Source organism: Ambystoma mexicanum, chromosome 1q (assembly GCF_040938575.1).
Source record: "Ambystoma mexicanum isolate Mex_15411 chromosome 1q, UKY_AmexF1_1, whole genome shotgun sequence".
In the NCBI taxonomy this organism is placed as follows: domain Eukaryota; kingdom Metazoa; phylum Chordata; class Amphibia; order Caudata; family Ambystomatidae; genus Ambystoma; species Ambystoma mexicanum.
Window position 1 is genome coordinate 595145784 of NC_090922.1, and position 257421 is coordinate 595403204.

A 257421-nucleotide genomic window follows, 5' to 3' on the forward strand; every position below is an offset into this window, starting at 1 on the left:
CGCAGACGATTTTCCAAAGCAGCACAGCTGTGGTGATTACTGTCGTAGATATGGAATACGTCGGAGGACCCAATCCCTTCAAAATATATGTAATGAGAGAGGAAATTAAATTAAAGTCTCATCTATTTGACCGTAGATACCAAACTCACTTTCCAAGTCTAGGATACAGCGGAGAGGGTACACACTAAATAAATAGTAGACTGAAGCTATCCAGTAGAGTCAACCTCCCAATTGTGTATTTGAGAAGCAGTACTAAATGCATTTAAAAAATATTTATCCACGAGACTGCGCCTATTAAAAGATACATGTTTTTGAAAAGATCCCAAAGAACGTGTCACTAAGTCAGGGACTGTTCCCTGCTTCAGACCTTTCATTTGCTGAAGGTGGAGTCCTTTTCTATATGTAATCTGCTAATGGGGAGGAAAAGGAGGTGTGGCTGTGTGCGTGTTACAAAGGCCCTTTTTACAAAACCTCATCTTTTTTATAATGCAATCTTACAGCCTCAGGATGGGAGCAATCTGTCTTTTGTAAGGTCTTGGACAATGGTACCTAGTGGTTTTCCAGACTCAGAGAGAGGATCGGGCTAACCGGATGTGTGCCGCTTTACTTTCGGATGATGCTTGCTGTTGTGCGCCATTTTCTTCCAGTCAGAAAGTTTTGACAAAAGGAGAAACTATGAATCAGAAAAAGCAATTCTTCCAAAATGGAATGTAGTCACTTACCCTCTTATTGAAGAGTGGCATCATGGAAATGTGTCACAAAGCCAGGAAAAACGAGGAAATGCTGCCAAGAAAGATCAACCCAAGTATGTCACTTTGTAATGGATATGAGGATTATTTTTACAGAGTTAGCACTGATGATTTTACCAATTTCATCTGTTAATTTGTACAGCAGGAAGACTGGGCACAAGCTTTAAGCAGCACTTGGTTGTTAAAACTAGTCAAAGTGGTTAAGCTCCTTTGACAGGAATGTTGGATTCTTTTCTAGCTAGTAAGAATGCCTAAAGCTCAGTGGCTCAATGAGAATGCCTCTTAGTGAAAATCAAACATACACGGAGCAGCAGGATTGTACCATGTGAACAGAGGATGATTTTAATAACACATTTCTTTGCAATTAAAATGCGGGGGATAGAGGGACCTCCACAAGTCCCCCGCGTTACCCCACCCTAATTAAATAGCTAAACCCACCCCCAAATACATTTGGGGAAATGTATTACAAAATTGCGATCAAATCGGCCTCGAGCGAATTGACATAGGTGAAATGGGTATGAATGAGGATGACAGGTTGTGATGTTAGGTAATTTATACAGCGCCAAAGGCCTTAGGCATCCAGGCACTATCCCTACAGAGACATTCAGAAATAGTCTGGAGTTCCTATCCTACACATAAAGCCTGCTTTTCAGGCTTTTCCCGAGCACCATGTGGTTTTCCTCCTTCCGCATGCACTCGGGCAATTCATTCCATACCCGAGCTGCCAAGACCGGGAAGGAACGTCCTCTTCCCTGTGCTCTTCTTATGCGATCTATTTTCAGAAGAGGAGCTTTTCCTGATCGCAGATTCCTCATGGGTCGGTGTACTATCAGCCTGTCCCGAAGGTACTGGGGGGAAATTCCGGCAGCCAGTATACCTCTTTCCTGGCAGCCGATATTGGGTCTTTCTGTGTCAGTTTAAAAACAATACAGACAGCTGCATTCTGGATCTTTTGTAAGGTTTCTATGGACGTCTTACTCAATACTCCCAATGGGGAGTTACAGTAATCCAACCGTGAAAGAATAACTGCTCTGGCTAGCTTGACACTGTTTTCTTTCATAATCATTGGTCCAATTAGCCTTAAGATTCTTAAGCAGTAGTTGATATTTCTGACAATTCCTTGGACCTGGGCATCATCGTTCAGGCCTGCTTCCATGTACACCCCAAGAGTTTTAACCTTGCCCACTGCGTAAATTAGGCTCTTCTCTATAGTGAAACAACCATTTGAAGGACTCAACTTTTCTCTTGCTTGTCTGGATCCATAGATCATTAACTCAGCTTTGGCCGCGTTCAAACATAACCAGTTATTCGACATCCAGTTCTTGATTTTCTGGTATATGTTTGCGAGTTTCTCTTGATCCTCTGAATAGTTTCCCTTTATCTCGATGGTGAGCTGAAAGTCATCAGCATAGCTGGAGAAAAAGAAACCTAATCTCTTCAACTCAGGAGAGATGATGGATGACTTTACTAAGATTTTGCGGCAGTGTGCAGCTCTTCTGGATGTGGGACTGATGCTCACCTGGGATTGCGGCCTATACCGGGCAAAAAGCCTCAAACGTTCTTCTATACCTAAAACAGCTAGCATGAAATGTTTTTCTTTGTTCCCTGTACTCTTCTCTGAACACTGGCGAATGGAGTACTCAGTTAAGCTAGCTAAGGTTCAGCCAAATTGATTGCATTACGGTTCATCCAAATGGATCAATGAAATAGAAGCAAATCTGCATGTTTCGAGACAATGCAGAGGTACCTTCTAGTTTTGTGGTAAAGAGTGTCAAGAGTTTAAATGTTCGTTTTGAAGCGCAGGGTGAATGGTGGGATATGGTGAGACACCACACTCTGGTTTCTTTATGACAGCAAGTTGAAAGTTGTCATGGGGGAAGAATGAACATTTTTGGCTTGTAAAAGAGATTGCAGACTGGCACAACATCAAAGTGAGAGATTTCCTTTTCTAGTGGAGATCCAAAAGGTGATGAATGGTTGCAAGCAGCTCTTTTGGGGGCAGGAAATATTTGTTTCAGAGCAGGCTGCAGGGTTTAGAAGTCAATGGATCATGTAACAGATGTTTTCAGGATGTTGACTAGGAAGGAGAGGATTGCTGGCCTTATACAGAATACAGTGGCCCAGGGGTTGAGCTGGAGTAGCAGTGTGAAACATTCAGAGATTTCTAACAGGCTGTGTATGAGGTGCAACATATTTGATACTAGAACAAGGGATATGCTATGAACAAAGACCACCCCCCTACTATAGATCATAAGCTTAAAACACAAGGTCTGATCAAGTTAATCATCCTTTGAGGTAGTGGATCTACTGGGTGGTACAGGCAAGTGAGTCATTTTACAAGGAAATTGCAAGTAGGTGACGATGAATGGGTTTTGTTTCAAAAGTAACCACTGTGCATTCTGGTGTGCGCCATGATTGCTCATGGTCTTTTCCGGTCTATGCAGTCTGAAACATTTGCTTAGTGCATGGAGGGTCAATCGGTGTATTAGTAGCTGTTTTGTTCCACAAAGAAGACAGTGACAGGTAAAGACTCTACTGTATATGGATGACTTTACCACTATATTTAGTGACACCCCTTCAGTTGTGAAAGCAATGTAGATTGTGACTCTTTACGGTCCGGCCTCTACATCTTGAGTGAATCCGCATAAGGGTGTTGGGTTCCGCAATGGTCCCTAGCACGGCATGAATGTGATAAATAAGGTAGCAACACTTTGATCCGATCAAGAGGACGTCAATATTAATGCCAGTAGGGATAAGAGTTAGGTGGAGGTGGTGGGTAAGGTAGGGAGGAAAGTGGGTATACAGGCTGGTTGACAGTTCACCATAAGGGATAGTGGAAAGGAGAACCTGCTGTGAAAATGGGCTAGAGAAGAGAAAAAAAAACAGACAGAATATGTACTCCTCTCAACATTTTGGAGAAACTGGAATAATGGTGCCTCAATATTAAAAGGACAAATAGAGGAAACAAAAGTCATATAGACGATTCAGTCTCATGGACTGCGAAGAGAAACTCAACATTACTTCCGGGAAATCACTTTGATGAAGGAATGGAAAAAAAGAAAAACATGGTATCTCCATACCATGAGGACTTCAGATCAGGTCTGGCCACAACAGAACAGGTCTTCACATTTAACGATTTAAGAGTATGATATTAAGAAAAACAAAGTCTCTCCAGAACTGACATTTCTGCACTGGCTCCCAGTGGCTGCAAGGATTAAGTTCAAAACCTTCTGCACCTTCTCAGGGTCAGTCACTTCTCCAAGCAAGGAGTTGGTGGTTGTCATGAAAAGCCTCTAGGCGCTTGCAGTAACCTGCACTTGCATTAACCTATTGAGCTATCTTGCGTGTATTTAGAGCTTATTCGAAGCGTAGAAGAAAATGCTGAACCAGCCAGGCCTCTCGAACTGGGTGAGCCTGCATGCTTGTAAGGGGTTAACTGCGAAGGCCCTTCTTGAAGACAAACATCTAGTTTTGCAAGAGGCTCTGCGCAGCTTTTGGGAGCCAGGCACAGCCTTGCACAGCCTTGCTCTTTGCTCTGCGAGTCAGGTGCACTGATAACACAGGAATGTAAGGCCTTCCCAAAACAACGTACAAGGAGCCTGGGAGCCAAGACTGGTTGTTTCTAGTTGTAACTTTCCAGGCAAAAACATGTTTTGCCGCATAAAGGTTGGGCCCAGAAGATTCTCGAAAAGCTAGTACGTCATAGTGATTGACATGCAGCCCATAATAAGAGAACTTTACCTGGGCCAGCTAGGGAGGGACTCTATCTGGGCTGTTCGTGAGACGCGCGCACGGAGAGAAAACAGCGCCTGGACTACCAGCCGTGCACTAGAGGGCCGAGACTCCTAGCATCACATCCCCGCTCTGATGCAGGCCTTTGGGGGCTAGGCCAGTCCCCCCCCCCCCCTTCCCGAGGGGTGCTGGGCACATTGAGTGGCATGGGTCCTGGGTGTGATTCAATCTTATCTCCATCCACGATTCCTAGGAGTGTAAGATCAATAATTGCATATTCATCTGTGACTGATAATTGGTATTATTCAGCTTGCACTTTCATTCCCATATTATTATAAAATGCTGCTTAATTCTCATTAGACACTGTAGTAATAAATGCAAGCATCAAAGTTTGTGTGAATGGCTTTCTTCCAGACGGAGTTCACTTTGCTTCGCATAGATTCTTACTTGTGTGGGAGGGTGATTAGGAGTGATTTTATTGCAATAAGGGCTGGCCCCAGGGAAGTGTGGGTTCCCCTTTTCACTACGTTTGGCGTAGTCGGCAGGATTTGTGAGCACAATGCCATTCTGGAAGAAACAGGCGAAGGATGAATACAATGAGGGGGATAGTGCACTCTGTCACATTCCAGGATGGCCGGCAACAAATGCCTGGTTGGGTGTGGCAGACATTTTGCATCAGTATTCGGCACCAAGGGCATGGGACATGCTTGAAAATGATGTTTCCCAGGCAGTAATTAGTGAGTGCTTGGAGAGTTTGCTGCTTGGGAAACGCAGACAGGAGCAAAAAGCAGCAGGAAACGTGGGCTGGTTATTCCTGCAGGCGCTCAGGAAGTTGCATGAGAATGAATTGCTTAAAGATGCGCAGATTCGCAAACTGAACGATGAGATTTCCCTGCTCCAGGAGCAACAAATCATTATGCGAGAGACCCTTGAATCGTCCGTTAAGCGGGCCGATCAGATGGAGGACAGGTGTGCCTCTTTAGCTGTGCGTGTAGCCACGCACAAGCACAGACAGCGGCGGGGCAATCCATCAAAGATAAGGGTTTGCGCATTCATTAGGAAAGATAATTGGGACCCAAATGTATGGTCTGGTGAGGTTAGTGATAGCGAAACTGAATAGACATTTGACTGGGATGAATCCGTTAAAGTCAGACTTGCAGAGTTAGACTGTTCTGAGGGAGAGGAGCAGGAATGTACTACAAAGAAATGGGTTTATCCAGCGCAGCCGTTAATCACTAACATGTCAAAAGGCCAAGCTGGCGCTGGAAACATTCAGAATACTAGGATTGTGCGCAATTATACACAGACAGAGCTTTTAGACATTGCCAAGTTATTTAGACAGAGGGCAGGTGAAGCGCTTTTGAAGTGGTATCTTAGATTGTGGGATACAGGTGCCGATGGGATCTTCTTAACCTCAGAAGAATTGTTAAAAATGGGTTCAATCGCTACTAATGTAACGCTGGGGCAGATGGTGCGCGGTGCGCTGGGGCAGCAAGGCTTGCATTCCTTGTTTAATTGGCTTCAGACTGCCCTAATAAATCTGTATGTAAGTCCAATGGACATGGAAGAAGCGTGGGGCCCCTGGGAGTCACTAACGGATGCGACAGATCAGTAGTTTAGAGAGATGGGGTTACAGTACGCAATGTATAGCGCAAATTTTGCAGGGCCTGACATGGAGACATTTACAGCTGGAATGCGCACGCGCTTGTTGAGGAATGCCCCAGGTCATATGAAGGGAGCATTGCTTTCATTGCTGGGTCCAGCGCAAGGTAAAGCCATTGGTGAGGTTGCACTGCTGCTAGGGCAATTAGAAGGGTTGGATGCGCGCAAAGCGGCGCGCCTAGTGGCAGCGAGTAATGATGCAGAGAAAAGGCTTGGCAAAAATGCAAAGTCTAAAGAGAAAACGGACACAATTGAAGTCACGCGCAGGCAAATGTGGGTGGACCTGCTAAAAGCGGGAATTCCAAAGGAAAAGCTAGACGGTAAACCTACACCTGTACTGCTTGAGAAATGGAAAAAAAAACTGAAGAAACAGGAGTCGGGCAAAACTAGACCTTCTGCACCCTCTGAACAAGAGGTGTTGAAGTCCAAAGTGCGAGCAAAAGGTTACCCTGATTTGGCAAAGGACAAGTGGGAGGTCCCAGACCCCATTTTTGATTGAAGGGCTGGCTCTGTCTTTGAGGTACGGTTAATAAAGAGAACCAGTCCCAGAGATACACGCCCTTTTGTGCCACTTACATTGTATTTGGATGAGAAAGTAAAAAACGTCTTGGCTCTATTAGACACAGGAGCTGAGGTAACCATTTTGAATGGCAATCCCAGTAAATTATCTGGTCCCAGAGTTTTAGTCAATGGTTATGGGGGAGCAGAAACTGTTGCGAAAGCCTTTAATGTAAAGATGTCAATTGGCGAGGGATTGCCTTTCACAGCAAATGTCTTGATTGCAGACATACCGGAGTATATATTGGACATGGATGTGTTGTTGGGCAAAAGTGTGACTACAGATTTAGGTGAATTTGTTTTTGGCAATTGAGAGTTGTTAACCCCGTGATGGTTGGGCCCGCAAAATGGTCCCCCCTTGTATTTACCTCCTCCTGCTGAGCCAGTGTGCGTGAACCAGTACAGGTTGCCAGGAGAGCATAAAGAGATTGGTGAAACTATTGAGTCATTGGTGAAAGCTGGCATAAAGAGGCCGGCAGTCAGTGCATTCAACTCGTCGATCTGGCCTGTTCGCCGCCCAGATGGGGCGTGGCGTCTGACAATTGATTTTCATGCTTTGAACAAGAAGGTGCCACCCTTAGCTGTGGCGGTGCCAGACATCATTACTCTGATTGAAAACCTTACGAAAGAAGTAGGTGAATGACATGTGGTCCTTGATTTGGCCAATGCATTTTTCTCCATTGATATTGACACTGAATCACAAGACCAATTTGCTATCATTTGGGGAGCCAGACAATTTACATTTACTAAATTGCCCCAGGTTTATTTGCTTAGTCCCACTCTGTGTCACGGATTGATTGCCAGACACTTGAAGATGGTACAGTTGGATGATGTGTATGTTGCTCACTATATTGATGACATCATGCTGACCAGTGCTGAGAAAGACCATGTAGAAAAAGCTGCTGATAAGCTGATCACGCACATGCAAAACCGGGGGTGGGCCATAAATACCAAAAAGGTACAGGGGCCCGCTCAAGAGGTGAAATATTTAGGTGCAATCTGGTCTGGGTCAGTTATGAAAATTCCTGACCCTGTAATTGACATGGTTCAGCAGATGACTCCACCAGCAAATAAAAAAAGAGGCACAAAGGTTCATTGGGTTAATGGGTTTTTGGAGAAATCACATACCTCATTTAAGCCCGATACTGAAACCCATCTACAAAGTCACCAGAAAGAAACATGATTTTACATGGGGCCTAGAGCAACAGTCTGCTTTTCAGCAGGCTAAGGACGCTTTGCAGAATTGCATCACACTGGGACCCATGACGAAAACTGATCCTTTTGAACTGGAAATTCTTGCCTACAATGATGTCGCTGTTTGGAGCTTGTGGCAAAAGCAAGGACAGAAATGAGTGCCGCAAGGTTTCTGGTCAAGAAAACTCACAGATCCTATGACAAGATACACTCCGTTTGAGAAACAAGTTGCTGCAGTGTACTGGGCTCTAGTTGAGACTGAAAGAATCACAGGCGAGCAACCAGTAACAATTTGCACAGAAATTCCGATCATGGGCTGGGTGCGCAACACTGCTGCAAGCGGGAAAAGTGGCAGATCGCAAGACGCTACACATGTCAAATGGAAATGTTATTTACAGCAACGTGCAAAAGCTGGCTGCACAGGGGTTTCCAGACTGCAAGGACAAATGCTGGAGGCAGTGGATCTGGAAGTGATGCCTGAACCGAGCACCCCCGTGGCGTTGCCAGAATCTCCCTTCAAAGTCGCATCCCCCTATGATACATTGACAGAGGAAGAACAAAAGTATGCATGGTTCACAGACCGCACAGCAAAGTGTGATAAAGGGCAAAGACACTAGCAAGCTGTTGCATTCCAGCCCCACCGAGAAACACTGCTGATGAGAGGTGTGAGAAATATGATGAACTGAACTGCAGGCGGTGGCCTCCGTATTTGAACAGGTGAAAGAGACAGACTGCATACATATACACGGACAGTTGGGCCATATATCAAGGCCTGACGCATTGGGCACCGGCATGGAGAAGAGACGGCTGGCAGATCAAGAACACTCCGATCTGGGGAGGGCCGGACATCTGGGAAGAGATGTGGTGCAAAGGTGAGAGGTGCAAAATCTGCATTGGGCATGTCGATGCACACATGCCCCGTGACACCTCACTGGCTGCCCTGTTCAACAACGAAGTGGATCAAATGGCAAAGGTTCGCCCAATGACAACACCTGAAGAAGCTGAGGTATTGCAAGGCATGGCGGACTGGGCACACCAAACCTCAGGGCATCTAGGGCAAGCAGGAACCTATGAATGGGCTAAGAGGAGACAATTGCCCATTACCATGGATCATGCCAAGCAAGCTGCCTCCCAATGTTCTGTGTGCTGCGATGTGAAGCACTACCCGCTGGAGAGGAAGCCTCAAGGCCCTTCGAGAAGAGGTGAAAGAGCCGCTAGCATATGGCAAGTTGACTACATTGGCCCTTTACCGCCCGAGAATTGAAAGCATTATGTGTTGACCATGGTAGACACATTCTGGACTGCTGTTAGTCTATCCAGTTGCCCATGCAGATCAACGGGCTACCTTGCAAGGAATGGAATATCTCATCAGGCATTATGGCATTCCGGATGAAATCCAATCAGATCAAGGCAGCCACTTTGCTGGACACAATGTGCAGAACTGGGCGCTAGAACAAGGCATCAAATGGACACTGCACATCAGTTGATACCCAGAATACTCTGCTCTGGTGGAGCGCAGCAATGGGCTGCTCAATCAACAAATAAAGAAACTGACTAAGACTCACACTCTCAAGGGGTGGTTCAAACACCTGGCACAAACACGGTTTGAACTGAATAATCGTCCGTTGGGAAACCGGCAGACACCCTTTGTGAAACTGACAAGTGAGAAAGTGGAATCCACAAAGACTCTTATTGTGTGGAAAACTGACAAAGAAGCAAAGCTACCTTTGCAAGCCACGACGGGCAGCATTGGACTTGATTTATCTACTTATGAAGATGAGGTCATACCAGCGGGGCAAACTAAATCCATATCGCTGGGTATTGGCATCAAATTGCCGGCTGGCACTTATGGACGCATTGCTGCACGATCCAGCCTGGCAAAAAAAGGCATTGACATTTTGGGAGGTGTGATTGATCCTGATTATAGAGGGACTGCTTTGGTACTTTTACATAATGCTGGTGCATCTGCAGTGCCATTAACCAAATATGACCGAATTGCACAATTGCTTTGTGAGCAAGCAATTGTTCCCCTAGTGGTTGAAAGTAAGCAAGCCCCAAACACTACATTGAAGGGGGAAGGAGGCTTCGGTAGCACGGGAAAAAAGGTGTGGGTTCACCACCCAAACAAAAAGCCTGAGGCTGGGGAGGTGTTAAGGCAAGGTGTTGGAAGTACTTTTGTTGTACTTTTGCAGAATTCTGACATGCCCGTTAATATTCCCGCTACTAGGCTCACACCACGAACATAGAGCAGTATGAAGGGGATAGGACTTGCCTTGCTGTGGGTGCTCCTGACCTGCCAAGGAAACGCTTTCGCTGTAAAGAATGGGTTGATGCAAGACGCTAAATGGACTCTGAGAATCGCATGCACTACACCTGATGCTCCAGTCCTGCGTGATAACTACAACCGCAAAGTAACCTGTGAAAAAAGCGCTACAAATGAGTATCCACATGGAACTGCAAAAGTACTGGCTTGGCACATTTTTGGCATCTTTTGTCACGGACTCATATGACTGGCACTTATGAAATCTTAGGCCCAAACGTTTCAGTGAATGGATCCAATAATTTGTTTGATGTTTCATGTTTTTTCTGCCTCAAGAACTGCAGCGAGTGTACTAGCCAAGGTTTTTTGGACCAAAACTTAACTAAATGCATTTCATTCAATTGTGCGTTGAAACAGTCACTACCGGATGGTAGTATGGTGTTTTTATCTAAAACTAATATTGCATATGGCAGGCATCCCTCTTGGAGAATGGTATTCTTTAAGTCACACAAAGTAGAAACTGTGAACAAGTTACATTTTCCAGTAGTAAAAAAATTGCAAACACGTAATGCATGCCTCTATCATTACAGAAGTACACTAAGACATAGATTTATCCCGAGGCAATGTTTCCTTATTACTACCAAGCTGCTACAAATGGAGTCAATTTCTATGGCCCATCACTAAATTGCGCGTCGCTAGAGGGCTAGATTCATTGATTGCGGGAGCAGCGGGGGTGGGAACGGGAGCTTTAAACGCTTTTGACATACAAACTGTGCGCAATAAGTTAGCTACTATGGGTTCTGATGCCATCGCTGCTATAAACCTCTGGCCCAATGGGGCCCCTTGATAAGCCCTACCCTGCGAAACACTGCTACAAGTATTGGCAACCACTGGAGATGGCAGAATTTTAGCTATAAAGACATTTTTTCTGATATAGGGCAGGTCAACAAGACTGCTAAAGACACACACTGTATTTTATGGCAAACTTTGTTAAATCAGCAGGTGTTGGCTTTTCGCTCCGAGTGGGGGCGACTATCCTCAACCCACTGGCACACAGAGCTACAGTTACCAGCAAACATAGATTAAACCGCTTGCTTTTGATTGCATGAATAACACATGCCACGCTTTAATGCAAGTTAGTAGAACCGCTTATGCTTTAGAAATATGGGTTTCCTTTTATAGTCTTGCCTATGAAAATAAATGGTTCCTGGTGGGTTCCGCAGATACGAGGGGAATGGTTAGACAGCCAAAACTACACCATCCACAGTCACACCTGCATGCCCTGGGATCAGGGGTGGGTGTGTCCCCAAACTGGAAGGATTCCGGACCCATGCATGCAACCCATAGCCAGGGAGTGCACCTGGATGCAATACCACATTAATGGGACTGACATTTTCCAGATAGACCAGCATAAAGCCTGCGTAGTTACTAATCATTCCTTGCTTATTAACAATTATAGGTTATTAGGGAATCCTCAAGTATTTAGCGTAGATCAGGTTGTGACTATCTTAGACATTGTTACTCACACCTTATATTCATTAACTCAGTGGTCTCGCACTACTCTGCATGCCAAGCTCACACATCTGCTTAACTGGACTCTACCCTATGGGGCGATTACTGCCCGGCTTCAAGCAATTAGACAATTTACTCAAACTGCTTGGAAGGATTTCCAAACTCTAGCTGCCTCAGTTATCTCTGCAGAGTGCAAGTTGATGATGGACAGGAATAAATTAATCAAAACTGCTGACCATCTGCAATCGTTTCCTACTCACCACTGGTGGGATGTATTCACTGCATGGTCTCCCTCCTCCAGAAGGCTGCTTAATATAATGATGCATCCCTTGCTGTGGCTGCTCATCTCCCTAATACCGATTGCTATAGTTTTTATTGGGCTTTTGCGCAGGATGACATTTCTCTATAATAGAATGACTGCGCTGCAAAAACGTTTGATCGGCCTACAGCACACCGTACATGCTTCTAAACCATGGCACTGAGTCAGCATTTTCAGGCCTCACTTCGAAAGGGGTGGAATGTCATGGCCTTTGGGAGCCAGGCACAGCCTTGCTCTTCTTTGCTCTGCGAGTCAGGTGCACTGATAACACAGGAATGTAAGGCCTTCCCAAAACAACGTACAAGGAGCCTGGCAGCCAAGACTGGCTGTTTCTAGTTGTAACTTTCCAGGCAAAAACATGCTTTGCCGCATAAAGGTTGGGCCCAGAAGATTCTCGAAAAGCTAGTACGTCAGTGATTGACATGCAGCCCCTAATAAGAGAACTTTACCTGGGCCAGCTAGGGAGGGACTCTTCCTGGGCTGTTCGTGAGACGCACGCACAGAGAGAAAACAGTGCCTGGACTACCAGCCGTGCACTAGAGGGCCGAGACTCCTAGCATCACATCCGCGCTCTGGTGCAGGTCTTTGGGGATAGGCTAGTTCCCTTCCCTTCCCGAGGGGTGCCGGACACATTGAGTGGCATGGGTCCTGGGTGTGATTCAATCATATCTCCATCTACGATTCCTAGGAGCGTCAGATCAATAATTGCATATTCATCTGTGACTGATAATTGGTATTATTCAGCTTGCACTTTAATTCCCATATTATTGTAAAATGCTGCTTAATTCTCATTAGACACTGTAGTAATAAATGCAAGCATCAAAGTTTCTGTGTGATTGGCTTTCTTCCAGACTGAGTTCACTGTGCTTCGCATAGATACTTGTGTGGCAGGGTGATTAGGAGTGATTTTATTGCACTAAGGGCTGGCCCCAGGGAAGTGCGGGTTCCCCTTTTCACTACAGTGGTAGATCTCTTTCTTCGGCTGGGGCCTCCCTCTGCAACAGCCTCCCTGCCTCTCTGAAACTCGAGGAGAATCATCTCCGGTTCCGGAAGCACCTCAAAACCTCTTTGCTTCTGATTTTTCTCCTCCTCTCACCTGCTGATCTCCTGGCTGAAATTGAAACTGCATTCGTTACCTAGCCACCCTCTGATCCCGGGCCCAGGTCCCTTCCCCGCCAGTCACACACATGCACTGCCTTCATTGCAACCCCCGTACTTGGGGACTGTTTCTGTATCTCCACAGTCCTACTACCAGCACTTGACACCTGATGTCTGCACTTACCGTTGCACTTGCCACCTGCTGGCCGTACTTTCACTTATTGCTTTTTATTCTATTATCCCCATGTACTGCACAGTCCCCTCCCGCTCCACCACACTTTTCCCCCATCCACCTTCCCATGCACTTCAGCATTCTGCAAGACACCTGGCCTAGAAGGATCGCTGTCTGTCTTCCCTCTGTTCCCCCATCCCCTTTGCCTCGTCGCACCTTGAAACACTTGTCTATAGGCGCGTTATAAATGCCATATCATTCCCAGTGTAGCTTGTTGGAACTACCCGAAACATTAGACCTAAACCTAAAACTGTGTCTGGGAGAATAATGTGCTGCTGTAAAAATGAACGCCTACGTTATTGCTATAATGATTCAACGCTTGAATGTTTATTCCTTCCCTTCCATTTCCCCATGTGCATTTTTGAGGTGCACATTTCCTCATTTTGATTTTGACTGAAATGTGTTTTTGTTTTTTTAAATCGGGGCTGCCATCCCTCCAAAATCGCCTGTATGGCACCGACTATTTCTTCTGTCTGTTCAGTCTTGTACAAGAAAGCAAAGTTCATATAGTAGTTCAATATAGCCTGTGTACCCTTGCAATGGAGTACTGGAATGGGAAAAAGGCATTGTGCCTTTTGTTGCTAAATCTTTCCGTACACAGGTGGTTAGCCTTTCGCTGTACCCATGCCCGAGTGAATTAAGGAAATATGTCCTGTCAACATTAAACTAACAGGCTAAAAGATGTGGCATGAATAGTGGTCATGAACTGCTCCCAGAGCAGAGCTTTTATGTTTAAGAGACATCGGTCTCTTGTTGACTGCAGACGGTAGCCTGTACAACTGTGAAACGTGCAGTACCATTTGATTAAACTTGTGATCAAGGTTTTGGGGATAGTGACACTTGTTTTGGGTAAAATTCATGAATGTAGGCACCTTGAATACAAAGGATGATTGTTTTTAACCCTGGCATCAAACGAAATACCTAATAGATCGGTCAAGTCATTGGGGCTTTCAAATAAACCACTCACAGGTACCAACAAAATAGCTTCCAGAGATCATGTTTCTCTATTGATAGTCCCCATGGGGGGGGGGTTAGAGGGGGGCGGTGGAGGGGGTAAAAGGCCAACTTGCTAGAGAAGAGTGGGGGACAGCCTGAAATTCAGAGCAGGGTTTTAGAAAGAGGTAATGGTGCAGGCCTACAGTAGGAGAGGCTCTGAAATTGCATGCCTCTACCTAAAGTAGTATAACGGTTTGAGACAATATTTCATACTGGAAGACTGCCAGTTTCTAGGTGGTCCCCGTGTTTCCATAAAAGGGTCCTGTGCAATAGCCTTTGCAGCTAGCCAACTGGTTCTTTGCCTTTCTTTTCCTAGCACTGCAGAGAAATCAGGCCACCCAAACTTGGAACACAAAAGCATAGGGGGATACTCCTCTGTCCAAGTCCCTTCAATCTGGAACACAATTCCCCTTAGCATCCGCACATAGAGGATCACCTTGCCCTTAAGACCGGCTCCTCTTCCCCTCCCCCGGCATCCTGCTGAACCCATACCACTCTTTGGACTATTCAACCACCTCACAGGTAGGCCGGGCAGCAATGAACCCGCTGTGAAATGAACTGAGCGACAGGGAGAATAAACTACAGCAGAACACAGGACAGAACCAATGCCACTTCTACGAAAACAGCCAGGACACGGGTGCATATCGCACTCCATGCTTAAGGAAGAAAGCAGAAGGCACGGCCACCCACCCGCACGCATCTGCTACCATGCACCACTTAAGACACAACACACAACGCTTCCGCCATACAAATGCAGCTATCCCCCCCCCCACGACAAGAATTAGTTCTAGTTAGACACATAATGAGTCACCTGCACTTGCATACTTCTCCAGACTACCTCACAGCACCCATCCACATGCCAGCTCGACATGGGTAGCTAACAGGGACTTGGCCGCCCCTACCTATCTTCATATTGGCTAAAACGCACACACGCATTTCTAAACTCCACTGAGGCATGTTCTATACCTTGGACTTCGGTCCTCTGAGGGCATTAACCTACAGCGTTTTGAGGCCATACCAATGGGAAAAGGTGCTATGCAAAAGACAAATTAAATTCCATTACACTGAAGCTTGCTCTCCCTCAAACTAAAGATTTTGCATGTTTTTATTTGTATTTATATATATATTCACATGGTTGACACTATAAACATGCAGTGGAGGCAGTCCAGTTTCAGAGTGGCGTTACACGGTATAATGAATATGTAGATAGTGTTTAGATGGGTGCTGGCGGTATGGTGTTCAGATATGAAGCTTTAGACATTTTGCTACTGGTTAAACATACATACAAAGAATCAAAAGAAGTGGACCAAGAACTGATCCTCTTGGGATGCTCACTGGAAGCTGAGCGCATGAGGAGGAGCTGGAGTTCCAGGAGATATCAAGGGTAGAGAGAGTTTGGTGGAGGGAAGGATGAGCCTAAGTCAAGGGCAGAAGAGAGATCAAGTAGATGGAGGAGAGGTGTGGGTGGTGAGCAGTGGTAATGCATTTAGATTAATTATTGCAGTTTGTCAAATTTCTGGTGGGCAATCCAGAATGGATTTGTTTTGCACAGAGCACTTATCTCAAGGAAAACGACTAATGTTTGAGGGTTTTGGAGTCAAGAGGCAGAAGGGAGTTAGGTCTGTAGATGGAGGGAGGGAGTGGTAGGGTCAGCAAGTGTTTTTTTTCCATACTTGTATGACCGTGGCCATCTTGTAGCAGTCAGGGAAAATGACAGTTGAAACAGAAAGAAGTTGACTAGATGAGAGCAGGTGACCAGTGCGGGATCAGTTGGGGTGCAAAACAGGGATCAACGGCATGCAAATGAAAGAACCACAAACCAGTTTGACAAAGAGGATGGCCAATTGACTTGGGTTCTGAATATTCTTTTACTAAACTCCACTTGGCAGCTCAGTCCTCGGAAATGATTGATAGGAAACATGTAGCAGTCAAACACCTAAATGAATATAGACTAACCATGTTCACCTCCACAAGAATTTTGTTGTAGGTCCGTTACCATTTTATTGATTATTTAAATGGGGTGGTCTTTCTGGTTCTCAAATGATAGAGAAAGTATTTCTCCATGAGCTTTCCCATTTTGCCCTACTTTCGTGGATGCATGAGCATGTTTTGGCTTGCCTAGAGCATAAGAAGACCTGAACAGTCACACATGGAACCACCAATATGAGCCACTTGGTGTAGGTCTGTTTTTGCAAGGCTTATGCTCTAAACTGCAAAGTTTACTTCTGGACATCTTTTACCAAATTTGTGCCATCTTGGATCACAAAAATGACCAAGTAATTAAAGGGAGAATAGTGTATTGGCCCACCTGACCACGATTGACATACATTTAAGGAGGCAAGCAGCAAGAGGGATGTTGCTTCCCAAGCCTCATTCAAATAGATAGATCATAACTAGTCCATGACTGATGAAGGCAGTCTTGCACCCTTCAACTCATGTGCTTGCAAAGGATGTTTCACTTTTGGCCTCATTCTTTTAAGAGAAAAAAGAGGGTTATCAGATGCAAGGTTTTCATTGTGTGAGCTAAAATGTAGGTATATATTCCTAGGTTAGTTGAAGGCACCATATAGTATGAACATAATGCGTTTGTAATACAAACAGCAGTCACTCAGCCAGAAAAGTTCAAAAACCGTGTTAACCCAATTTAGTTTTTTTTTTTTTTTTTAAAAAGGAGCAATTTTGTAAGTACTTTGGAAATGCAAAATTATTCTCAATTGATCAAAATGACAGCGGCAGTATTCCATAATTTAAGGGCAAAAGACATGATGTAGTTTCCTTCTCAAGTAACGGAGCTTCATGCTGCATGGAGAAAATATACAAGGAGGAAAGTATTGCCTTGCACTATTGAGAAGAAACAAGGACACTTTCTTTTTGGAAGCTATGAGCAGCTATCAATTACGCTCTTCATCTAACAGCCAAAGGTGGGTGCAAAGGCGAGTGGTGATGTGGTCCAGTCGCTGAGCAAGCAGCTGCATTCTCATTGAGTGATGCCACTAAAATAAGCTGGCCTAACCCAGGTAGCAAGCAGGCTATCAATAGTCATGCACATATAATGGAAGTGACTAGAGAGATCTGGCTATTGTTCATACCAAAAGTTGACTTTTTTATTATCCAGATATTTTTTTTAAAACTTAAGTCGGGTACCACTATTCAGACCCAGAAATCTGAGGTTCATGTCAATTGGACTATATTGATGGATTCTAGAGCCGTTTCCTGCAAGTGATTACCATCAATTTGAACTAATATTTGAGCTCATGGAGTCATCAATGTCAACATACAGTTGCTGAATCGGATGGTTTTCCCACCAAGACCTCTTAATACACAAACCGAGATCTAGGTGACATCAGTGTAGGCAGTAACCAATAGGTAGGAGTTGTTCCAAGGGCTAGAACATGAAGGTAAAATGTTATCAAAGGATGTGCAGAGCACTACAAGATCACACAAGGTAGTGGGCAAGATATAGACAGAATGTCGAAGAGCAACAACCGGGCTATGCTCGGGTAGTAAATATTGAATCCTGTTCAGGGATGTGACCTGAATCATAACACAATCTCGCAAATTGGACATTGAAGTTCCAATAAATTGTACGAGGAATACATTTTTATTAGATCATACAAATGAATAAGGATCTTTCAAGTAGCATATTATTAATAGCATCTTATTAAACAGATTAAAAAACCCAGGTTGATTGTCAATGTTTACGTTATAGTCTTTACACTATTTTTATTCTTCATTGTGAACTGCTTCATTCACTTGAGAGGGTCACCCTGATCCCAAATGGGCTTTGTTCCACTAACAGGAAATACAATGCTGAACATCAGTATCAGGTCAGCTTTAATACATCCCTAGTGACACCTCATAAACACACCAATTTGTTCTGAAATCTCCTTCAGGGAAGTGAAAAAACAAATCAAGAAATGCCATTCTGCACAACAACAATCTTTGCTTTAAATAAATAAATAAATAAATATGTGAAGCCAAACTCAAAGAGCATAAAGCAAGACATGTTTTTTAAGGCAAGCATCCATCTCTTTGCATGGGGATAATCAAGAGCCTATAAATTGCACTATGCAGTCTGCATGTCATACGATTCCCTTTCAAATTGAAGCCATTTTCTCTGAGCCTTAGGTCAAGGAACAAAGTATCAAAATTTAGCAATGGCTTTTTGGTATTAAGTTACTGGGATGTATACCATGAACCGGCGACATTTGCATGGTCTCCAAGCACTCCGGTGGATCTGAAAAAGAGGTTGGTGCTTTAGCTAAGCTAGGTAGCATTGCAGATGTGTTGGTGTGCTGAAGTACCCGACTACTGTGTTTCAGGTCTATTTCTAGGCGTTTTGCCTCTAGGGCATAGAGACAATAGTGTCCAGATGTTAGCATCACATATCCATGGGTGTTTAATGCATTGGCCAGAGTGGGGGTTTCCAAGTTGGTTGCAAAGTTCTGTTTCTTGTCTCAAGAAAGGGATTATAAATAGCCATGTGCAAGTGGCTCTTTTGGTCTGTGTATAGTGCCTTTCAGCCTGAAAGGGGAGTGATCTAGTGCAAGAGGGTAAATAGCAACATAGGGTGTCCAGCTGATGTGTCGGGGATCATGCAGGGAGAAAAGAAATCGCGGTCCCTCTCCGCTTCTCTAGAACCCTACGAAAAAGAATGGGCAACAACAACTTTTTAAAAATTGATTCCAGACCATTTAATTGGGACTAGGACACAACCATTCATCAGGTGTAGTTTGGTCACTTTTTTCCAAGTATAAAACAGACAACATGATAACAAGGTTTGCACTTGTTTTCATCTTACTACAGATATCCCATCTGTTTGTCTTTTCGTTTTTTTTCAATCCAATTACTAACACAAAAGAAAAAACCATATGAAGTGCTCTTGTACTGGGCACAAAGGTAATCATTACAAGTGTGACCGTACAGCAATAAAGTGGTCATAATGAAATTGCCTCCACTTTTACCACACTGCCATACTATAAATTCCTCAACATACCCATCGAGTCCTATAGACTCTGAAGTTTGGGATTTGGATCGCCTTCCGGCCATATGAAGTCAAGTAGATTTTTCTGCTAGTAGGAGGTGGCGTTAACAAGGAGTTTGGCAGGCATTCCTGTGGAATGACGCCAAACTTTTAATGAGGTCAAACTGTGCAAGGGTTTTCTTTAGGGAAGACCTAGACCGAGAGGTCTGTCGGATGGGAAGAATCCAGAGGTTATACCGAGGGAGGAAGATGGATCATTTTCTGCTGTTTAAGGTTCAAATTGATGTACAATGTTGGCCATAAGCTCTTCATTGGTATCACTGCCACCATCCTAAATGTGCTCTTTTCTTATAGGCCAAGACTGAATAACTGGGCATTTTATCTACCCCAAAGTGAAGGACTCAAGATTCGACTGGGGTGTGAGAAACCCACCTTGAACACCAAACGCTACAATAAGAAAACCAAAGTCTATCAAATCTTAGATCATGACGGAGCTCTAGGAACTTGTTTTTATGAGGTCTTCATAAGAATTCATAATGACTTGAAACAAGCAGAATCGAAGTTGCGTTCAACACTTTTTGCTGCACAGATCATTCATAAGAGTCACTTGTTTTACACCGAATTGCATCCTTTCACAGGATAGATGGTCTTTAATCGGAGGCTAGCTGAAATAAATCATCATGACCATTTTATTTACTTAGCACAATGGGCCACATTAATAACCAAGCAATGGTGCCATTCAAAACTATGCACCAAGTTCCAAATTTGCAGTTTTGCAAACTTCTGGTAATAGTGCTTTTCTCAATAGTGAAAAGGGTGGTGCCCGATCTCTTGTAGTGTATCATTTGGATTGTTAGGTAGTTGCCTGAAACCAGTATTTGGTGCTTGCCACAATACACCCACACATCCTTGACTGCAATAGTCTTGCAAACATTTCAGGTCCTAGAAGGTTAAAAGAACTGGCACACATTACCAATTTAAAAACTGAATTATATCTTTGGTTCTGTGCATATACATTATTCCATATGGATTCTTTACATTATTCCATAGGGATAAGATGGGTTTTTCACATCTGACATCTTTTTTACCAGAGTACCTGCTGAAAAATCTTTACACAGACAGCATGCAAGGCGGGACTATGTTACTATGTGCACCGAAGAGACCCAAGCTGCTCCTCACTTAGGAGGTCCACAATGCCGAAACATGTTTGGGGATGCTTGTGGTCTCGTGTAGAAGTGATGTGACCAAGCAGTTTTGGCTGTACTGCCCCTTTTGGGGTGGGACCAAGCCTGATTGACATATGGTCTTTCTCCTTCTGTAATGAATTGGCAGGCGAAGAACTATGGCCTGGAGGGCTGCCTAGAGCAATGCCAGAGGTTAAGATTAATTCTGCCATCACCTCTTTTGTTTTTCAAGAGTCCATCATTAACATTCTGAATTGCTATACAATCAAATGCTATTGCTAAACAAAAAAAAGACAACCTCTCCAATAAAAAAAATGGTTAGATTAATATCATGAGCGTACGCTCCAAACTGGGACCATGTGTTTCCTAAAACAAATCTGAGCTTCAACAGGAAGCAGGGCATCTCTGAAAGGAAGGCTTCAAATTGTTAAACTGCCTAAACTGAGACTAATAGAAGGATACGAGCCCCAGATTTAGAGACATTTATTAATAAGCCAACATTTTACAAAAGTAGATGAGGTTAAAATTCCCTTTTCTTGACACCACAAATTCGGTGATATCCCCACCTGGTAACACGCAAACAGAAAAATAGAACTCTAGTTGCTAAATGTGAAGGAGCATACGTTCACCCACAAACATGGTTGATGGAAACATAGTGCATAAAATGGAACCCCATTCGACTTGGAGCATAAGGCATCCTCCAAGCACAGCAAAGCCCGCCTTTGGTACATGGGGCACTTTGAACATGCAGGCCAGATCTACGGTAGAAAAAAATTGACCCAAGAAAAAGGGCGGGTTGAGGTATGCAAGTCAAACCTTGAAAGCCATGCAAATATTGTTTTAATGACTCTGCTTGCTCAATTTATATTGCAGAGTACATATAACCTGCCTCAACAAATACGTCCATATAATCAAAATGTAAAAAAGGGCATAGGTGGCAGCAAGCTTGTTTGCAAAAGCGAAGACAACATGCAGTCATTAAGCACCTATTACACCCATAAGAGAGTTGGGTAAAGCTAAAATCAACCATTATTTACCACACAGCTTGAGATGATAACATATAGGAACAGCCTGTTTCCTTACCTCCCATGCAGAACATTGGAAGGAAGTTAAGTGAAATTAAGCAATGCCCTGCAGTTAAGGGATCTACTAATTGCCCAGATGTATTGGATCCGTCAATATGGGGCGAGTTGACTGCAGCATAAAAATGTCTGAATCAGGTTAACGTAGGTAAACCTTTGCATGAAAATTAGCAAAGATTGTGTTAAAAGGAATTGAATACATCAGGGAAAGAATAAGCCTTAAAATCATCAAAAGGCCTATATAAAACAAGGAATGTTTAAGGTGTACGTAAGAGTAATAAAAACAAATTCTCAAAAAGGTGGTGACCGTAAGTTTAAGTCCTACCTGCCATCTTATAAGAAAACGAAATTCTACATCAATTTTTCGGTTTTAACAATAGTTACACAAGGATACATATAAGGTCCTGGAGAACACAGTGATGTCCCATTTCGTGGACCATCAAATATGAAGCCCATTGAAACAAGAGTAAAGTTAGTTTTGATTTACTATGTATTAGTATGACTACGTGCCTGATTAAGATTGGCGGTAACTAATATATGCAGTATTAACAAACACAAGTTGAGAAACACATTTTCCAAAAATATGCCTGCTTTAGGGTGGAGGAAATACTGCATGCAGCAATACTTTTGTGCAGAGAAAATGTTCTCCACACAAGTGTCACCCCAAGGGGTAACACCGTAGATCCCACATGGAATCCTACGGAACTTCAAAATGGGGAATAACTGAAGGGTCTGCATGTCAATCACGTGGACCCTTCCTCTTACCGAATGTTGTAATCGTAAACGAGTTTGGCAGCATTAACAAAGATAACACTTTCAAACTTGTAATCAAGCCCCAAGTCAATAAAATGTAATACTTTCTTTACATAGTTAAACAATGCTGTACATTGTATGAATAGTTTTTGGGATAAAATGGTGTGTACTTTTTAAAATAAAAATCATGAAAACATTTGTGACAGTAAGAAACATGGCTCTGGCAGCCGAAAATGATTGTTGAAAATTGTTCACCATTCAAAAACCTTAGATTCTGAAGAACATTGTTAATAACTGTATTTTGCCCTGATGTACATTTCTTGTCCTTGTCACGAATCAAGTAATTATTGGAAATATTGCAACCCATTTAATTTGTATTTAGGCCGCTTACTGATGTACACCCACATTTTACATAAATCCTCTGACCACTTACCGACATTCATTTAATTGTCTCATGTTCAGTAAAGTCAAACGTACTTGTTAATAAAGATGAACTTTGGCACTGCAAAGAAAACAAGGAGGCCCATAACGTAGGCACAATCTTGTATGATGAAAACACGGTCACGTGATGGTCAGGTTATGACCCTTTTCATGTCTTTACAGCCGCATAGAATTGTTGGCTAACCAGAAGTAATCAATTGCACCTTTAAATTTACTATGAAACCTCTCGTGAAGGAGGGTCATTGTCTTGCGTGATGCGGACAAATACACAGACAGCCTTCTCACCAACCAATTATCTAATTAAGGACACATTTGGATGCCATCCCTGTCTGTGTAGATTACAGATAGGTTATTGCTGCAAACTCTATACTTGGCACAAGTGATAGGAGTAACAGGTGAGCATTTTCGAGATCTATGGTTAGGATGAAATCCAATTCCTGCAGAGAAGAAAACATTTTGCAAGCTGGGGACAAGAAATGTTGCATGAAAACAAATACGTTAAGTTGAATAAGGTCCAAAATGGGAACCATTGAGCTCTAGTAAGAAATAGGGAAAGGTCAAAAAGTACATAATTGGGTGCAGGCTCTATGGTGCTTTTGAAACAAATGAGGTAGACGTTTGGGGATGGATGGAGGGTAAATTGAAGAGCATGATTTTTCTGTGGATAATATTCTCCCCATTTGAGAGAAACTATAGTTCATTTCCTATCTAGGGAAGATTACCGATGTCCATTGCCCTTGGAACAGGGTGAGACCAAGAGCGACCAGTCCTCTTCCCAATGTTCACTACAGCAAAATCTTTAGGGCTGTTGCAGCCATTCATGTCTATGTTGCGGAGACCTCTAGGATTGCTAACCATGCCAATAATCAGACCTCTGACTGCACCTATGATGGTGTCCCTTCTATTACTGGTGAGTATATGATAGGATTGGTTATTAAGCGCTTTATAAATGACTTGAGGGTTCTAAGCACGGACACGGGGATCGAACCTGTGTTGCTCTGTGTCATCTTGCTTCCAAGGCGAGCACGTTGCCGCTGAGCTATCCTCCTGAGAAAAAGTATGCAAAGTTCTGTCATGTTAGAAGGTTCCCATGGACTTGGCTGTATAATTCTTCGTTTTTCTTTTCTCAAGTTATTTTGCCAATTCTACCATGACAAGTCTATTACCTATTAAATTACTTTAACCACATTTCCTTGTACAACCCGTTTATAGGCAGAAAGCGAGAACCAAGAGTCTGCAAAACATGACTCCATTAGTCGATTTTCCGTTTGCAACTTTAAGGCAGTCCTAATAAGACTTATTGGATGCAGTATTGCCACCTTTTACAACCATATGAACTTTTTCAATTTTAGTTTCAGGAAGAAATTCAATGAAAGTCCATGTTATCTATACAATAGTGGGCATGGACTATGTTTAGAGTAGGCAAGGCAGATGTTTCAACCTTCCTGTCCATAGAGCCTAAACTGCTGAATGTATGTTCCAACCTTCACAATGCTTCAGATTTTCAATAAGTGGTCTCATGGAATTCGGTCAAAAATGCAATCCCGTCCAGGATTGCAAGACAGGACAGTGCCCTACTTACAACAAGTATAAGGAATATTTTGCTTTATGCCTTGCATGCCGTAAATCTCGTCAAATTATCCACCTACACAAAAAAATACAGTTCGGACATATTAAAGTGTGGCATCAATGAAAGGAAGAGCTAGCACAGATGTATGTTAAAATGTGTCAGCAGCAAAACATATGTTATTGTTGGCTAAGAAAGGAAAAATAATGCTTTGATATTGCTTGATGTTTTGAAGCCGAAACACCCAATTAAGAATGACAGTTGGATTTGTGTATCAATTGTTAAATTAATGGAACATCAACATGTCAAGGTCGACACAGCTAATGTAAATGGAAGTCCATTAAGTCAAAGTAAGATTTAAGGAAAGGACCCAGCGAGAAAAGACACTAGGGTCTGGAGATAAGATTTTATAAAACCATCTTTGAAGCAACCATTTTCTTCCAAAGATAAGATGGTCATCCTTGGACCTTCCCATTTTCTCTGTTAGCCTGGCACTGCTCTCAACCTGAGCAGGCTTTACAACTGCCTTCCATGTGGTATGTCAATAAGCAATTCACACATTACTCATGGGCATCAGACCTAGCTACCTTCTTGGTGAACCTGAAAGGAGTGCCTTCCACTCCAAGTTCAACAAATTTAGAATCTAGAATTAAAATAGGTTAACAAAATGATTGATGTACCGATTACCTAAATCTCTGGCATGGAAATATAGCTGTTCAATTATCCACATCACAGACCTGCGACATTGAAGCACTTCAAATGCCTTTGCGCAAAGAGCAACGAAAAAGCGGCAAGCAGGCAGATTCCCAACTGCAAGGTCAAGCAAAGAAATATGAAAAGGACACCAAAGCCAAAATGATCAATGTTTACAGTGGAGTCATTTCTTGTTCATGAGGCCCACGGGATATAATAGAACGTATTAAGAGTATTCCTGATCCATCCACAGCGTAGAAAAACTATCAGAAGCAGGTGAATCTAGACAAAACATACTGCAAACCTCTTGTGCTACACTGAGACTTTTTTTTACTATATCTAATTTCATAAAACAGAAGAGGTACCCCTATTCAATGAGAAAACCACTCATAGTTCCAACTAATACATAAATAAAAAATACAAACGTTTCTATTGCATGATATCATTAGATCACTGGTCAACAAGTGTGAAGCAACATCTTAAACTAATGCAGAAAGTACCTTGCAACACATAACCAGATGGAGATTAACTCTTGCACAGCAAGAAACACTTATTGGAACATTACTTACACTTAGCGAGGATAACCTCTACAGAGTAAGTAATCTCTCATCACCTGATAATCATTGTGAGCAAAATATCCTTAACACCAAGAAACGTAATTCACAGCATCTAACGCAGCTACTAACTGATCAGAAGTTCTAGAAAACAACCTGTGAGATCCACTTGTTTGCCCAATGTCCAACTTCTTAACCCATACATGGGTACTAACCACAGAACAGCGCCTGGTTTCCGCAGTGTGGTACGTACAAAACAAAGTGCTAATGCATGAGCAAATACATCCCTCACAGGAGTTCTTACCTTATATTCAGCTCAGAGGACCAGTCTCTCACGGTACACCACTACTATCTCTTTCCCAATTGTAAATAATCACTCTACAGCCAAGGTTGAGGAAGGCTTTTCCTGAGGTGCCGACTACTCACCTGCAGACTTACTATCTATTTAAGTAGTAAGCTACCTAGTTCCATCAGATGTAGAAGTGCAGATTGGTTTCGATCAGGATTTTCGGAGCTAGCATGGATGTGCCAGAAGGTATTCACATTTTCAAAAAAAGTACTAAATCAGTGCGGTGGCTTCCAACCAGGAGAGAAACAGCCATTTGTCTGAGGTGAATAAACATCAATGGCAGATTTGTGCAAAAACAACCAAGTCACATGATTTGCCTCTAGAGAACCAGATGGCTCATGGTTTGCCAACAGCTAGAACAAGACACTGAACAAGGCAATGTCATTCAAAGTTTCAAATATAAATATGGCTCTGCAAATAAATATGGCGATTCTTATTTTCTGCCAATGGTGTCATAAGTACCACAAACAAACTAAGCAAAAAAGCCACAAAGAAAATACAATGCATCAATGCAGTAGGGGCATGGCCAGGAAAAGCAGCTAATACTATGCTCGATTTAGTCTGAAGCGCATAGCTTTAGTATCTTTCCATTCAATTTCAACTGACTGGCCTGCACACAAGTTTCATACAGCAGCTTGGGGGATTGGTTACAGTGACACTATCCACTAATTCATGTTTTAAAAGTTGTCCAAAAAAAACCAAAGTGAATGAAAATGTAGGTTGCTAGGAGAAGGTATTTGACTGGTTTGCAGAAACTCCCCACCATGCAATAAGAGATAGAGAGACAGGAGCTATAGGTGTACCTTCATGGAAGGGTTGAGGGATAAAGTGCATGCTACCTGCTTACTTGGTAGAGGTGAAGGAAAGTGTCGGTGACAGGGTTAGATGTGTCTAAAGAGCCAACTATCAGGATAAAACCATTTATAACATTAAAGAAAAATGGAAAATGTTTTTTGAAGCCAATTCCATTTTACCACTCACCATCCGAAAACAGACCACCATGCCATTCCTTTGGTACAGGGGAGGATCATGGACATGGAGGAGACCAGGAAGACTTGTTTTAGGGCATTAACCTCTGAGGTAATTTGCAATAGCTAAGGTCATAGTAGTAACCACCCCAGCCCCCAAGCCCAAGTGCAGCTTTTAATCTGCATGAGAGAACATCTCGTGTCTCAAGAGTGATGACTAGCAACACCTAGTACCAAATCTGCACATACTATCGAAGACCTCACTCAAGGGGGCTATTACCGTAGAATACCATCAGTAGACGTGTGCATCATAAGACACTACTCCGAACAACCATCTTAACCAGCTCAGTAATCAGACTTATAAACAGCATGAGCTGAATACATCAACAGTGCCAACTCAATATTGGATGGTGTGAGAATGTCTGCACCACCACCACAACCACATAAAAGGTAATTGTAGGCCCCCATTAACTTTTAAAAAAACATCACAGGACAGATTGAGTACTAGAAGAAAGCTCACTCTCCGAGCATCTGTACGTCTAACAGCCAAAAGATGAAACGTGGTTAAACCAAAATAGGTACTTGGTGCTTAGCAACCTTTAATTTATATTGCATGGGTATTCTACCATACGCGATCTCTTGTGCAACACTGAAGAGATTAAAACCAACGTGAAATGAGTGTTATATCTTGAGAGACAATAGTGTTTGTGTCGCAATAATCAGTTTGAGACTTCTTGCAAACAATATACATATGAACCCCGTCTATGATGAAGCTCAAACCACATACAATTAAATGCTGGTACTAAAGCACAACGTTTTCCGTATAAAAAAAATAAACATGGCGTGGTGCCATGGTGAACCAGGAACCAATTTGTGCTGGAAATACTTGTGCAGTTGCTTTCAGACTCATTTTAGTTTGGCTCAGCTCGGCATGATAACGCCCACCAATCTGCTAGCATATGGCGTGTTATGTCCACAACTGTCCAAGTCAGATTCTCCCTGAATAGGTCAACAAACGACCCGAGATGTGTTTCAGTTGGGAGCACATCTGGCTTTAGCTTAAACAAGCGAACACAAGAAAGAGTAACGTGTTCGACAAAATCATTTCTAACTAAAGTGCTTTGAAACGAGTGGGCAAAAGTCATTCAGGATAAAGTGGAAAAAATGGCAAAGCCAAATGAGACAAAATATCTTGTCAAAGATGAGGACAAATGTTTACGATTACAACATTCCAGTGCTTCTCCAAAAGCACACTGTAGATTGCGAAACTGAAAAATGAAAAAAAATTCCCCGATTGGAGTAGCTTCAGGGAACCTATGTACGCGGCAGTCTAGAGCACCGAAGCTGCTCATTTAGAGAATAGGGAAAGAAACGTTGACGTTTGATTTAGTTTGCTCAGGGCAGCGATAAGGGGCAGTGGGGTGGGGGAGGGGACAACCCATAAAAAAGGGTTGAACAAGTCATGATCAAACTAACTTCTTGAAGCTTGCCACTTTTAAAATGATGTAAAAAAAAAAAATCCAACAGAACCGTTCAATATATATCAGATCATTTTTGTTTTCATCAATGAACCACAATCCGGCAACGGGCATACTACAAACTTAAAGCTAGACAATGCATGATCAGATCAGGGCTGGTGTTTAAGCCAAAGTACCCTGAAAAGGGGGCAACTTTCATTTCAGCCTTAAATGATTGGCCATGTAGGTAGCTAGCAACTTTTAGCTAATACCAGTTGGTTTTGGAATAATGGTGGAATTTGTCGCAGCCTGTTGCATAAAAAGGGCCTGTAACCGGAATTAGTGCAGTTTTTAAAGACAGCTTAAAACAGAAAATAAGGTGCTTAGGTTTACAAAAGTAACAATTATTTTACAAAAATACATCGATATTGATACCAGGTAAGGACAGTCAGCACCAAAATAAATAAACGTCTGATGTGTCTGAGGGAGTCCAGATAAGAATGCAGTGCTCAGATTGGCCAACACACTCCAACCCTTAATTAAACACCTTCCTCTTATAAAACCCTATGGCTATTCCAAGTGGAAGAATGATACTATTCTACTTTACTGTGAGTTTTACATAGAAAGGAAATAAATGATGATGCCTTATAATACTAATGAATCAACTTGAGAAAAGCCACTGCAATGCAGACCATACATAGTCTTCCACATGGGCTCTGGCCTAATTATGGCTAGTTGACCTAGTGATGAATGCGTATATACTGGGCACGTAACAAAGAAAATATACGTCCCTGTCATTGGTCTAGCAAGATCCCTCTAAACGTTTGTAGCTAAAAGAACCGTCCTGAAAAACAATTGGTTTGTTCAAAATTTACATTAGTTGTAAAAAAAATTTAAAAAATTATTATTGTATATAATTACAAAATTAAAAATCTAACACTACAACACAGTCTACACATATAAAAATCAAAGGCACTTACATCTAACAAAAATCATACGCAAATCAAGAAAGTCTATCGACATCAAACATTCTTGGACATGGGAACTACAGTCTAGTAATAATACATACATCTGTTAAAAACTGCCCTACAGGTTTCTGTGGCAATACTGTCACCAAATACTGGACATTCCTCAGGGGCTATGATGTTAGAATACGTCTGTTCCTAACCATTCAGTTGGAGGTGCTTATTTGGGATTGTGTAGTTTAGAGACACGCTGTTTCTAGCATTCCATGCGCCATCATTGAGCTAGCAGATTTACTCTGCTGGTAGCAGACCAGGAGACAGAAGATTTGGTGGCCAGTTGGAACAAACAAGTTCTCTGTTCTTGGTGATGACACAAGAAAACATTAGAATAGCCGAGTGAATGAATCCACATTTGAAGTGAAAATTTGGAGCGTACTGTGATCGCCTTAAACTACCATGGATTATTTACCAGTGAAGAGCATATGTGGCACACCAACTGGAACATACGCCTTCTAAAATCTCAGCCTGAGGAATGTCCAGTATTGGTACAGAAACATATAGGGCAGTAATGAACAGATTTATGCATTACTAGATTGCAGTTCTCATGTCCAAGAATTTTTTATGTCAATAGACTGAGTTTGCGTATAATTGTTTTATATGCAAGTGCCTTTGATTTTTTTTTTTTGTTTTTGATTTTAATTTTGTAATTATAAACAAAGTATTTTTTCCACCACTAATGCACATTTTTATAAAGGCAATTTTTTCAGGACAGTTTAAGCTACAAACTTATAAAGGGACCTTGCTAGTCCATTGACCTGGGACGTATCTTTCCTTTGTTATGATATTACATGTATTGTTTCCCAGGTAGTAGAAACTATGCCCAATTCCTGGGTACACTGTTAGATGCTGTTGATATAATGGGCACAACAGGCTTACTTAGAGAAAGTGATTTAAAGGACATACCCCAGTCGAACAAGCTTTACCTCTTGGTGAATCCTAATACCTTCCAGTTAATATTTTACACTAGTGTTTCAATGGGGGACAGTGGGAATACTTTTCTTCATTCTAGAGAAAACTTTAAAGAGAAAAAGCAAGTGGGAATCTTGAGAAAAATGCAAAAACAAAGCAAGCCAGCAGTTAAAATAAACACGCATTTAAAAATACCATGGCAAATTATTTTTCAGCAGTCACATCAGTGTATTTATCAGTGTGGCGGTGCCAAGACGTCACATTTTGTAGGGTGGGAGAGCATTACAACTCCCTTTTACTTGCCACCTTCTAGCAGGCTGGTTACAGCAGCCTAATAGTCACACTTCCCATCTGTTCAGGGACCACAGCAGTCGGAACGCAAACATCCTTCTGTCTGGACCAAGATAAAATAAATCCATGAACATTAAAAACAAAGCAGAGGCCCCAAACAAATGAACACACCCCACAATTCTGTACGTTTGACCAAACGTAGGAGGGTGGGATGAAATTAAGGGCAGCTTTCATCACTTTTCTTTTGATCCTCAATTTTGGCAACATCTTCAGAGCTTCTGTGCTGATGGGACTTTTCTTTTCCCACCAGCTTGAGGTTTTGGTGCCATTTGCCCACATTGAAAGAGAGCATGAGAATCTTTTTCACCCCTGTTTCCAACTCAGACGGGGTGCCTTTCAATCCGGACCAGTTGTGGACACGGATCCTTGGACTGTCTCCCCACCATATGTTTCTGCAGAGTATGTGTCAGCAGCTGCTGATGCTCCAACGGTAGCCTCCTCCTGTGGGGGCGATTCCTCCTCAGCCTGCCCCCGTGAGGTGACTGTGGTTTCAGGAGAGATACTGTGAGGCCCTTCCAGAGGTAGGCATCCTGGGTGGTTCTTTCGAAAGTGCTGGTTGAGGATGGCCTGGAAGGGAAAACTCTTGCCGCATACATGGCAGTGAAACGGCTTGTTTCCTGTATGCTTTCGAATGTGGTACTCCAATTGATCCTTCCGTGTATACTTTTTCCCACACATCCTGCAGACAAAAGGCGTGATACCCATGTGGAGTCGCATATGGCGGTCTAGGCTGCCCTTCTGGTTGAAGGATTTGGCACAGTAGATGCAGGTGAGGCGTGGGTTGTAGCGGAACCATCGCTCAGATACTTCCTGTTCACGCAAATATTCCACATAGCCACTCACGCCGCCCACTGATGACTCATCTCCCTGGAAAAAACAAAGAAAACATTATGCACATGGAAAAGGCAAAAACCCATCAAATACTTAAAAATGAATTGAAATAAGAAGTTAATGCAACTACAGAAGTTCGCAACTTCTAATGAAAGATCACACCACAAATAACCAAGTTTGCTGCACATTATGCCACTTGCCAAAATGCCAGGAAAGAAACATTGTTGGAAGATTCAGCCATACAGTTATAGAATTCTGGTCCGATACATTCATCTCTTGTTTTGTACATATAAAAAGAGGCAAACTTTAAGATCAAGAATACAAGCCCACCTCCAACAGTACACTTCTGCCCACTAAAAAAACAAATTGCCTACACTGATGCCTTCATCAGACCAACATTCTGTGAAGATGAACCTACCTCCCCAAACCATACCAACAGAGCTTCAGAGAACCAGAGACCAAGTCATGTTAGCACCCAAAATAAGTAGAAAACATAAATCCTCCCAAATTTTAGTAACAAACGGGTCAATAGAGAATTGACAGACTTGAAGAGCTGGCACAAGGATCAAAAGGCTATGGCAGAAGTCACTTCATGAAATGGGCAGACATGCATGCAAGTCCCAGACATGCATGCAAGTCCCAATCAGGAAGCCATTACTCCTGCCAGAAGTACAATGCTCAAATCTCGGAGCACCTAAGAAAACAGCAGACCTTTAAAATGTATACAATGCACTCACTGATGTAGACATGTTAAGAACAACTTTCTCTCTCCATTCCCTCCCTTCCCATGATTGCATGTCGTGTTCTGTTCCCTCAACCTCCCTTTACTCACAGGTTAGTTCCTCTACTCAAACCATGGTTGGGTTCCCTCCTTTCATCTGCATACAGTTTCCAGTCAACCTTATGGCTGGTTCTTGGATCTCCCTTCCCTCCCTTTTTGTTAACAATCATTCTCCGAACTAGTTTATGGTCTCCCTAATGCCAACATTTCTCAAATTGAAAAGGACCTAGAAAAGGGATTGCCATGGTCATGCTTTGTTCAACGTGCAGTGTTTTGTTGTAAAAGAACCTTCTTCCGTCTCCAATAAAATACAAATGAATAAACAAACTCAAAGACAACCTAGAGCCATCACACAAACTATGCAAGTACATATTTTATTAAAAAAGCGCAACTTCACCAGCTGAGCAGTATCAAGGCACGGTACGCAAAATATATGAACAGAATACATAAAAAAAACAACGGCACAAAAATAAAAAAGCATAAAACATCTTTATAAAAATGAAGAAAACAGTTAATAACCAGCCTATACAGAAGAGACTCTCAATGGAATTACGGCACATCAAAGGACAGCGTATGTTGTTTAAGCCTAAATTTAAAGGCTGGCAATAAAGAGCTCTTTCGGGTAGCTAATGGGATCTTCCATAAGAAACAGCCCCGAGTGCACACGAGTCTACTCCCAAAACGATTATCATTGTATTTGCTGACGTTCAACAAAGCCTTGACACCAGACCCAAGGGATCAAGTGGGAATGTAGGGTAAGGCCAGGTTGGTCAGGCAATACCATGAACAATCTTCCATATCTGTATTAGGACTCAGCTCAATTTGAGACTATATAGTTAGCCAAAGAAGGGATCTGCTTCAGACACATGGTCAAACCTTGTTAGACCACAGATCCCCCGCACTGCACGATTTAAAACCGCCTCAAGTTTTCTAACTAGTTTCTTAGAAATTCCCAAGTACATTGATAGGCAGTATTAAACTCGAGAGTAGCACCGCTTGGACCAGCATTTTTACATTTTCTTTTCTCCAGCTTGTTAGCACATCTGCTCATATAATAGAGATGGAAATAAGCTGTCTTGGCCACCACATCTACCGGTTTATTAAATGATTGTCGAAAACTAGCCCCAAACATCTGACAGATTGCACCGGTATCGAGGACCTCCAAGCACAACAGGCGATACAAAAGGTAGCAGTGATTGTGCAATCCTGCATAATAGTAACGTTGCTGTTTTATCGCTATTCAGGTGAAGAAAGATATTTAGCATCCTTCAATGCACAACTGTTTATTTATTAACACTTGGTGTGGGCAAACATCAGCATATGTTGAGTAGTGAAGCATGGCCAAACTTAGTACAATCATGTAGGACACACTCGTACAAACACAAATTCTTACAGTGGGGGGTATTCGCTGCTCATTTCATGGTGATGTGTCACCTGTGGCTAGGTACATACAGAAGTCTGACCATATGTCCTTTGGGCGGCTGACATTCGGTAGTCCAGTGATGTATATTTCCTCGGTGTCATTTGCCCAGATAACGTCACTCCTCCTCATCTCTCTCGATGGGGGTTCTGTCCATCTCATAAGGATAGCCCTCTTGGCCAACAACAGTCCCAAATTCAGGAATCTGCGCCGAGTTACGCCCAGCCGGCCAGTATAGCAGAGTATACAGTCACATGCTGACAGATCCAGCTGCCGCCCCAATACAGACAGGGTGGTTTTAACAGCATCCCAACATTCACACAGTTTCGGACCATAGCATGAGTAGTAAGTGTGCACTTTCATCTCTACATCTGGGGCATACGCTGACCCTATTGGTCCGAAACAGGTTCAGTCTTGATGGGGGGTAATATAGTCTATTAAAAACCTTAAAATGTATGAGTCTGAACTTCAGAGGTCCCTACCCCACCTGGAGCGTGTAGTTTAGTATTTGTATTTATTTTGATTTATATAGCGCGTAAATCCAAAGCACTTTACAAGAGGAACGATCAGTTACAACAAGCAATACATGACAATTTAATCAAACCAGAAAACAGTATAAAAGAACAATTTACAAAGTTGAGGTGGTTAAACACTAGTAGAGGTAGATTCAGTCAAGGAAGAAGAATAAAGAGAAGTTAGGGGGGTGAGTGGAAGAGATAGGATTTAAGAGAAGTGCGAAATGAAGGGTAGGAGGTGATGGAGCGGACGGGGAGGGGTGGGCGATTCCAATGGAAATGGAAAGGAGCAAGAGGTTGGAAGGAGTGGAAGCAGTAGGTGGTACAGGGTGGAGGAGGAGGAGAGAGAAGGAAGAGATCAGCAGAGCGGAGAGAACGAGAAGGAGTATGGAAAGTAAGAAGGTAGGATAGTTAGGAAGGAGAAAGATTATAGAGGGCTTTGAAGACAAGACAGAGAAAATTAAATTTGAGCTGAGAGTGAAAAGTGAGCCAACCTAGTGTGTTAAGTGAAGAGGAGATGGAGTTGCAAGGAGAGAGGAGGCAGAGGGAGTGGATGGCAGGGTAATAGTTCTTGTAGTACCTGTGTTTATAGACTGCACCAATTTATACAATACGGAAATACTCTTGACTACAGATCTTTGTAAGATATTTGACAGACAGGGATGTGTTGGAGGCTCGTCCGGGAATGTGGGCCAGTGCGTCTGGAATGTGGCACGCATGCGCAAATAGTACAGTGCCTGCAAGGGCCCTCCCCTACAGCTGTCTTCAGTAACCCCCAGTCCACAAAGCAACCCTCTACGTACAAATCACCAGCCAAGTGGATTTCCCCCTGTACTCCAGTTTTTAACTATACCTCCGTCCATGGTTGAAGGAAGAATCGGGAGCCCCCACAAGGGAAGAAGCTTATTGTATATTGGTGCCGGTGCCCCCTTAGCATTCAACTTCTTCCATGCTTTCCAAGTTGCCCCCACAGGGACCAGCTGGTGAATTGCCCGATATGTACCTCCTACCAATAGTGATGCTAATGAAGAGGGGCTTTCACGCACCCTCTCCAAGTGCGTATGCACGAGAGTGAGATTACACGCCGTCCGATAGGTTGCACGACTATGTAGTATAATTCGAAGTTGGGTGCATTGAACCCTCCCTCCTCATAGGGTCTGGACAGGTGCAACCACTTCAACCGAGCCACACCTCCTGCCCAGATGAAAGAAATGTATTCTGCAGTAATATCATGAAACAGTGTGCAGCCAAGGAAGAGTGGGATATTGTGGGAAATAGAGTAGTTTGGAGAGTAACACCATTTTGATTAGGGACAATCTCCCTGCCAACGACAACAGTACCTTCCCTCACTTTTGTAGTTTAGCCCTTAGGTTCTTCACATAGACCCCATAGTTTAGTTCTTGGGTCAGGCCAGATGTCTGCGCAATCACTATACCCAGGTAGCGAACAGCTTGTGCAGCCCATTTTAACCCCATGGTGTGTGTGGGTTCTATCGTCTGGGTCATCAGGGGGAACATTTCGGATTTACTGCTATTCAGGTGTAAACCTGAGTATGTGCCGAAGCCCAGCACTGTGTTGAGCACTCTAGCTAAGTTAATGTCACGATCCCTTATGTACACTAATAGGTCATCGGCTTATAATTATATAACTTACGGGTCCCCCCCTATCTTTATACTGGCACGACCATGCTCAGCTCGTATCTTGTCTGCCAATGGTTCAATAACTAGCACAAATAACAGTGGGCACCCCTGTCTGGTTCCCCCACCCAATAGCAAGAGCGGGGTGTCGCAACCATTTGTGCGTCCTCGGGCATATAGACGTGTGTAAAGCAATTTCACACAGGAAATTAGCCTGGGCCCAAATCCATAGTTGGACAGCACCTGGAAAAGAAACAGCCACAACACAGTATCAAATGCCTTTTGCATGTCTAATGACACCTTTGTGTCAGGTGGACTGTGGGCCTTGACGTTGTACAGTCGTCTGAGGCTCAATGCCATCGACCAGCCAGGTCTAAATCCTGCCTGATCTGTATGCACCATGTGGGTCATGAAGGCGGATAGTCGCGACGCAAGTACCTTGGCAAAAATGTTGGTGTCCGTATTTGAGGGACAATCGTCTGTAAGACCTGCATTCCTCTGGTGCCTTGTCAGGTTTCAGCAGAAGTATAATGATAGCTTCCCGTACTGTGTCCGCTCCCACTCCCGCCTCAGTGCCTCTTCCCAGAGTTGCATCAAGTACGGCGACAGCAGGCCGGAATACTCCTTGTAAAACTGTGCACCCAGCCCGTCCGAGCCGGGTGCTTTGCAGGTCCGCTATAGCTGCCTGAATTTCTTCTAGTGTTAGAAGTACCTCAAGTGTGTCGTGTGTCGCACTGCCAACTACAGTGGTTGGTATTCCGTTCAGATATTGTGCAGTGTCGCTCTCAGAAGCACTCCCCTTAAGTTGGTATAGGGCTCGGTAGAAGTCATAGAAAAATTATAAGTTACTCACTGCAGTGACAAACGTACTCTTAGTCCATAGTCTCCTTTCCTCCTTAGTGTATGGGCGTCCCTGCCAAGGGACGGGAGACGGAACCTTTTTCACCAGAAAAAACCTTCTTCCCCTTTAGAGGCGCGCGGGGGCGCAGCCCAGGGAGCATGCACTGCCCCGACTCCGCCCTCCAGCGCCACACCTCAGTGCTCAGTGACGCGTCGACAATAGATTTAACATTGCCTAATGACACCAGTATTATTAGGGGGGAGGTTGGTGGGATGTATGGAGGAAAGGGGACTATGACTAAGCGTACGTTAGTCACTACGGTGAGTAACTTATAATTACTCTTACATCCTGTCCCCTTTCCTCCATACTGTATGGGCGATTACAACTGATTGTAGCCCCAGGGTGGGGAGGAGACCCTCCTTAAGCAAATAGGTTTCTGAGAACTGCCTATCCGAAAGCCGCATCAGATCTAGAGCAAGCATCCAGATAGTAATGCTTGCAGAAAGCCGAGGGAAAGGCCCAAGTGGCCACCCTGCTTATGACTTGCCAAGGGACATGGCGCTGGAATGCGATGGCTGTTGCCTTGGCCCTGATCGCGTGGGCATGCATGTTGGCCGGAAACGGCTTGTGCTGGGCCTCATATGCTTCTTTGATGGCTGAGACCATCCAGCGGGATATGGAAGCCTTAGAGGCACGATAGCCTGGTCTTGAGCCTCCAAAAGTGACAAACGGCGTCCGATTTGTGGAAGCCCTTGGTCCTGTCCAAGTAGAATTTCAAAGCTCGCCTGACATCCAGGCAGTGCAGCACTCTTTGTGCTTCGTCCTTAGGATCGGGAAAAAACGTAGGAAGGACTATTTCCTTGTGCAGGTGGAAAGCAGACGGAACCTTGGGCAGAAATGCCAGGTGTGTCCGAACGGCTACCATGTCCTTGTGAAAGGTGGTATATGGCTCAGAGGCGACCAGCACCTGGATCTCGCTGACTCTACAAGCCAAGGTAAGGCCGACTAGTAAGGCCGTCTTGATGGTGACCAACCTGATGTCCCCGGACGCCATTGGTTCGAATGGTTTGTGTGCAAGTCCGCCCAAGACTATGTTAAGGTCCCACAGCGGGTGCTGTCTCTTGACGGGCGGGTAGAGCCTAGCGAGACCCATCAGATGTTTGACGATAGGGATGGAGGAGGAAAAAATGCCTTTCTCCAAGTCGTTGTAAGCCCCAATGGCTGCCAGGTATGTGCGGCAGGTGTCCACCTGAACGCCTGAATGGGTGCGCTGAAAAGGAGAGCACATCGTCCAAAGTGCAAGCCAAGGGGTCAATTCCCTTGGAGTCTGCCCAGTGGCAGAATCTGGTCCATTTGCTTTTGTACTGGGCCCTGGTGGCTTTGCTCCTGGCGCCATGTATGATCTCCAGATTGGCCTGCGACAGGCTAAGGTGCCGAAGCGTGACCTGCTCAGGTACGACGCTGTGAGGGCTAGTTTCCCTGGCGCAGGGTGGATGATTCTGCCCCCCTGCTGCGCCAGAAAATGTGCTGGGCCCGTCGGTTTTCGGAGCTACTAAGCCTCTCAGAGGTGCCCCCGATGCACCTTCCATGGCCTGGCCGGCCAGAATGATGAGGTGTCAGTGAGACTCCTTGATCTTGCAAATTACCCTGTGGATCAGAGGAGTGGGCGGAAAGGCGTAGGCTTTCATGCCGGTCCACTGGAGGTGAAATGCGTCACCCAGAGGCCCTGACCTTGCCAGGATGCGAACTGTGGATACTTCTTGTTGTGCCAGGTGGCAAAGAGATCCACTTGGGGGTGACCCCACCTGTTGATGATCTCCTGAATAACGAGGTTGTTTAGCTGCCACTCGTAATTGTCCGCAACAAGCCTGCTGAGCCGGTCTGCTTCCAGGTTGGATTCCCCCGTGAGGTGGACTGCCGAGAGGTAAATGTCTTTTTCCAGGGCCCATTCACACATGCTGATCGGCAGTCTGCACAGAGGAGGGGGATCTGGTGCCTCCGTGCTTGTTGACGTAGTACATGCTGGTCGAGTTGTCCGTCTGGATGAGGACACCTTGCCCTTGAGAAGTGGTAGGAATGCTATGAGCGCTAGCCAGATGGCATTCAGCGCCAACCAATTGATGTGGCATTCCTGCTCCTGACGAATCCAGGTGCCGTGGACCGAGAGATCGTCCAGGAAGGCTCCCCAGCCCTCAAGTGAAGAGTCTGTGGTGATGGTGGTCTGCGGTGAGGGCGGCCGAAAGGGCTTGCCCGTCCGTAGGTTGCAATCCATGGACCACCATGTTAGGTCCGGGTGGAGAGATGGAGGAACGCTGATGATCTCGGATTGCGAGCCCCGTGCCTGATTCCATGAGGCCGCGAAGTGCAGCTGAATCCTTCGCCTCCTTAGTCTCGTGTGCGGAATGGCTAATAGGACCGCTGCCAGTAGACCCAGGAGATGTTCGTACCACCATGCCGAGGTCACCTCTCTGCTGAGGAAGTGGGCGGTGGCCTTCTTGATGGCCGAGATTTTGTCCTCCGACGGGAAGACCTTCTCGGAGCACGTGTCCCATGTGAGTCCCAGGAATGTCAGAGTCTGCGTAGGCTGCAGCTGTGACTTATTGAGGTTGAGCGAGAAGCCCAGATCGTGCAGTGTGTTCACAATGGCATGGGAAAAGAGGAGAACCGCTTCCGGAGATGTAGCCTTGACAAGCCAGTCATTGAGGATTGGGTAGATGTGGAGGACCTGCGCTCTGAGGAGGGATGCCACGGCGTTCATGAGTCTGGTAAAGACCCTGGGGGCCGAGTTCAGGCCAAATGGAAGGACTTTGTATGGAAAATGGTAGCCCATGATCCTGAACCGTAGGAAAGAATGATGGGGCCGCCAAATCGGGACGTGTATGTACGCGTCCTTCAGGTCCAGGGAGCACATCCAGTCCCCCTTGTCCAATGTCTCCGATATAAAAACTGGCTCAACCATCTTGAATTTTTGCAGGGGTAGGGAGAGGTTGAGGGTGGAAAGGTCCAGCACAACTCAGGCCCACCTGGTTGTTCTTCCGAATGGCGAAAATCCCGGAGTAAAATCCAAAGCCTCGCTGGGAGGCTGGAACTTTCTCCACTGCCTGGCTCTCTACGAGCGACCGGATTTCCGCCAAAAGAGTTGCTGTCCCAACCTGTGGGAGTGGAGGGGAGGGAGGGAGGAGAGGCCAGGATAGGAAGGCAGTACTCAGTGGATACTACGGAGAGGATCAAGGGGTCCGCGAAATTCTGGCACCAGAAATGTGCATGGAGAGCAAGCCCGCCCCCCACCGGAGACACGTGGACCCGAAGGGGTGTGTCATGCCTTCTTTCCCTCGGAGGCTGACGCTGAGGAGGGTGGACTGGAAAAAGCCCTTACTCCCCCCACAACCCTTTTGTTGTTTGCGCAGGTTCTGAGACGGCGAGCGGTCTGGCTGCCTGGATCTGCCTTCCTGGAAGCCGCAGAACCCTCCATATGTACAACCCTTTTCCGAGCGCTGCTGAGATTGGGTGTATGATTTGGGCGTGGTCTTTGTAAGAATGGATAGACACTTTGCTGTTTGTGAGCTGCTGTTCTTTTTGTCCAGCTCTTCGTCCGTAGAGGAGTGGGAGAAGTTCCCCCCCCCCCTTCAAAAGGAAGATCTAGAATGCGCTCCTGGACATCTGGGTTGAATTTTGTTGCCCGGAGCCAGGCTGTTCTTCTCATGTCCGTGGCAATGCAGATGGCACGGACTGAGGTATCGATATGAGCCACTGTGGATTCCATGAGGTCATGCTCGACGAGCTTGTCTTCAGCTAGCCCCGCTGAAGCCAAGCGTGATTGGCACTGGGTGGGGAGTTCCGGGAGGAAGTCCGCAATTTCCCACCATAACCTTTGGTTGGCGGCAGCCAGTATGGCATCTGCGTTGGCCTGACGAAGGTGCAGGGATGCGTTGGGAGTAGATTTTCTTGCCGTACGCCTCCAAGAGCTTCTCCACCTTGCCTAGCAGCGCTGCAGAGGAGGCAGCTGAGGACAACTCAGACTTGGAGTATAGTGATGCCGCAGCGATCACAGGAGTGTGGCTGAGGATGGGTCGAGTGCAAGAGTGTATCCCCCTCCATCTGCAGAGTACAAGTACAGACTTGGCGTCCAGGCGTCGATTGACCGGCTGGACCGAGTGGGGCCTTTAGCCAACCCTTCTTGGCCAGGGAGACTACATCGGTTTGCAGTGGAATCCCTGTGTTGGCAGAGAGGCATTGCGTGAGGACTTCAGCCAGAACCCTCTCTGCTGGCTGTTCGACCTCGGGTTGGGGGAGGTCCAGATACTCCGCCAGGCAAGCAATACGTTCATGGAGGCCCTGGTGGAGGATGGCGTGCCCGGATCCTCCTCGTCCGTATCTTGCGGATTTGTGGGATCCTGTGGAGGAGGAGTATATGGCGCCGGAGACCGGGGTACAGGGACCGCAGCCAGAGGCTGAGGAGGCAGCAGAGGTTGCAGAGTTTGCTGTGGAGCCGGAGGAGGCGGCTGCACTGGGGCCCCGATGGAGGCGTCTGTGGTGCCGCCAGCATGACGGGGATGACTTCCCTGATGGGGTCTTTGATGATGACGCCCATCTGAGGAGACCTCATGAGGCAGAGGAACTTCTCGAAGAGCACCTCCTCACTGGCCAAAGGAGGTGGCAGAGGGTGCCGACGGGGTGGCAGGAGGCTGCTGGAGCCGCTGCATTCCCTGTCCATATGGACACAGAGGAAAGCGGCCCTGCGCAAATGAAGGGTAGACTGTAGGCCATGTACCAGGTTGAGGCCAGTCCCACCTTGACACTCGTTATTCGCTGAATTCCTGGAATGGCGTCGGACGGGTGCCTCTTTCTGGCGCTTTGGCCATTTTGTCAAGCTGCCTGCTATGTTCCTGTGACATGGTGCTCGGCACACTTGTCCCGGCCTTATCCAAGACTCTTGCGAGTGGATCACAAGGCCTACCCTGCTCCTCAGTCTTCGGCCCGGTAGGTGCGACACCCTCGACCCAGGGGTTGGTAGAGCTGTGCTTAGGCGCCCCCTCTGACGTATTGCCGGTATTAGGGCGTAACTCCTCGGCCATGGTACCGGCGGTAAAAGGGCAGAGCCCCTCGGGTGTAGACCCTGTAAAAGAACTTCCGGTCCCTCAACACTGCGCCCAGGAGGATCCGAGGATCCCTCAACCCGAAGGCCGGTAGCTGTAGCAGCCTCGGTGAACGTGCCGGTAGAAGGACCTGGCCGATCCCTCCTGCGCGGGAGAGTCCCTGGGAAGGAGTCTCCCTTGCGGGGTGCGCTGGAAAATATCAGCCCTACCTTGTGCCTGGTTCGATGCTTCATGAAGTTCTTGATATCCTCTGGAGGCGATCTCTGGAAGAGCTCCCTCTACCTGGCTAGTCTGTTCTTCAGCACCTTCGAGGACAGCGAGTCACGCGCCGAACATGATTGCCAACCATGGTCTGGGCCAAGGCAACGTAGGCAGAGGGTGTGGGGGTCTGAAGTTGGGAAGAGCCCGTTGCAGGATGGACACCTGTAGAAGGCGACATGCGCCGGGGAGGAGCGTGACGCCTGAGGACCGAGTACCTGAATGATAGAAAAAGACAAAAAGACAAAGAAGAAGCATCTGCGCGTGTAATTGCATGGCTGAAGCCAAACCCAGGAGCGCTGGTGGATTCGGCCCATTCCTGTCGATGCAGAAAAGGGGACTGAGGTGTGGCACTGGAAGACGGAGTCAGGGCAGTGCATGCTCCCTGGGCTGCGCCCCCACGTGCCTCTAAATTTAAAGGGGAAAAAAGGTTTTTTCTGGTGAAAAAGGTTGCGTCTCCTGTCCCTTGGCAGGGACGCCCATACAGTATGGAGGAAAGGGGGCGGGACGTAAGAGTACCTTGCTTATGTCAGTGTTAGTATAAGCTATCGAGCCATCAGATGCTTGGACATAGGGAACATGCGGACTCCCGGACACCGACTTAAAGCGAGCCAGGGTCCGGCCGCGTCCACTTCCCCGTACCTCCTGGCCATCAGCGGTATGTCCATGAACCTCACCACCTTCTGAGCCAAGTCCCTGTATGCTGCTCATACTTGTTTATTCTCATGGTGTAGGTCTGTAGAACAGGATAGCCCACCTTTCTGGCGCAGAGCCCCCAGCTCTGTTTCTTTGCTAGCCAAATCTCTCCTTATACACTTAATGACTCCAAATTCTGCCGACAGGGCTACCCCCCCGGACAAACACCTTAAACACCTGCCACAGCGTTGTCACCGATGAGACAGACCCCATGTTGTTGGCAAAAATAATCATCACCAAGTCATGCAAATACATCGAGAACGCGGTGTCCATCAGTGCGGCCGGCTTCAACCGCCACGGCGGGGGAATCACCCCCTCCGCCGGGAAACCTACCGTTAAAAGTATCACAGAGTGGTCTGGGGGGGAACAGGGTAGACTAGAGCATTGTGCGATGATATTAGGCAAGGGGGCAGATACCAACCACATGTCAATACAGAGGAGCTAAAGGAGTACTCTGTTCTCGCATTGCAGCATCCGCCAAACATCTAGTAAGCCCTTCGTTAGCATACCACGCAATATTGCCTGAGCTGCCCTAGATAGTTATTGATTTGAGGTGCTGTAGCAATCCAGTGTTATATTCAATATAGAGTTCATGTCGCCCCCTAGCACTATTTCCACCAAAGGGTATGAGGAGCAAAGCTCAAACAGCTTATTATAGAAGGCTGGGTCATCAATGTTAGGGCCATAAACATTTAGCTAGAGGATTTCCTTCCTATGTAGGATTCCATGGACCAGGACATATCTGCCCTTGGTGTCTAGAAGAGTGAAGCGCAGCGTGTGGTGCACCAGGATAAGTGTGCCCCAAGCTCTAGTGTAATAAGTAGTGTAGTAGTGCTGTGGTCCCCAGCTCGGTGCAAAGCCAAGGGCTTGTCAGTCTTGAGTGTGCGTTACTTCTCAAGGTGGAAATTGCTAGTCATCAAAGCTTTCATGAAGTGAAAAGAATACATCCTCCAGTCTCTAACCCCCCGCCTGGTTGGGATCTAGACGTAGTACTAGCAGAACTCATGGGACCCCCCCCCCCCAACCTCCCCTTTGAGCCTTTGCAACAGGCTACCCTTAGAGACATTACATATAAAACTGCCTTCTTAGTGGCTATCACTTCCATAAAAAGAGTCTGTGAGATCCAAGCCTGGTCAGTGTAGGACCCCTTCTTTGTCATCCGTTAGGAAAGATTTCATGCGTGTATGTAATTTTACCTCCATGTGTCAACCCCCAAACTTTTTTCTGCTGTTTAGACATCCATGACTGACTTTGCCAGGGAAGCACAGCCTTCAGCTGTACTCCTCTGGGCTTTTCGCTCACTTTTTATGGGGAAACTGACATGCCCTTAAGACAGTCAGTACTGGGAGACTTTGTTTCCCTTAATCCTTTTCCTCATGTTGCAACGTTTGTGCAACATGTAACAAGTGTGCAATGTATCTTACTATACAGCACACTTGAGTCTATAGTCATTTCCAAAGGCCCTAGATACTCTCGCTGGACTTTATGAACTGTGCAGATGTGTCATGGACAGGCAGCTATCGTTTTGCATTATTTGTAACCCTTTCCTGCCATGTTAACCGCGTTTGGCACAAATAGGTGGCCTGGTTCCAAAATGGCCATGCCACAAGGTTCTTTGTCCTGTCCTTTGGCCATCTTGCCCCTTCACCTTCCCCAGATCGATTCGACCCGGGCCAGTCCTTATTTGGTCATGCATTTTCCAGTGAATCCCAATGCATGTCATGATGCCTACCTCCAAGGTGCCAGACAAGACCCAGCTACCCCAGAGGCAGACATCATGTCTTCAAGGGAAGTCACAACAGCCTCAAGTAGGGGCTCTTTGGACTCAGTCCTGGCGCCTTTGGCGCCAGGCTCATAAAAGGGGACTTTGTGTTAAAAGTGCTTAGTGTTAACTTACCTGATGCAGACCATGCTGCAACATACAGGCCTTCTGAGGCCTGAATGGGACTACTTTATCTTTGGAACTACTTAACCACACGGGTGTGGTCAGGGGAGGAATGCATACCTGAGAGGAAGGATACATACTTGGAACTACTTTGAAGGCTATTTAAGCCACGACCAAGCAGCAACTCACGCTTCGCGTTGTTCTGCATCTAGCAGCTGGACGCTCACCGCGTTTGCTCCTGCATTCTGTCTTATGCCACTCTTGCCAGCATCCTGGAACACCTGCAAAGAGAGAAGAGAAGAGAAAAGGGTAAAGAAGAGTCCTTACCTGCTAAATCCGCATTCCGGAGACATCTCGCCGACGGTCCTGAAAAGGAAGGCATCCATTTATAAGTACATCGCATCGATCGCTGCAGCGCCGCATTTCACTCACCTGTACAAGATACCACCACGTTCTACGGCGACATCTGGACTCGCAGCCACATCACCGCGCGTAGGGAGAAAAAGACAAGAATAAAGGTGCGAGGGGAAAGAAAACAAGGAAACCTTAATTTCCATTACAAAGCTTACCTGTTGGGTTATTCCAACTTCATTTCGGGTCGGTGCCGCATCCTGGCATTTCCGGACCCCGGCCCCTATGGGGAAAAAAAAGACATCAGCGTTAGTGGGCGCATGAAAAGACGTTACCCAAACGCCCAATGAAGACTTACCCGATTTCTTCTGGATTGAGCTTCGTTTCAGGTCGGTGCCGCATCCAGGCATTTCCGGACCCCGGCCCCTATGGGGGAAAAAAAGACATCAGCGTTAGTGAGCGCATTGATACAAGGACACAGAGAACTCTCATCAAGCTCACCAGAGTCTCATTCTTCGGTTCCACAGCTCTTCTCAGAATAGTTTCCGCACCTGAAAAAGAGACAACGAACAATTATTATTGCGGAATCATAATCATTTACAGAATCCTTACGGTACTATACCGGGAAAACAAAACTTGAACCCTCTACAATCAAAATCCCAGTGAAGTAACTGGATACAACGCGCCCCTGCATGAGAAGCAGGATGGAGAGCTCAACCTTTCAAACCCTAAGGTGAGACTTCACGTGGGGGTCGCAGGAGGGTTTCGTAGAGGGGGTGAGAAGGGAGCGGGAGGCTTATACTTTCTCCCGCAGATTGTTAATACTCCCTTTTCACATACAGAAAGATATTCCTGCGAGCCAGACAAGCCAGATTCGAAGGTCCGGTCCAGTCCATCTTCCGGGTCCTGCGCTTCACCATAGAAGAAGCAACAACACTCCAAACCAGACCTGCGCCTCCGTGGGAGTCAGGTGAGCGAAACAATGCATTCGCAGACTTCTGCATGCATTGTGTGTGTGCCTCGAGGATGTGGGCTGGGATGTCTGGTCCAAATACACATCCTGGGTGCCAGAGAGTCTTAAGTGTCCTCAATGCCCGAGACCACCGTGGTCTTTGATTGGCCCACGTATGGAGTGTGCGTTTGTGAGCAGATGGCCCATTGGGTCCTCTCCATTTTGGCGTGAGGGGAACTTTGGATAAGAGGAGGCTGGAAACACCACTACCAAGTCGATCTCCTGATTTCTCACCGAACAAAGGATAGGATCCAAGTATCCTGCAACTACGAAGCTGAGTCGAGGAACGGCTGGTGATCCGCTGGAAGGTTTGGCACCCTGAGCCTGCTGTTGTCCCGTGGGACCCCTCTGCATCTGGTCGTCCTAGAAGGTCTGCGAAGACGCTTCGACCCATTGGAATAGTGGGACCAACTATTCTTGGCACTGTTAAGCAGAAACCTGTGCAGTTCCCTCTGGGACCACTGCAAAAGATTTAAGATTACAGGTGTTGGCAGTAAACCCACTTGGTAGCAGTCTGTACCACACAGATTCACTGTGGTAGCTGTGGCTGAGCAGTCAGACTTCCCTCAAGAAGAGTTAGGCAGTATATAGAGGATACAGGATAGGTACAGAGGCACAGTAGTACAAGCAAACACTGACCAGAGCTAGGTGTAAAAGTATATACTTATTTATTTTAAAGGCACACTCATAAATTACACTAGCACAGAAAAAGGTAAGTAAGTCAAAACACAGTCACTTACTTATATGTACATCCCTAGTCATTTGTTGGACAAGTCTAAGTTAACACCACTTATTTCCAAACAGAGGTGAGCGCTTAACATCAGATGGCACTCCAACAAGTTATTAGAAAAGGGAGGGAAAAAGCAGAAGTAATGAAAGCAGCAAGGTAAAACACTTTCACATTAGGTTAGCAAAGGCAGTCAACTGTGGAACAAGGAGAATTGGTTCGTGGCCCGCTTTAGAGAGAGCCAGGCGAAAATATGCCCAAGATCACACAATGTCACAAGTCTTTGCAGGTGAGTAGAAAAGATTTTACTGAGTTTAGAAAAAGTTTAGTTAGGGTGTCCCAGGCTTACCCAGGGTCGAGAGCCGAGGGCTAAATCTACCCCGTACAATCGGTGGCAAGGGAAGCCGGGCGGAACACAGTACCTTTAAAAGTGGAAAGGATCCTGCAGCGGTGGTAGTTGTTCCTGGTAGTGGGTGCAAGTCACGGCGTCGTCCAGAGGAAGAGGTGATCTCGACGTGGAGGAAAGCTGCAGGTCGTTGCACTACTAGGGATGAGACCAGCCGTGGAGTTTTCCGGTCACAAAGGATTTTACCCCTCTTTCGCGGTTGAGGTAAAAAGTGGTATCCCGGTTGCCGGGGTTCTTGGCACAGGCAAGGCGGCCACGAGATGCTTCGGGACGGCGAAAAGAAGGCAGCAACTGGTTGTCCCCACCAGTTAAGGGAAGGAGACTCTCCGGCGGGAGATCTCCTCTGTCGTCGGGAAGTGGTGAGACGGTTCCGCAGGGCTTCACCGTTGGTGTCGTCTCGGCTTCTCCCTCTTCGGCTTCTTAGGTCCTGTTCCGACTTTTGAAGAACCAGTCCCAAAAACCCTGCTTTTATGCAGCAACCCCCCATTCATACAGCCTAGCTGTCACTCAAACATGCTAAGTGGTGAGCGGGGTGGCTCACCACTTGGGACAATCACACCAGAGTGCGACATGAGTTGGCAAGGCAACTCAGTCCAGGGTGCCTAAACCCCCTCCCACACTCCCTGTGGTACCCAGACAGAATGGCACCACTGTGGAGGGCTTCTGTGCAGAAGCCCGCCAAAAGTGGAACAAAGGCTCGACTCGGGTTCAGGGTTACTGAAGTGAACCTAGACGCCATTTTGGCGGCGAGTTCTGGCAAAAAATCCCAACCGGTGAATTTATATTAAATAAATAAACCGGCGGTATCTTTAACATTGCACCAAAAAGTGGTGCATTCAAAACAAATGGGAAATCCCATTGGGAAATATTCCGGTGGAATATTTCCATGGTATCCCCTGCCACCAGCCAGAACTCGGCGAGGGGGGACGGGACAGTACCCCCTCGACAACAGATTAAGGGGCAATCTAATTGCCCCTACCAGTACTTCCACAGTAATATGGTTTGTACTGGTTAAGTTCCTAAATTAAGACTAGTAAAGTCAATGGTGACTTTACAGACCCAGGGAGACAGTAGTCAGTCCCAGGGTGTGGAGTCTATGTGTGGGGGTCTCTATGACACCCCTGTGTTACTGCACTGAGGGTGCTGTGTAACACATTCAAAAACCAATGATAGCCTATGGGGAAAAAATACCCCCTAGCCCATAAGCACATAGCAAGTCACAGAAACACTCAAATCATGTCCAAGGGTGAGGGTAAAAGAGTCTCACTCTTGGCAGGAGAAAAAAATAAACCCCAAAAATCCAGCAAAGCTGCTGGGGGACTCACTAGGTTAGGAAATTCAGCCAAAACAGAGAATTCTCCCTAACAGGCACCTTCACCAAAACCTGCAAGTAAGCTTTCTCGGAAGTGTCCCTGGGCCAACCAGTGGGCTGACCAGCTTACGCAGGACCTTTGCTCTGTCTCCGCTGTCGTTTCGAGGAGGCCCTCGAAACTTGGCATACTGCTAGCTCTGTGTTCACGGCACCCTCAAACCGAATTTCGTACACTTGGCATTCCCAGGTCTTAAGTGAGATGAGTGCGCCCGGACCGGAGTAAACGCGGTTACCGTGCTGCCCTCCTGCGGCAACATCCTTTGCAAGTCCGCTGCACTTGTGACCCTCTTCACCCTGAAGCCTGCTGCAGTGAAACTGGGGCGATTCATCCACCCAGAGCAGAGAAATCACCACTGTCCCGTTTGGGAATCCTCGCTGGAACTCTAACTCAAAGGTGCCGAAACGTCCTTTTTGCCGCCGTCGAACCTGCAACCGAATTGGACTAACCTGCCGAAGTTTGGGTCTCCTTGCCTCAGGGACCAGTGAGTAATCTTTACCCCAACCGGTGGCCCCTAGCTCCAGGGCCCAACTTTACAAATGAGTGGCCCCTGGGGGCCCCTCTCCTGTCCACTGTTATTGCAAAATAGTGACTCCATCCCGAACTCTCGAACTGCCTCTGCCTTCAAGTGGAGGTCCTTCTTGAATAGTGGGAACTTATTCTTCATCGCCTTATCCACCTTCCCGAGCTGCTAGAGACCGTGCTTTGTCTATTGGAACAACCGCGTGCCTTGGCACACATGTACTATTGAGCGCAAGGCTCCACTCTTCTTAGGGCTTGGACTACCTCTTAGGTGAATAACTGATGTTGAATTGGGTCTAAAGATTAACTGCACTGCCTGTTTTCGTCCCCTCTAGGTTGTCAACATATTTCGTGCAGTCATCCCTTTTGACCCTCCTGGTCCGATTATATATATATATATATATATAGTATTGAGTGTGATGTATTGGTTTACTTAGTGTTACTGTGAAAGGCCTTGTAATAAATGTGTCTATATTTTTAATATAACACCTGTATGGAGTAATTTATAAGTGTCCTTGCTCTTTGTGCTCATTGAGCTCCTTCAGTCACCCTCACCCCTCCTGAGTCTTGGTCTTGACCGCCTGCCATAGCTACCCTGATTGGTCTGGCTTCTCCAGAGGTTACCCTGTTCCAAGAAACTAGGTTGGCCTTCTGAACCTCTGCCCCTCCTGGACAGAGTTCAGAAATCCTTCTTAACAAATTGGTGTACAGCGGTGGGATAGGACTGAAGGTATCCAGTGTTGCATACTAGTGAAGCCATTTCAAGTTATTCCTAACAGGACACATAGTGAATTGTTGTAGTATTATCGAACAAAGCCATATTCCTATCAAACAGTATGGAAACAAGTACCTTGTTAACTTTGAATGCTTCTAAATCTGAAACATTGAGAAGGATGTGTGCTGAGAGAAGTGTATCTGCCCAAGGCACAAAAATGGAAATGATCCAAAGAATCATGGACTGGCAAGAAGCTCAGTTTAATGCCATAGCTCCTGTGGACAGTACAGAAGAAGGTGGGGCTGCTCCCACTGGCAGAACTGACAGTTATGTCGCTGCACTTGTCCATGGGACCCATGAGGATTTGGATGTAATGTCTAGTGTTTCCTCTGCCAGTACTGAAGGCGAGGCCAGGCTTGAATTCAAAAAGCAAGAACTGCTGTTTAGGCAGAAGGAGCTTGAACTTAACATGACCAAACTGAAAATAGACCAGGCAGAAAGACAAAAAGACAGGGATCACCAGTTCGGACTTGGCAAGCTTCAGGTTGCCAATGGATCCAAGGGTCCTGGACATGGGTCTGGGGCCTCCTCCCATCCAAGGTTTCCTAAGGATCTGCTCAGTGTGTATGAGGAAAAGAATGACATTATGGACTGGCTGAATGCATTTGAGTATGCCTGTGAAGTTCAACAAGTTGACAATGCTAATAAAATTGCCTGGTTACTTAGCAGACTGCCCCATTGTGGCTGCAGTGCCATTATGGAAATGTCAAAAGCTGGGAGAGCAGATTTTGCAATTTTGAAGCAAACTCATCTTAAAGTTTTTGACTCCTGACCAATACTTAAAAAGATTCAGAGTACAAAAAGAAAGAAGGTGGTACTTGGATATCTTATGTAACTGAATCCTTAAAGAACTTGACTGGCTGGGTTGAAGGTTATAAGGTCTCTACTTTTGAAGGTATGATATGTCTTGTCATGCTTGAACGTATTTTTGCATCTTCTTCCTCTGAGCTTAAGCAGCACTTGGCAAATTCAAAGGAGATAGATCCTAAAAAACTTGCCATAGTAGCAGATTTGTGGGAGTCACAGAGTGTCCCATAAGGACAAGACTCATCCTGGTAAGCAGGAGGAGGGGAAAAAGTCAAAAGATAAGGAGGGTGGAGAAACTGATAAAACTTCCTCCCAGAAGGGCCACAAAAGAAGAAATAAGGGTAAGGCACAAGAGAACTCGCAGTGTAGTGGAGGTCAGCCTCCAAAACAGAACTCTTGTTATAGTAAGCTTCCCTATGTAAACAGACCCAATGGATCTTGTTTTGCTTGCGGAGCAACTGACCATTTGAAGGGGGATCCCAGATGTAAGGTCCAAACCTTGGGGGTCCACTCTGTTAATCTGGCCTTCTCCTCCTGTGAGGAAGAAGAGATTACAGGGGCATCCTTGTCCTCGGACTTCTTCCCCAGTGGGATGGAAGCTGAGGTAGTTTTAGTTTCCTTGGGTTCCTGGGGGCCTGAAGTCTCAGAGGCTTATGCTAGGATTCCAGATAATACCAAGCACTACTTTAAAGACAGTGTGCTGATCAATGGAGTAGCTATTCCAGCTCTTAGGGATAGTGGGTGCAGTCAAACTGTAGTGGATTCTACCTTGGTAGACCCAGAGGTTGCCAGAGCTCCTTTGGCCCCCACTAAGTTGGCTGATGGCCCACCTCTCATGTTCCCAGTAATATCTGTTACTCTTACTATCAATGGTACAGCAGTCAGAATTCCAGTGAGCATACAGAGAAATGTCCCAGGAAAGGTCTTGCTGGGAAATGATCTCAGAGCTTTAGGGCTTGTGGGAGATGCAGCTGAAAGACCATGTACAAGGTCTCAAACCAGGGCAGCACTGGCCAAGACCAATGCCATGCCCCAGCCAAAGGGGAAACCCAAGGCCAAAGAGTCAGAAAATCTAAAAGAGGGAAAGAAAACATTCCCCCTAACTCACCTATCACTGAGGTAGAGGTAGTTGGTCAATCACCAGGACCTGACGAGGAGGTGGTGATACCTGAAGTAATTGACCCGCATGACCATCCTGAACTAAAGGATTTGTTAGTGGAAGGTGGTCCTGACAGGGAAGAATTTAGTAAGGGACAATGTGAGTGCCCATCTCTGAAAGACCTAAGGAGACAGGCCTGCTCCCAGCTTGAGGGTGAACCTCCCGAGAAGCACAGGATTTATTGGGAAGGTGGGCTCCTGTATAGTGAGCCTACAGAGTCTGCAGAAGGAGACCATAGGAGGTTGGTGGTTCCCCTTACTGTAAGACCCTTCCTCTTGCAGCTGGCGCATGAAGTGCCCCTTGCTGGTCACCTTGGAATCAAGAGAACCAAGCAAAGGTTATCCATGCACTTCTACTGGCCGAAGATGGGGGTGAAAGTAGAAAGTCACTGCAGGAGTTGTGCCTCCTGCCATTTATCTGGTAAGAGTGGCACAACAATCCAAGCTAAATTGGTACCACTCCCAGTTGTGGGAGTACCATTTGAGAGGGTAGGGATTGACATTGTTCGTCCCCTTGACCCCCAAACAACCTCAGGCAATAGGTTTATCTTGGTGCTGGTCGACCATGCCGCCCTATATCCTGAGGCCATCCCATTAAAAACTGACTGCCAAGTCAGTTGCAAAAGCTTTGCTGGGCATATTTACTAGGGTTGGCTTCCCTAAAGAAGTTGTGTCTGACAGAGGGAGCAACTTTATGTCCAAGTATATGCAGGCCATGTGGAAGGAATGTGGGGTCACCTATAAGTTTTCCTCTGCATATCAGCCACAGACCAATGGCCTGGTAGAAAGGTTTAACAGAACCTTAAAGAGAATGATTGGGGCTCTGGAAGAACCCCAAAGGAGGAAATGGGATCTTCTGTTACCATGCTTACCGTTTACCTACAGAGAGGTACCACAAGAGGGTGTTGGCTTCAACCCCTTTGAACTTCTGTTTGGTCACCCTGTAAGGGGACCCTTAGCCATAGTCAAGGAGGAATGGGAGAGGCCCACTCCCCCCATTACTACCAACATAGTGGACTATGTGCTATGGCTCAGTAAAGGAACAAGTTACTTACCTGTAACTGTTGTTCTCCAGCATGGGTCTGGCATGGATTCACATGCTCATGAATATTCCCCGTCGTCAGGCTGGGAATCCTCGGTAAAGAAAAAACCAGTATCAGTTTCGTTTCTGATCTGTCTTTCGTAGTAGTAACCAATCACTGGTCTCTGCGTCATACTGACCACAGCCAATGACTGCCCTCTACCTAAGCCCCGCCTCTGGCAGCCATCTTCAGATTTGGAAGCATGTGAAGTGGCAGTATGACCAAGTGAAGAGCCGCAGAGGGGTAGGCGGGAGGGTTCGCATGTGAATCCATGCCAGACCCATGCTGGAGAACAACAGTTACAGGTAAGTAACTTGTTCCTTCTCCAGCATGGGGTCTGGCATGGATTCACATGCTCATGAATAAAGAATACATAGCAGTACCCACATGCACAACCACGGGAGGTGGCAAAGGCTCAACATTAAGCATTACATCAACCTCAACATTAAGCATCTTACCTCCTCACCAGGCTCACCTCAGGCGAACAGGTTGCGCAGCACTGCTTGGCCGACCCTGGACTCCTCCCTGGAATCCCGATCGACGCAGTAGAATTTTGTGAAAGTGTGCGTCGACCTCCACGTAGCAGCCCTGGTGGAATGTGCTCTCGGACGGCCAGGCAGCGGTCGGTTTGCCAACCGGTGACAGTACATGATACAGCCGGAGAGCCATCTGGAAATGGAAGCCTTCGAGAGAGCCTTCCCCTGATTGACAGGTCCAAAGTTCACAAAGAGTTGTGACGTCTTCCGAAAACACTTCGTGCGATCCACGTAGAACTTCAGCGCTCTAGCCACATCCAGAGAGTGCAAAGTCCTCTCAGCCGGCGACGAAGGCGACGGGAAAAAACACAGGCAACACCAAGGGTTCGTTGAGATGGAAGTCCGACGGCACCTTGGGCATGAAGGAGGGGTGCGTCCTGAGCACTACCCTCGTGTCGTGAAAAGTCAAGTACGGGGCCTTGCAGGAAAGGGCCTGGATCTCTCCCACCCGTCGTGCGGAGGTGATGGCCACAAGCAACGCTGTTTTCCACGACAGGAACTTCAACGGGGCCGAGTGCAGAGGCTCGAAAGGAGGTCCCATGAGCTTGGTCAGCACCACGTTGAGCTCCCACGCCGGGGCCGGAGCCTTCACCGGCGGAAACAATCTGAACAGTCCCTTCATGAACTCTTTCACCAGACGATGAGACCACAAGGACGTCCGCCCCGTGGTTCTAGTGTATCGGGAGATCGCAGCAAGATGAATCGTGATGGACGCGTGTGCCAGTCCAGCTTTGGCCAGCGTCAACAGGTACGGCAGTACTTGGGGAGCCGTAATCCTTAGAGGGTTAATCTTCTGTGCGTGGCACCAGACAGAGAACCTCTTCCATTTGTGTCCGTAGCATTTAAGAGTCGAGGACGCCCTGGCCTTTGCAAGAACCTCTCTGCAGTCGGCTGGTATGTCGTATCCTCCAAACTCTAGCGCTGCAGGAGCCAGGCCTGCAAGTTCAGCGACTTCGGGTCGTGGTGGAGGATGGCGCCTCCTTCCCTGGAGAGCATATCCGCGTCCACTGGCAGCTTGATTGACGGCGACGCTGACAAGTCGAGAAGGTCCGGGAACCATATCTGCCTCGGCCACGCAGGTGCGACGAGGATCATCCTGCACCGTGACCTCTTGAGCTGGTTGATGAGCCGGATCAGTAGTGGCAATGGAGGGAACGCGTATAGGAACAGGCCCGCCCAGGGGAACGAGAAAGCATCGCCCATGCTCCTCGGCTGGGGAAACCTGCTGGCGAACCTCCGGCACTTGGAGTTCGTCGCCGTCGCGAACAGGTCGATCTGGGGTGTGCCCCACCGTCGGAAGAGGCGATCCACTAGATCCTGCCGTAGTTCCCACTCGTGGCACGAGCGCAGCTCCCTGCTGAGTGAGTCGGCGATGGTGTTTTTTATCCCTGCCAGATGAAACGGCACCAGAAACATCCTTTGGGCGACGGCCCAATGCCACAGGTCCTGCGCCTCCTTGGACAGTGCTGGGGACCTGGTTCTGCCCTGTTTCCTGATGTAAAACATGGTGGTGGTGTTGTCGGCGAAGATCCTCACCACCTTGCCCTTGAGGGACGGAAGGAAGGACCTGAGGGCCCAGAACACTGCACGGAGCTCCAGGACGTTGATATGGAGGGACTTCTCCGTCGGGAGCCAAAGGCCTCTCGCGTGCAGATTTTCGGTGTGCGCTCCCCACCCTTCCAGGGAGGCATCCGTGGTCACTGTCTCCTGGTGGTCTGGGGTCTGGAAGTCCATGCCCGCCGTCAGATGCGCGCGGGTGCCCCACCACCGGATCGCTCGGCGGAAACTCTCGTCGAGTGTGATCCTCTCCTCGAAGCCGCCCGTCGTTTGGATCCAGCGCGCGTCCAGGAACTCCTGCAACGGGCGCATCCGGAGCCTGCACATGGGAATGAGGTAGATGCAAGAAGACATCATTCCGAGGAGGGACTTGATGGACCTCACCTTGGCCGCGTCGGAAACCAACATCCGCTGTACCTTGCCCAGGATGGACCTGGTCCTTTCCTCCGACGGGGAGGCCAGAAGGGACACTGTCGAGCTTTGCTCCCAGAAACAGTGCGTTTTGCGCGGGTACCAGGTGGGACTTGGCGTAGTTCACGGAGAATCCCAGGTCCGTGAGAAGTTGGACGGTCCTTGCCGTGTGCTCCACGGCGAGCTCCCTCGTCTTGGCTCAGATGAGCCAGTCGTCCAGGTAGGGGTAGACGTGGATCCCCTCTCGGCGCAGCTGCGCCGCCACTGGTGCAAGGCACTTGGTGAATACCCTGGGTGCCAACCGAAGGGAAGGGCTCTGAACTGGTAGTGACGCCCTTGGACCACGAACCTGAGGAATTTTCGGTGCCCCTTTAGGATGGGAATATGGAAGTAGGCATCCTCCAAATCCAACGACGACAGGAAGTCGCCCTCCTCCAGCTGACCCAGGACGTGCTGGAGGGTGACCATCCGGAACTTCTGAGCTTTGATGAACTTGTTCAGCCGTCGTAGGTCTAGGATGGGGCGCCATCCTCCAGTCTTCTTCTTCACGAGGAAGTATCTAGAGTAAACTCCGGAGCCCCGAAGCCTCCTTGGGACGAGTTCGATGGCGCCCTTCCTTAGCATCGCCCTTACCTCCCGGAGAAGCTGAAGGACGTGAAGCTCTTTCCTGGCCACAGGGCTGACGCGCGGGCACCTTCTTTGAAACTCGAGCGCGTGGCCCTGGGCTAGGGCGTCCAGCACCCAACGGTCGGTGGAGATGGGCTCCCACACGCTGACGAAGCTCGCCAGCCGGCCTCCCACCGGGGTGCTTCGGTGGGGGCCGGACACCACGGCCGGTTCAATCCTGCTTAGACGAGGCTTTGCCGCCTTGACCTCCTTGGCGACGACGGCGGGGTCCGCCTGACTTGCCTCGTCCCCTGTAAGCTTCTTGAGATGACGAACGGGCCGCTTGACGGTTGGTGGAAAATCCGCCGCCGGAACCTTTGGAGGCGCCCTTGCCTCCGCCGCTCCGAAAGGGCGGCCGCCGTTGCTGGAGAACCCCGAGAGCCCGGGCTGTCTCCGTGTCCGCTTTAATGGCTTGAAGGGAATCGTCCACTGTTTTGCCAAACAGGTTGTTCCCATCGAACGGCATGTCCAGGACTCTGGTCTGTACGTCTTGACGGAAGTCAGTAGCCTTGAGCCATCCACGCCGCCTAAGGCACACGCCGTTGCCCAACTGGCGAAATCCAGTGTCGGCGATGTCTGTCGCAATAGTGATGGCGTGGTCCGACGCCACCTCACCTTCCTGCAAGATCTCCAGGGCATCCGCCCTCTTGTCGTCCGGTAGGAAGTCCAGCAGGGGAGCCAGCTTGTACCACAGCTCCCTGTCGTACCGGGCTACGATAGCCAAGGCGTTAGCCGCCTTAATCGTCGTCGCTGCAGACGAGATGACCCTGCGCCCCATCGTGTCCAATTTCTTTCCCTCGCCGTCCGGCGGGGAAGTCGACGTGGAGGCCGCAACCCCCCCCCCCGCTTTCTTCCTGGCCGCCGCGGAGACGACGGAGTCCGGGGTAGGCTGCGCCCGGAGGCACAAGGGGGCCGCGTCCGGGACCCGGTACTTCTTCTCGTACCGGTCCCTTCTAGCCGGCGTCGTGGATGGGTTCTTGAGGAGGGCGAGGCCCTCATCCCAAATATCGTCCAGTAGAGGTACCGCGAGGACCGTCTTCCTCTTGGCCTCGCGCCGCTGATAAAGGAAACCTTCCTTCTTCTTCTCCTCAGGGCAGAGCTGGAAGAGCTCGGATGCCCTGGCGATCATGGAGTGAAAAGATCCAATCTCGTCGGGCGGGGAAGCCCGGGTGGGAGGAGACGACGGCAGATCCTCGTCGTACACCTCGTCGTCCGTACCCGTTGCGGCCGTGTCAGTCCCCGTATCATCCCCTCGAGTCGTGGACGGGGAGGAGGGCTGAACGGGGCGCGACGGCTGAAAAGGAGGTGGAGGGTGAATCCTTCTTTTCTTAGGAGGGGGGCTGCCCGAAGGGCCTGGTTCCGGGTCCCCCGACGGGAGTGGTTCCTCCACTGGTAACGGCAGTCTCGTCCTTATCTCTGAGCATAAGGACTGTATAGCCAACAAAATGGCCGCCGAGTTGTCTTGCGGCACTGGCAGAGGGGAATCCGACGGGCTGTCAGGGGCCCCGTCTGTACCCTCGACGGGCTGGTCTTCTTCCACGCCAACGCCGTGGCTTAAGACCTCGATCAGTTCTTCCTCAGAGGTTGAGGCCGAATCCACGGCGAGCTCCTGCTCCCCCTTTTTCTTCTCCGTCGGAGGTTTCACGGGGGTCCTGTCGATGGGCATAAAAGAGGACTCCCTCTGCGGTGGCAGGGAGACTCTGAGCCCCGAGGTCGCCACCACCGGCGTAGCCTCCACAGGCTGAGCCAGGGCCGCCGCGACTGTCTCGATAGAGGCCTTGGCCGGATGGATTAAGGCTTTCACCACACTTGGTGCGCTCACCGCCTTCTCCTTGAGGGGGGGGACACTGCCTCGCTCCCCCTCCGCCTTCGAGCTCGACCGGGGCCTCTCCAGGAGCTTCGCCGGGTGCTCGGCCTTCCTCTTACCCGACCCAGAGCGTTGGCTCGTGGTTGATGGTGCCGGGGAGGGTGCGCCCTGCCTGGTGCCTGTAGAGCCCGACCGTTCGGCGCTCCCGGTGCCAGCGGACTCGCGGTGCTTGGCCTTATGTTGGACCCCCGTCGCCGGGGCGTCCTCAAAGGTCTTAGAAGACCGCTCGGATTTCTTCTTCTTCTTCTCGCCGGACGGGCTCTTCCCTTCCAGCCAGTTGGCGAGACGTTGATGGCGGTCCTTCATGGTCCGCTCCGACATGTTGCCGCAAAACGCACAGTCCTTCTCCACGTGCGTCTTGTCTTCATGTAGGCAGTAAAGACAAAAGGAGTCTTCGTCTTCCTTAAAGACATTCTGCAGCTGGCATCCAGGGCAGACCCTGAACAGCTTTCCGGGCGTCGAGCTTCCCTTCTCCTGGGCCATGACCGAGATGGGCCTGAGAAACTTCTGGAGTCCTCCAAAAGCATAGCTCGACGAATCTTCACCCCTGAGGGGCGTAGACCAATCCGACACGGGTCCCCGTTGATCGGATGGAGAGTCGGTGGAGCTTGAGGCTCTTTTGACCGAAAAAAACGAAGTTTTTGAGAAAAAAACGTGAAAAAATAGCACTAACACGCGAGAGCAATAGCACGAGGATCCCAACACATGAACGTGCGGTAAAAATCTGAAGATGGCTGCCAGAGGCGGGGCTTAGGTAGAGGGCAGTCATTGGCTGTGGTCAGTATGACGCAGAGACCAGTGATTGGTTACTACTACGAAAGACAGATCAGAAACGAAACTGATACTGGTTTTTTCTTTACCGAGGATTCCCAGCCTGACGACGGGGAATATTCATGAGCATGTGAATCCATGCCAGACCCCATGCTGGAGAAAGGAGGGTACTCCTGATGGGTCTGGCTAGTGAAAAGTTGAAGGCAGGGCAAGCTCTGGTGAAACACTGGTATGACCAGAAGGCTTCCCTCATCAATTTCACACCTGGTCAGCAAGTCCTGATCATGAAGCCTATAAGGCCTAGCGCTTTACAGGACAAGTGGTCAGGCCCTTACACAGTGGTGGAGTCACTGGGTGAGGTCACTAGTTAGTGGGCCTTGGAAGGACTGGTCAGGCTCCAAAACTGTTCCATGTAAATAGGCTGAAGGCTTTCATCCCAAGAGTTGAAATCATAGTACTGCTGTTGGCTTCAGATGTTGAAGAGGAGTCTGAACCTCTTCCTGACCTGTTCCAAAGCAGTCAATACAAATGGAGTTTTGTGGCTATCTGTATTCTGTCTCCTCCCCAATACATTTCAGCACATCATGAGCAGAATCTATTTTGATAAAGCAATGTATACCTATGGCTTAAGTCCTTAGCTCCAACTACATGTCCCTATGGTGGAAAGGAATCCGTTCCTGGTTGGACCAAAGGAACAGCCAAAAGGAACTCTCCCTATCCTGGCTCACTTCTTTCCTACAATTTCTAAAAAGGTGCACAGGTGTTCCATGCAGAACCTGTGCAGCATGTCCGTTTACGAATCGATCTACAACAGTAGATATTGGCTGGAATACGCCATGGGAACAAAGGACGCTGACTTATTGCAACACCTCAAATGTGGTTTACCTAATAAAGTGCCCCTGTGATAAAATCTACATCGGGATGACAAACAGGAAAAATAAAAACAATAGGAGAACACAGATCCAATATTAGGACGAAAAGAATCACTGCCCCTCTAGAAGAACATTACCTACTACATAAACATTCTGAGAACGATATGAACTGGACTAGTCTTGAGAAGGTTAAGACTCCACAGAGGGGCGGAAATCTAGCTGCTATGTTGCTAAAACGCGAACAACTGTGGATATTCAGATTAAAGAGCCACATTATTGGCCTCAACAAAGGTATATGCTGGCAAACATTAGCAGTCCAAAAATGAGTCTGCAGAAAATCATTACCAGTGGATTGGTAGAAGAAGGAGAAAACACAACATACACTGCCCTAACTAGGCCACTCTAAGCACATTCATAAATTAAGGCAGCCCAAAACCTAAGAAACCCACATTCACGCACTCTACACACCGCGGGAAATTAGTGTGATGCAACTAAAAATGTAGCGAGCTCATACATATGTTTTTAAATACTCCTTTGGCATATCTGTTAATATGCTATGTGCCAACAACTATAAACAACTTATGCCTTCTTAAAACGATCAGACGGCACTTGAGAGGGCAGAGCACAACAGACTGCCTGGATGTTAACAAATCACAATATAAATAGGAGTAGGACTAGTGGCTACCACCACTACATAAATAAACCCCTCCCAAGATGGCAGCCGACACCGGAATAGAAAACAAACTCGGCCGGAGCGGCGTGAACATGACATTTAAGGTAAGAAAGCAAGCGGCCGTAATGAGAAAGAGGGAGGCGCTCACACATAGAACGCCGGGCAGGCTACACGTGAGAACAATTAGCATGCCCCCGCGTAGCACAGCACACGCATTGCCTGAACCTTGACACAGGCATAAACATCATGCCCACACTGTATGTGTAGTTCAGAAGAACGGGCACTACACGCAGCAATCTTCCATTGGGGAAAGGCGCCGCGTAGCATATGGTCTACTTTAATTTTAATTTTCCACACAAGTAGAACTATTAGGCGCCATAGTACGTGTTGTGCATCAGAACACGCAGTGATCTATCAGTTGTGTAAGGCACAACATAAGGAGGAAATCCCAGTCTCCTTAGAGCTGACACGATATACGATACGCAGTGAATGCACTAATCGAAAAAATATATCTTGACAACTCACAAACTATAACACACGAGTTAACAGCCACGTACAGCACACATTAGGGAATGACACCTCGGCAGAGAAAAGGAAAAAACCTTCTATATCGAGCAAGGAGTATGTTGTCCAAGAACTCCACCCAAACTAATGTGCTTAGAGAAACAGCAGGGATACACTAACCACTCCTGACACACTTAGTTTTTTACCCTTTGCAGGCATGACAGCCCCTGGAAAACAATACCTGTGAAGAGAAATAAGACAAGAAAAAATGTGAATACCGAGCACCAATACAACCAAGGTGACGTTAAGTGTTGTGACACAAAAATAGTAGACCCTAAAATGTAAACAAACAAAAAGAGGCGGTAACGTGAATCTGACCAGGAGTCATTTACTTGAGAGACCAGAGCTCCTGGGAGGAACAATACAGAGACCGACCCGATGTTCTACCACATTAGACAACGGATGCCAGTAAGAGGAAGCATAAAGTATGTACTGTAAAATGAGTAGTAGTCAGAACCTTCAAGGTCCCTGATTTGTGCATTTTCCCTTATAGGGAGCCGATATGCAGATGAGATATCCCATCTAAATGAAACACGCAGGATCCAGACAAAGCAATTGAAGGAAAGAGAATTGTCATCACTGTCTTTTTATGAATGTATAGAGCGCCCTAAATAAGCATAATCTATAGTCCTGAAGAAAGCGGCAAACTATATTCCCCCGCTGAAACCAGTTGACAAATATAGGTTCAGGGTGATGACCTGACCCACTTGACTCAAAGAATCAATGTATGAGCTTGGTAAAAATGATTCATTGTTTTTACAACGCACAGAAGGAATGGGACCAATGAATATTGGACCACAGATCGCGCAGATTTTACTATAAGTCACACCAAGGGGTAGCAACATGAATAAAGAAATCTCCCACATGGCGTGCACCTTTTTAGAAATTGTAGGAAAGTAGTGAGCCAGGATAGGGAGAGTTCCTTTTGGCTGTTCCAAAGCAGTCCTTCAGACAGCTCCATTGAGGGTGTCCAAGTGGCCCCTCACCTGACTTCTGATCAACAGGCTGAAGTGAAAACTTTGCTTAGGCAGTTTTCCCCCTTGTTTTCACAGTCCCCTTGTTTGACACCTTGGTGCAGACACAGGAGACGGTGTACCTACCAAAAGTAGGGGATACAGAATGTCAGACAAAGTAAGGTCTTACATTAAGACAGAGGTGAACAAGATGTTGGATCTTGGGGTGATTGAACCCTCCAGTAGTCCTTGGGCCAGCCCAGTAGTGTTGGTTCCAAAAGCAGGTACTTCTGAACGGAGGTTCTGTGTGGATTACAGTGCTCTCTCTGAATGCTGTCACCAAGACAGATGCACACCCCTTGCCTAGAACAGATGAGCTGGCGGATACTTTGGGTGCCTCCAAGTACCTCAGCACGTTTGACCTTACTGCAGGCTATTGGCAAATAGACCTTGCAGAGCATGCCAAAGCGAAGACAGCTTTCTCAACATCAGAGCGTCTTTGCCAGTTCAGCGTAATGCCTTTTGGGTTGAAGAATGCCCCTGCCACTTTCCAGACGCTTGTGAATCATGTGTTGAATGGGTTGGATGAATTCTGTCTTGCATATCTGGATGATATAGCAGTTTTCAGTGCCACCTGGGAAGACCATGTGAAACACCTTAAGATTGTGTTACAGGCTCTTCAGAAGGCCCACTTGACCATAAAGGCCAGTAAGTGCCAGATTGGACAAGGATCAGTGGTCTACCTTGGACATGAAGTAGTTGGAGGGAAGATACAGCCTCTAGCCAGTAAAGTACAAGCAGTACAAGACTGGCCTACCCCCACTACACAGACCCAAGTGAGAGCCTTTTTGGGACTCAATGGGTACACAGAAATTTCATGGCAAACTATGGTACCATAGCTGCCCCTTTGACTGCTCTCACTACTCCAAAGAAACCCAAGAAGGTAACTTGGTCTGAAGTGTGCGAGAATGGCTTAAAACACTCCCTGTGCCAGGCCCCTGTTCCCAGGGCCCCTGATTACCAAAGACCTTTTATTGTGCAGACAGATGCCTCTGACACTGGGATAGGAGCTGTACTATCACAAGTAGATGAGAAGGGTAAGGAACACCCCATTTGCATCATTAGTCGCCAGCTTAAGGACCGAGAGCTCAGATGGTCCACAGTAGGAAAAGAAATGTTTCTGTTTTGTGGGCCCTAAGGAAGCTGAGGCCCTACCTTTATGGGACCCACTTCACTGTGCAAACTGACCATAAGCCCTTAAAGTGGCTAATGAACATGAAGAGAGAGAATCCAAAGTTGCTTAGGTCGTCCATAAGTCTGGAAGGCTTTGACTTCACTATTGAGCATAGGCCAGGTGTCCAACATAGCAATGCTGATGGGTTGTCCAGAATGTTTAACCAACCTGAACTAGAGACTCATCCAGGGGTGGATTAGTTCCCCCCCTGTCCTTAGTCTGGGAGAGGCGAGTGTTAGGAAAGATTATGTGTGTGTGTATGTAATTTTCCCTCCATTTGGCAACCCCCAAACGTTTTGCTGCTGTTTAGACATCCCTGACTTTGCCAGGGAAGCAAAGGCTTTTCGCTCACATTTGCAGAGCAGCTACATGGAGCTCAGTTCACACCTCACTCAGCACTACTGCATTGACACACATTCCAAAACAGATACACAGGTGGGACAAGCGGTTCTAAAACATCCATTTGCCGCTACTCCTTCTCAGAACCCACCACCTTCTCATAACACTCCTCGCTAATCTATGCATAGCATGTGATCTAAGCAGATTATCCAAGCATCAGAAGGAATAAATTACTCACCGTAATCTTATTTCTGGTGCTTGTATCTGCTTAGATTCACATGCGCCCACCCTTCCTCCCCTGAGGGAAGGTGCATAGATGTTTACTTGAGCTTTCCACATATGTATGTATCTGTTTGTGAACTCTGTACTCAACTACTCCTCATGCTACCTCATGTCAGAAAAAATACAATCTGAGGGACCCACACGCGTGAGGGATTATGGGTAGAGGGGATGTCACACTAGGGGTAGTATTACTAGCACGCCCTATTTCGACGCCCGTTTTCGAGTTTCAAAAAACTAATACCTTGCAGCTTCCACTAGATGTCGGCCTATGCATAGCATGTGATCTAAACAGATTACACAAGCATCAGAATTAATATTACTGTAATTGTTATAAAAAAAAGTCTAGTGTTTTGAATAGCATATAAATATTATTTGAATTTACACATTGGTCTTAAGATGCATGCAAGATAGCATATAGCTTAGAATATAGCTTCATTATGGAGACTTTGTAAAAAATCAGATTTCGTATAAATTCAATGAGAAATTCAGTAACTTGTACCTTATAATTTCTAAATGACATGATACGCAATTATATTCGATCCTTGCCTTGAAGCATATCGTCATAGCTTTTATAATGGTACATCAGGTAAGGTTGATTGTCCATAGTTTGCCATGATATTGTGTTACGATACGTAGACTGAAGGAAAATGCACAAGAAAAGATATTGAGAGTTCACCATTTTTTTCATAACAACCAACTCAAAACTTTCAGAGCACTGATGCAAAATTATGATCTCCCAATGAGTGAACTATGGCACTATCTCCTTCAAATGAAGATGTCCTCACATTTTGGGATGACGTTTACAATTGCCTCCTCCTCAACAATTCTCTAGACCAATGCTCAAAGGGAATCTGAAAATTAAGCAACTGGATGAATTTGGAAAACACAGACTGGATTCGGAAATGGAACAAGGGACAGAAATCCCCATCACTAGCTGGAACAAAACTCCTGATATTCTGCAGACACAAATAAATATGCATTTTAAATTAAGGCTCAAAAACTGCTCTTTCAGCTGCATTGGTGCCCTTCCAAAATTAACAAGCTATTACTGAGCTCCCATTCAGAGAGACTTATCCCGCTTGAGAGATGCTGGATGAAAAATAATCCTTAAACACTCAAAAAGCATCAAAGGGTCAAAGCTGGAAAAGAGGATCGTGCACCTGAGCAAGTTGGCATCTGTGGAAATAGTAACAATCTGGACACAGAGAGGATGTGGTTAAAGTATTAATAGGTGTACATGTGACAACACTAACTTGACCGGAGCTAAATGACAATGGGAATAGTACAATGATACTCTGTTGAGGAAAACTATTACGCCATGTATTCCTTTCATAACTTTTTCATGAATGAACTACCTTTTCCTTATATGACACCGGTCAACTAAAGCACAATAAAATAAAAAGTACATCTACGATTGTTTGTGCGATATGTATGTGCCATGTATATGATGCATATCAGAATGAATCATCCAATGTGAGTTTCTTTAACACACAGATATCTATGGAACTTCGAAAGCTAATGCATTGTTCCACCTTTGCATACATTTATATTTCCAGTTAGCCCAAAAAAAGTTGACTGCATCTGTATTTTATATGATTTTCAAAGCTGGACTAACCGCATTAAACCTTTCTTTGCACTAGTAAAATATTACAATTGTAGGAACACTTATTCACAACACGAATTCACATCTGTGGGGCAATACCCACTTTCGATCAGTTATTAAATATATCCAACCTGCAGGATTTCAATAGGTTCCTAAGGCTCTCTGAACCGTGTGCAACATTTTCTTATTTTTAGAGATTTTCAGTGCATTAAAATAGCATACATTGCATGCATTGTGCTTATTCTCATTTATCAACATATTCAAATAAGGATTTATTTCCACAGTTTATTTTGATACATATCCTGTTCACTCTTGTTATAGTTGTACCCTTGTGTTATTTTACCTCCGTAATTATTTTGCATTCTTTCGAACACTAAATAATTATTTGAATGTACACATTTTAAAATCTAGATGAAAGACTTGAATGATTCAAATAATATTGTTGCTCATGCTACCACTGACAAACAGACCTGTTGGCAACGTGGCTAAAAGGGAGAAAAACTAACATGTTAGTAAACTGCAAGGGAGCCAACACCTCTGGGAAGAGATTGTGGTGTGGGTTAATCTGTGCCAAGCCAGTATAACTCCCATGACTCTGTGTCCCTCCTCCCACCAAACCAAAACACAAAACCCAGACTTGGTGTACTGCCTGCACACCCCCACAATAGCCATTCCCTGCCCCCTCCCTCCTCTTCAATAATATAAAATCTATAGCTGTGTCCTGCCATCTCACACCCACAACACCCATTCCTGGTGTCGTGCCTCAACACCAACCATAACACAGAGCTCAGAACTGGTGCTCTTCCGCCCCTAAAACCGTAACTCAATAACAACTTTGCATTCCTCTGCCCCACCAAACACAATATTAAAACAAAAGGACACGGTATACTGCCCCATATCCCCATAACAACCATAAATGGGATGCAGTCTACTAACTTCCACAAACCCATAACCTGGTGTCCTGCCAAACCACCACCTACAATACAAAACCAATAGCGGAGGTTCTGTTTCCTCATTCTGGCAAAATTGCCTTTCTTCAGGTAAAGATATCTGAGGATTTAGTGTTTTTCTTTGTGTTCATGTTCCACAGATCGTGGTGTACTTTACTGATATGGCAGTCCATTAGCTGTTTCTAATTTCCAGTTTAATTGATGTTTTAGTTTAATACTGGATTTTGTCCCTCCCAAGAATGGAAAACTACAGCGTCTACGTCTTCAGTGAGAGCAGTTCGGCAAGCCGTGTCAGTCGCTGATGGTTGTCAGGGACGCTACGCAAATAGATCTTGTGTCGTGGAAAAGCTATGACATTCGGCAAATGTTTCAATCGGGTGTTACTCATCCTTCAGTTGCAGTTTTCTGAGAGTCCAGTCGGATGCTGGCGTTCGAGAGCGTTCTCTCCTCGCGTCCCGTCGCAACTCCCCGTTCGCAGCCTAGCCGAACTGCTCTCACTGAAGATATCAGTGGAGTACACCACGATCTGTTGGAACACAAACCCAAAGAAAAACACTACATCCTCAGATATCCTTACCTGAAGGGCAATTTTGCCCAAAACGCGTAGTAACTAATAGGACATGACCATCAGAGAAACCCCATCTCTTCAAGAACTCTAATACTCGTTCCTATCGAGATGTCTGATTTACTCAGGATTCATTAATTTATTTGTTTTGATATTACGAAATAATGTCATTGAATGTTCACTTTATTTTATGTTGTTTAATAACAATTGATTAAGATCAGCCACCATCTGAGTGGCACACGTACATGTAAACAACAATGAAGTGTAAATAATATGCTTTTTAAATGTAATACTAGTTACTCACCTTTTTCAATATGAGATGCAAGAAGTATCTTACCCATTAAGTTTCTTTATGCACAAACTAGTAAAACTTTACGTTCGACTAACTTATCCATGGTGAAAATTATTCGAAAATGACTTGACAATTGCATTGTCTATTGTATGCCCCGAGTCTTGCCCTTAAATGTTTTCGAAGGACCTTTTCTTTGAACCTCAATGTGATCTTGTAGCCAAGATCTGACTGGGAGCACCAAAATCTTCCTTTATTATATCAGAGTTGTTGAATCCTCCCAACTATTGAGCGCACCTCTACCCTCGATCCTTCCATCTGGAACAAGCTCTGCCTGGCTCCCCCACCTGTGTGCACATACCCACCATGACCTGCGGTGCCTACTCACTCGCATAGTTTGATTTCTAAGCTTGTGCTGGACTGAAAGCAAGGTGTGTTTGTAGAGACTGAATTCATTTTGTGTTTTGGATGCATGGTTTACTATGGGGAGGTTGGGTGACTGAACAGATATAGGCATCAAAAGGGCTATTACTTGGGCTGGGAGGATAGCTCGGGAGCAATGCTTTTGTCTAGGAGGCAAGACAACGCAGACAACACAGGTTTGAATCACGGTCAGACGGTTAGAGACTGGTTCCCGGTATTAAGCATGCTATAAAAGATAAATGAACATCTGCCTTCAGGGGCTTGTGAAGTCTTTTAGACTCGTGAAGTGTATAGATTAGTAAGAAATGTTTTAGATTTGTGGTTGATGGCATGCTGATGGAATAGCAGAAACAAGATATGCAGCACTGCTTGTGCCATCAGAGAATATGCCTGCGTATCGAGTGTTCATGCAGGGGTCCATTTTTTATGGTTCTGCTGTCCCTTTTATGTGACACGTACACTTTCTTGCCCCCCCCCCCCACTTGTTTTTTAGGATTTCTGATCTCTGTTGTTGGAGGAACTTTAACTGAAGTCCTCTTGCTAATGCAACTCTTTTATAGTGTATGGTAGCCTATAGGGCTCGTTGTACCGGGGGTCTTTAAGAATCCTAGTTTGCCCATAGGGCAATTACATCACCCTACAATGGTTTTAGGGTATAGGCTGGTGGCGGCTGTGATTTAGCTTTAGCTTCACTAAGGTGCAAGCAGATTTACTGCATTAGTAGCCCAATGTAACGCATTGGTAGCTATTGGTTTACTTATACATTTTTTATAAGCCCCGTCACAGCCATTTTGTTTTTGAGCCACCCCTTTGAGAAAACCATGAGGAAGACCTAAAATGGCTGTTGTGCACATATGGCCCCACTCTAAACCCAGCACTGCACCCTCTATTGTTGTTTGGACTGGTTTAGACCAGCTCCTAACCCTAGAGAGGCCTTACACATCCTGTGCAGGTGGAGCTGAATCTTTGGTGGGTTTTGGGGCAAACATGATTGGCTGGCCGACAAAACCTTTGTTTAGGTGCCCTCGTGTGTCATTTGAGGGCTGGCTTAGGCCAGCCCATGAGTGTATGGGTTTATCTAGGTGAAACAGACTCCGCCTCAGTTCTGCTGGATTTGTGCTAGAGTCTGTTCAACTCTGCAGTTTTACTTACCGGCTAGAGGTTTTGTCGCAAAGAAGCTGCGGCTTAAATTTTGAGTAAAGGTTTGGCCACACAGTCTGGGTTTGTGTCCCATAGCCTGAACTTGGATTTTTGGTTGCTGGACATCCTTTTTGGGCGGTCCTCTTTCCCACTCTTATCCCCCAGTCTTCTGCATTGTCTGGACTGGGATTTCCCTGCTGGGACTGCCTATGTATTTTACTGCCTTTGTTGTGTGCCTTGGTTTAGGAAGCTGCCATCCCCAAGAATTTTATTGGAACACTAATATACCACTACTCTGGTTTAGGCAGTCCTTGGTAATCTCCATCATAGCCTTTATCATGGGAACTTTTTCTACTGGTTGGCTGCCCTTTCTTGCCCATTAAGCTGTCAGAATCTGCTAGGCTGGGTTCCTCGGTCTTCCTGGAGCCATTGTTGCGATTTTCTTTAATTAATTTAGTGTTTGACAGTTTATTAAACTGTTAAGGATTTGATATTGAACCTTGAGAAAACAAAATATATGTACGTTAGTGGGAAGAGACAGAAAGTGGGTCCTATGTATATTCATAAAGGACGCATTGAACAAGTATTAAGTTAGACATTTGGGGATTCTCATGGAGGAAGCAGCTCGGCAACTCAAATTAAAAACGGAGAAGCAAAGCAAGGCGATATTAACGATAATGATTGAAAAAGTTGCTTTGAAAACTGCATGTTATTCCACGAAAGGGGCCTTAATATTGTATAATCTAAGTTTTTGCTCCACTGTATTATATGGTCTGGAAGCTGTGATTATGACGAGAGATGGCTGGCTGGATGTACTGGAGGGTATCTTTTGGAGGGCCATTCTGGGGGTGCCTCTGCTATACCTATGGCAGCCTTAAGATTGGAATTAGGCATAATGCCACGGGTGGGACAATTAAAATGTAAATGTGGGGTGCTTTATATACAAATGAGGAAAGGAACAATATGCCCACTGTTGAATTTGTTGGGTGATGTAAAGGTTAAGTATGGAATGAAATTAGAAGATGTTTTAAAACTAAATGAAAATTGGTTGGGAGCCTGACGGGCAGAGAAATCTCTCTTTATGAAGTCTTTTTTTTTTTTTTAAATGCGTCTTTGGGACTGGCAAATGCATTAGGCGCATTCATCATGATTACAAAGTTATTTTAGTAGTCTTTCACACATGCTTTTTAAAACACGAAAATATTGCAATATTTGTTTTATTGCTTGTGCTGAATCAATTATCTACAATATCAGTGTGTGGCCCTCGTTTGGGGTTTCCAGGAGACAAAAAATCATGCAGAATTTGCAATTTCTCACGAGTGCAGGAGACAAATAGGCATGTGTTGACAACTTGTAAGGTGTTGGGTGAGGTCATCATGAGTATCCTACAGCATTGTGTGTATAATTATGATATGATCAAGACAAATACATTTTGGCAGTATTGTTTGAATTCTGATAGTTTAGCAGTTAAGATAGCACTTTAACGGATAGGGAAATTGATTGAAATAAATTAACTATTTAGATAGGCAGTGAATGATGGAATATAATGTGAAGATATAATGAAATATTTAGACATGGTTCTGCTGTAATTTTATGATATATTGCTCATATGAATTAAGAGTTCCGTCAGGTGCTTATGTTTAAATGGTAATGATTAATGAAGCCTGAGAATTGTGTACATTTTACTTATTTGTATGTGAAAAGTTTCAATTAAACTGACGCATTATCGAATAAACATTTTAAAACACTAACACTATAGACTGTACCATCTTTGCGGTTGTCACTCCTGGCTCGTGGGTCCCACTCCTATGATGGCCCTTTATTCTTTTCGACTGTGGGTTGCGATTGCTTCAGTATTCACATCCCCGAGTGACTGGATCCTGTAAATTGCCCTTCGAAAAACTCACTGGGTTGTTGTGCGTTTCCCGAACCATATTTTTAGGAACCACCACCGGCAGTACTTTCCTCTGGGTACTGGGTTGGTGAATTATTCCAAATAATTACCATCAGGAGCTGCCATGGTCTGTGGTTAAAGGTCCCTTTTGTATTTAGCCATTCACTTGAGATGGCCCGAATCTTTATTTGCTTCTCTTCTTCCTGTGGCTGCTCGGCCTCAAACCAGGCATTGTATCACTTTAATCCTCTCCTCTGAAGCCCTGCAGGGTTGGTTGCTCTCTTGCCCACACCTACTGGGTAGAACCAAGACTTACTTATGTTTTACCCATAACAGAGGCCGTGCCTACTAACTGTGATCCCTTAATTCCTATGCATACTTTTAAACTTCTGAAGCTCTCCTTAAGTGAGTAAAAAGGTACTAGGTTGCATTTTGAAATTCTTCCTGGATGCGCCCCACGAGTCCATGGAATTTTAGACCAAAGACTAGATTTCTAGCAAGTACCACTCATTTTATCTGTATTATTAAAGCCTTACTTTGCAGTATATTAAAAATAGCTTGTATTACTGCATCATTGTAAAGTAATACTGTATCTATTTTTCTAGGAGTTAATGATTCTGGTGCCACAAGCCTAATTGTACTCAGACCTTTGGTGACCTCTGGATTTATGTTCTAAAGTATTCACCCCCAATCATTCCACGCAAGAGCTATATTAAATGTATGGTGAAAATTTGTAGCGTTCATGTTACTATGTTTGAGCTGGTCAGAAATTACTGTGACTGTGTTGGGCTGTGGTGTGCTAATTAGTGATGTATCAATGTGTTACGATTGTCTCAGGGTACCCTTTTACTCCCACCCCTTTGCCCTGTGTTGCGCCTACCACCAGGTAGTGAGCAACACATGCAATTTAGGAGTGGGTTGGGTTTTAGTTGACCATAACTGTTTTTTGCACACCAAGTTTAGTATGTGTTGTTTTAACTTAAGTACGGATTTTAACTTCTAGATATGTGTGATTTATTAAAAGTGTATGTTTTTCAGTACACCAATATGATGCATTTTCTTTCATTAACTGTGAGGAATAACTGTAGGTCACCACCAGTTTTGTTCCCTTTTCAGTTAGCCAAACTGCTGCCATAGCTCCCACTTTATTTCCTGGTCCTAACAATACACTAGTATTTTATTAATGTGTGTACAGAATGTGTGAACTCAATGTTGAGGCTTTGCAAATTATATCAAGAGGAACATTGCGTTGGGAAGCGAGCATTGCTCCCACCTTTCATGTGAAATGTGCCTCTGGAGTTGTTGGCATGGCTTTCAGTAGCACTCTTGTATGCATTGTACAATCCATTAGGCAATAGTGGATTAACATACAGGATTGCTTTCTTGTCATTCTGCAAAGATGACAAACTGGCTTGTTTTTCCACAGTTGGTTGGTGCGATTCAGGTAGGACATGACAACTGTGTGTACATCAAGTGTATGCTATGAAGTCTCTGGCTTTCAGAAAGAAGGTGGCAGTTTGATTGCTTGCAAAGAAATTTAGAAAGTAACTTTGCTGAGAATATTGGGTGTGTTCAGAAAATCCCATGTTATCTTTGTGTATGGTTACAAAAGGCTCGTCTACTGATATGGCTTATAACTCATTTTCCCTTGCTATTTAGGAAATAGCCTTTAAAAAGGCAACCTTCAATGTGAGAGATTTAAGGGACTATGTGTATTTATTCAAATGGTAGCATCCTTAGTCAGAGCAAGGTTGTTTTTAGATTCCATTTTCGAGCCAGCCTAGCAACTGACAGGGATATGTGGCTAACTCCTTCCATAAACACACTAACGACTGGTTTGTTCCGCCATGCATGATTACGCCATGATGCAGTATATGAAGTAAGTGCCACAAGATGTAACTTAAGTGAAAAGAACCCTAGACCAGAATCGAGGAGGAACAGTACGTATGTGACTATTTCTGGACGTAAAATATACCGGATTGTGTGAGGAATCAGATGATTCCCCAGAATACCTGGCCTGGGACCCTTCTCATGTGTGCAGGGAAAGGCAGACACTTCCTGACCCTAGGGGTGGTATTCTGTCAGAGGATCACATGGAGGAAGGGGGAGCAGGCAAGGATGAATGGGCAAACCCCTTTAATAACTTTCCCAGAGACCCTACAATCCAAATGGCTTACTGTAAAATCGAAACTGTACAACAGGGTGATTTGAACATTGGGGACTTCAAGTCTCACAATGCCCAAAGTACTGGGACGAAGAAGAGGGATGCAGAGACACTGAACTGCAGGTTGCAAGTTAATAGGGATAATGACCCACACCTGAGGGAGACTGGGAGGCATAAAAGGCCCCCTTAGTTTCAGGCCATAGAGTTAGAGAGAACAGTAGTGGGAGGTGGAGAGATTGCAGTACTCCACATGGCAGTTTCGACTGAAGGAGCGCAGAGGCGCCGGGAGCGCCATTGTTTGCCGAACGGATGCCGGTTCCGAGAGGGTCTCTTCCTTTACAGACCTTGATTGCAGAGGTTGCACAGCAGGGTGCGTGTTTTGTAAAAGCTTTCCCCTGGAGACCGTGGTTGCAGAGGTCGCGCTGCGGGATGTGTGAAGTTGAGAAGCCTTCCCCACAATCAGACAGGTTCCGGTGGCAGGCAAGCACCAGAGAGCCTTGCGAACAAGAAGAACAAGTTACTTACCCCTGGTAACGTTCTTTCGACAGGATGCTCCTCCAAGGTATTCCTCATCTTTGACATGTAGTGTTCCCAGCTCGGCTGCTAGGAGATTTTACGGCAGAGGGCACCCTACTTCGATGGCGTCAGGCCGATGTCCTTTGGAGGCCTCTGTCGAGGGTGATGGCATCGGATGTTATAAGTAGTACGTACTGCGCCTGTAGCCTCAGTTCTTGGTTGCCCCCCCCCCCTCCTCGTGTAGCAGAAGTGGCCATAAATTGGGCCTGACCGTACTCAGCCTTGTTGGAACGAAAGCTGGAATAGCATGGGAAATTCTACAGAGGGGTAGGATGGGAGGGCGATGAGGAATGTTCTACGAATGGATTGTGTCCTTCAACATAATCCTAATTTTTGACAGACTCCCAAAGCAGTATCCGTGATTGGAGGAGGGTAAAGAATGTTAGTAATATTGGAAGTTAAAGGGCAAAATAAAGAACTGCCTTTCCAAACGCCACATCCTGAGCATGGGAAGTATCCAGGGAATAATTGCTTGGTAAACGTGTGTATGGACAACCACGTTGCAGCATCACAAATGTTTTTTATAGGGACACCCCATACAGGGCTGTCGACGTAGCCATGCCTCTGGTAGAATGAGCATGCAAGCCCTCAGGAGGGACCTTGCCCACCAAAGTATAGCATTCAGAAATAGCGAGTATGATCCACCTAGACAAGGTCCGTTTAGACACAGCCTGGCCTAGTTTGTGCCCGGTGAACCCCACAAAGAGCTGGCCATCCACTCTCAACTTGGACATTCTGGAAATATAAAAGCTCAAAGCTCTCCTAGGGTCCAACCTATGAAGTTTTTCCTCTTTCTTACTAGGATGCTAGAAGATAGAAGGCAGACAGTACAATTTTCTGACTCAAATGAAAGTCCGAAACTACCATAGGTAGAAACGAGGACCTGACTCTAAACACAACCCTGTCCTTGCGGAATACAGTAAAGGGTGGCTTGGAACTCGCTCACTCTGCGTACAGATGTAACAGCAACCAAGAGAACAGTCTTAAAGGTTAACAACTTCAACGGACATGAGTGCAATGGTACAAAAGGAGCACCCATCAGAAATTGTAAGACCCAAGTTAAAATCGCAAACAGGAACGGTTAAGGCGGGAACACATTAGTGAGCCCTTTGAGGAATTGAGTAACCAAAGGAATCTTAAAATAGGAGCATTCCTCGGATGCACGTTTAAAGCTGGAGAGCGCTGCTAGGTAACCTTTAATGGTCCCCACCTGAAGACCCTTGTGGGCTAAAGAAAGCAAAAAGGATAGAACATCCAGGGGTTGAACACTGAAAAGAATTGGAATCGGAAGAAACTACCGAATCCAAAAGTCTGACCTGAAAGTCTGAAAATGCATACCAACAAAAGGTTCGAACGCCAAAAGTGCAAACCTTTGGTGGCATGCATTTTAGGTAAGTAAAAAAAAGACTGCAGAGGCTGCAGGGGTGTCCCCTGCAACACCCCGCTCACTATACTACAGAGTACAGTGAGCAGGGGTTGCGGGGGAAACCCCTGCAGCTGCCCGAAAATAGGACCCTTCTGCGCCGGTTCCCGATCACAGAAGTTAAAGGGAACTGGCACTGCAGGCACACAGCGCATCTTAAAAAGTTAAGTAGGGTGTGCGTGGGGGTATGGGTTTGTAGGGTTTTGAAATGTATGTTCACATGGGAAATGCACGCACATTTTGTGGTGCGTACATTTCCCATGCAAAGTTTTCCGTCGCTGACTTTTCAGCGATGGAAAAAATCACGTAGATCCAAAAGGAATAACATTCTTTTCTCTGCACCAGTTGCAGAACTTATTCCAATGGCACAGAGAGTTTGTTGCCGGCCGTATGGCCGAAAGCAACACCTCCATTACGTCATCCCGGAGGTCCCAATACTTGTATCCCAATCTTTCAGAAACCAAATGTGAGGGTTGAGAGTCTTGACCTCTGGATGGAGAACCTGACCTTCCTCTCGCGAGAGATGATCCTCTCTTTGGGGAAGACATATCCAAGGACAGATTGACATGTCCAGAAGATCGGGGTACCACGATCTCCTGGCCCCATCCGGGCCAACTAGGATCATGCGGGACCCAAACAGTCTTAACCTCCTGAGAACTTGAGGAATAACAGGGACTGGAGGAAAAGCATACAGTAGCGGGCATTCCGAATCCACCACGAACGCATCTCCTAGACCTCCTCTTGAAGGAAATTCCCTTGAGCAGTACTGCTCGCACCTCCGGTTGGTCCCGGTCGTGAACAGAACCACTTGAGGGGGTCCCCAAAAGGTGAAGATCTCTTGAAGGACTTCCTGAGCTATTTCCCACTCGTGGGAGACTGCGCTTTGCCTGCTTTGAGCATCCACTACCGTGTTTTCCTCTCCAGCCAGATGAACTGCCGCTTGGGAGATTCATTCTCAAATTGCCCAGAACCAGAGCTGCATTGACTCTCTGCACAGAAACAGTGACCCTAAGCCTCCTCTCTTGTTGAGGTAATGCATGGCCACTGTGTTGTCCGTCATGATCAAGACATTCTTCCCCCGCACAGACGGCAGGAAAGCCTTCAGTGCCAGCCTGATTGCTCCCAGCTCTAAAAGATTGATGTGTAGTTGGGACTCTGATGGAGACCAACGACCACTGGTCAGATTGTTGGCGTGAGCTCCCCACCCTCTGAGGGAGGCGCCCGTTACTACAGTAACTTCCGACCATGGTTGCCAAAAGGGTTCTCCCTTCATAAGGATTTCCTGGCAGGCCCACCACAGAAGATCCTGTGAGACCCTGACCGGAACCCAAAGGCAATCCGACATCCTGTCTGAGAATTGGCACCATTGAGTCCTGATCACCCATTGAATGTACCTCATTCGCAAACGGGACTCCGGCACCAGAAAAATGCAGGATGCCATGAGGCCGAGCAACCTTAAGAATTCAAAGGCTGGAAGACTCTGGGCAGTCTGAAATTCGGTTACCATCTGGAGAATGTTCTGAGCCCTCACCTTGGGTGGCGAGCATTTCCCCAAGGACGCGTCTAAGATAGCCCCGATGTACTGGAGCTGCTGGGAAGGTGTCATATGGGACTTCTTGAAATTGAGAAGAAGCCCAGTCTGTGAAGGGAGTGACAGGTAACGCTGAGATGATCCAAGGCTTGTTCCGGAGAACGCAGCCTGATCAACCAATCGTCCAGGTAGCGGTAGACGTGAATCCCCCCCCCCCCCTCTCCTGAGATGCGCTGGCACTACCACCATCAGTTTGGTGAAAACCCTTGAGGTGGATGTCAATCCAAATGGCAGGACTCGAACCTCAGGTATTGTTTGTGCTTGAGATGTATCGGCACATGAAAATAAGCATCCTGAAGGTCCAATGACACCAACCAATCGTGAAGTTGGAGGGCCTGAAGGATCTGAGAGAGAGTAACCATCTTGAGCTTGTCCTTCCTGAGGAACCTGTTCAAGCATCTCAAGTGCAAGATGGGTCTCAGTCCCCCGTCCATCTTGGGAATCAAAAAATTAGGGGAGTATCAGCCCTTGTTCCTCTCCACTAAGGCACTGGCTCTAAAGCGCCTTTCTTTAGCAGGTTTAATATTTCCTGCACAAGGAGCGGATCTGTAACCCTCAAAGAGAGTACTCCCGGTGGATTGTCGTGAGGCTTCTGTAGAAAAGGAATGCAGTACCCCTGGGCTATAGTTTCGAGAGCCCAAGCATCCGAAGTAATGGCTCGCCAGTCTTCCAGATGTTCAGACAGTCTGCCCGCACCAGTGAGTTGTAACCGAAGGCCTCATTGCGGTTTGGAAGCGGCAGTAGCATAGCCCAATGGCAAAGAGGCTGCTTCTTGAGCAGCTTTGGCACCTCTACCTCATCCACCACGAGGAAATTTATGTTGGCCTCTTTTGTCTGGCCATTCCTCTCGCCCTTCCAAATGAGGAATAGTAACGAAAGGAACTACCCCTCCATTGCTGTCCCCTAGGGCAAAAAGGCTGAGGCTGCCGGACAGCGACGGCCAAAGACTTGGCGGCTGCCTTAGAGGTCTGCAGTTTCTCAAGGCTCTCATCAACCTTGCTACCAAACAGGTGAGACCCATCAAACAGCATGTTCAGAAGGCAAACCTGCACGTCCGGTGGAAAACCAGATTTCTGTAACCACTCAAATCTGCATATTACAGTGCTCGTGGCCATGGACCTGCTGACACTGTCTGCAACATCCAACCTAGACTGAAGGGATTCACACGTGGCTTCCTTGCTGTCCTCAATAGGCAGGAATCCATCCCTTTCATCCCCTTCGGGATGATGCTCAGCCGCCAAGGAGATGCAATCCCACAGAGTGTGCGAAAATCTTTCTAAGGCACAAGAGGAGTTGGCCACCTTCAGTGCCATACTCCCAGCCGAAAATACCTTGCATGCCCATCCATCCACACGCTTATCATCCCTATCTGGAGAGATGGTAGGGTACGCCGCCTGCTTAGAGGTAGCCATGGCTGCCTGGGCTACCAGACTCTCAGGAGTGGGGTGAGAAGACAGCCAGGGTCGCTACTGGAGGGGCAGTATTTTCGCAGCAAAGACTTGTTCACAGCTGGATTAGTCTCCGGGGTTATCCCATTCTTAACCACCCGGTTCTGTAGAGTCACATGAAATGGCAATATGGGATCGGTAGGAGGACCCTAATCCAAAATGTAAGATCATCCTGATCATAGTGGGTAGGCGGCCGTCCCAACCCAAATACTCCACCACTCTCGACATAAGGCATCAGTAAGAGGAGTCGGCATGCTCACCAAGGTCTGGCCTGCCAAACTTCAGCATAGGAGAAGTGTCAATACCACTAGCATTATGCAAGGTATCACAGAGAACCTGCATACGACTCTCCTCCGAGATGATGCATTCCAGGACATTAGGGGTCCCAAAGTGGAGACCAAAATGAGCCTCACCCTCATCAGAATGCTCCTTCTCCTCAAAAATGGAGGTGAGGGACTTGAAAAAGTCTTTCTTCGGCAGTGGAGTAAACCTCTTCTTTGGAACCATAGTCAGAGGCTTCTGAGCCAAAATCGGCTCGACTCATCGGTTGCAGGCCCAGCTGGTCGGGAATTATGGGGCTTGGACACCTTGCCTACTTTGAGTTTCCCCTTTCGTTCCCGCAAGCCCTTTCCAGTCATCGACTGGCACTTGGAGTACGTATTCGTGTCATGGCCCCCTCTGAGGAACCACAGACAGACATGATGCAGATCTGTGAGGAACATCTTGGAACCGCAGTCCTAGCAGTTCTTGAACCTGGACCGAGGTGTCGGAGTAGAAGATGAAGACATATCGAAGAAAATCTTCACAGCAACAGTAGAAAGTACGAGGTGCGCCGAGTTTCTCGAAGCAAACACTTTTGCGGAAAAACGGAACCCAGGCTACAGGTGCCCTGCGCCCGACGCCATCGACGCAGGGCGCCCTCTGCCGAAAAATATCTGAAGCAGCCGAGATGTGGACACTACATGTCAAAGATGAGGAATATGTTTGAGAACACAATCCATTCGAAACGCTGCTTTTCCGAACGGCGCGGTTTGCGGAAAAGAGTGTAAAGCAGTTTTCCTTGCTGGGTGGAGCAGAAGCAGAAGAAGACCCAAAGGCAGCGAAGCGAGTGGAAGCGCACGCCAAACCCAGTGAGTTCACTAGCCTATTGTGACCCTGGAGTGCTCCGTGACCGCCTGCTGGCCAGGACTGGGTTTATTGAATGTTGACTGATGTAAAAAGAATAAAGTGACAGAAACCTATATTTTTGGACATCGAACTGTTATAAAGCAAGTAATACTCATTTTGAATGCCAAGCAGATACGAAGCGGAGAAAGTGGCAACACAAGAACTTGGCGCACAGGTCAGCAAAGTGTGTGAAGGTCAGAATGCAAACCAACATTGCCAAAAGCCAAGAGAGGGTACTATTATTAGAAGCCAATACAAACAAACATTGCCAAAACCAAGAGAGGACAATAAAGAAGCATGTTGCCTTTATATCCTATTGCCAGAGGGAGAAAGAAGCAATAGGAGGAACTGAGCTCACTAAGCATTGCCTAAGCCAAAGAAAAGCAGGAGTGGGAGAAAGACATTATCAGTACTTGGTTAATGCAATAGTGGGAAAAAAAGAGTGGCAGGAAGTTTCCCTTCTGACAGAAGGTATTCAGGAGGCGAGGCGCATAACATGCATTGCAAGTGGCAATCAAAAGTGTGGAAGAAACACCAATGTGTCTCATGTCTTTCCAAAATAAGTAGTCAAAACTGATGTTGTGGAAGGTCAAAGACTTTACAAGCTGTATGTAGTAGAACTGTGCCATAGAAGTGCTTGCAGTGTTAGTAGTTTAATTGGTCTTGGTAGGTGAGTACACCAAGACAAGTGACCTTGTAGTGGTAAACCTGGAAGGTGAGTGGACCAGGTGGAAGTTAATGATGTACTGTGGTGTGGTTAACAGTGTTGAAGTGGCAAAACCACAAAAGCATATTGTGAATTGTTGTGAAATCATCTTAACAAAATTAACATTGCTGGAGAAGTACTTCGTGAACTGTTTCAGAATCATCCTGACAAAGGCATTTTCGTGGATACTGATCAACTGTTAAAGTGTCAATTTTCGGAGAAGTTGTGTTGAAATCTCTGCCACAAGTGGGGAAATAAAGGACTTGTTGAATTTTTTAACTGTTGGTCAAGTCCAAGTGAGAGACTCACTGAAACCAGAGGAAATGTACTGGAACTTTGTTGCAAGAAGGGATTACTCTTTTGAACTGTGGAATGAAATCCTGTTGTGATCTAGGGAAGGGGAGTTTGCCCAAGTTACAAGGAGAAACAGTTGTCAGGTTGTGAACAAAACTGTTATTTTTATGTTATTTGAATTGCCAGATATTACTTGAGTATTGTATGTACAAGTGTGAGGTACAGAATCATTTTGATAAGAGTGTTTTCATTAGGTTATTTTGACAGGCAGGTAAATCCTCGTTAGGGTAGGGTAGGGATAGTGAGGCGTTTATCCAACCTTGTTGATATAGTAAAATGACATTTTATGAAAAACCTTTACAAAGTTGTATGCCTCACATTTCTGACCCCTCACAGTGGATTGCATCATTTATTACACAAAATGACAAACCTGTTCCAGAGGTTGTAGATAAAAATCGAACAATACAGCGAGAGGCTGAGAACTTTGAGAAGCTAGGGATCTGAGAGAGGTCTGAAAGACAAGAGTAAAAGCAGGACGATCAAGGAGGGTTCAGACCGAGTACACCCCTAGAAGAGTCTAACGAGGAGAAGCTTCTTTCTTTTCTTTTGCGTTTGTGCCTTTCCGTGAATGCATCTATGCACAATGGTTAAGGTCTTAAAAAGTGCACCCTATCTTCAATTTTCAGCCAGTGAAGCTCCCTTCTGGAGTTGCTGATATGCTCTGTTCTGGATTTGAGCTTGATAATTCTTACAGCATTGTTCTGTACAACTTGGTAGCTTTGTAGGCACTGCTTGGAGGCACCCAGGACTAAGGCGTTCCCATAGTCGAGGCGCGACAGGATGGAGCTTTTGCTATGGTCGCGCAGTTGACCTATGATATAAATGGTCTGATGGCTTTTATCAGTCGTAGATGGTAGGCACCGTTTTTTTTAATGTATTGTGCTTGGGCATCAGCCCCCAAGAATGCTTCCAGCAGCATACCGAGGGTTTTAACCTTGCTCAAGACCGATATGGGTGTAATCTTTGATCTGAAAGGATGTGTAGGAAGGGGATAACTTAGCACGGGCGGAGGTTGAACAGAAAATCATGAGCTCCGTTTTTTTCCCGTTAAGGCACATCCAATTGGAGTCCATCCACTGCTCCACGTGGTTATATATCGTGGTAAGTTGCTCGCTGTCTTTCTGATAATTGCCACTTAGTTCAAATACAAGCTGCATATCAACAGGGTAGTTAGTGAAGTAGGTGTTGATATGGTCGAGAACGAGGCATAGGTACCTCAAGTAGAGATTAAACAGCAGTGGTGACATGCTGGCCCCTTGGGGAACTCCACAAAGGATTTCTTTTTCCAAGGAGAACTTGTCCGCCCAGTGCACCCTGGATATTCTGTTTTTTAAAAATGACATTATCCAGCTGATGGCTTCGTCAGAGCAGTTGGTGGACTTTTTTAGAGCATTCTGGAGTAAGTTGTGGTCTGGGAGGTCGAATGCGGCGCTGAGGTCGAGTAGGATGAGAAGGCCTGTCTTACCCTTGTCAATAATACTGAACATTTTGGTCTGAAGATCTAACATAGCTCTTCTCGGTACTGTGGGCAGGGCGGAAACCGGACTCAATGTGGTTAACAACCACTGAACAGGTTATCATGCCTTGTTCTTCCGAGAGAGGGGCGCCTGCTACCTTTGTTGAATTATAAACAGAATATAGTTTGTAGTTTGGGAGTTCAGGAATTAAATACGACATCTCTTAATTGCCATAAGTCTGCCTTAGGTAGAAATCCTCACTCCAATATTAAATTACAAACCCTTTCCACAAACTCCCCTTACACTGACAACTTAATTCACAAAGCAGTCAAAACCAACAGTGAAATAGAAGAAACAAATGTTACTACTGTACAATCCACTAAGGACTTCAGTACCCGTAATGCCTATGTACCGGTTAAAAGTGCTGTTAATCATAATGTGCAGTCTAGTCGTTACAGGCCAAGGCACTTGAGCGGGACATTTAAACTCAGGAATGAGTTACATTGGAGAGGAGGAGACATGCAAGGAGCAGCTGAAGCGGAGGCCGCCCAAGATGCTGGGTCTGCCGTAGAAGGAAGAGAAGGAAGAACACCAGATAATGGCGACTCGAAAAGTGAAGGCGAGCAGCAGTGCAGAGGACGTGCAGCAGGAAGGGGCATGTCTATAAGCACAGCTGAGGGAGAAGACATGCTCCAAACTCAGCGTATGGCCTTTCGGTGTGCAAAGCTGCAGAAGATCATCAGAGCTGTCAAAGCTCCAGGAAAGAGCCGCGCAGTCCACCAAGGCAGAGGGAGCTGGAGACACTGCGGGTGGGATGCAGGAGGTCAACCGCAGCAGCCAACCATGAAGAGGAGATGCTGCACAAGAGCAGCGAGTTGGCTTGAGGCTAATGCTGACGCTGGGGCGCTCCAAAAAGGAAAACTGTTAAACTATCATTTTGAACACCAAACAAGTGGAAAAACATTAAAGAGGTTGCAAGGGCAGAATTCCTCTTATGCCGGATACCAATTGGGGGAAACCTATAACCTGCATTGCCAACAGCCAAGAGGCTGTGAGGAAACCATACAGAGGCGACAAGGGCGCAACTCTTATATGGGACACCAACAAGAGGACATTTGTAACCTACATTGCCAACAGCCAAAAGGCTACAAGAAGCAATCTGAGAACAATTCACCTACGTTGAGTTTCCAGTTTGGGGAAAACTGGAACCCACATTGCAAAGAGCATATAAGAAGAAGCAGCGATTGTTCAGTCGTCCTCACAGGAAATACTGGTTTGGGGAATCTTGGAACAAACATAGCCACTAAGAGTGATTGTAGTTGTAGGTGTTTTCTTCCTAGCAGGCGAGTACACCGGGAAAGGGACCATAGTAGTTAATCCTGGCAGGCAATTATACCAGAAGAGAAGATGAGTTGAAGAGGTGTGTTTGTGGTAAAAAGGTGTGATGGAAAGATCTTATCAATTCCATCAGCCTTTTTGAAAAATGTTGCATTATCAGAAGTAGTTGCTGTGTTATTCTGACAAGAGTGTTTCATTTGAAGAAAATGTGATCTGCTGATAATGGTTTTGCATTCTGAAGAGAACACTTATATTGGTTTATGAGGTATACATAAACCAAGAGGTATACTGTGGAAACTAACAGTTGTTTTTAGATTTGTGAGCCAACATTTGTGAGAAATCCATTTACTTTACAAAGTGAAAGGATGTAGTAGATGAAAAATACTTTTTATGCTACATTGAACAGAACGTTGTTGATCCGAACTTTGCTCAAGGTATTCCTGACTTGATTCGTGGGAAGGGAGTCACACCCTGGTTACAAGGAGTACTTTTATGTTTGAACTGTGTGAAGGCATCGGGATGTAAAAACACAGACAAGAGATTCAATATTCAAACAAAAACAATTTAAGTTACGAAACAATCCTAACCTGCCCTATACAAAGGTGTGATTTCCCTACCTAAATTAACTAAGGAAAAACTGAGTCAATGAGTTAAACTTAGGAATCTGTCTGTGCCCAAAACAGATCCTTGCCCTCACAACTAAAACTATACAACGTGTAGGGATGTCAGCAACCAAAGAAATAGTATTCAAAATGAAGATCCGAGCTTCTTCCTGCTCGCAACTTCCATTCAACTTCCTTCCACAAATGTAAGATAGTTCCACACAAAGTCGCAATACAGTTTAAACAATCTTCAGGTTCCATTTCCCAAGTGTAAAATAGTTCCACAGAAAGTCTTAAAGTTTTACCTTTCCTAGGTTCAGGATGGTACAGTTTTACACAATCCTCGGGTTTCCCCTTCCCAAGGTCCAAGTAACACAATTCTTCCAAGTAACACAGTTCAAATATTAACACATCTTGAGACTTTGCTCTCAATTCACCATAGGTGGTTCTTAAAGCCTCAGGGTTACCTTTCCCAAGACTTTTATTTCTTCACAATAATGTTCCTCAGTAGGTGTGCATGCCAGTTAAAGTCTCTCCTCAATTCAGCATCGAATACGCCCCTTTCATTGGCTCAATTTTAAAGTCCCATTCAATTCGGGGCGGAACACACAGTGGTTTTGCTTAATTGTAAAATATTGCTCATTTTGAAATTCACCACGTATTAGATTCATTCACTTTGGAGTTAAACATATAGTAGATTCACTTTGTTTCAATGTTATTCTGCTCACTATGAAATTCACCATGTATTAGAGGTATCCGGTAATATTACCCCCACACACATGGTTGCCGTACATATAGTCGCCGGTTCTGCTGACATTATGTATGGTGACCATTTGTGGGGTGAGCGGGGCGGTCCCTCACTCGCCTTGGGGCAGGGGTATGTTGAGGGGAACAGGGTTTGTGGGGGTGTCCCCCGCAGGTTAACAGTGATAATGCCACCACAAACCACAGCCTTTTTGCAGCGACTTTTTTGCCAAACTGCCTTTTTGCAGGGACATTATCACATGGAAACGTATTAGACAAATTCACTTTAGAATTCAACATGTAGTAGATTTACTTGGTGTCAAAGTTCCATTCACTTTGGATGTCAATTTTCAGTAATGTACTCAATTTCAAAAGTATTTGTTCAGCTGTGCATTCAATAAACGTCAATGGGGCCGGAGAGGCATTTTCTATTCAGCCCGATGTTATCATAGTTTGACCTTCATGTATTTGACTTCATTTGAAATGGCCAGTACTCAGACTTTTGAAAACGTGCGCCTTGAGTCACGCAACCACTCCGATAAAGTATTTACACTTCACTCTTCAATAATGGAAATAGTCTTTGATCAGAGACCTTCGAAGATGTTTTCCCTGAAACACACAACCACTGCGATACAAAGTATTTGTTAACAAAAGTAACTTCGCACACCGGATATCCAGTTTGTTTGAAACTCACCGGTCGCATTGAAAGCTCTTTCAGCAGCGTGGGCTACACAACCTTTGACTCCAAATCCAACGGTCCAAATCCTGCCCCTCAGATTACACAGGGCAACGAGCACTGCTGATGCAAGTGAAAGGGATAGCCTCTCCAACGGCTCACTTCCCGGCCCTTATTCCGCTCCAAAGAGCCCCATCTCCCACGCCACACTGCCTAGAACCTTCTCTGCCTGCAGTCACCAGCGTCTCTTCTCCTCCCTTTATACACCTGCAATTCTCCAACTGGTTGCAGGTGTGCTTCAATTGAATTTGCCTGACCATGGTTAAGGGGATATGCTTGACCCTCAACATCCTACAGGCATCTTTGTTGTCCCAGTACCATAATGTTCATCCCTCTCAGCTGCATCTTCCTCGTCTCATTAGTTTTAGGTGTCACAAGAGGAAAATGGGGAAAGCGGACTTGCAATAAACCATAAAGGTTGTGGCAGGGTTAGGTTGGTTAATAGAAAAAGGGCGATACCATGTCTGACCTGAGGACACCCCACTCCTTATCCTCAAGGACCCTCCCTGCAGGTGATCCTGCCTCGCTTCTCCACCCCCAGTGTCAGGATCCAAGAGCGACGGCCTTACCGTGGCCACCTGCGCAGAGGATCCAAGGGGAGTAGGAGTGTCACAACTGGTACATTGCTTTATTGAATTGAAGACAATTATTCCTTGTATAATTTTCTTGTGTGTATTAGTGTGAGGGTCAGAGACCTTTGGACACTAGGTCATTTTTCTTTAGCTTTAGTTTGCTAGATAAGGACATCCCTGTTAGGTCAGGGAAAGAGGCGTTTATCTCACCTCTTTTCATTTAATAAAATGGCAAATCATGAACACACAATACCTTTGTGTCTGTCTTGCATTTCTGACCCTTCCCCTGACCACCAAGCCTAGTATACAAGGTTTCAAAACCTTATCCAAACCCCTGATCCACGAGGGCAACACTCCTAGCAATCCTGTCCCTTCCCAAACAAGTTGGGAAAATATGTAGACGCCCCACTCCCCAACTAACATGAGTGTGAAGCTCATTCTAAAATGGCTCTCAATTCTTGACCTATAGATGCTATGATTTTCCTTTTAGGGAAACATGATCCTGCAATTGCCGTGGTTAGTGAGGATGTTGCAACTTCACCCGAGAAATCAAAAAGCATTTTTACAACCGACCGCAGAGCCCACAGTGAATTCCAATGTGCTGCAAATACAGCAGGACAGGTTCGAGTTTTCCTGAATTCTGAAAGTTCAGTGTGAGAAGGAAACGGTCCACAAACATATACAAATATAAAAGTGCACAATTCGACTAGCCCAGTGAAACAGACTATCCATTACGTTTACGGGGCCGGGGGGCAGGGGGGAGGGTTTACCAGCCATTAGACCACACAATAGGAATTCTGCAGACCTTAGCAGGTCCCGGACAACTCCAGGGAGAATTGGGAAAAAGGAATGTATGAAAGATAGAGGGTGGCCTAAATATAAACTTGGATTAGCTGCTTGAACCACAATTAACCATGGGTGGCCACAGAGAGACCAGAACATTTTAGCCTTCACTAAATTATCAGTAACAGGTGCAGAAACCCACCAGGAGATACAAAGCAGGGAACACTCTAGGAAACCCAAGCTCACGTAGTGTGGGCTATGGTGAGCAGTAAAGCATTGGAGTGCAATAGGAGAAGTGGTTGGGTGTTACTGATAGCCAGAAAGAATCTTAAGAGCTTGAACCGAGGGTAACATCAAAGAAGATGTTGAGATTAGAGGAGGAGGAGGAGACATAAGTAGGGAAGGAAAAAGTACAAACACTGAGGGAGCAAAGCAAGGACAATCCCGTAGTTAACAAAAGGAAGGTACAAGGTGGCCCGGTTAGTGCAAATTAGGTTGAGGAGGTGGAAGAGGGAATGAGGCCAAGAGACAGAGGGCAGACAAAAGTGGACAGAGCAGTGTGGAGGAACCTAAGATCTCAGGCTGATACGAGCAGAGGGTCTAGGAGTGACGATGGACTGGTTGTGGAAGATCTTGACCTTTTGGCCACCATTATGCCAATAGAGTTACTCTAGCAGTTTCAAAAGCTGGCTTAGGATGCGTGTGAAAAAAGGTTTTAGGAACCCCTGGAAAGCCTAAAATGACACTCGAGGAAAGGAGACTATCACACCAACGTGAGAGACTTGTGTAAAAATAAACAGATTGTGAACAATTCCACTTGTGTTCCATCTTCTGCCCATCTTGCATCGGCCTCCTGACAAAATGCTCACTTCAGTTCCAAGTAGGCATCACCTCTCATAATAGTCTCTCAGATGCGTCTGGGAACTTGGGACTTAAATTCCCAATATGCAATGGTTGTTCTTTCAGACTCTCTTCGAAGTGTCTGGGAACTTGGATTTCAGTTTTCAGCATGCAACGTTTCTCCATTCAATCGGAGGAATTTTAGAACTCGGATGATTTAAATACTGAGCATACACCATTTCCTCATTCCTGACATTTGTTAATGATTCGAGAGGTCGTCTTTCACTTCAATGTGACTTCTTTGTAGCGCTAGGGACTCTTCCTTCAAGCCCCAGAAGTCAGCGTTTCTAATTTCACACAACTAGCCATTGAATTACTGCATTGGATTCACGTCCAGTGTTGGGTTCAGTTTTGCTGTCTCCACTCTCATATCGGCTTGCAAGTTCTACTTTCACAACTTCTCACCACTCGCACTCACCTATGTTCTCATAGTAGTTCTCCAGGTACTGCTTCGCCCTTTTGAAGTCTTCAGCAAGTTCTGCATCTCGGCAGGGTCTGGTGTAAACTAGGGTCACTATTTTTGCACTGCTTCCATCTCAGACATTTGCCAACATTCAGTGTTTCCAGCGCCCCTGGGTGTCTGTCCTCTCCAGCTTCTCAAAGGCTCCCCAGAAGCTCTTAGGACTCTTGTATGTTTAGGACCTCTTACAGATTTGTCTCTTCTGCTTTTTCGTTCTCCTGTAGCAACCATGGAAAAATAACCTTCTCTACGTTTTGGTTACTTTCACAGAGTGCACGTCACCACACCTAACACCCCAATCCTTATGTAAAGGATTGCGTGATCTACTTTAAAACCTGTGAGGGTTTTAACCCTGTAACAGGTAAAACAAACCTTGTGAAACGCAATGAAAGTGTAAAGTGCTGTTGTATCCTAAAGTATGCATGACGATAGAAGTTATATTGTTGTAGTATTTTGACACCCTAATCAACTACAACGTATCAAAGCCCCATGTGTTTCAAGACTGGACTTTGGAGACTGTCAAGTTGATCAACAAACATAACATGAAGTGATAACAAAAAAGTAACCATAGTATGGCAGGCAGTAGTTAAGCCTCTGAGAAAATCTATGTAGACATGAATGACCTAAAGAAATATTCAGAGCTGGAATAAAGATTAATGCTTAAAGAGTCACTCTGCAACTGTTATTTTGATGCTGGCAATAAACCTAAGAATCAATTGTAGATATCCTTTGTATTTCCTTGTGGCAGGTTGTCCATGTTGCTACAAGTTGGAATAATGTGGCAGGCTGCCAATATATGCATGAAGACATCAAAATTAGTGTACCGTGGGAGGGAAGCATGCTTCAAGATAGAGGAATTGAAAAACCGTATACCACATTCTAGTCTTGATTTGGGCAATGACATGTGTGAATTAAGTTTTTTAAATGTTGCTTCTTGTTGCCTGTAAAAAAAAAAATATATTAATTTCATGGGATCGCACCTCAACCAAACACCCCACTTGTCAGTGTAACACTAGGCTCCATCCCTTCAAGATTTTCCTAGTGGAAATCTCTCCTTCTAGTCCCCAAGGTTATACTCCTCATTCTGCTACAAGGGAAATAAAAAGTACGCCTTGCACAGTGAGTTGCAGAAAGTCAGCTTCGTTAAGTCATCAGGAATTCTAGGACAATGACAGACAAAATGAATTGTGTTGCAACAGAGGAGCATGGACGATTTGCTCCTCTTGATGTCACTGAGGCTTTTATTAGGCACTTTTCGCAAACACTGGAGAAAAGATTAAAATGTGCTACAAGATCTTTAAGTTCATTAATCCACAAAATGGCATGCTGAAAAGCATTGAATGCCCATCTTAAATTACTATTTAAATAGCCACACGCATGTTTATCAAAATGCCCTTCTGTCTTTCAGCCCTTATGGGTGAAGTGTCCCTCCTAGATCCTTGCTTTGTGACAGATGTTAGTGTCCAGTTTCCCTCCTCTGCCAGATTATCGAATTGTATCCATGGTTTCCAGCTAGTCATAATTTAACTATCTTTCCTGGCACCCTAGCCATGCCCTTCCATTACCTGTGGGAATAAAAGCATCCAAAGTAACAAAAAAAGTACATATATGAAATTCCCATTCTTCACTACGCAATGTACCCACTTCTGAGCTAAACGATCTGGAAAGAACACTTATTCCAGAAGGACTGCCCATCTAAAACCCAACTCCCACATATGAAGCTACATCGTCCCCCACCCTCAGCTATCCAAGAGAGTCAGTCTGGTGTGGGTGCTATTTAGAAATAGCAGAATAAAAATACATCATTAGTAAGGAAAACCAATGTGGCAGATTATTCAGGACACAAATGTGCATTTCGTTGCAAGGGTCTCCACAAACATTCTCTGGTGGCATGGTGTGGGGTGAAAGACTTCCTGGCATGGGACATGGGTGCAACTAAACGTTTCCAGTCAACAGTTTAGATTTTAATAAAAAAAAAGTCCTTAAAGACAAATATGTGCCTTTTACTTTATACATAACTAAAATTGTTGCCAAACACTTCATGCCTTTTTCAGCATCCACTAACATGAGATGGTATCTATCACACGTAAAAATAATGAACTCTGGGAATCTTACCGTCCCCTAAAACAGAAATGCGGTTTGTGGGAAAATAAAATCAAATTAAAGAAGACCGAGTAGGGCCATCAACATGCGTGGGTTGAGAACATTTAAGGATTGACTACAATTCACAGCAGAAAATGCACAAAGTAACCAAATTGTTTAGGCCACAGACCTGGGAGCTGTGTTGCTTGGGTTCATCCGTATGGACTGGTGACTCGCTTTTTGCCCGGTACCTCTCAGTCTTTGCCACTGCACTCCCAGAAGGGCTGAACCTGCAAGGGTTGGGCGTGAGGGAGAGGAACAAAACAGGAGAACGTAGTGAAGGCTGTGCTGTAGGAAGAACTTCTTGCACTTCAATCCACGTGGAATCAACGAACCTTGTACAATTTAGTTCTGGACACCTGTTAGTAGATCTATCAGATCTGTTACTAACAATAAGCCTGGCTCATAGTCAATTCTGCTTTTCTAGTTCTACAGTGCTTACAAGCAGCGGTCAGTGCACCGCAGCCCTACTTGCTACATCTACTGCTGATCTAGTGCTGGGATCGCCATATACTCTAGAAACATGCCTTCCTTACCCATGTTTATCCAATACCTGAACCAGATGCTACTCTGCCCTGAACCTCAGTTATGTAAAGCCAGGTTCTTTATTATTCAAACACTGGGGGTTGTACAAAGAACTTGGTTCTTGCATTTCAATGTGGACCTTCATCTCCTGCTATTCCAGTAAATTAACCCCCATGGAATTTATGCGATGGACCTCAATCCTGACAAACGTCTGCTATCATAATATAAAGGCAATAAGCCCAGAGAATACGGGCCACTACCGCATAAGATAGAGCCCCCTGAGCCAATAGTTACAGGAACGGGCCAGGTGAGTAATGGCACGCAGTCTCAGGCTTATTGATATTAGTACCACGGCCCGCTCGACCGGGGTACTAATGGTGGGTTTTTTTCAGCTGCAAGACGCGCGAGTTCTTAAAAATGCCTGTCGCAGACAGAAACCAGTCTGTTTGCTCTTTCCGTGGTGGCCTTAGTAAATAAAGAAAATGACCACCATGCAATAGTCGCTTCTCCCTTTCCATGTGGGCCTGAAAAAAAAAAAAAATAAGCAGCGCGAGGGTTGTGGCAATAGCGTGAGCGGGCTTACTGTCAAGTAAGGCTCGCAAACTAACCAATCGGTTAGTTTGTAAGCATGAAAAAAAGCAGCGCCAGGCACTAACAGGGCATACAAGTCTTGCTACCTACACAGTTTCATACTTCCATGTATCAGATAATTCAGCATTGACACTTATGAGACCATTCATGAGCAAAACTGTTCATGACAATAAGAAGATATGATGGACTTGCATACTGTCGCTTTGCAAATTAAAAAACCCGAATGGAGAAGAGGGTGCATAAGGGATTCAGAAAAAATATTTTTAGTTTTGTTTGGGACTTTGTGAAGATGGCCATAGGCCCTACACTATAGTCTGGATCCTTGCAATGTTGCCAAGCTTTTAAGCTGCAAAGAACAGAAGAATCTTTTGGTTAGTGGGGTGCTGGCGGCATCCATGGAAATGGCACTGTATTTTGCAGCTGAGAAATTGAGGGGCACGAGAGTAAGGCAGAGCTTGTGTAGGTGAGATGAACGTTAGGAGTATCACTTCAGGTGTGCTAGGGTTCATTTCCGCCTACCAGTCTGGCTGTGGCGTCCAAAGACCTGTACAAATGAAAAGTGACTCTTTGTAGTGACAATGTAGGATGAACTCTTATGGCCAAGGCAGGGGTTGCCATCACTCCCAGTTCTATTGGGCAATCCACTATGAAGGACAAAGTGGAGGAGGATACCGTGAACAGGTAATGGTGATATGTGCTCACTGCAGAGCATTTTGGGGCCTTGTGATTTATTGTGGAATTAAGGATAAATCAGCCACTTTTGACTTTGGTACTGGGTGTGATTAACATTTAGGATGAGAGGCATTTTTAATGACTGTTACTCCATTCCAAACTTACCACCAACCTTCCATCTAACCAAAGTTTCAAGAAGCATCATCACATTCATGATTTACTGAAGGGAAGGAGAGGTGGGTGTCTAGAGGCTGGTTATCGGTTTGCTTGTTAATGATCCATCTGTACAATTACTTATCGTGTTGTTGGAAAGGTATGGTGACAAATGTGATCCTTAGGGGCATCAAGATACCCAATGAGAAATGGATGTAGGGGGCCCAATGAGTCATGGGGTACGGAGGGCACAAACAGGTGTGGAGTCAAGATCCTGGCTACCTCAAAAAGGTGTTGGAGTAGAATTATATTCTCTACATTGTCAAAGACCTCACTGTGGTCTTGCAAGCCAGGCAAATGTGCCTATATGTTGGTTGCTTCACAGGCATTCTCCTAGATTTTGAGGATGGCAGTTTTGGAGCCAAGTCCTAGGCAAAGCACTGCAATGTACTGGGTGAAGAAACCACTTGTCAGATTGAGCCCGGGTTGTGCACCTAAACACATTTCCAGGAACTTTAATGTTGCGGGGAGGCCAACAATTGGTCTATGGTTACTGATCATGGTCCGGGTTGAGTGCGGTAATGAACGTTGAGTGGATGGAAGTGGTCCTTCACTACATGCTTCAATACACACTTTAACCAAACACATTCAGCACACTTCAGTCACCGCCAATATAACCATGAAATACACTCGAATTTTACATCTATATTATATACATTTATATAATAGGGAGGCGGTTGCCACTGTATAGTTAAAATAGCACCTTTTTTGCACTGACTTTTTCCAAAATTCTATTGCTAATAACTTGTCTCATGGTATGGATTTGGATGACATTTTCCACAAAGCAAGAAAAAAAGTTCTGGAGGGCGTGGCCAAGTGGCAACGGAGATGGCAGCATAACTACAGAGATCTGCGAGCAGAGAAACTTTACTTGCAACATGAACACCTTATTTTAATTGCCTCAACCTTTAAACACTATTTCATAGTGTTAGCAACAGGGTTTCAGCATAAAGAAAGTGTTGTGCCTTTAACTACAAGGCGCACCCTTACCGTGGTGCCGGTTCCTTCTGAAGGAGATGGCACGGGACCTGCACCTCTTTGGACATCCTTCAGCTCGGCTTTTCTCAGGAGCCATCTACTGTGCCCGCCGGGAGGTTTGGAAAGGAAAGCTTGCTGATGCCTGTCTCAGCCTCGGTGTGCCCTCCATTAAGGTGAGAGCCACTCTCTGCCTCTGGTGCGAGTCTCTGAGTGAACATCTCTCACCTCCTAGGCTCCCGCCAATCCAGCTTCAGGCCACAACATGGCACGGAAACTGCATTTATTGACCCTGAAACACAACTTAATGAGCTCAAGTACAATGGGAAAACGGCCATTGTTATTTTCCTTGACCTCTCAGCCACCTTTGACCTGGTGGACCATGAAGTGCTATGCAGACATTTGGCCTTGGCTGCCCACTTAGCCAAAGATGTAATTGCCTGGGTCCAATCCTTCTTAAACAACAGAATGATGAGTGTTTTCACCCCATCGGCATCTGCAGACCCTATCCTGACTACCTGGGGCGTTCCACAAGGATCTTGTGTATCGCCAACCATGTACAATATATTTACAAAGCCATTGTTTCACAAATTGGACAGGCTGTGTGTCACCTACACTAACTATGCAGATGACACCTAGATCCGAATTCCCCTTTCAGGCAATTATGGCGAAGACTTAGCTTTGGTAAATAAAATCTACCTCCTCATTCAGGCATGGATGGCAACCCCTGGCCTCTGCCTGAATGATGATAAAACTGATATCCTGATCTTGGGATCTGCTGCCAACCTAAAATAAACAGGACAATAACTACTCCCCCTTCAACATTGATGGAAATACTATCAAGGTAATGAAATAAGTGAAAACTCTAAGCTTCTACCTTGACTCCACTCTAACCCTTGGTAAACAGGTAAACTCCCTGGCATCTTCATCTCCCTACACGTGCAAGCTAATCAGATCCCACAGGCCTTTTCCATCTAAGGCTAGCTGTATCCTCCTTGCAAATACATCAATACTTTCTAAACTGGATTACTGCAACACCCTATACCTAGATGCTAACAAGTATATCCTAGATAAAATGCAAATCTTACAAAACAATGCACTAAGAACTGCTCTGAACATACCCAACAAAGAACATGTTTCAGAAATGAGAAGAGAAAACCATTGGCTGAAGATAAAAGATCGAGTCCTTCTCAAAACGGTGTCACTCAACTGTAAGTGCCTTAACAATGCAGCACCCCCTTACCTAACAGAGAGAATTGTTAGAAAAACCTCCACCCGCCTGTCTAGAATGAACTGCACCTTCTGTCTAAACATACCCAGATTCAAGGTAAATCAATCTGGAGGAAATAGTTTCCCAGTGAAAGCCGCCCAGTCCTGGAATGCATTTCCGATCGCTCTAAGAGCGGACCAATCCTTCCTTAGCTTCAGACGCAATACTTTGAACTGGCAGCGATCCAATGAGATTTGATCCATCCTCTCCACACACAGACTTGCAACTATCTCACTTTCCTGACATGCATTGCCTGAATTAATGTACTGTACTTAGTCCTGCTTACCCAGTACTTACCTGACCTTGCCATCTAATGTATATCACTATTGTCTATTTTGTACTATTCTCTGTTTTGCATGTAACTATAGGTAACCTGCCTAATGTTTAGCATTGTTGTTTATTATGTACAATTCTCTGTTTACCTTGTATCTATATGTAACTTGCCCGACCATCTAACCTAAGCTTTAAGTATCCTTTTGTATTTGTTACGCCCAGTTACCTCCGGGTTCGGTGCACCCTACAAATTAATAAAACGTGATGCATTTAGCTTCCACATTTCCTTAGTCACCACACGGGGATAAACGCCTGTGCTCCGGCCACTGCTCACTCAGGCCTGCTGCTGCGTGTGTCCACCATAGGAGGAGTCCTTCCTTTTTCTCCTCACATGCAGAGCACTCCTCACGTCATCCGGCCTGCCAATCACTCTACTTCCAGGCTGCAACTACGTAGTGAGGCCTGCTTTTTACTGGCACCCGGTGGAGAAATTATATATTGCATTGAATTAATTACTCACTTCTTTCAACTTCTAGTACATAACAGCTACCATTACTTACACACATGCCCGATATCACCAAAACTACGTCCTTAGCTGATAACTCACCAATAAATTCCAGTATGGATTTTTTTCTCAGCAACATTCATTCCTCCATTTCTACTCTTTACTCCTGTTCCTCAAACATACAAGAAGAAATTAAAGGCTTCAAAAATGACATTAAATTATTCTGTGGCAGACTGGATGAAGCAGAAGAAAGAGTTGCTATTGTAGAGGATAGGGTGGAAGGCCTTGAGAACATGCAACAGACTTGCACAACTGGAAGGTGAAGTCACAGAATTAGAAGACAGGAATCGTAGCGACAACCTATGCTTCTATGGGATCCCTGAGAAACTGGAAGGAGACGACCCCATCAATTTCCTTACCAAATGGATCCCCTCTGCCTTAGGCATCACTTATTCACCTCCTTTGGAACTACAACGCGCTCATCAGATAAGGTCTTGCTTCTCTAACAATAAAACCACACCTAGACCCTTCATAGCTTGTTTCCCAAGACATCAGCAAGCACGTCAAACTCTACTTCCCCATCCTGTTTCAAGGCAACAGAGTCTTCATCTTTTCAGATTTCTCCAAGACAACTCAAGGAAAAGCGGAAAAGATTCCTGGATATGCAACCTATTTTGTAGTCCCTTGACATCAGATATGGACTATTGGATCCTGCAAAGATGATAATTACCATTCTGGATAGACCTAATCAAAGAAGTCACAGAACCAAACTATCTCCTTCAATTTGCTCCAATCCCTTCAAGCTACGCCGATGGATACAACGTCCTCCGACTCCTCGTTCAGTTCTTCTAAGCCACACCCATAGCTTCTAACACCTGCTTTCAGAAAACCAAAGCATCAAAACATCAAGTTCACCACTAAACATAGCAGATCTGTTTCTTCAATTCCTCTGGATTCTCCTTCTACTGCTTCTCATCAAGGAGATAAATCAAGATCTCCCATTAAGTCCACAGATCCTTCTCTTTCAACTCTAGAAGCTTGATCGACTTTATAGCCCTGCTGTACTTAGTCATTAATCTATCAGATCTACATTTTACCCCATGTTTAACTAAAGTATAATTACATAATTGTACCATTTGTTACTCTATCTGTTCATGCTCTTATAACGTTTGACAACATTCTCATCTCCTGCTCCTTGCTCCTCTTCGCTTATGCTCGGTCCGTCTCTGCACTCTGGTATCCCCCACGATACTCTTTCTTACTTCCATTTGAACTAATCTCACCTCATCTCATCTCTTTTACCATCTCTTATGCTTATATCAACACTAATATTCATATTACTTACTCTTATTTGTTTTTTCCTTTCATGTCATGATCCCACCCTTTTGTTCTTCCCCTTATGCATCGATGATACCACAGCCTGTGGCAATTATTGCTCCAATGGTTTATTGTGTCTTTTAAAATCATATTTACTGGATTACTTCCATACTTTAATTTTCAATGCGTTTCTTACTTTGGTCATTACCAACCTTTTTATTTCAAATGTCTATTAAGCATGTTACTTGGAATGTCATAGGGTTGAATCACCCTATTAAAAGCAACAAGATAATTACCCCACTTAACAAAATCAAAGTAGATATTGCCCGTCTCCAGGTGACTCATTTCAGCTCTAGTCAAAGCTTCTTGGGTCAGCCATACACTCTTCTCTAATGCTCTAGATAAAAAAAGCAGTGTCACTGTACTGATAAACACTGAAAGTTCACTTTGGTCAATGAAGAAAAAGATCCCGAAGGTCAATGGATCATTGTAGAAGCAATTATTAATAACTTATCAGTAACTATTATCAATGTGTGTGGTCCCACTGGCCCCAACCCTCTTTTCTGGTCCAATTTAATCTACTGCTTGCTCAAAAAAGTCCAGATAGACTTATCTTATGTGGAGATATGAACCAGGATTTGGACTTTACCGTTGATCGCAAATCTACCTCAAATTTTGTCCATTCCAAATCCTGCAGTAGTTTCCTCAATTTACTACAAAATCTCAATTTAATTGACTCTTGGCGCTTTTGTCACCCAGATACAAAAGATAACACTTTATTCCCCTCCTCACCAATCATTCTCTAGGCTGGATTATATCTTTGTTAACTCTTCGCAAGCCCCTGCTATTATTAATTCTGAGATCGGCCCTGTAACCATTTCTGATCATGCACCTTTGTCTACCACCCTATAATGCATACCTATGCCTAAACACTCTCCTAGATGGAGATTTAACTCATTTCTCCTGAGAGACAAATCCTTCATCGATAAAACCAATTCTTTTATCAAAGAGTTCTTCCTCAACAATCGCCCAGAACACACCTCCATACATTATAACTGGGACGCTTTCAAGGCCACAGTCCGTGGGTTTATAATTCATTTTTCTGCCATTAACAAATAACAATCAGAATCCACTCATAACTTACTATTAACATCAATTAAAGATCTTGAAAGGTCGTACTATGCTAAGCCTGATCACAATATCGCAAAGGCTCTCATGAACAAACATCGAATTTAACAAACTTTGCACTGATAGAGCTGCTAATTCTACACTTCATTCTAAATCTAAAGTTATATAGTGATTCCAACAAAGCTGGAAAAATGTTAGCATCCTATCTAAAAAAGAAAAAAAACACTCATCACCCACATTTCTCCTGACGGCAATAGACTAACCAATCATGAGGATATGAATAGAGCCTTTCTGTACTTTTACGCCAACCTATATTCCTCTAATACCTCTATTAAGACTTCCGAAATTCATTCATTCATTCTTTGACATAAATACATTTTAAACTTTGTTGAAATTGGTCAAAGACGCTGTTCCTTTGGTGAGGCGATTCTTGTACTATTCCCTAAACCCGATAAAGATCCCTCTTGTTAAGAAACTATAGACCCGATTCCAAGATGGCCGCCGGCACTGTGTAGACGTGCCGACGGTGCTCTCCGGACCCGTCTGATGAAAGGTGCCCACCACCCCATCAGCGGACCCGCCACAGGCATCGTGAACCCCGCGGGGTTGGAGGAGAGGGGCGAAGGCTAGGAGAGCCATCTGGTCCAGAGGAGCAGTTTGGCGAGCGCGGCGCCAGGAGCGGCCGGGAGCGGAGGAGCATCCGAGGAGGGAGACGGGGCCTTGGACGCAGCTGGCGCGGAAGGAGTGGCACGCCCTGAGGTGGACGAGGCAGAGCGTTACCGCGTCGGGAGCCCCCGAAGATCTCTCCGATAAGGAGGCGCACCGCGGAGAGGGGAGGGGGATCTCAGAGGATCGTTGCTTGCCTGACGCTGAAGTGGACGTACGAGCGGATGCGGCCCCGTGGGTGGCTCGCCCCTGCCAGCAAACCCTGCGCGATCAAGGGACCTGTGGTGCCGGGTCCCCCCCTGGTGAGGGGAGAGGGTCTTCGGCAGCAGTCCGGAGGCAGCTGGGCCACAGGGAAGGTCCATCCGTAGGCAGACTGAGGCAGAGATCAAAGCGGAGATTAGTGGGGAAACAAAAGGCAGGCTCCACCATTCAGAAAGGGCGATTCATAGCTACGTCCTGCCCGAGCCACCCGGACACAGGAAGGGCCTAGCGAGACGCAGCCAACTCATGGTCATTTCCGCAGGAGGGGGGCGAGCACTATGTCTACGAAAACCCAAAGGGAAAGGGGGGAAAGTGCCTCAAGCTTCAGGAGATAATCTGGGCACCCTCCATGCAATGTGGCCAGCGCAGAATCTGAAAGAAGGGCCCGGGGCATCCCGGGGGAAGGCAGGAGGCAGAGGACTTGGCAATTATGCCTAGACAGGAATTTCTAGGGGAGCTGCACGCCTTACAAGCAAATTTGGCAAAGACTTTTCAGGAGCAATTCCAGTTGATGCGTGGTAACCTGAATGAAGCTATATGGGAGTCAAAACAAGAGATGCGACAACTAGGGGAAAGCATTGACACCCTGGAGAAAGGCCTCCAAGAGGTGGATAAAGACACCACAGCTAACAGTGAAGCAATAGAGAGGCTGGACACGGCCACTAGAAATCTTGAAATTCAGATGGAGGATTTGGAAAATAGGTCCCGTAGGATCAATATAAGGGTGAAAATGTTGCCGGAATCGGTGGCCGATAAGAACTTGAAGGCAGTACTTCAGGGCATCTTTGCTGACATCCTGGACGAGGGCAGCCCTGAGGTGGTAGAGCTAGATCGAGTACACAGAGTACACAGAACCGGACGATTGGCCAAAGGCCAGACAGCGAGGCCGAGACATGTTTTGGCAGCATTTACTAGATACGCCCAGAAGGAAGCGGTACTCAGAGCAGCAAGACAAAGGGAACCTATTACGTTTGAGGGTCAACAGATCGCTCTATTTCAAGATCTGGAGAGCAGCACACTCCTGAAAAGGAGAAAAATGGGCCCACTGCTAAAGGTCTTTAACGAGAAAGCAATTCGATACAAATGGACCTTTCCATTTGGTTTGCTCTTTGAATGGGAGGGGTCCCAGAGGCGTATTACCTCACTTCAGGAAGGGGGCTGATCTTCTGCAAATAGACCTGGAGAATGCCTCCTCGAGTTCGGGTCTGACGTGCTCGAGTGGCCGGCCTAGATCGAGGCCCTGGGAGTGGACGACAGTTGGAGATAAAAGAAGATGAGGACTCAGGGATGGCCATCCGCAGAGTAAAGGAAAACCCAGTGGAGCGAGGAGTGAGACTCTGGCGAAACCCTGAATCAGAATGGTAGAGACAGGGGTGTTGGGCCTCTAAAAGGATGATGGAAGCTTTGGGGTCGCAGGTGGAGCAGCCATTTTGGAAACGGAAAGGGCGTAGATGCCCGAGTTAGGAGTGGTGAGTGAGTGGGAAGGTGTAATCCTTCAGAGGGGGGAGGAGGGATGGATAGGAGGGGGAAGGGGTGAGAAGCGGGGCGGCGTCTAGCAGTGGGCTGGAGGGATGGGCAGAGGGGCACTTCCACGTAGCGGTCACCATTTCCTGATGGGTAGCTCCTCAAGTGGCTAACGCATAATGTAAGAGAGTTAAATACCCCTCTTAAAAGGAAAAAGCTGGAACATTTCACGCAGAAAGAAAGGCCAGATATTATGGGGCTTCAGGAAACACACTTGGTGCATAAAGATCAGGGTAGATTGAAATTGTGCAGCTTTGAACGGATCCTCCATGCCTCAGGTCAAAGTAAAGCATGGGGGGTGGCCCTGGCTATTAGGAATACGGTGGGTTTCAGAATCTGTGATGTGACTAGGGATAAGGAAGGGAGGTATATTGTGGTCAGGGGGGAAGTACCAAGAGGCCCCGTATACAGTAGCTGTGGTGTATGTAGTGTATGCTCCCAACTCCGGTCAGGAGCAATTTCTGCAACGGCTTCTGAAAGTACTAGAAGATCACGTCTGGGGTCAGATTGTTCTAATGAGAGATCTTAATGTAGCCTGGGATAGGGAGAGGGACAGGGCCGGAAGGAGGGGGGGGGATTAAGGGGTAAAAGGGCGAGAAACGCGATTACAGCATTGAAATTAGGTACAGGGGAGCGGGTCACAAGGCAAGAAGAGTTACAGGATGCCCTAGCGGAGTATTATGACTCCCTTTATGCCTCTCAGCATCCCCGGAGTGACATACAGGATAAATTCCTGCAAAAAGTACAGCTGGGAGAAATCAGAGACGAGGGAAGCCCTCAATCAAGAAATCTCGGAGAAGGTGCGAGGGGGTAATAAGGACTCTTCCAGCACAAAAAGCCCCTGGCCCGGATGGCTACACTGCTGCTTTTTATAAGTTGTTCATCTCACAGTTGGCACCGCAACTGACATTTAGGTAGAATTGCCCCATCCATGGAAGAAACTAAGGTTACCCTCATCCTTAAACCGAATAAAAATCCAGAAGAGAGCTTCCTACCGCCCCATAGCCTTGATTAATATCGATGCTAAGATTTATACTAAGATCCTGGCGAACAGACTTGACGCCATCCTCCCACACTTGATGCACCCCGACCAGGCTGGGTTCATTAGGGGCAGGCAAACCGCTGACAATATTAGGCGAGTGGCCCACATAGTTGAAAAAGTGCAGAAAATTAACACTCCCACGGTCTTGGTGGCACTAGACGCGGAAAAGGCTTTTGACCGCGCGGAGTGGGCCTTTCTGTTTCGGGTAATGGAAAAGATGGGATTTGGGGGTTAGGGGGAGTTTGTGACGATGGTACGGGCCAATAACCAAGTCCCCACTATTAGAGTGATGGTGAACGGGGCAGCCTCTCGACGGGTAAACCTGCAGAGAGGAACTAAACAAGGCTGCATGCTTTCCCCAATACTCTATGCGATCTATCTAGAACCACTTTTACAAGCATTCAAGGAGGCTACGGAGATACAGGGCATCCCATTTGGAGGAGAGCAACAGAAGGTCACAGCTTTTGCAGACAACATGCTGCTCATGTTGACGGCACCAAGGGAATCACTTCAGGCTAGCGTGACCCTGCTGGAGACTTTTGGGGAAGCCTCAGGAGTAAAGATCAACGCTAACAAGTCAGAGGTTCTGAACTTAACACCAAGGGCAAAGGAACGGGATAGGCTGAAAGAGAGCACTCTCTTTCTGTGGAGTCCGGGAGGGATTCGATATTTGGGGGTGTGAATTACGGCAACATTAGCAGGGTGGTACGCGGCAAACTCCCCCCCCCACTTCTTAAGGCAATTAAGAGGGACTTCCAAAGGTAGAGAGATCTTAGGGTGTCATGGGTGGGGCGGAGAGCCGCGGTCAAGATGGTCACACTCCCACGGCTATTGTATTTATTCCAAGCGATCCCGCAGCCGGTCCCGGCGAGCTTCTTCAAGGAGTCGGGAACGCTGACCAAGGGATTTATTTGGGAAGGGAAAAGAGCCAGGGTGGGCGTCAGGCTCCTGATGGCATCCAAGGGGGAGGGAGGTCTAGCATTGCCGAATTTTCGGCGATATTATGAAGCACCACAGCTCGGGCATTATAAGGGAATGGTTGAAGGGAGAGAAAGGTATGCAAGATAAGGTATGGGTGAGGATGGACAGGGCGGTGGCACACCGTAAACCTAGACGAAGTGTTGTGGCTCCCTAAATCGCATAGACCCCGACATCTTTATGAGAGTTCTATTTTCAAACTTATGGCTGATATTTGGGACAAGCTGGCGGGTCCTAAGGGGATTACCACATTTCCGCCCCCCTGTACCCCATTTTCAGCAATGGGGACTTTACCCTAGGTTTGGAGAAAGGGGCCTTTGCGAAATGGCGGGAAGGAGGCTGTAAGAAACTGTGTGATATGTTCCGAGGAGGGGAATTGTTATCATTTAACGACTGTAAGAGGGAATTCGCAATACAAGAGGTTGAAAGGCTACGGTACACGCAGACACGTCATTGGGTACTACACCCAGGGGTTAGAACGGCGGCCACACGAGAACCAACGCAATTTGAGAGATTCCTACTCACTAATGATGGAACAAAAGGCCTCATTTCCAACATTTATAAAATTCTAGATAGCGCAAATGCAGGCACTCAATGGGCTTATATGCGGGAATGGGAATGGGTCCTAGGGCGTGAGATCAGTAGGATAGAATGGGAGAGGCTGTGGAGGAGAATACCTAAATTGGCCAAGGCGTCCCAATTACAAGATATTATTCGGGTGACACTATACCCCTGCCCGGCTCCATAGGATATACCCAGAGATTTCGGGGAAGTGTTGGAGGGGATGTGGAATGGCAGGTACAGCGGAGCATATTTGGTGGAAATGCCCAAAGATTGGACCTTTTTGGGGAGAAATACAGAAAGCACAGTAGCAGGCCTTTGGCCTGGGAGATGAAAGAACGCCGGCACAAATCCTCTTAGGCCTTCGAGACGCCTCGGGGGCAGGGGCACCTAGAGGAAGGGAGAAAGCAAAAACTATACTGACTGGCGGCTATGCTGTTAATAGCTCAGAGATGGAAGGGCCCTGAGGTCCCTATGTGTCAAGACTGGCTCCGGAAGATTTGGGAAATTGTAGCTTTGGAATGGGCGACTTATGCCATGAACAATAAAGTGCAGTGCTTTTCGTCGGACTGGGGGGAAATATTAAACGTTCTTTAGGGTGATGTGGTGCCCGCAGCGCTTGAGACTATTGGACCTACAATTAATGTGGAGTGACTGCCCGGTAGGATGGCGATCTAAGGTGCTAAAGCTCATTGCCATGCGGGGAGGGGAGGGCGGGGGTGGGGTGGAGGGAATGTTTTTTTTCCTCTGTTATGTTGCAAAATTCAATAAAAGGAGTTAAAAAAAAAAAAAAAAACTATAGACCCATCTCTCTTATCAACTCTGACTATAAGATATTTGCTAAAATCCTGGCGAAACGTTTAGAAAAATATCTTCCTAAACTTACACACACTGACCAATCTGGCTTTATTAAAGATCGCTATGCTTCATCTAATACCATGCTCTTATTTAATATTCTTTCTCACTCCCAAAATCCTGACTCCCCCCTAGCCCTCTTGGCCCTTGACACAGACGAAGCCTTTGATTGTGTATCCTGGACCTTCATGTTCCATTCCTTAAAATGGAATGGCTTCTCTCCTTACTTTATTAATCTGATCCGGGTCCTATACTCCTCTCCTAACACTCGAATTATCATTAATAATTCTCTCTCCTCTTCTTTCCAAATAAAAAGGAGGCACTCGTCAAGGATGTCCCCTCTCGCCCTAATTATTTAACCTTGCTCTAGAACCCCTTCTACAATGCATCAGAACAAACACCAACATCAAAGAAATCTCCATTAATAAAATAGAAATAAAATGATCTGCTTATGTGGATGACATCCTACTTTATCTTTCAAATCCTGCCTCCCCCATCCAATATCTACTATTAATTTCTTCATTGTCTCAAGCTACAAGTTAAATCCAACCAATACCTCATTATATGGTATGTCCTGGAAACCCTCACACATTAAATATTTAGGCCTTTATATTGCCAAAGATATTCTGATCACTATTACCTTCAACACCAACTTTATAATTCAAAAAGTAACAAAATGATCTCAGGATGGTCCCCTCTCTTCTTATCTTGGTGGGGTCGTCTTGATACCACAAAAATGATGATCAGCCCCATAATCTTCTACTCTCCATCTATGAACCCTGCAGCAATCCATACTAAATTTTTACAAAAAAAAAACTTGACTCCCTTCTTAAATTCTTATGGAACAATAAAACACTGCAAATTGCTATCAACAAACTAAAACTTCCTAAAGTTTTAGGCAGAGTTACATTTTCCAACTTTCAATTATACAATAAAGCCTTCACCCTAAAACTAGTATTTATTTTCTTTATTGGTTTATGGTTTTTAACAAAGAAAAACCTTTACAAAATCAGTAATAAAGAACCATATATATCAAATGTGGTGAATAGCATTTACAAAAATAGCAACATTTCATCATGGAAACTTTCTAGTAAAACCTCTACATATAGAATAAGGGGAACAAGATGAACACATAATCCTAGACAGTCATCTGCAGTTATTTCTTTAGTCACAATAGGAATTAGATTTCAACTGCACAAGTCCACATGTGTCTGACAGAAATCGAACAATTGCAATCTTAAGCCCCACAGAAGTACCATGCAGCATTTCCCGGCAAGCAGATTCCAAGAAAACTCTCCCTGGATCCAGAACAAATTTCACAAAACTTGCAATACGGTGAGATCTAATTGAAATACATTCTAGTAGCAAATGCTTAAGAGTTTCTTTCACTTCATTTTTACAAAACCTAAACACAAAACATCCACCCCGTTTCCCAGCTCGAGCCTCCATTATTTCTCCAGTCAACAAGACATTAAATCGGAATCTCATATATGCATTATGCCACATTGGGTCCGGGAAACGTACTAAATACGTTTCTGGTAAACCCAATTTCTTTGAGTGGGACACCAGATGACTGTAAAATTTAGTCCCAGATACAAGTTGCATAGTTTCTTCCCAATCCAAATATTGCATTAATTGTTTAACGAGCATTGGGTTTTGGAAAAGAGTAACCTCATCTATCCCTAAGATCCCCAAAATACCTTGACATTTGGCACTCAGGTCCAGCATAAAAATCACACTCTTGATTGCCCAGTCTTAGCCCGGTGCCTAATTTGGTATACATATTACTATCAGTTTCCAAACTGAGTTTCCTGTATAGAGACATTCTTCGCTAATTCACCAAACAGGCCAAAGATTGCAGGCCTTGCTCATATGTAAGAGCTACTAGTGGCATGCACTTTGGTAAACATATTAGAATCGCTCACCAGATTTTTGCTTCCATCAAATTCATATCAATTTGCATTTTAACAAGGTATATCTCTAGTCCATAGGACATTTTCAGAATCACCTTTAGCTTACAAAAACGTACAAGTGGAGACAAAAAGTACTTACAATATATCCCCACCACTTTCCTCATCAGGGATATAAAGCTCCCTGCCTTCTCCAGCAAGTAATACAGCTAAGAGCGTTTCCTGGGTTACTAAAAAACTGTGAAACCCAGGTATCTCATTGAGGAACGAATTGCGAGTTTCACTTTATTCAAGAACCAGCTATGTGAATGACTCTTTTGCGATAACTCAAGCGCATAATCATAGATTTCCCAGTGTTTATTACTAGACCAACTGATCTCATATAGCTGGAGAAGGCCATTAAGAGGCGCTGGAGGCCAAGCGGAGTACAGTAGATTAATAGGAAGTCGTCTGCGTAGGCACACCAACCTATTTTCCAACCCTCTATTTTTTGAGAGACAAACACAGCATTCTCCAAAGGGACAGCAACGTCAGCAACAGAGCTTAAATAAAGTTAGGGCAAATATGCACCTATGACGCAGATCATTTAAAGTGTCAATCACGCATGAAAAAAGTCCCTCTCTATTTAAACAAACTTGTATTTGGGAACCTTTGTGTAGGTGGAACAAAAGGGATAAAATTTCCCATGGTAATCCCCATGATGATAGTTTAGACCATAGCAGCGACCTATCAACAAGATCGCACGCTAGAGAGAGATCCAGCACTGCTATGTATATTGGAGAGGCATTTTTAGTCCATGACTTTTCTCGCATAAGGGCAATAATTAGACCTCCCACCTCTGTCCCGACTGCTTTACGAAATCCAAACTGATACTATTGCGTTTACTTCCACCCACTTAAGTTTGGCCAGCACAAGCCCAGCAAAGATTTTAGAGTCTGCTTCTAATAATGCAATGGGCCTATAATTTAGAGGCAAAGTCCTGTCACCCTTTTCATAGATGGGAACTATGTACGAAAGGTGCCAGGTGTAAGGGATACATCGGGAGATTAGTACATCCAAGAATAGCATGGCCAATGATTTTGCCCAAATTTCAGGGTTCGCCTTTAATGTTACATTCGCCAAAAAGTTAGGGCCTGCTGCTCTTCATGTACTAGATGTTTGGATCGGTATTGTCAGATCACTTATTGAGAAGTCTAATTTCCATACATGATCAACCACCGAATCAGTCAACTCGTAACTTATGTTTCTTACCACATATAGATCATTAAAACGCCCTTTCCAAATATCCTCAGTGATTGTATTGGATTGATCTGACATTTGAGGAGACTCAATAGAATTAATTAGCTGCCAAAATTGGTGGGCAGAGCCCTCCTTCAAAGCCGACAGCATCAATTCGTTATCCGCTTGTAACATAATGGCCTTGTGCCGTTGCACCAATTTTTCAGAGATTGTTTAAGCTTACGGATGCTAACTTTCTTTATAGCATCAGGGAGGTTGCTCTTCTGAACTCTTCTCATCTCCTCTTTACATTTGTTTTTGCAAGCTTTTACAGACGGATCATATACGTGCTTGTGATAGACAGATAGGGCTTTTTATTTGGTCTTTAATAGTTTTAGAGATCAATTCCTTCACATAAGTGGGAAAGTTTGAATGAGAGAAAATAACCTTTCTAGATTCTATAGTGTTTTGATTAAAATCCGACACAAAGACCTTATTTACTTTTTTATGTTATAACTATGCCAAATAATAGGATTTTGTGCATTATTTATTTCTAAATTTGAGGACATAACAGATCGAGAGGGAAGTGACATATTGATGTCTAATGTCACTTCTACAAGTCTATAGTCACTCAAAGAGGAAGGTTGGATTTTGAACAAGTGACAGCAATTAAAAAGAGCATGAAAAAAAATATATAGTCAATAGTAGAGGCATATCGTCCAGTGGACCATGTATGAGGGTCTAGGTGTGGTTCTACGATAGAATTGACTGAGGAAAGACCCCAGTTCGCAAAAAGGGTGCATCATAATTGACCATGCAAAGACTTTCTGGAAGATATAGGGGGCCCGCCCGTAATTAGTATATTGCCATCATCCACCAGTCCGGTTTGTTCTGTAAAGAAACCGATGACATACCCATATCGGCATTTAAGTTGCCAGCTATCACTAACTGAAGTCAGTGGTATTTTAACATTTCATAAAGTAAAACAAATAAAAACAAATAAATAAAAAAAGAAAAAAAAGAAAATTGCCATTCCAGCTGCCTTTACTTTTAATGTTACTGCCAGAGCATTCGGCGGAAGACAATGGGTATCAATTATAGAGTCCCATACTGCTTTCAACAGCGATTAGGAGGCCACCCGAAGGACGTCCTTAAAGCCTAACTTGCTAACGATTGCCGGATCTCAACCCCATCCAGGTGAAAGAATTTAGTCATCCATGACTCTTGTATGCCGATAATACTGCTTTTGTTTAATCTTTCACACAGAGAATTTCAATGAAGAGAGGTGAGCACAACCGCGTGAATTCCAAGAAGTTAGCCTAATTTCACAGGGTTGGTTAAAGTTGCAGAGATTTCCGCTGAGATCTCGAGTCCCGTAGGTTTCGGCCTAACCATTGCCAACTGCTCTGCTCGTCCCCTTTATTCAACACCAAGGGCAGCGTTGTCCCAGACCTCATTTCATCCCCTCCAGGATTAGCTAACCCCCTCACTTCTGGCTCCTGATTAGGCAACATCAAGCCTGGGCTAAAAATGAGAACGTCATAGCCCAATCGATTGAATTGTGATATTTCTGACAGGATTGCTTCATATACTATTCTAGAATGCAACACCAGTCTTACGTAATCGTACCTCTCAGGGCGAATAAAGTCCATCAGTTTCACGTCAGTAGAAAACAGGGATCTCATTGAAGAGAGCTAAGATTCTACTCCTGTTCAATGAAACAGGGCCGCCATAATCAAACGGATGGTATAATAGAATACTGGGAATGACAGGGAATGCGGAAGCCCTCCAACAGACGTTCTTTAGGTCACTCTGGAAAACAGTTAGCCCTATTTCTAATTGCGTCTTTCTTTGTTGTGGGGTCCTCTATTACTTCCCTAGAAGAGCTCTTCCAACATACCTTTCTCAGTATTGCGCCAATGACTGGTGGCCGAGTCTCGCTTATGGGCTTATTTTCGTTTTGTATGGCAACCTTAGTGGAAATTAGGCCCGTTGACGTCTGACTTGCATTCACTGGTAACCTATTCTCTCTTTCAGTACTCATGAGACGAGTGCACTTGATTATACTTTGTTTCAGAAACTTTAGTTCCAATAAATGCTTCAAGTGGTAAATTATTTTGATAGTCCGCTACATTATCAGCTGTGTTTAGCTGCAACTCAGGCCTTACTGACGGAACATGGGGTAAGAGGGGGAACCTTATTACACCTGGGAACTCTGCTTGTTCAGAGCAGGAAGTGCTGACTGCCGACAATTCCTTCCTCTCACATATGGTATATTAATCACAGATTGGGAGGTTTCCCCTTTGGGGTTTATCGTAATAGTAGGTGGAGGCACAGTGTCTAACAGCCTGTAATGGCGAATCTCAGGGTTTATGCCCCTCCTTTCGAAAAATGTTACATCTCCCAGTCTGGTCATGGCAGGAGTTTTGCTTTACCGAGAATATCTCAGTGTTCGCAGTTTTAGGCAGGATAGATGCGGTGTTGAGACCTCTTCTAATCGATTTCTTTGAGCCTTTATGTCTCATTTCATCTATGAAAGTGTTAAAGGCCATGACACCCGCCCTCCCACCCCCCATCTATCCGTGCACTTTGGTCCCATATAGGTTTTGATTACGGGTGTGTTTTTTTAGTTCTTTTTTGTTTGTTGTTCTGAATAATGTTGTCAATTGGGGAAATATGCGTGCACTCCCGATTCTCAGGGCGATCCCACCTAGGGCTGGGACAAGTTGGTGGGCGGACCTGTGGGGTGTTGGGCCACGGACAGGGGCAAGTTAGTAAGCGGACCAGAGGGGCAGTGAGCCAGTAGGTCCTTCCTCTCCCCAACCCCCATGGGCTGATCCTCGCACAAGGGCCTTGTCTGCGGAGCACGATTACCATCCCAGGAGGGTATTGCTTCTGTATGTTTGCCCAGATGATTTATTATATCCTTCAGATGTGCAGTCTGTACCTGGAGTTCACACAAGATCCCCGCAGAATCACACAACAATCCGTCTGATGTCCCCCGCTCCTGCACCGAGGGAAGAGAGTCCTCCTCCAGTTCTGCAGTTCCCATCGAGTACTGCAATAGCTTGAGGAGTTGAAACGTCGGAGGCGTATCCAGAAGTGAGCAGTCCTGATTGCAACAATTAACTATTTTTAAATACTATGAACCCCATCTTGAAAACTCTCCTGTATGGATCAGTATAGAAGCCAGTATTATTTCTCCACTTTCCCTTTCCCACTTCTTAATTACATCCTCATGGCATAATATTACTTCCATTTCCTTCACTGCACTTTTTAAAATCCATTTGGAATAAACTCCCTACCAATTCTTTCTATGAAACCAATAGAGGGGACGTCTTCCTCTGGTTCAATAAACACAGTTGCTCCAAATCTCACCTCACTGCTAGCTATAGATGGTACTCATCAAACAACAAATATATCAAACAATTACTCCACAATTCCATAGAAATCCCCTTCGCTCAGATTTGTATACAATACAAAATCCCTGAATCCTATCTCCCCTTTCACACATCCCTTCTCAAATCAATAACTATATCTCTGCCTTCATTGATCCAAAAATCTCCTACCCCACTTCTAACATTTTTAACTAGCAATCCTTCCATTAGAGCAGCCAAATGATATGCATTCCTAAATGATCCAATTATCTCCCAATCTATTAAACTCTAGCATTATAACACAATGGGAAATGTACTGGAACTTGCAACCTACCTCAGATTTGTGGGCCCAAATTTGGAAACTGTCATTCTACTTTAGTTGCCAATCTTACCCAAACCCATTTATTCATTCTACACCATGCTTTCCTTAAGCCTCTACGAATTGCCAAAGTTGCTAATAAACCACTCAACAATTGCTTGTCTTATGAATCCAATTCAGATTTTCTTCATTTTATTTTTAAATATAAATATGTTTATGCTTTTTTGACACAAATGTGGTCACGTCTGCAAATGATCTTTCATTTCACTGAACCTTTTGTCTCTCTCGAATCTTATGATTGGTTCTATTGTTAACCCGACAAATTGACAAATTGACTCTCCTACATTATTTAACTTGTTTAGCAGTATTGCTTTTCATAACATTACCTACAATTGGAAGAATTCATCTAATTTATCTTGTAATGTCTGGTGGAACTATTTGCTCCACTCATCGGATTGAAAAATGCCATGCATTCACTATTTGATTTTTGCACAAATTTAACAAAAAATTGAATGCATTTGATCATTATCTTAACAATCCTGATTAAGCATATTAAATGTTTGATCGTTGATGCCTTCTCCCGACCCTTTCCTATTGTCTCTCTTTGTTTGTCTCCCCGTTTGTCTCAATATCTATGTAGTTAAATATTCATAATATCATACTTACCTTATTAACTTGTTTTTTTATCAATCTTTATGGGTATAATGCTCCAAGAGAGTATAATTGATAAAATATTTAAATACTTTAAATAATTTGACGGAGAAGGGGGCAGTGTCTTTCTGAAGCTTGTGTCTGCTTAGAATCACATGCTTTGCATAGTCTGCCATCTAGTGGTTGGTGCAGCGTCTTACATATTGATTTTGGATTAAAAAACAAGGGGTGTTGATGGGGGAATAAATGTAACAAATTCTGCCCTAGGTGTACGGGTACCCAGGACCCCTCAAGCATCAGTGTGCTCGGATTGTTGTTTTCCTGGCATGCGTATAGTGATGCCACCCTTTTTCATGTGTGAATGCACCCTTCTGCTCCTGCGTGGGGAGGATGGGTGGATGCATGTGATACTAAGCAGATACAAGCTTCATAAAGACTATTTCTGGTAAGTAATATTAGTCTTCGGAGCTTGTGAATCTTCTTAGATTCACATGCTTCACATAGATTAGCAAGTAGTATTTATTGAAGGAGGCGGGCAAGCTGAAGGACTTATCAAATAAAAATTCTCCTGCCTCATTTCTGCTGTTGATTATGAATTTATGCCGTAGAGTTTTGTGAATGTTTGTACTGGACACCAAGTTGCCACTTTACAAATGACTTCCAATGGTACCTTTGCTAGGAAAGCAAGGGTTTCTGCTATACTTCGTCTGCAGTGCACCCTTGGTGTGTAAGGCAGTGTTTTGTTAGCTTTAGAGTAGCACATCTGTATGCATTTAACAATCCACCTTGCAATAGTTGCCTTGGTGACTGCATGTCTTCTTCCCGTTGCGATGGACACAAAGAATTGTTGCGTTTTCTGTATGCCCTTTGCTTTGTCAAGATAGTACACATTACTGCTCTTCGAGCATTAAGAGAACCTGTTCATCTACTCTGTGAGCCGGCTAGACAGAGTACTTAACACCCGGGATGTGATGCGCCTGAACGGATATGTTCATCTGTATGCAGCAGTACCAAATGTTTTGTATCAGGGTGGATAGATGATTTGAAGTCCTACCCTGTTTGTTGATATAGAACACTGCAGTTGTGTTGTCTGCCTGTAGGAGGATGGTCTTTACCTGTAGGGCATTTGTGAAGGAAAGTAGCACGTTCTTTATTGCTATGAGCTCTAGCCAGTTTATGTGGTATGTTTTTAGTTTGTGCTATTGGGTGTCGCTTCCAACACCTATAAACCGAAACTGTTGCATTGCAGTACAGATGGGGAGGCATACGAGGAGGGACACAGAGGAATGCCATATGAGGAGAGACACACAGTCTCGAGGTGGTGTTTAGTTATGTGCCCAACCATTGCCTGCCAATGGCCATGCTAATCCCTATGGCCATTAACACCGATTTCTGACTCTGCCCGCCCAAAACACCTCCTCATGGGAACTCTTTGAGCTCGCTTAATCAAGCCCTACCATCAGACTTTGCATTCAAAGTGCCTGCCAGTGTTTGTTCAAAGCAATCATCTGAGGGTTAATGACTTAATTTGAGTTGTAAACATGAGACTGGTATAATAAAAATGTCTTACCAGGCCTTTCTTCAGCCATTCGATTTATATGCCCGTCCTTCACTGAAATCCTGTTTCATTTTTGACTTGTGCATACGTTTTAAGCTTTTGCCAGGCACTGCTATCAGATGTCCAGGTATTCACACAATTTTACACCTGCTACCAACAATGGGTAGGTATTACCACTAAGGTTGTGCCTGGCAAGTGCCTTTCCCATGCCCATAGAAAAGCCCAAACAGTTGGCATTGCCGAAGCTGGTTTGTTTTGCTGTCCATTTCCCCTGGGCAGCGAGGTGAAGGCGATATGCTGCCTATCCTGCCAGTGATGCGTCTATTATTGTGATTTGTGTCCGTGCGGATACGAAAGGTCTTCCTATGTTCATGTTGCTTGATGACCATCAAAGGAGACTTTTGTTAACCTTTTGCCAGACTACAAGTACATCTTCCCACTGACCCGTTTTTGCGACCATCGATCCACTAGCCACTGTTGTAATATGTGCATTCTTAGTCTTTTTTGTGGTATAAAGAATATATAAAATGTCACCATGCTAGGAATCTCATAACTTCAGACTGATAACACTTGGCATAGTTTGAAAAGGGGAACAAGTGTTTGTAAGGAGTGTACTCTCTTTGGTGTTGGGCATGCTGTGGCTGTTTGAGTGTTTAAAACTGCCCACAGAAAGACTTTCTCCATGCTTGATGCTAGGATCTACTTTTTCTCGTTGATTGAGAAACCTAGGCTGTGTAACAATTGTACGGTCTGCCGAGTGTGCGCTAGGCACTCTTGTGCATCCCTTTCCATTACAAGCCAACTGTCTAATAGGATATACTGGTACTGCCTAATGGCATAAATGTGCTACGATCACTCCGAGCACCTTGGTGAATACATGAAATTCCAAAAGGTAGTACCCTGAATTGGTAGTGTTTGTTCAGTACTTTGAACCTGATGTATTTTCTGTGACTTTGGAACACTGAAATACAAAATGCATCTTTGAGATCTAATGTTGCCATGAAGTATCCCTCCTTTAGTAGGGGTATGACTGCCTGCAATGTTGTCATCCCGATTCTTTGGGGTTTGACATATCGATATCCTTGTCTTAGATCCAAGACTGGTCTCATTGATTCATCCTTTTTTGGCACTAGAAAGTAAACCTGGTCTGCTGGTCTAATTCTACTGCTCCCTTTTGTAGTAGTTCTTGCATCTCCTTCAGTGTGGGAGGATGTTTCCCCTTTTGGGTAGATGATCAGACTTGTTTTTTCTAAAAGCTTGATGCAGTACCCTTTCCTTACAGTACTTAAGACCCACTTGTCTGATATTATCCCCTCCCATATGTGGGCGTATGTTTTTATACAACCCCCTAGCAGGGTTGTATGGGAAGGGACTGATATTGGGTAGTCATTTGTTGGCAGGGGCTGTGCCTCTAGATGCCGTTCCTCTGCTACATGCATTTCCACTATGTGGTGTGACCTCTCCCCAAGAGATGGGGGGAATGGGGGGAAAGGGGCGGAAGAGTCCCTTCTCGTGAGGCTAGGCAGGTGAGGCCGCTACCCAATAGTCCACCTAGGGGTGGTTTAATGCGGGAGGACCTCATGGGGAGGAGACGAAGATAAGGAAGAACACAGAAAACACAGACTGCTCCCAATAGTGGTACTAAAATGAGGTGGCCCCGAGGAGGCATAGAGATCAACCCGTCAAAAGACCAAGGGACAGCCCGCCCCTCAAGAATGGGCTACAAAGTACAATTATAAACTATGGACAACAGTTGTTGTTAATCCCAGAGCGGAGTTCAGCTGCCACGCCTGCTGGGAGAAGCAACAGACACAGAGTTTGGCGCTGGAAATTCAAAGTCTGGTTGCCGACCCGAGGAGAAGAGAAACCGAGGACAACGGCGGTCGGTCGTGCGAGTTCTCACAGGGTTCTGCTGGTGCAGACCCATGCATTATACCAAGGACGAGAAGACTTGTGCGACCCAGCAGCTGGAGACGCTGCAGAGCAGCAGAAGCAGATGGGGAAAGCCGAGCCAGCCGAGAAGTCGGACCACCATCCCTGGAAGCCCCGGTGACATACCAAAGGTGGTATGGGAGACCCGAAGGGGACGCAGGCATAAGACACCAGCAATTCTTGCCTGGCTTCATTCTTGGCATACCGCTGACAGACTCCTTAACGGTCGAGAGTGCATCCAACCTCCTCATCACGCTGGGGAAGACAAGCCCACTGGCCACCAGGGAACGGTCTGGGACCCTGTCCACAATAACAGTTGGAAAGAGGAGACCACTGGCCATACAAGAACGTCATGGTACCCACACAGAAGTAAACTAAAGCATAGAGGAAGTCTTCTTTATTATAGTGGTGGAGATAAGTCCACTAGTTACAAGAGACGGGTCTGCGATCCACAACATTAATGAGCGAAACTCTTGAGGGTCTCTTCCTCATCACTGTGGTTAAGATGAGAACCTTAGAGACCAGAGAAGGGTCTTGGATCCTAACAAGATTTGGGACATTGTTGAAAAAAAGTCACAATAGCAAAGTGTGTCTCAAGAAGTGAGAAAGAACTGTATCAAGCAATACCAGGAGAAGGTAGTAATTCTCCTGGTATCAAATCAGATGTTTTGAAAATAACGCCAGGGGAAGGCAGTCATTCCCCCTGTCCTCGTGTTGAACTGTACCAAAGCAGACCAGGAGAAGGGAGCCATTCCCCTGGTCTTATTGGAAATTGTACAGAGCCACACCAGGGAGTCCTTCTCCTAACGAGAACATTGTGTAAAGACTGACTGAAAACCACAAGCCAGGGGACGGAAGTCATTCCCCCTGGGGGGACATTTGTTTTGAGAGAACAAATTTGTTGAACCCCATGCAAGAAGCAGGAGAAGGGAGCCATTCTCCTTGAAGAAGAAACTTTCTGTTAGTTTACCTTTTTAGTTGCAGTGAGAAGGGCCGAAGTAGGTTTTGACACAAGACGGTGGAATTTACTTTAAGAGACATTCTGAGAGACCCTTTTAGTCTTCGTTTTGAGGCAGGGAAACCCTTCTTAGAAGTTAGGGATAATTAAGGCTCCTTTTACCTAAAGAAATAAAATTCTATAACCAAAACCATGCCACCTTTGTCTGGATCCTTCTTTGACACCCTTACAGTGGATGGCGCATAGGTGAAAAGTGGGGCTACCCTGATGAGTGTTGTTGGCTAGGTGCCAAGTAGGATTAGCTCTGGAAGTGCTGCCTACCTCGGAAATGTCCTTTCTGCGGGAAGGATCTCCTCGAAACCTGGTTGAAACCTTTAAGGGTATCTTTTAGCTTTTCTAAGGTTTTGTCCACCGCTGTCCCAAATTCGCAATCACCCTTGACTGGTTTGTCCAGGAGGTTGGCCTGCGCGTCAGGTTTACAGCTAGACCCTCCAAGCCAAGTATACCTTTTTGTAGGATTGACAACCCTGTAATGATTCTTCCCACTGTTTCTGCAGCATCCAATGAGTTTTTAATCACTGCGTTGAATGTATTCTTCCCCTCTTATTATTTTAACATTGCTGATCTAGTTGGTTCTTTCCTTTAGGACATCTTAATGAAATCAGTCTTTTTGTGGTTCTTCAATGTGTATGCTAATTCTCTTTCCTGCTCTCTTTAATAAGTCAGCATATAGCATTTGGTCCTTCTTTGGAGAGGATGAGGTTCAGTTATTTATGGGGATGGCATGGTACATTTCTCTGGGTCAATTTCTGTGTTCTCATGCTCTTCAATAATATCCTCAGAGAGGAGCTAGGTGTTACGTGTGGCGAGTGGCAGAGAATCTTGTCGGAGCAACTCTTCACATCTTTTCAGCATTGCCTGCAATTATGCCTGGTCCCTTTAAGGAAACCCTACAAATCATCCAGCAAGCGCAAAGCGTGGGCGCGAAGTGAGAGCCAAGTGTGTGGTGTTCGGTGTTTTGGAGGCTCCTGATACCACCATCTCCACTGATACGGTCACCATTATCGGATTAACACCTCAGAGTTATTCCGAGAGCTCCTAAAAGTGAGTATGGTCGAGAGAAATGACTGAGAAATTGTGAATGCAAAAAGTAACAGCTGAGAAAAACTGTGCAGACTCCTATTCACTCATTTGTATAGTTAATGTGTCAGGAGTACGGGAGGTCTTTGAGCTCTGCACTGAGTATTGACAACTCTGTACACTATAAACGTGGAGCATCGGAAGATAAAGAATTACTCCTTTAAGACGTCGCTGTTTAACTCTTGCAATTAATGAAGGACTGAGTTTCGCTAGAGTCTAAAGAGCGGCTTTGGTCTGTTGATTGCCCATTTGTTGCCCATCAGGTGTAATTCTTTTCGGCGGATCTCCCACTCGCTCTACTACTAACGGCAATGGGCAATCGGCAATTGATAACCGAAGCACTCACTCTAACTCGTTCAAATTGGTATCGCGCAAGGAGAGGGCTACAGAGCGGTTCTATTGAATGATAGAACGACAGAACGTTAGAAGGGTAAACAACACTTCCATAATATAATAACGAAAGAAATCTTGATGCAGAGTATTATTTTTGATTATAAGGAAAGCATACAGGACAAAAAGGATATAATCATACAACGATAATTTGACAGAATAAAATAAAGTGACAGTATAAAGAAAGGTGAAGTCGGATTTTATTGACTTCCTTTCTGGGGTTGCTAGTATTTAAGTTATAAAAGGGTGTTCGTGCAGTGTATTGGGAGTGAGGAGCGGGAGTTTCAAGTAATTGAATTCAAAGCTGCCTGCAAAGGTGCAGAGTCCCCCGCAGAGCGAGAGTGAGTGGATTTGATTACTTGGTTGTACGATCATCCAAAGGATTAGTGCACTGCTTGTATACTGTCCGTGTTTACGTGAGCACATTTGGCACTAGATTAAGTCACTAGAAGCTCCCGCGTTTTGTGTCTCCCCACCAGCTGTGGATATCTCAATGGCGGCAGGCCTGCGGACTAAGACTTGTACTTTTATGGAGCTCCCAAGGGGGGGAAAGGCCTAAGGCGCCCTCAAGAGAACAAGCGCAAGATGCAGAGAGGACCATGGCTAAAAATCCTGGCGGCGGCTCATTGAAGCTGGCTGATGCGGGGAGAAATGTGTAACAACCACAGTGGCACAAATTTATACGACCAAGGGAAAATCATGTTAATTGAAGGCTTCAAAAGCGCTCTTCCTGGCAAACATGTGTAAAGTCTGCACAACCCAAAGAGGTCAGAGGGTGGAGGACTCAAGAGCCACGAGAGTCTACACCCATCCCAATAAGGGAGGGGAGATAAGGACTGCAGCCGGAAAGGGTGGTTGAAGATCACTTAGAATCCCTGTTGGCGTTGCCCCTACTGAGAGCTGATGAGGGGGTTGGAGAAACCATCATGGACGATTAATTTAAATATCTTGTGTCGGCAAGTAAAAACGTGATGAAAGAAACTACTGACCTGGAACTATTGGTGTTTCCAGATCATGCGACTAATCAGCTGATCTAGGGAGGGGAGCATCAGCAACACCAGAAAACGAACCAAGAGCCATCATTGTAAATGTCAATATGAAGGAGAATTTGTCAGTCACCAACGGCTCTGGAGTTTTTAGGTCTGCTCCAGAGGGAATTACCCAATTTGCTAGTTTACATTTGTTCGTTAGGTCTTTTTGACCTAAATCTAGGTGTAACTTTCTTACCGTCTTCACTTTTTTGATAGTGATATTTTATTTCTATTGCGCTCTTACACAAGTGTTTCAGAGCGCGACAAGGCAAGGGAGGGGAACAGGGGGGAACAAAATAACGATCTTACTAGGCCCAGTGACATTGAGAACATGCAAGTGCATGGGAGAGGGTAAAAGTGCATGGAAGGGAGAGAAGTGGAAAGTGCGAAGCAAAGGAGAAACAGATCAATAATAATAAATAATGAAGGCAACAAACAGTGGTAGTGCAGCCAGCAATTGGCAAGTGCTAGGTTTAAGGCAGCAGACAGGGTAGGTCTGATAGGTGCAGGATGAAAGGGGGGAGGCTGTATGGGTACAGATACAGATCCCAGTGCAAGGGGTGGCCCGGAGGCAGTGCGGGAGGGTGGCAGGGTGAGCAGGTACCTGGGCCCTGAGGACAGAGGGTGGCCAGGTAAACGGTGCCAAGAGAGAACAGACCAGCAGGGGAGAGGGGGAGCGAAGGCAGAAGAAGAGAGGAAGGAGCAGGGAAGCCTGGTGCAGGTAGGGGAGTTAGTAGCCCTGTCTACCCCAGTTGAAGGTTCCCACAAAAGAGATCACTCAATATGTACTCCCCAAGCCCCAGAACCAGTGTGTTTTCCTTTCACTTCAGAAATTTCCCAAAATCATGGTAAATGTGTTTTTCCGAGTGGGGTGAGTGGAGGAAGTGGGGAGGTTGAGGTCATGATTTTCAGAAAGGGGCTGTGAGGGGAAAAACCTTTAGATGGCACTTTACTGCGAGACCTGCCCTAAAATGGCAGGTATGGGGAGAAAGGTGGGCAAAAGGCTCAAATGACCAAACCCGTGCAAACGGTATTGTACAAAAGGACCGAATACCAAAAGTTCGACTTCCAAAAGTCTGACCCCCAGACTTTACCCCCCTCTTTATAAATAAAGAGGGGGGGGTAAAGTGTAGAAAATATGTATAGGAGTAAGGTGGGGGGCTGTGGGAGGTCTCCCCCCACATATATATTTGCGAGAAAAGAATAAATATATAAATAAACGTTTGGGAGTCGAACCTTTGGGTTTGGTAAAATCACGCCGATCCTGTGCAAACACAAACGGCTTGTGAGGAGGCCACTATTCAGCACCAAGGTAAGAGCGCAAGTTGTAATTTTCAAGTGTGTGAAGAATAACTTAGGGAAAGTGACTAAACAGCCTTGACGGCTTTGTTGACAACTGAAGACACAATAGGGAAAATAGTAACTAGCTGGGGGGAGTTTTTATCGTTGCTCATTTCAAAAATAAACTTGATTGAAGTTTACATTGGGGTAAAAGTGGAAAAAAGCACAAAGAGAGCACTCATGTGAATGTGGCTGAGGGGGATGTCGATAGGACAGAAGCCCGCTTGTGGTAGAGGAGAATGTCAGCTGCCCAGAGGATATGGAAGATGGCGGGGGAGGGCAGGAGGGTAGTCTTCCCCTGTCAGCGCTATCGCCATCAATCCTACAAGGGGCGAAGACTTCTTTAACGAAAATATTGAAATGTCTATGAGTGAGGGGATGGGTTGTGGGGAAAGGGAGATCATTAACATTGAGCGGAGAGAACGTTTTGAGATATTCAGACGGAGTAAGAAAAGAGGGTGTGCATCACTGAATTCGAACATCCTAAAAATGTTCATAAAAAGGGGCCAAAATAAAAACGTTAATAAGGGTTCGACAATTTATCCGTAACTTGTCAACACCTCCTGCACCAAGACCCCCAGAGAGATTTAGCTACAAATGATAAACGAATGGAAAAAAGTAAGAGGAAGTGCGGGTGTGATGGCTGTACCCAAGAACAACTAAGTTTCGTGTACAGAAGTAAATGATCCTGGGCAAGGTACCTTTTCAAGATTGGCGACAGACCATGATTGCTCCTCCCGAATACGAACAGATGAGGTGAGATTAGACCAGAAGGTGTGGAGGAGCAGGAGAGGTTGGAGGTAAGGCAAGTGGTTTATTGTGATCCAAAATGGTCCCAAAGGATAACACTAACAAAGAAAGTGGAGGTGGTTAAGGAGGGTGACACTGGGGAGAATTATCTCTAAGAATTTCGGGTGAGAACAGAGGTGGACGGAGCCCCATACTGCTGGGAGGCAGTTAAACCCGAATGCAGACATTTTCTTGACCCTAGAGTAATGTAGGAAACTAATCTCTGAATAAAACCAGAGACTGTGGAGACCCTTAGCAAGGAGATCGAGGGAGGCAGGCTCCCTGATAGCAAGTGTAAAGTGGTGTTACAAAATTTACTGCTCAATCGTGAACGTGTTGTTTTAAATAGAACCAGTGTATTGTTTATCATGCGGAAAGCTCAGGCTCTACTGAACTTATTTTTATTTATTTGTCACTTATTAGGCGCCAATAGAATTGGCAAAACTGTTTGAAAGCACCCACAGGGCAAACAGGGTGTGGACAGGGGAAGACAATCAATTACAGCAAGGATAAATATTTGCATTAATAGTACAAAATAATGAGAATAAGGGAGGGGGAGATGCACCTACTATGCCTTGCGAGTGTTCAGAATCAGAACGTGCAAGTGCAGAGGGGGAGGGATAAGGTGCTTTGAAGCTCATGGAGAAGTGCTCCGGGTAAGTGCTAAGAGGAGAAGAACCTAAGTGTAACCACTGATGAGTGGGTGTGCCAAGTAAGTGTAGTAGAAACAGCAGCTGGGATGAGAAATGCGGTGGGGTCAAGGCCCATATGACACATAAGGGCCCTACACATCAGTCATGCAGCTGTAAGATTAGCAGGGAAGCGAGTAGGAGGTAAAGAGAAAGGTCTTGAGGCTTTTTCAGAACTTCAGGAGGCCTTTCTCAAGACACAGAGGGAGAGGGAGGCTGTTCTACAAGAGGGAGCCAGCCGAGGAAAGTGATCTCACACTAGCTCTGTTTAGCAAAGCGCTTAACACGCAGGGAGCTGGTGCATAGGAGTATAGAAGGAGAGTATTTGGTCAGGAAGCGTTGAAGATAGAGTGGTCCACAGCCACAGATAGCCTTGTGTATGATACAGAGGGATTTGAATTGAATTCGTGCCGAAACCGAAAGCCAGTGCAGGCTTTATAGGGCAGGAGAGATGCAGTCCCTGGGCTTCAGGCCAAGGATAAGTTTTGCTGCCTTATTCTGGGTTAGCTGGAGGGGTCACAGGGTGGTTGAAGGAAGATTAAGGAGGAGGCTATTGCACTAGTCTAGCCTGGAGAGAACCTGAGAACGGGTGACACCAAGACTCTGGGGGAAGGTGCGGAAGGAGTCCCTTTGAGAAGGAAGAGCTGAAAGTGGAACTGTTGGGGAGAATTCTCATTTATGGCTAATTTCCCTTACCTAGTGAGTCCCTCAGCAGCTTTGCTAGATTTCTGGGGTTTATTCTTTTCCACCTGGTAAGAGTGTGAACCCTTTTCCCACTCTTGCATGTGTTTTGCCATGTGCATTTCTACTTTTTGTGTGATCTTGGGCTCTGGAGCCACACCACTCCATGACCCCAACTTCTTGTGTGTGTTACACAGCACATTCAGTGCAGTGACATAGGGGTGTCTCTAGGACTTCCCACGGACTCCATTTTTCTGGGGTGGACTACTGTCCCCCAGAAACAGGTAAAGTTGCCATTTACTTTATGTAGTCATTTAACCTACATACCCAGTACACCCCATTTTACACGGAGTATTGGAAAGGGTTAACTCGGATCCCTTTTTTGTCTGTACCTCCTGGAGCCTTGTTTCACTCCCTTAAGACTAAGACTTGGCTGGTGGCAGTGGTATCTACCCTAACTTTTCTACCGCGATTATACTATATAAACGTGGTACTGTTTTAGGCTATTTTATTAGCCTTGAACATAAACCCGCTTGACCAAATAGGTTTTCTTTTGGCTCCGGTCGGGTTTAGTCGCCATTTCTTTTTGTTAATATCCTTCTTGTGTTTTACTTTGCGCGGCAAACCAGGTTTGCCTTCTTTGTTCGCCGTCCTTTGGCGGGCTTCTACCAAGAAGCCCTTCTTCGGCGTCTGGGTGTCTAGGTGGGCTGAATGTGAGGGAGGGGTTTAGTAACCCCCTGCACAGGGTCTCCTTGGAGACCCAAGTTGCGCTTTGTGTCCATTGGCTGGGGTGGTTGTCAGGGCTGGACAACCCCCCTGCTGTGTTATTGACAGCCAGGCTGTGTGAATGGGGGATTTTTGCATAAAAAGGCAGGACTCTTGGGCTGGAAGTGAGAGTCGCCACTTGAACTACATGAACCGAAGAGAAGTGGAGAAGAAGACAGCTGCTGCACCTCCCGAGTCCCGGTGTAGCCCTGCTGCAGTCCTGAGCTATCTACCCTTCAACAACAGAGAAGATCCAATCCTGAGTCTTCTTCCCTTGAGCCTGGTGGGATCAGCCAGCTCACCTTCTACAGCCAGAGAATCCTCTTCTGGGTCGAAATCACTGCACGAAGCTGTAGTGGTCCGGATAGCCATAAGAAGAGCACCTTTTATTCACCGTTGCTTTGCTGCGGTTGGCCTCATCCCTGGGTAGTACAGATCGCTCCAGACGTCCTCCTTGTCCCCCACGACAAACTCCAGGAACCGTGAGTCTGCAGGAACAACTGCCATAGCACCAGCTTTTCTTCATTTGAATAAGGTACTGTGTCCATTTGGTCGTTCTCTCCGTCCGACCTTGAGGAATCGGGGTGAACCCTTTTCCTTGCCGGAGGCTTGTCCTTTCTTTCTTCCCTCTTATAACTTTTGCCTCCCTTTGACAATATCCAAGTACTCCTGGCAACGTTAATCTCGAACTGTTCTGATTGTGTGATCCTAGACAACAGAGCCCTGCTCCATTTGACAGTGGTGCAGGCCTATTGACTTTATCTGTATTTTAGAACACATCCTCTGATTCTAGTGCCTTGACAAAAGTATTGCCTATGATTTTTATCCCCTTTGCCTTGGTTTTTATTCAATGTGCTAAGTGCGTTTGACTACGGTTGCATTTCTTCCCACGGGTACACTTTTCTTTCGTAAGTCCAAACTGTCATTACTGTCAAAAAGTGAGCGCGTCTTAACTCCCGGTAACGTCTTTTGTTTCACAACACCGGTCTGTCAAATCCTAACGTACTTACCTTGAATTGACCTGAACCAAAAGGAATCGGTTATGTGTAGTATATTTTAGAGTGTGGTTTTGTTTACTAGAGGTGAAGTGTTTTGTGAACAGATGGTCAAAAAATAAATGTACTTATATTTTTTTTAACCAGAAACCTTGAGTCAGTGTTCGCTTGAGTCACAGTAATTGTAATCCTTTGTGTAATTCCTATTACTGCTCACATGCTTTTGTGATAAGCCTGGCTGCTCCGCTACTGCTACCACTATAACTGTGTAGTACAGGCTTGTACCGAAGGTGAAATTGTACTACCGCCGTCTGTAGTGTTCCCTAAGGGTAGTGCAGAGGATTCTGTCTAACAGGGATTTTTCGATAATGTCCTGAATATGAGGGATGAAGGAAAGGGAGGAGTCTAAGATGATTCAGATTCCTAGCTGCAGTGGAGGGCTTAGGGGGTAGGCCCCCATGGAGGAAGGCCAGAGAGCAGGGAAGAAGTATTGTGCAGGGGACCCAATAGGGAGAATCTCGGTTTTGCTGGCATTGAGGCAGAGGTCATTGGCAGTGCACCAGGCCTGGATAGCAGAGAGGCAGTCCGGGATGAAGGAGGGTGCAAGGGCGTCAGTGGGAAGTTTGAAGAAAAGTTGTGTATTGTCAGCGTAGCATTGGAAGTTGGGAGAGAAGGAGGAAATGAGTCATGCCAGCAGAGAAAGGCATATGTTAAAGAGCAAGGGCGAAAGAATGGAGCCCTAGGGGACGCCACAGGTAGCGGAGGAACAAGGGGAGGAGAACGGTCCTTTAGGAAGGAGGTGAGCCAGTCCAGTGCCTGCTCCGAGATGCCAAGGGTGTCATGGAGCCTTTTTTATGAGGATGGGGTGATTCATTGTGTCAAATGCAAAAGAGAGATCAAGAAGGATGAGGACAAAAGGGGAATTGGAGTCAAGAGATGGAAGCAGTCCTTCACGGGTATTCAGGAGAGCAGTTTCCATGCCTCTCGATGCTCGGAATCCATACTGGTGGTCGTGTACCCCACCAAAAGTTTCAGAATTAGAGTCGAGTTGGGGAGGGACAGCTTCTCAAGAAGTTTTCCCAGGAAGGGGGTGATGGAAATGGGACGATAGTTGGCTGGGCAGGAAGGGTCTGCAGGTTTATTATATTTTTTTTAAGGAGGGGGCACCCAAGGGAGTGCTTGAGGGAAGATGGAAAAGAACCAGTAGCAAAGGAATGGTTGCAGAGATCAGCCAGACCATGGGCGATAGGGGATATTTTCCTTAATGGTTCTGGAGGTGCAAAGAGCAACCTGTTTGGAAGAGGCCATCATGGAGTTCAGTCTCAGCGGGTAACTTCTTCAGGGGAGACTGAAGTGAAGGATGGGGAAGGAGGAGGGTGCATGATAAGGGGGAAGAGGGGGAAGGTGTTGGGTTGGGAAGAGTGCGTGACAAGGCTGTTCTGTATGTTCTGGGTTTTTGGTAGTGAAGTGAGAGGAGAGTGCATTTGAGGACCTGGGAAGGAGTTGGGGCAGAGGATGCTGCAGAATGGGTTGGCAAGTTCCCTGCAGATTTTGAAGCGTTCAGCTGTGTTGCTGGACGCAATGGACACTCGTGCCTGAATGTGGGCTTTTTTTGGCACGGATGGAGAGTCTGTAGTGTGTCTGGATCAGGCGGCAGGCCAGTTTGTCAGGGTGTGCCTGAAGTGTGCCACTTCCGTTCAGCAGCCCTGCAATTACGTTTTTGGTCTGCAAGATTAAGAGTCATACCAGGTGTTACGTTTGGAGGCAGGTTTCAGGCGGACCCTCGTGACTGGTGCAAGGATGTCAAGGGTTTTGGTGATGGACAGAGGTTGCGGAGGACAGAATCAGCGGAAACGTCAGTGTTGGGTGGACAAGGGGGAATGAAGGTGGAAGAGAAGGCGGCAGCCCTCGGACGGATGTCCGTGAACGAAGTTGGCAGAGCTTTATGAGGAGTTGTCGTCACAGGGCCAAAAGGGACCCAAGTGGGAGGTGAGGAGAGAGCGGTCAGACCGGGAGAGGGGTGACCAGGGGAGAAGAGAGTCAGGTTGGAGTGGATGATGGCATCTAGTGTGTGTCCAGCAGAATGGGTAGGGCCAGAGGGAGGAATGGAGAGGGATGGGAGGAGCAGAGGTCAGTGAAGAGGGTGGATGTTGTTCAATGGGAGTCTAGATGGATGTTGAAATCACCTAGTAGTAGCAAGTTGCAGGTGGCAGAGAGAAGGGATGAACAGAAGTCCGCCCACTCAGATAAGAAAAGAGAAGTGCCAGGGGGCCAATAGATGGTAGCCATGGTCAAGGTGGAGGAAGGAGAGATGACCAATTTGCACACTATGCTCTCAAAGGATGAATACTGCTGAATGGGTAGGATGGTAGAAGGAATCCACTCTGTGAAGATTAAGGCAACTCCACCTTCAGCACAGTGGGGTCGGGGTTTAGAGCTGTCAGGGAGGAGTGGCTCAATGGAAGTAACAGAGCTAGTAGCAAAGGAATGGTTGCAGAGATCAGCCAGACCATGGGCGATAGGGGATATTTTCCTTAATGGTTCTGGAGGTGCAAAGAGCAACCTGTTTGGAAGAGGCCATCATGGAGTTCAGTCTCAGCGGGTACCAAGTTTCTGTGAGTGCAAGTATTCCAGGTCAGTATCTTCAAGGAGAAGGCAGATGTCAGCAGAATGTTTGATGGCTGAGCGTGAATTGAGGGTTGCCAGATGGAGACGGTCGCTGCCTTTGAAGGATTTTTGCGGCTGAGTGACAGGACGTGGTGTATTCATCTAGAGAGGGGAGGGTAGAAGGGGGAGTGGCAGGGGAAGGAAAGAAGTTGATGAGAGAAGGTAGAAGACGGTAGAATAAGAGGAGGTTGCCCGTGATGTGAACATGGACACAGCAGCGATAAGAGAAGACGCCCACAAGGAGGACTTCCCACTTGGTGCCACCATTAATGGAAGTTGAAGAGTAAGGTGGGAGAGTGGCAGTGAGGTGAGAGGTCCATAGGTCGGGAGATGGGACTGAAAAGAGGATGTCAGTGCAGATTTCTCTTGAGGATGCACCGACATAGGTGTCTGCAACTTGGAGGCCCGGGTTCGCAGGAAGGATGTCTTTATGCTTTTTCTGCCCAGATTTAGTGAGAGAGGGAGGATAGGTGATGGTGTAGCAGCTGGAGAAGATAGGGCAGATGCAGAGTGCCATCTAGGAACGAGGGAGGAAGAGTGAGGCAGAGAATGAATGGTGAGGTGGGGTGGGTATGCTGCAAAGCACAGTTCTGAACCTGATCCACTTGACACAATAGGCCAGAAGGGTATTAGGTGTAAGAACAAACAAACAAGTAGGATGGAAGCACAGCTAAAAACGATTTTCAGGCAAACGGGCACTTTCAATGCAGGAAGGAGGCACAGCTATCAAACAACATTAGCCGTGTTGAATTTTGGAACAAATAATTTGGAGGTCATACTGCATTTCAACTGCAGCTTTCTGGGCAATCAGGTGTTAGCGGAGGCGGATGTGATGAGAACTTGCGGTTCTGAATTTGTATAAAATGCGACCGCCAAAACCCGTGCATGTGGAAAAAAGTGTGCCCCTCCACAAAGCTTGTGGCAGGCTGGCCAAATAACGGCCAATACAAATGTAACGTTTAAGTTTTTAACAGATGGTTCTAAAACAAGACAAATTACTTCTGAGGGTCATGTTATGTTATGTTCACTTATTAAGCGCCCGTTCGCCCGAGGGCATCATGGCGCTGAAAGGAGAGAGAATAACCTTGGCTACAGTCATGATCTGAAAACAGATAGGTTTTCAAAGTCTTTATAAAGATAAAATGAATTGAAGAATGTTACTGGGTCAACGGAAGGCTGTTCCATAGTCGAGCTGAGGCAACAAAAAAGGCTTGCCCACCAATGCGAGAACATCTAAATAGTGGAACAGCAAGTAGGCCCGTGGTAGCAGAATATAAAGGCCGTGTACGAAGGTAGCGGGAAAACTTATTGCAGAGATATTCAGCACCTTGGGCATGCAAATCACGCTGTACCAGGCAGAGGGCCTTAAAGGCAATACACTGAGCAACCGGCAGCCAGTGCAAAGAGCGCAGCACAGGAGATATATGGGACCCATAGGGGGAGTCGATAGCAACCAGGGCAGACATATTCTTCAGACGTTGAAGCCTCTGTATTAAACCCTTTGGTTGAGACTGATAGAGGGAGTTACAATAATCTAACCGGCTGAGCACAAGGGCAGCAACTACAGGAGATTGTAAATGAGGAGGTATCAATGGGAGTACCTTCCTCAAAATTCTGAGATGAAAATGTCCCGCTTTGCAAACAGCAGCGACATTGGCTCCATGGAAAGTGAGCACAAGACTATTAGACCCAAATTCTTCACCTTTTCAGCCAGGACAGGAAGGGGACCCAAAGAAGAAGGCCAGAAGGAAGACACCCAAAGTGAAGGATCGGGAGGAGAACCCACCACCAACACCTCCGTCTTGTCTCCATTCAACTTCAGCCAATTGCGGTCCATCCAGCCCCCCCACCGACACCAGGCGTCGCTGCAGGCACGACACCTCAATCTGATCAAGATCTAAACGGATCAGGATCAGAGTGTCGTCGCATACGAATAACACCTGATGCAGAAGGAGTGGATGAGACGCAGAAGAGGCCAGATGTAAAAATTGAAGAGGATAGGAGACAAGGCAGAGCCTTGGGGGACACCTTAAAGAAGAAAGAAAATGGTAGAAAGAAACTGAGGAAGTGAAAGAGTGAGTTCTCTTGGTTAGGAACGAGGTAAACCAAGGGTTCCCCCTGCCCGAAATACCGACCAGAGCCAGGCGGTCGAGCAGGATGGGGTGGTCCATGGTGTCAAATGCCGCCGACAGATCTAATAAAATCAGGGCACCAACCCCTCCTGCATCCACCAGCCTGGCCATGTTGTCAATGACTGAGACCAAGAGGGTAATGACTGAGGCATTCAGAGGGTACGGGGGGGCCCGATGGGTCGTGGGTAGCAGCAACTTTGAATGCGAGGCCTGGTGGCATTGCCTGAAGGAGAACTTAGTTTGACTGCATTTTTTTTAAATTATTTCTCTGCAGGACAATTCCCAGCATTTTTCCTACTATGCTATTTGGCCAAATCACTGCCGGCAATATGCATATGAGCTGGACAGTTATGATGACTCTGGTGCTTGGTGTGATCCAGCAATGAGGGAAAAGGGGATTACACTTTTTTGTGGTACGTTCCCCCTCCCCCTTTTTTTTAACCACAAATTAGACTTCATGTTGCATTTAACAATTTATGTCTATTTTCGCCATCTTTTTAGCCATGTTCTATAAATGTCAGAATACCCACATAGACCTATAACTGTTTTCATATACACAGGGTCTTTACTTTATGCCCTGACGAAGGCGGTTACCACGACTTTCATCCACGCCACCGCCGAAACGCGATTCGTATGAGGGCACAGACGTGGTTTCTTCATCTGGCCAAACCCTAATCATTTGGATAGACTTTGTTTTCCCCAATAATTTTCTTGTCCCCCCGTCACATTGGCAGACCCCCTCTTTTGACTAAAGACTCTTCCACTAAGGATCCAGTAACAAAATACTACCTTCTTCACAGCTAAGTGCATTCATGAAAATACAAATTAATGTATCTATTTGTGTCTACAAGAATTTATTTCCTGCAATTTAGGACCATTTTTGCCATTAAAGATACATTGATAGGATATTAGAATGTACATTTTGGACATGATTATTCTGTCATTTTTTACATTGCTCTAGAAACTGTTCTATATTGACATTAACTTAACACTAATAACTGATTGGTTATTGTTTTTCTCATTTACATAAGTCAATATGTGTGTGATTACTTTGATGAAATACCATCTCTAAATCTCGCTCCTTTTTCTATCTATACTACCTTTCTCAGAGACCGCTCTATCTTCACGGTCATACCTTTGGGGCTTTTTTATGCTGTGGTTCCCCCCCTCTTCTTTTTATCTAAATATTACCATTAAGAATTCTCTTTCCTTTTTCCTTCCTTATACTTTGGTTTGGAAACGCATATCCTATTTTTCAAAATAACTTAATTTCCTTTGCATACAAGATATGCAAAATATTGCAACTTGATGAACTGTTTTGCGATTCATGTTTTAGTGTCCTTCATTTATCACTTTGTGTTCATTTCTTGACATGATGTGAGAGTAAAATAAAATTACTTTTACTGGTCTGTGCTTTTCTTCTGGCACTGAACATAAATAATTTGACTTATAGGTCAATTTAAATCATTGGTTGATCCAATTAGGTTTTGAATGATACTACCTCTTTGTCGTCAACTTTGGGTAGCAGCTCCTTCTTGTTTGTATGGAGAACGAGGAGGGACATGAAAAGAGAAATGTTAATACTTTAATGCAATTGTAGGGCTTTTCTAATTTGTTTCAAACAGAGTGTGGATCCATTAAGTGCAGATTTATTTCTCCTACAAGAATGTTGGTTAAGGGTTGCCCCGACTGTGGAAGGGATGTCTGTGCTATTATCACCAGCAATTAGCAAAGAAAGTGGTTGCCCCCATCCGCAGTTTTATTGATAGGAGTATCAAATGTAATAAGGGATAAGGCAGAGATTTTTGCTCAGCCACACCCTTATGTGCAAGCAATAAGGCTTACGTGGAATCATTTAATGTTCCCAGGTAAGGTGGATACTCTGCTTTTGAATATTTTTTGGAACCCCTTAAAGATTGCACAAAATGAATTCTTAGGCTTAGCAGAATACATCCTGTTCTATTGTTATAGCATGGGTTTGTACTCAGTGATGTGTGGTGATCTGAATAGCAGGTGATTTGGCTGGCCAGTGGAGAAGGAACCAGTTGGGCTGACATGGTGTCGCTAAAAAGGGGATGTCTTTGGGGGTCCCTTATGGAGGATTGGGGGATGTGTATCCTAAATGGTAACATTAAGGGGGATGGGTATCCCCACACAAACGTGAGAGAGGGTGTCCCAAAGGAAACTCTTATATTACTGCTATTGTCGGAGGATATCTACCTCCAAATCCTCAGTAGGACTACTGAAGACACAGTGGCCAGTGACCACCTTATAATTTGGGCACTAAATATTGCCACCAGTCCCCAAAAAGGTATTCCTACGCATTAGAAGTAAACTTGGGGGCAAATAGGTTGTGCTGGAATTATCACAGGGCCATCTTTAATACAATTTTGGCTTCTAGTGCGTACATGTCCCGCTTATGGTAGGGTTTAATCAAATAGGGTAGGGTTTAAATGCAAATGCCATCAATTGATATCGGGCGAAATCTACCAGCAAATGCCGAAAAATAGCCCTTCAAGATTAGTCTATCAACATAAAATTTGACAAGATGATCCTTTTGGAAAAAAAAAGAGGGTTGCGCAAGACTCAAATCCTTGGATAGAGAGGCTAACGCTGCAAGAGGATCAGCAAAATGCTCCTACTAAAATTGGCTCCATCATCGTGGATATCAACAAGTTGATAAGGATGCATGTGCGATGATGAACATTTTGAGGAGCGAAAACTCCCATGACTTTTGTAACATGGTCAAATTTAATGACAAGTTGCAAGCGGGCTCACAGATAAATCCAGTCTCTGAGGAGTGTTGAGGGCACATGTCCAAGCGATTTATAGTGCGGACACGGAGGACATTTCTGTGGGGAGTCAAAGTGGCAATAACGCCTGGGTGCTCAATTAGAACAGAGAGGATCTTTACGATCTTATCCTAAAAAGTAAAACAAATCAATGGCTCCATGTAAAGATGGAATAGCAGTAATCATGTTAAAGAATAACCCGGGTATTTGGGTTGACATCTTACACAAGATTTTAAAAACCATCCTAAAAGAAAAAGGGTTCCCGCTGTCTTGGTTAAGCTCAATTATAGTGCAAATTAAGAAAAGAAAAGGCTTGCAGTTTGTGCCTCTGAACTACAGGCCAATATCCTTGTTAGATAGTCCGGCAAAGATTGTTGCTGCCTTTGTGCTTCGTGAACGGAGAAGTTGGGCAAATAAGACAGGAACGTTGGATATCTTTCAAACAGGGTTCTGCCGAGGAGTGGGGACTGAAGTTAATGGTTTCATTATCCAGAGGCCATTTTACATCAAAAAACATTATATGTTGCTTTTATCGATTTTTCCATGAGATTCGATACAGTCCCTATGAATAAGCTGTGGGTGAAACTACACAAATGGGGCCGTCCTCCACCAGTTAGCAATTTTCATAGGACTCCATTCTTCAACCTCTATTTGTGTTAGACTAGATAGAACAAGGAGTTTGTCTGCCCCTATTATGTCAGAAAAAGGGTTAAAACAAGGCTGTGTACTGGCCCTCCATTTATTTATTTCCGATACTGGATGTGCATTTTCTGCCACAAATTGTTTTCCGCCAAAAGCAGACAGTATTCACCTTAATGATTTACTTTATGCAGACAATATGTTTATACTGGACCACACATCTATATGCCTGCAACAACAACTGACCGCTTTAGGGAACTACACTAAGATAAACAACCTGTGTATTAAGATCGGGAAATCAAAAATCCTAACTGCAATCAAGAGTCAGGAAAGCGAGCTGCAATTTCAATTGGGTTTTAAGTAGGACTCCCTTGGAGAAGGTCGACACGTTTATATATTTGGGTTTCCCTTCATTTAGTAAAGAAAGTTGTACACAGTTGTTGACCATGAAGATGCAAAGAATGAAGACTTTAGCAGCCCAGGCGAGCCATATAAACAAGAAATTCATTAAGAGTTTTACTGTAAAGAAATAGTGCCAATTATAACATACAGAGCAGAGACGACTGTTTCGCCTTACCAGCAAATGGGCAAAATTGGAGGGTGCCTGCTGGAGGAGAATTATGAAGCTACCGCAAAGTGTTCCCGCCCCAGCAATAAGATAGGAGCTTGGGCTGGTTAGCTACTTGGCAATTTATTTTGGGGATATGGACGTCGCCCCACTGGCCACAGGCAAAGGACATGGCCAGTGGCCTATGGCCTTTTTGTCTAATTTCTGCAACATGGGCAGTGGACAAGGCTGCAGGCCATGGCTGGTGGGCCCTGGAGAAGATGTAACAAAACCATCGAAATTAATTAAAACAAAAGCTTTACTTAAGGCAAGGTTAAGATATGAATAACTGCAACAAAACCCTTGAAAATTGACGGGTGTGGGAAGTGATGACAATCGTAACTGAGCCCCTCCCTGATCAGGCCATGAGCACATACAGGAGATCACAGCACAGATGAATAAGAAGATAAAAAATTACATCATGGGGACACATACGGCAGTTTGAGGGTGGGGATGGTGTTAGAGGACTGCAAATTACTATTGCAGTCATTTTCCACAACTGCTGAATTTCAAGGGTTTAGCATTTTAACACTGTTGTAACTAAAGTTTTTTTTTTTTTTACGGACTCAGATATATTAGGACATATTGGGGACACTCGTATACAAAAACATGATTAGAAAAATTATTAAAAACTGCTCGATGAAATACATGGTCATTATATTAGCATTTACTATTGATAGGATAAGAGGTGTGTCTGCTTTTAAGGGCTTTGGTTAAAATGATGCAGTTGAGAGACTGTCGAGTACATTTCCAAGCTCTCTTTGTGGTGTTTTCGGGGACTGCGAGGACAGGCAGAGATCAATGGCTTATTTAAGTCCTCCTAGCTATTTTGTAGACGGTTTACTGTTGCATGCAGTGTTGTGGCAGAGGTTACCTTAGTAGTGAAGAAAGTTTGTTGCAGAATTGTTGGGATTCATTTTCACTAGGGGATAGACAAGTAAACTGTAGAAAAAAGCAAGTGATTTTGAAAAGCTTGCGGGGTAATTTGTGACAGATGCGAGTTTGTATCCTAGGTGGGCATTTCTGCAGGCAAGATGTTTTAGGTTGCTTTTTCCTCTGCAGAAATCATCTACTGTTTCTGGTAATCTGCTGGATATCCCTAATTTTCAAATAAACGAGGGACCCTCCTCTTTGTACTGGATCAAATTAGCAATGTATTGGTTTAAAGACCCTGCACTGTAAATAACAGATATTAACTAAAGTGACTTAAATGGTAAATGGTTTGGGGCAAGCAACCCTTCTCACTCAGTCCCTGAAGTCTCCTTGCCTGCCTCCATTGTCCAGGACTATTAAGACACAAGCATAGTATGGCAGGATAGAGTACCCAGTCAGAACGCCGACACAAAGTCAATGCATCTGGAAAATGAGAAGCAAAGAGGATATGCTTTTTGGAAAGCAAGCTCCAGGTAGTAAACTGGCAGATAACAACCTTGCTCAAAAAGCTGTGTTTGGAGATCCAGGATGCATAAGCACGTTATGGCACCCCTAGAAAAGTTCCAGACAGGTAGTTACCCTTTACGTGAACTAGGCTAAAACGAGGATTACGGAATCCTAGTGTGGAGCGACTGACAAATGGCTCCCAATTCTGCATTAGCCAAGTCCATAAGCTCTTTAAGCATGAAACATTTCCAAATTGCTGAGTCCAGCGCTGTCCAGATTTTAACATGAAGATCTGTTTGCCTTATGACACACAGCACCAGTCAGTCAACCTTAGTGGTAAAATCTCCCCCTTGAAAAAAGCCACCATACTGAAAAGGGGCTTCCCCAGGGCCTGCTCTCACATTCTGAGAACTATAAAGACAGGCTTAAATTCAGTATCTCACAAAAAGGCAAAAATGTGTCCAATCCTCTTCATGAGACAAAGGTTAGCATAGTACATGTACAGTTTCAATAAATCACTATTTTAGATTGTGAACAATATGCCAGTTGTGTTTCAACTCCCTGGAAGAACTGCTATCGCCGCTAGCAAAATAATACACCAAATAGCCAAGACCTATTGCTCAGAGCCAGTCTGACACTACCAGAGAAATCTTCCATGAAGTCTCAATGCCCCGTTGTCATGGCACAATACCTAAGAGGGAACTGTTGTAGGTGGGGATGAAAGAGGAGATAGAAAAGTCCTACATTGATTAAGGCATCGACCACTAGAGCAGAGGTAGTCTGCTTTCTCCATTTCCGATCGAGGAAACACCTCTCATCTAATCCCCAATACCCCTGTTTAAATCAGAGTCTGCAAAACTCCAGAAAAAGTCCTACATTTAATAAAAAATAACGTACGATTACCCCAGCGTATGTGAAGTACCCAAGCAAAAACATGCATTAGCATTTGATGTACACAAACCCCAGGTTAGTTGGAACAGCCCCCCCCCCCTTCCACAGCCCCCAAATCACTTGATCTGTACCCCATCCTGGTTACAAGGAAATAGGCCGAAACTCTTAAGAAATAATTAACAGTAGAGCTTGCACACTTCGAAGTAAACATTTCTGTGATCGACCCCATACACAGCTCTGCCAAGACAGCCAATCATATCCTTCCATAACCCTGGTTGAGTTTGAAGGCCTACAGCACCCTCAATTTGCAAATGCATCACAATCCAGATGTGCAGCATGGATTGTTTTACAAACACACACTGCTCTCATTTAAAGACATGGAGTGCACATGCACTGACATCACCCAATCAGTTCACAGGTTTGCACAGTCTAATAGCACCCAGAGACAGAGGATATACAACAACAACAAAAAATACGTAGTCTCCCCCAGAACAACAATAAGATTACCCTGCACAACGCTAGATCCATCTGCTTCTTCCTGCACTGCTTGCCAGCCAAAATACTAGCCCAACAGTCCACAGAGGGTCTTGCTACCCCTCTAACATTCTAGCTAGAATACCTGGCTGTGGGTTCTAACCCCCTTACAGTTTAACTCTGCCACAAAACTGTTGCATTCCACACACAATTACAGTTAGGATGCTACACATCCCCCTTATGTCCACCCATACTCCTTATAGTCCTTCTCCCTAACTTACCTCCTATAATGATGCCATCTATCACCATCTCCCTTTGGTTCCTCCAACTCCTTTATTGACCCATCTTCTTTCACTTCTTCCCCGTCTTGCCTATGTGGTGCTTGTTCCCCTCACATCATCTCCTCCTGGTAATTCATCACCCCAACATCTCATATGTAGCTACTAGAACATCTCCAGGTGTTCTTTACCAACTACGTTGATGACACTCAGCTGGTTCTAGAACTGAGTGGGGACTACGCCAAAGATAGTACTACATTAAATGTACTTTATAAAAATACAGAAGATTGGATGGACAACAATTGGATGTGCCTAAAAAGCAATAAGACTGAATTAATGGTCTTTGGTTCCACCCAGGCACGAGCCAAACTCGCTTCAGACTACCAGGCATTTCAAATCAAAGAATCCCGTATTGAAGTTGCGGGCAAGGTTAAAACACTTGGCATGACTCTGGAAGCTTCCCTTAATGCCATGTACGTTAGTAAAAATTTTACCTACTACATCAGACTGCTCAAAGCAATAAGACCCCCACTCAGTGAAAAAAACTGTGCTACAATAGCCAGAGCCACCATTTTAATCGCGTCTAGACTACGGAAATGCACTGCTTCTAGGCGCAAGTAAACAAAGCATGCATATTTTCCAACTGGTCCAAAATAATACGATCAGAACGATTAAACAAAAAGCAAGAACCGAACACATCAGTGAAGCCAGACGGGACCTCCACTGGCTGAAAATGGAGGACCGCATTCAATTTAAGTCCTTATGCCTGACACACAAGTGTCTGTATGGCAAAGCACCAGTCTACCTGAAATCTAAATTCACTTTCCAAAACCCTCCTAGGGCACTGAGATCAGAAGCCAAAGGTTTAATAACAGTTATGAAGCATAAAAAAGAACTCGGTATGGGTAGAGCTTTCCCCAACCGTGCAGCAGTTAGCTGGAACAAACTGCCGACCTGCCTCAGGTTAGAGTCTAATCACTCCTCTTTTCGCAAAAAGCTTGAAACTGTCCTTTTCAAGTAAACCTTAGTGTAAGAATTGCGGCCTGGAAACTGCTCAACTCACCCTGTTTTATGTACCCGTCTTGTTCTCACTGTCCACTCCTCGTCTGTCTGTCTCCATGTATGCGCCCCGATGCCCACGGGCAGTCGGCGCAATACAGATAAATAAATATATCCAATGGTCTGTCAACCACTATCGTTTTTAAACTCTTCCTGCCCACACAGTTATCTTTACCACCCTCTCAAATCGCTGACACGCTTTCGTGGTTTCACATTCTTCTGTGCCTCCCTTTCCATTTCACCACTTTATTTACATTCCACCCTTCACCCCCTTCAGGTCTTACTGCATTGAGATACACTTATCTTTATTGGTTCAGAAAATGGTCTACTTTCAAAGTCTACTTTCCCTCGCCATTTTATGATCACCATGCAGCCATGACAAAAATTGGATTCTGTGTGTTTTTTTTTAAACTCACTTGCCATATTGTTTCTTCTACTTTTCATGTGCAGCTTTCATTTGATCCTGGATTTCCTCCTGTTCTACAGTGCTTTCGCCAAGTTGATCATTTGCCCACCCTGGAACAGCTTTTATACCATTGTCATTGTGAAAAAGGGCACCTATTTTGCCTCATTGAGGACAGACCTCTATCCACAACAGCACCTGTAGCACCCGCACGATTTCCATAATTATCTTTACAGTCCGTCTATTATCCCAGTCATGACTATTAACACTGTCAACCATACCAATGCTCTTCAGTTGGTATCTTGACACATTTCCTTTTAAACCCCTCATTCTCACAGTACTCTTGCATGTTCCTATCCCTGAATTGTGGGCCATTAGCACTTATTTCTTCTCAATATCCTTCTCTTCAAACTATCCCATTTAGAAACACTACTATGTTTTCAGCTATAACTTACTCCACTAGTGTGCCCTCTGGAAATCTGGTAAAATTGTCAATTATCGCAGCAACATATTTCTTTCTTACTGTTAAAGGGGAAGTTCACTCAAAAATGGTATTGTCTCAAAAGATAGGCTATAATAAAAAATATATATAAATAATATTTTGAAAGGAAGTGCCCATGTTAAAATGTTGAGGAAATGAGGCACAAAGTGAAAAATGTAAAGCACTAGGAGGCATCCATTTTGTGAAATGAATAAGCAAGTCCTGGTATTGTGTTAAGCTCTGCTCTCACAGCAATAATGAAGCCTTATTACAGCCGCAGAGCAGAGAATTCTGTCGGGCACTTTCCTGCCCTGTGCTGCTGACGAGTCCTTTTTTCCCCTGCTTACCTGGGCTCCCCTGAGCTGGGGGAACCCGGGAAACAAAGCAAAAGTCCAGGAAATTAGAAATACAACGTTATTGTATTTATTACTGCTGTGCCTTTTGTTTCAAGTTTCCTGAGCGCCCTCCTCCCACCACCGGGGGAGCCCAGGAGACGTGGCTGTGCCGGCAATTATAAATACCACGTTATTGTATTTATGATTGCTGTGCCTTTCGTTTCAAATCTCCCAGGCTCCCCCGACCCGGGGAGTCTGGGAGACTCAAAAAGAAAGTTGCAGCAATTATGAATACTTCGCCAGCAGAGTATTCATAATTGCTACGACTTTCGTTTTCAGTTTCCCAAGCTTGTGAAACTAGAAAAGAAAGTAACAGCAATTATGAAAACTCTGCCGGCAGCCTGCGAAATATTTATAATTGCTGTGCCTTTCAGTTTACGTTTTCTGTGCTTCCCTGGGCTTGGGGAGCACAGAAAACGTAAAATGAAAGTCAATGCAATTACTGTGGCGGCCTCCTCTCTTCATGTTAAGCTCTGCTCTCTGGCAGCAGTAAGCAAAAGCTCCCAGAAGGAGGCATTTGCTCGATTATTGCTGCAAGAGCAGAGCTTAACATGAACAGAGGAGGCTGCTTCATTTCACAAAATGAATGCATCCATGTCAAAACTTTGATCCTCATTGCCTCAAGATTTTACATAGGAACTTTCTTTAAAAATATTGCTTATATATATATTTTTGATTATGGCCCATCTTTTGAGACAATAACATTTTTGAGTGAACTTCCCCTTTAAAAATGCTTTAGTGTCACTACATATGGATTCCCAACCTCCTCCATTCCCCGGTTGTCGGGATCACTTTACAGTCTTGTGTGAATCAATGCTTCATCCCCTGTCATTAATTCTACCTTCATGCCTATAACTGGCCACCAATACCTCTTGCACATGTTCCACTTGGTCATTGTAATCCCTGGATATCCCTCATATACTGACTGAATCAATCTTTCTCACATTTTCAGGCAGTACCTATTCCTAATTTTCATTTTCTTGCATGTATTTCAATCACTCTTCCCTCGTGACCCTGATTTGACTCTCAAAGCACACACCGGCTACAACACTTCCTTCTTGAATATGATCTTCTTCCAGATTCATCCTATATCAGACATCTGCTGAAGTGTTTTGCTTACTAGCTACATAAACTAAACAGAATTGTGTGTTTTGTTATCTCAAGCACTGCCTTGCTAACCTCTGCATCGCCTTTAACATGGCAAATGGTTCGCAGTCTGTCTTTATTGTAACCTTCATCGCACCCGCCCCAGAAGCATGTCAAGTAGAGAGCTATTACAGACATCTTGGCCCACATCCGTGACTGCCCTGAACGCATAGCATAACATCCTTTTTTGTTGATCTTTTTTTCTTTGTCAACTCCTTGATTCAAGCATATACCGTGGTGAATGTATAGCTCACAGAAACATTGTTCAAAGTTAGAGGCTTGATCGATACCCTTCAGACTGCAGATTCACATATTTCAACCCACTTAAAAATGCATTTTTTGTCAGTGCTAAGTGAATGCATTAGTTCAGCTAACCGGTTCATGAAGTACCATAGAATTCTACTAGGACCAGAAATTAGTAGTTGGTTCATATTTGTGGGTAGAGGAGCATCCTTTATTGCCTTCAGAAGGTAGTCTTTGGGTCTGTATAGATTGCCATGTACCACAGCCTAAATATACAACACCCAGCACTCTGAATTTACATGTATTCAGTTCTACAGTTGTTTCCCCCCACTTCAAACATTGCAAAGGGAATCCTTCCTGAAGGATTCTATATATAAGATTGCATTTTTTATTTATTTGTTGCAGTTAGTAAACCAACTTTTCAAATATTGACTCTTACATTACAATGTATCAGCAAATTGCAAAATGAATACAAAACATCCTAAAGTGCACACAATCGCAGTTCAAATTCCATTTTTCATATACAAGAAAGCGACCTTGATCTCACTTTGTTCAGATTGCCATTGTGCAATTTTTAGAAATAATATTGCCTGGAATGTAAGAGGCAGTTACTCTCGAGCTAGAAAACAGCATATTCCAAATTTGATCATAGTCTACATGATTCTGTACAATAAGTTTCTTTCCAAAACATTTGGCCCTTATGCCCTCTAATGCAGTGCACTCGATTACAAGGTGTTGTAACATTTCCCTCTGCTCCCTGACTAAACAGAATCGGCAATAATTTTGCTCTCTTGGTATTAGTCACCTTCTACACAGGATATCTCTCGTTTCATGCTGATTCAATTTTAATTTTAGTAGTTTGACAATATGAGTTTGATGGAAATGTTACCAAATAATCAGCTATCACACCATACCTTTTAAGGCCGAAAGCGCTGGGATTTAAATTCTTCAGCTTTGAACACAGTGCCAAGTTGCCAACCCAATCATATTCATAGATCTTTCTTTTTGCACGATCTAGGTTGGTTAACAAAAGCTCAATTGTTACCGCGGCATCAGCTGCTGCGTTTAGGGTATGGTGCCGCCACTTTCTCGATAAACTATCATTAGATGAAAGTATGTTTTGAGCTAAGATATTCAAGAGGGATGGTTTCCCCAACCCTTCTAATAGTTTTCGCAACAGGGCACACTGTTTCCATAATACTTAGGAATGCAGAGATGCTAAGCCTAATTCGAATTGCAGGAATGCCCAGGGTGTCCCGGGCGACAGTGTTAAAACTGCTTTGCAGTATTTTGCTTCCCAAGCATCCCAAAAGCAACGGTCTCGCGGGGCAAAAGCCTCAACCCCATACAATATGATCTATAAAAGGCTACGACATGTTTTAGTGTGAACTTCCCAAATTTTCTTAGAAGTATCTTTGACTGTGAGATCAAAGGTTCTAACTTAGATTTGATCTCACAAGTTTGAATTTTTTGCTGTTCAATGTGGACTCCCAGATACTTGTATCTTAAAACCACTGAGAGTTCACATTTATGTAAAGACCACCTCAAGTTATGTATCTTTGAGTGTTTGTTGCAAATCAAAATTTGCGATTTGGCGGTGTTCACAATTAAATTGTTGGCCATAGTATAGATTTCTAATTGTTTCAGCATATTTTGTAAACCAATGGGTGTCTGAGAGAGCAAGACCAAATCGTCTGCATATAATAAATATGCTATCTTTTGGAGACCAATGTGAGGGGCATCAGTAATACAATTAGTCAATGCCGGACCCAAATCGAGAATAAAGAAGTTGAACAAAAATGACGCAAGGGCACAGCCCTGTTTCACACCTCTGTGTGTTACAATCGGGGGTGACAGTTTGCCTTACAAATTTAGTCTCACTCGCATAGAGGTGTTCATATGTAATTGCATCACCAAATGCATTAAGGATGGAGGACAATGATGTTGCTCGAGTTTGTCTATGAGTATTGATCTGTCTATCGAGTCAAACGCTGACTTGAAGTCAATGAAACCCAAATACAATGGACAACCGCCATCCACTTGTTTTGATTGGATTATTGAAAGGGCCATGATGTTGGGGATCGTTCCCATTCCTTTTACAAATCCAGACTGGAGCGGATCTTTGAGTTGACTATCAGCCACCCACTTATTGAGCTCCTTCAGAATAGGTCTGCAGAATATTTTGCTCGGAGCATCTAACAGAGAAATCGGACGATAACTCTCTGGTAATTTGCGATCACCTTATTTATAAATTGGTATTGTGATCGCTTCAGTCCAAGACTTTGGTAGTGTTTGCTGTTGATTAATGGCTGAGAATATTTTGAAAAGAATTGAACCCCAGATTTCCAAATGTTTTTTCATTATGAAGTTAGATATCCCATCGGGGCCCACCGCTTGTGAATTGCTAGAGGACATGATTAATTGTTTAATTTCGACCAGATCTAATTGTAGCCAAAACTGTGAGTCTCCCCAGGGTAAAGACACAGGTTGAGAATCAACGAGAATCAATCAAAACGGTTCACCCACTGATGTACATCCACCACTGAAGATTGCATATCCATTTGATGATTATTGGTGGCCTGATTGAGTGAGGCCCACATTTTTGATATATCTTTCTTCGATAACGTGGTTAACATCTACTCCCCATCTCTTTGGTATAAGGTTGCTCGATATTCCAAGCGCCAATTGTTCTATGTTAAACAAGCTCTTTTGGTGAGGACCGTTTGGACAGGCGGAGGAAGCCTTGCTAACCTTCTTAATTCCACTCGATGTGCGGTTTTCCTGATGTATAAGGATCTATCAAATGTGTGCAAGTGAACCCTACTTTTCGAGTCACGAGGTTTTGATTGACTAAAAGCTTGCATCACATCACTATAGATAAGACCCATATTAGTCGTTTGCATTGTGTTATTTTGTTAGAGTCAAGAAGGATTTGATTGAAATGGATCAAGGCATCCTCCATCCATCATAAACGATTCCCACCGCAATTGGCAACCAAACAACCATTCTTGAATGCCTTCGGCTGGACAACCTCAGATCTTGTTCCAGATTGCCAATTGGCACACAGCAGATTATGGTCACTCACCCTTGACGGTGACACCTGAAACGCTTGCATCTTGGACCATAGTACAAAATTCACATATACATAATCAATTGTTGAAGATGAGCTACCTCTATGCCAAGTTGGTGCCGGAGGAACATCAGGGCTAATAGCTCCATTCAGAATATATAGATTTCTAAATGAGACTAGAGAGTTCCATCGCACCAATCTCTCACATTGTTGCCCATCATTTTTTGCAAGAAAGTTCAAGTTCAGGTCCCCAGCCAATATTAGGTGGGTGATGCTTTTATCTTTGTCCACCATGTCGAACAATGCATTAAAGTCCCTAAAGAACAGGTCTATGGTGATGGCTACAGGATTCCAATATATATTGAAAATAGCATACATGTCACCATGAATTGCCGCCCTGACAAGTAACATATAGGGATTTGGAGCTGCCCAGACATCTGACAAATACCCCGGACCGTCTTTCAAAGCTACTACTAGGCCCACAGATGGTCTGCCTACTAAGGACTTTAAGGCAGGAACATGGACCCGATGCTCAGCCCAAATTAAAGGTGAAATTAACCATGTTTCTTGGAGAAGGGTTATGTCAAACTTCTGTAGCCCACTCTCATCATTGTTCAGGAGGTGCTTGAAGCCTCGCGAATTGCAACTGACCAATGAGAGGAAATGAGGACCTCTAGGGTTGCATAGTTAATTTCGATTAGGATTGCAATTGCAAACACAAGATCCCCCTCCTAGCAACGATTGTTTGTTATTCGTGTGAGTTGTTGGCAAAAATGTTAACTTAGATGCACATTCTGTACTACTTGATGCTAGTGGGCTGGGTGTACTGTCTGTTTCCACACTAACTACAAACCCCAGGTCAAAAAGAAACCTCTTTGCTTGCCAAACCAAATTTTGAATTACTCTGGATTGAGTCCAAATGCGAACAGCATTTAGGTTCAGATTCGATACAAATTCTACCAGAGTTAAATCAGCTGATGTGATATCCTGTAATGGTGGTACATCCGAAAAAATTGCCAAAATGGCTCTTCGATTTAAATCATACTGGGTACAAGGAGCCGGTCTACATTTGAGGATCAAGGAACAAAGAGCCGGTCGAATTTTACTTTTAAAAATCACTCTTTCTCTTGTTTCCCTGCAAATGAGCCAAAGGGAACAGATTCCTTGCCATTCATGTTCAAACCCAAGTCACCTAGTGCATTTTTAATGAGTAATAGCACTGTGTTTGAGAGGCTACCTGGAGTGTTCATGTGAGATGGTATTATTGGCTTCACACTAACCGTGGGTTCACTTGTAGTCGGGTGATTATTGTCAATACCAACCAGGGTCGTACTCAAAGTGGGGGCTACTAAATCAATTATTCCATTTCTACTTGCATCATCATTGATTCTAGACTGCTTCACACCATTCTCTAATGTATTAGATCCCTTGTTCGACAAACACTGCATAACAGTAGGAGCCCCAGATATCAAAGGCGGAGGATGCTGGCCCTGCATATAAGCATCTACCGCCTTCCTTATTTCTTCTCTATGACGCATTACCTCCTCTGTGCTGGATGCAATGGTGGCCTCACTTGCGTTATGCTGACTGCTTTAAGTCGTCAACAATGATTTAGGAGGGCCAACCAGAGACTTCAGCTGTGCAATCTCATTCATCAAGGCATCTAGAGGGGGATACTCTTCCACCACCCCTACGCTAAAGGCCTTGATGGGCTCCCTTGACTTATCTCGGTTTAGCATCATATATTTCTTTTTAATTGCGTCAGAAACACTTACCCATGATCTTCTATTTGCAACAATTGGTGTCGAAATGGATTTTATAAAGCGTTGAGCAGTAGCTCTCCCAATACTTTAGGGTGTTGGTTGGTTTTTTGATAATTTTATCCGTGCATTCTTTTCAACTGCATTACTAAGTACTTTCTTTTTCGGATCCTCATCCCCAATTCTCACATTGGTCACTTTGTTATTAGCACAATTAAAAATTGAATACACCTTTTGGGTAGATGTAAATTTCGGTGGGCGAGCACACACAGGACGTGAATTGCATCTCAAAGGAGGATTCAATTCTTCAACTGTAGGCACAGAGGGTATGTCATATAACAGATTCAAAGCAGGGTAGACTACTCATGTATCCCCGATCATGGAGCTTACTTACAGACGAGCATAACACCATTGGTTGAGGAACCTCTAAATGTGTTTGTGAAGCTACTGAACACAGATACCTCCCCCCTCCCATCAGATATAGCCCTTAGCTCATTAATCTCATTTCCTTGTTTCATGACTTTCTGATTTAAGGAGCCTAACAAGTCTCTTAGTGATTGGACAGCCAAATTCAACGCTTGTAGAGTGATATTGGACTGAGGCCGGTACATTCAAATCCGAACAAGTGTTAGTCCCACGCGAGTGCATCTCCGGGCAAAGGGAGGTATTCGTGCCCAGGGTGCACATATATGGCCCAGCACTCACTGACTCATTCGATGCAGTTGAATCATCATCAATGCTTTGAGAGGAATCTGTAAACATCAAAGGTGTGCTAGACAAATTGTCTGACATACATTTGTCAGAGAATGCTGATCCATTCAAATCCAAGTCAATAATGGCAGCATCCCCTGCCACTTGAGGTAAACTTTTTATGGCAGTGGGGAGAAACGATCCTTGAGTTAATGAGTCTAACAGTGCCGTATCCGAGATGGATAACTCATGCAGGCAAGAATTTTGTCGCACAGCAGCAAGTAATAGACCTGGTGCTGTGCCTAATGTAGGGCGGGCAGTATCAAGTGCAGGACTCACCGTTGAGATATGTGCACTACAAACAGCCCCCATTATTTGTGTCTGATCACTGGCCACAGCCCTCTTTGCTCTGTGGGCTGATAGTGAACCGCTACAAAACATTTGAACGTCCCCGTTCACAATTGCACTTTTTTGGCAGGACCCCGTGCCAGAGTCGCACACTCATGCCGGGCTGACAATCCCATATCATTGTAGACAGCTGTGAACAACGGAGATTGAGTTTTTAACAACATGCCTGAGGTCATGGATCTGGTCAGCATAACAGCCAGACCAGATTTACTCTTCTTTTGATCAAGGAGCGCAAGAATTCACAGGGGAACCACTCCTGTTGCTCCTCCTCCTCGACCACCTTCTCACAATGGGAGTGCCTTAGCTTACACTAATACACTCACACTGAGACAGAATTCAGACAGAAAGTAAGTGCTGTAAAACAGCTTGTTGCATGTGACCAAGATGCGACTGGGATCAAAGGGCCTAGCCCCGCAGTCTCCCACCGTTCGCTAATCGTGATCACACAAATCTCCTGATAAAAGTAGTATGAGTTATTGAGATTGTCAGTTTATATACTGTTTTTCATTACCATCTTATGTGATGCAAGACGTCATGCCAACACGCCGACTTGAGGGACCGCAGCAATCCAGGGTGCACGTGCATCCAGCGCCTAACAGCCGCACAACAGCCAGTGGCCTTGACTCCGACGGGCTTAACGCCGCAAGGGCGGTTGAGTCAGCTTGAAGTAGGATCTACTTGTCACGTGATCAATCACGTGCTGGACACCGGTCCCGCCTCCTCCAGGAAGCGTGATCAGCAAGAGCCTGACTGGCTCGCAGTGCTGATACAGATTAGCCAAGTTCTATGTAAACACAACGCTCCTCGGTGGGAGCAGTCCTTCACAGCTTCACACAAAATAAGATTGCATTTAGTTTGACGAGTAGCGCTCCCTCCATCTTCACAATCCTTGTGAATACCTCTGGTAACACTTTCTCCTCGGCTTTGCCAACTCAAGAGACCCACAATACCTGCTCTATAGTATTGGGGTTCGACTTGATGGTCTCTCCACTCACCACATTTATACACTTCTAGGCTGCTTAGGTCTCCACTGTTAACAAGCCTTTTTTAAACTCTATTAGTACACAGTGAGGGTCAATGAGCACGTTACATCCTCTGTGGCCATTTTTTTTGCTGTTTATTCCTCGCGTCGAGAAACTGTTGCAGCGCCATTTCTCGACATGAAAAAAATTACAATTAGTAACCTACGGGCCATTAACGGTCAGGTAATGTCCCCGGGCTCCGTTAAAGTCCTCGCTTTGCTTGGGCTTCTAACTATGGCCCTGTGTGTATTACCCTCCTCATATTACCTAAATCAAGGCCAGGAAGTACACCATATCAATCTGCAAGCCTTCCACCACCCACTGAGTTTCAAGATGTTACTTACCAACTGGTAACGTTCTTTCGACTGGATGTTCCTCCAACGTAGTCCTCATCTGTGACATGTAATGTCCACAGCTCTGCTGTTTCGGAAATATTTTGGCAGAGGGCGCCCTGCGTCAATGCCGTCGGGTCGTTGTCCCCCGAAGGCCTCTGTCGAGGAGGACGTCATCTGATGTTACAAGTAGCACGCACGGCGCCCACAGCCTCAGTTCTTGTCCCCCCCCCCACTACGTGTGGCACACGTGCCTATAATACAGCACTTAGCCTTGTTAGAACGAAAGCTGTAACGACATGGGAAATTCTTGAGAGGGGTAGGCTGGGAGGGCGATGAGGAAAACGTTGCAGGAACATCCAGTCGAAAGAATGTTACCAGTAGGTAAGTAACTTGTTCTTCAAATGGAGTGTGTCCTCCAACGTATTCCTCATCTATGACAGACTCCCAAAGAGTGGAGGAAGGAGAAGAATTTAGACATACACAATTAAATGGCAGAATAAAGCACTGCCTTAAAAAAGGCAACATCCTGAGCATGGGAAGTATCCAGGGAATAATGCTTAATAAACTTGTGTATGGAGGACCACGTCGCATCATCACAGATGTTCTTTACCGGTACACCCCTCTGCAGGGTTGTCGATGTGCCATGCCCCTAGTGGAATCAGCCTGCAAGCCCTCAGGAGGGTCCTTGCCAGCCAACCTGTAGCATTCTGAAATAGCGAGGATGATCCACCTAGACAAGTTCTGCTTAGAAACAGCCTGGCCTAATCGGTGTCCTGTATACCCCACAAAGAGCTTGTCGTCCGCTCTGACCCTGGACATTCTAGAAAGATAAAAGCTCAATGCCCTCCTACGATCCAACCTATGGAGTCTCTCCTCGTCCTTACTAAGATGCAAAGGAGGATAGAAGGCAGGCAGCACCACCTTCGGACTTAAACAAAATTCTGACACTATAGGTAGGAAGGACAGACGTACTCTCAATACAACCCTGTCCTTGTGGAACAAAGTACAGGGTGGCTTAGAAGAAAGTGCCTGCAACTCGCTCACTCTTCGAGCAGAGGTAACTGCAACCAAGAAAACAGTCTTAAATGTAAACAATCTCAACAGACAAGAGTTGCAAAGGTACAAACGAAGCACCCATCAGAAACCTTAAGACCAAATGAAGGTCCCAGATTGGCACCCGAAAAGGCGACAGCGCGAACACATTTGTGAGCCTTTTCAGAAACGGAGTGATCAGTGGAATCTTGAAAGAAGAGCATTCCTCGGACGAGTGCTTAAAGATAGAAAGCACTGCCAGGTAACCTTTAATGGTTCCCACCTGAAGACCTGTGTTGGCCAAAGAAAGCAAGAAGGAGAGAACCTCCGGAATTGAGCACTGAAAAGGATCAACATTCCTTCCTCTACACCAGTCGCAAAACTTACGCCAGCGGCAACGGTACAGGGACTTTTTTGCTGGCTGCCTGGCTGAAACCAACAGCTCCATCACGTCATCCGGGAGGTCCCAATCCTTATATTTCAACCGTTCAGAAACCATTTGTGAAAGTTGAGAATCTTGACCTCTGGATGGAGAACCCGATCTTCCTCCCACGAGAGAAGATCCTCTCTTTGGGGGAAGACGAGGACAGAGTGTCATGCTCTCCTGGCCCAATCCGGAGCAATGAGGATCATGCGGGTCCCGAACTTTCGTAGCCTCCTGAGAACTTGAGGAATGACAGGGATTGGAGGAAACTCGTACAAAAGCGGGAACAACCAATCCACAATCTCCAGGAGAACACGTCTCCTAGAGCGGATTCCCTTGAGCAGTACCTTTCGCACTTCTGGTTGGCACCAGTCGCGAACAGGTCCACCTGTGGGGTTCCCCAAAGGGCAAAGATCTTTTGGAGGACTTCCTGAGCTAGTTCCCACTCATGGGAGACTGTGCCCTGCCTGCTCAGAGTGTTTGCCGCCATGTTCTCCTCTCGAGCCAGATGAACCGCTGTTAGAGAAATTCCTTCTTGAATTGCCCAGAACCAGAGCTGCATTGCCTCCTTGCACAGAGGGAGTGACCCTACACTTCCTCTCTTGTTGAGGTTATGCATTGAGACTGTGTTGTCCGACATTATCAGGACATTCTTTCCCCGTACAGACGTCAGGAAAGCCTTCAGTGCTAGCCCGATTGCTCTCAGCTCCAAAAGATGGATGTGTAGTTTGGACTCCGATGGAGACCAACGACTGCTGATGCTCAGATCGTTGGCATGAGCCCCCCACCCCGTGAGGGAAGCATCAGTCAGTCAAAAAGGCTCTCCTTTCATGAGATTGTCCTCCCTGGCCCACCACAGAAGATCCTGGGAGACCTTGACGGGAACATGAAGGAGATCCAACATCTTGCCTGAGAACTGGGACCACTGAGCGCGTAGAGCCCACTGAAGGGATTGCATTCTCAGCCAGGCCTCTGGCACTGGAAAAATGCAGGATGCCATGAGGCCGAACAACCTTAAGAATTCGAAAGCCGGAAGAGTCTGGGCATTTTTTAACTTGGAAACCCTCTGCAGAATGTGTTGAGCCCTCACCGTGGGTGGCGAGCACATCCCCAAGGATGTGTCGAACACAGCCCGATGCACTGGAGCTGTTGGGAAGGCGTCATATGCAACTTCGGGAGAACACCAGTTTGTGAAGGGAGTGGCAAGTGCCACAGATGATCCAAGGCTTGTTTGGGAGAACGTGCCCTGATCAGCCAATCTTCCAGGTAGGGGTAGACGTGAATCCTCTCTCTCCTGAGATACGCTATCACTACCACCATGAGCTTGGTGAAGACCCTCGGGCGGAAGTCAACCCGAATGGCAGGACCCAAAACTGATAGTGCAAGCCGCCAACTGAGAACCTCAGTAATTCCCTGTGCTTGAGATGGATCGGCACATAAAAATAAGCATCCTGCAGGTCCAATGACACCAACCAATCCTGAAGTTGGAGGACCTGAAGGATCTGAGAAAGAGTGACCATCTTGAACTTGTCCTTCCTGAGGTACTTGTTCAAGTATCTCAAGTCCAAGATGGGTCTCAGTCCTCCGTCCTTCTTGGGAATCAAAAAATATGGGGAATACCAACCCTTGTTCCTCTCCGCCTTATGCACTGGTTCTATAGCGCCTTTCTCTAGCAGGGTCAAAATTTCCTGCACAAGGAGCGGATCCGGAACCCTCAAAGAGTGCTTCCCGGTGGATTGTCGTGAGGCAGTTTTAGAAAAGGAAGGCGGTAGCCGTGGGTTATAGTTTCCAGAGCCCACGCATCTGAAGTAATGGCTCGCCACTCTTCTAGATGCCGAGACAGCCTGCCCCCCCCCCCAGTGAACAATGAGAGAAGGCCTCAGCAGTTTTGAAGCGGCTGCGGCAGCGCCTGATGGCGAAGAGGCTGCTGCTTAAGAGGCCTTGGCACCTCTACCTCGACCACCACGAGGAAACTTAATATGGCCCCTCTGGCCATCCATCTCGCCCTTCCCAATGAGGAGTAGTTGCTGTCCCCGAGGATGAAAAAGGCAGAGGTTGTCGAACAGCTGCACCCAAAGACTTGTCAGCAGCTTTGGAGGTCTGCAACTTCTCAAAGCTCTCGTCAGCTTTGCTGCCAAACAGATGCAACCCGTCAAAGGGCAGGTTGAGAAGACGAGCGCTTATCGTCGGTAGGGATGATAGGGTAGGCTGCCTGCTTCGAGGTGGCTGCAGCCACCTGAACCACCAAACTCTCCGGAGTGGGGTGTGTGGACAGGTAGCTGGGGTCGCAACAGGATGTGCAGTATTTCTCTGTCAATGACTTGTTCACCGCCGGAATACTCTCCGGGGTGTTGCAAGTAGCAGCCACCCTCTTTGGCAATGCCATATGAAATGGCCACCGGGTCAGTGGACGGACCCTGATCCAGAATATCTGTAAGATCATCTCGATCAAACTGTACCGGAGGCCTGGCCCAGCCCAGGTACTCCACAACTCTCAACATCAATCTTCGATAAGAAGAGTCAGCATGATCCCCCGGATCCGGCCTACCAAATTTAAATCTCAGGGGACGTGTCAAGGCCACTGGCATTATGCAAGGACTGACACAGATCCTCCATCCGGCTCTCTTCAGAAATGAGACACTTGAAACACGAGGAGTCCCATATGGAAGGCCAAAAGGCCCAACATCCTCCTCAGACCTTTCTTCTTCCTCATAGATGTCCTGGAGAGACTTAAAGAAGTCCTTCCTTGGGAGAGGAGTACACCTCTTCTCTGTAACAGTCTTCACAGACTTAGAAGTATCCTTCCTTGGAGGGTCCACAGTCACAGGGACCTCCACTGATAAATCGGCCCAGATGGCATGGATGGCGTCAACAATGGCGCCGACGGCGAGGGGGCGTGGCTTGGCAGCCACGGGCTAGGACGCGACTCATGCTGTCTCCTGCCGATCCGGACATGATCCTGTAACTTGGGCATGCCAAACTTGCAGCACGAGTCATTGGAGGTGCATTTTCTGTCATGGGAATAGGTGCTGCGCAGGAAGAACGTCCTTCTGAGTGAAACGGGACTGTAATGCAGCAATTATTAAATTATGGACAAAATAGCGGTAACGGAGGTGGAACGGGAGAACACCGAAAAGAAAATGGCGGCCGGCCCTGAATAGAACAAAGAGAAAGGAGGCTCGGTGCAGAGACGGCCTGTCGGAAGACTGCGAGGAGGTGCCTGTAACGCACTGGAAGTGGAACAAGGACCGAGAAGCCAAGCGGCAGACCTCGAGGGATCAGAGGAATCGGGTGGCTGGAACAGGCCACAGCTGCAAGTACCGAGGGCCCCCGCAGTGAACGGTGCGGAATGACAGGAGGGATCCAGCTCGGCGCAGCATTGCGCCCGGAGGGGGGAAAATAAATAAAAGAGGTGGATGCGGAGGCAATGATAAAGTGGGCCCCCGACAGGTACACAGGCCGGTGAAGGCAGACAGTGAAGAGGGTGGAGGGGGCGCCAGCAGCCCCAAACGAATAAAGGAGGCTGGGCTGAGAGGCGCGGGCAGCGGAGAAGCGTGCGCTGCATCGACTACATTGTTGCAGCGGTGGAGGACAAAGACACTGAAAACCACGGGCTGCAACTGTAGCACAAGGCCTGGTGCGCGGTCGAGAACCGTTCAGCGGATAATCGGAGATTCAATCCGAGGTGCAGTGAAGTGATCCATGTTCAATAATTCTGCAGTGAAACATGGGACGTGGCTAAGAGAGCCATTGGATGTGACGTGCTCTTTCCGAGGCTCCTGTTGATCGGGATGACAACAGAAAAATGCCCACATTCAGATGAAATCCAAAGCTACTATTCCTGAAAAATGAGTGTGTGAAGCTCTAAGGAAGAACAGGACACAAACATGCACTCTGTGAGCAGCGCGGCTCCAGAGATCTGAACCTCGAAGGTCCGTGCCCGGGAAAGTTCGAGTGCGGCTGAATAGAGATGGTGGCCACCCGGGAACAAAGGCACCAAACCAAATGAGGCTAAATCCGAATCCTACAGGACGCTTGCAGGTCATTGCAGGACTCGCGACACACGCAGTAACTGCGGCTCCCTTTGCAAGGATTCCATAATGTCCCGTAAAACGAAATGAGGAAATAGATACCATAATCACATAATGCAGTGAACATTCGCCGGGGGAAAAAAGGGGGATAGGAGAGATTGCTCATATCCCCCGCAGAACCCTGAAAGACAGACTACGTGGTGATCCTTTAAGGCCTAGGATATTGATACTGAGTGGGTGCCTCCCCCACTGGTGGAACACAGGAGGTGGGCTGCACCCCAGCATCCGGCTGCAGCGCCATGTCCAGCAAGCCTTCAAGACTAAAAGCAAAGCAACCCACGCTGGACGAATTTGCCAGGAGACCGCTGGGCCCGGAAAGCGCCAGGAGCAAAGATAAGCCCCCCGCAGGCGGCATGGCTGCCTCGGGCACGAATCAGGAGGTCCTAGCTGCGATTGCAGACTTGAAAGCGGACTTGAAAGCAGCCTGGGAGGCCAAGCTCGAAATAGTGGTATCTGAGCTGAAAACTGCGTTGGACCTCAAGGTCGGGGAAGTGCAGGAAGACGTGAATCTACTCCGACAGGGCGTAAGGGATCTGGCGGAGCGCACAGAGAACCTTGAGAAAGAGACAAACTCAAACACAGCAGACTGTGCCTCACACAAGTCGGAACTGCATATCCTGGTACATAAAGTGGGCAATCTGGAGAGTAGGGCGGAGGAAGCAGAAGGACGCGCCCGAAGGAACAACATCCGCATTGTGGGGCTGCCTGAGGGGACGGAGGGCCACAACCCCAGAGAGTTTGTGGAAAACATGTTGCTGCAGGAGATACCCGGAGGAGCCCTGTCTCAGGGATTCGATGTGGAACGTGCACATAGGACTCTAACGAGGAGACCGCCGCCGGGCAATCCGCCTAGGCCAGTTATCGCCAAGATCCTTAACTACCAAGACCGAGAGAGGATATTGGAACACTTCCGCAAAGGTGGAACAATTAAGCGGGGGGAGGCAAGCATAACGGCCTACCCAGACTATACCCTGATGGTGCAGCGGAGCCGGATGAACTTCGGGGCGGTCAAAAGAAGACTGAGGGAAGCAGGTCATAAATACATGTTACTTTACCAGGCAAAATTGAAAGTTTTTCATAGGAACAAGACTTTGTTTTTTGACACTCCAGAGGATGCCATGGGATGGCTCGACATGCAGGGTTCCCCCCAGGAGCCCGGTATCCAGACAGAAGAAGGAGACGGAAGAGATAAGTAATGAGCACCGAGAACACTGGGAGAGGGAGCGGTTTAAGACTGTGGGACTTGACTATAATCATTGATATGACCTGTTAGTAGCTGAGACCGGACTAGGTTAGATAATGTGTTGAGCGCACTGAAATTGGTGCTTCTTAAGGAGCATAGTAGAGCAAGTCTTAATACCTCCATTTAGTAGTAATTGTTAATTGGCCGTTAGGGCGACTTCACCCTACTGAGCTCTGAGTATATTAGTCGGGGCTAGATGTGGGGGTGCCTGAGATCCAGGGATGGAGCTGGGCAACAGTTGGGAAGGGTGTTGTTGGGGAAGGGATGGGAGGAGGGGAGTTTGATATGTATATAGTTTTGGGGAGTTTGAGTTTTAGTTTAAAAATGAGTCCACACAGCAGGATTGTATGGCTGAATCCGTGTCGCGCAGGAGGGTGGGATTTGCTGGAGGTAGAAATGGAGGACGGGAATGAGCTATGGGGGACCTCAAAATAATTACGTGGAATGTCAGGGGACTTAACAGCTACCTGAAAAGGAACAAGGTCATGTCGTATTTGAGGAGGCAGAGGATAGACATTGCGCTGCTGCAGGAAACGCACCTGACGCGGGAGAAGATGGAGGTGATTGTTAAGAAATGGAAAGGGGTGGTGGTGGGCGAGACATACTCTGCGTATGCTAGGGGAGTACTAATCTGGGTGGCGCTGCATGTTTCATTCCAACCATTGCAGGAGTTGGCGGAGACGGATGGGAGGATGGTCATGTTGAGAGGAATGGTGGAGAATAGGGAAATCAGCATTATAAACACATATGCCCCCAATCGGGATACAGCGGCCTACTTTAGGACTCTGAGTGCCAACCTCGGCATGTGTAAGGGTAGCGCAGTGATCTGGGGTGGTGATTTTAACTGTGTACTTAATCCCAATGTAGACAGATCGGATGGCAGGGTTGATAGGCCCTCCTCAGCGGCGAGAGTATTGCAGACACCGTTAGACGATTTTCACCTGGTGGACATGTGGAGAACCAGATACCCCCCAAGACAGGCAGTACTCTCATTATTCCGCCCCTCATCAGCTACATACGAGGCTGGACTATATCTTTGCCACGTCGGATGTGATGGTGGAGGTTGCCCAGGTAGAATATAAGGCAAGGGTCCTCTCTGATCACTCGCCATTGGTTCTGGGGTGGCAGTACCGCCCCCCCGAGGGCAAGTATCCCTACGTGGCGCCTCCATGCTGAGGCGCTCAAGGATCCAGTCTTAAGAGAGGACATGAGAGAGGAGATCGCAAATTACTTTGAGGAGAATACGGGCAGCGTGGACTCGGCGGGTACATTATGGGAAGCCTTCAAGGTAGTGATGCGGGGGGTTGCAATAGCAAAATCAAAGGGCCTGCAGGGTGGGGTTCTAACAGATCTACGGACAGAAGAGGAACTAGAGGGAATATTGAAGGGTGGATGCGAAGACATGGAGCGAGTACTGGGGCTGCAACAGAAATGCGCGGAACACTGGGAAAGGCTCAGTAACCTTAATTATAAGAAGTACATTGAGAGACAGCATGCGGGTGGGGATAAGACAGGACGGTTGTTAGCGTGGCTATATAAGAGCGAGGCGCCAAGGCCCCCGATTAGATCAATAATGAGGGAAGATGGTAGCGTGGTGGACACCCAAGAGGGTGTCAACGAAGAGTTTGCAGAATATTATAAAGCGTTGTATGCGGATGAGATGGGGAGTAGCCGAGAGGATATATTGGAAACATTGGGAGATATAGGACTACCCATGATAAGCGAGGAGGAAAAGGAGGAGCTAGATGCATCGATCACACTAGAGGAGCTAGAGGAAGTGGTGAGGCAATTACCTACCTGTAAGACCCCAGGGGCGGATGGGTTCCCAAGTGAATTCTACAAGACATACAAGGCAGAGGTGCTCCCCCCGATGTTGGATATGCTCAACGAAGCGTTTGAGGTGGGACGGTTGCCGGAAACACTCAGAGAGGCAGCAAGAATACTGCTCCCTAAGCCTAATAAACCTGCACACAGCTGTGGCTCCTACAGACTTCTCTCAATGTTAAACCAGGACAGCAAGATATTGACAGCGGTCCTGGCGAACAGATTACAGAGAGTGATCAGCAAGCTGATACACCCAGACCAGACAGGCTAAGTCCCAAATAGGAATATAACCCATAACCACAGGCGACTCCGACGGGTGATTGAATGGAGTAGTACGGCTGAGGGCGAAATGGCGACCGTGTCATTGGACGCGGTCAAAGCTTTTGACTCGGTCAAATGGTCGTGGTTGTTGGCAGCCTTGGAGACGTATGGCATGGGGCCCGGTTATACGAGGTGGGTGACTATGCTATATAGTGAGCCGCTGGCCAGAGTTAGAACGGGTGCAGTAATATCTGAGAGATGGCAATTGAGTAGAGGCACTAGACAGGGGTGTCCCTGGTCCCTGATGCTCTACATATTAGCCCTAGAGCCCATAGCGATATACCTCAGACAGCAATACGACACGATAGGTATTGAAGTGGGAGGAGAACGACATCTGATCTCCTTATATGCAGATGATTTGTTGCTATACTTAAGATACCCAGAGGAAAATCTCCAGTACATACTGGAGGTGATGGCGAGATATGCAGAACTGTCCGGCATAGCGGCAAACCCCCAAAAATCCAGCATGTTTCCACTGGGCGACTACAAAGGAACCCCTGAGACGAGGTTACCGGTGTTACAAATACCGTGGGAGGTTAGCTCTTTCCGGTATCTGGGGATAGATGTGTATCATACGGTGAAGGAGGAGCATAAGCATAATACCAAGGTGGCACTCAGGAAAATCGAGAAGTGTATGCAGTTTTGGGTTAAGTTGCCCTTAGCTATGATGGGACGGGGTGCAATGCTAAAAATGGTGGTCCTGCCGAGGCTTTTGCATTACTTTAGCAATGTCCCATACATGATACCCAAGAAGTTCTTTGCCAAGCTTAACGGTATGTGTAGGTATTTCTTCTGGCATGGTACCCGGAACAAAGTGGCGCTGTGGAAGCTGCAGAACCTTTACGAAAAAGGGGGGGATAAGACTGCCCAATTTTGAGGTGTATTATGTGGCAAGTCAGCTGCAGTATGTGGCTCAGTGGCTTTCGGACGATGTGACCCTTGAATCTAGGTTGTTTGGACATGACTGTACCCCATTTTACTTGAGGGAAATGATCTGGTTACCCAGGGTCGAAATGAGAGAGCGCCCCAGGATGATGATGCTTGGGTGGCAGATGTGGCGTATGGCGTGCCGGATGATGGAGAACCCATTTCCTTGCTCCCCGCAGGTGCCGCTGGTGGCGTTGGCAGGGGAAGATATGCAATTGAGGGCTATCCTCAGGACCCATTGGGAATCTGTGGGGCTGGTGACGCTAGGAGATGTCTGGCAAATGGGGGCCATTTTGGATTTTGAGGTCCTGGGGAAGGAGACAGGATTGCATGCGGGCCAATACATTACATACCACAGAATTGTTCAGAGAATCCGGGAGACGTGGCCTGAAACTGTTTTAGGAGAAGAACCCGATGCCATCATAGAAATAATATATGATATATCAGATGGGGGCCATGAGATTTCCAGGCTATATGAGATGGTGATGTCTAAAGTTGGGAAGGATCTGACGCAGCTGAGGCTAGACTGGGAGGCAGAGGTGGGAACCCCGATAGAGGATGGGATGTGGAAACGGGTGCTCGGATATCATAAAAAGGTGTCAAGGAATGCTAGACTTAAACAAATACAACTATATATAACGCACAGAGCATGTATGACGCCCTTGAGGATATCCAAGTTTGAAAACGCTGGACGACAAGCATACCCCAAATGTGACGAGGAGAACGCGGATATGACACATATGTTCTGGTCATGCCCAGTGATTGAGCGTTTCTGGGGTGAAGTGGCACAAAAGTTAGCTGAGAAAGGGGTCACGCTGATGATAGACACAGCTTGGGCTTGCTTGTTGGGAGGGTACCCCAGATCATCAAAACTTAAACATATTACTAAATTGAAAGACCTAGCATATGTGCTTGCCAAACGGAGGATCGCCATGGGTTGGAAGACTTGTCACAAGCCACGGGTGGAGGTATGGTGGAAGGAGTTACAGAAATGGGCAGAGGCAGAAATGATAGTATGGCAAGAGTCGAACACTGTAGGGGGGGGGGAGAAGAGATGGGGACCCTGATGGCATGGAAATCACTCATAGCTGAATTGTTTGGAACAATACAAGATCTGACTGAATCTACAGGAAGCGAGACCCCGCCGCATGCGGCGGACACGATGAACGATAAACAGATAGGCTCATGATGGGTGGTGGGAGGGGGGGAAGCAGTGGCCAAGATTAAGCATTAATATGATTATTTTTTTTGTAAAATGCACTGCGTGTTTGGTTGTATGTTGGTTTCTTTTTTGTTTGATTAAAATTAATAAAATTATTTAAAAAAAAAAAAAGACAATGGCGCCGACTGCTTCGAGGGCCTGACCGGGGGCAAGGACCCGACAGGTGCACCCGATTGGCATGGTGCTGATGGCGTCCACGCCTTCAAGGGCTTCGTGGATTTCACAGGTTTCAACGGTTCGCTGGGGACGAAGTCCGCAACCTCGACTTGGCACATCTCTGGTGAACACCTGATGCATTGTCCGAACGGGTCCTCTAAGGTTCCCGGTGCTCATCACGCCATCCACCAGGGCCCAAAGGTGCACAAGCATCCGGCCGAGACCGTTCATGCCGGCTTCATCAGAAGGCGCGGACGGAACTCTGCCCTGGGTTTGAAATATCTTCAACATCTGCACTCGGAAAGCATCCCACACCTCCGGGGTCGAGGATTTAGTAGGGCAGGTCACCTTCTTCGAGGAGGCGTCGTCCGAAGAGGACGAGGAAGGCGAATGGTGACGCCGCTTCCTGGACCGCCGTGACGAAGAGTAAGAGTGGCTCGAACCACTGCGGGACCGGGAGCGCTTGGACTTCTTCCTACGAGGAGAGTCCCCTCTCAAATCGTCGGTCGAAATACCAGCCGACATGGACTTACGGGGCTGGGACACCCTTCCTACCTTCAATTTCCCCTTACGTTCCTGCAAGGCTTTGGCAGTCAACGACGGGCACTTTGAGCAGTCATCAGTCAGATGGTCCTCGCCCAGGCACCACAGACAAATTCTATGCGGATCCGTAATCGACATCTTGGTGCCGCAGTCCCAACATTTCTTGAACCCAGACCGCAGGGTCGTCTGGGTAGAAGAAGGAGACATGATATGGTAACGTAACAGTAACCACAAGGCGTGCCGGGTTTTACGAAGCAAACACGTTTGCGGAAAAACAGGATCGAGGCTACGGGCGCTGGGCGTGCTACTTATAACATCCGATGACTTCACCCTCGACAGAGGCCTTCGAGGGACATCGACCCAACGCCATCGACGCAGGGCGCCCTATGACGAAAAATTTCCAAAGCAGCACAGCTGTGGACATTACATGTCAGATGAGGAATACGTTGGAGGACACAATCCATTCGAAATCTGATTTTGTATGCGGTTGTCAAATCCCCTCTTGCCGAGCTCATCCAACCATTTCTTAATTATTTTGTACGATGAGCACAAATCTGCTAATAGTTCCACCACAAGGCTATCTATTTTTACTGTACACCTTAACTATTTCCCTTCTCCACTTAAGTTCTTTTCTTCCCAGCTTGTACTATCCCCTCCTCCTGTTTCCACCTTCTCGTCTTCCCATCTCTTAATGTCCGTAATCTTGGTCTTCATCTTGATATTGGCCTATCTTTCACTTATCACATTTCTATTATTTCTCGCTCCTGTCGATTCCATCTCTAACATACAAAGTTAGGGCTTTCCTTACCTTTAGCGCTACTAATTTTCTAATATCTTCTCCAATTTTATCACGATTACTCTACTGGTCCGCACTTCTCTTTGGCCTTACTGTCTCTCACTTAGCTCCATTAAAGTCTGTCTTCAACTCCTCTATTCGTCTCTTGTATGCTGTTCGCATTCGTGATTCTATCTCTACTTCTTTAGCCTCTCTTCAATGGCTACCTTACCACTCTCAGCTGATATTCAATTTTCTCTGTATTGTATTTAAGTCACTCCATGGTCTTGCTCCTGTCTATCTTTCATCCCGTGTCTCTTTCCATGTCCCCTACCGTGTTCTTCGTTCACAGTCCAATTTTCCATTAACTGTACCTCATTCTCCTTGTGCACCTTTGCACTTTTTGCTGTTTCTTTCCTTGCTCCTCTCCATTGCAAGGCTCACCTTGTTGCTCTTCAATCTATTAATTCCTATTTTGCCTTTTGTGCTGCTCTGAAAACCTTTCTACTTCAATCACAATTGTGTACTTCAACTAATCTTGTAAGTGAAGGTATTTATCTGATGTATACTGTACTACTACCTACTTTAATTATTGTACTGTAAATTGGCATCTGTGCAGCGCCTTGGAATAAGGCGCTATAAAAATAACAAATACAAATGTACGCATAACCACTTCATGGTCTGCTTTCACATGGTCCTAGATACAAGAGAGACCCCCTCTTTCTTTCATGTGACAGTTAATGGTCCCCTCAATCCAAAATGTGGAGTTTTTGTCCGATAGGTTTTTGGAACTGGCTAAAAATGCTTGTGCCACTTTTTTCAGTTCTGCTGGGGTCAAATATCTTTTTTGGTTTTAGTTCATAAAAAGTGGTTTCCTTTTCACCACATTAACTTGCACACCTTCATTATCCTGGTCTGTCTTTCTCTTTCTTTCATGGCTTTAGCACACAATTCTGTGTACACAACTTCTTTTTTGGGATTGTTATAGTTTCTTCTAACATTTCCAATGCATAATTATTCATAATAATTTAGCATTTATACAAAAGCTACAAACCCTCAGGCATCCGAGCGCTGCTCATTGTTACTCACGGTGTGTGGTGCTCATTTATCGACCTCGGAAGAATGAAAGGCTAAGTTTGATCCTGCCGGGATTTGATCCTGCGTCAGCAGGCTCTGCACAGATGTCAAAGCGAGTGCTCTACTCGCTGTGCTATCCGACCGGCGTCATGCATAGACTTTCTTGCACAATACAGTTTGTATGGATAATTATTTGTTCCCTCCATAGTTGGTCAGGCCCACTGCGGTACAAAACCAACAGGGCAGCACCAATGTTTGTAGTGTTGGGGCCATAGTCTTAGACGGCCCCAACCCAACCCCAACCCCCCGCCCCAGTCTGTTTCCCTTAGTAAACGTAAGTCTACTGATCACTATATTTGCAATGAGTACTACTTTTTCCCCAGGTGAGGGGCGCCCATTATTCACTGCAATCATGTAAATCTTCCATCACTCCTTGCATTTTGGCAAAGAAATGACTGGGTCCCCTGGGGTCGGCAAAAAAATAAAAATAAACTCAGGAAGGTATTCTCTGTGTGGATGTCATTTACAACATTTCGCAACATAAAAGATGCTGAAATCACAGCTTTTGTTATGCAGTGTTGGTTCCTAAACAAACATGGAAGGATGCATGACAATGATCACACCCGATCACATGATACAAAGCCATGCAGCTTTCCTGAACAGACAAACAAAGTATAGTTGCACGTTTCCATTATCCATAAAAGGACATACTGCCAGGTATTGCTTTTATCCAATCAGAAGACACAAGTAATGCATAACTCACAGGCACTCCAATGATAGACTGCCCCACATTATTTGTATCCAGAGACCACAAAGTTGTTCAGACAAACGCAAACCCACTACCATAACTAGCATCCACAGATTGATGTTTTCCAGATACCTACATACTGTTTTTATTCCCCTCACAAAAAAAACACTCACTTCATACAATGCGCCTTTTCATTCACTGGCCTAGGGAGACTCACCTGTCCATTTCACTGCTAGTAGGTCGGGCCACCTTGATTCCAGACGACCCGAGTGTGTAACTCTCCTGACTCCCAGACCCATGGCCTGTGGTATCGATTACCATAGCAGTCACCTCCTCTGCACTGCTCCCATCTTCCCCAGAAGGCTGGTTCTCTGCTCCCAGCCACTCCTCCATGTTCTCAGTTTTGATTCGCAGCCCATCGCCGACTTGCACATCGTCCTCACTCCTCCCACTACGGTCAGCTGCCCCTGTCTCCACATACCACTGTCCCACCCGGTTAATGCGCAGGATGGGCTCCCGGCCCTCAGCGTCTGAACTCTGCTCAATGATTTGGGGGCTGGTGGACTCCTCAGGGGGGCTCAGCTCCCGGATGTCCAATACTGTGCTGACCTGGCCATGCCGGCTCCCACGGGGAGTGCTGTGACGTGGACTCAGACTTTGACTGACCCGGTGGGACTCCAGCGGGCGCTCAGCAGATTTTGGGCAGTTAAGTTCCTGCTCTGTTTCCTCAGAGCTGATCTTAAAGTGGATACCCTCCAGGATCTGAGTGCACTTGTCGATGACATGCTGCATCTGCAGGAAGCTGGCAGCAGTCAAGTAGCTGATTATATCTGCCAACTGTAAGCATATCCGGCCTGTGTAACAAAAGGAGAGAAGCCGCTCGAACACAGTAGGGTTTTTGATAACAGAAAGAGAGACCGCGCTCATCTCGCTCAGTGACATGTGGTCACGAAAGTAGGGCGAGCTGGCCGCCAACACCACCTTGTGGGCACGGAAGGACTGTCCCTGCACGTTCACAACGATGTCACACAGACGCCCCTGCATGCGCAACTGATTCAAGTGGCTTAAGACAGAGTTGCTGAATTCAGGAATCTCCAGCTGAATGTTGCCACTCTTCTCCATGGCGACGCCAGTTTCAGGCTCCGAACCCTACTGGAAGAAGAAGAGAGACAGTGATGAAACAACAGATGAGGAAAGGAAAAGATGCACAAAAGAAGGTATGAATATGCACAGGAAAAAATGGAGAGGAGATGATGATAAAAAGCAGAGGAGAAATCACGCAACAAGACGGGTTAAGAAAGGTTGACACAGGAGATAATAAGTTACAAATGTGCCAGTGACTGAGTGCAAGTGACTGGGGAGTATAAACAAAAGATGGACAACATTGATTGGAAAAAAAGAGGGTGGGACAAGGAGAGGACAGAGGAAGAGATGGTGGGATAAGTAAGAAAGATGAAAGAATGGGAGAGCATGAACGGAAAGGAATTCACAGACAGAACAAAGCAGGAAAGGCGGCAGTATGATGAGGCAAAAGAAACAAGGAACAGCAGTTCAGAAGAATAATGCAAAACAAGTGATACATGAGTGCGAACACAAGATGAGACTATGAAAGTTGTCACACAAATGGTGTGTATAAATGTAGCACTGCGATCAGACAGAAAGCTCTTTGACATCACAAAGAAACCCTTTGCCACATCATTGCACAAGGAACACGAGTATTCGATTTCTATGCCTCTAGTGTGACCGAAACTGGATTGGCCTTTGTGACGTTAAGCATTGTGGTAACTGGGGGCAATGCCTAGTCCACCAGGGAATCATGTTCTACAACAAAAGTCCTTGTGATCTTCCCATTACCCATCTCAACAGCTATTACATCTAGCTCCTTTTCAAAATAGTTCTGAATTTCTTTTTAGTTCAATTTTTTCCCTGGAGTTACTAAGCTAACTTACTTGCTGGGTCACAGGGTTCAAGGCTTGTTTTCATGCCCAGTAAATTATGTTCCTTCCCTTCTATACAGAGGAAATCCAATTTTAACCTAAACTTTCATAATCAACTTTATTAAAACGTAAGCCTTGTTGAGAGACAGGGCTGCTATTGGGTCGAGCTAGCTACCTTTTACTTCTTTGTATTTTAGTTAAATTAGATTTAAATTTTAGGCCAATTGGAGGATGCAAGCACAGATTTCAGCAAAATGGCCCAAGCGCAAGGCCATACAAGACAAAATTCCACTAGTTAGCTATGATCCATGTGCTCCTTATCTCCCATTAACAGAATTATTTCTATAATGTCTTAGTTTTTGATCCAAATGTCTTAAAAATGTAATGCTAGTTCAACACACATAGCCGATGGGTGTTTTTCTGTGATTGTTATAGCTAATGAGGTGGTGCAATATACACTGGTGCATAAAATATGAATTTGCATTGATGGGTTTAACTTGGAGTTGATAGAGCACAAGCAAAACCATCAAGATCAGTTGACAAACGCACAGGGAATAGAAACTAATTGTAGTGCCAATTCAGTTCCACATCCTTCCAACTTGGAAAATAAGATTACGGTTAACAGACATGGCGGGGGGTACGGAGGGGGGTTTACTAAATGTACATGACCTTCACTAATGTCACAGGGTCCCATTCAGAGATTTCGCACATCGCCAGGGAGATGGATACCCTGGGGGTATTCATTAATATAGGCCATACACATGTATTTATTTTTTTAGATTAAAAGGACTTTCACAACAATTGCAAGGGGGGATGGGTCTGAATACGACCCACCCCGAACTGGAAGCACGAAGTGCCCACTTTTTGGTGCGGGCAAGCCAAAAAGATGCTGTTAGTCAGGCAGCCGTGATATGGACCAAAACTGATTAATACAAGTGAGGGTGACACATTAACGGCCATACTATTTTCAGATCCCATCCCATTGAAGGTGATGGGAGGGTGATACAGCAGTGCTTCACGTTAGCGGGACGAATAATAGAACAGTTCTTTTTTTAATAATTTAAAGGCACTCTGTTTTCCGTGATTACAATTGATGTAAGCATAACAGCATTATGACCGATACATATGAACACTTAATGTTGATTATTAAGTGTTCGATAGACACAAGGATGCCCAGATATGTGACGCTAGCAAAAGACTGAAATATTCACATAGGGCAAACAGTGTAACGTGCAACGTCACGCTCCGATAAATGGAGTCTAAACCAAACGCTGCAGAATTCTACTGCTTTGCCCAAAACGGATACTGTGTGTTCAACAGACGCACGGTTTATCGTGAGTAGGCCACTAAGAGTGGATTAGCATTGCAATGAAACATGCTGAAGGCAAAGTTACTCGGGGGGACCCTCCATTTGTATTACAGATGTAATGGATACACGAGCAAGGACTTTAAGCAGGAGGTTTCACGCATATCCTAGACTATTGACCGATTGTAACAATATATGGAAAAGATATAGATTGCCAGGTAAAGATAGATTAGGGCATTTACTCTTTTAACAAGAGTTTTGTTCTGTAATATCAGACTACTGAGGTAAGCGACTCATGGGACAATTTTTTTAAATAAATATCTTTATTTATGTTTTACAATTTATCACACAAAGAAAACCATATATAAGATGAAAAGATGGAATAGAGAAGTTCCTACCAGGACAACATTTATTTGAATTTAAAACTCCTTATGATATTGAGAAACGATTTGATAGTAACAGGTATGCCTGACAAGTATGCATTCTAGAAACTGCTCTTTGGTGACAAATCTGAATACAAGCTTCAGTTAGAACTTAAGCTCTTTTAATGAGTCAATCCTGACTGTAGGAGGAAACACGGATTGCTGACAATTTGTGCGAGCAAGGAGATTATAGATATCATCTCAACCTTTGGTGAATGAGGGATTCCCATAAGAGGGATAAGGTTCAGATTCTTTCAAGGGCACAATTACACTGGAGAACTCAAACACGACCAAAAGGCGATCGAATGTTCACAAAGTATAACACTAATATTAGGAGTTTTCCAATATGCCTTTAAGGTGCAGATTGGTTTAAGGGCAGAATTACACTGTGTACTGGTGATGACAAAAAATTAAGCATGCGCACAGATGCCAAATACGCTAGTATGGGTATATAAGTTCCGCAAGTAGACAAACTAGAATGAAACACTCACGTGATTTGAAATGACAAGAAAGGTGTTGGATTCATTTGGCACTACTAAACCAATAATATTTAGGTTACACAGTAAGAAATATTGACATTGGAAGAAATTTGGACATTATATTAATGAGGCTAGTTTTTTCCTCCCCTCCTCCCCCCCCCCCCCCATCTCCCTTCCCATGTTGTTTTCCCTCTCCCTTTTCTCTGGCACTGTGAATTGCTCAAAATGGAAATTGATTAATCGATGTGGCCAACAACATTCAAGCTTTTGTACACAAATGTGGTGTGCAATATTTTGCAATCTATTATATGGCAAAATGGGCTACCCAAATGGGATGGGTGTGACCCACGTGACCTTTTCATTTTTTTAATGAAATTGGTGATTGATTTTTGAAACTTTGGTTATGTTGTGGCATTTTCGGTATACCTTCTGATCCAACGATTTGGGTGCGTATTGGTGATTAAATTGATGTGGTGATTGTTTATTCTGTAAAAAAAACAATTGGGTGTTACAACAACAAATATGAGGTCTCATGTCACCAGCCCTGATGAAGACCTTGTGGAGTTCGAAACACGCGTGTTGAACTGAAATTACATTCTTAAGAGATTTGTATCAAAGACCGTAAAAAAAAACCAGACATATAAAAAATTAGCTTAATAGGAGATAAGCGCATGGATCACAGCTAAATAGTGGAATTTTTCTGAGAGACAGTACACAGATTCCGTTCTTTGCGCAATTAAATAGATTTGAAAAGTATCAGCCGCTTCCTCTGACTTACTTTATTTTATTTACCTTATGTAGCACTTTCATCGAAATGTTCCATTGCAAATTACACACACAGTAGCATTGCGTGGTGAAGGGTGCAACATTTGCACTAGGCACTGAATAGCAATATTTGACTCTTAGCAAGTAAGTAATGGTGTGCTAGTGTATGGATAGAATTGAGGTGGTAAGTGACTTACTTACAGCTGGCTAGTAGCTGGCAATTTACATTTTTGCCCTCTGACTAGGTGTATGAAATTTAACAAGAACAATTAACAAGCATTGGCAATGCCAATAGTTTGGGCTTTTGAGTAGGCATGGGAAAGGCACTCTCCAGGCACAGCCATAGTGCTATTAACTACCCATTGTTGGTAGCAGGTGCAAAATGGTGCGGGTACCTGCGCATCTAATAGCAGTGTCTGGCAAAAGTTTAAAACGTATGCACAAGCCATGGATTTGCCAATGCTCGCTTTAAACAAGACTTCAGTGGCTTTACCAATGCTTGTTTTTACAGGACTTCAGTGAAGGACACACTGAGTGCTTATAAATCATGTAGCTAAAGGTAGGCCTGGTAAGACATTTTTATTACACCAGTAGCGCGTTTACAACTCCAATGAAGGTAATGAAATCTCAGAAGACTGCTTTGAGCAAACACTGGCAGGCACTTTGAATGCAAAGCCTGATGGGAAGGTTTGATTAAAGCAAGCTCAAAGAGTTCACATGAAGAGGTGGTTTCGGCAGGCACAGGCAGGCATGGGTGGGTGGGAATGGCCATAGGGATTAGCATGGCCTGGGCCCACAATGGGGAGGAACATAACCAAACACCACCTATCAGATTCTGTGTCCATCCTTATATGTCATTCCTCCATATTTGTATTCCAATGCAATAGTTTCATCTTATATTTAACGCAAGCGACACCTAATAGTCCAAACTAAAAAGGTGAAGTAAAAATGAGATTTAAGAGGGGGTGGAATATAGTGGTAATCAGACAGACAAAAGCTTAATAAGTACTAGGGCAGGTTCAGCAAACATTTGCTAAACTTGGAGTTAAGAGTACTTCGAGATGGACCACTAACAGACTGAAAAGAAGAAAATGATTGCTATAAATAGGCAGCAGTATTTAAAGATGGAAAAAAGCTAGACATCCCATACATTTAATACAAGCCAGCAAACGTGGAGACAATCGAAAAGTACCCATCACAAAGAAACAAGGCAGCAGGAAAACTTTCATGTCCTATAACAAGGTGTGCCAAAACTTGCCTTTGTGATTAAGTGAACAATATATTGTGTGTCGCTTGGATAGCTCTGAACCCCCAGAGTAGAAGTGTTTCCATTGTCTCTTTCCAAGGATCTGCTATGTTTTAACCTTTTGTAAAGAGGTGGGATTTTAGGATTTTCCGAAAGCAAAACAAGTGGAGTTTTGTCGGGTGGGCAAAACATCTAATATCAAAGACTTAACTGACTTCCTGGCTGTTAAATTCTACTAGCAGAGCTCTCTGCAGGTTTTCAAGCCAACAGCGTCTACTAATTATTCATGTATAGTTATTCATGGTAGCGATAGGAGTCTGTTCTTCTTTCACGCTTAGACAAAATCAGTTTCTACAGTAAAGAGCATCTCCAAAATTAAAATAACTTTTTAGCTACATACAGAAAACTAGACTTCTACTTTGGGAAATGAAGGAAGGAAAGTGTGCTTGAGATTACCTAAACCCAGTGATAACGACAGAGGAAGCTGATGGCCTAAATGCATATGAGAAATGCATCAGAAATCTGAACATTAGAATCCCAGGGTTAGTGTAGCTATGGAGAGGTGTAAAACAAACACTAAGTAGTTGCAGACATACGTTAACCTTTGGCGATAAAAGAAAATTCGGTTGACTTGTCGCTTGTCATATACTGTCATGATCACTGCTTCCAAGGAGCCAGGACCAGCCCAACGTCCTTGGAAGCAGGCCCCTAACCCTAATCCTAGGCACCAGCCGGTCCACACTGGGACCTTTTGGACCTTGTCCTGGCGCCGGTGGCACCAGGCTCATCAAAACCATAGGTCCCGGCACTGGAAGCGCCGGGCTCATAATAGGTGTAAGGATGCTTGGGTGGACTTACCTGCAGCAGACCATGCTGCTTACTTACCAGTCACTTAGAAGCTATCTAAGAACAGGGACTACTTTCTTACCTGGGTGGGGCAGCTCCACTCCCTGGATACAGCACTGGAACTCTTTTCTTACCTAGGCGGGGCAGTGGAAGAAGACGCCTCATCACCCCAAGGCTATTTAAACCACACCCGATGGATGAAGCGTGCTTTGCGTTATTCTGCATCTGCAGCAGAACGCTCACCGAGTCTGCTCCGGCTTTCCTTCTTCTGATCCTGGACCTGCAAGAATCTACTTACCATTTCAGTATCCAGACATCATCTGCACCTGCAAAGAACAGAAACAGGTTAGCAAGGCGAACTTTACACGCAGCACTTACTCACCTGTTCCATCGGCTGCGGCTGCTTCGTCACGCCGCATCTCCACCTGCAAAGGCAGAAGTATTGCCATACTTACCGGCACGCTGTGGATTCCGGATTTCTTCGTTCTGCATCGCCGCCTGTAAAGACAAAGCATCGTTAACAACTTACTGGCATTCCGCGGACTCCGGCGCTGCAAACCAACATCTGAAAGGCAAAAGAAAAGACATTAAGCAGGTATTTACTTACGTCCATCCCGCTCGTCGCAATAAGACGCCTGCAAATACTCCGGCGTCTCTCTAACACGAACTAAGCTGCAAGGAAAGAGACAATTAGAGCGCTTGCCATACTTACAAACTTCCAGGCGCTTTACTTCATCTTCCATCTCAAGAGCCCTGCAATACATAAGGGAAAAGCATTATACAGAGTCTGCATATAAACGTGCCACGCATTTAAAGACTATACAGACAAAAGGTGTCCAGAAACTCACCGCTCGTGCAGACAACGACGGTACCCGTCCTCTGAATTCAAGAGGCCTATGTTTCACCAGTGAAGGAACTGGCAACGGCACCCTGCACCAGACGCAGATGGAGACCCCAGCATTCACCTATATAAGGTGAGCACGTTGACCTGGGGGCTCTACGAAAAAGCTGGGAAGAGAGAGGGAGAGAGGGACATTCAACTACCCAGACCATTAACCCCCATATTCTTTCACCTGCAGAAACCTCACTCTTCGAGTCCGACACACAGTGCGAAGAGGTTCGACCCCAGTAGTCAATCGAGTCCTGCACATCACTTTTCGAGTCACAGACAGCTTCCTGCCCAGACCCGCGCCTCCGTGGGAATCAGGTGAGCGTTACATATACCCAAAGAAGATCATGTCTGCCTAATAACGAAAAATAAAACGTCCAAAATAAATTGGGTTGACAAAAAGCGACCGCGTCTTGAAGTGATTTCAAATGTTGTATTTGATATTCAATTTGTGCGTACAAAATGATTAGTGTTAACTCTTCATCAATTTGTTTTAAAAAATAAAAGAACATTTCATTTATGTTCTCCCATTGTTCAATCCAAACTTTTCATGGAAAAGACAAAACTTCAAAGTCTCAAAACCGCTACACGTGTTTCACAACCTCTTCCATGAAGAGGCCAGTGCGCACAACTTACTTAGGAGAATTTACTTAGTATTTACTTAAGAAAATTGACTCAAACACCTATTTTTTAAAAACACTTAAAAAATGTATTTGGTTCAAGTTTTTTTTATGATTAATTAACATGCACTCGCCTAATTGTCTTTCAGAGAAGGGCATTTCTTAATATTCTTCAAAGAAACGTTTTGGATCTTGGAGGGACAGGACATATAGATTGTCTAAGTTCCACAGTAAAAGTTATAAAGCGAGATGCAGGCTCACTAAATAAATCTACACTGGCTTTTAAAAACCAACCCCCTTAAATAGGTGTAATTTTAGTTAATTTTAGTTGAAGAAGGGTCTCCTTACCTTAAATTGAAGTGTACTATTCATTTAAGGTCAATAACTGGATAGGATTCCAGGTGGACTGTGTTCATGATGCCGATCCACGAGGATTCGGCATTCCAAAATGGCGGCCGGTACTTGGTGACTTCATTACGCAAGACAATTTAATTTCACGCGATTCGCCCATCTTGGAAAAACAATCAAAAATGATTGCAAAAACCAACACAAAATGGTTCACATACGACCTTTGAATGTCCAATTAAATTCAAGGGCTGACATTGCTCTAATGGTATGTTATGTTGATTTATACTGCACAACGCTACCGCCCAATGGCAGACTCTAGGCGCTCACGTGGCTCTGCACGAAAGAGGACAAGGTTGGTTAGTGAGGGAAGAGTGATAGGATAGGTCCAGAACCAGGAGAAACTAACTGGGGTCTGTGTGTGTTGGCTTGTCATTGTATCCATATGGGTAAGGTCCAATGCCTGGGTTGTTTCTATGTGACCATTTGTTATGTAGGAGTGCGTCTGTGTTTTATGTGTATGATGGATGGTATTTCAGGTTGTGCGCACTGGCTTGTTGTATCCGTATTGGGAAGGTCCAATGCCCAGGTTTGTTGTTTTCAGCTCGTGTTACTTGTGTGTTAGTGTATAGGTTGGGTAACCCAGTGGGTGTGTATAGTGTTTGGTGGTGTGTTGGAGGAAGCAGGAGTGGGGTGGTTAGCACCATGGCTGATCTACACAATTCTAAATAGTGATATGAAAGGTTAATTTCACAGTCTCTCTAGATACTTGGCTAATCTTCACAATCTATCTAAATGTGCCACATAGCTAAACTTCACATTCCAATGCCACATGATGGTTAGTATAGTTGCTTCTAATTTGTAGTCAATTTCATGAGCCTTGAGGTATATCTTCATATTAAATGTACATTGAATAATTTGTCTTAGTTAAATGTGTGGTGTATTGTAAAGTAACATCAGAATTATTTATTCAAAAAAATATTTTGGACTCAACCGATATATTTTCCTTAGTTGATATTTTCCAACTGGTATAACGAAGAATAATCATAGGATGTATGCAAAGAGGCCCTGCAAAACGTGTGTATACATTCCCATAGTACAAAAAACGTTTTACAGATGCATGAAACTCACTATCTTGATTTAATCCATTAACACGTGTCCATTAGATGAATCCATGCTTGCTTCTTCCTGTCTCCATTTTAGTTCTCCATTTCCACCTCTTGGAAGTTGGTCTACTACTTCTAGTCCGATAAATTGAAGTATCTCAATACAGTAAGGAACTCATGGTGGCAACAGTAAAGACAGATACGTGATCACAGTTCAAGGGTGTTTAAATGTATAGGTAGGTTGGAAAAACACCTTTTCTAAACCTGAATCTAAGATGGGAGCAAGCTTCAACCATCAAACAATAAAGAAAAGTTCCTTTCTGTTTGTGCTTTGGGCGATGCCTTTTCAACGCTGGGTCCCCCTCTTTCGGGCTTCGCTCCGTCGGGTTCAATACTGCTTTCAACACAATTTCATCTGTATCATTCACAAATCTTAATGTCTTTTTAAATAGTCCACTGTGGACATCCTCCTGCCAGGTTCACTCTTGTCAACACACTCTATATCGGAACTTTAGACTTTGCCCCCTGTTTATCAGCGTGCATCCTTCCGGTTCATTCTTGCCAACTTTGTCAATCGCACATTTTCCCAACCATTTCTTATGATGCAGGATTCACTTCCCTTAGCTTTACAATCATCTGTCGGTCAAAGACGACTGTACAGAGGATTTTACTGGACCCCTTTTTTACCTTTCCGAAGGCCTCCTGATAGCCGTAATTTCAACAATCGGGCAATCACCCAGAGTTTCCAGAGTGAGCACCAATGTGGTGCCAGACTCCTCTGTTGCTGGTTTTCCCCCTTCTAGTTTTAACAGTTCTTTGCATTCTTTCCCAATTCAATTAGCCGTTTGCTACTTCTCGTTCAACACAGTTCGATTTATTATCGGCTCTCCCCTCGACTCACCAGCTATGATGAACTGTTCGGCTTTTCTTCTCTCTGGAGTCCAGGTTGGTACAGCTTCTCAGCGGAGGAGGGCCCCTTGTACCATTGACATCTGCTGCAACACACGCTGGCTATTGTTCACAGCCTTACAATTCCTTCGGCAGAGGTTACGCGGCCCTTGGTCGGAAAGGGCAAGGTTGTTTCTCTCCGTGTCACCCTCTCAGTTCGCACCGTTTTCTCCTCCTCTTGAACTGCAGTGCTGAGTTAGCTCTCTCGTTGTGCGGTCTGCCTTGCTCATCTTGTGCTCTCGTGTTCCAACTTTTATCCCTGTGGGGAAGGGAAAAGGGTGTCAGGTTGTGTGCAGTTTTGGTCAATTGCCTGACCCTTGTGTTGGGACATGTCAGGTATATGGCTCAGGTGTTAGTCTGTCGTCCTTTGTGATATGCAAGTGCTCGTGGCGGAAAAGGGGGCGGGGTAGAGTGTTTGAGTATCCTACATGGTAGGTTGGGGAAAAGGTGTTATAAGAAAGGGGATAACGCATCTCGCCCGTCTATGTCCCATTTCCACTCCCCAAGGACCCCCCATCCAGATGATCCTCCCTCACGGAGGTGGATCCAATAGCGATGGCTGTGTCCTGGCTACCTGGATGACAGACCCCCGGGGACTAGTCAGGGAGGCACCTTCAGGTTTCTCACAATACGCATATTCGAATGTTCTTTTTGATAAAGAACTGACATAGGATATTTTATAGCTCCTTTTTTGGTTGCTTGCATACGTTCCAAAATTCGAAAATTAAATTTCTGCCCTATGTTCCCCGTGTACCATTTTTCACAATGACATTTAATGCCATATATTAGACAGTTAGTGTTAATTGATAAAAGTTCTTATTTTGTGTTACTAACCATTGGTTAGTGAGATGTTTTGTCCATTATTTGTGGACATAATTTGCAACTGCCACAGCTTTGGAGAGAGAATGGTTCAGTATGAGGGACTAGAAAGATAGGGATAGAGTTCAACAGTTAACTGTACTGTGTGGGCTGGATGCCAACTGCAACTTCAAGGGAGATCAGGACAAGCACATACGCAATCAAGTTTTTATGAAACATATATAAGGTATCAGGTAATAATATCCCCATATATATGGTCTCCGTAAATAATATCGCCGGGAAAATGTTGTGGCAATATTATTTTGGTGACCATATATATGGGGACAGGGGCAAAAAAAACCCCACATTTTTAAAAAAATGAAAAAAAAAAGTTCAGGGGGTTGCGGGGGTGTTCCCCCGCATGTTCCATGCAATAATGTCGCCACAAAAAACGGCCATTTTTCGGCAATATTTTTGCATGGCGAGATTTTTGTGCCGACATTATTACATGGAACCATATATAATTGCATTTAATAATTTGGATGCAAGTGAATCCCCTTATGGATGAGGCAATCGCTCGGGTCAAGAGAGTTGAGCACTCTATTACATGTTAATTTCACATGGAAAGGCAAGGGAAAAGGAGAGGCAGTGTAGAGGCAGTGAGATGCAGAGGGGTAGCAGGAAAAACCACTGACGACTGAATGAGAGACCAGGCTGCCGACCAAAACTAGTCCCTAGAGCTCCAAAGGGGTGGGAATCTCAGATTGACCCGCCTCTCAGTGGGAGTATGTTAGGAAAGATTTCATAATTGTATTTATTTTCCCTCCATGTGTACACCACCATACTTATTGCTGCTGTTTAGACACCATTGACTGACTGCCAGAGAAGCACAGCCTTCAGCTGCACTCCTCTGGGCTTTCGCTCACTTTTTTATGGGGAAACGGACATGCCCTTAAGACAGTCAGTACTGGGAGACTTTGTTTCCCTTAGTCCTTTTTCCGTGTTGCAATTTTTGTGCAACATGTAACAAGTGTGCAATGTATCTTACCATATAGCACACTTGGGTCTACAGTAATTTCCCAAGGCCCTAGATGCTCTCGCTGGACTTTTTATGAACTGTGCAGATGTGTCATGGACAGGACTGCTGGCAGCTATATTTTTGCATTATTTTTAACCCTTTCCTGCCATGTTAAACACATTAACAGCGTTTGGCATGAATAGGTGGGCCAGCGCCAAAAGGCCCATGCCACAAGGTTCTTTGTCCTTTCCTTCGGCCATCTTGCCCCTTCACCTTCCCCAGGTCGAGTTCACCTGAGTCAGTCCTCATTTGGTCATGCACTTTCCCGCGAAACCCAATGCTTTTGCGGGCTTCTGCATGCCTTGTGTGTGTGCCTCCAGGATGTGGGCTGGAACGTGTGAGTCCAATACACATCCTGGGTGCCAGAGAGTCTGGAGTGCCATGAATGACTGGGACCACCGTGGTCCGTGATTGGTCCACGTTTGGAGTGTGTGTTCGTGAGCAGATCTCCCATTGGGTCCTCTTCGTTATGACACGAAGAGAACTTTGGATAAGAGGAGGCCAAAAAACGCCCATACCATGTCAATCTCCTGAGTTCTCACTGAACAAGGGATATGAACCAAGTATCCTGCAACTACGAAGCCGAGGAACCGCTGGAAGGTTTGTCACCTTGAGCCCGCTGTTGTCCCGTGGGACCCCTCTGCATCTGTTCGTCCTAGAAGGTCTGCAAAGATGCTTCGACCCATTGGAATAGTGGGACCAACTATTCTCGGCACCTTCATCAAACCCTGCAAGTAAGCTTTCTCGGAAGTGTTCCTGGGCCAACCAGTGGACTGACCAGCTGACCCAGTTGCTTTGCTCTGTCAGTGCCGCTGTTTCAAGGAGGCCCTTGAAACTTGGTATACTGCTAGCTCTGTGTCCCCGGCACCTCACACTGAATTTCATACACTTGGCATTCCCAGGTCTGAAGTGAGACAAGTGCGCCAGACCGGAGTGAACACGGTTACCATGTTGCCCTGCTGTGGCAACGTCTTTTGCAAGTACGCTGCATTTGTGACCCTCTTGCCCCTGAAGCCTGCTGCAGTGAAACTGGGTCGATTCATCCACCCGGAGCTCAGAAATCGCCATTGTCCCATTTGGGAATCATCGCTATATCTCAGGAACTAAAAGCCACATAGACGTCCTTTTTGTTGTGTTCGAGCCTGCAACCCAAGTGGACTGAACGGGCGAAGTTTGGGTCAGAGTGCGCCTGGGACCGGTGAGTACTTCCAACACTAACTGGGGGCCCCTGGCGCCAAGGGCCCCTTTTATACACAAGTTGCCCCTGGGGGCTCCTCTCCTTTCCACCGCTAGTGCAAACTAGCGACTCCATCCCACTCTCTGGCACTGCCTCTGCCTTCAAGTGGAGGTCCTCCCTGAATAGTGGGAACTTGTTCTGCATCGGCTCATCCAAATTGCCGAGCTGCTAGAGACCTCTGAAGAGACCCTATTTTGCCCATTGGAACAACCGCGTGCACTTGCATTGTATATACTATTGAGCACAAGGCTCCTCTCTTATTAGGGCTTGGACTGCCTCTTAGGTGTATTGTCGATGTCAAAAGGGGCCTAAAGACTATCTGCACTGCCTGTTTCCTTCCCCTCTAGGTTGTCGACATATTTCATGCATTTAACCCTTTAGACCCAAATGGTCTTGTATATACATTGTATTGATAGTGTTGTGTTGGTTTACTTAGTGTTACCGTGATTCTTTTGCTATGGTCTATGTTACAAAGGCCTTGTAATAAATGTGTCTATATTTTTGATAGAACACCTGTCTGGAGTCATTCGTAAGTGTCCTTGCTTTGTGTGCTCATTGAGGTCCTTCAGTCACCCTCACCCCTCCTGAGACTTAGTCTTGACCGCCAGCCAAGGCTACCCTGATTGGTCTGGCTTGTCCAGAGGTTACCCTGTTCCAAGAAACTAGGTTGGCCTTCTAAACCTCTGCCCCTCCAGGACAGAGTTCAGAAATCCATCTTAACAGAGTACAGGAGTCTTTGACATTGTACCAGACTGTGAGGAGGAGAGCCGACTAGAACATTTGAATCCAGGGCCCTGAAGGGTCCAGAGTTGAGCTAATCAGTAATAGACAAGGAGGCCTTGGGATATTTTTGGGCCACTCGGAAAATGCAAAGCTTACCTCTGGGGCAAGCGTCCCAAGCCTAAATGAGTATTTGCCAAAAGGGGACTAGATGGGATATCGATTAGCTTTGCCAGGTGGGTTACATAATTGCAAGGAAAGATAATGTGGTGGCAGATGCACTCAAGGAATGTGAACGTAGAAGATGCTGTTGCGGAGGAATGAGAGCACAAGTTTGCTAACAAAAGGCTATGTGAACAGGCATACATGGGAAGAAGCATGGTGCATAGAATGGCTCTATGCTAGGCTGATGGATGTGTACATTCATAGTGGCGCTCACAAGAACCTTGCTCAGGCGAGAGGAGAGGATACAAAAGAGTGCGTGATGAGCTCAGTCTGCAAGGATACATGGTGGCGTATGGGGCAAGGTTAGTTCCTTCTTTCCCAGAGAGTGTGTGTCAATATTCTTAAACTAGAATATGCGGGGTATCTCCGAACCAAACATACCATAAAAACTTTGATTCAGGGGTTCTACATAACTTTTAAGGTCGTGGGCATGTTCCAGCATTCCGTTAAGCTGGAGGACAGCAGAATATAGAATAAGTACAGTATTGTAAAGCTCACCCACAGCACGCTTTCTGCTTCAACAACAATAAACGAAGGGAGGGGTGTTCTCCTCAGCTTCCTTATTCTCTCCATCTTAGAGCAGAAAAGAGAAAAACATGCTTGCTAGCAAGATCTGTTCTGTCTGTTCTGTTCTCTTCTGGGGCCGATGCCACCCCACATTAGGATTGTGACGAGGAAGTTACAGAGTTAAATTAATTAACATCACCGTTAAGTAATCTGGCCATTAATCACTATATGACAAGGGGACCAGAAAGTGAAAGTAAACTAGCCTATCAACCATTGTTAGATGGCAAGTGAAATAGTATGAAATCCGCTGTTAGTTCACTTATCCTGGAGAAATAAATAAACCTTGAGAATGGGCCTTATTACGACCCTGCTGGTCCGGAAAGAACGGTGGTGGTAAAACCGCCACCACCGTTCTTTCTGGACCGACTGATTAAGAGTCCTGCAGGCAGGAGGCGTCACTCCCTCCAGATCAGACCTGGCTGGTTTACCACCACCCGCCTGCAGGCAGACATGGAAACACCGGCTCTGTCATAGACAGAGCCGGTGTTTCCATGGTACCCATCCCCATGGAGTCCTATGGGGCTCCATGGGAATGGGGACTTACTCAATTCACCTCCGGAATTCCCGGGTCACCGGGGTCATACTGCCCCAGTGATTCCGGGAATCATGGAGGCGAAATGGTAATACGAGTCCGGCGGTAACCTGCCGGTTTTTCCGGCTCGGTTACCGCTGGACTCATAATGAGGCCCAATGTTTGTTTTACTCCAAATATTCTGACCGGAGATAAAATGTTCCTTTCCATTCTGTATTGGCATGGCAGGCTGAGAAACAATGGTATGCATGGTCACACACAACAAGAGGTCAACATGATTCATTCAAAACCTTCCAGCCATCTCGTCTCGTTTAACTGAAGTCACCCCGAGTGTGCCAGTTATGCCTGGGCGGGGGCCATGCGCGTACCGTCCTCTCTAGTGACTCGAGCTCCACCTCACCGACTATGGCCAATGTGTCTGAAACATGCATGGGGTTGCCTGTGGTCGTGCAGAAAGGATGCAACATGGCAGTTAGGGCTGAACTGCCCCTTTTGGGTGGGAACCAAGGCTGGTTTGCATCTTCTGTAAGACATGGCCGGCTGAAAAACGAGGCATTGTTTCCCCAGATAAAATGCACGATGCTATGATTTAAAAAAAATAATAACTTTCCAGCCATCACCGTTCGGTTTTGTTGGATCAGATACAAAAACAACGCTCCCACTTTTAAAAGCGGGGGGGGGGCTTTGTGCAGGTGAAGCAAGTGTTCTTGCACTTCATGTCAATCCATGAGAAAGCAATCTACTCCAGGCTTTCCTGAGAAGGGCATTGGGTGTGAGAGTAAAGCCATCCACAATGCCCGTTACCGAGTGTCCTTGTCAGGTTTCATGTGTTTGAATTGCAGGACTACATTGCCCAGAGGTCCCCAGGCTGCAACAAGGGAGATACAGACCAAGAGTGCAGGGAGAAGGAGAAAAAGGAAAAGGAGAAAGAGAAAGAGGGGGAGGGGGAAAGGGGGCTAGATCGAGTCTAGCTATTGTTGTGAAGTGGGCGATTGTGGGGGAAATGTACATGGCTATAGAGAGTGAAGAGGTGTATGAAAACAGTGTCAAGCGGGAGAGTGTGAAAGTGGGGTGGTGGGAGAATTAAGGCAGTAGTTTTGAGGGTGGAGAGCAGAGGAAGGAAGGTAGTGGGAGAGAGTATGAGAAGATCAGGACACGGAGTAGACAAGGTGTTGAGACTAGAGGACTGAGGGAGAGAGGGGGTGGAGAGAGATGAAGGGGTTGGAAGTAGGAGAAGGCAGGAGTGGAGGAAGAGTGGGAGACCAGTAAAATCTAGGGGAGGAGAAGGACATCGAGAATCTATAAAGCCGTCCAGTGACAAGGGCTGGGGAATCCCTTAGAAAATGTCCAAAGGGAGTTAGAAAGTCCACAGTCTTTGGGTTATCTATATCATTTCAGAAAGACAGATAGTAGGGATTACAGTTTCTTAGTCTAACATCTGGGAGATTGTGGAGTTCGGGACATCTGGGCTAGGATAGGGGCAACCTACTGTAAGGTCGAGAGAGCCATAGGGACCGGCCTAGCCAGACTACCCAAAGTCACCCACAGATGTTTATTGTTGAAATAGAACTTAAAAAAATCAAAATCTATTATACCAGTACACCTGTCTGTGAGGCCATTTGCGACATTAGACAGACCAGTAATGCCCTTCTTGCCACGTTTCCGTCAACATCGTTGTTACAATTAGTATAGGAATACTTTTGCAAAGAGTAAACAACTCTTTCATTACAAGCTGAATTTCTTTCACTTGCATGCTCTGCGGAGAGATCTTTACATTTTGCAGTGGTAATGGCTTAGGGTAGATTTGAGTTTCTGAAACAAGAATCCTTGCACCCCACCGTAAGGATGTACAGTACATAATCAGATGGTTCCTGATTAACTGTTCACCAAGTTTCTCAAACTCACAGCCAAAACCAATAGAGCAGACATATATGGGTCAATGATTGTACACCATTATAAAATGACTCGCAATAATGTCTAGATGCTCTACACATTTAGTTTCCAGTTGCTTTACTGTCTCTTCGAATAGGTTGTTTGCCTTCATCTTTCGAGTGCCATTTTTGTGAATGATCAAAAACATGCTGTCCTCTCAAACGCAACACGGTGAACAAAAAGGTTAATCCAAGTCCTGTGGCAGAAAGAGCCCCTCAACTGAAACAAGGTAATTGCTGAAATCAAGTACCTCTGCCCCCACCTATGTGATGGTATGAAGTGGTTAGGTGACGAGACACTACTGGCCTGGTGGTCAGATGCCTTTTCCACTACAAAAGGGCAAAATACATCACTTCTGGTACTACAATCACTGCCAGTACATAGTCTATTACCACCAGTAACCTTGGTTACCAAAGACAATAATGGCTCGAATGCTAGTAACTACCGCTGGAACTAACATTATTTCTGTGTTGATCTTAAACAATGTAAACGCAATTCTAGTTGCCACTACTTAAAGTTTAGGTCATGCACATCGCTAATGATATTTTTTAACCACGCATGAAAATTAGCACCAAGAGGTCATGTGTAATTGCAATGCTGCTGTGATTACTGCCTGGTGCAGCGTTAACTGCAGCCGAGTGATAATTTACCACCGTCTGTAGTTCTTATTCAATAAGACACCATGTTTTTTTCTGTCCAATACTTTCTGTTAATAACTTAATGCAGTCTGCACATTGTACTGCTGGATTACTTGAAAGGGGGTAAAATCTTAACTAAATGAATTATAAAAGGTAATCTCAGGCTAGAAGCACGAGATTACGGTTCAATAGATCTTGAGTTATCCAGGTCACCCTTGTACAGGGGCGAGTGCACATTCAGCACTATTAATACATGGTACTGCTATGGGCTTGTAAAGTGCATCAACACCTCTGAGTAGTGCTGACAAATACATCCAACTTCACATTAGCAATGGATAGGATTCTCGTATGGTTTACTCTTCTCTTTAAAGAAATAAGTCTTAAGCATCTTTCTGGAGTTGTTTTTCAGCACACATCAGCTCCAGAGGAATGCAGTTGCAGGATGTTGCGTGACAGACAGAAGGTGCACTCACCCAATTACTTCTTCCTGTTTTTTAGCACAAGGATATGCCTCATTGCAGACCTCAAACGCCTTTAGAGAGCATACTTAAATTTGATTGGAAGAGCGAGGACCCGCTGTGAACTTCTCCCAACTTTCCGCCGACAGCCACAGTAAGGATCTTTGATCAGGTGTTACATTAGGAGGGCATTCTTTGGAGTAGTCTCATGAACACCCCCGTGAGAGCAGAGTAAGTACGGTTAAGAGTCTACAACTATTGCTATAGTTCCTGAACTGAGTTGGGAAAATATAAGCGTGGAAAAATGTGTCTTTGATGACGAAAGGTAAATAATCCCTTACTCACTACTGTGACAACCTGGGGCACCATAAACAGATTTGAGTTAACACAGATGCTCTGATGAATCTGAGGTACTCATCCCAAAACATCTGACCTGGACCTCTTCTCATGTGGCCAGGGAAAGCAGCTGCTACCTTTTCCTGACCCTGGGGAAAGTATTATGCGGGAGGATCAGATGGGATGAGACGCCGGTCAGGAGGAATGGGAGACCCCTCTAGACAATGTTCCCCAAGTCTTAATGGCTTATTGCAAAACTGACAATTTTTATCTAAAATTAAACAAGAACATTATGGACTTCAAGTCCCATAATGCTCCAAGTACTGAGATGAGGAAGAGGGGTCCAGGGTTAGTAAACTATTGTGAGTGGTGTAGTTGTCGTAATAACCAACACCTGAGCGGTACCTTTAAACATTTAAAGGCCTTTCAGGTGCATGCGAGGGAGAAGAAGGGCGAACCAGAAGCGGAGGTTGCTGTTGTGGCGGCAGCGGGACGCTGTGTAGAAGATGAGGCAGAGGTTGGGACTCCTTGGCTATGCAGAGGACGCGCAGCAGGAAGCAGCATTGAAGCAAGTCACGCGATGAGAGAAGCTCTGTACATGCCATGAACCGCTTCAGTATTGATGTACACCGGAGAGTACAGAGCTGCAAAGGCTCCATTAAAGGTCGGCACGAGTGGCAGTCGACCAACAGGAGCCGACAGAAGCAGGAGGGGTCTCAAAGAGCGAAACAGCACTACCGGCGAGTCAGAAGGAGACACTAAGGCATACCGGTAAGTTTGCCTGAAGCTGGTGACCCTGAGGTAATAACTATTTTGAATGCCAAACAAGTGAATTAAGGCAAACTGGGCGCAACTCTCATAAAGAGGGATTCCGAATAGGGGAACATTGTAACCTGCACTGTCAAAGCCAAATAAAAGTGATAACGAAGCAAAGTAGACAACACTCTCCTAAGGAGGGATTTCAAAATAGGGGGACATTGTAATCCACATTGCAAAAGGCCAAGAAAAGAGAAATGCAGACAAAGCGGTGAAACTCTCCTAAGAAAGATGTCCAAGGGGAGAGAATTATAGCCTGCATTGTCAGCAGCCAAAATATTGCACAGCTAGAAATCATAGGTTACAGGAGAAAAGCCCTGCTTGTAAAAGGGATCAAGGTGGAGAGAACTGTAACCTGCATTGCTGGGGGCAAACATATCAACAAGAGAATCATTATCCTTTTTGTGAAATATCCATTTTGAAGAAGAGGCAAGCTAGTTGTGTTAGAAGTAAAAAGACTAACCAAAGAAGCAATTGTTAGTTCAGATCTCCCCACTGATGAATCTAGTGTGGAGAGTTTGGAACAAACCTTAGCAAGTGGTTCAAAGTAATGAGATTGTGGTAAAGAGGTTGTGGTGGAAAGGAAATGTTGACTCCATCATTTAGTTTTGATAAACTGCTACATTTCAGAAAGCGATTGTTCAAACCATCCTGACTAAAGGGTTTCCTTTGAACGGGCCATTTGGACAAGTATGATGTGCTAACAAATGATGGCCTTTTGGAGAAAAGATCACTTGTATTTGATTTCTGAATTTATGTTTGGAGAAAAAGACTGGTTTATCAAGCAAGAGGTTGCGAAAATATTACTTTGAATTGTGAAGAAGCCTTTGAGAAGCAAGATAGTCACTTTGTCAAGAGAATATATTAAATGCATCTTATATTGAATGGAACTTTGTTATTGTTCAGAACTTTCATGATACTGAACTTAGTTCCACATAAGGGGAAGGGAATCCAACCCTGATCACAAAAATTAATGTTAATAACTTTTGAGTTTGAATGTATATGTTATTTTGTGGAGTTTAAAACAGTAAAACAATTCCTGTATAATTTTGTTGTGCATAAAGTGCGAGGGTCAGATACTTTTTGGACAGGAGGTCATTTTTCGTTAGTCTTCGTTTGTTATTCAGTGATTGGGTTAGGGAAAGGCAAGTGTTTGTCTAACCCCTTTTTACTTGATAAAATGGCAAATTGTGAGAAAACTATACGTGTGTCCCGCTCTCATTTCTGACTCCTCACAAAACCTAGGTTTTTACCCTAGAAGTTGCATGGAGGTCTAGCATAAAACATCTCAAGGGCATGGCTTCTTCATACCAGAATTTCCACTTTTCAGGGGCTCATTTTGAGATTATTTGCCTGCTCCAATTGTGAATAGCAAGTAGTAGGCTCACTGAATGGAGAGGCTGCATAAGATTGATGCTTTCAAGGTATAAAATTAACCATGGTGTCATGGGGGGGGCGTTGTTGCGTGCAACGCGAAATGGCCGCAGCCTGAGAGTGCTCCGGCAGAGGCTCGGCAAAATAATATATAATCCTGTGTTTTGGCAGTGTTGCTGGACGTGTGGAGCAAGGAAGCCAACATTGAACGCCTGCCACATACACTGCTGAGGATTCGAGGCACGGGGAGGGAGAGGTGATGGTGATATTAGACATTATTGTGGTGGCTCGTACCCTCCCCCCCAGCGGTCGCCATTCCCTCCAGGGACGGAGCCCCGCCGCCTCATCCTGGGCCGATCGTGGAGCCGGAAAGTTTTTCCAAGCTTTGCCTGCTGCTGAGCTCTTGTGCTGCCTGCCTCACTGCTCCCAGGGGCGGGGGGCTTGGGGGCTGGCACCGGTGACCAATCCTGCTGGGCGCGCATTGGCGCACAGGGAGCTCTCTTCCACTCCGGGCTGCAGGCCGGGCGGCGCTGTGCAGGGGAAGAACTTCGGCCGCCTGGACTACACAGAGTCTCAATCTTCTGGACGGCGGTGGCCCTAGCCCGGCTCTTATTGTGGCTTTGGGGGGCGGAGGTGGTACGAGGCGGGGGTGCCACTGCCTCAACAACCAGCGTTGAGTCAGGGGGCTGGTGGGGGGGGAGAGACAACAGCGCGTGATGTCTCCCCAACTGGCTGAGGGTCCCCCACGACATAACTGGCAGCCCTTGGCCCCCTCACAATCCCCCCTGCACTGAGCGGGGTGAAGTGTCCCCCCCCCCCCTCAGTGGCCCTATGTTGCAGGGGCTGCTCCCGGCTCTTACAGCCCCATTGTGGCACTAGTTGACCCGGGGCCCACGGGGCGCCATTGCAGGGGGGGGCGCTTGGAACTCGACTATCTCCCAACATCTGGCTCAAGGGCTGCATCTGGACAACAGCTTTAAGGCAGATAACAATCTGGCGACGTGAGCAGTGGGACGCCCTATACTTCATTTTGGTTGCTCACTAATAGTGCCGAAGTGCTTCCCCTGGTCTGGGCATCTTGTTTCTTCATCGCTTGACTGATGTTCTGTTCGCTCCTGTCCCCTGGCCAACAGACTACGCCTGGACAACTGTCTCGTGGCGGTCAGCATAGGGGCGATGCGAGTAGTGGGGCGTCCCTGTATTCCACATAGGCTGTACAATTTCAGTGACTGTCATGGCCTGGGCATTATATCTGCACACAGCGTGACCATGTCCTACTGACGCGGGCGGCCCTCCCCTTGACCCTCGCTCCGCTGTAAGCACCACAGGACGTGGAGGACACCAACGTCTCGGCCAGACTACCCCTCGGGAACTCGACTGCATCTGTGTTTAACGGTCATCTACACTGGGCTCTGTAACCTCCCCCTCTTCTTCTCCTCTTGAGTGCCTGTGGGGTCATCAGTACTCAATATACAAATCAATTGTGGAGGCACTCGAGGTATGGGGAACCAGAAGAAACAGTCAAAGATGGATCAATATGCCCGCTCCGACCCTCCACAACAAGGTGACGACCCTGGTTCCTCTCAGCTGGACATTTCTACACTTAATCAAGCACTACTGGTGCTTAAAAGTAGCACCAACAGTCTGGGTGTGAAGATAGACGCACTTACTTGTAAAGTGGATGTCTCCGCAATTCAAATTGACAAATTGTGCGGCAGGATGTCTGAGGCAGAGCATCATATTGGGACTGGTGGGGAGAAGATTGCGGAATTACAGCGAGAGGTGGCATCTTTGCAGCAAACGGTCAAAAAGGTGGTGGCCAGGAAGGATGACCTGGAGGGGAGGTCGAGATGAAATAACATTAGGATCACAGGGTTGTGAAATCCACTCCAATAGACAACATGGAGGTGTTTGTGGAAAAACTACTCAGAGATTCTGGATAATCCGCCAGTTACAGACTTGTTCATGGTGGAGCTTGCCGACAGATCCTTGGTGGCTAGACCACCCCTAGGGCCCCCGAGAGGGCTATAATTGCCCGCATCTTTAATTACTGTGACCGGGATACGCTACTTCGAGCTGCACAAGATAAGTTGTCCCTTAGGTGGGGCTCGGCAACTATCAGATTGTTTCCAGATTCCAGTCAACAAGTGCAGGAGCTGCTGAACCTTTTAAAGCTGCAAAAAATACCCTGAGAAAGAAACACGTACGGTATTCAATGATGTACCCTGCTAAACTCAGGGTGGAGCATGAGGGGAAAACCATATTCTTCACGTCTTCTGAGTCAGTGGAAGGTTTGGCCTTGGAGATTCCAGCCCCGGGGGCCTCGCCTCTTCACTCGCCCTAACCGGACTTGGGGGGGCTGGTGCCCACTTTAGACTTGTGGCCAGGTCCCAGATCTCCAACTACAGGAACTCCTCTCACACAGATCAATATGGTCCAACTCCAAACAGTACATATGGTAACCAAGCCTCTCGCCATTGGGAGGCACAGCGGCCGCCGGATCCCCCATTGCCCAGCGGCGCTCTATTGGGTTAAAGTGTTATGTTTGTAGGTTGGGGGGGTGGGATATGGTCGACGGTAGGTTGTTGTTGTTGTTTCTGGCGTGGGTCGGTGGGTGGATGGGGTCAGTTACGATTGTGTTGCATTTAGTTCAAGGGGAAGGGGTGGGTGGGTCTTTCCTTCTGGGTTTATAATGCTCTATGTGTGTCACGATTTGGTAAAATGTCCCTACAGCCTTGCACCAAATGATACCTCTGTGGCATTAGACCATTCAAGTACAGCCAACCCAGCCATAATGTGACTGTGCTCCCGGGGCTTCATGCCCCCGTTAATTCTGACATTATTCTACTTACATGGAACATTCGGGCTTCACTAATGCAAAAAAAAAAAAAAAATTTTTAAATTAAAAAAAAAAACACGTCTCATTTCCAACTATGTAAGAAACCACCAGGTTAATGTCCTATGTATACAGGAGACATGTAGGGAAGGATCACAAGCTCCCTGCCCGGTTAGGTTGGGTTATCCACAGGTACGGGTCCTCCTACTCGACACAATCTCGGGATGTTGCAATTTACATACATCGCTCCCTGGAATTTAAACTACACAGACAGGAATCGGACAGTGAAGGCCGGTTCATTTTGGTGGCTGGGGAGATCGCGGCTTGGTCCGTTCTATTCATAAATGTTTATGGCCCCAATTATGACTCTCCCGATTTCTTTCAAGCATGTTCGGAACACCTACGAACTTTCCCGGGATGAGGTGGTTTGGGTGGGGGATTTTAACTTGGCCCTCTCCTCAACATTAGATAGATCTACATCGGCTCAGTGGCCACTCACCCGTGCAGCACAGAAATGGCAATCAATTGCGTCGGATTATTCCCGGTTTGATATTTGGCGATAGCAACACCCTGATGCACGGGAATTCACGTTTCACTCTAGTGTGCATTGGAGCTCTTCCAGGAATGATTATATCCACTTGTCTCTAGAGCAGTCACATGTGGCGGATAGGGCAGTGATTCTACCCCGTACCCGTTCAGATCACTCCCCGGTGCTTGTGAAATTCAAGGGCCCTCCATCTCCCCCAAAGCAACTTCGATGGTGGTTTTGGGCTCAGGCTCTGGAGGACATGGCGTTTCGGGAGGATTTGCGCCAGGCCATTGCAGAATTTTTCCAGCTGAATGCAGCATCCGTCCCTAGCCCATGTGTTGTACGGGAAACCTTTAAGGTGTTTCGGCGGGGTTGGTGCATGTCGCAGGGGGGGTGGGTCCTGAAAAGTATCCGCAGAGCAATTGCTCTTAAAGGGAAAGAAATAAAAAAAATATGGAGCTCCTTCAATAAAGGGCGAACACCCCCTCTCTTCAAGCCGACCTAGAGGCGAAAAGATGGGAAATCCATTCTCTAATGGATGGGGAAGAGCGATTCGTAGGCGACCCCGTCGCGGCGGCGAGATACGGGGAGGGAGATCGTCCGAGTAGAACCCTTGCTTGGGCCATTAGACAGGAGAGTCGCTTGGAACCCATACTAGAAGTGGAACCCTCTGTGGGAGAGCCTACCAGGGATGCGGTGGAGATAAATGGGATATTTTGCCAATATTACGAGAAGTTGTATATTGCCCATAGCACTGCGGGGAATGATGATATCACCCAATACCTCGATAGGGTTGCCCTGGGCTGGCTTGACTCAGATTGGGGTGCTCCTTAATGATCCCCCACAGAAGATGAACTCCGTAAAGTGATAAAGTCGCTCCCAAACGGTAAGGCCCCTGGAACAGAAGGGATAACGGCTGAATTATACAAGGCCTTCCCCGATCTGCTGATCCCCCCCCCCATCTATGCAATATGTTTGGGGAGGCGGCGTCCTCTGGGGTACTTCCGGAATCCACTCGGACTGCTTTGGTTACGGTGCTACTCAAGCCTAACAAAGACCCCAAAACTTTTTCATTTTAGAGCCCTCTGTTACTGATAAATACTGACAACAAAATCTTTGCGAAGTTACTCGCGGAACGGCTCCTTCCCCACATGCCTGTTCTGATCCTCCCAGATCAGGCAGGATTTATTCCGGGACGATCCACTCAGAATAACCTGCAAAGATTATTCACCCTGATACATAATGGTCGCGGTGGTGGCCTTGGATGCTGAGAAGGCGTTCGATTCGGTTGAATGGCCTTAACTGTTCGAGGTCCTCCGACGCACGGGTGTAGGTACCACGTTTCTCCATTGGATCTGGCTTCTCTATTCAGCCCCGCGAGCTCTGGTATACACAAATGGAATTCAATCTGCTCCCATTTATCCAACTCGAGGCACTAGGCAGGGTTGCTCTTTTTCCCCCCTCTTATTTGCCTTGGCCATTGAGGGGTGGCTTGCACCCTGAGAGAATTTCACTCCCACCGCGGAGTAACAATTCGCTCACGTGTATCTATTGTCTCACGCGGACGATATGTTGTTATATATAAAACACCCTTGGACTAACTTACGGGCCGTGATGGAGGAGATATCTACATTTGGTGCTTTGTCCGGTTTACAAATAAACTGGTCTAAATCCGAGGTGCTTCCGCTCACAACAGGGGTTGCCCCACAAGATGTGGGGGAGGCCTTTGCTTGGTGTCTACAGGGAATCCGCTATCTGGGTATAAGAGTGCCCACTTCCCCTACACTACTGTATGAGGAAAACTAGATCACTGCCCTGCAACACCTGGAACACAGAGTAGACACATGGGCACGGCTCCCTATTTCCCAGGCGGCCCGCATCTCTCCATCCAAAATGGTTATCCTACCGAAACTACTATACATCATTAATAACATCCCGGTATGGCTCCCTGTATACCTTGGAGTCGCATAAAGTCCCTGATGTCTAGGTCGATCTGGGCAGGGAAGCGACCCCGCATCTCCTTTCTTTACTATCTAGTTGCTCAGATCCAATATTCAACCTTGTGGTGGATGGTCCCTGACGAATAATTTTCCACATTCGCACCTCGAGAGGTCTATCGCCCAGACTGATGACCTCAGAGGCTTCTTATGGGCCGCCCGGGAGCAGCACCTGAGGGCAGAGGTCCAACCCCTGGAGATTACGCTCAAGGCTTTAGTTCAATTAGCGAAGTGGGCCGGGATGGGACTGTGGTACTCTCCCATGATGGCCATATATAGGGTCCGAGGATTTCCTCTTACATATGAGCACATCTTTATTCAACACTTTCAGAATCTGCAAATCTACACTCTAGGAGATGTGGCACCACAAGGTAAATTTATAACAGGAGGAATTTAAGGCCAGGGGCGGCTGGCACTCTATTGCTGTATTTTCACCTCCGGGAGGTATTGAAATCAAGGTGGCCCGACTTCCCAAACGCTCCTGAGGTTTCCCCAATATTGGAGTACATTACAGCCCCAACATCCCCCAGAAAGGCGATTTCATCCTTGTACGGATTGGCTCGACTGCTTGTGTCCCTTTCCTCATCTTCATATAGGGTCAAATGGGAAGACAGTATGGCACGTTCATTGTCTGAGGCCTAATGGGGCTTTATACTGGCTCACACCAAATAGATCTCCATCAACAATAGATTCCGCTTGATCCATTTTAAATTTCTACATCAATTGTACTATTCTCCTCTTTCCCCACATAAACTGTTCCCACTTAAGTCCCCAAACTGCAAGAGATGTCAACAAACCCCAGCCGATATTTTACCGTGTGGCCTGGTCCTGTTCGCATATTCAAACCTTTTAGGTGGCCGTTGCAGAAGTTATGGAGCAGGTGGTGGAGGCCCAGATTCCCTTTACTCCAGAAACTTGGTTGTTGGCATTGGTGGAACTGCAATCATATAGTGATAAACGCCTGGTCGGCATGGCCTCTGTTGTCGCTAGATCATTGGTGGTGCGTACATGGGGGGGCAGCTCCTTCATTACATCAATGGGTGAATTCTATGTCGATGTGTGAACGGAGGGAGATGCAGTACAATCAAACGCTTCCCTTTAACAGCAGACCCAAGGACTATTGGGTGGCCTTCAGGAGCTACAGGTTTCGTGAATTGAACTGTGGGAGCATTTCATTGTCACAAGATAACGTAGAGGACACTCCTGCGGCATGTCAGGGATCATCTGCCCCAAAGATTGGCTAGAACCTTTACCTTGGTGTGGGTTTGTTCTGGTGTTTTATCCTTTATAGTATTCGGGCCCTAGAAGCCATGTGCCTTCTGTTGTGTCAGGGGTACTCAGACGTGTTATTGTTGCAGGAATGAATAACCTGGAAGGGGTTAGGTGGGGGGGGGGGGGTGGTCGGTTGGTGCCCAAAGGTGGGGCATTGTTAAGTGTTTACTTTATGTTCCATTTTCGCGCCTGGCCTGCTGTATGGAGTGCATTGAAAAAACTAATAAAAACTGTTTTAAAAAAACATGGTGTCATCAGCATAACTGTATGCCGTGACAGAAAACAATACAAACAGCTTAGGTAGAGGACAAATACAGAGGTTTAATAAAAGACATGACAGTCCAGAGACCTGAAGGACTCCAAACTCCAAGTTTCTGAAATAAAGGTGGTCACAACAATCACCAGGCTGAAACAAATAACAGAAGTCGGGTTAACCCCTTAAGTACCAAGGATGAGATTGCTCGTCCTAGGTGAATGGGAATGCCCATTATGATCAATTTTCTTAGCACTAAAGTGGTTAAATCCACACCTCCCCACCACACAGTAGGGGCCACTACAGTGCAGGAGTCCCCAAGGTTAGGGGGACTTTAAGAGACCATAGAAACACTCTGTGCCCCCCCCAACTGTCACCAGAAGTCATTTTCTGCTCAGTGAAAGCTTCACGGCAAGAGAAAAAGCATGTCCAGACCTTCTACTGCTAGGGTGAGTATTTTGATAAAAGAAACCCAAGCCCACAGTGCATGGTGTGCTCAAAATAGTTGCAGGATTACCTTACAACAAACATGTGCTATACATTAAACTATGTCCTTGGTCTAAATAAGTATTTATAAAGCTGGAGCTAAAAGCATCACCCATTAGCAGGAGCTATCCCTGGGGAACAAAGAGTTAGTACAATGTAAACTGCACATTTACCTTCCACACGAGAGGCAAATTATAAACCGGTGTTCATTATATATTGTGCAATACCATTTCAAATGTGTGTCATAATGCTCCTTCAGACATGTTTCCAAACGCCAAGAGTTAATGTCACGTAGGTATATTCATTGCTATGTAACTGGTTGGCCCTGGGAGTCAAGAGTAGCCACGGTTAGCTGTTTGTGCCAAGAAAACCAGGCTCCTCAAGACTACAAGCAAGAGCTAAATAGCGCTCAACTCCTCACTCTATGTGCGTTTTTATTTTCCCAAAGTCCTCATTGATTTTATGCAAAGCAGGCAGGAACTATTTACAGAATGGGGGAGATTTACTGACCTATTGATTTGTTTATATACCGAGAGAATGTTTTATTTATAAACAGATGTACAAACAGACTGAGAAATGCATACACAATATGCAGTTTAAACGCAAACAAGACCACTAGATGATATGCTGAGTGACCCAAAATGCATGTTTGCAGTATATAATGATTATTAATATTATTTTTATGGTTAGAGTATGCATCTAACTTCAGGAAGCAACGGAGCGCTTTACAGGTCATTGGGGGAAGTGCACAGAGGGATGCAGATTGCAAGGGTCCAATACAAGGATGTGGGGAGCCAGCAATGGGGGCGGGTGGGGTGGCAAGCAATTTGGCAATAAGGGATCTATAAGTAACCAGGGGGAGCAAATTGCCCAGTCTTAATATAGCTGGAGAGTGAGTGGAGCAAGACGTCACAAAGAAACCATTCCTTAAAGACACAGGACTTGAGTGCTATCCCGAAATGTAAAATTGAGGGGGTGGTGTCTGCTGTTGGCGGGGAGGATGTGCCAGAGTCTGGTGGCATTGACGCAGAAAGCCTATCTCCTGGTTGTTTCCTTCCTGCGCCAGAATTCAAGCTTGCACATGTCCTTGCTTCTTGCGTCGGATTCATTGTGTGGGTGATGTGGGGGTGTGGAATGCATCCATGCGTTTGTCAGCAGGGAGCCGCTTCATGGAAGCTGTTGATGGCGACAATGCTGCCTTATAGTGTTTTTTCAACACCATCCAATTTGAGAGTTTTGGAACAGATGGTGAGACTGGAGCTTTGTCCGTGTGATTTACAGTGAACATACAAACCTACACTGTTTGCAGCTTCAAAAGTGTAATTTACAGTGACTACAATGGCATAGATTGTATGCACAAAATCGAAGTGCTTTAAATTCTGAATGCTGGCGTTCATTATCGACCCTCCTTTTGTGTTATGCTACTGCACTTTCACATACTAGGTTGGCTAGTTTTGCAAGGAACAATTTATGGGAAACTGCATCAAAGACACTAGACAAATTCAGGAGCACTAAAGTCCCAATGCCATCTTGGTCTGGACTCGGGTGTAGATGTGGTGAATTATTTGGTGCCGTGAAAAGTCAACATCCTGCATGAAGGGATGCAGAATTTCTTGGATTTCCATAAAGTTCTTTAATTGAGGATTCACCTCCTTTCCATGAGCTTGACCATATAGGGCATGCCAGAGATTGTCCATAGGTAAAATGGGCCAGAGGGCTCTTCAGGTGCTTCTTGTAGTGGGAGTGCACTACTGTCTTCAATATAGCAGGCAATATCCTTGTGAAGAAATCATTGAGCATCAATAGAATAGGTGAGGCAAAGGCATTTTTGAGAGGCAACATTTAAAAAATATTGGGAGACATTGTAACCTACCCACAATCATGGTGTGTTACATTTTGACAACTGGTATGCAAAACATTGTGCGACATGTTATCTTTACTTTGACTACAAATGTCACTGTACACTTTCTGCATTTTTCCTTCAAACTTAGCTATGGTATCACAAAGCAACAGGGAAGGAATTATTTCATAATAACATCTCCCATTTCCCGAGTGATGCAATACAACTCCTTGGGAGGGGGCCTGCTATGATCAGGCGATCCTGAAAGTGATTTCTTGGCCAGGAATATAGATTTAGCATGGAAATTAAAGATCAATAACAGATTTGTATGTGCTGGTTGTCTCCATGCCTACAGGTGAGTTCAAGTTGCTCATCCAACCCCCTTTTTTTCAGATGGAATAGGCGTTCCATAAACAAGCCATTTTCTTGACATTTCTGCTTTTGAAAGAACATTTATATGGCAATAAAGTCATCCTGTTATTAACCCATTCCAAAAAGGAATAGGATTGGTCATCAATATCGAAACCCTTCTGTTGACCACTATGCTCAAAAGGGAAGAGCTGAAGGCCATAGCGAGTGAGCAATTTAAAAACTACAGTTGGCACAGCGGAAAGCTGTGGCCACTGGCCAAGGCTAGTTGCCCATTACGGATTTAAAATATACAGTGGGCATGGCAGAAGGCAGTGGCTACTGGTCATGGCCATAGCTGTTGTCTTGTGTGAGAAACCCGACTGTATTCTTCCACCTACTCCCTTGGAATCTTCCATTCAGGTGGCAAGGGAAGGGCCATCGCTTTTGGATCCCGACCCTGGGGGTGGACAAGCGAGGGATGATCACCTTAGAGGAGGATATTCAAAAGCGAGACATGGTATTCCTCCAGTCCCAATAATACTTCAACCTACTCTCCCTCAGCCTTCATGGGGTACTTTCAATCTCACCCCATCTCCCCCTCTCCATGTCCAACAAATACTGAGACGAGGAGGAGACAACTAAGAGCAGTGAAGATTACCCATAGAAACATGGAGGAAGGTAAGGGAAATCTACTATAAAATAAGGGAAACCTACTATAGAAAGAACTCAAGTTGTCCAATTAATCGAGTCAGGCATTTAATAATGACTACTCACACCTGACTCCACTTGACAGTTTTTTCAGCTATATAAAGCTGTGGTTTTTCACAAGGAGAGCGATCTGGGGATGCTGTCTGGACCAGAGAAGCCAAGGAGCAGAGAGCAGCAGGAGGTAAAGCCTGGAGGAGAACGGCGTGCCGGGCTGCTGGTCCAGTGTTTGTGATGGGCTGCAGCGTGGCTAGGGAGCCGTGCCTCCAAGGAGCCAGAGTAAGGCAGCCTGTATCCTGCTGGTGGCATTCGGTAAACTGCTAGTTCCCTTGGGACGTGTGCCGGTGCCAAGGATGTCTAAGGGGCAGGTGGCGAGACCCTGATCTCAACCCTGTTTATCCAGAGGAACCGCATGTCAACGCAACGCTACCCAGTGAGTGAGAGAAACTTGGGAGCGTGCATTTCAGAGGAACCGCATGTCAACGCAACGCTACCCAGTGAGTGAGAGAAACTTGGGAGCGTGCATTTTACTAAAGCAGGAGAAAGACAGTTTTAAAGCGGCATGGAGCGAAAAAGGAGAGAAAGTGTGTGAAGGATAGAAAGTGTGAAAAATAAGCAGAAGAGAAATGGAAAGAAGGAAGTTGTGCTTGTGGAACGGAAGAAAAGTTAAGTGAAAGAAAGGCATTTGAAGAGGACAAGGATCTACAATGCGAGAGGCTGCCCCCAGAAATTCAAAAAAATATGGGGGTAATGGATAGATGTGTACTGAGAAATGTCTCTCCCCCCCGGACACCCGATGTACTTGGAACTGCCATCTGTTTTTCTTTTTCTGATATATCCAATGCTGACCTCGCTGCCGCCTACTTACTGTCATTACTGCCATAACTTTCAGTTGAATGCCTATGTTTATGATGTTTTTGTTGTATGATAGAACAGTGTGCATTACTAAACCATAGGTTTCAGCACAAATACAGGAGATACAAAATAGTTAATTAAGTAATAGCTAACAAAGCCTGTAGAAGCTCACAGTGGGAATGAGAGAATATATAAGTTGGGTGAGGTCTCGTGCGGGAGGGGGGGGTGGGGGGGCAAAGTTAAAAGTGGATCCCAATATTTTTTCCCCATAGACTGAATGGGGAAAAAACTTTGCACACGACTACAGCCCAAACAGCTGGATGGATTTTCATCAAATTTGCGGCAGGAGCTCGGGCTTAGGTCAAAAAGCGTGCTTGTGTGTTTGGTGGCAATCCAACCAGTACTTTTGTTGAAAATTATTAAAATTTACGCCCCAAAAGATTAGTGATATCTGGGTCCGCTCTGCAAGCCCATTTCCCTGTTCGCTCCGCGGACCGAAGTGTCATTGGCCTGCGATACACAGTGATGTCAGCGAACGTTGGACGCGGTCGATGGTTGGCTGTGCGTCAACGTTTTTAGAAAACGCCGCCATGGTGTATTGGAGGACAGTGCGGCGGCAGAAGGGTCTGGAAAATGTACCATACGCCATTTGTTGGTGGCAAGAAGGGAGGGAGCGGGTGGTGGAGTGAGAAGTGGTTCATGTGACATATGTAGGTAGGTGGAAGAAGACGGAGGAGTGCCTGCAGTTTTCGTGTGTACTGCATCAAGTCGCGGGTAGCTAGACAGGCGAGTACTTTGTGTGGTGATTGGAGGCAGGTGTCATAACGGCCCGATAGCTTCTCCCGTGACCCGTTTGCGGTGACCTCTTTCCGTGGCGAGTGGTGGTAGAGCAATTTTAGAAGGGGAATGAAGTGCACATGACATAGGTTGGATGGGAGCGCGGGTGGCTGTGCTATGCGGATGGAATGCGGTAGTTGGGCACATGGTGGCATGCATGGGTGCAGGAAGTTGATTTGGGTGTGGAAGGATTAGACTCTTGGGTGCATGGGCGAAAGTCGTAGACCATAGGGCATGCACTGAAGAGTATAGGGCTTTAGCATACCCACTGCAGTAACGCAAGTGTGGGTGTGCATCGGGTACAGGGTGGTGATTGCATAGTGCGATGTGTGCGCATTGGTTGCAGTAGGGCAGTGTTGCGAACCGACTGTGGGTAGTTTGGCAGTGACAATATTTTGGGAATGGAAATGGGGACGGCCATAGTATGTGAATGAAAGTGCAGAGGTGTGCAGGACGCATGGATCCATAGTGTTGTGCTGGGAAAGGGTGGACTTGTGTGCATGGCGAAAGTGCTGGGTGCACTGCAAGATCCTTGTGGATGCTGAAATACGGCATCCTGTAGGAAAAGATTCTGATGGCGTGGCTTTGGAAGCAAAGGGAACGTACTCTCAGAGTGTTTAACGGGAAATTACGAGTTGTGTACAGAAATTATAGTGTTCAATGCTGAGGTTTAGTATGTGATTGGTGCAGGCGTTTTTGAAATTTTATAGTCGCCAATAGGCACCACTAAGGGAGTGTTGGAAAATGTGAGTGCAAAGGGAAGAAGTATTGTGTCTGCTTTACTTGGGAGTGGCCCTACCTGTAGCTGGAAAAATGCACATGCCACATCATTGCTTTATGAGCATGGAGCCTTCGCAAATGGAACTGTGGGGATTATCCAAGGAGGATTCAAGGGTGTGGTTCACCGGAAGGGGCAGTGACATATTTACCGAAAGTTCGATGCAGTGAGGTGGGCAGAGATGGACAGACGGCAAGTGCTTATAGCCGGTGATACCTTTGTGCACGATCTGCACAGGTATGCTGTGGAAAGAGGCTGCGATACAGACTTTCAGTTGGAAGGAGTGCAGGCTTTTTGGGCACAGTTTATGAGTGGGGTTTCGGGTGCAAGGATCTCCTTTGCAAGTGTGTGGCCTCTGTTGGTACTGTAGATGTGGTGGTTGTGCATTTTGGAGGGCTACATTTGGGGTACATGTCGTGCTCACGTTTGCTCACTTACTTGAAGAAGTTGATGACAGCTGTGATGCAGATATTTCCTACTACAAAGGTGATTTTCACATCGATGACACCAAGAGGAAGGACAATGGGAGAAAGCCGGTGTAATTTGTCCACAGCCAGAGGTCGGAAGATGTTGGATAAACAGAGGCATGAGCGACTTTATGTCCAGTGCTAGGATGTTCTACACCCACTATGAAAGCATTAAGAACCACCCAGATTTCCAGTGGTTTCAACGAAATGGCATTTTTTTTACCTTCATTAGCAATGCTGTTGTGTTTGCTACTCTGCGTGCAGCGTTGCAGAGAATTCTGTAGAAATTTAAGATAAGCGTTCATCTTCAGTCGCGAAAAATGTCAAGAGGAGAAGCAAAGAGTGAGCAAAAGAGATTAAAACTAGAAGAAAAACGGATGTGTAAGTGCACGTACATAACAAAAACACGACAAAAAGGAAAAAAACTAAATGTTATTAGAGGCAATCCTAAAGACACAATCCCCACCCCTCTTTCACATTCTTCCTCCCACCCCCTGTTTCACATTCTTCCCCAAACAACCCCTGAACCCCCTCCAGTTTCTAGCACGGTAATGCTGCGGATGATTCCACAGGACTTTGAGGATTAGACGATACAAAAATCTGAATCAACGAGGTGCTAGAGGCAATCAAACAACTTGAATCATTAATATCTACAAGATTGCTTGTAAACCAATGAGGGAAGCTTCAATTGTTTTGTTATCCAAGCCAGGTGAAGATCATACTCAATGTGGTAATTATAGACCAATATATCTGCTAAATGTTGATTTAAAGATCTTCACAAAGATATGAGCAAATGGATTGAGAAAACATATAGGCGAGCTAGTGGAACAAAAACTCAGGTAGAATTTATATCAGGAGGTTTGGATATGAGAACATCGGAACAATTTTGGATAATCTAGGAGTGAAGGGTGGAGAGAAAACTACTTTAGTAATGGTATTTTTTGATGCCTAGAAAGACTTTGACAGGGTTAACTGGAAGTTGGTAGTATATACTTTCAGAAGAAGTGTTGCCCTGTCTTCATAGGAGTAATAAATAGTTTACATTGGAATATAATAATCGGCAAATGTACAAATAAATGGGTTAGTGTCAGGCTCATTTCCGTTGTCCAGGGTAACTAGGCACAGATGTCCGTTGTCGCCATATTTATTTAACTTGGCGCTGGAACCATTAACTGCATACATTAGGCAAAATAGATGGGGAGGAATAGAAAATACTAGCGTACGCAGACGATATGACAGTATTAATCTCAAATCCCGCTGAATTTTGGTCCGATACTGAAATCAATGTTTGAAGAAGTGGGGAACTGTCGGGACATAAGATCAACTGGAGTAAGAAAGTAATTTTTCCACTTACAGAGGACTGCAATAAAGATGTACTAGCATCATGGAACTGTACATGGTCGGTGTCTGGAGTAAAATATTTAGGTATACAGATTGTTCGAGATTTTAAAAAGATTGTTCAGCATAATATTGATATAGTAATCGGAAAGTATTAATGGACATTAAAAAAATGGGATAGGCTGATTCTGTCGGTTTGGGCAAAAATGAATGCAATAAAAATTGTTTTATTACTAAAGGTGATAGAATACATTCCCTTCCCCTAATGGTGCCGAAAAAGATTTTAAGGAAGGTTGATGTCGTTTTTCAAAATTGTTTGTGGGGGGTGGGTAAACGAAATGTATCCTACTACGTAGCGCAAAAGATGAGGGGTTTGGATGCCCAGATCTCGTAAAATATGATAGAGGGTGCCTTCTGAAGAAATCTAAATATTATTTTGATAATGAAGAGTTAGCTGGCACAAATTGGTTGAAAATGGGTTTGGGATGATTTGCTCAAAGTTGCTCCGAAGGCGAGGATGGATACAGAAATGAGATTATTAAGACAGAAAGTATTAGGGTGGCTGTATTGGACTCCAGTTAAGATATATAGATTGGGGTTGCTTGAAAATGACTTGTGTTGGGTGTGCAGAATAGGGAGAGGCACTTTATTGCATGAACTCTGGGATTGCTCACGAGTACACACTTATTGGCGGGAGGTACTGGATAGATTGATACGATTTTGGGTATTAGTTTCCCAAGAACAGCAGAACATATGATTTTATTACTGCATGACGGGGGTGTTCCATTGCACGAGAGTTTGATAATACTTTGATGAAGGTCTGGAAAACTAGACATAAACCAACTGTAGATGATTGTAGAAATGCTAATCTTATCTAAATATGAAAAAGTAATGCTGGTGAATAATAGACGAGACAATCTATCTTTTGTGGTGTGGTCCATTCAATAACATATGAGTGAGTTTTTTATTTTGCATTTTGTGCTGTTTTGTACTAGGTTGTGGTTGTGTGTTCTAGGTTTCGTCCACTACCCGTTTACTTATGGATTAAAACATGTTGAAATATGTTGCTTTCATATTTAGTGCTCTTGTAATTGTTACGTCAGATTAAACTGTGTTATAAATTAATGTTCACTGATGCTTAAGGACAATTTTAGTTTGTATAGTGTTGCCGTTGTAAAGGCTATAGTGGATTTTTGTATGAAAATGATCAACAAAGGTTTAAAAAAAGCAAGAAAAACACAAGAGGAGCCACTCTAGCTGTAGGAGATATAAAAAGGTTTACTAGCCAATATAAAAGGCGATCAGACAAACACTGTTTGGGCTTTCCCAGTGGTCCAATTAGAGAGTGAAAACACAATGGAGCTCCATTTAACAACTGTTGAGCCCATGTGTGGGATGCATTGAGAAGGACATTACCAGATAAACCGGTTGTCAGTTCCATCATGGCACGTACAAGAAACGCAATGAGGACCCAGCTTTATATATTCAGTCCATCTAGGAGATGTGGCGAGAAGAGACAGGGGAGAAATGGGAAAAGAATATACCATTCTTCTATCATGTACCGCGAAGGGAGGTGCAAGCAGAATTAGACAGAATAGTAGGCATGGAAGCGAATGGGTGGGGCAAAATACAGGGGCACGTAATACATTTCTGTAAACGCAAGCGCAAGAATGAAAGAGCAGTGGAAGAAAAGGTGCAGAAGCAAAGTTAGTACAGAAGAAATTGTCAGAAGTCTGTATGGAAGGTCGCAGTAGTAACCAATCTCACAGATGCCATGCAGCAGACAGAACAATCAAAAGGATGGGCAAATATTTCAGATAGTCAAAAGGGACAGAGGGGGGGTTCAATGAGCAATTCACAAAAAGGGAGGAGGAGGATTTGGGGGGATTACAACCACGATTTGGAGGAGCATGTTGGACATGTGGAAAGGTCGGGCACATAGCCAAGGAATGTTGAAGCAGACCTCCCATGCAATCCCCACCCAGGAGAACCCCCAACTCAGTATTATGCACCAGACCCCTCAAACCGCAGACCAGTACAAGGATGAGACATCCAAAACCAAGCCATAGCCCCAGGACCATACATGGGTCCCCAGGATCCGCACAACCCCAGTATGCAGGCCCAGTGCAAGTAACTTCATCCACACAGGGGCAACCCATACAATACCAAACTCCAAATATCATGCAGAATGTCCACCCCAAGTACGTACAGTACCCCAGAAGCAAAATACCCTTCCATTAGGAACAGTGGCACATTATACTGGAGCCAGTGTCCTAGGAAGCAATGTTTCCCCCCTTCCAGGGTCAACCACATATACACAATGGGACAGCCCACAGCGAGCCCTGACAAGGAACCTAAAGTGGGAGTGAGGGTAGGGGAAAGAATGGTCACCTTTATGGTGGAGACAGGGCCACCCGATGCTGTATAATCGAAGGATGGTTTCCACTGACAACCCAAAAGTATGGACACTGAGGGATTCACTTGGGCCATCGTAAAGTTACATTTTATAGAAGAATTGCCCCTTACTATAGGGACTCAAGAGATAGTAGCACCATTACTTTACAGCATTGAGACGCCAGTGAACCCATTAGGTAGGGACCCCTCCTTCAGAAGCTAAATATGACCATTTCATTCACTGACAAGGGAATCATATGTTCTACACTAGGCAGCCATTACAACAGAGTAGTCGCAATAAATACAAGAACTCTGTAACACCAACACAATCCGAGCCCTACCATTACATGAGACTCTAGTCACATATGCAGTGTCCATTTTTATTGGCTGGTTACCAAGCATGCAGAATGCAATATTCGTCCTGCCAGCAGAATTCCTATTCAGACCACCTGTACCACACGAAACAGCCCCAGGGGCAATTTGAACATTACATATAGAGGTAGAAATCATGACGAAAGACACACGGGGTCATTAGGAGTCTGGGGGGAACCCTAAAAGTGGCTGTAACGGATTTACTGCCACAATTACAGTTCTGCCCAATCATGAATCTGCGCTAATTCCGCTGACTGTTACAGCAGGCGGAATTACAGCCAAAACACCAAAGCGGTATTACCACCCAATCACAATTATAGAGACGACGGTAATAGAGCCGAAAACACAGCACAGGTACCTCCAGCTTCCAGGTGGAGGCAAATGCATACAGGTTCCACAAATTAAGCCCCAGGTGAACCAAATCGACTCAAGGGGGCTACATAAGGCCAACGCCTTCCCCAAACAGACTTTCCAACACCATGCTGGCACTAGCCATTGCGAGATGGGACATGCAACTGCTCATGCTGTGCCTGGAACTACCGAGTCACAAAAACCACCCCAGGGCACAGAGAGGAGAGGGAGATACCATGTACGGCAAGCACCCATGCCCAGTATCAGACCCTCACCATGGACCCTCATGGACAGCCAACTGGTAACCCTGTACTGGCACAACAGCGAGACCATAAATGAACTGCTCACCACAATCCAGGGGGCAATTGAGAGCAGGATAAACATCCGTACAGGTGTGCCCCCACAGCTAAAGCTTGCATCTGTCCACAATTCTAAGAAACTGGCCCCTTCCAGCACTCTGTGGTCATGCTGCATGGCATGTCACAGCCAACATGTTGTCTTGTGCTTGGTCAGGTGCTGGAAGCCCTCCTGTGCCATGTTACACGGTAACACGGGTAACACAGGGCTTCTCTGCCCCTCCTGCATAACCCTGATGTCCCAGCGACTGCGTATCCCCTTCTCCACTGCGTCCTTTGCATTGTTTCTAGCCGGCGTTACCCAGCCCACGCTGTGTCCTGAATACACCTTCCCTCGGCCACTGATAGACTCTGCATCCATGCAGTGTTTTTCATTTTACTTACCTGCAACAGCTGACCACTCTGCATCCTTGCTGTTTTTGGCATCTTCCATACCTGCTACTACAGTTGACTTTGCCACCTTTTCATGTGTGGCATCTTGCCTACATGCAGACACTGATTGACTCTGCAACCTTGTTGTGTTCTTGCATTTTTTGACCTATATGCAATCACTGGATGGCCTTTCACAGCTTGTGCTGTGTCTTACATTGTTTACCTGTGTTCATAGCTGCATGCCTGAGGTAGCCCCTCACTCCAGGAGGCAAGGCTTTTTCAGGCTGCAGTGACTTACCTGCTTGTCACAATTGCATTTCTGGTCCTCCTTAATGTAGTTTACCTACTTGTTCCTGCACTTTTTAAACTTGTTTTGTATTCACTATTTTTACTTCTGCCGCCTTCCTGCAATCCCCCCTCCTCCCACTCTCTCCTGCTCTCATGCTATAGCACTTCCACGTTCCGAATGGTTCAAGACCTTTTAAGAACTTTTGTTTTCGTTTTATCCCATCTCCTCATCCCTATACCCCCCTTGTCTTGATGCGCCTTGAAACACAATCTTTGCTGTATAGTGCGAATTACAAATAACCAATAAATACAATAAACAAATAAATCTCTCTGCCCACCACAGGTGCAGGCCATTAAGATACAGTTCCATGCTGTAGCACACATGCCAAATGTCTTTGCAGCCCTGGACTGCACCCATGTGGTGTCCCAGGCATACGAAAACGGTGTACTGCAACAGGAAGCACTACCACTCCCAAATCGTCCAGGTGACCTGCAAGCCCAACCTGTACATCACACACTGCTGTGCCCGCTTCTCCGGTTCCACCCACAATGCCATGGTCTTATGTAATAGTACACTGCCTGGTGTGAGAAACCTAAAGTTGTCTCGCCTGCTAGTCCCCGGGGATCTGTCATCCAGGTGGCCAGGACACAGCCATCGCTTTTGGATCCAGTTCCTGGGGTTGGACCATTGCAGGAGGATCCCCTGGGTGAGGGGTCGTCAGGGAGAGGGACACCGGATAGCAATGATGTTAAGCAAACTAATTTACTTGGAAGGATACATTATGGCTGTGGAGTCCAAAACAAAGTCTATGTATCCATCTCCAGACCAACCTCCTTTCCAGGCACCAAACTTACAAGAAACTTCATCAGCTCCCAGTATACAGCCAACCGTCGAGAAAACCTACAAGTCGGAAGGTTCACAAACTTCGCCTTTTATAGACCCGACGGCCATCACGGTATCACCCGTTTTAAGTAAACAACCGGATAACCATAAGACAGGAGCAAATTTAATGCTGTGTGACAAGACATTTCTAGAGCCAATTCTCCACCACTCAGGGGCAATAAAACGTGAAACGACATTACCAGCACCTCTCTTCAAAGCTCCAATGGTCTAGACTACATCAAACAAAAGTCACTAAAGAAACTCAATCTCTTCTAACAAACAGGACTGCTCCCATTAGCACATCACCAAGATCAGCAGAAGATTTCTTAGGTGACGCAGAGATGATGAACATTACTCAGCACATAACAGACTACGTTCTGCTCCCACCCAAGACCTAGAGATGAAAAAGAACCTAAAAATATGGCTGCCCAACCTCCTCAGTCAAGAAACGAAGGTACCGTCTCAGCAGTGTCTCCTTTCCTCACTCTAGAGGAAAAACGACTTTGCATAATTAGGAAACAAACAAAAAAAAGTCACAAGAGAGGAAAAATCCCTTACCCGAATCTGAGAACGCAAAAAGAACTTACCGAAATGAAGACGAAGGAAAGCCACATCCTAAAAGATCCCGATCCTCAGAGTCTGACTACAAAGGGCCCTCAGGGGAAAAAAACAGCACACTCAGGAATTGAGTTAAACAGACGTAACTATCAAAGTATAAGGTCCCCCAAGTCACTCACTACAGGTCAAAAACCGATTCTTATCACACCAAACATCCAAATGAGAATCAAACTAGATGGATACTGAAAGTGGAACAGATATCTGGCAACTGCGATGAGGTAATTCTCAACAGAAGAGCAGTGATTGAACTATTTCATCACCTACCTAAGCTTCGCCAAATAAGGACCTCTGACTTGAAAATTGTTGACCCAAGCCAACAACACAGAAGGCGGTTTCACATTTATACATCACTTCATCAACAGTGAACAACCTTCTTAGAGCTGCGGCGGAAGACCTATTAAGGACTAGGATACGACCTAACTGAGTCAACCAGGAAGATTAGGGAGACTAAAGCAGGCAAATGGAATCATAGCCTGAAAGTACAACAACGAGATAACTGGCAAAAATCTTTTCCACCTGACTACCCAAGGGCGACAAAGAAAAACGCTGAATATTCACTTAGCAGTCTTAACACGAAACCTAACGCCCATCGGAAGCTTACTGCAGCAAGTGCTACAGCATATGTTAAGGACCCTACTGCCTCGGACAAAACCAAACCAAAATCTAGTAAGAAAGTCGTTGCTGTAGAGATACCATCTACAAGTAACCAAATCCAAAAAACAAATATAAATACAACTACTGGTCTTACAAGAAAAGTACAGAACGATATTCAATCTGCTATGGCCAGCACTGAAACTGGCCTCACATTCCAGACTATGTGGTCTTGGCTCCCGAAGGCTTTGACCCTTCACCGACAAAGATAGCCTCCCATGATCCAAGAGCAGAGTCCCGAGGTGGACCTTCGCCCTGCTTCGACCCAACAAACAATCAGGATGTGCTCATGGAACACTCAAGGATTTTTGCATTTAACGATCCCAGGAGACATTCATCTTGGACACTATGATATCATATGTCTCCAAGAGACATGGCTCACGCAAAGCCCTACACCGTGGATGGCTATGAAATTAGTGTTGCAACAGCAAAAAACGCATCGCTGGCCACCCCACTTCGGGCCTACTAATGGCAACCCATATCGGAAGTGGCTTTACTCTTGCACAAAAACTTAGGGAAAACCAATTCATGCTAACAGTGAAACTAAACTGGTCTGCAGCTAACGCTAAGGAAAAAAAGAGCACAACAAAGTCTATCGTAATCTTTAACACCGACTGGAATCCTTCTATAATGTAACCGAAAAAACTCCTTGCCATGATTGAGGCAGAAATAGACGAAGTACAAGTCATCCACCAGGTTTAGGTCATCCACATTGTAATATGTGGTGACCTAAACGCCAACGAAAAGAAAAGAAAAGAAAAAAAAAATAAGGAGGACAGGGCAGCGAAACAAACGCCAAGAAAACGGCTTCTGAACAACGAGCTACTCAGTGGATGAAACTTATGAAATCAAGAGGTTTCCTTAACCTTGATTCAGTTTTTCCTGACCCAAGTCGAATTCCTTCCTGGGAACGTGATGTTTCACATTCCACGCTCGACCACATCTTTGTCACACAACCGCTTCTCCAGTCAATAAAAACCTTTGAAGTGGTGAGGACGTCTGCTAGTGATCACAATCTTTTACTAACGACTTGGTCTTCACAAATAGCATCTTATGTGAAAATGACCTCCCTCCTAGAGGTAAACAACCAAGGAACTTGGCTGCTATAAGAACCCTGACAGCCTATTAGAACGACTTGGCAAAGAGTGAAGGCCCAGTCCCGGTAGACTACGCTCCTTTACTAACAACCTACAAAGTCACGTCACGAACGACAACGCCATCAAACACACAAATAAAACATGTCTTCGACAAGCTGGTGGTAGACAAAAAGCGTGAAGTAAGGAAGACCATTAGGCACGCAAAAAAACTAGATCCAAAGACTGCCTTAATCGCCATCACTGAAGCAACAAGAACCTACAAAGCTTGGCTGCGGGCCCATCGATCTGTACTATACCAACGTGATGCAGAAAACATCCTTAAGGCCATAAATGGCAACCATGCTAAAGATTTCTGGTCCCTACTCCGCTCAACATCGATAGGCGCTCTGCCTTCTATACAGAATGGAATAGGGGAACTGACATGGGAGAACTATTTTGAGAATCTTTTTCTATCACCAACAATGGCACGCAGGATAACAGGAGCCCTGATTCGCCTTGGATACGGTTGGACAACAAAGTTGACATATTCGATTTAATAAACTAAAAGCCTCTCAAGCCCCGGGCCCATATGGCATAACCAATCTCGATCTGAAAACTAACCCGGAAGCCTGGGTTTGACTGCTAAGCAAGATCTTTGGCCGCTGTGCAGACTCAAAAACCATCCCTCCTTCCTGGAACACAGCAAATGTAGTTGCCATCTACAAAAAAGAAAACAAGGCTGATCAGCTAACTATGGTCCTATAGCCCTCTTAGATCCAATAGGCAAAGTATTTGGATCCTTACTTCTCCGCCACTTTACATCTTGGGCAAGTAACGCCCCCTGTAAAGACCATCTCCAAACAGCGTTCAAAAAGAATATGGGTACGAGCGCAAACATGCTCATCTTGAGTACTTTAAAAAGTAAGGTCCTAGAAGGCAGTACTAGAATATACGTAGCCTTCGTTGATCTTACCCAAGCTTTTGACCGAGTGGATAGAACTAGACTATGGTCAAAGCGGATATGCTGGAAGTGCCCAAACTAAATTCTTGAGCCAATAAGTGCCCTATACACTAACACCACAATGGTGATTCCCCTTAAACCAACAAGCGACTCTTTCGGCTGAGATTACAACAGCGAGAGGTGTGAAACAGGGCCCTCCTCTGGCCCCAGCCCTGTTCTGGACTTATCTAGGAGACTTACAGGAATCCGAGAAGACAATACACTCCTTCCCGCCAAAAATTGGCGGATAAAAACGATCAGTCGCTTACTCTACGTGGACGACTTGATTCTCTTAGACCACACACCAATAGGCCTGCATGGCCAACTAAACAATCTACAGCGATATATGGCAGAGAACAATTTGGACATCAACGAAGGAAAAACCAAAATGACGACAATAGAAAAAACAATCAAAAGGGAAAAGATGAAACTTCGTCTGGGTACCACCATAGTCTAAAGAGTAAGTGACTTCAAATATCTGGGGGTTACCATGGACAGCTCTGGGAACGAAAAAGCTATGCAAGGAGTCCTTTATGACAAAAAAAAGAAAAAAAAAAAAAGTACTGTACAGGGAAAAGCAATTGATATCAAATATGGCCACTTTTCGACAATCCTGGTTTGAGAATTTTACAGAAAGAAGGTAGTACCGTCTCTAACCTACGGTGCAGATGCCATGCCTAATCGCCCCCCGCCCCTGATCTATGGCCAAAGTTGAAAGCGAATTTCTGGAGATCGGTGCTAGGCCTTCCCAAGTCAACTCCAGTGGCATCGATTAGACGCGAACTAAGCCTCACATCGCTAAAGACTTCAGTAAACTGCAAAAGCCTAATGCTGTATACGAAATGCAGACTGACAGACAGTCCGTACGTCTACAAGCTGATAAATACAGAACTGTGGTCCTCCACTTGTGCCATGTTGACTAGATGGAAAGCAGAGAACGTGGCTCTCTTAACCTCTGTTGAGAGCTGCGAAGAGGAACTCATAACCAACCCAGTAAAAGTTCCAAAAAAAAGATCAGAGAACTTGATTGGATAATGACATTAGAAACTGCCAACAAAATCAAACTAACAACACACCTACCACAGAACTACAAAAAATGTGAAGTTCTTCAGAACTACATCAACTTATTTCCGAACAGATCGGCATGCAACTTCTCCATGAGAATTCGACTGAATTGGTAGAAAACTAAAAAAATTCTGGCCATTAGAGGTTTAGCGGCCACAAACACCTGTTGCCCCTGCAACCCTTCCTCAGCCAAAGAAACAATCCGCCACCTGCTTTTGGAATGTCCAGCGACACGAGACATCCGCATCAAATACCTGCATGGTACTTTATCCAATTTTTCTCTTATGGACGAAGAAGTTTGTTGGCAAAAACTGATAGGAGGGGAAAGAACATCATGGATGCTGGCCACAGTAAACATTATGCAATACATAGTTAAAGAGATGTTTCCAGCAATACCCGTGACACCTTATCTCTAATGGACTAGTAGTACTCACCTGCCACAGATGTAGATTACAGAGACAGACAATTTAAGAGACCATAAATTGCAGTTTACTAAACAGATTTATGGATTTTTCTTTGACAACACGACCAGTCATCTCCTTTTTCTTTGTCTACTTTTGTAAAAAAATATTTTTTGATAACATACAAATAAATAAAATAAAAAAATGCCATATCATGATAATTACAGAGGTAAAGGGTAGATTGACTAAATCTGATGGTAACGTATGCAATATTCTACAGTTTCCAGAGCACGGGCTTCTGTCCCTTCGGTGTCACAGAAGCTGTAAAAAATGCCACTGGCCTGGTTTCTCTCCTAGTCTCCACGTACACGACCATTGTACCTAGAATGCACTGCAATGGTAATTATTTATGGCGACCATATACAACAGTCCAATATAGATGTAGGTTAAGAAAATGTGTATGATATGAATATTACTGCTTTGGAATAATTGTGTGCTTAGTTATTGTGTTGTTGGACCGCCCCAGGGATAATCGCCGTGTCGTCCAAGGTGTACAATGGGGTCAAATGTGCGAAAAAAACCCGACAGAAGCGTCCGGGCGCTATACAAGCAACCAATGTAGCATGTAACTAGAATGTAGGGATGCATGTTGCTTTTTTTCTTTACTGCTCATGAATACATGTATAATAGGACTCTGGCTCCCAGAATGCAGCTGCGGGATGGTACAATGCCCTTATGTTGTAAAGTGTTTCGCCGGGCAATTTAGGGTCCAAATTATTAAGAACAGGATCCCTGAATGCCCAATAGTTCGAGCCACCACGTCCCCAGGGCTGTGGGGTGCTGTCACCTCAGGGGCTATGTCAGGGTCCTCCCCCTGGCCCTCTACTTGAAACGTCACATCCGTCCCCACACCCTCTTCCTTACCCCGGCTCTGCTGCCCCCTACCTGCAGGGGCGCGGCGGACGGGTCCGCGCCGGAACACACCGTACCGGAAGTGGAAGGCCAGCTCTCCCCCCTCCCCCTTGACCAGCATCCCGGAAGCAGACGGCCCCTCGATGCTATGTGTCCCCCCGCCTCTCTGCCGCTAGAGCCGCCATCTTCTTCCACATGCAGAAGAAAACCGAGTCGAGGGTGTGACTGAACAATCAAGCCTCGCTCTAGCATGATGTTAACCAATCAGCAACCATGTAAGTGTCCATTTAGAGAGGCCTGAAACGCACAGGCATTGGTTGCCGATCTAGATAGTCAGTCACGTCACATCCGTGCTGTATATATAGCGGCGGCGTGCTTTGCTCAGTCTCTTTCCGCTGTAGTCTTCAGTCGTAGCTGTTGTGGTGAGTGAGGTTGGCGGTTCGGTGGCCTGTGCTTTATTTATACTGTAGTTCGTTCCGCTGACTCGTTGTTTGCAAATAAAACCTGTCATTTGACGCTTTTAAAATATCGCTTTCTTCAAACGCTTTGTCCCTATCGCAAGAAAACGCAATTTATGTCATCGCCACACGCTTCCCAGCTAGCGTACAGCCTGCTTACGAGACTCGCGTCATAATTTGAGATTTTTACTAATATTGCGTGTACTTAATTATCTGTGCCCCTTTAGTTTGATATTAATGTGTGTTTGTTCATTGCAAATGGTGTAGTTGGTTATATTCCTGTTTCCATTCTGATGCAATTACCCAGTCTTGTAGTTTTCATTGCGTAGAATTACCCCCTGTTAAATGTACGAACTTTAATTTCAGTGTCTTCGGCGTGCCCCAAGTCACGCCGAGTGCTGCCATCTGTTTACCTACCAGGGGCTTTAGACTTTAATTAAACATGCACTTGCTGCTCTTTATTTGTTTTAGTGGCAGGATGAGGCCCGCCGCTTAAGTCGTGTTCCTTGTGCCTGTAATGATGACTTGTTTTACAAATGGGAATCTCTCCGACAAAGGATGAGGGATGAACTTGTACCTGAGGGCACTGGATTGACTGCATCGAAGTGAGTTTGAAAAATGCTGTAGGATTCTGATGCGCTTTCTTTGTCTGCAGGGCTGATGCTTTGACTTGTCTAACAAGCCTAAAGCGAAACATCCTTTGGACCTGCTGTCGGACCATACGATTTCCTGAAGCGTAGTTCAAGACGCCATGTGTACTCGTCATTTCCGCATGCAGGAACCTCTGCACACCTGGATTTACTGGTTATTTCACCGGAAGCAGTAAGTACTCGTTTTGGGGACGCGGTTGTACACATTTGAGCATTGTTGCACACGTGTGCGGTCGCCAGATCTTTACTAATGCATGTGCGTTTTGCGGGAGGTGCCCTTAACAGTACACGGTGCGTTCTCTTTTTGGATTTAAAGAGAAACTTATTCCATTGCCCGTATCACTAGAGGTTAATAGATCCAAGTGATCAGCTGCATGGTGTTTGGTTAACAGTGCTTAAAGCGATCTTTTTATAATTGATACGATGATGAGCCCATAGTTCAGCTGATGAACAGTGGTGAAAAAGAGCTTTTGTCTTTCGCTCCTATCTGATGTATCAATCCTAACAATTTTCCTAACATGGCAACTGTTAACACATGTGTTGTGTATAATAACAATCCCCCCTTTTTTTCAGTCTCGTGTTGGGAAGACTAATTTGGCCTACCGGTATGTATTATATACATCTTTGTCCTTTATGGTGTTTGGGGGGGCGGGGCTAGTTTTGTTCCTGTACTGTCATTTAAAATGGCTTTCTCTTGCGTGATGAGAGTTTCAGACTTGACTTACTCGTGGAGGGTCTGTATTAGCTCTATCTGATGTGGCCATCTACAAACGTGTATAATTGGTTGCAATTTTGTGGTGCCAATAAAGCTGCTTTCTATTGCAGGTGCGGCGGCTTTTGCGGATCTAAAGGTGAGCTCATGTCCTTAAACGTAATCCTCATCAGAAGTTGAGCACCATGGGCTTAAGTGATGCTGACAAATGTCTGACCTGAATTACCTATGTCGATATAAGTGTTGTCTGATAAGCCCTAATGCACTTCGGCTCAGTACCTTGACAAACAGTGTTTGCTTTAAATTCATCCATCTACCCAGCGTCCGAATCTTCAGTGGAGGATGCTGTGATTGAAAATACAATTAAGGCAAAAGTACCGGCTTTGAAATCTAGGGTCGCTATTTCTAGCATAGGAATGCCTGATTAGCTTCGAAACGGCGACCACGATCTACTTCAGTCTCCACGTGGTGTTGTAACTCGCATATTACAGGAAGTAGTAACTTTCTCATTTGCGCAGTGCTCGCTCAGTGTTGGCTCCCGCCTGCTGGGTTATGCCTCGCCCCATGAGCTGGTTTTAGCTCCTGCAATATTGTTTTCAAACCCTGACGCGTACACCTAGTTACAGCAGTAGCACCGGCTTACTTGGTGCACCCACCGAAAACGTAATTTCTAAGCTGGCCGTAAACGTGTATGTTCGCAGTGAGACCATTGCGCCTGCTGTCGAAAATGCGCTCATTGTAGTTGGCGGGCGCCTTGTTTAACGCTCTTCCACGTGGTTTTTTATTTCGGTCCTTGTTTAACATGTGCGTGTTTATAGATGCCTTGCAATGCTCAAAATTACTGGCCCAGTGAATGAAGGGCTTTAATGGCCAACTATGTCTTTTTCCGCCCTAAAGATTACCTGTTCTGCAACGGGCTGATATTCGTGGAGTAGATGGCGACAGCTAGAGTACTTGCCTGGCCTTCCCCTAGGTATGTGGAGCAATTACAGGCATGCAGTTAACTTTGTTGGCGTGCACCGCCTGAATCCGAATTGCACTGGGCTTGGTGTGCAGTGTGTAACCGATGATTAAATCGATTCTGCCATGATTCCAGCTGATTCTACTCCTTACCGTTCCATATCTTTCTGAGGTTACTTGGTTTGATTTGTTTAGCAAGCCACCGTTTTTGTTCCCTTAACGACTGCCATTGCCTTCTCTTGCAGGTTTCAGCGTGAATTCCCCCCCTTGAAAGGTATATTTATTTGTGCGTGTCATTAATGTATCTGGGCGGTTCGCTTGATAAATTGCACCGATCACAAACTCCAGCCTTTACAGTGAAGGGGAAATGTATCAAGTTGGCGGGATATGTTCGTGCGACGCTTGTCTGCCTCATCGGGCCCGATTATGGATGAATGTAATCTATGAATGGGAATTAATTTAACGCCCGGATGGCCGTTGGGCTCCATAATTTACCGTTATTTTATACAAATTGGCATTGTTGCTCAAGCAGCACAGACGCATGTTTGGGGTATAAGGGCATCGCTTTATACTGTTGTGTCGAATTCAGAATGTGCGTTACCCAGCAACTCTGAAGCCCGTGATGTCAATTAAAGAGTAGTGGACAGAATGGATTTCTGAAATAAAACTTACTGAGGCTTCAGTTTGCGGGTACAAGTGGCTGCTTGAGACATTCAATATTATGTTAACATTGCTTTGCTTTTTCTTTAGATGTCGCGCCAAGAAACCACGCAGCAGTGCACCGTAGAAGAACCTTCGGTGCAGCCCGTCGCTTCTAGGTAGTGTTGTTTAGTGGGAGAGTGCTTACGGGTACTAATAGTCGTATGCCACAAAGTGGCCTTTATGGTGCAATATCCTCTCTTGCACGTGCCCCCGCCATCTAGGCCCTCCGGTCATTTGGCAACCCCTTCCTGTCTCTTGTCGCTATTAATGGTTTTACATCTTTTTTACATCCACTAATCCTGGTTTGCCCAGACAGTATCCACCTCTGCTCCTTTCCAGGGCGTGCCTTCATACGTGCCCTATTTAGCACATGTGGCTGTCCTGCCCCTGCCCTGGTCCTTGCTCCACACAGTAACAATCTTGCTGTCACGTCCAACTCTAGCAGTTCAAAAAAATGTCGTGCGTCGTAGTGATAAACTTCCACCTGAACTTCGTGCCCCTGTGCCGAAACCCCTAGTGGTGCGCATTGCAGCGTTCAGATAACTTGTCATGTGTTTGGAGCATTGTCTCGGGTTGTCCTGTATTCATGTTTGCATTTGTGGGGAGGCCCGAAGTTTTGTGCGTGCAGTAATGATGACCTTTTATTTGCTACTCTTGACCGAGTGTATGATGAGAACGTTAACCACGTTTTACAATTCTGAATGCACGCAAGTCTGAGAAAGTGTGTCTAGGAGTTCATGCCACGTGACTGATATTGATCTTTGTCTTCTCTCGCTCTTCTCCAGGGACAAGGCTGGAGGTATTTCAATGGTAAGTGATGCTCAGTTAGTCGTTCATTCTCAATGGGGAGTGTGGTTGTTTGGAGCTATTTTGTTGGTTCCTGGAGGCGGGGTGCATTTTGGTGGCCCTTTATGATGACTTATTTTACAAATGGGAATCTCTCCGACAAAGGATGAGGGATGAACTTGTACCTGACATGGCACGGGGTGACTTGTGATGCGAATTGCTTGTAAAACAGCGCTTCTGATTTTGTTTGTCCGCATTCTCCCCTCATGCAGGGATGCTGTGCTGTGGCGAGTGACTATAATTGAGCTTAAAACTGAACTTGCTGCCATACCTTCGAAATCGACGGCGCGGCTCCAGTGACCAGCAGAAGGAACATCTGCCCATCTGGATGCATGTACCGGTGTTTGGCGGGAAGCAGTAAGTCATTTTGTTTTGGAGGATGGGGTGTGGATCTCAACGGTATTGGCAAGTGCTACTGCCGATTGGTCCGACAGCCTATGGATACTGTGCTACTCATTGCAGCAATGGGGGCGAAAAGTGGTGACTGGGTGGGGGGGGGTATAGTTGGCGCTCGCTACTGCAGTCCTTTGCATGCTGCACCTGCCGCAAAGCCTAGAGTTGCTTTTGGACACTGCGTTGTGTGCAATGGGATCTCTTGAACATTGATACGATGATGAGCCCATAGTTCAGCTGATGAACAGTGGTGAAAAAGAGCTTTTGTCTTTCGCTCCTATCTGATGTATTGATCCAGCATGACATGGCAGTTTGTATGGAGTGTTATGTAAAATTAACCAGTAATTCCCATTCCTTTTCAGCCTCGTGTTACTTATTTGGCCTACTGGGTATGTACGCTTGGTCTTTTCGATATTATGTGGCCGTCTTGGTCTCGTTGTCAGTTTGTAATGTAATGCACGTTTCTTTGTGTGTGGTAATAAACCTTACATTGCTTGCACGATCTGAATGACACAAGACCTATTAAGATTATGTTGTCCTCCCTGTCGTGCCTAAAACACTTGTGTACAGGTGCATTATAAATGACAAAACATACATTGCTGTGGTCTTGTATGAGTCTCAATGGCGGAATATGATCTTTGCCTGCATGTGTAACCAATGATTAAATCGATTCTGCCATATGAATCCAGCTGATTCTACCACTTACCGTTCCATATCTTTCTGAGGTTACCTCATCTCACTTTTTTTGCGAGTGACTGTTCCATTAGATTTGCTAAACAGCCTGTCTATTCTCTTCCCATAAAGCTTTTATCATCGAAGTCAGAACGTGTTTGAAGCAGGATTTTGAAAGGTAAGCTTGTTTCTGCATGTAAACAAATGAGCTGAATGATTGGTGCGCCCAATTTCTTTGGTCACACGTTTGCGTTTGACTAAGTATTTATCTGTGGCTCTTGGTCCGTTGCTGTGGTATTTGCAAATGATGAAAAATATGTTGGTAGGGACATCTGATTTAATGTGAAGATTACCAACGTCTCTGAACATGCAACAGCAATATTGTGAGTTGCATATGTTTACTTGGCATGGTGTTGCAAATGTAAATTTTTACTGTAATGTTTCTTGCAGAATTTTATGGTGCTGCTTGACTTCATCACTTTTCTGATGTACCAGAGAATGGCTACAGGTAAACGGGTGATTACTTTTTCCCCAACTGAAAAATAATGGGTAGTAGTGTACTGTTAGAAAGAAAACTAATGGGAACCGACAAGAATTGGGGACACAAAGGGTAAACGGAAGTCTAGTGATCGATTATAAAATGGTTGCCCATTGACTGGATGGCCAAGTGTTCTGATACAGACGCGGGCTAGCACTAGACAATTGAGGAATACGTCCCAGCTTCGACTGACTTACCTTGAATCGTAATGGGTAGTAGCAGGTGGCTGCCCCCATTACATTGAGGTTGATTTAATGGGAGCGTGCACAGTGGTTTATTTGGGAGAAGGGCTGGGGGAGCGCAGGAATTGTGTATTAGTCTTTGCATTAGTATTTTATTTATTTGTTAAGCGCACTTGCAACCCATAAAGCATCGAGGCGCTGTTACAGAGGATACACCGTTTTAGATTACATATAGGTAGCCAGAAGGCTCTTAGTTGCAGGCAGGCATATAATCAGTGGAGGATACGGATTTAGATTACGCAGTCTGGATGGCGTATGCCACGTGCTTGTTGGTAACAAGGACGTTATTGTTTTATACTGCAGTATTGATTTCGGATTTTTGTAAAGCCCATGATGTCAATTTAAGAGTAGTGGACAGAAGGATTTCTGAAATTAACTACTGAGGCTTTACTGTATTTGGGGTGGAAGTGAACACTTTTAATGTTATCCCCTAACATGGATTTCATTTTACTTGCTTCTTCAGGTGCCCCTACAGATATACAGTACTCTATTCAAGGTAAGTCAGTTTGTCGAAGCTGTATTCCTCAATTGTATAGTGCTAGGCCAACACTTGGCCATCCAGTCAATGGGTAACCATTTTAGAGTCATCACTGGACTTGGTTACCCTTTTTTTTCTCCCCTTAATGCTTGTCGGTTCCCATTGGTTCTTTCTAACGGTACACTATTTCTCCATTGGCTTCACCTATAATCACATTACGAAGTTCACCACCCTGACATTCGGTTATTTTTACAACCCTCTGGTTTGGGTGCTCCTGCTTAACTGCCAGACTAGATACATGTCCGTCTATTGGGCAATATTTTACTTTTTTTTGATGGAGTGTATGTAGGTTTTAGTATGCATTTCTGAAGCTTAGACCACCATAAACGGTATTCTCCCGGCACATTACCATTAGATGGTTATGCCCAGGGGATTGCTTTAGACCCTTATTCACAGCGTTTTCCAATGGGATGTTGTCATTACAAAATGCGCCAGTGAATTGGGCCCTTAGTGTGCTTTGCAACGCGCCGTCACCAAATGCGTGAAAGCCATTCAAGTGTGCCAGACTTTGCCTGCAATGCAGAAATGTGGCCTATTCCTCTGCTTAGTACCCCCTCTTGCCTTGACCACTAGGCTTTGGTATCCCACAATTAATATTCACGGCGTGTTTGAGCACACCAAGTAGCCACGCTATAACTGATTAGTTAATGTTACAATTTGCTTTGGATCTGTTATTTCTGCCAATATCTGCATTTCTGGTTGGCTGGCTCTAAATGCACCAACAAAGCAATCACTGCTACCTGCCTGTTTTCTGTACTTCTATTCCCCCACCCCAATAACCTTTTCATGCCAGACCATGGGACATGAGATGCCCCGCCCGACTGACGGGCAAAGCAGGGTATTGGACGGGGTTTATGGCAGCTTCGGAATGACATGCTAAATATATAGGGAACTTTCGACCATGGGCTTGTTGCAGTGTATTTGTGGGGTGGGGGTGGAGATGGCTTTGAACTATTGCGGTCATTTCATGTTGCTGGCCTTCACATCAGAGATTGTAGGTAAGGTTCCGGAATTGCTTGTTTTTCGCAATGTGTGTCGGTGTTACCTAGACAAGGGGTGCACATGATGAACACATAGTTCAGCTGATTCTCTGTGAAGAGCAGACTTTCGCTCCTATCTGAAGCATCCTTTGTTTGGCATCTGAGAAAGCAATGACACTCACAAGATCACCAATTGTCTGACCTGTTAAGCTTTTGAAAGCTGTACCTGGTCCCATGTTGCCTTAACGCTCACTTTTAAGGCAGTTTTGCTTATGGCTGCTGGTATTAGTGGCCACATTCCACATGCATTAATCATACTCTGGTTTTAAAATGAGTGGTGGTGCATGGGTGTGGAGTGCTAATCTGTACTTAATGCTATTCTGTTTGGATTGTGTGGTTGTGCACTATTCTAAAGCTCTGCACCATCTGTCATTGGTGGTGTTGCCAGTGCTTGCAATGACCAGTTATTGTGCAGAGCTCATCGGGTGCTTGGCCATCTCTGGTATTATAAAAACAGCTTGCAACTGCATTTGTCCGGTTTGCACCTGACCATGTATTGCATTTCTTTGCTCTAGATCTTGAACACTGTTGGTCGAGAGCCTGGTTTGTGCTGCACTTTGGAAAGTACTTGTCTGAAAACACCACTGCAAACCCCATAGACGGTGAGGATGGGAATATTAAGTTTTTAAAGGCGCTATTGTGGAGTGATGGGATTTTGGATGGAAGCTTTTTGTCCATTTCAAGGTAGTCTAATCCTACAATAAGGTACCTTACTTGGCACAAGCAGTTGGTCGTCGGTGCATACTGTTGGCACCAATGGAATTCAGCGCTATTTTAAGGATTACCAGGTGGGAGTGAACCATGTTGACACAGTGCAGAGGGGTTGAATTACTTTCCTGAGCTTCGGGTGGCTATGCTGTTTTGGCTTGATGTCTGGGGCATATTCTGGGTGTATGGCCCGTTTTCCTTTTCACCACTGCTTGATCTGTATGTGATGATTAGAATCAGGTCTCTGATCCACATGAGGATACATTTATCCGTCTGATACAGATGTAGTTTTCGACGTATTTATGGTTGGATGTTTAGCCCGCACTTAAAGCATACATTTCTCTTCACAGGTCCCATGTGTTCTGACTCTGGATTCTGGTCTAACAGTAAGTACCCTTCTGTTCATATTACATGCACGATCGCCAACCACATCCTTTCCTTAAAGAGTATTCAAGAGATAATGGCACGGCTGTAGTGGTGGCAAGCTTTTGCAATTCAGCTGCACATAGCATGGTAATAGCCAGCAACCAGTGATGAAACTGATTCTGCCATATGATTACTACTGATTATACTCCTACCGTTCCATTATCTGAGGTTGCTTGGTATCCATGCTTAGAATACTGATTTCCTTTCAGAAACCTATTTTCGACATCACACGCAGGACCTTTCCTCTGGTACACTCTAGGATTCTACCCCTCCAGCTTATTTTCCTGAATAGGGCGATGTATGGCCTTTATAAGGGGAGGGGGGTGTTGCAGTACATTGGATCAACGGTACAAATAAATGGAGTGAATAAAAAAAGGTGGCAAGTGCAGGGGTGAGCGCAGTTAACAAGACTGGGATACAGAAACAGCCCCAGGTGCTGGGGTTACCTGGGAGGCAGTGCAACTGGCAGGGGAGGGGTGGGGGGCTGGGCTTGGAGTAGCCACCAGTGCCGTTTCAGTCAGGAATTAAGCAGGCAGGGGAGAGGAGAGAAAGCAGAAGGAAATGGTTGAGGTCTTGGGGTGCTTCTGGAGATGGGGTTCAGGGAGGCTGTTCCAGAGGGAGGCCACAGCCGAAGAAAGATATACCACCAACTCATTGCTTGGAGGAGTGACTGACCTTGAGGGAGTTGGGAGGCAGATGAGCTTGAAGTAAGATATTTAGGAAGAGTTGAGGGTATTGAGGCCCCAGAAGGCCTTGTGGACAATGCAGAGATTTCAGTCCTGGAGAGAAACGATCCCTCCGCTTGAGGCCAAGGGCAAGTCTCCCAGTCCTGTTCTGGATGAGTTGCAGAGAGTAGAAGCAGGCAACTATTGCCGTAGTCCAGCCTAGAGACATGGAGCTCTAGACAGCTTCTGGGTGCAAGGGAGTAAAGTAAACATACCCCCGAGGTGCATTTAGTAGTGTAGAGTTGAAGATGACCCCTGAGGTTTTTAGCCTCACGTGGGAGAAAGGGGGCCAAGAGGCCAGCCGGAGAAGAGGGAGCAGATGCAGAGTCTCGGTCTTACTGGTATGCAAGCCAGGGCAAATCTGTTTTGCCGACTTTCAATCACAGATCAGCCTCGTCTAGAAACCTTGTCTGGGATAACTGGGTTAGGGGAAGGCAGACCAGGAAGTTAAAGGGACAGGATGTCCTGAGTTTTTAGAGCTAAAATGAGAAGCCAGTGCTATGCAGGGGGACGGGAGAGACTGCAGCAGGATTGGCCAGCTACTTGCAGGTTTGATTTCTGCTGAGTAGTTGTATGCTTCAGAGACGCAGGCTTGGATGTGGACTCCCATCTTGGTGCGGACAGAGCCAGTATTGACTTTGTAGCAGGCGGCAGACCAGTTTGTCAGGGTGTACAGGAAGCGCACCATTTCCTTTCGGCCACCCTGCACTTGACGTTTATGGGTGACAATGTCTGAGTTGCACTTGGCTTTGGGCTTCAAGTTGATCATGACAGGGGCAAGAACATCAAGAGTATCAGATATAGCAGCGTGGAGCATAGAAGGGGCTGTCAGGGTGTGGCGGCGAAAGCCTCAACTGACGCACGCTTCATGGGTGGGGATAACAGGGTAGGTGGCAGTACTTGACCTGAGGGGTGGAGAGTGCTGGGAGGAAAGGAGAAAGTGATCGCTCCAGGAGAAGGAGTGGTGAGAGGATAGAGGAAGGTCTGAAGAGATCAGAACATCCAGAGTGTGCCCTGCAGATTGAGATGGGCTGGAGGGGAGAATAGAAAGGGTCAGAGGTCATGAAGGGAAGCATCCATGTGGATGTTGGGAGTTGAGTGGTCGAGGCCAGGGGGGGTAAGAGGTCTGCCCACTCGGGAAGAGGGCCTACAGCCGAGGCATTCGAAAGAGTAGGCCTGCAAATAACTGGCAGGATCCACTCGGGGCGGGGGGTGATACACCCCCTCCAGAACAATTGGACCTGGGTGCAGAGCATCTTGTAGAGATCAGGAGGCAAGATTGTCCAAGCTCATGGGAGAGCTGGCCATAAACCATGTCTCGGTGAGACGGGCATTGAGGTCAAGGTCTTCAAGGAGCCAGCAGATGTCTGAGCGAGTGGCAATTTTGAGAAGGTTGCCATCCTTGAAAGACTTCTGGGCAAGGGTACAATCGGGTATGCCCTGCAGAGGTATAGAAGCCAGAGGAGTGGGGGCAGGGCAGAAGAGGGTAGCCAAGGAGGGCACAGCAGGAGGAAGGAATTTGAGGTGGCGGGAAGCATCTATCAAAGAGAAGGTTGGAGGGCCATGGACCAAGACAGTCCCCTTCTGGTAAACGTTAGCCCTTCGAGGGTTGGAGACCAGGATGTCACTTAATACCAGATTTAGTGAGCGGGAGCAGGATAGTCAATTGAGAAGCAAGAGATCCAGTAGGGAGGCTAAGATGGGTAGGGGCAGCAAGAACACCAGGGAAGGACACGGGTGGCAAGGACGAGACAAGGAGAGATGAGACCGTAGTAGACCGTTTTCCACATGCCTCCTTTGCTAAGGAGGCCACAACCGCACATGGTGCAAGGTTTAGTAGTCCCTGGGATTGAGGCCACGGTTATCTCTCAAGTCCTTAAATATTGCCACTGGCTCCCAGTTGCTGCAAGGATCAAATTGAAATCCCTCTGCATCATCCATAAGGTTGTCGCTATTTAAACTTATTCACCAAATACTATTTCCCCCAGATCTTTATGCTACTAGGGTGCCAACTCTCTGCATGTCAAGCGCTTCTCAAGTGAGCTGATGGTAATTGCTTTCATCAGCTGGTTCCCTCTGAAACAGCCTCCCCCCTCATCGGCACACCCACTCCCTCCTTCCCTGCAGCTCTCTGGCCGGCCTCTCTTGGCCCCCTTCCTGCTCTTACCTGCAATGCAAAAAACCTCGGGGTTATCTTCGACTCCTTCTCTCGTCACATATCTGACGTCTCAAAGAAGTCACGCTACCAGCTCCACCTCAGGTATTCTTCCCTTCCTCTCCTTCCCCCAGAAGCTCACTGTCTCCCGAGCCCTGGTTCTCTCAAAGCTGGACTACTTTAACAGCCTCTATCTTAATCTGCCTGCCTCCACTCTCCGCCCTCTGCAACTTATCCAGAACAGAACTGCGAGACTTGTCCTTGGCCTCAAGCCCAGGGACCGACTCTCTCAGGACTGAAATCTCTACATTGGCTCCCGGTGGCTGCAAGGATAAAGTTCAAAACCCTCTGCATTGTCCACAAGGCCTTCTGGGGCCTAAATACCTTCAACTCTCTTCCTAAATATCTTCCTTCCCGAGCCCTTCGCTCATCCGTCTCCAACTCCCTCAGGGTCAGCCGCTTCTCGAAGCAACAAGCTGGGGGTAGATCTCTCTCCGCAGCTGGGGCCTCCCTCGAACAGCCTTCCTGAAACTTGAGGACCATCTCTGGTTCCGGAAGCACCTCAAAACCTTCCTCTTTGCCTCTGCTTTCTCTCTCCCCCTCCCCTGCTAATTCTTGCTGAAACTGCACTGTATCTGCAACTGGGCCACTCTTACCGATCCTGGGCCCTGCCACTCTCGACTTGCACTGCCTACCTGGCAATCCCTGCACTGCGGGACTGTCTCTGTATCCCGACAGCCCCCACCTCCCAACACTTGTCTGCACTTACCTTGCACTTGCCACCAGCTGGCCCTCTTTATTTTTATTCTACTTACCTTGTACTGCACTTCCCCCTTCCCCTTGCACCTTCTCCCTTCCCCCTACCCCTGCACTTGCGTGATCTGAATGACACCTGGCCTAGTAGGATCGTTGTCTGTCCCCCCCCCCCCCCCCCTCGCTGCCTCGTCGCACCTTGAAACACTTGTATAGGCGCGCTACAAATGCCATATCATATCTTCCTGTCTTGAGCAGATCTCAAATTCTATAAGCTCCTCGAGACTCCTTTTCACCTTCCCTCGCTAACCCTGTGTCCAGACCCCACACCCCCTGCTCACTTCGAGCACTTGCCTTTGGGTGTTGACTGCTTTCTCAAGCCCGTGTTTTGGAGGGGGTCCCACTTTACCAAGTGATATCTACCAGGCTGTTTGCAACTGACTCCCTTGCACTTCCCCATTGGAACTCAACACTCACTGCAGCCCCCATCTCTCTGCACTTGCACGTTCTGAATGCTCACACGGACTAGTAGAACTTCTTGTCTTTTCTCATGTTCCCTCTCAGTTGCTCTGGGCAAATTCCTTGATTTATGGAAGCTCCTTACAAATGCACAGTAAATGAAATGGTGGTAGGCTACTTAGCTCCATCATTGTTTTTTTGGCTACCTGATGCTGGCCAGGAAATGTACATGGCTGTCAGCCTGTATCAGACCAGAACTAGGGTGCAGACTTGTGGTCTGTGGGGAGTTAGGTGGCAGGTGTATCCCTTTTTTAGTTGAATGGTGGTTCAGTCCTTGAGTGAGTTGGTTGCAGAGATTATTCCATTCGTAATCTGGCTTTATGTAGTTCAATGCATAGTGAATTTTTGCATTCATATTGTACCTTTACGGCCCCATGGTGTTTCAATGCGCATCAAGACAAAATGAACAAATCCTAGTGCTGTAACATGAAGGGGTGGGGGAGGGACACTGCAGGGACAACTAAGTAAAGTGCAAATATGACTCTGAATGAGGTCCTTTGTGATATGTATTTGGGTATGAGAGGCTCCCATGAGGTGAGTCGACTGCTAGGTCTTGAAGACAGGCCAGCCAAAAGTGACCGTGGTTTCTTTTTTTGGGATGTATAGGTTCAATTACCTTGTAAATGGCCATATTTCTTCGCAAGTAACAGGTGGCATTGTGGTTCTCGGTACTGTCTTGCCCGGTAGGGGTGTAAATGGCTTTATTCTACATGGTGTTAGGAGGAGAGGCTGCCATGATTAAAGCGAAAGGATTGCAGGACTACCAAAAGGTGGCCTGCTGTGCCTAGGCTTTTAAATGGTTTGAAGGACGGTTGGTAGCTTGCAGAATATCCATGATGTGGGGGGAAACGAGAGGCTGGTCTGTTCTCTGGCTACTAGTAGTGCATATGAGCCCACACTAACGCTCATGGGGTGCTTGTTTGCTTCGGGAAGATGGGAATAACTAGTTACTAGACTAATGCAGTGAACTTTTGACTCCTCAGGAAATGTTGCTGGTCCTACTAGACTGGAGCCCAAGAGACTGCATAAACAATTGGGTGAGTTGGCATTCTTAGTAATTGTATCATAAACCTGGTTTGTATGATGATAATAACTTGAACTCTCTCACTGACAAAGATGAAACGCAATTAACTGACAATCCTGATTTCTTATGTTTTGCTGCTGGATAAGATGACACCTATTACAGTTTCTTTTAATTTTCCATAGCTGCTGATGAAGCGACGCTAATGGTTATGAAGATTTCCGGAAGATTCATCTTGGGGAAACTAGCCTGGAAAATTGATACATTATCTGTAAAACGTGATTAAAATAATTTGAACAATGGAGTGGTCTTAATTGTCTAGCATCTTTAACGAAACACCACTGATGTGCTCACTTTACCTCCCATGGTGCCACTTGCCATTATAAGCTTTTAGCACAGCGCGATGTTCAGGCCACTCAACCATGGAGTGGGTTTTGACGCTAGACATTTAGTTTGTGGGATACTGCAACCTATAATGGTTAGAACTGGTTACATTTCAGCACAAGTATTTAGTCATGCACAGAAGTGGACAATGAGCTGTACAAGTTGCATGTATTTGTGAAATAGGGAGGATTTGATTGTGGTTCCCCCCCCCCCGAACAGGGTATTGCCAAGGAGCTTGGATTGTGGCCACTTTTTCCAGATAACTGGTATGTGGCACAACTCCTGCTGTGGCTTTCTACTTGCACCCCCTATCTTCGGCCAGTAGAAGTGCATGGCTAACCTTTGTGTGGTTGTCTTGATGCCAAGGGGACATGCACCAGCTGCAAGAGGAAGGGTCTTGGATGAATGGGAACAGCCATCTTCCTATGCATCAGTTGACTATTTAACACAACCTACATTGCTCAGCACACAAGTCCCTGGGGCAGTGCACTGCTGGCTGCAGCTACACAAGCTGCGCTGACATCGCAATCATTAATTCCAACTTTTTAATGTTTGACTTTACGCCAGTGCAACATTCATATTCATACATCACCATGCAGTCAGCGTGAGCAATTCAGTTGCTGGTCATATAGTGTGGAAGAAATTGATACTATGAAATGCAGTTTTAGGGGTTGTTCAGGGGATGGCGGTTTGAGATGGTAGAAATACAGTGGGGGCCCCAGTGAAACTTGGGCAAACTAACATCAAAAATGGAAGTGTTGCGAAATTCAAGTAGAGGGCCTGGGGTATGTAGGGCACTGCTGTTTGAGCTCCTTGTCTTCCCATTTTGAAGCGGGTGGGGTCCACCTATCTGATAAAGGCAACAATGTTTTCCTAACGGCTTTATTGGGCAAGCTAAAGAGGGCAGGTTTCAGATGAATTCAATGGTGTGTATGGTAAGCTGTAATTGTCTAGTAAATTTGAAGGAGAAGCAAGGTCCTAGGGTTTGGGGGCATTGATGGCAGCGTCAGCCACCATCAAAGCGTGGCGGAGTATAGGGGCAGTCCTAGCCAATGAGGTACTTCACGCTGCAGCGGCTTGGGATTGGCCGGGCTCGAGCCGATCCCTCGACGGGCACTGACTCCCTTCCTTAGGGCTTTAGGCCAACAATCATCCTGGTCAGTGCCCCTGATTGCTGCTGGCTGTGCCAGTGTAGCTGGAATAACCAGCAGTTTTGTCAGTTTGGCCAGAGGCTAAAGTGGTGACATGGTTCACCCGTATCTGACTGTTTGTAATGTGGCTGGGACCGTCCCAAGTTGTCTTGTTCCAAAATAAACTGTGACCTTGTGTTTTTCCAAAGAACTTTAATACAGTTGTCTGTGTATTCATTTAATCATTTCATTGTGTTATGAGAATGACCTAAGGAGGTGGGGGTGTCCAATGGGGATCTCCCCGCTAAGATGGCAGAATAAGTGATGGTGTACACCAATGTGGTGAGAAGATGGGAGGGGTAGGAGAGGCAGCACAGTTTCTGATGCTAAAGCTGCTGATCTTATGTGGAGGGAATTTACCTTTTTGACGGTAAGGGGCTGATCCCTTTTTTTTCTTTTGTCCTTCCAAAGGAAGCGGTTGCAAAAATACTTATCACGCTGACCAAATGGGATTCGTTACAGGGTGAAGACTGTCATTGACTTCTGGCAGGAAAACCTGTTTTGCTGAGTGCCCCAAAAGGGCGTAGTGCACAGGCAACCATTGTTTGACGTAGCCTGTGCCCTCGCCTGATTGAAGTATCTTGTCTGCTTGAAAACCACTTTGGGCTGTGCTCCCACCCTACTGATTGACTTTACACCTATCACTCATTTAGACTACTATGCCAGTGGATCAGGTTCAGAACTGTACTTTAACCTGAAGCACTGTGCCTCTTTCAGCTTTAGCTAAAAATGTGAACTTGGTGGTGTGCAATGGCTGCATTGTGTTCTTTTCGCCTTAGCTAAAATCTAACTTGATTTGGCTGTGATTCCATTTTTAAAATGTCTTCATGCTGAGTGCACAACTCTTGCACTAACGTATGTCTGCTATTCAGACATCCTGCATTAACAGCCTACTTTGTCCTCAGCCCCCCACCCACTCTTTCCTTCAGTACACCGTGTTTTTGCGCCACACCCCATCTGCTTGTCTGGTAAGTGTCCTCGCTGCAGCTAGCCATGACTCCATATCTTCTCGAACTGCTTCTCCATTTCCTTTCCCTCTCGATCACTAAATCTGGCTGGAAGAAACTTAAGGACATGACTTGGCTCCAAGCCTTCCTTTTGCAACACCTGTTTCACGGCTTCCACCAGAGACTCTCAGACCTTTGTTGTGGCCTCACCTGACCAACAGACTGAGTACATGGTCGCCTTTCTCATCGCTTCTCCCAATAATGGGGTACCCAGTGCGGGGTCCTCTTTGGCTTTTTCGCCATTTCCAAGGTCATATCAGAATTGCACCATGGTTCAGGGTCCTAATCTTCTTTCATGCTTCTGCTTTGCAAACCTTACTTCTCCCGATGCACATGTGCCCTTGCCTCACTGTCCAAGCTCCCTTGTCGGCATTGGCACTTCTGCCCTCCTCCACCCTCCCTCTGCCTCTCTTGCCACCACAGTTCAAAGATGGCATGCTGGTCCATATTGTTACACTTAACTCTTGCTCTGCTGTCAAACACTAGCTGACATCTGCAATAGCCTTGAACACATGGCTCTAGATGTGCTCGACCTTAGAACAGGATGGAGTGGCGCTGATCTTCTCAAAATGGATACCTGTGTCCATCACTAATCCTCCCGTGATTAGTCTGCAGGCTTCCACTCGCCTAAATTTTCTATCCTTATGGCATCCTTCTATTGTCCGCCAGGACAGTCGCATTCTTCCTCGGAATGGGTTGCCCTGGCCTCCAACTCCTGCTGGGCGGTCTCAAAATCCATCTGGACTCAACTGATGCTCAGTACTTTTCTGCAACCTTTTTCTCTCCTACCTTCTGGCTGCACGCACACAGCCGGCCTCTCTTTGGGTGATCTTATATCTATCCCTCTCTTGGGCAGACCACTCTTGCATCAGTGCGGCCACTGTTTCAAAGTCACCAGACCCATGAAGAGTTGACAGCAGCTGACTTTACCTCCACCTACTCTGCCCCCTGCTGCAGCTGACACAGGCCCTTGCTAACTTTCTGTCTCCCTTCACCCTTGATACTGTTGCTGCTGTCATGCGGGTCCGACTGAAACCTTGCAAAAAGTGCAACTCTTGGTATGACTGTTCTGGCTGCTCCTAAATGTAGGTGTAGGGAACCTGCGATAAATAAAAATGAGTTGAATTACCCTCTTGACTGGCCTGCCACCTCAAAGGCAATTTTGACTCTCCCACCGAGAGGCTTATTCAAGCGTGCATCTCTGCTGCATCAAACGCGGCTGAACTTCAGTCTGGAAGGGATTCGCTAATCCTGCAGCATCCTCTTCCATCACCCACCCAGGACCTTTGCTTTGCCCTGGCTGCACACTTAACAGCAAAAACCACCTCCCACCAATGGAGCCTCCCTTGGCTCCTCCACCACTTCTCAATCCCATCACACCCCATGAGGTTGCCAGACAAGTCTGATTTATGATGGCCTCATCCAAACAGGTGGACCTCCTGCCCCTCCAAAACCATAAGGACACATTGACTAGCTTCAGCCATGACTGATTTCAGTAACCTCTTATGCCACTGGAGTTTCCTCAGTGTCTCTACAGCACTCAATTGTACACCCTCTGCTTAAATACTCTGCCGGTCCCCATTCCGGCTAACTGTCTCATCTCCACCCCTTTCCTGTGCAAACTCTGGGAGAAGTTGGCTTTCTCCCAGCTCACCCTCCCCATTGAATCTGCTGGTTGCCTCCACATCACTCTGGCGTTAAAGCATCAAGAGGCACGGAAACTTCTCTTCTAAAGACCTGCTCTCAAATCTTGATGCACTCCCTCTGTCCTTTTCGACCTCTCCTCTGCCATGGTAAATCTCAACATCCTGATCACACGTCTGACACCCTGGAAATCACAGGTCATCCTTCATTTCTGAACACCCATCCTAAGTAACTTTATCACTCAACCTGTGGCTTTTCCCCAGGGTTCTAACCTGTCCCCGTGGTTCAATGTCCATGGCTGCCCTGGCACATGATTGCCATTTTCTCCTCACTTCCAGTGTCGAGCCAATGAGCTGCAACTCTCGGCCTACCCTCGGCCACCTCTACCTCGCTCATATCTGACTCTGCTATTCAGTCATGCTGTGCAGCAAACAAATAATGCTTCAACACTAGTGGTATTGATATTGTATGCATTGGGACTCGTGCTTTTCCACTCTGGCTGGCCTTCCTTGGCCCTGCACACACCTGTGAGGCAAAACCTTGGTCATTTTTGAATTCATGATCCTTCTCCACTCGCGTCTCTAAAGTCCAACAAGCAGCTGCACCTCCTCAGGGTTACTCGTCCTTTTTTCTCTTCCCCCCTCCCCCAAGCACACTGGCCAAGCCCTGCTTCTCAAGACTAGACTACTACAGCCTCTAAACATCCCTGCCGCTGTTTTTCGCCCTTTGCAACTTATCCTTGGCCTCAAGCCCAGGGACTGCATCTCTGGCGCTGAAATCCCTTCACTGGTTACCTGTGGCTGTAAGGATCAAGATCCTCTGTATAGTCTGCAAGGCTTTCGGTGGCCTTTGACCTACCCATCTGCAACAATGCCTACCTAAATACTGTCCTTCCTGAGCCCTCATCTACCTCCAACCTTGCTTGAGCTGGTTCTCAAGCAGATTTTGGGGGGAGATTTTCATCCTCAGCAGGAGCCTCCCCTGGAACAGTCTCCCTGCCGCCCTCCCGTCTTGAGCCTGACATCTGGATGTTCCTTTTCTCCTCTCCACCCTAAGCTCTATGATCTGCCCCTCTTCCTTTTTTACTATACACTCTTACTCTACCTGTACAGACTTGTACCGCAAAGAAATTCAAGGGCTCGGAATGACTTTTTCTCTGTTGGGCGTAAAAGGCCAAAAGTGGACTTCGTTGTCTGTCTCATTTTCAGACTGTCTAGATAAGATTGAGTGTAAGCTCTGAGCACGAAGCACTCTTGTTTTGCTAAGGTAAACTGCAGGAGAGTCAAGTAAAATATATGTAATTTAAGAAATGAGGAAAGTACATCTGAGACTGCAAAGAGACCTGAGCTGATGCACATTCTTGCCTGAACAATTTAATGTTGCAAGACAACACTGGCGGATCTGAAAAGGGAAGTGGGCGAGGTGAGTTGGTAGGACTGAAGGGGGGTGGGGGAGTGCAAAGCAGTGATGCACTGTTGGCAGCTTCAGTCCGGTAACACTATTTGCTGAGCTTGGGTGTGGTTTTTTGGTTGGTAGCAGTCGTGTTCTGGTTGCAGTGAAGTTTGTGCAGTTTGGTGTGCTTTACGAGGTGTATATAGAAGGGTGGGTTGGTTAGCGGCATCACTAGATGTGATGCCTGCTAAATTCTTTCTAGTTGTGGCACATGACTATCTCAATTTTCTAAATGTGGCACAGGCTAATCACAAATCCTCTTACATGATGCAGGCGAATGGTCACAATTTTTAAGTCATGCAAGCTACTACTCAGTTTTTTCTGGAGTGGCTAGCAGTTTAGGATACAGTTCATGTAGATGTGAGATGGCTAGGCAATACAGTTGACGGGTTAGTGGTCATATATGGGTCAACAGTTGCTATAGAGCTGTACATCATGTAGGCTTCAAGCTAATGGGTCGTGTGGAAGAGGTAGCAGAGGTGGGCAGTTTAGTGGCGTGTAGTATTGCTGTGCCCCTATCTCCCTCTACAATATTTTCACAAAGCCCCTTTTCGATGATCGAGACGGTCTAGGTATCACATAAGCACTATGCAGATGATACACAGATCCTCATCCCGTTGACGGGAGATTATGAAAAGGATTTGGCCTTTGTGAACAGAATCTACCTCATCATCCAGGCATGGATGGCTTCCCACGGACTATGCCTGAATGAGGACAAAACCGAACTCCTCATCCTAGGTACCCTTTCCAACATCAAAAAATTAGGCCCCATCTATAATTACTTCATAATTGACAATAACATTACTGTGGCTAAAGTAGTTAAAACACGCAGTTTCTACTTGGATTCTACGCTCCCCTTTGGCAGACAAGTGAGTGCCAAGGCCTCAGCCACCTCATACACCTGCAAGTTAATTTGAGCAGCCAAGCCCTTCCTCTCACCCAATAACTGCGTCACCCTAGCAAGGGCACTAATCCTGTGAAAGTTAGACTACTGCAACGCCCTCTACATGGGCAGTAACAAACACATTACCGCCAAAATACAGACACTTTAAAATAATGCCCTGAGAGCCGCCCTAAACGTCCCCAAAAGTGCCCACATATCAGACCTTAGGAGATCTAACAACTGGCTCTCCACAAAAGACAAAATTCTCCTTAAAACAGCATCTCACACACATGTATCAACCTCGCAGCACCGCAATATCTCATAGACAGATTCACCAGACATGCAGCCTCTCGCCCCTTAAGGAAAGCCAACTCCAACCTGTTAATACCCAGATTCAAGCTCACTAAATCGGGTGGGAGCAGCTTCGCTGTTAAAGCAGCTCAATACTGGAACGCTCTACCCTCTGCTCTAAGAGATCGCCCCTACCGACAATTCAGATCCAATCGGATTCAATGGTTAAAAGAACATGATACCCAACCTCCCCCTACTGACACCTGGGATTGTATGTTTATCTTGTATATCTGCTTTGCTTTATTCATATGTCTATTTTCTGAATATACATCTGCGAGTCTGACTACACATGCCTACAGCCTTGTAACCACAGCTGTACCTCCATATTTAAATATGTAACCTGTAACCTAAACTGAACAACCCTCTTTTTGCCTTTGCGCCCGATTACCCCCGGGTCTGGTGCGCTATACAAATAATAAAACAAACGAGAAGCAGAGGGAGAAAGTGCGACAGCAAAAGATGGAGACCAGTTGGAGGCGGGGACAGGGAATTGCAAGCTTATACAGGGTTCGAAATTACTGGGAGCTTGGGAACCATTTAGCTCTGGCTTATATTCTAGTAGAGCCTGGTTAACGTGAAACTGTTACTAGGAGCTACTTTTGGCTCCACGGGCCAACTGGTGCCTCACAAACATGTCATTATAAATTTTCAGTGTTAAAATGTAAGCCAAGAATTGGAACACCACCATTCATTATAATGGATTGGGAATGAAGTGCAGAAACTTGGTGTGCATCTCATGTGGTGGTTAGATTTGCAGTGTGCGGTCTACTCGCACCTGATTAACCACAGATGTGCCCAGTGAGGTGGTGGAATTCCCAGACCTAGAAACTGGTCTGGTGTAGTTTATACTTGGTCTAGTGGCGCTTGCTTGCGGGTGATACTCCTACGAAGAAGTGAGATTGCATTCAACATTAGGGCTTGCAGATTAGATCATGAAATTCTACAGGCCTAGCACCCATTAAGCTTTCTATGGGTGTCATTGTTATTTGGAGATTTCGTAGACGCACGTTTCTACCCTGGTTCAAAGAGCCTTGTTGAGGTTGGTGCTCGGAAATTTTACCTTTCCAATATTGGGTGTAGGAAAAAAATCTTGCAATAACATAATGGAGCCCAGCACAATTTTGAGTGGTCTTGTGTTTGTAGTGCTTCCTGCCATGTTACTATATAGCTAAAGTAAGGAGGTGCATGCAGCAGTGGTGGGTGTGGGTTGAGTAGGAGGGTTGTTGGTGAGAATTCTCATAAATGGCTGATTTCCCTTAACCTAATGAGTTCCTCAGCAGCTTTGCTGGATTTCTAGGATTTATTTTTTCACCTGGTAAGAGTGTGAGCCTTCCCCCCCCCCCCCCCCCCCACTCTTGCATGTGTTTTACCATTTTGTGTTCTTGGGCTCTGGAGCCTCACCTACTCCATGAGCACCACTGTGTTACACAGCACCTTCAGTGCAGTGACACAGGGTTGTCTTTGAGACTTCCCACTGGCTCCATTTTTCTGGGGCTGACTACTGTCCCCCAGAAACATGTAAAATTGCCATTAACCTTATATAGTCGCTTTAAACCACAGACCCAGTATGCCCCATCTTACATTCAGTATTGGAAAGGGTTAACTTATCATTTTTGTCTGTGCCTCTTGGAGCCTTGTTTCGCTTCTTAACAGTAAGACTTGGCTGGTGGCAGTGGTAACTACCTTAACTTCTCTACCGCGATTATCTTATATAAACGTATGTTTTAGGCTATTATATTAGCCTCGAACATAAACTTGTTTGACCAAATGCATTTTATTTTGGTTCTGGCTGGGTTTATTCACCATTTTCTTTTTCTCGTGTTTTTCTCTGCGCACCAAACCGGGGATGATTAATTTGTTTGCTGTTTCGCAGGCTTCTGCACAGAAGCCCTCCTTAAGGCGCCTGAAAGTCTAGGTAGGCAGGATGTGAGAGGGGTTTTCGGACCCCTGCTCTGGGTTCCCTTGGTAACCCAAGTCGCACTCCTGTTTCGCTAACGGGGCTGCCCTTGCCAGGACAGCCACCCTGCTATGATTGACAACCAGGCTGTATGAATAGGGGAAAACTGCATAAAAAAGCAGGTCTCTGGGACTGGAATGGCAGTCGCCACTGGAACGAAAGAACCAACGAGGAAGTGGAGTGCCATTTTGCTCTCACTTCATTTTGTGAGCTTAACTTGGCTGGAATTTAAGGGACGTGGTATGGTGTTTTTATGATTTTATTTCTTGCTTAAAATAATGAAATGTTATACAGCTGAGTAAATATTCTTTTACTTAGAAACCTTGACTCAGTGTTTGCCTGAATCATAGTAATTGCTGTCCTTTGTAACTATTTGATACTGCTCACTTACTCTAGATAAGTCTGGCTGGTCTGCTAATGCTACCACTTTAACTGAGTAGTACAGGCTTGTACCAAAGGTGAAATTGTACTGTCACTTGTAGTCTTGTGTGTGTTGTTCCCAAAGGGTACTGCATAGAATTCTGCCTAACAAGGGTTGGACACATTCCAGAGTGGTAACAATTACATGCACATGTATAATAACCACCTGTTTAAAAGTTTATCCTGATTTCAGAATTGGGGTGCTTTTAAATGAGCAGTCCACTAAGTGAACCCCATGCAACTGTGGGGAGGTGGAGCTCATTGCATGTGGTTTTTTCTGACTGCAAAGATATGAACTGATCTTTTACTTGCAATCGATTTGTCGAACGGGGATAGCGTTTTAAATTTGGATCTTTCACAGCGGGAGGCAGTCATGGTGAAATGCACCTGTATGGTTGCTGGGAGTCTGTATAATATGAGTGTTCGAGCAATACTGATGTTCTCAAAGGCTGCTGGCCAGTTCAGTTTGTACAACGGCTCAGCCCCCTGGATGCGCATGTTACCACATGTACTGGGCAAAGGAGCAGTAGGCTGAGGGGGTGTGCTGGAAAGAGGTGCAGAGTGAGCAGGTGGGGGAATGGGGCAATTGAGTAATGTCTGCATGGAGGACTAGGCAGCTGGAGTTGGGAGTGCAAGTTGTGGCTTGGCAATGTTATGATGTGAGTGCATGACTGGCAGAACTTGTGGTATTAGGCAGAATCTGGTGCAGTTCCCTTAGGGAGCACTACAGAAGATTAGGACTACATGTGATGGCAACAAATCCCCTTTGGTACAGTCTGTACCACAAAGATTTAGTTGGTAGATGTGGCTGAGCAGTCACTTATCTCAAGAGCGAGATGAGCAGTATTCGGGGTTTACACAATAGGCCTACAGTACTATGTAACAAGGAAACACCGACCAAAGCTTTGTATTAAAAAGTAGATAAATGTGTTTTACGAAGTGTATAAAATATATATCGGTCATCAAGCAAGTTAAATTAAGTCAAAGGAAAAATATACACTCCCAAGTTAAATTGTAGACCAAGTGAACCAGAGTGAAAACTGAGCAAAACGGAACAGTGAAAACTACACACAAGGGATCCTCTAACAATTCCTCACAAGGGAGGCAAAGCACAAGTTATATAGAAATAGGTTCTTACACACCCTAGCAACACTTCCCATAAGTTTGAACAGGTTTAGGCAAGGCAGTACTTTAGCATAAAAAATAATTAAATGAAAACTGAGCAAAATGGCACTTCACAAGTTTTAAAAAGGGGGAGAAAAAGGTGGTTATAAGAAGGTGCACCAACACAGTTCTAGTTGAGAAGCAATCTAAAGAAGGCAGTTCTAACAAATTTAGCCAGAGTCAGTTGTACAGGGCAAGGGCCCAGGAGCAAAATGTTCTTGTACCTGCAGTCAAGTCTTTGGTTAACGATTTGAAAAGGCAGGTGCAGATAAGACTATGTAAAGAGGGGCGGCCGACCCAACAGGTAGGTAAAGGATTTAAAACACCTTTAGCACTACCACGCAGACAGGGCGGCCTGGCAGAACAATGTACCTTTAAAATGAAGTGGCTCCTGCGGTGGCAGTTGTTCCTGCTAGTTCCTGCAATTCGGGGGATCCAGCAGAGGAAGAGAGGCTCTCGTCATGGGGAAAGGTTCGAGTTACTGCACTACCCAGGGATGAAACCAGCCGCGGTGCTGCCCGACGAATAAAAGGTACGCTCCTTTAAATCGCGGTCCGGGTGGACGGGTGCCTGGCTATCTGGCCTCCTGTACAGGGTACAGGAGATTCGACCAAGGCAGGTCCAGGAAGGCGATTGGCAAACTGATTGGCCCCACCAGCACAAGGGAAGAAGGCTCTTGCAGATGAAGATCTTCTCTTGTCGTGTGGAGTAAAGTGGTGAGACGCTGCAGCAGGGCTTCACCGGTGGTGCAGTCGTTGCATATGTCTTTGGCTTCTCTCCTCTTCCTCCCCCCTGCCACCCCCCTCCACCCACCCCAGACTCAGTGGCACCGAAAAGGAGGGCTTCTTGGCAGGCGCCTGCCAAAAGGATTAACCAAAGATCCCCGACCTGGGTTAGGAGTTTAGAGAGACACAAAAGAATTTATATAAAAGTTCTGGGAAATAAAACCTACCAGAGTAAAGTTAATATAAAAATAAACTGGCGGTATGTTAGAGGCTGTCAGAAAATGTGGTAGCCTCGAACAATGGGAAAATCCCAAAGGGAAATATTCACAGTCGAATATTTACTATAGTAACCACTGCCACCAGCCAGAAACTTTAGAGAGGGACTGTACGGTACCCTCTTAAAAATTAACATGGGGGGCGGGAGGGGAACTATTAACCCTTTCCAGTACCACCATAGTAAGATGGGTTGTACTGGTTTAGTTCATAAAAATTGACTAGTAAAGTCAATTTGGACTTTACATGCCCTGGGAGACGAGTCAGTCTAAGGGTATGGCGTCTGAGGGTTGCTACGACACCCCGGTGTCGCTGCACTGAGGGTGCTGTGTAACACATGAGTAAAGATGGTTCCTATGGGGTTGAGAAAATCCCATAGACATTAAACCCAAAAATAGCCTAGAACACATAGCAAAAAATGCCTAAGAGTGGGGAAAGAGTTGTCACTCTTAGCAGGTAAAAAGAAACAAACCCTTCAAATCCAGCAAAGCTGCTGGGGACACTCTAGGTAAGGGAAATTAGCCGTAGAATGAGAATTCTCCCTAACACTGTTCAGTTGTGATGGGGAAATTGATGAGTAAGGTGGGCGTGTGAGTGCCTGAGATTGGCTACCACATGGGTAATATTGTCACTGTTGCTACTTATGAGCAATAATTACTGATCAAGAAGGAAGGCCCCTCGACCTTTATCACTGGTCCTCCCAGGGCAGCCCTCTGCCCGGCAGCCCCCAGCGGCTAAGGGCCCCAAGGCCAAGGGCGGCTCCAACAGAGGCGGCTCCAAGATGTGTCTGCAGGTGTCCGCAGGGGAATCCAATGAAGCCAGCAACTAACAGACACCACCAAAAACCGTGAGTGTGGTGTGGGTGGGGAGTAGAGCAATCACTCCACTCCTGAAAGCCCATGCCACTCTATCTTACATCCAAATAACATAGACTGCCATAATGTTTGCATGTCCACTCCTAGATGGAATTGTGAAAGTTAGCATGTCCACACTTAGATGGAATTGTGAAAGTTAGCATGTCCACACTTAGATGGAATTGGAAAAGTTAGCATGTCCACACTTAGATGGAATTGTGAAAGTTAGCATGTCCACTCTTAGATGGAATTGTGAATATTAGCATGTCCACCCTTAGATGGAATTGTGAAAGTTAGCATGTCCACTCTTGGATGGAATTGTGAATATTTGCATGCCCACACTTAGATGGAATTGCGAAAGTTAGCATGCCCACACTTAGATGGAATTGTGAATATTCGCATGCCCACACTTAGATGGAATTGCGAAAGTTAGCATGCCCACACTTGGATGGAATTGTGAATATTCGCATGCCCACACTTAGATGGAATTGTGAAAGTTAGCATGTCCACTCTTGGATGGAATTGTGAATATTAGCATATCCACCCTTAGATGGAATTGTGAATATTCGCATGCCAACACTTGGATGGAATTGTGAAAGTTAGCATGTCCACACTTGGATGGAATTGTGAATATTCGCATGCCCACACTTAGATGGAACTGTGAAAGTTAGCATGCCCACTCTTAGATGGAATTGTGAATATTATCATGCCCACACTTAGTTAAAACTTTGAAAGTTAGCATGTCCACTCTTAGATGGAATTGTGAATATTAGCATGTCCACTCTTAGATGGAATTGTGAATATTAGCATGCCCACACTTGGTTAGAACTGTGAAAGTTAGCATGTCCACTCTTAGATGGAATTGTGAATATTAGCATGTCCACTCCTAGATGGAATTGTGAATATTAGCATGCCCACACTTAGGTAGAACTGTGAAAATTAGCATGTCCACTCTTAGATGGAATTGTGAAAGATTGCATGTCCACTCTTAGATGGAGTTGTGAGAGTTAACATGTCCGCTCTTAGATGGAATTATGAATATCAGCATGCCCACACTTAGATAGAACTGTCAATAGTGAATTTAGAAGTATACCCAATTGCCTCCCTGTGAAAAGGGAATTAGAAGTGTACCCAACAGCCTTTCTGTGAAAGTTAAATTTAGACGTGTACCCACTCTGTGAAAGTTGAATTTAGAATTGCATTTATAAGTTGCATTTAGAAGTGTGCCCAATAGCCTCTCTGTGGAAAGTTGCATTTAGAAGTACATTTAGAAAGTTGAATTGAAAGTGCATTTAGAAGCAGCATTTAGAAGTGTACCCAACAGCCTCTCTGTGAAAGTGAATTTAGAAGTGTACCCAATAGCCTCGCTGTGGAAAGTGAATTTAGAAGCATACCGAATATCCTCTCCGTGAAAGTGAATTTAGAAGTGTACCCAACAGCCTCTCTGTGAAAAGTTGAATTTAGAAGTGTACCCACTCTGTGGTAAGTTGAATATAGAATTGCATTTAAAAGTGTGCCCAATAGCCTGTCTGTGGAAAGTTTAATTTTAGAAGTACATTTAGAAAGTTGAATTTAGGTGTGTCCAATAGTCTCTCTGTGATTCTAGAAATGTGCCCAACAACCCCGCTGAATTTAGAAGTGTGCCCTGTAGCCTCTCTGTGAATTAAGAAGTACGCCCAAGAGCCTCCCGTGGAAAGTTGAATATAGAAGTGTACCCCATGTAACCCATCATATCTCACCAACACGCTTACTCTCTCCTTACATCACCACTCAAATAGAACACAGAGATACTATGACACAATTCGGTATAACTGTTCTCATATCAACATTTGCCGCTCACCCCACATCACTCTAAGTAATCACTGCTGGTTACGCACCCCCCAGCGAGGCGTTCTCCTCAGGCCTAACGCAGCCACATCCGATCTGGATAAATCCTGCCAGAACGAACACATACCCTGACCTCTCAACCACCACACCTACCGCTAGAAAGCAGCTATTACACCGATACTGCACGAGCTGTACACATACCCGGTGCTCACACGCACCTTTTTGACTCTCTCTACTCTCTCTACTGATATGAACTTCGGTTCCCAAGGGCGTTCAACCTACCAGCGCCTTCAGACCATACCAATGGTATATAAGGCGCTATATAAGTGCAAAATAACATAACATAACATAACATCTAGACATGCACATTAATAAGCCAAACACACATTTCTGTCAAGCCAGGGACTTCTGGGACGCTTCCTTTTAGTTACAAACGGTGCAGGTAATGACTGCCTGCAACCTGGACACCCTCCAGTCTAATGTGCCTGAAATGCTGCATTATCCTGAAGTGTCTGTAGAATGGCCCCATGGCTAGACCTGGAAGATACTTGCTGAGTAACCAGGTGAGGATGTCTATTGAAGACTGCTTGGAACCAAAGCAGCAGATCGCTACTGTATTCCCCTCCCCTCTTACAAGCCTTGAGGATCACTTAGCAGTGATATAATTGATGGAAGTGATGTAATCGGTGTGCTGAGGTGTTGCACGATGGAAGGCTCAGGTTTTGTAGAATTCAATCTCTATTTTCTCCAGCATTGGAACTGACATGGATTCATGTGCTCATGAATATTCCCAGTCATCAGGCTTGGAATCCTCAGTAAAAGTTTCACTTTTGCTTACAGTTTTTGTCTTCTAAACTAATCACTGAGCTCTGGGTCATAGTGCCCCTGCCAATGACTGCCCTCTCCCTAAGCCCTGCTCTGGGAGCCATCTTCAGATTAAGTGTTGGGAGTTCTTGCGTTTTGCTCTGAGCTGATCTGTTTTTTTTTGTGTGCTCTTCCCTACATCGGCTGACAAATGGGGATCCGTTTGGTGAATTTCAGTGCCCCCCTCAAGGGCATAATCGTTGCAGTTTCATCAGATTCCAGAAGGCCATCTGCCTACTCCAGACCATGTTGCAGAAGAAGCTCCCTTTTCAAGCTCTGCTCCAACTGCGTAACATGTTTTTGGAGGACCAATGCCTGTCCACCTGGATCACAAGGCAGCAGTTTGCAAAATCTGCCTCTGGTTCTCAAAGTAAATCATGAAGGATTGTCACTGTAGGTTGGCGGTGTGGCTCAGCTCCAAGGCCTTTACCTCTGTGCAGGGAGCAGGGGCATGCCTCACCCAGAAATGGCTGGTCCCAAGTGCAGGCTTCTAAGTAATTTGAGTGCACTCCATCCGTGGGGGCCCAAGACCAGGCCAAGCACCATGAGTCTGTTTCTGTTGGGGGGGGTGCCTTGCATGTGGGTCCCATGATGGGCAGGGTGCGCTCATCTCCATCCATCGCTCCAGCTCCTCCTCTAAGAGGAAATCTGCAAACCCAGCTAAGCTGTGGGAAAAGCCAGAGAAGACTAAGGCACAGGAGAAGATGACAGACCTGCCCCAGAAGCACCAGGTGAAGTTATCGATTGAGTTGGTGGTGGCTGCCCTCTTGAAGGCCGAGAGGGCTGACCAGGCAAGGTAGCCCTGGCAGTGGCTAGTGTCCCTGCACCAGAGACGGTAGGCTCAGTCAAGCTGGTGGAGAGGACATCTAAGAAGAGATTGCCATCCCTGAACCCGAACCAGACTCCTGGGATGCAAAGAAAGTGGGGAGAGGAGGCCTCAACTGCACTCCAGGGCACAGATATTTCTCCAGCATTGGATCTTTCATGGATTCATATGCTTAGAATATTCCCCGTCCTCAGGCTGGGAATCCTCAGTAAATTATGTAGACATTTTCCATAGGAAAAATTCGACACTTTTTATCCTATTTACGTCGTTTTGGGCCGTGCACACCAGTGCCACTAGGACGTAGAGGTATATAGAGCCCCGCCCCCGCGGCTCCCTCAGATTTCAACCGTCTTCCAAAGTAGCGGGATTACCTCACGTATCTGCTATTTGGTTAGGTTGTGCTTTCTACTTCTGCGACTGTTTGTTCTTCTCGAAAAAATGTCTGGAAAGGTGTTTCGTCCGTGTGCTACATGCGGTCTTAAGAAGGCGTAAGGGGATGGGCATATGGACTGAATTTACTGCCTTCATCCTCACCACACAGCGGACACTTGTGAAATCTGTCTGGGTTTCTCCCAGAAAACCCTCAAAGACCGAAAAAGACGCCTTGTCGATTGGCTCAATGACGGGGCGGGTGCATACCCGGCATCGGAGGTGGTCTCCACGGCCTCAAGTAAGTCGGAACCCCCGACGAAGGCACGTTCTGCTGAAAAACGCCCCTCGGAGAAGCATTCGGAAAAACATTCGAAAGCCCCCTCTTCACACAAGGCACAGTCTTCCTCCTCATCTAAAGAGGAGAGAAAAGAACCATCTAAATCCTCCTCAGGAGACCGTCATAAGTCTACCTTGAGTCGAGAGGCCTCGACCGGCAAGTCGGCCCCAAAAGCGGCGCGAACACCAAGGCCCTGCGCCACTTGCTTCGTCAACGACCCGCTCGTCGACGCCTGCGTCATCGGCGGCTCCTCCTACGTTTCAGGCTGCGGCTGTAGGAAACATCGTCGACGGTGATTCCGTCTAGGGGATGGCAACCGGAGGTTTTCGATCCCGTTCTGCCGGAGGCCCTGCTGCAACCAGAGGCGACTTTCTCCATCTCGTCGGCTGGTTCTGTCCTTGGAGGTGCTAACTACGCTACAAAAGCTATTAGAACGTTTGGACACTCAAATACCCCAGCCTAGTGCCCCGGCACAGCTACTGTCTACGCCACTCGTCGACAAGCCGGGTCCGGCTCCTCGCTAGACTACCAGGATTACTGCCGCTTCCCACGCGGCAGAAGATTGCCCTCTCCCGCAAGGAGAGCTACCGGACTCTGATTCAGACCGTGAAGGGTTGGGTTCAGACATCTCACTATCCATCAAGAGACCCAACTTGGGACTCTGAAGCAGAAATGGAAGCTCCGAAAAGCCTGGTGCAGCCATCACTGCCTGTCGACGTGGGGGCATTCCATGCCATGAGTAAGGCGTGTGCGGAGTTTGGCCTAGTCCCTGAGGAGGAGAAAAAGGATTTTCTTTTTTGATCATATGGGCAAGAGAAGGAAATCCATATTCGCCATCCCTATTTTGGACCATGTCTGGCAAGGGGGCCTGAAGACCATGCATCACCTGTTCTCGGAACCGGCAGTGAAAGGTCGTTTGGAGAAGTTCAAGGCTCTGGAATCGATTCCCAAGTGCCTGACATCTCAACCTTCGCCAGAGTCAGTATCTGCGGCGGCTAGAAAGGCCAGGTCTCAACATAAATGCACGACCCCGCCAGACAACGAGGCCAGGAGGCAGGACGCCTTTGGCAAGAAGGTGCTGTCCGTCGGCGTGACTACACTTAAAGCAGCCAACTCCTTGGCGATTATGTCTAGGTATGACAGGGAAATGTGGCACTGACTGGCTTCTATCTTGGAGCATTTGCCCGAGGAACATAGAAAGTCCGCCATGTTGCTAGTACGGGAAGGAGAGGAGGCCTCCAAGCATGCTATAAACATTGCCGTCGACCGAGCCGAGTCCGGTTTCAAGCAAATAAATAATGGCGTAGTTCTACGTAGACAAGCCTGGCTCAAGTGCACTGCGTTCAGACCGGAGGTGCAATATAAAGTCTTGGATATGCCGTGTGAAGGGGAACAACTGTTCGGTGAAAAAGGTGATGAGGCCTTGAAGGGCATGAAAGAGGATACTGACACGGCGCGGTCACTCGGAGCCCTCGAGTGGTAGGAATTTTCGTACCTTTCGTCCTTTCAGAGGGGCTTCTGGTAACTCCTGGTTTGGGTCAACTAGAGACCAAGGTTTCAGCAGACCCTCCTACTCGTCCTAAGGCTACAGGCGTGCGGCCCTATCTTCTCGTAGAGGCAGAGATTACCAAACCTCCAGACGGCAGGGTACCTACCCTTCGTCGACGAAAGATAAACCAAGAACCAACAATGACATGTTTCAGGACGTCCTGGGGAGCCGAGTCTTGTCACATTGAGTGGGAGCGCATAACAGACCAATGGGTTTTGGACACGATTCATCTGGGCCACTCTCTCTACAGTTCAAGGACAAGCCACCACACATTCCACCGGTGTTCTCGGCCCAGCCCCACCTTCGAATACTACTTCAGGAGGTGGCGCGTATGCTGCGGAAAGGGGCTATAGAACTGGTCCCGGTGGCAGAAAAAGGACAGAGTGTACTCCCGGTACTTTGTTTAGAAACCAAATGGAAAATGGCGTCCCATTCTGGATCTACGAGCGTTCAACAAACTGCTCAAGAATTTAAAATTTAAAATGCTTATGCTTCAGGAGGTGATCCGATCGATACAACCCGGAGATTTGTCGTCGCTAGTCCTTCAGGACGCATACTTAGGTATTCCGATGCGTCGAAAGCACAAGATTTTGTGCGGTATGTCGTCTGACGAACCCACTATCAGTTCAAGGTTCTCCCGTTCGGACTAAAATCGTCCCCCAGGACGTTCACCAAATGTCTGGCTCAAATAGCAGCCTGGTTAAGAAAGGTCACCATGTGTACCCTTATTTGGACGATTGGCTGGTGAGGGGGCTGTCTCCAGAGAGGGCACAAGAAAGCCTGGATGCCACCCTGTCCCCCCTGCAACGTTTGGGCTTCGCAGTGAACTTCGACAAGTCCCCGTTAAAGCCATCAAGGACCTTGGTCTTTTTTGGGGGCAGAGTTACACAGTCGGGGCTGATGAAGCCATCCCTCGAAAGGATTCAGACTGCAACAAAAGGCATCGGAATGGGAGGTCGACACCAGAGTGTCAGTACGAAGGTACATGTCCCTGCTGGGGACAATGTTGTCCTGCATACCCTTGATAGACAATTGTCGCCTCTTCATGAGGCCTCTTCAAGAATTCATGGTGGATCGATGGGCACAGAGTCAAGGACGCTGGTCGGACAAGTTGACCAACGGCCAGCTCGTGCGGGCGCTTCAATGGTGGAGAATCTCCATACACCTAACGAAGGGAGTTCCCCTGCTGGAACCTGCGTTCCAGAAGACCGTGGTGACGGATGCTTTTCTAACTGGGTGAGGAGCTCATCTGGACTCCTTACAGGTTCAGGGTTGTTGGTCATCGGAAGAGTCCTCCCTCCACATCAATCTGCTAGAGTTGAGGGCAGTGCGTTGGGCCCTAAAATCCTTTCTGCCACAGATAAAGGGCTCAGTGGTGAGAATCATGACAGACAACACGACAACAATGTTTTATCTGCGAAAGCAGGGAGGAACTCGCTCCAGGAGCCTGTCGTCGGAAGCCCAGGAGATCTGGCATTGGGCCCTACAAAACGACACATCTGTTGGCGTTCCACTTACCAGGAGTAAAAAATGTGCAAGCAGACGCTCTCAGCAGAGAGATGAATTGTCTACACGAATGGGAACTGAACGACCAACAGCTGCACCCTGTCTTCGTGGAATGGGGTCATCCGGCCCTCGAACTCTTTGCGACGAGAGACCACAAGAAATGCTTCCAATACGCGAGCAGGTGGCCACAAGACTCGCTATGGGACGCGTTCTCCTTCCCGTGGACGGGCAAGTTTCTGTATGCCTTCCCCCCCACCCCCCATTTCCTCTCATCCGTCGGGCTCTGCAATGGAGCCACAGGTATCCATGTAGGGTGATCCTGGTGGCCCCGTATTGGGCCAGACAAGTGTGGTTCTCCGATCTACTTCACCTCTCAGCGGCAGAACCAATGAGTTTCCAGAAGATCCTCAACCTTCTGTCTCGGGAGAAAGGGGTCGTTTCGCATCACGACCCGGACAGCCTCAGTCTGACGGCCTGGCTCCTGATTTCTCCGAGTTTGGCACGTTAGCGATTCCAGCGGATTGTCTCGCATTTTGCAAGCTGCAAGGGCACCTTCCACGAACACTTCATACACATACAAATGGAAAAGGTTCTGCATATGGTGTGCAGGTCAACCAGGTCTGGTCCCGCTGGCGATCAGACCGGAACAACTCCTACCATACTTGTTGCTCCTGGCAGAAAACGGTTTATCTGTTTCATCCATAAAGGTGCATCTGGCTGCCATCTTGAGATTTACTCGAAGAGACATTCCACGCCATTGTTCAGTGACCACCTACTTAAACACTTCCTTAAAGGGTTGTTTCAAACCTTTCCTCCCACGAAGAAGTTTCCTCCCATCTGGAGTCTGAACCTGGTCCTGGCAGCCCTGATGAAACCCCCTTTTGAACCAATGTTGTCGACATCATTATAATTTTTGTGTTGGAAATTGGCTTTCCTGGTGGCCATTACTTCAGCCTGGCGGCTGTCAGAAATACAAGCTTTGGTGATCGACCCTCCGTATTTGAGGTTTTTCAGTAATAAAGGTGTGCTGGCCACTAACCCGCATTTCATACAAAGTGCCTTCCGTGTTCCATAAACACGCTTTTATAGTGTTGCCTACATTTTTTCCAACACCGTCTTCAGTGGCAGAGAAGACTCTCCATACATTGGACGTGAAAAGAGCTTTAAAATTTGATCTTCATCGCACTCAAAGCTTCAGAGACACGAGACAACTCTTCGTAGCTTATGGTCCTGCGGCTCAGGGTAAAGCGATTTCCAAACAAGGACTATCCAGATGGTTGTCTTCTATCATTTCTTATTGTCATTCCAAGGCTGGAAAACCGCTAGAAAAGCGTCCAAGGGCCCATTCGACGAGATCTAAATAGTCTTCGACGGCGCTGTAGTCCGGAATTCCGCTGGGGGATATCTGCCAGGCGGCTTCCTGGTCTCTACCACACACGTTTACCCGGCATTACTGTCTCGCACAGCAACATGCTGAAGATACACAGATGGGGCGTGCAGTACTACGTCCCCTGTTACAATAAGGTAAGCCCCAAGTGGGGGTTTACACCCTTCGGCAACTATGCTTTAAAGTGTCATGTCTTTCACTGTTAACATACTATAATGTAATGTGTTGCCATGGTAAATATGCATTGTGATTATTGTGATGTTGGTTTGCATACACGCCTCCAATGTCGGGGGATACTGCTATACAATCTATTCTAAGCATGTGAATCCATGAAATATCCAATGCTGGAGAAGGGAATAGTTTCTTACCTGCAACTCCATTTCTCCAGCATTGGTATCTTTCATGGATTCACATGCGCCCGCCTGCCTCCCCGGAGCATGCAAACAGATCCCCCCCCCATACTACTTTGGGGGCTGAAATCTGAGGGAGCCGCGGGGGCGGGGCTATATATACACCTCTACGTCCTAGTGGCGCCGGCGTGCGCGGCCCAAAACGACTTGGATGGGGACACAAGTGGCGGAATTTTTCCTATGGAAAATGTCTATATAATTTACTGAGGATTCCCAGCCTGACCGAATATTCTAAGCATGTGAATCCATGAAAGATACCAATGGTGGAGAAATGGAGTTACAGGTAAGAAACTATTCCCTTCTTCCTAGGATGGGGAGGACCAGGCATCTGCCCACACGATCCAGGAGAATGTCTGGGACAACAGCAAAATCCCAGATTTGGGATGTCTCGGCAGCAGCGAGGAGAAGTTGTCTAACCCCTCTTCATCTTCTGTCCCTCCCGGATAGCGAGGGGAAGAAGTTGGATGCCATGGCAAGGAAAGTAATCTACTCTGCAGCGTTGAGTCAAGACAGCCAACGCCCTTGCTATCTTGACCAGATGTAACAGGGAGCAGCTGCACTGCTGGAGTTCCTACCTGACGAGTGGGTTGAAGCACTTTCTGTCCTCCAGGACGGGGAGGTGGCATTGGACCATGCCATTGCGGTGGACATCATGGACACGTTTCTGACCGATGGGGAACATGGCCTGCCTCCGTCGTCATGGCTGGCTGAAAGCTACCAACTTTCATCAGGAGGTCCACATGAGGTTTCTGGACATGCCCTTCGAGGACAACATTTTTGGGAAGGCTGTCCACGTCCTTGCAGGCCATTATGTCTGACACTGAGACGGACCTTGCCTTGGGAACTCTTCAACACCACCCATCCTTTTGTGCTTCCGTTGGAAAATCTGGCAGACCATTAAAGGGTTTCGGCAGAGGGTCCTCTTCATACCGTCAACCTGCCCTATCCACAGGCATGAGGCCTACAGAGGCTGTTCCAAGGATTTTGGTGGAGGTGGCAGTCTTGGTAGCTCCAAAGTTGGCATGCAGGCCCCAAAGCAAGATTGAACTGGCGAGGATGTTGGGGGGGCCCCCACCCATCCTCCCTGGTGGGAGGCTGGCTTCGTCGGTGAGTGGGAGAAGATCCCCATCGACTGATTGGAGGGGGGGGGAGGGCTAGATGCTCTTGCCCATGGACACACCTTAAAGTTCCAACAGAAGTGTCTGTGACCGCCGGTAGCCCAGCAGGAGCAGCCCATCCCACAACTCTTGTAGAAGTACGGCCCATAAGAAAAGACAATGGAGCTGGTTACAAAGTGAGACTGGGACTCCGGACTCTACTCGCGTTATTTCTTGGTAAAGAAGACCAGGAGCTGGATGCCCATTCTAGACCTGTGGAATCTCAGCAAATACCTCAAGTCGCAGAAATTCAGGATGGTCCCAATGAAGACTGATCGGCCAACTGGAGGGAGACTTCTTGGCATCACTGGAGGGTGCATATTTCCATGTCCCCATTCACGAGAAGCATCGGAAGTTCCTGTGCTTTGTTGTACAGGGAAGGCACTACCAATTCAAGGCCCTCCCCTGTGGATTGACATCCGCGCCCATGGTGTTTAAGAAGTGCCTGGCACCTGTGGCTCCCCATTTGCATCTACGGGGGAGAAATGTGTACTCTTACCTTGACTGGCTCATTAGGCCAAGTCAAGGTGAGTAGCCGCTAAACGCACTGAGAGGACCATCCGGCTAATAACAGATCTGGGGTTCTCTGTCAACTATCCAAAGTCCTGCTTGATGTCATTGCAGAATGCACTGTCCTGGGGGCCAGACTCAAGACTGTCTCCGCCGGGCGGCCCCCTCCGAAGAGAGGATAGCAGCCCTGCTGGGCAAGGTACAATGGCTGGTGGCACTGAAGACGGCCACGGTGCAGACCAACTCGCTGCTCAGCATGTCTAGCATTTATCTGATCTGGCTTTGCAGGTTGAGGATGCAACCCCTTCAGGAATTCCTGGACGCTCTGTGGATCCAGGTGTCGAAGTTGCACAGACAATATTTCTCTCGAAGTTTTCGTCTAACAATAAGGTGGTGGGGCGTGTGCTCCAATGTTGCCGGGGGTACGGATTTCAGAGCCCCCTTGGTCACCACAGACGCTTCCCTGGAGGACTGGGGAGCCCACACTGGATGTCTCCACGCCAGAGGCCTGTAGCTGCCAGAGGAGAGGGACCTCCAAATCAATGTCCTGGAGCTACAGGCAGTGTTATGTGCCTGTGATGCTGGAAATGCATTGGAGGGACAGGGCCAGCTCTTCCTATTTTTGGTTTGGTGTACAGACCATGGGATACCCTTATGGTACCCATGGGTGGGGGTGCAACCCTGTGCGCCTAGTATGTTTTTGGGCACCTGTGTGTGACCCACAGAGCAGGGTATGGGCTGGTGGCAGCTCCATGCTGAATTTGACAGGTGCTCGGAGTATCCTCCATTTTGGGATAGCCAGGCCCTGCCTTTGGAATCGGTGGATTCCTGATAGGAAACAAGATGGCCCCTGTGGCCTCTTGCTTTCTATTGCCTGATGCCTTGTTTTCCCAAAGTCCTGGGAAGCTCTAACTCTGTCCCTTCCCCCTGACTGGCTGTTGGGTGGAAGTTCCATATATGCTGGTGTAGCGAAGTCCAGGCCAGACTGGCTGGAGCCTTCCCAGTGACTGTATGTTGTGGGTACACCCTGTGGGTGGGACCTGGGTGAATGGAGTGTGACAAATATGCACTTGTTGTGGATGTCTAGTTTCTGGTGTTTGACACAATGACTGAGACAGCCCTGCCCAAAACTGGTATGAATGTAGTGTTGAATGGCTGGGTACTTGTCCCAATACACATTCCTTGTTGTGATTGTCGGAGGGAGGAGAATGGCCGGAATGCACTGTATGCCTGATTGGCTAACTGACTGCTGAATGCCCTTTTGAGTGGTTACCTGCCTGAGTGTGACCCAGCAGAATGAATGGGAGATCAACTAGTATATCTGGGGGCCTCTCACTGCTAGAATTCTTTCAGTAGATGAAGTAGAAACTGACCTTGAAACTGAAGCTGAATCTCGAATCCGAGCCTGAAGAAGGTTGACTGCTGTCTCCCTTCGCCGAAATCCGAAAGCTGCTGAGCCGTCGAGACTGATCCAAGAGAAGGCCTGGTTAGGCGCCCTCTTCCCGTGCTCCATGGGATCATCAAGCACCGCTAACCTTTGCCGAAACTCCATGGAAGTCAGACCCTTGAAAGGCTGCTGACCGGAGACTGGGACCGCTGAGGAGAACCAAGATGAGCACCAGACATTCCGTCCACCGTCGTCAACCAGGGTTTACAGGTTTGCTATAACTGCTGAAGGCCCGCAAAGCCGTGTTGCCCAGAAGAGGGGACCGCTTGATGCCGTGCCATCAACAACCGGAGTCGCAACGCTCCTTTCTCTAAGACTTTTGATTCATGGATTCGCTTGTCCGCCCACCTTGTCAATCTGGAAAAATGAATACCCTTCATTTGGATGATAGACGTATCTTGATGGCCGAAGGCCAACCGTCTTATGCACAGAATTATAGAAATACAGACTGCTATGCTTGACCAACAAGCGGCCATTTTAAACATAGCAAGAATCGCCATTTTGCTTGTTCACCATTGCTCATTGCTTTCTGTCTAAACTGCTTTGCAGCTTGCAATTCTTGCAAATTCTGCTTACTCTGCTCAACTGTTATAAAAGGGCAAGGCCGCGGGACTGAGGAGTTCGTTGAAACTCCTCATGAGCAGCCCAGAAAGGAATGCCCACGCTCCCTCTCTGTAGCCTTGAGGGAGAGCTGCAGGGCATTTAATCATTTCACAGCTGCCAGCCAGTCACGTACTGTGGTAGAATGTTAGAATAAAGCAGCTAAAGCAGGGGTCTCCAAACAGTCGATCACAAGCGACTGGTAGCTCGCTGGAGCCTCTGAAGTCGCTCGCGCTCGACTTTCAAAAAGAAAAAAAAAATAATGCAAGGAAGTGCTCTGACCAATCACAGGCCTGCAAATCTGTAAGCATATGGAATGCATCCTGTGATTGGCCAGAGCAAGTTCCTTGCTACTGCAAGCTGTTCTGCCATTGGCCACAGTTGTTTCCTTTTGTGCTGTGTTGGTAAGCCCGGGCTTTCCCTTTTAAAAGCACCGGCGCACATTTTTTTTCCCCCATGTTGGAGCTGCCCTGGGGCTTTGAAGTGTGGACGTAAGCTGCCTGAAGCAGAATTTGAGGTCGGGTGAGGTGGCGATTGTGATTTATTGTTTTTTTTTGTGCATCTGTGTGCCTTACTGCGGCCCCTCCTCATGTGTGCACATCTGTTTGTGCCATCAGAGGAGTGGTGGTCAGCTCGGCAGAGAGCCCAGGGTGAAACGGAGCATTTAGCTATGATGCTTACTGTCTCCGCTCACCCTGGGCTCATTAGCAACCATGTAAGCTATTTTTAGATGACAAGGCTCTGACGAGGAAGTCCCGGGCGAGCAAGTCCCCTCGGGACTTCCTCGCCAGAGCCCTGCCGTTTCTAATAGTAACTCATATGATTGCAAATAAACCCAGAGCTAAGCAGAGACATCCAGCATGATAGCTGGATGCCTTTGTTTCGACCCTGGGCTCATTTTGCATTACAGAAGCCCCATTTGGACTTTTGAAAACAAGGTAATGGGTATTTTGTTTCGGGCAAAAGGGTGCGATTGAGATTTCCCCTGCGGCAGACGGGGAAGCGACTTTATGCACTACGGGTGCCTGGACAGCCAAGCAAGTGTCTACTGTGCTTTAGCTCTGGAGCCGTCACGGACGTTTGCACAGCAGGATGATTAGCTCACATGATAGAGTGCTCACTTAGCATGCGAGAGGTAGTGGGATTGATGCCCGCATTCTCCAGCAAGTTACTTTTACTTTTTATTTTCACTATTTTCTTCAAAACTCATTCCTCGCAAATAAGGCATGTGCTTCCTTCAGAGTTTTTACTATCATCCTAAAAGTTTTCCATCAACTTTCTGGTATCCCAAAGAAGCACATGTTTCTGCTGGCGTAATACTATGTAACAGGCGCATAGCATGGCATTATTCACATATTTATGAAATTCCACTTTGATGCTACTCAGCGCTGTCAACCTGTTATTTCATTTCAAGATTCCAGAAAGCATATTTTACCTGCCTTTCTTATCACTCATCTGTGTCTCTTCGCTGACATGAGCGGTGGCTGCACTTTGAAGTCTCCCAGCATTTGAAGTCTCCCACCAGCAGGGCACAAGTTTCAATGTGAATTTGCACTGCTGAAAAGTGACTTTGCACTGCAAACCATGATTCTTGCCACCGTGCAAAATATATTTTTGCAGTGCAAGTCCGGGCAAAGTCAGCGCATAATCATTTTTGCAGTACAAAATAACTTTGCCCTGACTTTGCGCTGCAAAAATACAATCTCTGCAGTTCCATGAATCGGGGTTTGTGTTGGCAGTGCAAAGTCACGTCAGCAGTGCAAATTCTCGTTCAACTGGGCAAATATTCCATGAATCAGGCCCAAAATCGACACATGCACCAAAGAAAAAGTGGCGCGCAATTGCAAATGAAAATTACTGCACTTGGAATATTTGGCTATAGCGCGGCTGTGCCCTAGCCTGAACAAGTGTCAAGCTGAAACGGTGTCCATGTGACTGTCTTGCAAACGGGCACTGATTTAGCCTGCAAAACTTTGGAAATGACCAGGGCTTGAACTTTATTAACATAATCCTGAAGGCATATGTTATTACCTCCATTTATAAAGAGAACATGAACCGCTAAAAAAAAATGTGTACAAGTTCCAATGTTTATGAACATCCCCCACAAGTAGCTCTCCACTGTTGGTCCTCCACTGAAAGTAGCTCACGCCAATGTTAAAGGTTGGAGACCCCTGAGCTAAAGGCTTGAATTATGCTCTTCTTATGGCCCCCGTTCACAAAACCCTTTAGAGCGTGTCGGCTCCCAGGACACGAATAGCACCTCATAGATAGCAAAGCTTGGAATGTGACTCTTCCCCCGTGTGCAGCTTGCTTCCAAGAACAGAAGCACTGTGTTCTGTTCAATAACTAGAAGATGCCTCTGCACTTTCTAAATTGCACATTGTTACTAGAATAGACATCGAAAGTGTCATAATTGTCATACTCGTCGGAAATGTCCATCCCGAGTTCAAAGAAACTCAATAAAAGGGGGTGTTAAATATGACATAGCCGATTGTATGATATGCATTTTGTATATATGTAACTGATGTACGTAATTCGCTCTCTTGCGTCCCTCGAGGTCTAGAGAATACACGTCGCGGGGCGTGAGACCACAGTTGGCCAATTGGGACTATTTTGCTTGCAATAAACCCTAGCATTGGGAATTTGAACCTCACGTCTGGCGCATCCTTTGGTGTATGGTTATTGCCTTGTTTCCATATCGCGAGGGACCCCTAAGGGCCCCTTTCAGCCTTACCATGCTGGAGAAGGCCAGGCCGTAGACGCACCTAGGAGCATCCGCCGGTAGGTTTCCCGCCACCCAAAAACCTTAGAGATGCCGGAAGACTAGACGCCCTTGCTGGGCCACAGTTCTTCGCAAACTCTTTGTGGTCCTGAACTATCGACATTGAGGTGCCCCCATGCCTCTTCCTTGCAGGAAGTCTTCGACTAGCAACGCCAGGACCAAAGCTGCTGCTTCGACGTTGCCAAACCTCCGTCGAGGATTCTCAACGCCAAGTTCACTTTCTTCGAGGCCCATCGATCCGTGGCTCCTGCTTTAAAGGGAGTCACTCAAGAAGGATCCCTCGTTGCCTCCTCGAAAAACTCTGCTATTCCAAGTACATTGGGGTGGTAGAAACATTTTAGAAGGGAATAAGACTCATTGAAAAATATATGGACTGGGCTTGTTATAGCTTTTATTTTACACGTTGCCCAGGTTGGGGGGGGGATCTCGACACAGAACTGTGTATAGGTAATGGGGCCAATATTCTGCCAATTGTTCTAACCAACTGCTTTCCTCCTATATCTATTGTTGGTTACCTTAAGTGATGTGACATTTGACCAGAGTACAGTTGATGCACTTTAATGAAATCTGATCATAATTGTGGTACCACTTAGAACTGTGTATGTTTGCCATTGTAGATTTACTGAGCACAAAATGAGTTATTGTGATTGTGTATATAACTTTGAAAATGTAATTATATAAAGACTGCGTTTTAATTAATAGTGTGTGGACATTCCTTTGTGGGTGCTTGGGGACTACACTGTACTTGAGAACCAGCCTGCATCACCACCTGAGAAGCTAGGCCTTCGTCCATTGCTACCGTAATAGAGAATCTTGCCTGGGGTCCTCTGTGCCTTTCCTCTACCATTTAGAGAGCAGGAGTACAGACACCTCCAGTCTTTACAGTGCCCTCAAGTTGTTTGTTCCGTCCCTCACGGACAAGGTGGTGAGGGTCTTCACGGACTATACCACCATGTTTGACATCAGGAAGCAGGGGGGACCAGGTCCCCATCGCTCTGCAGAGGCGCAGGACTTGTGGCACTGGGCTGTCGCCCAAGAGCTGTTCCTCATCCCTCTTCACCTGGCGGGAGTCAAGAACACTCGCCGACTTGCTCTCCTGCAATGAGTAAGAACTTGGACAAGATCAAGTGGACCACCCCTTACGCAAGTGAGGCATAACCCATGTTGGTCTGTTTGCAGTGGTGATTAATTGCAAATACCAGAGATTTGCCCACAGGTTCCACCAGCCGAGGGGCATGGTTTGTGTTTTTTTTTCTTCCTGTTGGAAGGCGTGTTCCTGTACACATTCCCCTGCCTCTCATGCTGCGAGTCATCAATAAAATCAAACGGTGCCGATGCAGGATGATTCTTGTCGCTGAGGTAGATTTGGTCCTCTGACCATCTCAGCCTGTCGACGTCGCCCCTGGTTAAGCTTTTGGTGGTCGTGTAGCTGCTCGCCAGAGGAGGTACAATCCTACATCATGACCCAGGATCGCGGAACCTGTAGGCTTGTCTCCTGTGGCCTTAGAGTTCGGAGGGTATGAGCTACAGGCGGACTGCAGGGAGGTCCTTGCGAGAGCGTAATCCACTCTTCAGTGCTACGGCCACAAGTGAATGTTTTGCGACGTGGTGCCGGACATAGAAGATCAACCCTCTGAGGGTCATGGCCCTGCAGATTCTTATGTACTTGATGTCCTTGGCCAAGGTGGGGCTGGCACCCGCCTCTATCAACCTGCATCTGGCGGCTATCTCCCACTACACCAGGCCTCCCAGATGCTTTGGTCCCACTGTCTCATAGTAGTTCCTCAAAGGACTGTTTAGATCGTTCCTGCCGGTGAAGGTGCCAGCCCTGGCGTGGGAACTCAACGTGGTACTGACTAGGCTCATGGGGGCTCCCTTTGAGCCTATGCATCAGCCCTCTCTTCCTTTTGTAGATTACAGCTTTCCTTTTGGCCATCACCTCTTCCAGGAGGGTAGGTGAGATTCAGGCCCTATCCTGCAAACAACCTTATTTGACTTTTCACGACACGAGGGTCGTGCTACGAACGCACTCCTCTTTCATGCCGAAAGTTCAGTCAGAATTTCACCTTAACGAGCCTTTGGTGTTGCCTGCATTCTTTCCGAAAACTTTGTCGCTAGCTGAGAGGCCCTTGCACTCGCTGGATGTGGCTTGTGCTCTGAAATCTATGTGGCACGCACAGTTTCTGGAGGAAGTCTGAACTATTTGTGAACTTTGGTCCTTTGAACCGTGGGAAGGCTTTGTCCAAGGTTTCCATCTCCAGGTGGCTCTCCAGCTGTATCAGTGTCACCGGTTGGCAAACAGACCGTTGCTGGCTGTCTGAGAGCCTATTCCACCAGAGTGATCGCTGCAATGGCGTGCCCCCGCTGGTCATCTGCAGGGCTGCTACCTGGAGGTCTGGGGCAGTATGACCCAAAGCTCAGTGATTGGTTTAGAGTCTGAATACAGTGTGTGGACGGAAACTTCCTTTTCCCGAGTATTCCTGCCCTGATGACTGGGAATATTCATGAGCATAGGAATCTAGGCCAGACCCATGCTGGAGAACAATAGTTACAGGTAAGTAACTTGTTCATCATCGGTCTTGGAGTTTTCACTGAATTTCAAGGGTTTTAGTACATGGGTCTCCAGGTCAATTTCTCCCCTTTCATTTTTGACCATTTGAAAAACCAGTTTCATTTTCTAAACATGGGTTGTATAAATCACTGGAAACGGAAAAATGACTAGGCATGGTGGTCCAAACAACGCTCTGTTCTGCACATGTTAATTTCCTTTCTTAATATGACACTTTAGGATTTGGTTTAATCATGATTATTGTAGTGACGTGTTTTTATACTTTGCATGTGTAGTTGAACTATGCAATGTTTTTAGCATTCATTCATTTGGCTCGGAAGTAATGAACTAGGTCAAAACATACGGCAGCCAACTTGGACAGGATGAGGCAAAATTGCTTAGCGGTAGGGAAATGTTGCATTATATAAGCAATTCGGATGAACTAATATATCCTGTGACAAACCATGGCCTGTACAATACACTATCTGGTTTCCTTGTCCATGTTGCAACTGGTACCTCTTGTCCTGCAGACGTTGGTATAATTTGGATCTCATGTCCCACTACCCTCATATTTAATATTGTTGCATTATTGGTGTTTCAGTGGTTCCCCTGGTATTGATTCCCACCTATATGCCAGCCCTTTGACCACCCTAGTTTAGTTCAAGTACTGTCCAAGTCCTAACCTAATTTCCCCTCCTCCCTAGCCCCCCACCCTGCACTATTGGTCTATTCATGGAAACCATCTAAGTATGCATGTTTATAATGACCTCGTCTAGCTATTTGTCTGGTCTTTGAGGAATATGTAACCTAGTGCACTTGCGCTTCAACACCTGATAAATTGCAGCAAGTTGACTAAGTTCCACCTGAATAGATAAATTGATGGGAAATCCGAGGGTGGCTTAGAAATTGACATGTTGGCAGATATGAATTCTGCAGCGAATGGGAGGGGAGCAACGAATAGAAGCCAGCCAATTATGTAAGACAACGGAATAACCAGAGGATGAGTGCCAGCCAAAATTGGATGGGTTTAGAGCGCAAGTATGAAGTTCTATCTTTTTACGTTTTAATTTTATTTGGTTATCCTGTGAACTAAATTAGAGCTAAAGGACCAGTCATTTCGTATTTAGCCTGGAAGCTTGTATAAGTGGGAAAACGCACACGATAGATGGCTTTTTGGGAGCTGGAAATGTGCTACAATTAAATGGGTTGTTGAGGGTAGGAAATGTGTTGCTACTAACTATTAAACTCTCCATTCTCCAGCATTGGATCTTTCATGGATTCACATGCTTAGAATATTCCCCGTCGTCAGACTGGGACCCCTCGGTACACATATATAGCCTTTTCCTATAGGAAAACTTTCGACACTTTTGTGTCCTATCTACGCCCTTTTAGGACCCGCCTATGCATGCTCCATAGGCCGTCCCAGTATAAGAGGCCCGCCCCCGCGGTTCCCCTTCAGATTTCAACCGTCTCCAAAGTAGTGGGATCTCCTCGCGTTGTCTTACTATTTTGTACAAGGTTGCGTTACTGGAATTTGAGTACAGAAAATGTCCTCCGTGTCAGGAAAAGCGCTGTTCCGCCCATGCGCGACGTGCGGCTTGAAAAAAGTTTACGAGGGGGACGGACATATGGATTGTATATATTGCCTCCACCCTCATCATTCGGCGGATAACTGCGACATATGCAAAGGGTTTTCTCAAAAAACCCTCAAGGACCGCAGTCGACGACTGGTGGCATGGCTGAATGAGGGAGCGGGGGCATACCCCCCTTCGGAGGTAGGCTCCACACAATCGGCGAAAACATCACGCCGCGCTACCTTGTCGAACCACCGGCGAAGAAATCTCGACCGACGGAAAAAGAGTCGTCTGGAAGCCACTCAACTAGAGACTCCTCGTCAAAGAAATCATCTTCATCAAAGGAAAGGAAATCCTCCTCGGTCGATCATCATAGATCGACCACGAGTCGAGAGTCGAGTAAAAGCAAGCAAAGTGTGGAAAAGGCGGGACCGCCAAAACCACCTGCTAAGTCACCGTCGTCGACGGCGGCCCAGTCATCGGCCTCCGACCCTGCCACTTACGCAGGTGGCATCCACCGTCCCACTGACGACGACGTTGGCCTCGTCGACGGGGGTTCTACAGGAGGCCTGGAGGCCTGAAGTTTTTGATCCGACCCCCCGGATACTTTACTACAAGAACAGGCTGTGTTGCTGTCCTCGGAGGACGAGAATGAGAGAATAGCTGGCCCAGCAGACCTAGGGCTACGAGTGGCTGACAAGTCGTCGATGAGGGGATCCGTTATACCGGTATCTGCCCCTCTTCTCAATCCTCAATCTGTTTTGTCGTTGGAAATTCTGTCCGCGCTTCAATCGTTGTTACAGTCGTTGGACCAGAGACTACCTCAGGCAAACCTGCCGCAGTCACCCGTCGACGAGCCGGGCCCGTCCCGTCAACCGACGCACCTACGCACGCCAATCTCAGCACTGGCACAAGAGAAAGGTGAGCTGCCAGATTCGGAGTCTGACAGGGGAGCCATGTCGGATATCTCATCATCCCCCTTCACGGATCCGACCTGGGAGTCAGAGGTGGAGTTGGAAACCCCTAGAAGCCCAGCTCACCCGTCCCCTCCGGACGACATTGCGTCATTCCATTCTATGATGAAGGCATGCAAAGAATTTGGTTTGTCCCAGGAAGAACAGAAAAAGGACTGTTTTTTGTTCGACCACATGGGTAAGAGAAGGAGGTCTGTGTTCTCGATACCAATACTAGACCATGTATGGAAGGAGGGGTTGCAGACAATGAGTCACCCGTTTTCAGAGCCGGCAGTGAAAGGGCGCCTGGAAAAAAAGTTTAAGGCTCCAGACTCTACCCCCAAGTGTTTATCCTCCCAACCAACGCCAGACTCGGTGGTGTTGGCGGCAGCAGCGAGGAAGGCGAAGGCCCAGCACAAGTGCCCGACTCCTCCTGAGAACGAAGCGAGACGCCAAGATGCCTTTGGCAAAAAAGTGCTATCCGTGGGAGCGACCACAGTAAAGGCCGCAAACTCTCTGGCAATTGTTGCCAGATACGATAGGGAGATGTGGCACAGGCTAGCTCCGTTGCTTGATCATCTTCCGGAAGAGCATAGGAAGGCAGCGATGTTACTCGTCCGAGAAGGTGAGGAAGCCTCAAATCACGCAATAAACATCGCGGTGGACCTCGCTGAGTCAGGCTTCAAGCAAGTCAATAATGGGGTCGTATTACGTCGACAGTCATGGCTTAAGTGTACCTACTTCAGGCCAGAAGTACAATACAAAGTTTTAGATATGCCCTTTGAGGGAGACCTTCTTTTCGGCGAGAAGGTGGACAAAGCCCTAAAGGGAATGGAAGAGGACTCGGACACGGCACGTTCATTGGGTGCCCTCCAGAGTGGCAGAAACTACAAGTCTTTTCGTCCCTTTAGAGGGGCTTCAGGTAATTCAAGATTCTCTGCATCTGGAGACAGATCCTTTGGCAGATCAGCTTACCCCTCCCAGGGATACAGACGTGCCTCCCAAACGGCAAACCGTCGCCGGAACTTCCAGAGAAAAAGACCATCATATCCATCGTCATCAAGAGACAAGCAAAATAAAGACCAGCAGTGACATACAACACACCGTTCTGGGGGGAAGAGTTTCAGCATATGTCGACGAATGGGAAAGAATGACGACGGATCAATGGGTGCTGGATACTATAAGAAACGGACACTGTCTACAATTCAAACACAGCCCTCTGCAAATTCCACCTGCGTTCACCGCTCATTCCCATCTGAAAATACTGCAACAAGAGGTAACACTCATGTTAGCAAAGGGCGTGATAGAATTAGTCCCAACATCACAGAGGTCAAGGAGTCTACTCAAGATATTTCGTCGTAAAAAAGCCGAAGGGCAAATGGCGTCCCATTTTAGACTTACGCGATCTCAACAAATCTTTGAAGAGCCTAAAATTCAAGATGCTCACTCTGCAGGAAGTGATCCGCGCAGTTCAAGAGGGGGATTTTCTAGCGTCCCTGGATTTACAGGACGCGTATTTCCATATTCCAATGTGCCGGAAACACAGGAAATTCCTAATATTCGTAATAGGGCGGAGTCACTACCAATTCACGGTTCTTCCTTTTGGGCTTAAGACCTCCCCCAGAACGTTCACGAAATGCCTGGCTCCAGTAGCGGCCTGGCTAAGGAAGCAAGGCCACCACGTATACCCATACCTCGACGACTGGCTGGTAAGGGGATCCTCCCCAGCGTCGACCAACACAAGTTTACAAGCCACCATGCAGCTTCTACAACAGCTGGGATTCGCCATAAACTTCGAAAAATCCTCTCTGCAGCCATCGAGATCGCTGGTATTCCTGGGGGCACAGTTCGAGACCCAGTTAGGGCTAGTGAAACCTTCTCTCGACAGAACCTCAAGACTCAATCAACAAGCATGCCGACTACGGCGAAACACCAAGATCTCAGTGAGAAAATACGTTTCGGTCCTAGGGGCCATGGCATCCTGCATCCATCTGGTGGAAAACTGTCGCCTATTCATGAGGCCAGACCAGGAATTCCTCGCGGACCGATGGACGCAGGCTCAAGGATCGTGGTCAGACAAGATAACCATCGACGACGACAAGCTGCTTCGGACCCTTCAGTGGTGGCAGAGTTTCCACAATCTGAACAACGGCGTACCCCTACAGGAGCCGGAGTTTCAGCGAACCATAGTCACGGATGCGTCCCTAACCGGATGGGGCGCTCACATGGGTGCTCTCCAAACGCAGGGTCGCTGGTCTCCAATGGAGTCACTCCTACACATAAACGTGTTAGAACTCAGAGCAGTTCGATGGACCTTGAAGGCATTCCTACCACACATCAAGGGCTCGCGAGTACTAATACTGACCGACAATACAATGGCCATGTTTTACCTGAGGAAACAAGGAGGGACGCGATCAAGAACTCTTTCCATAGAAGCCCAGAAAACATGGCATTGGGCATTAAAGCACGAAATTTCCATCGTGGCTCATCACCTTCCAGGAGTGAGGAACTCCCAAGCAGACTCCCTCAGCAGAAGCATGGCCCAAATACACGAGTGGGAAATGGACACAGTTCACCTGATGAAAGTGTTCCAGAAATGGGGTCACCCCCCTCTGGACGCCTTCACGACCAAAGACAACAAGAAATGCGAGCAATTCGCAAGCAGATGGCCCCAAGAGGGTTCCATGGGGGAGGCATTCTCCTTCCCATGGACGGACATGTTCCTTTATGCTTTTCCCCCGTTCCCCCCTCATACGGAGGACAATTCAGTGGATACGCAGATACAATTGCCGGGTAATTCTAGTGGCACCACACTGGCCGAGGCAACTGTGGTTCTCCGACCTGCTTCACCTGTCGCTGGAACATCCCATAGCGTTTCCGAGAGTCCCGAACCTACTATCCCGGGACAAAGGCACGGTGTGGCATCACGACCCGGACAGTCAGTCTCAACCTTACAGCCTGGCTCCTGACTTTTCGGAGTTCGGTGCTTTAAACGTTGCGGAGGATTGCCAAAAAATTTCTGCAGGCGGCCCGAGCCCCTTATACAAATAAATCTTACTCTTATAAGTGGCGGAGGTTCTGTGAATGGTGTCGAGGACAACAAGGCCTACAACCGTTGTTGGTGACGCCGGAACAAGTTATACCTTACCTGCTCCTCTTGGCTGAGAGGGGGGTTATCCTTCACATCGATAAAGGTGCACCTGGCGGCCATCTCAAGGTTCACGAGGAAGAGGCAGTCGTCTCCTCTATTTAGCGACAGACTTGTGAAACACTTCATGAGGGGTTTATTTCGAATTTTTCCCCTGGTAAAACGTTTCCCCCCAACTTGGAGTCTCAACACAGTGTTGGCAGGCTTAATGAAACCGTCTTTTGAGCCTATGGCCACGTCCGACATAAAATTCATACCGTGGAAGTTGGCATTCTTGATTGCTATCACATCAGCTAGGATAATCTCGGAACTGCAAGCACTGGTCGTAGACCCGCCATACCTAAGATTCTTTAAGGACAAAGTGGTCCTGGCAACTAATCCTACGTTCGTCCCAAAAGTTCCGACAGTGTTTCACAAACACTCGTCCATTGTTCTCCCTACTTTCTTCGTGAC

The 257421-nt window shown here is 46.1% G+C and overlaps 1 protein-coding gene, 9 non-coding genes and 2 pseudogenes across 17 annotated transcripts; 11 read left to right on the forward strand and 1 right to left on the reverse strand.

The window, feature by feature from the left end:
- Positions 1-17894: 17894 nt before the first annotated feature.
- On the reverse strand, positions 17895-207061 carry ZBTB37 (zinc finger and BTB domain containing 37). 8 transcript variants are annotated; one of them, XM_069641123.1, is made up of 5 exons: positions 206843-206970; positions 170769-171074; positions 160124-161055; positions 89682-89781; positions 17895-31496 (listed from the first exon to the last, which is right to left on the reverse strand). In XM_069641123.1, exons 3-5 carry the CDS (start codon positions 161026-161028, stop codon positions 30966-30968), a joined length of 1536 nt encoding a protein of 511 aa, XP_069497224.1. In that variant the 5' UTR covers positions 161029-161055; positions 170769-171074; positions 206843-206970; the 3' UTR covers positions 17895-30965. The 8 variants fall into 8 exon arrangements, with proteins under 8 accessions (XP_069497224.1, XP_069497222.1, XP_069497223.1 ...); XM_069641121.1 differs by having other exon boundaries at positions 160124-161058; XM_069641122.1 differs by having other exon boundaries at positions 160124-161058; positions 206822-206866.
- A 715-nt stretch (positions 207062-207776) lies between these two features.
- Positions 207777-207853, forward strand: LOC138565391 (small nucleolar RNA SNORD79). Its single transcript, XR_011301277.1, has one exon. It is a non-coding gene; the product is annotated as a small nucleolar RNA SNORD79 (small nucleolar RNA).
- Positions 207854-208332: 479 nt separating this feature from the next.
- LOC138565447 (small nucleolar RNA snR60/Z15/Z230/Z193/J17) lies at positions 208333-208416 on the forward strand. The gene has a single exon (XR_011301320.1). It is a non-coding gene; the product is annotated as a small nucleolar RNA snR60/Z15/Z230/Z193/J17 (small nucleolar RNA).
- A 1274-nt stretch (positions 208417-209690) lies between these two features.
- LOC138565439 (small nucleolar RNA SNORD47) lies at positions 209691-209764 on the forward strand. The gene has a single exon (XR_011301312.1). It is a non-coding gene; the product is annotated as a small nucleolar RNA SNORD47 (small nucleolar RNA).
- Positions 209765-210203: 439 nt separating this feature from the next.
- Positions 210204-210268, forward strand: LOC138565489 (small nucleolar RNA SNORD75). The gene has a single exon (XR_011301354.1). It is a non-coding gene; the product is annotated as a small nucleolar RNA SNORD75 (small nucleolar RNA).
- A 926-nt stretch (positions 210269-211194) lies between these two features.
- Positions 211195-211273, forward strand: LOC138565390 (small nucleolar RNA SNORD79). Its single transcript, XR_011301276.1, has one exon. It is a non-coding gene; the product is annotated as a small nucleolar RNA SNORD79 (small nucleolar RNA).
- Positions 211274-211739: 466 nt separating this feature from the next.
- On the forward strand, positions 211740-211823 carry LOC138565448 (small nucleolar RNA snR60/Z15/Z230/Z193/J17). Its single transcript, XR_011301321.1, has one exon. It is a non-coding gene; the product is annotated as a small nucleolar RNA snR60/Z15/Z230/Z193/J17 (small nucleolar RNA).
- A 359-nt stretch (positions 211824-212182) lies between these two features.
- Positions 212183-212258, forward strand: LOC138565429 (small nucleolar RNA SNORD47; annotated as a pseudogene).
- Positions 212259-212495: 237 nt separating this feature from the next.
- On the forward strand, positions 212496-212576 carry LOC138565443 (small nucleolar RNA SNORD74). Its single transcript, XR_011301316.1, has one exon. It is a non-coding gene; the product is annotated as a small nucleolar RNA SNORD74 (small nucleolar RNA).
- Positions 212577-213307: 731 nt separating this feature from the next.
- LOC138565487 (small nucleolar RNA SNORD75) lies at positions 213308-213369 on the forward strand. The gene has a single exon (XR_011301352.1). It is a non-coding gene; the product is annotated as a small nucleolar RNA SNORD75 (small nucleolar RNA).
- Positions 213370-214573: 1204 nt separating this feature from the next.
- On the forward strand, positions 214574-214649 carry LOC138565452 (small nucleolar RNA snR60/Z15/Z230/Z193/J17; annotated as a pseudogene).
- A 1144-nt stretch (positions 214650-215793) lies between these two features.
- Positions 215794-215865, forward strand: LOC138565427 (small nucleolar RNA SNORD47). The gene has a single exon (XR_011301307.1). It is a non-coding gene; the product is annotated as a small nucleolar RNA SNORD47 (small nucleolar RNA).
- The last annotated feature ends 41556 nt before the right edge of the window (positions 215866-257421 follow it).

Excerpts from the sequence above, each read along its gene's own strand:
- ZBTB37 (XM_069641117.1), bottom strand. The coding sequence starts at position 207,061 with ATGCTAGAGCGAGGCTTGATTGTTCAGTCACACCCTCGACTCGGTTTT. Across the intron at positions 161,056-206,821 it reads TAGGGGGCAGCAGAGCCGGG|GGTTCGGAGCCTGAAACTGG; the intron begins GTAAGGAAGAGG and ends TTCTTCCAGTAG. Across the intron at positions 89,782-160,123 it reads ACTAGCAGTGAAATGGACAG|GTTCAGCCCTTCTGGGAGTG; the intron begins GTGAGTCTCCCT and ends CAACCCTTGCAG.